General features: G+C 38.9%; 6 protein-coding genes and 1 pseudogene across 13 annotated transcripts; 2 read left to right on the plus strand and 5 right to left on the minus strand.

Moving 5' to 3' along the window:
* Window positions 1-9279: 9279 nt before the first annotated feature.
* On the minus strand, window positions 9280-50020 carry PPIL4 (peptidylprolyl isomerase like 4). 2 transcript variants are annotated; one of them, XM_027551802.1, is made up of 13 exons: window positions 49899-50020; window positions 43255-43322; window positions 43105-43169; window positions 42699-42816; window positions 41891-42033; window positions 38041-38137; window positions 37167-37283; window positions 31471-31595; window positions 29925-29991; window positions 28362-28473; window positions 23806-23902; window positions 18293-18440; window positions 9280-12941 (listed from the first exon to the last, which is right to left on the minus strand). In XM_027551802.1, exons 1-13 carry the CDS (start codon window positions 49966-49968, stop codon window positions 12690-12692), a joined length of 1479 nt encoding a protein of 492 aa, XP_027407603.1. In that variant the 5' UTR covers window positions 49969-50020; the 3' UTR covers window positions 9280-12689. The 2 variants fall into 2 exon arrangements, with proteins under 2 accessions (XP_027407603.1, XP_027407602.1); XM_027551801.1 differs by having other exon boundaries at window positions 49687-50018.
* Window positions 50021-67850: 17830 nt separating this feature from the next.
* Window positions 67851-86281, plus strand: GINM1 (glycoprotein integral membrane 1). Of its 2 annotated transcripts, none has more exons than XM_027551807.1 (8): window positions 67851-68039; window positions 72594-72650; window positions 72818-72914; window positions 77837-77988; window positions 78520-78676; window positions 79208-79338; window positions 80973-81136; window positions 85679-86281. In XM_027551807.1, the coding sequence occupies exons 1-8, from the start codon at window positions 67920-67922 to the stop codon at window positions 85779-85781; spliced, it is 981 nt and encodes a 326-aa protein (XP_027407608.1). In that variant the 5' UTR covers window positions 67851-67919; the 3' UTR covers window positions 85782-86281. The 2 variants fall into 2 exon arrangements, with proteins under 2 accessions (XP_027407608.1, XP_027407607.1); XM_027551806.1 differs by lacking the exon at window positions 85679-86281 and adding an exon at window positions 82146-82896.
* KATNA1 (katanin catalytic subunit A1) lies at window positions 84508-118960 on the minus strand. 3 transcript variants are annotated; one of them, XM_027551803.1, is made up of 11 exons: window positions 118670-118960; window positions 110630-110804; window positions 108501-108658; window positions 101005-101185; window positions 97898-98019; window positions 96500-96605; window positions 95123-95281; window positions 87949-88075; window positions 87298-87432; window positions 86613-86739; window positions 84508-84870 (listed from the first exon to the last, which is right to left on the minus strand). In XM_027551803.1, exons 2-11 carry the CDS (start codon window positions 110789-110791, stop codon window positions 84672-84674), a joined length of 1476 nt encoding a protein of 491 aa, XP_027407604.1. In that variant the 5' UTR covers window positions 110792-110804; window positions 118670-118960; the 3' UTR covers window positions 84508-84671. The 3 variants fall into 3 exon arrangements, with proteins under 3 accessions (XP_027407604.1, XP_027407605.1, XP_027407606.1); XM_027551804.1 differs by having other exon boundaries at window positions 118800-118957; XM_027551805.1 differs by lacking the exon at window positions 118670-118960 and adding an exon at window positions 111721-111824.
* A 7144-nt stretch (window positions 118961-126104) lies between these two features.
* On the minus strand, window positions 126105-165265 carry LATS1 (large tumor suppressor kinase 1). The gene is made up of 8 exons (XM_027551808.1): window positions 164889-165265; window positions 150701-151174; window positions 146144-146291; window positions 138437-139935; window positions 135386-135968; window positions 132152-132334; window positions 131851-131957; window positions 126105-130265 (listed from the first exon to the last, which is right to left on the minus strand). The coding sequence occupies exons 2-8, from the start codon at window positions 151040-151042 to the stop codon at window positions 129756-129758; spliced, it is 3372 nt and encodes a 1123-aa protein (XP_027407609.1). The 5' UTR covers window positions 151043-151174; window positions 164889-165265; the 3' UTR covers window positions 126105-129755.
* On the minus strand, window positions 158388-161948 carry LOC113898753 (annotated as a pseudogene).
* Window positions 165266-169456: 4191 nt separating the features above from the next.
* Window positions 169457-185297, minus strand: NUP43 (nucleoporin 43). Its single transcript, XM_027551810.1, has 8 exons — window positions 185107-185297; window positions 184679-184801; window positions 183816-183893; window positions 182650-182830; window positions 180704-180839; window positions 177589-177740; window positions 175275-175397; window positions 169457-172195 (listed from the first exon to the last, which is right to left on the minus strand). The coding sequence occupies exons 1-8, from the start codon at window positions 185224-185226 to the stop codon at window positions 171966-171968; spliced, it is 1143 nt and encodes a 380-aa protein (XP_027407611.1). The 5' UTR covers window positions 185227-185297; the 3' UTR covers window positions 169457-171965.
* Window positions 185298-186506: 1209 nt separating this feature from the next.
* On the plus strand, window positions 186507-229981 carry PCMT1 (protein-L-isoaspartate (D-aspartate) O-methyltransferase). Of its 4 annotated transcripts, none has more exons than XR_003512677.1 (9): window positions 186507-187328; window positions 201721-201825; window positions 203069-203100; window positions 211129-211233; window positions 213082-213202; window positions 215271-215356; window positions 219624-219840; window positions 227484-227628; window positions 229174-229981. XR_003512677.1 is itself a non-coding variant. In XM_027551811.1 (9 exons), the coding sequence occupies exons 1-9, from the start codon at window positions 187100-187102 to the stop codon at window positions 229177-229179; spliced, it is 999 nt and encodes a 332-aa protein (XP_027407612.1). In that variant the 5' UTR covers window positions 186507-187099; the 3' UTR covers window positions 229180-229981. The 4 variants fall into 4 exon arrangements, 3 of the variants coding, with proteins under 3 accessions (XP_027407612.1, XP_027407614.1, XP_027407613.1); XM_027551811.1 differs by having other exon boundaries at window positions 219624-219793; XM_027551813.1 differs by lacking the exon at window positions 227484-227628.
* Window positions 229982-231621: the final 1640 nt, after the last annotated feature.

A 231621-nucleotide genomic window follows, 5' to 3' on the forward strand; every position in this document is an offset into this window, starting at 1 on the left:
AAAAGATCTAAGCTTATCAGGATAGCCAGTGTGGTGTCATGAACTTGAAGTCAGACTGCCCTGCCAATTATTAGCCTGGAGCAAATTATTTAACCTCCCTGTGCCTCCATTTCCTCATATGTAAAATAGGGAAAAGAACCATACCCACCCAGGACTTCCCTGGTGGTCCGGTGGTTAAGACTCTATACTGCCAATGCAGGGGGTGCAGGTTGGTTGGTAAGGGATCTAGGACCCCATGTGCCATGCAGTGCAGCCAAAAGATAAAGAAAAATAAAAACAAATAGTAATCATAAAGAAAACGGTTAGGGCATTCCCTGGTGATCCAGCAGCTAGGACTTTGTGTTCTCACTGCAGTGGCCTGGGTTCAATCCCAGGTCGGGGAACTGAGAGCCCATAAGTCACGTGGCCTGGCCAAAAATAAATAAATAAAAATAAAATGGTCAATAATAAATAATGCTTTAAAAATAATTAATTACAACTATCTCATCAGGATATCCTGAGAATTTAATTAATGCACATAGAGGGCTTGGAACACTGCTCGGCATTGAGTAAGTGCTTAATAGTTAGCTGTTATTATTACGAGCACTAACTTTTATGAAGATAGGATAACTAGAACTTATAATGGAAAGTTTAGGACCCAGGGAACACCGCAAAACTGCCAGGGCTACAGAGACAAGCAGAACAACGTTCCGGACCTTCAGCAGTCACGTGCACACCCACAAACCCAGCAGAAGCAAGTGGGAAAGCCGCTCTCATTGTTTTTTTGCTTAGGCAATAATCTAACCAGTTATTATTGGCTTTGCACAACAATCTAACTTAAAGCAGTTGTGTGTTTAAAACCATTTTTGTTTATTAAAATCTACCTTCTCTGAGTTCCACCTGAGATGCTACCACAAACAACTGCAGGGATCAAGGCAATAAGAACATTGCTAAATTCATTTCAATTTCATTTCACACTGCCCACCAGCCTGAGAAGCAAACACCAACCAAATAAAGTTTCTCCCCTTAGGGACATGACTTTCAACAAAGAGGGACAGTCACTGTAAACGTTAGTGAGAAACAGACCTGCGTGCGTGCATGCTAAATTGTTTCAGTCGTGTCTGACTCTTTGCCACTCCATGGACTGTAGCCTGCCAGGCTCCTCTGTCCATGGAGATTCTCCAGGGAAGAACACTGGAGTGGGTTACCAGGCCCTCCTCCAGGCGATCTTCCTGACCCAGGGATTGAACCCATGTATCCTATGGCTCCTGCTTTGCAGGTGGATTCTTTACCACAGAGCCACCAGGGAAGCCCGAAGCAGACCTAGATGAAAGCAACCTCACTACCAATGATGTTTCAAGCTGGAGAGTTCTTTGCTGTGAAGGCTGCCCTGTGCAGTGTAGGATGGTAGCCAGTCTCTACCCACTCCATATCAGTGGCAAAACCCTCCACATGGTGACAGCTAAAAATGTGCCCAGACATTGCAAAATGGTTCCTGGGGGTAAAATCTCCCCTGATTCAGAAGTGCTGGATCAGAGGTCCCATCAAAGGGGAAGTGCTGACTGCATGAGGGGCAGAGGAGGTCTTGCGGAGGAAAGGGTGGCTTGGTGGACTTTGAAGGAGAGTCTGAAGTGTCCTGGGAGAAGGCTGGGTTCTTTGGAACATTTCAGATAGAGGGAAACCCAGGCAGAGGCTCAGAGGGCCAAGAAGCATGACTGACACTGTGGCTGAGGTTCACAGGAGAACAACTCAACTCGGGAGGAACTGAGCAAGCTTTGTTTGTTTGTTTAGAAAGCATTTTCATTTTTTAAAAATAACAATTAATTGAATTGTTAATATGTTTTTCACACGTGGGTAGTTTTGTTGTGATTTCCACTTCTGGGTATCATGAAGTCACCAAGTTGGGAAAATGGAGTCTCAGAGTGCTCAAGGTTATCAAGAGAGGGGCCTGGCCTTTGAAAGGTCGTCTAGCCTTTGAAGCATCTCAGACCTGCTTACCAACCAACAGTAAGAAAAGGAAAAATTTTCCAGGGTGCTGTCCGACTGACTGTTCTTTCTCCAACCTCTGTTACCGAATTCACTGTCCTATCGTTTAGTATCTGAGTTGCTGACTGAGGGCTGGAGACTGTCTCTACTTAGACTGTGAGACTGTGTCTATGTAATTAAAATAAGTTGGTGTTTTGAAAAGTTCCCTAAATCTGCTGAAACCACAGTTTCAGTTGAAGTTGACTTTGGAGAACCCACTTTTTCTGGAGTCCATAGTTCTCTCACAAAAAGCCTTGAAGGAATTATGAGATGGTCTCACACACTCGTCGTTGTGAGGAAGAGAGATCATGAACCAACAGGTGTGAAGTTAGTGGGAAACAGGTAGAGAAACCCAGGTTAAGGGCACAGAAGGAGTAATGATAGCTGTGTTAAGATCAGGTATTTCTCCAGGGCTAATGACAGCAGATTATAAGTGTTCACATTTGAACACTTGCAACACATTCTACATCTAGAAACTTGCTCTCTAGGGCTCAGCTCTGTATCCTTGCCAACAGCATCTTTGCTGGCCTCTGGCCTAAGTGCTGCAGAGGATTTTCTTGAATGTGGTAAATACCTCACCCCTTGCAGTGGGTTGAAATGATATGTTCCAAAAAGATAATGTTCAAATGTCCTAAACTCCAATACCTGTGAACATGACTTTATTTGGACGTAGGGTCTCTGCAGATGTAATCAAGCTGATTTGCTATCAGACTGGATGAGGGTGGCCATGGCATCCCATGACTAGTGTCTTTATAAGAGAAAAGGTTTGGATCGAGAGACGCAGAAGAGCCAAAAGGAAGAAGGCCAGGTGAACAGCAGCAGAGAAAGGCGCGATGCAGCTGTGAGTCAGGTCCATACCTGAAGCTAGGAATAGATGAGCTAAGATTCTTCCCTACAGCCTTCAGAGGGAACACAGCCCTGCTGATCCTTTGCCTCTGGACTTCGGGTCTCCAGATCTGTAAGAATCAATGCCTGTTGTTTGGGTGTGGGTTTTTTTTTTTTTTTGTAATTATTTATTTTAACTGAAGGAAGAATGACTTGTTTTAAGCCACCCAGCTGGTGATACCATGTGATGGCAGCCCTAGGAAATGAGTAACCCCCGCAACACCTTCCCTCAGAGCCTTCAGCCGAGGTCACCATGGACTCCGCTAAGCTCACTGCTCCTGTGCAGCGGGAAGATAAGAAGGGGCCAGCGTAAGGCCCTGGGCCCAGGGGCTGGGAGCGCTGAGGAGCGGCTGTCTGCACGTACTTCTGCCTGGCCTGCTCCTACACACGCCCGGGGTGTGCCGCGAGAAGACAGCTGAGAGAAGCCCGAAGATCAAGCACAGAAGCCCGTGACATCCTTTCCCATAAGCATACGCTCGGGGGGAAAGGCCACGAGTGTATGTCTTTGGTTTATTTTCAGAGAATGAGTAGTAGATAATTATCAACATAATAATGAAACACTGCTTAACGATAAAGTTACAAATACATATTGCCATCAGCTGAGATGGCAGAATCTGTGGGGCCGGTCTCCTCCTGAGGTGAGGCACTCCCCTGTGTGTCCGATGTGCAAAGACAAATCTGGACAATTCCAGGCTAGCCCTCTGCACACATCCTACCAACGCAGTACAAAGTGAGCACCCCAAAACCGGGGCAGCGGGGGCAGGGGGCAGTCTCCATTCCAACCCTACACCAGATCAAAGTTTCATTCAAAGCATGTCGAGCTCCCACCATTCCAAAGATACTTGAAGTGTGTTCTGTAATATCCAGTGAGTGATTATGTCACTAAGATAGTATGACTTTTACAATTATTACTGTGTGGCCCACTCCACGTTCTACCACTGCACCAACCCGGATGACAAACACAGAAGGTGTCACGTTATTCATCGTCTCCTCTGGGAAGCCCGCTTTGATGTAAATCTGGACTGGGGGCTGTGTGTCAATAGATGGCAAATGAGTCGCGTGCAAGGCCATCCGAGGAACTTGGTGCCAACCCTTGGGTAACTATACACAACTGCCAGAGTGACTTTTTCAAAAGTCCAGTTGACTTTTTCAACTGCCTTTGTTAGACGTATATTCTGCTTTTCCTCTGTCTGGAAAATCAAGTCTCAGTTTTGCATTCAGCTCACTCCTCTCGCCTGTCCATGCTCTCTACTTGTGGTCCTCTGCTTCAGCCAGACCACCGTATTCCTCTCCCGCTTGCCTTTCTGTTTTGTTTACTTTTTTGGCTGCGGCAGTTCTTAGTCGTGGCATGCGGAACCTTTAGCCGTGGCACGTGGGATCTAGTCCCCTGACCCGGGGCCCCTGCTTTGCCGGTGCAGAGTCTTAGCTACTGGACCACCAGGGAAGTCCCCCTCTTGCTTTTTGAGTCATTTTCTGACTTGAAATCCTAAAGTTCCCTTCTGCAGATCACACTGCCTGGAGGAAACAAAATTAAACAAAAATTTTTCTCTCTTTTAGGAAGAGGTCATTGTGATCTTGTTCTAGATTCACAACAACAAAACAGCACTTTTTAACTTCTCATTTCATCCAAGCTCTCTTGCTCATAAGTTACCATATTTTCGATCTTTCAGGTGTTTTGAGCATCCCGGTGTCCTAGGTAAAAATAAATAATAGCAATACAACCTTGTAATTGCACATAAAACATCTCTCCAAAACTCTGCCCAGCTGCCCCTTCAATGTGCAAGGAGAGGAAGCAAAGATAAAATTAAACCTAATTAGCAGTTCTGGGTAAGTAAGATAGGGTAAGAAGAAAGAATGTCTGTCCTATTAGAATAATTGAGGTTACTTGCTTTTAAAAAAGGGCAATTTTGAAAATTAAGGGGATCTCCATATTCTATCATTTAACAACAGGAAGCACAAACTTCTCTAAAATTTCCCATCAAAACATGGTTTCATAGCAACAGCCACTGAAAGGTAAGTCTTCTGTGATTTCGATTTTACTATCTGTAATATATTCTTTGTGACTCAGTCTTGATGCAAGTAAGAAATGTCAAACTTGAGACTGAAAACTCTTTACGATGAGTGGAAAACATAGGTATGAAATATATCTTCAGGAACTAAAAAGCAACTAATACATTAAGAGACATTTGTGAAAGTGTGGACCTACTTAAAGTTTCTCTTCTTTTAGCCTTTAATAGTTCTATTCAAAATCTTTGAAAATTCAACTGGTAAGGGAGATCAAATCTGAAACTTGACAGCAAAGTTATAAGTAATGAGCAATTTTAGTCTCATAATGGCTATTTTTTCCCTCTGAAAGATAAAAATATATACCTATAGCTACTTTTTTAAAGAAAAGTAAGATATTACTGGAGCCTGACTTTAAGAGTTCACCTAATACCTAGAGAAGCAAAACAGAAGCAGGAAACACAGTCACTTTACCCTAGATGTTAGTCGTAGTAACATAGCACCACGATAGCCTTGTATCTAGTCAAGGAGACTTGATGGACATTATATTTAGAGGTCACCTCCATTAAAAACAGTTTCTGATTAATAGGACTTAGTGTTTCCAAACACACATCTTTGCTAAAACTAGAGTCTTTCATACCTAAAATACCATCTGTGGCAATTAAGGATAGCTTTTCCTTGAAACAATAGGTTCAGAAAATTTTACTACTTTTATTTTTCCCACTGAACCTACTGAATTCAAATTTCAGTTGTCAGTAAGTTACTGCTTCTCAAGACTCCTATCACAGTCAATCATCATTTCTTCCTTGCTCATTCATTCTTTCAGAACAAATTTAGAATCTTCTGTATTTATCTTCTGTAATTTAGAATCTTACCTTTCTGTATTCAGGATGATAGTTTTTTATGCAATATCTATACAGCTTTCTTCTATTGATGCCTAAGAACTACATATGCAACCAGAGAGACACCTGCTCTTAGCAGTATGCTGCTGCTGCTGCTAAGTCGCTTCAGTTGTGTCCGAGTCTGTGTGACCCCGTAGACGGCAGCCTACCAGGCTCCACCATCCTTGGGATTCTCCAGGCAAGAACACTGGAGTGGGTTGCCGTTTCCTTCTCCAATGCATGAAAGTGAAAAGTAAAAGTGAAGTCGCTCAGTCGTGTCTGACTCTTAGTGACCCCATGGACTGCAGCCTACCAGGCTCCTCTGTCCATGGGAGTTTCCAGGCAGTATAGTTGCCTGGATATTCTGAACTGTAACACCTCCATTCCCCTCTTGCTACTCTCTGTAAAACATCCACATGCCAGATAAATCAAGATAAGTTACAGCAATCACACTTTAAGTGCACTGATGAGACTGTAAGACAGTTGGGGAATTTCCTCAAGACCGAAAATATATGAACAAAATGATAAGTTAACCACCAGCCATGAATGTAGAGCTTTGGGGACTAAGGGCCTCAGGCCACAGTGTTGAAAGACGTTAATGAAGACTAGTCTTTAGTCTTGACAGAAAGTTGGAAAACGGAATCTAAGATTTTCACATGAAGCCAGGAGAATAGAAGGGCTCTCCATCAGAGAAGGACTAGGCTGGGGGTGGTGGGGGCGGGGGAGGGATCTGCAAGCATCTTCCCAGCTTTGCAAGGGTGGATATGGAGATGGATAATACTAACAGATTTATTTCCCTTGATATTTTGTATACTCTATGTTTTATGGTTTAAAATTACACTATGTATGCACATGGAAATTGTAAGCCAAGAAATTAAAGTGGCCCTAGGTGACAGCATCACCTGAAGCCTAAAAAACAAATGTAAATCTTCTTTAGAGAAAAGCATCCTCAGTTTAGATACCTTAAGAGTCCCAAATTACATTTAAAAAAAAATCAGAAACACGTAAAAAAGAAGCCACTATACATAAGTTAGCAGAAAAAAACTAAAGATTCAAATTCTCAAAAAATTTAAATGGGAAGCTGTGTATCAGCAGTTAATTTGTTTTTATGGCCAGTTTCCCAGGTGGCACTGGTGGTAAAGAACCTGCCTGCCAGTGCAGGAGATATAAGAGAGGCAAGTTTTTAGCTGTGGGTCAGGAAGTTCCCCTGGAGAAGGAAATGGCAACCCACTCCAGCATTCTTGCCTGGGAAATCCCATGGACAAAGGAGCCTGGCAGGCTACAGTCCATAGGGCTGCAAAGAATCAAACATGAGTGAGGCGACTTAGTATGCACATGCAAGGAAATATCAAAGGTTGTGCTTCAGAAAAATGGAAAATGATACTATGTGGAAGATCTGAGATGCAAGAAGAATGGAGGGTAAAAGAAATGATTAACACATGGGTAAATCTAACAGTTACCTGTATAAAAACGGTAATAACAATACAGACTAAATCACAAGCTAGACTAAAACACTGGAGGATTAGAGCACAGAATTAGAAAAGCGGTGATTTTAACTTTAAAGGTGTCTAATATCTTCAAAATATCACCTTACATTTTAAGTATGGATGGGAAATTCAAAGGCAATTCCCCAGGACAAAGAAGATGAGGGGGAAGAGGGCAGAATATTTTTTAATGTTTTAAATTAATCCAAAAGAAAACGAAGGGAAAAAACCCAAAAAAGCACAAAATAAGGTGATATGAATCAATCCAAATACATTAGTAAATAATCAGGACTAAACTCATTAGTTACAATCAAACAACGCATTTTGCTATGTGCTGTTTCTGAGACACTAAAACATTAGGACCAAGTAAGACAAAATTAAAAGGGCAGTAAAAAAAATCAACTAGGTGTACTGCAAGTATCTTCACATAAATTGAAAACATCAATGAAAACAAAACATTTACAGAAAGACAAAGTAACAAAAACGAATAAACTCTTTGAGAGTAACAGAAAAGCTAAGAATTCTATAATCACTGAAATCTAATCATTAAATTTTCTCACGAAAGAAGTGCGAAGGTCAATTTTGTAGGCACCCTCTATCCAACATTCAAGGAAGAGCTATTTCAATCCTTCTCTTCTATTTAATAGAAAAAAAGGAACAGTCACAAACTTATTGTATAATATGGACATCAAATCCGGTTAAGAATAAAACAGAAAAGGAAGATTATAGCAAAGTTTTATCACAGTACTAGAAATTTTAGCCAGCAAGCACTATACGAATACCGCTGACACTTATTGTCCACATTAAAGACCCAAGAAAACCATACAAATTTTAAATATAAGACTTATAGCAAAATGGCTGGATATTTCAGGGATATTTAATAAAAAATATAACTTCTTTGGTCAAGAAACAGAAAAAAATCATTTGTAATATATCATTTATATTAGAACATAAATGATTAGCAGTAAATCTAACAAAAGATGTTCAAAAGCTTTCAAAAGAAAATTCTAAGAATTAAATGGAGGGGTTTGCTATCTTTGGGCCTCTCAGTGGTGCAGTGGTAAAGAATCTGCCTGCCGATGCAGGAGATGCCAGAGACTCAGGTTTGATCCCTGGATGGGGAAGATTCCCTGGAAAAGGAAATGGCAACTCACTCCAAGAATACTATTCTTGCCTGGGAAATCCCATAGACGGAGGAGCCTGGTGGGCTACAGTACATGGGATCACAAAGAGTTGGACACAACTGAGCACATGCTTGCATACACACGCACACGCGCGCACACACACACACACACACACACACACACACATGCAGCCTGTCTGAATAGGAAGATATATGAAGATATTGTTGCCACAAAGTGATTTACTGTTTGAATATAAATACAGTTGAAGTAGCAACAGAATCCTCTGGGAAAACGAACAAGTTGGTTCCAAATATACAGAAAAAATTGCTAATGAAACAGATGGCAGGTGGGTGAGCAGCAGATGTGGGCAGGTGGTGGGGGGCTGTTGCTTAAATATCAAGACTTCTTTAAAGCTATAGAAGTGTAGATACTTGGTTTTTGTGTTGGAATAAACAATAAACCAACGGAATACAGAACCCATGAAACAAAACCCATACACAAATCTATAGAAACTTATGACAGATCAATGGGAAATAGATGAACTATTCCTAACAGGTTTTTAAAAAGCATTATTTCCCTTGTGGCTCACTCAGCTGGTAAAGAACCTGCCTGCAATGTGGGAGACCTTGGTTCAATTCCTAGGTTGGGAAGATCCCCTGGAAAAGGGAACAGCTACCCACTCCAGTATTCTGGCCTGGAGAATTCCATGGACTGTATAGTCCATGGGGTCACAAACAGTCATATACAACTGAGCTACTTTCAGTTCATAATAGATTTTGGACAACTGATTAGAGCCATATGTTGTGGGGGGAAAGTGAATTTAAATCCCTATTATCACACCACACATACACACCAACAATTCAATGTGGACTGAATGTAAAAAACAAAACTTTATACTTTTGGAATATAGCAGAATATCTTTATTAAGGATTTCTTCAACAAAATACAAAAAGCACAAAACATATAGGGAAAGGTTAATAAATTTGACATTAAACTTAAAAATTTGTCTAAAATGCATAACCTAATTTTAATCAAATATCTAGACTTAACTCACAGCTTATAAAAAGTAGAAAGGATGGGAGGACACCATGAAGATATCATCAAATAATTTCAGAATGTGGAATATTCTACAAAGCAACTGGCCTGAACTCTTCAATCTCATTTAAAAAAAAAGTGGTTGGGGTGGAAGGATAGCAGGAAACTCTTTTAGACCAAGAGAATAAAATGACAATAACAAGCCCTACATGAAGCATGGTTGAGCCTGGGTTTAAAAACAAATCAACACCAAAAAATGACATCCCTGGGACAGTGGGAGAAATCTGAGTATGTGTTACATAATATGAGATTGTTGTTTGTTTTCAGTGTGACAATACTATTGTGGTTACAGAGGACACTTTGTAGAAAATGCATGGTGAAATACTGAAAGGTGAAATATCATGTTTTCAATTTACTTTAAAATTATTCAACCACAAAATGTTACTGTTTAATCTGGATGGAATATATATGGAGGTTTGTTATGTTTTTGTGTTTCTACACATGTATGAAACCCCTATTAAAAAGTTTGGGGAGAAAGGTGGGGGAGGTGCAATTTACAACTTGTGCTCTTCCAAAGGCATCAACAGGTGAAAATGTAACCACGAACGGCGAGAAATGTTTACAGCATTTAGTAGTAAAAAAGGACTAGTATCCACAATCTAATTCCTTAAGGAAACATAAAAAGGCAATAACATAAAATGCACAAAAGACAAGAAATAAGCTTTTCACTGAGAGCATTCAGGAAATGAATATACATGAAAAGAAGCTCGCTCAACCTTGTTAGCATTTAGGAAATGCACATTCAAATGAGACTTCCGCTCTGGCCAAAATGGAGCAACAGGGGCAAGATTTCCCTTCTCCACATTAACCAATGCGACACCTGTACAAAACATATACAACAGACTTTTTCAGACACTGGACAACTGTGCAGGACAGTGACTCTTGAGAGGAGAACAAACAGGGAAAGCCCTACCACTGCCCGAACTGACCGCAGGGAGAGCCCGGGCGTTCCCCTGGTGGGGCGTTTAGGACACCAAGGTAAAATCTGTGGGGCAGACTACTGAAAACGGCAACCCACTCCAGTATTCTTGCCTGGGAAATCCCATGGACAGGGAAGCCTGGCAGGCCCCAGTCCATGGGGTCACAGAGTTGGACACGACTAAGTGACTAATACATACACAGAGTGCTGGAGAGAGGAGGGAGCTACAAAGGGAGAATTCCAGATCTGCAGAGTTCCCCTGAGGCTTCAGCTAAACAGTGTATACACTTAAGAAAACCACCCAAAGGTGGGGAAGAACCACCAGAAAGGAATAAGTGGTAAAATTCAAGTTCATGCAGGGCTCAGGATAGTTCTCATTCTCCATAGCCAGAGTGGAGAAAACTCATTATAAACCAGGCAAGAAGGAGGCTTATTCAGAAGGGTTATTACCTCAGGAGTGAGCAAAACCAGCTCTAGATTAAAGGTTGTTCTGGTCCTAGATCATTAAGTGTAAAAGCAAGCTATGAAAGGATCAAACTGCTTCTAAGTAACTATCTCTCAGAACAAAGCTCAACATATTTAAAGGAATAAGCTCCAGCATCCAACAATGTAAAATCCAAAAATTATCAGGCATGCAAAGAAGAAAATTACAACCTAATAATGACAGGGTTAAAAAATCAATAGAAACAGACAAGAAATGGTAGATGATAGAATGGTCAAAATAGTAATTACAAATAACATGTCAGATGTCCAAAACAAAACACAAACAAACAAAAAAAAAAAGAGGAAAGCAGGAGTCTGGAAGGAGAGACACGGAAGATATTAAGAAAGACCCAAATGGAACTTCTGAAGATTAAAAATATAATGTATGAGGTGAAAAATACACTGGATAGGATTAATAAGAAATTAGATACTTCAGGAGAAAAGGCTAATGAACTTGAGGACATAGCGACTGAAACCAATCTGGAAGACAGAGGAAAAAAAAGACAAAGTAAAAACAAAACAGAGCACAAAAGTGCTTGCTGCGAGACAGTGTCAGGTGGTCTAACACACAATTAACAGTCCCAGAGGGAAAGAAATGAAGGACAGAGACCAAAAAAACCCCCAAAATGAAAAAGCCCCCCAAATTCCAGATTTGGTGAAAACCATAAACCTACAGATAAACAGTTCCAGCAGAAGAAACATGAAGGGGAAAACAAACAAACAAAAACTATACCAAGCACATCATAATCAAAGTGCTTAACAGCAGTGATCAAGAGAAACCTTTAAAGCAACCAGAGAAAAAGAATTTAAAAAAAGCTTTATACAGAAGAACAAATGTAAGAATAATAGTAGTGTTCTTGCTGGAAACTACAATAATATACTACTTAACAGCCACTGGATTGGCAAAATTAAAAAGTCTGAAATTAGCAAGTACTAGACATGATACATGATGTGAAATATTACCATGTGAAACAAAGGTAATTCAAATAGTGCCTAGGGGTATGAACTGGTACAGCCACTGCAGAATATAATTTGGCATTATCTTATAAAGATGAAAATATCCATATCACATGACCAAGCAAATTATTCCTAGATAAAGAATGTTTATAGCAGCATTGTGTACAACAGCAAAAAAAAAAACAAAAACACCAAAACCCCAAACATCCATCAACGGAAGAATGGATAAATTACGGACTTGTCATATAATACAGTATAGCAATAAAAATGAATGACTTTTAGAAGACACTAAGTTGAAAAAAGCCAGTCACAGAAGTAAACACACATTATACCATTTATATAAAATTCAAAAAAATACAAAACTTAGTACTTCATTTAGGGATATTTACATATGTTGTAGAACTGTAATAAGCAAGAGAATGACAAACACAACGTTCAAAATAATAATTATTTGAGGAGAGGGCACTTTTAAAATGCCAGCAATATTCATTTCCTAAGTTGGCTGATTGGTACATGGACATTTATTATTCTTTATACCTTATATATACATGATTGTGTATTTTTGCAGGTATGAAATACTTCATTAAAGACTGAAAATATGAAAGACTTTAAAAATGAAAACTACTGATTTATGTATAACAATAAAATTAGTGTAAAAAAGTATACAAAGAAAATGTTCTTTATGTCTTTTAGCGCCCTACACAATCAGTATTAATCTAAAAGGGCCATAATCCTACTATGAAAAAAAATAACAAGCAGAGTCTTTAACTGCTCTCATACAAAATCTGAACATCTGGTACTCCAAGTTATACAAGAGTAAATACGTTAGCACTCATGTCTGATTCTTCGACTTTCATCTGTACTTGGATTTTTCTTTATCTTTGGATTTCCTGGGACTCCTGCTTCGGTCTCTCTTTTTACTCCTTTCTCTTTCATAGGGATCTGCCTGGTATTTGGATTTGTGACTGTTACTATAGTGGCCGTCCCTTTCTCGAGATCGGCTACGACTTCGATTCTGAGGTCGGTCCCTCTTTTCACTCTTTTGCTTCTCCCAACAACTTTCTTCTTCTTCATAGTGACCAAAGCCCATTTCCCTGTAGATATCCTATCAAAGAAATAGAGAGGTATAAGTGAAACAGTAAAATAATCATTTTGTAGGTACTATCAATTCACAAAACTTAAGACATGTCTCCCATTAGCAAGCAGTTTTAACAGGTCAAATTTGAACACTACCACTAATGCCAAGAATCCTGTAAATTAAAAAGCAAAAATAATTCAGAAAAAGAGTTAACCATTTTCTCATTGATCTCACTGCTTTGTATCTACTATTTCAGCTGAACTGAAAGATCACATCTAAAAACAAGGAACTGAAATAGCCCAGTTGAAATAAGTCTTTGGGCAAAATTGCAATACCAAGAATTCTGGTTATGCACAGCCATCGTTCCACTCCCTCCTTCCCCCCTCCCCCAAAATGCGGTTCCATCACTGATCTACAATGAAACTACGAAAATCCCCATTAAGAAAGCTATAAAGAAGACATCATTTAAATAACATATCCAAAAGAGATTTTAGACAGGTCAATCAGTCTAAAGAGGAGAGAAAACAGATTCTGAATACTTGGGTCTGAGCAATTGTTTTTAAAGTATTTTTTATAACAGCTTCTCTCTAAATCTTTAAATAAAGTTTCTTGTTTAGACTAAATGTTTTTTAACAAAATCATTATTAACATAGCCGATAAATGTTTTATTAAAATCATTATTGACACAGTTCTTTAAAAAAGAATTCATTGCCCCAAAGATGACAAAGTGGGTACATTTACTTCTATTTTCAATAACTAAATAGCAGTGGTCCATGGAATTCTCCAGCCAAGAATACTGGAGTGGGTGCCATCCCCTTCTCCAGCAGATCTTCCTGACCCAGGGACTGAACCCAGGTCTCCAGGACTGCAGGTGGATTCTTAACCGTCTTTACCATCTGAGCCACCAGAGAAGCCCCTCAGTAGCAACAGTAACTTTTCCATACAGAAAAGGGCTAGTTACAGCACAACAACTCTATCTCTGCTTATGTTTTATCCTTGATCAAAACGAGTATCTCAGCAGGTGGCTGAAATCTAAAGATATCAGAGCCAATGCTCTTTCAAGAATAATTGATAAAATTCAACTTTCTTAAAAGATTTCTCAAAAGAAAGGGGAAATTCTGAGGACTGAACTCCCAAGTGCCCAATTCTATTACCTTAGACATTATTACAGTAGATGCAAATGTCAAGGTTTAAAATCCAAGTGATGAATACCTATGGTTATGGACTGGGTTTTAAGGAAATGATTCACAATTATTCCATATAATGTCCAGATACTAAACATTATGCTTATTACAGGGACTGCAGTATGGCAAAACAGACCTAACAAGACTGTCACATGCCAAAGCATTTGTGGAAGACCTCCTATAAACTGATTCACGATTTCCCACAATGCTAATAGTTCCTATCATTCTGTTAAGAGTCCCAGAGGTAGAAAATGAGTAGGCGTTTCAGCTTAAACTTTTACCAATTATTTTTGAGCAAAATGTGACCTCCCTAGGAAAAAGACTTTTTTTGTTCTTCCTGTAACATACACAAAATGTAAATATGTATGTACTATTCTGACTGTACAGCAAGCGCTGGTTGAGGCAATAAACTTCTTAAACTTCTTAAATGGAGGCAATAAACTTCTTAAACTTCTTAAATGGAGAGACTGTTTTAACTGATGGATATAAAGTCTTCAGCACATTATTATACCAACAGGCACTTAAATGCTTTGAGTGTTTAAAATAAGAAAGAGATTACACAGTACTTAATTCTTTTTGAAAAAAATTGAGGAAGCTGAAAATCTGAAATGGACTGAAATCTTAAAGCCTCTCCTACTTGGCTTAGTTTTCAAAGCTACACAAGCTCTGAAGTCAGGCAGTTCTAGGTTCGAATGGTCTTTGCCATTTAGGAAAGGTGTCAAACAAATCCTCTTGAGGTTAGATTTATCAGTGAAGGTTTAGAGAGAAGCTAAAAAGGACTTGAGATGAGCCTCAAAGGATGAGTGAGTTAGGGCTTGGATTGGCTGCAAGAAGGCGAATGCAAGAAGTGTATGTGAAAACTGAAAGCAAGGAAGACTGAGCCCTGTATGCATGAAGGAGAAAAGTTTAGATGAAGCCATATTAGAACAGATCCAAGTATGTGTCTGCACAGTGCTCAGTGCTCACAATGTTATCCTCATTCTAGATATAAGGAAACTGAGACTCTAGAGATGGACATACATTGGAGAAAGTTATTTAACTGATCAGTAACTTTACATATAAAACTTAAAAAGGGGCAGTAATGGAAAAAAAATACCGTATCTGACTGAATTTTTAAAAAATGTTAAAGTTTCAGTCCTCCTACTAAACTATAAGTCCATGGGCTTGTGGGGTCAGGATCTTCATATTTAAGGTAAGGGAAACGACTGAGATGAGCTCTAAGTCATCTCCAGTATGGATTTTTAGAAATTCTACTCATTTTATAGATTTAAGAAATAAGACGTGATGATTAAACAAGCATGCAGCTAAAAAAAAAGAAAGAATACCATAAAGGCCAGTTTAAGGCAATCAACTTAACTGAGCCAATGACTTCCTGTAGAGTAGTCAAAAAATTAAAAAATCAACCTTTGCTGAGGTCTCTGGCAGTAAACTGGAGATTTAGTCACATCTAAATCACTAAAATAATATTAAATGATTAAAATAACAAAAACAGATTATAAGAATACTGAACACCTATGAAAGCCACAGAGGAGGACAGGCAAGCAATCTGATGCTTCTCAGCCAGGCAGCCACGGCTGAGTACTCATTTCCTGTAACCCCAGTAAAACTCAAACCTCAAGAACACAGTAACCATCTCTGGATTTAAGACATGAGGTGGAAAAATTATAAACAGATTTCAAATTGAACAGTAAGGCTGTCAGTCAATAAAAAACAAAGCACTTGAAGAAATAAAGCATTCTTAGGAAACTAAGCTCACCAAGCAAAAAGACCAAGAAATAGGAAAATTTGAGCTGTACCTGAAAATTACCTAGCACTGAAAATTTCCTTTAATGATTACGTAATACTTTTGAGATTAAATTTGAAAGGATAAAAAGCAGAATAACAGAAAAAATTGGGCCCACTGAAATCTTAAATATGGATGCTATTTTATTAGAAGGAAAAGAAAATCAGTGCAGCTACATTATTAAATCAAAGTATAAAACCAAAAACAACTGCTTTAATACACTTCAAGGGAAGAGATAAAGTTAGAATATTATTGCCAAAAGGGAAGGACATTTGCTGCTGTTACTGTAAAGTCTTAAGTAATCAAATAGCAAGACAAAGAAAGACTCACAGAAAGGCAGGGGTGCAAACGTGAGAACCACAGACTTGAAATGCAGCCCATTTTCAGATTTTTTTAAGACTGCTGATTATCTCAAACACATCAACGTGTATTTCAGGCCTAAATTTATCACGGATTCCATGTACAAGTGTAAGATGAGGAGCTGTGGCAACTCATGGGACTTAGCATCATTATAGAGTTTTAGTGGAAAACATGCTAAATATTCATAGAAATGTGATATAGCTACCATTAAAAAAGATGTTGAGGTGATCAGCGGCTAAATTAATAAGAGTATAAAAAATTAATAGGGAGATGTTCCTATTAGATGACACTGGAATATTATACTACGGGACAAGCTACATTAGAATTCACAATTGGATTTAGCAAAGAAAACTGCTGGCAGGAATATATTTCAGGGAAGGAGATTTAGGAAAGAATTTTGACAGGAATACATTCCAGGTAAGAGGAACAGCAGTAGGGGTCCAGGTCCAGATTTACACTGTGGTTCCACCACTCACTGGCTACATTAAGACACTGGCAAGTAGCTTAACCTTTCTATCTTTCACCTGCTTGTGAACAGAGACAATAGCATCCACCTCGCATTACAAGGACGCAAGAGACATTACTATCACTGATTCATGTGAGGATTACTGGAGGGATTGACAAGGGTGTAACTTAAAAACAGAGAGTAGGGCATGAATGATGGGAATCTTTAAATAGCAAAAGGGCAACTGAAAGAAGAGAAAGTAGATCCTTGCTGGATGACAGCAAGGAGTAGGAGGATATGCTGTCTAGAGAATAGGGTGCTAATACATATAAAACATGCATTTGCTGTCATTTTTTAAAATGAAGGAAAAAACCATAAAACACATAAAATGGTTACCTTTGGGGAAAGAAGAAAAGGGGGAGAGGACAGGGATAGTAGCTAGGCGCCATATGTGTACCACTTTGTAGACTTCACTTTGGAAGCACACAATTTTTCAAACTACAATAGAAAATATTTTAAGCGATCTGTAAACATCAAAAGGAACAAATGAAATGTGAATCCAGTTAATGGCCTTACCACAGAGAGAAATGATTCCAAGTGATTTAAAACGTACTGACTGTAAAAATAATAGTTACAGCCAATGTAGAAAATGTTTGCACACACACTTTTTGTTTCCACTTAATCTTAACAACGTGCCTGAGACAAATATTATCTCAATTTCACAGAGGAGTAAACCATGGCTCAAGAAAGTTTAAATTACGTGATGAGGTCACATTAATGATCAGCAATGTAGGAATCTGGGCTTCCCTTGTGGCTCAGCTGGTAAAGAACCCAAACCTAGCTCTTCTGACAGACAAATCCTTTACTCTGCCAGTCACACTGCATCTCTCCATCTGTGTCTTTGCTTGACATGCCCACTGCCGTGAGCTCCCCCAACCTCCCCAACTGAATGCTTCCTCATCTACCAGGCCCAGTTTAAAGGTCCTCGTGTGGTAAAAACCAGAGCAAGGGATTGTAATGTAATCTGCTTTTCAATTAACTCAGAGCCAAACTGCAGGTTGGAAATGATTTCTTCTCTTTATAATTTACTTTCTTTGGGGAATTTTTATTATCATTGTCTTAGAAAATTTACTGTTTAGGAAAGCTTTGGGGATGATCAAGCTAACTATTTAATGTGGCTTTTATTTCATATATACCATATGGGAGGGCATAAATGTTTTTTTCAGGTTCTAAAACCTCAAGAGCTATAAGTGCTGTACATAACACCTGGTAATAAATTAACATGATAAATTAGAAGGATTTTTTTTTTTTTTTTACAATAACCACACTTGTTTTTGATGGGAATGAGTAAGTGTTAATAGGGATGAAAATCATTCTTGCTTCACAATGTGGAACTATATGACATGTTAAGTTATTCTGAAAACAATCTTTTATAATCTGTTATATATATTCTTGAAATTAAAGTTTCATTACCCGAGTAAAACCGTTCTACATCTTAAGAATTAAGAACGCATCCATCCCTGTTCAGAAGCATACCTTTATTCCTAAATTACATCATTAAGACGTATGTCTTTCTCTACAGCTGAGTCTGAATAACAGTACGTACCTGATTGGTATTTTTGATTGGCATGTAGTCCTCATCTTCTTTTTCTTCAGAGCAGTGGCGGGTCTTCTTCTTGTGCTTTTTACTTGTGTGTGAGTGACCTGCCTTTGAGTCTTCTGCCTGCTCATCTAGTACAAGTTCGTATTTGGCACTGGAGCAACTAGTTAAGGACAAATGTGAGAACTGACACAGATAATACATTAAAACATGAGAATCTGGTCAACAAAGGAGGCCATGAGGCTAAAGACAACTTTTTAAAGCAAAAAGCATCTCAGAGCATAGAATATATTTCTAAAACAAAACTAATTCATATTTTACTTCATTACACAGGCAGGAAAAATGGAAAGAACTCTTGTTTCAAATAAACAGTTTATAATGGGTAAGTGGGCAAAAAATACAGGGGAAAAATTGATTTCATAAATGAAAAATATAAGTAGCATTAAAAAAACAAGGAAACCTATTTGTCAATAATGAAAACATTTAAACTTAGAAAATGAAGCACATATTTAACTTGAAAATATTAAGACATTATAAACCCCAATGCCAGAGAAGCTATGTAAGATGAAAATACACTCACATGACTCTTCGAGTGTAATTTCAGTCCTATAGGAGAAAATTTAGCAAGGCATATCAACAGTTATCATGTTGAAATTCAAATAAGAATTCATAAAAAACTGAAGTGACAGTAAGTCAAGTGAATAACGGCACAGCTGTCCCTCACTGTCCACCGGGGTTGGTTCCAGGACCTCCTAAGGAGACCAAACGCCACAGATGTTCACGGCCCTTATATAAAAAGCATAGTGTTTGCCTATAACCTACACACATGCTCCCTTACACTCCAAATCATCTCTAGATTACTTATAAAACCTACCGCAATGTAAATGTGATGTAAATAGATGTAAATACAATGTAAATGCTACATAAATAACTAGCTGCCTCCACAGCAAATGGAAGTTTTGCTTTTGGGGACTTTCTGGTATATTTTTACTGAATATTTTCCATCTGCAGTTGGAGACCCACGGATGCAGAACCTGCAGATGCAGAGGCCCGACTGCATACATAACAGGATCTATCTTAAATAACAGAAACTGAGAATAAGCCGCCTAGTAATAAAGGTACACATAAACACATCAGAGCACTGCAACGTGGAATTATAAAGGGAGTTATTAACAACGACAAATGAATGCTGTTAAATGACCTGGCACGGTGTCTATAAAAAATTATAAGTTAAAACAGCCTGAAGCAAAAATTGTATATAACTATGAAACTTCGTAAAAGATCAAGATTTGAAAGGAACAAGGAAAAATAAAACGTATCATTTGCCTAAATGGTAGAACTATGAGTGAATCTTTCTTAATTTCACATAAATATATTATAAAAATTATAATAATGTATGCTTTAATTTATAAATGTGTTTAATAAACTACAATATCTGAGAATGAGAAAAAATGTAAAACTATTAAGACCTCTCTAACAATAATCTTAAACCCTAAAACAGGCAAGACTAGAATAGTGGTTTTCAAAAAAAGATTAGGAGGAAGCCCAAAACACAGAACTATTTTAGTGGCGTGTAGGACTAGAGTAAAAGCAAACACACTTCCCTTAGGACTGGAGTTTCACGTCTCTTTTCACCAGGCCACAGCTCTATGCTCCCTCAGGGAGTAGGAAAACACTGCACCCTCTGGCTTCTCACAAGACGGCTGGCGACAGCTAACCAGCCTGTACCATTCTATCATTACCCCACTATCTCCAACTTCTTTCTTCCTTTAGTCCGTGTAACAGTGTTTCCACGGTACCTTAAGGATAGTCTCCTTTTCCGAATACAAATCCAATAGCCCTTGCCTATGATTTCACCTCAGTGTTTGCTCTACACATGCTGCTCTGTTCCAAGTGCATCAGAGTTCCTGAGTATTTCTAATTGCTACTCAACAGGGTATAAAATCCATTTAGTGGGTCACTGAAAGCCAGCATTTTAAAATAACATAGACCAGAAAACAGAGTACATGGAATCTAATAAAAATAGTATTTTATAAACTTGTCTTTCAATTCTACGTGTATGTGTATGATTATACTTGGACTGTCCTGGGGGAAGATGTAAACTGTATTCCTTAAATAATGGACCAGAGTTAAAGAAAACAGTACCCCACCTCAGCCCTCATCTCCCCATATTTGTTGTAGCTTTAATGTCACTACTTACAGTATCATTTGAGGATCCTCTGACCCCTCACCTCTATTATAAGTCCCATACCTCATGAGAAACACTGGGCTGGAAGAAGCACATGCTGGAATCAAGATTGCTGGGAAAAATATCAATAACCTCAGATATGCAAACGACGCCACCCATATGGCAGAAAGTGAAGAAGAACTAAAGAGCCTCTTGATAAAAGTGAAAGAGCAGAGTGAAAAAGTTGGCTTAAAGCTCAATGTTTAGAAAACTAAGATCATGGCATCTGGTTCCATCATTTCATGGCAAATAGATGGGGAAACAGTGGAAATAGGGGCTGACTTTATTTTTCAGTTCAGTTCAGTTCAGTTCAGTCACTCAGTCATGTCCAACTCTTTGCGACCCCATGAACTGCGCACACCAGGCCTCCCTGTCCATCACCAACTCCCGGAGTCCACCCAAACCCATGTCCATTGAGTTGGTGATGCCATCCAACCATCTCATCCTCTGTCATCCCCTTCTTCTCCTGCCCTCAATCTTTCCCAGCATCAGGGTCTTTTCCAATGAGTCAGCTCTTTGCATCAGGTGGCCAAAGTATTGGAGTTTCAGCTTCAACATCAGTCCTTCCAATGAACACCCAGGACTGACCTCCTTTAGGATGGACTGGTTGACTTTATTTTGGGGGGCTCCAAAATCACTGCAGATGGTGACTGCAGCCATGAAATTAAAAGACGTTTACTCCTTGGAAGGAAAGCTATGACCAACCTAGACAGAATATTAAAAAGCAGAGACATTACTTTGTCAACAAAGGTCTGTCTAGTCAAGGCTATGGTTTTTCCAGTAGTCATGTATGGATGTGAGAGTTGGACTATAAAGAAAGCTGAGCGCCGAAGAATTGATGCTTTTGAACTGTGGTGTTGGAGAAGACTCTTGAGAGTCCCTTGGACTGCAAGGAGATCCAACCAGTCCATCCTAAAGGAGATCAGTCCTGTGTGTTCATTGGAAGGACTGATGTTGAAGCTAAAACTTCAATACTTTGGCCACCTGATGTGAAGAGCTGACTCACTGGAAAAGACCCTGAGAGTCAGACGCGACTGAGCGACTGAACTAAACTGAACTGAACTATCCCACAGATGTACTTCTTTGCAACATTCTAGACATATTTAATTAATGGTGATTATCTAATGTCTGTTCTTCCCCCCAACTCCAATATACAACACAAGGTCCACGTGGGCAGGGGGCACGTTTCATAGCTAAACTTCTCTGGGCATGTAACAACCAAATAAGTATTGGCTAATTACTTGTAATACTAAGACACTCATTCTCTTCTTTCCTAGCTCATCCACTATCTTCTACTCACTACTACCATCAAGACTCTTAGAAGATGTCAAATCTCTCCAAAATCCTACTTCGTGATCCCCCTGACCTCTTTTCTCCAATTACTTCCCAAGGTCTAGTTCCCTCTTCTACCTCTATTTTTGAATCTTATTAATAGTTTTATAGTAATTTCTCTCTCATGATCTATAAAGTACATCCCATGTCTTTCTGACTATCAGTATTTAGATAATCTTCAGAATCCCCCTTGTTCCCCATAGTAATAAAGTAATATATGTGAAAATATATATGAAAACATACGTTCTGTTCCTCTATTACTATACCTGAGACAATAAATGTCTTGCTAAAATGAAACCTATCAATTACCAAGAACATAAAGATCATTCCACTAGGTCAGATTCATGAATTCCTTTCTCTTGTTCAATATTCTGTCTCTGAACACGTGGTTTGCACCAGGACATGCCTATCTTCTGTATCAGCTTCAAAGGGTTAAAGCAACACTGTTCAATACTTGCTATGGGAAGTGGCTTAAATTCAGATTAATGAAAATCAAACAAGCTATAAAATCCTGTTCCTCATTCCACTTCAGACGCTCGCTAACCACATGTAGTTAGTAGCCACACTGGACAGGGGAGATACAGCACATTTCCATCACTGCAGAAGTCTCGTTAGACAGCACTGGGCTAGGTACTGATTCTTAAACATGCCTAGTTTCTTTCTTAACTCTTAGCAATCTATCACCTTGAATGTAAAACATTCTTATACTAGCTAGCCTTCCTTCTCAGCCTGAACACCCATGAGCAGAATATGCTCCTTCTACTTTACACTCCTTTTCATTTGTCCTACACACACCCCTCTTTCAGCTGCAGTTTCTAGTGATTTGCCTCAATTTAATTTCGAAGATTTGGTGAATAAACCTCAGGTGTATCTATCCATACCTTTTATGATTCTAAGATTTCAATCACATGCCCTCAAATGTTCATCTTTTCAGACCAATCTTAGTTTACTGTCTGGTTTGTTTGCACATGAAAGCTTCTCTCGTGCTGATTATGTCAGTACACTCCAGACATTATCCAGCTCTAACACCTTACAATGCTTTGTGTACTGCTGCTGCTGCTGCTAAGTCGCTTCAGTCGTGTCCGACTCTGGACGGCACTGCAGGCAGCCAATACAATAAAAAATTATAAATACACAACAGGTCAACCTGATATTCATCTTTCCTCGATGAATTCTTGGGGAAAAAAATGTTTACACAGTATGGGGAAAGAGTATCCCTAAAACACCAATAGAAACTAGGAAACAAAGAAACCACTCACCAGAAAGAACTGCAAAAGAAATAACCACGTGTGGAGTGATAGGTTTATAATGAGAGTATCAATGAACAAATTAAAATGACATCATATGAAAAGTATGTTTCATTGCTTCTTACTTGTCTCAACCTAAAACTTGGACAAATCTATAAAGAGTCAAGTCTCTGGATTTCTTTTTAATCCTATAGAGGTCAACTCTTGCACACAGTAGGAGTGCAATAAATATGTGTTGCTACACTGACAGTGTATCCTGCAGAAAGAGGGACAGGGAAGCCTGGCACACTGCGGTCCACGGGGTCACAGAGAGTCGGACATGACTTAGTGACTAAACACCACCACTACAAAGGGTTTAGCTTAGCTATAATAAATTTCTGTGAGAAATTTAAAACATTAAGATTATATATATAAAATACAACCCTTACCTGCAGATCTTCTGAAAATAAGTGGTAACCTTAACCTAAGTGTAGGGAGGTAAAAGAATTAGGCTTAAAATTTCTCAACCCTAACTTTCTCCCCACAACAAAGAATATATTGAAAAACAAAGTATACATATATAAAATGGTGAAAAGAGAGAAACTGATTTCATCACAGAGCATCTGGATTCAGGTGCCATGTTTTCTATCGTCTTTTCATAAGATAGTATCACATTGTACTCTCCAGAGTAGAAGGTCAACACATACGGACCAACTAGTTCTTGTGAAGGATACTCCTGTTTGGGCTTTACTTTATCTTTCAGAACCAAATTAGATGGTTTATCCTGTTCTTTTTCATACTCCTTGAAATCACTCTTGGTGTATTTCCCACCTATTTAAAAAAGAAAAAAGAGCTTAGAAAAATCACCTGATTAATCAAGAATAACAATTATAAGAGGTATACATAAGAACTATTTTATAAGTGGCATATATATCAAGGCGGGGGTGGGGGGGCTTCCCTGGTGGTCAGACGGTAAAGTATCCGCCTGCAATGCAGGAGACCCAGGGTTCGACCCCTGGGTTGGGAATATCCTCTGGAGAAGGGAATGGCTTCCCACTCCAGTATTCTTGCCTAGAGAATCCCATGGACAGAGAAGCCTGGTGGGCTACAGTCCATGGGTCGCAGACAGTTGGACACAACTGAGCAACTAAGCACATATATCAGAGGATATAAAAGGCTGAGAAGAAAACAAAAGAACCAAGGTAATTCATTCTTCACCATTATTTTAACTGAAATCAGAAATCCATTTAGTTAGGTAGTGATATGCTGCCCCCTAATGATATATATGAATATTACAACACCAAATTTTCAAATCCCAAATTACACAAAGAATACAACCACTGGAAAATAATGCAGGGTTTAAGTAGAGCCATTAAGTCTATGAGAACATTAGGCCCAAAGGAAATTGAGGGCTTAGGACTTGTACCTGAGATCTGAGAGACTTATATGTTTAGAAGAAGTGAGAGTTTAAAGATCTCTAATTTGTCAAGAGACAGTGCTCAAAATCTCAACAGAGCACCAAACAAATAGGGGACAGCAGGAAATGTACAGATTTTCACTAAAGAGATGTGAGAGGAAAGGGTTGAAGAGAGCACCAAAGATAAACTGTTTCTGCCCTGAAATTCTTAAGAGCACCTTTACTGTTTCCAAGGGCCAAAAATGAAATTAACACTTTCTTCAGAAAAACAGGATTGTTAACTGGCCTACCGCAGCAGGGCATGAAAGCAGAGAGCATTCCATGTAGCCTCTCTACTCTCAAACCTAGTCTCTATCAGATGCGGATCGAGCTCCTGTCTATGTCCTAGACCTGCTGACTAACCTGCCTGACCCACCCCCTCAACCACTGTGAGGAAATGTTTCCAGAGGGGAAGGCCTGCTACAGAAGGGTCCAAGATTGCATGCGCAAATAAAGCCAACTTGAGGTACGCAAGTGTTTTGACTGAGAAACCTATATACTCCTTGACTGTCACTAGGGTATTTAAACAAAAGAGAAAAACAGTAAAAAGAGGGGTAAGCATCAAAGACAAGATTAACCTATTTGGCAATTTCAGGCTCTGGAAACAGAAATAGCCAGTAGACAATGTTTCATATAAATGTGAAACAAACAACCATAAAGAGTTAAAATACTGGTAACTGTAACAAATAGGCATGGTTTCATCACTGAAAAGGCATCTGCCATGTGCTTGCCATTAGGAGTCTCACCATGGATGAAGTACAGTTGGAGCAACAGATTAAAGTTAGAAATTCTGGATTCAAATTCTGACTCCAGTGAGAAGTTGTTAGGTAAGAAACTTCAATTCTCTGAAATGCTCTTCACTTAGGAACTGAAAATAATATTAACATTTCACAGAGCTGTTGGAATCACCACATAGGCTATTATGTAAAAGTACTTAGCACCGTGAATGGTACAGAGGATGTGTGCTCAGTCGCTCAGTCATATCCAACTCTTTGTGACCCCATGGACTGTACTCGGCCAGGCTCCTCTGTCCATGGGATTCTCCAGGCAAGAATACTGGAGTGGGTTGCCATTTCCTCCTCCAGGGGATCTTCCTGACGCAGGGATCAAACCCAAGTCTCCTGCAGCTCCTGCAATGGTAGGCATATTCTTTACCACTAAGCCACCTGGGAAGCCCAGGGCATAGGATACCACTCAATTTTTTAAATGTGAAAACATAATACATAAAATTATCTCAACATGAACTGAGATTAACAACAAATTACATGTTTATGACAGCACACAAGAAACTGAAGCATGTCTCCTATGACATTTTACTGTAAATAAACTACACTGAACCTACTTAGGAAGGCAGTATTATTTCTAAAGTGGGTAGATGGGTTAGGAAGAAAAGAAAATTGAGAGAGAAATTTAGATTCAGGACTGGTTTAAATCTGGGTAAACCTGACCCTAGGTAAATCACTTCACAAGATTCTGCTTCAAGTTCCCTCTCTGTAATGAAGAATTATATTTGTTTCATATGTATCCCAAATGACAAAATTAAATTAGCTTTCCAGGAAACCAGCTCCACAGAAGAGCTACTTGGCAGTACTTCGGGACCAGAACCATAATGCATTAGGTCAGTGTTTGTCTATGTTTCCTGAATGTACTTATTTGATTCTTTTGACCACAATTATTTGATTCTTTTGACCACAAAGCTGCAATTATCACATGTGGGTGGGGGAAAACATTCATAAGAACCATGAGAAATGGAGTGTTATACAGAAAAAGAAAATAATCCTAGAATTCCTAGTAAAATTTAGCATTACATAGTGAATAATTTCCAAAGTGAAATCTTTTAAACACACTGCATCAGTAATCAAAAACCCATATTATTTCAGTATACACAGATTCTACCTAAGTTTTGTATGCTACTACTAGGAGGAATTTATTTGACATATATATGCATTTGTGGGGAATGTCAGTATGTATAGGAATAGCACATAGTACACAGAAGAACAAAAGATTAGAAACTTGACTGTGCTTTAACAGGACTGGTTCAATAAATTATGATACACAATTCAATCAAATACTACACAGCCACTGAAAAGAATAAACTGTTCCTTTATATACTGATACAAACTATCTCTTAGATATATTGTTAAATGAAAAATGCAAGGTACAGAAACACTAATGTATAGCATGCAGCCATTTGTTTTCCTTTACTAAAGGAGAAAACATACATATGTGTGTGTTTCTTTTTTAAAGGAGACAATTATATATATATATACATACACACATATATAATATATTTTATATAAATGGGAAAACATGAAATGAAATCCTAAACATCAAATAAGTGGCTCAGACGGTAAATAATCTGCCTGCAATGCAGGAGACCCAGATTCAATCCCTGGGTCGGGAAGATCCCCTGGAGAAAGGAATGGCTTATGCTGTTGCTGCTGCTAAGTTGCTTCAGTCGTGTCCAACTCTGCGCAACCCCACAGACGGCAGCTTACAGGCTTCTCTGTCCCTGGGATTCTCCAGGCAAGAATGGCTACCCATCCAGTATTCCTGCCTGGAGAATTCCATGGACAGAGGAGCCTGGCAGGCTATGGTCCATGGGGTAGCAAAGAGTCAGACATGACTGAGTGACTAACAGTTATGCTTTCTTTTTTTTACATGTATATATATATGGAGAAGGCAATGGCACCCCACTCCAGTACTCTTGCCTGGAAAATCCCATGGATGGAGGAGCCTGGTAGGCTGTAGTCCATGGGGTCGCTAAGAGTCAGACACGACTGAGTGACTTCACTTTCACTTTCCACTTTCATGCATTGGAGAAGGAAATAGTAACCCTCTCCAGTGTTCTTGCCTGCAGAATCCCATGGATGGAGAAGCCTGGTAGGCTGCAGTCCATGGGGTCGCACAGAGTTGGACATGACTGAAGCGACTTAGCAGCAGCATATATATATATATAAATATGTATAATTAGATATATTCAAAGAATATATGTGGAAGGTTACAAAAGAAACAGGTAGCTGTGGTTACCTCTGGTAAGGGAAATTGGGTGGGTGAGGGCAGGAGTGGAAGAAACTTTGTTCTACCTCCTTTTCATTGATCTTTTCAATTTTGTACCGTGTGTGTGTATGTGTGTGTGTGTGTGTGTGTGTGTGTGTGTGTGTTAGTCACTTAGTTGTGTCCGACTCTCTGTGACCCCATGGATTGTAGCCCACCAGGCTCCTCTGTCCATGGGATTCTACAGGCACGAATACTGGAGTGGATTGCCATTTCCTTCTCCAGGGGATCTTCCCAACCCAGGGACCAAACCCGGGTCTCCTGCATTGCAGGCAGATTCTTTACCATCTGAGCTATATATATATAACAACTAAAGCAAACAAACTTTAGAAGGAAGAATTAAGCCTTTGCATCATGGACTTCCTTGGCAGTACAGTGACTAAGACCTTGTTTGCACTGCAGAGGGCACAGGATCGATCCCTGGTCAGGGAACTAAGATCCTGCACACCGCACGGTGTGGCCAAAAGAAAGTTTTGCATCTAGAGGAATCAAGCCACCAAAGTCATAATAATTACTTAGGAAACATGTCATGTCTGCAATGGGTAATTATAAGTGATTTATAAAAAGTCAAATGTAGTAAATATATTCCTCATTAGTTTAAAATACAAACACCCACACCACTCTACCCACCTTAGACACTAGAAAGCAGCTACATAAAATCAAACAGCAGGAGTTACATCTCTGAACATTTCTAATTAATAGCACTGTCAAAGGAGATACACACACACACACAAGAATGCAAAGCAAAACAAAAACAAATAAAGATGAACAACAAACCTTTTCCTTTCCATTTAACCTTTGCAACAGACTGGCTGAAGTCCACATGTATTCTTCTGTCATCTATAAGTACATTGTCCATTTTGAAGAATGCTTTCTCACAATCTTCTTCCTGAGAGTAATTATAAAAACTCAAGCATAAATCTTTATGGAAAAGATGTTTGCAGCCAGAATAAATACTGAAAATACAAAAAGTTCCTTGTTACTAAAACTAAACTTTGAATACTTATGCACCAAATGCTTTGCATCTATTACCTCAATTAACTCTGATAACAACCCTATGAGAAAAAAACATTCATAGCAAACTAAAGGTAGAGAGATCTCCTTTCTGCTGATAGCAATGTACCTTGTAAATATTACTTCTGGTGCACTTGACACAGTGTCTAGGTATAATTTGTTATGTGTCTGTGTTCCTCAACCCTCCAGTATACATTTTAACCCCAAGGGCCTGTTGCAGTACCTATTACCTGAAATACAGAAGGTATGTGACAAATACTTTGGAACAATTATAATTTAGGATGAGCTACTATTGGACATACATCAGTCCAAAGTTACAAAAAGAAATAACATAGCCTAGCATAATGGCTCAAAGTAGTAGGAACAGCACCAGACATATCTAAGTTCAAATCCTAAGAGTAAGTAACAGTTTTGGTATTTATTTATCAGATGAAGAAAAGTGCAGAGAAGAACTAGAATACAAATATTTGTAGCCACTGTATAAGTCACATTTAAATTTGATGATTTTTTAAGAATTACACTAAATATATGAGTATTTACAATGCTTTCAATCTGAACAATTTTACAAATATGGGTAGTTAATACTTGTAACAAAGAGTGTTAACTGAGTTATTAACTATTTCTTTGAAAATAAAACAGCAGAAGGCTATGACATTAACTAGGTGCACCATTTCAAACAAGTCGTGTTACCACTCTGTGTCCCAGTTTACTTATTTAGAAAAGGAGGATAGTGCCTGTCTCAGAGTTATGAGACCTAAATGAGAGCATAACACTTGCTTAAAGAAAATTACTTGAGTAATAAAAGCTATCGTTCCTATTATAGATCTCGAAAGTACTATCTAATCCAAATCTCAAATTTTATTTATAAGGAAAATAATGCCTAGAAAAAAGAATTCTAAATAAACTGCCAAATATCAAAAAATAGTTGGTCAATGACAGAGTTCAAATTAATATCTAGATCATAATAACACTCAAACTAGTTTTCTTTCTACTACTCAATTATTATATCTACCTAAATATCACTGAAAACTTATTTATAGAATGTGAAGGACTTTACCTAAAACTTTAAAAAAGTTTTAGATACATTCACACAGGTTGATATTGAACCCAAAATAAGTAAAAGTACATATACTAACATTAACAGATATTAAACTTACTCTCTATTCAAATATAATTAAAGTTATTTTTCTTAGTTGCTAAAGAAAAAGCAAACTAATTTCCTAATCTTACAGACCAGAAAAAGTTCTCTACATTTTCGCACTTTTTAACACCATAGAACAACAACAACAAAAAATACAAATTTAAGATAGCTATACTATGACTTACTTTTTCAAATTCAATAAAAGCATAACACAGGGATTCTCCAGTCTTCCAATCCCGGATAACTTCACAACTTGAAAGTAAGTATGGAAAAAGAAAGAAATAGAGAGCATTCACTCTTACTTCTCAAAAGTAAAAAACAAAATAAGCCAATTATTAAAAGGCAAAGTTAAATTCACAGAATTATATTCCTTCAAATATCTTAAATAATAATTATTTTCTAAAATAATTGACCTGTCTAGTAACTAAGTTTTCTAGATTCTACTATGTATGCCCTATACAGGCCTATAATCCTAAATTCCTAAAACACTGGAGAACAAGATAAAAATATTTAATTTTTCTTTAGCAAAGGGAAATTACTGCTAAAAATTCTTTTAAATCATAATTTATTTTTAGTCAAATACAAATGAATTATAGATTATCTAATGTCACTACAGAAAAATGCACACACATTCATATATATATGCATGTTATTAGTAAACTTATGATTTGTTTTTTTTTTAATTTTAATATAAACAAGGCTCAAATTTAATCCCATAAGTACAACTATTACATAGAACCAATCCATCTTAATAACCAAGTGAAAAGCCAGTAAGGTGGAATTTAACGCAATTGGTTTAACCCTTTTTGCTCATATATCTTAAGCCTCGTTTTAAAAACATGATATGAAACAGGGATATAAAACATTGTGAGAGGAAAAAAAAATTGTGAAAGGAAAAGCAATCACATTACAGCACATGGTTCAGCTGTTGCAATATGTTAAGTCCACATTAAAATGTAAATATTGAACAAAGACTTAACCAAAGTTATGACATAACCAAAGTAGCAGGCAGGGAGAATGAACAGGGTAGGATAGAAACAGAGGTTAATTCTCATATTCCTTAGCAGGAAATCAGTATATAACATCCAATATAAAAATAAGATGTAACAGCATAAGAATTTTTTATAAAGATGATTACCATCAGTGAGTGGAAAAATAAAGTCAGGTAGTCTTGTAGAGAAAAATTTTTCTTTCAATAGGAATAATAAAGAATGGCTTCACAGAAGAAAAAACATGAAATAAAAGGAAATTCTAAACATACTTTTAATCAATTATAAAATACTTCCCTTTCTCAAAGAAATACTAGCTTCAAAACTTTTGCATTAATAACACAGGCAAAATTAACCAAAAGAAAAATTTTAGAAAATTTAGATTAAAATTAATTTTGGAATAAGTTGCTGGAAATTCTAGGGAGAATTTAAATGAGATAAACATTTAAAATATTAAAGAAGGTTTTTGAAAATACTATAGAACTACACTTACACTGTTTTATTCACTTCCTGTTTTAGAGTTGAAATGTATGTGTTCTAAGAAAATCACTCAATTTATAACACACACACACACATATCTACACATACGCATACACACGTGTTTTCTTCCCTACTATCCAACATATTCATATGTAAAACTCACTAGTATAAATTTCATCTATAGTTCAGACTCATCAAAAATGTCATTAGAAAACCACCAATACCTAGTTTCTCTAAATCTTTCACTAATTCTAAAAACTACCTTCTTATTGGCCCAAATCTTGAGAATATTATCTCCAGATCTTCATCTGTGGTCACTGGATTCAATTTACAAACAAATAGCACATTTTCTGGAGGTTTAATATCTGCATCAGGTAGGTCTCCCACCTAAATGATAAATAAACAAGAATATAAATCAACTCCTTTATTTCATTTCCATCATAAATACCATGAAGTTAGCCCACATTGCTGATTCCCTAAAATATCTAAATTTACATTATTAACTGTGGGCTCTGGGAAAGAGATCTAAACATATTTCAAAATTCAAAACTCCACTCTTCCTGGCAGTAACAGTAACAAGCATGGTATTCACACAAAGTGAAATTTACCAAGTCTACTGGCTTTAGAGTCCCAGTTTTATGTCTATTTTTTCTTTTTTCAAGTACTTGATCTATTTTTTAAAGAATTTACAAAAAGTGTATCTAAATTAAGTAGCATGAAAATAAAAAGACCCCATGGTGCCAACCAGCCTAAGAACTACCAGTAAAATGTTCCCTGATTCCATTATCCTTCTCTCACCACAAATGAGCCTTCGGTTTTTCTTCTTGGTCATTCTCTTACAGATTTAGTTTCACCACACAGGTATATATCCCTAACATATGTTTACTTTTGCTTGTTTTTAAACTTTTGAAATACTGTTATATTGAATCTAGCCTTTTACGTAAGTAATGCTCAATTCTTTTCCACATTATTGTGCAGTATGGAACACCAATTCCTGGATACAGTTTTGAGCTTTTTGACCTCACATATCATCTTCTATTTCAGGCAAACCAAAGTTAACTTCATAGTCAACTACCACAATGAACCAAGCAAACCGCATTCTACTGAAGAACTCGAGAGGGTGACAGTGAGATAAAACCATGATTTAATGATGGTGTTATTTTCATTGTGAGAAAACTGTATTTACCATGAGCCTTTAGATGGGGAAACAATATTCCTTCATACATATATTAAAAAATTCTCAGAGATGATTTCAGGCAAGATTATCATGTGAAGTGTCTCCTCGTGAATAAACACATTTTTAAAAAGGTGGGGGCGGGGAGGACTTCCTTCATGGTCCAGTAGCTAAGACTGTGCTCCCAACACAGTGGGTAAACGTTTGACCCTCGTCAAGGAAGACACTTGCCGTGTTCAGTTCAGTTCAGTTACTCAGTCGTGTCTGACTCTTAATGACCCCATGGACTACAGCACGCCAGGCTTCCCTGTCCTTCACCAACTCCTAGAGCTTGCTCAAACTCAAGTTCATTGAGCTGGTGATGCCAGCCAACCAACTCATCCTCTGTCAACCCCTTCTCCTCTTGCCTCCAATTTTTCCCAGCATCAGGGTCTTTTCTAATGAGTCAGTTCTTCACATAAGGTGGCCAAACTATTGCAGCTTCAATAACAGTCCTTCCAATTCAGGACTGATTTCCTTTAGGATTGACTGGTTTGATCTCCTTGCAACCCAAGGGATTTTCAAGAGTCTTCTCCAACACCACAGTTCAAAAGCATCAATTCTTCGGCACTCAGCTTTCTTTATAGTCTAGCTCTCACATCTATACATGACTACTGGAAAAACCATAGCTTTGACTAGATAAACTTAGTTGGCAAAGTAATGTCTCTGCTTTTTTAATACACTATCTAGGTTTGTCACAGATTTTCTTCCAAGGAGCAAGCATCTTTTAATTTCATGGCTACAGTCACCAACTACAGTGATTTTAGAGCCCAAGAAAATAAAGTCTCTCACTGTTTCCATTGTTTCTCCATCTATTTGCCATGAAGTGATGGGACCAGATGCCATAATCTTAATTTTTTGAACGTTGAGTTTTAAGCCAGCTTTTTCACTCTCCTCTTTCACTTTCATCAAGAGCCTCTTCAGTTCTTCTTCGCTTTCTGCCATAATGGTGGTGTCATCTGCATATCTGAGGTTATTGATATTTCTCCCAGCAATCATTGATTGCAGCTTGTGTTTCATCCAGTCCGGCATTTCACATGACATACTCTAAATATAAGTTAAATAAGCAAGGTGACAACAGACAGCCTTGATGAACTCCTTTCCCAATTTGGAACCAGTCTGTTGTTCCATGTCCAGTTCTAACTGTTGTTTCCTGACCTGCATACAGATTTTTCAGGAGGCAGGTCAGATGGTCTCGTATTCCTATCTCTTGAAGAATTTTCCACAGTTTGTTGTGATCCACATAGTCAAAGGCTTTAGCATAGTCAATGAACCAGATGTTTTTCTGGAACTCTCTTGCTTTTTCAATGATCCAACTGATGTTGGCAATTTGATCTCTGGTTTCTCTGCCTTTTCTAAATCCAGTGTGATCTGGAAGTTCTCAGTTCACATGCTGCTGAAGCCTAGCTTAGAGAATTTTGAGCATTACTCTGCTAGCGTGTGAAATGAGTGCAATTATGTGGTAGTTTGAATATTCTTGGCATTGCCTTTCTTTGGGATTGGAATGAAAACTGATCTTTTCCAGTCCAGGTGCCACTGCTGAGTTTTCCAAATTTGCTGGCATATTTAGTGTAGCACTTTCACAGCATCATCTTTTAGGATTTGAAATAGCTCAACTGGAATTCCATCACCTCCACTAGCTTTGTTTGTAGTGATGCTTTCTAAGGCCCACTTGACTTTGCATTCTAGGATGTCTGGCTCTAGGTGAGTGATCACACCATCATGGTTAAATGGGTCATGAAGATCTTTTTTGTACAGTTCTTCTGTGTATTCTTGTCACCTCTTCTTAATATCTTCTGCTTCTGTCAGGTCCATGCTATTTCTGTCCTTTCTTGTGCCCATCTTTGCATGAAATGTTCCCTTGGTATCTCTATTTTCTAGAAGAGATCTCTAGTCTTTCACATTCTATTGTTTTCCTCTATCTCTTTGCATGGATCATTGAGGAAGGCTTTCTTATTTCTCCTTGCTATTCTTTGGAACTCTGCCTTCAAATAGATATATCTTTCCTTTTCACTTTGCCTTTCATTTCTCTTTTCTCAGTTATTTGTAAGGCCTCCTCAGACAATTTAAGTCTGAATTTGGCAATAAGGAGTTTATGATCTGAGCCACAGTCAGTTCCCCCTCTTGTTTTTGCTGACTCTATAGAGTTTCTCCATCTTTGGCTGCAAAGAAACAAACAAACTGATTCAGTATTGACCATCTAGTGATGTCCATGTGTAGAGCTGTCTCCTGTGTTGTTAGAAGAGGGTGTCTGCTATGACTAGTGCGTTCTCTTGTCAAAACTCTGTTAGCCTTTGATGTGCTTCATATTTTACTCCAAGGTCAAACTTGCCTGTTACTCCAGGTATCTCCTGACCTCCTACTTTTGCATTGCAGTCCCTTATGATGACAAGGACATCTTTTTTTGATGTTAGTTGTAGAAAGTCTTGTAGGTCTTCATAGAACCGTTCAACTTCAGCTTCTTCGGCATTAGTGGTTGGGGCATAGACTTGCATTACTGTAAAAATGGTTTGCCTTGGAAACAAGAGATCATTCTGTCATTTTTGAGATTACACCCAAGTACTACATTTCGGACTCTTGTTGAATATGATGGCTACTCTATTTCTTCTAAGAAATTCTTGCTCACAGTAGTAGATACAATACTCACCTAAACTGAATTCACCCATTCCCGTCCATTTTAGTTCACTAATTTCTAAAATATCAATGTTCATTCTTGCCATCCTGTTTGACCACTTTCAATTTACCTTGATTCATACACCTAACATTCCAAATTCCTAAGCAATATTGTTCTTTACAGCATCTGACTTGACTTCCTATCACCAGTCACATCCACAACTCGGCATTGTTTTTGCTTTGGCTCAGCCTCTTCATTCTAGAGCTATTTTTCTGCTCTTCTCCAGAAGCATACTGGGTACCTACTGACCTCAGGAGTTCATCTTTCAGTGTCATATCTTTTTTCCTTTTCATACTGTTCATGGGATTCTCAAGGTAAGAATACTTAAGTGGTTTGCCATTCCCTTCTCCATTGGATCATGGTTTGTCAGAACTCTCCACCACGACCTGTCCATTTTGGCTGGCCCTACATGGCATGGCTCATAGTTTCACTTGCCATGTGGTGTGGCCAAAAAAAAAAAAGAAAAAAGAAAAAAAGGATGAACCTGAGTAAAAGGTACATAGAAGTTCTCTGCATTATTTTTTTTTTTTCTGTAAATTTGAAATTCTCTGAAAATAACAAGTTTATGGAATATGTTAAACCCTTTTATTCTGGCATAAACTTTCTATTATTTGTTGTTCAAACTCTAATGATAATCTAATGTTCTTTCCCTTGTAAATCACTTACTTTTGCTGCCAGGTGTTCAAAAGATTTTTCTTTTAAGTCCATAATTTTCTTAGAGTTTGTCTCCGTGTTGACTGTTCTGGGTCAGAATTCTCAGGTAACACAGTATGTTCATTAAACTGTGCATTTTTAACTTTTTTAATTCAGTAAAGTTTTCTTGAATTATAGTCTTTAATATTTGTTCATTCAGACTAGTGATGCTAATACAGATTTTAAAACAGATAAGGAATCTGAAAAGCACTACTACATAAAATGATGTTAGTAATAAAAACGTAATTATTAGCTATCCATTTCAAAATTGATGATCTACTACATGAAAGGTGTATCTATTCCACAAAAATAAGAAACGGGAAAAAAAGCCTAGTAGGTGAAATAATCATGTACTGAATAACTGTTCCCAAATGATTTCACATTGCTAGTAAAAGAGAAAAGGAGTACATTTTAGAGTGTTCAATTTCTGCCCAGGTTTATTTTATCCTATAATTACTATTTTATTATTTAATCTCAATACTAGAGATATACAAAGCATTATTCTTTATAATACTTAAAATTCAGTCCAAGAAACTTTAAAACTGAGATAAGTACTCAGATCAGTTCAGTCGCTCAGTCGTGTCCGACTCTTTGCAACCCCATGAGTCGCAGCACGCCAGGCCTCCCTGTCCATCACCAACTCCCGGAGTTCACTCAGACTCACGTCCATCGAGTCAGTGATGCCATCCAGCCATCTCATCCTCTGTCGTCCCCTTTTCCTCCTGCCCCCAGTCCCTCCCAGCATCAGAGTCTTTTCCAATGAGTCAACTCTTCGCATGAGGTAGCCAAAAGTACTGGAGTTTCAGCTTTAGCATCATTCTTTCCAAAGAAATCCCAGGGCTGATCTCCTTCAGAATGGACTGGTTGGATCTCCTTGCAGTCCAAGGGACTCTCAAGAGTCTTCTCCAACACCACAGTTCAAAACCATCAATTCTTTGGCGCTCAGCTTTCTTCACAGTCCAACTCTCACATCTATACATGACTACTGGAAAAATCATAGCCTTGACTAGATGGACCTTTGTTGGCAAAGTAATGTCTCTGCTTTTCAATATGCTATCTAGGTTGGTCATAACTTTCCTTCCAAGGAGTAAGTGTCTTTTAATTTCATGGCTGATAAGTATAAGCAACTGAAATCCAATTAATATAAACTAGATACCCATTTCCCATGTGTTTAAAATGCATTTGACACTACACTGACAGTAGAACCAAATTGTTTCCTTTCATATGTGTTATGATGTCCTATCAAATTTAACCCAGAAAAGAACTCTGAGCTAAATTTCTAATATTTTAATACTATCAAAAAGTCAGGAATAAACTCACAATGAGTATGTATTGAACACCCTGCTGAATAACTATTTGAACAAAGTAATTACTTTACCATTTCTAGTAGAATAGCTTGAGTTTTGGCCTCTTTTTCAGCCTTTATTTCTTCTACTTCTTCAGCTGATCTCCCTTTGAAATCATCAATTTCTTCATCTGCTCCAATTCGACCACTCTGTAAGGCAGAAGTTACTCATATATATATATATATATATAAATCTAAGAAACATGAGACATTATGCTTTATTCTTAGTTCCATCAACTTTGTTAAAAGATTTGTTTCACAAATGTGAAACAAACTTATAAATCTCTGAAAACTGATTTAAGCTAATTCATTAATATGGGCTAAACTAGGCTTCTAATTTATTTTTAAATCAAAATAAACATTTATATAAGAACTATCTGGTACCCAAGTAAATGCTCAACACAGAAGATAAATGATCTTAGAAATTAAGGATTAAACCCTAACTATAGAGATAAATTTAGCTTTGAGGAAGTCTCATTAAGCAGAAATTTACACCTTAAAAGATCTGAGGGGAAGTCTCCACTATGCCACAGAAATTTCTGCATTCCAGCCTGGCTCAAAAGTGTCCCCAGTTGAAAAGTTCCCTCACAAGCTGACAATGTAATTTAGTCTTAAAGCTATACTCCTATCTAGAGTTAAGAGGTAAGAAAAATATTTCCCCAAGGTATTTGTATCCAGAGCCAAGACTGTTCTGGTGGAACAGAAACTAAATAAAGAATATTAGGGAAAAGATAGGTAGAAAAATGAGTGTCTCTATGGAAGAGAAAAAGAACTGCAAACTTTGCTTAGTATTACTGATCAAGCAAGATAATCATTCTGGAGAAATAAGTTTTAAAAAGGTAAAAAGCAAAATCCGTGCAAAACGTTAATACGTATGTACATTCAATCATAAGAAGACTCGACTCACATCTAGTTGTTCCCTTGTAGGTTCTGGTGATCGATCAGGAATTAATAAATCAGGAGGATCATCAAATGGATCATCTAAAATCACTGTATGATTTATCCTTACAAAATAAATCCAAGTCAAATGTTACATTCATATTATTTCAGAATCCATGCTTCACTTTTTATAAGAATTATAACAAATATCTTAAGTATCCCTAATGCCAAAAAAAAAAAATCCACAAGCTCTTAAATTTTATTGTACAAGGGTATTACTAGGATATACTTTGACAGTTAGTGTCATTGCTTTTGATTGCTTGATATTATATATTAATTCTCTGCATTATGCTAAGATATAACATGAATAGCTATATCTTAGTAATCCTGTCATCTCTCTCAATAATCTGAATTTCTTTAAAAACCTAAAGAATTAGTAATTCCTCCCAACATAAGCAATTATAATCAGTAGGGTAATGGTCTTCTCTATTATAAAGATTCTTCAGATCAGATCAGATCAGTCGCTCAGTCGTGTCCAACTCTTTGTGACCCCATGAATCGCAGCACGCCAGGCCTCCCTGTCCATCACCAGCTCCTGGAGTTCACTCAGACTCACGTCCATAGAGTCAATGATGCCATCCAGCCATCTCATCCTCTGTCATCCCCTTCTCCTCTTGCCCCCAGTCCCTCCCAGCATCAGAGTCTTTTCCAATGAGTCAACTCTTCGCATGAGGTAGCCAAAGTACTGGAGTTTCAGCTTTAGCATCATTCCTTCCAAAGAAATCCCAGGGCTGATCTCCTTCAGAATGGACTGGTTGGATCTCCTTGCAGTCCAAGGGACTCTCAAGAGTGTTCTCCAACACCACAGTTCAAAAGCATCAATTCTTCAGCGCTCAGCCTTCTTCACAGTCCAACTCTCACATCCATACATGACCATAGGAAAAACCATAGCCTTGACTAGATGGACCTTTGTTGGCAAAGTAATGTCTCTGCTTTTGAATATGCTATCTAGGTTGGTCATAACTTTCCTTCCAAGGAGTAAGTGTCTTTTAATTTCATGGCTGCAGTCACCATCTGCAGTGATTTTGGAGCCCCCCAAAATAAAGTCTGACACTGTTTCCCCATCTATTTCCCATGAAGTGATGGGACCAGATGCCATGATCTTCGTTTTCTGAATGTTGAGCTTTAAGCCAACTTTTTCACTCTCCACTTTCACCTTCATCAAGAGGCTTTTTAGTTCCTCTTCACTTTCTGCCATAAGGGTGGTGTCATCTGCATATCTGAGGTTATTGATATTTCTTCCGGCAATCTTGATTCCAGCTTGTGTTTCTTCCAGTCCAGCGTTTCTCATGATGTACTCTGCATAGAAGTTAAATAAACAGGGTGACAATATACAGCCTTGACGGACTCCTTTTCCTATTTGGAACCAGTCTGTTGTTCCATGTCCAGTTCTAACTGTTGCTTCCTGACCTGCATACAGATTTCTCAAGATGCAGATCAGGTGGTCTGGTATTCCCATCTCTTTCAGAATTTTCCACAGTTTATTCTGATCCACACAGTTAAAGGCTTTGGCATAGTCAATAAAGCAAAAATAGATGTTTTTCTGGAACTCTCTTGCTTTTTCCATGATCCAGCAGATGTTGGCAATTTGATCTCTGGTTCCTCTGCCTTTTCTAAAACCAGCTTGAACATCAGGAAGTTCACGGTTCACATATTGCTGAAGCCTGGCTTGGAGAATTTTGAGCATTACTCCACTAGCGTGTGAGATGAGTGCAATTGTGTGGTAGTTTGAGCATTCTTTGGCATTGCCTTTCTTTGGGATTGGAATGCAAACTGACCTTTTCCAGTCCTGGGGCCACTGCTGAGTTTTCCACATTTGCTGGCATATTGAGTGCGGCACTTTTACAGCATCATCTTTCAGGATTTGGAATAGCTCCACTGGAATTCCATCACCTCCACTAGCTTTGTTCGTAGTGATGCTTTCTAAGGCCCACTTGACTTCACATTCCAGGATGTCTGGCTCTAGGTCAGTGATCACACCATCGTGATTATCTGGGTCGTGAAGATCTTTTTTGTACAGTTCTTCTGTGTATTCTTGCCATCTCTTCTTAATATCTTCTGCTTCTGTTAGGTCCATACCATTTCTGTCCTTTATCGAGCCCATCTTTGCATGAAATATTCCTTTGGTATCTCTGATTTTCTTGAAGAGATCCCTAGTCTTTCCCATTCTGTTGTTCTCCTCCATTTCTTTGCATTGATCACTGAAGAAGGCTTTCTTATCTCTTCTTGCTATTCTTTGGAACTCTGCATTCAGATGTTTATATCTTTCCTTTTCTCCTTTGCTTTTCCCTTCTCTTCTTTTCATAGCTATTTGTAAGGCCTCCCCAGACAGCCATTTTGCCTTTTTGCATTTCTTTTCCATGGGGATGGTCTTGATCCCTGTCTCCTGTATAATGTCACGAACCTCATTCCATAGTTCATCAGGCACTCTTATCTATCAGATCTAGGCCCTTAAATCTATTTCTCACTTCCACTGTATAATCATAAGGGATTTGATTTAGGTCATACCTGAATGGTCTAGTGGTTTTCCCTACTTTCTTCAATTTAAGTCTGAATTTGGCAATAAGGAGTTCATGGTCTGAGCCACAGTCAGCTCCTATTAGCCTTTGCCCTGCTTCAATCTGTACTCCGAGGCCAAATTTGCCTGTTATTCCAGGTATATCTTGACTTACTACTTTTGCATTCCAGTCCCCTATAATGAAAAGGACATCTTTTTTGGGTGTTAGTTCTAAAAGATCTTGTAGGTCTTCATAGAACCGTTCAACTTCAGCTTCTTCAGCGTTACTGGTTGGGGCAGACTTGGATTATTGTGATATTGAATGGTTTGCCTTGGAAACGAACAGAGATCATTCTGTCCTTTTTGAGATTGCATCCCAGTACTGCATTTTGGACTCTTTTGTTGACCATGATGGCTACTCCATTTCTTCTGAGGGATTCCTGCCCACAGTAGCAGATATAATGGTCATCTGAGTTAAATTCACCCATTCCAGTCCATTTCAGTTCGCTGATTCCTAGAATGTTGACATTCACTCTTGCCATCTCTTGTTTGACCACTTTCAATTTGCCTTGATTTATGGACCTGGCATTCCAGGTTCCTATGAAATATTGCTCTTTACAGCATCGGACCTTGCTTCTATCACCAGTCACATCCACAGCTGGGTATTGTTTTTGCTTTGGCTCCATCCCTTCATTCTTTCTGGAGTTATTTCTCCACTGATCTCCAGTAGCGTACTGGGCACCTACTGACCTGGGGAGTTCCTCTTTCAGTATCCTATCATTTTGCCTTTTCATACTGTTCATGGGGTTCTCAAGGCAAGAATACTGAAGTGGTTTGCCATTCCCTTTTCCAGTGGACCACATTCTGTCAGATCTCTCCATCATGACCCGCCCATCTTGGTTGCCCCCCGGGCATGGCTTAGTTTCATTGAGTTAGACAAGGCTGTGGTCCTCGTGTGATTAGATTGACTAGTTTTCTGTGAGTATGGTTTCAATGTGTCTGCCCTCTGATGCCCTCTTGCAACACCTACCATCTTACTTGGGTTTCTCTTACCTTGGGCGTGGGGTATCTCTTCACGGCTGCTCCAGCAAAGCACAGCCAATGCTTCTTACCTTGGATGAGGGGTATCTCCTCACTGCCACCCTTCCTGACCTTCAACGTGGGATAGCTCCTCTAGGCCCTCCTGTGCCCACGCAGTCTCCAATTAATTCACATTTTAGAATTATCCAAAAACCAGTCCTATGTATGCCATCCCCATTATCTGGCAAACATCACATATTAAAACACTGTAGTACATTCTAATAATAAATAGTAACCATACCTGATATCTTGATATGGTACAAAGTCCTTATCAACAAAGGTCTCGTTAATTTTCTTAATTATGTCCATGCCTTCTGTCACCTCACCAAACACTGTATGAACACCATCAAGGTAATCCAGATTCTCTCCTGTTGTAATAAGAAACTATATAAAAAAGACATTTAATAAATACAAATATATACGTGTGTGTGTGTATATATATATGTGTGTATATATATATATATATAAATCAAACTACTGTTAGTTACAAGAGACTCTACATTAACTGCATTTAGTACTTGTTACTGGTATTTCTCACCCACCTGTTACTACTACTAAACGAAAGGCACAAAGTTTATACATAAAATATCAATAAATACACAGATGCTTAATTGTTTAAAATACTTGAACAAACCAAATCTCAAGTTTTTTCACATGTAAACTCTGAGGAAAAAAAGCATCTACTCCAATGGGAATGTTGTGACAGTGAATGAAACGTACTCAACATGACCTGTTTTGAAAGAAGGAATAAATACTGCAAGAACAGGCCTTTCTGTCTCTGAACAGTGATGATCTATGAATTGTGGGATTATAGGTAATGTTATTTTCTTCTTTGTACTTTCCTGTATTTTCTAAATTTCTCCCAAAGGATATGCCTTACATTCAAAAGAACAAAATAATAAGGATCTTTTTTAACACAGGAGAAAACAGTGTCATTTTTTAATTCTAACAAATATCTTTGGTTGAAATTCTTTCCTTACTAGATAGTTCAAAAAGATAATTTCGTGGGTGCCTTCCAGCAAAACTCATCTCCTCATGCACTTCCTAACCTGAGATCCATGCTGATCACTGCCATTGTTCACCATGGACACAGTGCCCTTCTTCTTGTGCTTAATTCTTGGCACTTTTTCAGCCTCGAAGAAGCTTGCTTGATCACCATACAGTTGACTAAAAATACATATAATAAGGTTATAAAATATAAGTACACTCAACATGAAATACAGACATACTAAGATTATATATATAGGGCACTAGAGTTAGCATATAAGGTTACCATTTCTTTATAGAAATGGTACCAGTATTCAAAAATACTCCTTTTTTTTTGCTATAGACATTTATGGAACTTGGAAAAAATCTATATTTGAACCATATTTTAAAATGCAGATTAAAATATACTACTTAACATTTTTAAGAAGAATTTCTATTTTTTATCCATTTGAAAATAAAGAAACTTACCCAAAAACTGATTCTCCTCCACGTCCAGTCCCTGTAGGATCACCAGTCTGTATGATAAAATCCCTCTGTAATATATAGGAGACTTCATTAATTCAGAGTTTGTTAGATGGTTCCAGTAACAAAGAACATGACTAATATCTACCAACTCACCTGGACATTGTGAATAAGGCAATAATTGTAATATTTTATTTTGCACAACTTCAGGAAATTCAAGCAAGCTGAAAAAAAGTAAATACTAAATTTACCACAGCAGTTCACAAACACATTTTCAATCAAGTAAAGGCACAGTTAGTATAATTTAATTTCTAAGCCACCATATAAAAACCTCCCCAAATGGTCAAATGTCCAAAGCCATTTAAAAAATATAAGTAAGCTTCCCTCATAGCTTAGTCGGTAAAGAATCTGCCTGCAATGCAGGAGACTGGGGTTTGACTCCTGGGTCAGGAAGATCCCCTGGCAAAGGAAATGGCAACCCATTCCCCTATTCTTGCCTGGAGAATCCCATGGACAGAGGAGGTTGGCAGACTACAGTCCACGAGATGGCAAGAGTCAGACAACACTTAGCAACTAAACCACCACCAAGCCTAGAAAAATGCAATATATTTTAAGTTATCTTTTATTCTCTTTTTCTTTGGATTTTTTGGGCATCTGAGCTATACAGGAAATTAAAACTTATCTGGGATAAGCAATCATCTATTTTTTTTCTATTTTGTAATTTATTTTTAATTGAAGGATAATTGCTTTACAATATTATGTTGGTTTCTGCCATATATCAGCATGAATCAGCCATAGGTGTACATATATCCCCTCCCTCTTGAAACTCCCTCCCACCTCCCTTCCCAACCCACCCCTCTAGGTTGTCACAGAGCACCAGTTTGAGCTCTCTGAGTCATCAGCAATCATCTATTGATGAATTGATTTTGTTAAGAGAAAAAAAAAATTAAAGAGGACACTGTGACGGGAAAGGATCTAGCAGAGCATCTGAAAATGGGTGCAGCGTATTTACACTAGAGAAAACAAAGTATCCAGGATCAACTGTTTCACAATGATTCAACAGCCCTTCCCGAAGATCCATACACTCACCATGTACCTCTGGAGAAGGGAATTGTTACACTACGCCAGGGGATCTTCCAAACCCTGGATTGAATCCAGGTCTCCTGTACTGCAAGTATATTCTTTACCGTCGGAGCCACCAGGGAAGCCCCAAGAATACTGGAGGGGGTAGCCATTCCCTTCACAAATATCCATACACTAAACATGTACCACCTTTTTAAAATAAATTCACTCATTTATCCAATAAACCCTGAGTATCCTCTAGGCATTTGGCACTCTGTTAGGTCAAATGCCAGTAAATCTCTGCTGTTAACAAGTTCGTAGCCTCGGTGTAGAGAAACATTCTAGCAAGTTCTCAAGGCACTAAGCTAGAAAACAGACAGACAGAAAGATACATGAAGGATCCCTACCCCTCAAGGAGCTTATACTAAATGAGGGTCCTTACACCTGAACTCAGTTATAATACTGAGCATACCTGATAATACCATTGGTGCACTTAAATAGTACAATTTTGTTAATAAATATGCCACAAGAGTTGAAAAGAGAGACTGTTTCTGGCTGGGGAAAAGAGAAGACCTCCTGGAGGCTGAAACTGAACATTAAAAAAACTGGACTGGCAGAGAGTAGAGAGGGGCCATTTCAAGGTGGGAAGACATTGTGAAACGGCCTACCGTCCTCCAGAGGATCTTCCAGACCCAGAAATTGAACCTGTGTCTCTTGAGTATCATGCATTTCGGGCAGATTCTTTACCACTACGCCACCTGGGAAGCCCCATTTAAGAGCTATATCAACCAACACAATACATGGTCTTTGTTTGAATCCCATTTCAAATGATGAAATATTCTTTTAAATGTTTATGAGACAACAGATAAACATGAATGTTACTAAGGAATTATTGGGGCTCCCCTGGTGGCTCAGTGGTAAAGAATCTTCCTGCAAATGTAGAAGACACAGGTTCAATCTTTGGATTGGGAGGATATCCTGGAGAAGGAAATGGCAACCCACTTCGTGCCTGGTAAATCCCATGGACAGAGGAGCCTGGCAGGCTTACAACCCATTGGGTCACAAAAGAGTCAGACAGGACTGAGCAACTAAACAACAAAGAGAAATTATTGCTTATTTCTCTAGACGTGACCATGGCTTGTGGTTATCTTTTTTAAAAAATATCTTTTGTTGTTCAGTCACTTAGTCGTGTTCAACTTTGAGACCCCATGGACTGCAGCATGCCAGGCTTCCCTATCCTTCACCATCTCCCAGAACTTGCTCAAACTCATGTCCATTGAGTTAGTGATGCCATCCAACCATCTCATCCTCTGTCATTCCCTTCTCCTCCTGCCTTCAATCTTTTCCAGCATCAGGGTCGGCTCTTCACATCAGCTGGCCAAAGTACTGGAGCTTCAGCTTCAGCATCAGTCCTTCCAATGAGTATACAGAGTTGATTTCCTTTAGGATGGACTGGTTGGATCTCCTTGTAGTCCAAGGGACTCTCAAGAGTCTTTTCCAACACTACAGTTCAAAAGCATCAATTCTTCATGGCTCAGCATTCCTTATGGTCCAACTCTCACATCCATACGTGACTGCTGGAAAAACCATAGCTTTGACTATACAGACCTTTGTCAACAAAGTAATGTCTCTGCTTTTTAATATGATGCCTAGGTTTGTCATAGCTTTTCTTCCAAGGAGCAAGCACCTTTTAATTAATTACAGATTAAATAAATGTCATGTGTTAGTGACTCAGTCATGTCCGACTCTTTGCCACCCCGTGGATTGTAGCCTGCCAGGTTCCTCTGTCCATGGAATTTCTCCACGCAAGAATACTGGAGTGGGTTGCCATTTCCTTCTCCAGGGGCTCTTCCCAACCCAGGGATCGAACCCAGGTCTCCAGCATTGCAGGTGGATTCTTTACCATCTGAGCCACCAGGGAAGCCCTTTAATGTCATGTAAAGGAATTCCCTGTCAGTGCAGTGGTTAGGACTCAGCACTTTCACTGCCACGGCCTGAGGTTCAACCCTTGGTCAGAGAAGTAAGATCCCACAGGCTGCATGGCGCAGCCAAAAACAAACAAAAAATTCAGCAGATGTGGCAATATAAATGAAACACACATTAACAACTGTTAAATGAAGCTGATGATCAACACCGGAGAGTTCATTTACATGATTCTACTTTTGTATATGCTTAAAGTTTTATATAATAAAAAGTTTTTATAAAAAGGAAAAGGGAGAGAAGAAGTGAGGAAAAAAGAAAAATAAGTCTGAATATATTTATTACAGATTGATAAGTAGTTACACATATAAGTAGATATCCAATCACAACTACATACACATTACAAATATATACAAAGAGCATGGATTTATGTTTTAAGTGTTCCAAGCTATCATTCCAGAAACACTGCAAAATCACACACAAAAAACATTCTGTTAATTCGGTGGGATAATCCTACCTCCCTTTCATTTCTCATAATTCTAGGGGAAAAGGCCCATTCCTTGCCAAATGCTGCTCCACATGGAACGTGTCAAACTCAAAAACAAAACCGAAAGGTGAAAAATACAATTCTCTATAAGACTCTGTGAAGCCCTGGATGCTGTCATCCTTAAAGCTTACCCCAGTGAAAGTGAAAGTCAGTCCTTTCCGACTCTGGGACCCCCATGGACTATACATGTCCATGGAATTTTCCAGCCCAGAATACTGGAGTGGGTTGTCTTTCCTTTCTCCAGGGAATCTTCCCAAACCAGGGATCAAACCCAGGTCTGCCGCATTGCAGGCAGATTCTTTACCAGCTGAGCCACAAGAGAAGCCCAAGAATACTGGAGTGGGTAGCCTATCCCTTCTCCAGCAGATCTTCCCAACCCAGGAATTGAATCAGTCTCCTGCACTGCAGGCGGATTCTTTACCAACTGAGCTATGAGGGAAGCTCAAAGCTTACACCAATAACATAAGGCAATCCATTATTTTCTTTAAGGTAGTTTCAGTTGAGTTTCTATCACTTGAACAAACAGTCAATATGTGAACCGTGAACTTCCTGATGTTCAAGCTGGTTTTAGAAAAGGCAGAGGAACCAGAGATCAAATTGCCAACATCTGCTGGATCATGGAAAAAGCAAGAGAGTTCCAGAAAAACATCTATTTCTGCTTTACTGACTATGCCAAAGCCTTTGACTGTGTGGATCAGAATAAACTGTGGAAAATTCTGAAAGAGATGGGAATACCAGACCACCTGATCTGCCTCTTGAGAAATCTGTATGCAGGTCAGGAAGCAACAGTTAGAACTGGACATGGAACAACAGACTGGTTCCAAATAGGAAAAGGAGTACATCAAGGCTGTATACTGTCACCCTGTTTATTTTACTTCTATGCAGAGTACATCATGAGAAACGCTGGTCTGGAAGAAGCACAAGCTGGAATCAAGATTGCCGGAAGAAATATCAATAACCTCAGATATGCAGATGACACCACCCTTATGGCAGAAAGTGAAGAGGAACTAAAAAGCCTCTTGATGAAGGTGAAAGTGGAGAGTGAAAAAGTTGGCTTAAAGCTCAACATTCAGAAAACGAAGATCATGGCATCTGGTCCCATCACTTCATGGAAAATAGATGGGGAAACAGTGGAAACAGTGTCAGACTTTATTTTGGGGGGCTCCAAAATCACTGCAGATGGTGACTGCAGCCATGAAATTAAAAGACACTTACTCCTTGGAAGGAAAGTTATGACCAACCTAGATAGCATATTCAAAAGCAGAGACATTACTTTGCCAACAAAGGTTCGTCTAGTCAAGGCTATGATTTTTCTTGTGGTCATGTATGGATGTGAGAGTTGGACTGTGAAGAAGGCTGAGCGCTGAAGAATTGATGCTTTTGAACTGTGGTGTTGGAGAAGACTCTTGAGAGTCCCTTGGACTGCAAGGAGATCCAACCAGTCCATTCTGAAGGAGATCAGCCCTGGCATTTCTTTGGAAGGAATGATGCTAAAGCTGAAACTCCAGTACTTTGGCCACCTCATGCGAAGAGTTGACTCATTGGAAAAGACTCTGATGCTGGGAGGGACTGGGGGCAGGAGGAGAAGGGGACAACAGAGGATGAGATGGCTGGATGGCATCACTGACTCGATGGATGTGAGTCTGAGTGAACTCCAGGAGTTGGTGATGGACAGGGAGGCCTGGCGTGCTGCAACTCATGGGGTCGCAAAGAGTCGGACACGACTTAGCGACTGATTTGATCTAATCTGATCTGAACAAACAGTCTGAATACAACACATATTATCCATCACTTCGGTGTGTGCACCTTCAAAGTGTCAGGCACTGCACTAGGTGCTCAAGATACAGAGATAATCAAGGAATAGTCCCTGCTCTCTTAAAGTTTACATCTTGAGAGGAGACCAAGACTTGAAAATAATCCCAGGCTAACAGGAAAATGTATAACAAAATACGTACTATGTGATTTATAAAAGACCTGAGGCAGAGCAAAAGAAACCAATCTTAACTCGGCTCAGGGACACAGGGAGCTTCACAGAACAGATCATGCTTGACCTGAGAACTGATTAATAAACAGGAAGTTTGCCAAAAGGACAACAGTGGGGAGAAATGTGGGGCACAGGCATCAGTATAAGAAAGGAATAGATGTATGTTGAGAGTTGCTGGGGTGGGGGTGATAACTCAGTGCGGAAAAAAGCGCAGCACCTCAGCAGGCACTCATGGTACCATATTGTATAGTTTGTTTCATCTTCTTTGACAAACTGCATTCCTTGGGGGCAGGACCCTGATTGTAACTAAACTCTCCTGTTTAGTTACAGTTTCTCCAGTTTCTCCCCACTCTGAAACATTCTCCATATTGTTGCCTATTATCCTAAAACAAGTTTGTTACGCCTCTCTCAATCCTGCTTTCAAACCCTTCAAAGGCTGTGGTTTTCAGTAGGGCACACAAGGCTATTCAGGACCAAACCTAACCTACAAAACGTGTATGACCAGACTCACGGTCTGCCATTACACTGTCAAGCCACGCCGATCTACTTGCCGTTTCCAGAAAATTCCAAGCAAACAAGAACACCCTCACTCCCATTTTTAAAAGAGCGAGTTCAAGTGCTCTGCATTCTTCTTTAGCTCTGCTTCTCCCCACCCCCAGCCAGGAAGAATTACTCCCTCCTCTGGTTTCCAAGGCAACTTACACATTCTTCCACTACATCGCTTAAGAAATGAAATGGTTTGCGGCGCCTATTTCCCCCAATGGAAAATTAGACCTTTGAGGGCAAGACGCCCATCCCACGGCTTGGCACAAAGTCTCGCGTAGTGGGCGATCAACGAGTGTTTGCTAAGACTGGGTGCACACCTCCGGACAGCCCTCCCTCTACCTAGGAGGGATGCCCACACTCACTGCTCCAAGCCCTTCGTCCCTGCTTTCATCAAGACTTAACTGATTACACACCAAGGAATACTCGCTATGTTCCTGACTAGTAAGCCACAAAAGCTAAGGGCACTGAATATGCAGCCTGCACTACACACACACACACACACACACAGGGATTTAATAACTACAAGCACCTGCCACCCGACTGGCCAGCACCAGAGGCGGAGAAAGGTTGCTCCTCAGAAACAAACTTTTCAACCAGGGCCCGCTGATAAACTGCGCGGTCGCGGGTACCATCAGCCCAGAAGCTCCAGCCAGTCCACGCCGGGGACTGGGAAGAAAAGGAAAAGCGCGGGGGAAAAAAAGAGCGCGGCCCGCCGAGAGGTGAGCAGGGCCGGGGCCTCACCGCGCGGCCGCTCCTCTGTGTACAGGTCGATGACGACGTCGCCCAAAGTGGTCTCCAGCAGAACCGCCATGGCGCCCGCTCCTCCTCGCAACAAGCCCCGGGGGTGACAGGCGCAGCCCTACGTCATCTACGCCACGCGTCACCCTCAACGCGACGCCTTTTTACGTCGTCCCTCCGGCGACACCGCCCCCTCTGGGAGGCTCCTTGGGAGGGTGTGGTCGGTGGCAAGCCAAACCCTCTGTGGGTTCCCGGCCTTTTCGCGGCCCTTTTGAAAAATCTTCCAAAGGCCCTGGGGACTGGGCCGGAAGGCTGTCACTCAAAGTGCCTTCTGTGAAGGGTTTGTGCTCCATTTTGTGTCCATCTCAAAAATGACGCGGACCTTTCTTTAATGCGCCGTAGGCCCTCTGTTTCGTCGTTCGAAGGCCACTGTGGGGCGCCACTTTCCCCCGCCGGGTTGGGACAACTACGCCGAGTTCCCTAGTCGGTCTCTTATCGCCCCGAATCAGAAATTTTAGCCCTTAAAGGTAGGATTTACTAATCAGAAAGATGGTTCCTGGCTAATTGTCAAGTGAAGCGAAGTAAAAGTCACTCAGTCGTGTCCGACTCTTTGCGACCCCATGGACTATACAGTTAATGGAATTCTCCAGGCCAGAATACTGGAGTGGGCAGCCTTTTCCTTCTCCAGGGCATCTTCCCAACCCAGGGATCGAACCCAGGTCTCCCGCATTGCGGGCGGATTCCTTACCAGCTGAGCCACAAGGGAATGTCAGTTGTATCAAGGGCTGTACCTTTTACAGCAGCGGATGGTGGGTGCGTCTTTAGTGCAAGTAGCTATAAAACCGTGTTTCAGCTCGTATCTCTACTGGTTTTTATCAATACTTTCGATGAAATAAGAGAAAACAATTTTAAGGCAAGAGGACAATTTAAGCTTATAAAGTTTTCTTTGCTCTTCGGCCTCCTCCCTTCCTTCTAATGTGCATTGTGCAGCTCCGTTGTGCATTACCCAGACCTCCTCCCCAGTGGCAGAAATACCTGCTCAAATCCTAAAGATCAGTTTTTCTCCTTCTGGTGACAGCCATGTAACTCCTTAGAAGATAACATTGCTTTCTCAGTCCTGTAAGGGGTCCCCTTAAGGTGTGCAGACATCTTTGGTGAACTTTTAAGAACAATGCAAGTGTATCATTTCCATCAGAGTTAATTTTTGGTACAGAACAGACTGGTAAGATGACCTGGGGAGACACTGGGTTGCATCTAAAGGAAGCTCTTAGCTTAAGCGCTTACCACAGGCCAGATTTCCTTCGTGGCTCAGACGGTAAAGCGTCTGTCTACAATGCCAGAGACCCGGGTTCGAACCCTGGGTCGGGGAAGATCCCCTGGAGAAGGAAATAGCATCCCGCTCCAGTACAATTGCCTGGAAAATGCCATGGACAGAGGAGCCTGGTAGGCCCCAGTCCATGGGGTTACAAAGAGTCGGATACGACTGAGTGACCCTACTTTAAGACCATATTAATGTGACTAGCTGTATTACTTGGAGAAGGCAATGGCACCCCACTCCAGTACTCTTGCCTGGAAAATCCCATGGATGGAGGAACCTGGAAGGCTGCAGTCCATGGGGTCGCGAAGAGTCAGACACAACTGAGCGACTTCCCTTTCACTTTTCACTTGCATGCATTGGAGAAGGAAATGGCGACCCACTCCAGTGTTCTTGCCTGGAGAATCCCAGGGACGGGGGAGCCTGGTGGGCTGCCGTCTATGGGGTTGCACAGAGTCGGACACGACTGAAGCGACTTAGCAGCAGCAGCAGCAGCAGCTGTATTACTTGTGTTCTGCTTATTTTACAAGATTATTGCCCCTTGTATTACCAAATATGACAGAGCCATCAATAAAAATTATGATGACTAGTCAACTTGAAGTGATTGACCAAATATATAGTGCTATAAGGTCAGTGATTATAATGGAATAACTCTAGCTATGAGAAGCAGCAACAAGAGGGAACCATTTCCTGAACCATAACAGACTAGTAAGACAGGCAGTCTAGAGATTTGGGCTGCTGCTGCTGCTGCTGCTGCTGCTGCTAAGTCGCTTCAGTCCTGTCCGACTCTCTGTGACCCCACAGACGGCAGACCATCAGGCTCCCCCGTCCCTGGGATTCTCCAGGCAAGAACACTGGAGTGGGTTGCCATTTCCTTCTCCAACGCATGAAAGTGAAAAGTGAAAGTGAAGTCGCTCAGTCGTGACCGACTCTTAGGGACCCCATGGACCTCAGCCCACCAGGCTCCTCCATCCATGGGATTCTCCAGGCAAGAGTACTGGAGTGGGGTGCCATTGCCTTCTCCGAGAGATTTGGGCTACTAGACCAAAAGTCACACTAGACTTTTGCTGTTCTTTAAACACTACTTGTGGAGGAAGGGTTCTGCCGCAGGGCCATCCTGTCATGTTGGAACTCTTCTTTTCCAGTTATCATATGATTCTCTTTCACCTCGTTTAGGTCTCTTCCTCATAGTCACCTCTCAGTGAGACCTTCCCTGACCACGACAGTTAAAGTTAACCCCACATGCATACACTTCTATTTTTCTTCATAGTACTTTTTACAATCTAACATGCTATTTAGGAAATTTGTATGTTGTTTCCAGAATGTCAGTTCCAGAGGGAAAGCCAATTTTGTCTGATTTGTTTACTGCTGTATCCCTAGTGCCCGACAGCCTGCCACATAATAAGTGAATACTTATTTGTTGAATGAATGAATATTGGCAATTAATTAAAGAAATGCAAATTAAAATAATGAAATTGTTAATGGGAAAGTAAAATAATACAGTCACTTTGGAAGACAGATTGGCAGTTTCTTACTTGATCAAAGCTAAATATAATATTATCTTCATATCAAGAAATCACAACAGTTAGGTATTTACCTAAAGAAGCTGAGACAGGTCCACATAAAAACCAGCATACAAGGGACATTCCTGGTGTTCCGGTGGCTAAGACAGCGCTCCCAAAGCAGGGGGCCTGGGTTTGATCCCTGGTCAGGAAACTAAGGATCCCTGTGCAACTAAGACCTGGCACATCCAATAAATAAATAAATCTTTTAAAACAAAAACCTGTGCACAAATGTTTATAGCAGCTTAATTCATATTTGCCAAAATTTAGAAGCAACTGAGATGTTATAAATAGGTGAATGAATATACAAACTGGTTTAACAAACTGGGATAAACATCCATATAATGAAATATTATTTAAAGATCAAGAGAAATGAGCTAGCAGGCCATGAAAAGATATGGCAGACCTTAAACACATATAGGGAAGTGAAAGAAGCCAGACTGAAAAGGCTACATACTGCGTAATTTCGACCATATAACTTTGATAAAGGGAAATTATGTAGATGGTAGAAAGATCGGTAGTTGCCAATTTTCGGGCACATTGAGGGAGAAATGAATAGTTGAAGCACAGGGATTTTTAGGGCAGAGAAACTACTTTGTATGAGTGAAAATGAAAGTAGCTCAGTCCGTGTCTGACTCTTTGTGACTGCATGGACTACACAGTCCATGTAATTCTCCAGCCTGAATACTGGAGTGAGTAGCTGTTCCCTTCTCCAGCGGATCTTCCCAACCCAGGAATCGAACCAGGGTCTCCTGCATTGCAGGCAAATTCTTTACCAACTGACCTATCAGGGAAGCCCCTATGGTTATGTTTATTACCACATATGGGGATCATGGCATCTGGTCCCATCACTTCATTGGAAACAGTGTCAGACTTCATTTTGGGGGGCTCCAAAATCACTGCAGATGGTGACTGCAGCCATGAAATTAAAAGACGCTTACTCCTTGGAAGAAAAGTTATGACCAACCTAGATAGCATATTGAAAAGCAGAGACATTACTTTGCCAACAAAGGTCTGTCTAGTCAAGGCTATGGTTTTTCCAGTGGTCATGTATGGATGTGAAAGTTGGACTGTGAAGAAGGCTGAGCTCCGAAGAATTGATGCTTTTGAACTGTGGTGTTGGAGAAGACTCCTGAGAGTCCCTTGGACTGCAAGGAGATCCAACCAGTCCATTCTAAAGGAGATTAGCCCTGGGATTTCTTTGGAAGGAATGATGCTAAAGCTGAAACTCCAGTACTTTGGCCACCTCATGCGAAGAGTTGACTCATTGGAAAAGACTCTGATGCTGGGAGCGATTGAGGGCAGGAGGAGAAGGGGACAACAGAGGATGAGATGGCTGGATGGCATCACTGACTCGATGGACGTGAGTCTGAGTGAACTCCGGGAGTTGGTGATGGACAGGGAGGCCTGGCATGCTGTGATTCATGGAGTCGCAAAGAGTCGGATATGACTGAGTGACTGAACTGAATTGATGGGGCTTCTGCTCTCACTGTGTCTGCTCTAAACAAGCACCATCCACAACACAAGTACCAGTAGGGGCATGGCTGACATTTGAACCTGTGAGAGCTGATTATGGAGCCCATACAATTATCCACTGCACTACAGCTGGTGGGGCAAGCAAAAATGAAAGTCGCTTTGTCATGTCCGACTCTTTGCGGCCCCATGGACTATACAGTCCGTGGAATTCTTCAGGCCAGAATACTAAAGTGGGTAGCCTTTCCCTTCTCCAGAGGATCTTCACAACCCAGGGATTGAACCCAGGTCTCCTGCATTGCAGACAGATTCTTTGCCATCTGAGCCACCAGGGAAGCCCCAGAGAATACTGGGGTGGATTGCCATGCCCCTCTCCAGGGGATCTTCCTGACCCAGGGATCAAACCCATGTCTCTTATGCCTCATCAGAGTATGATGCTATCTGTATTGGTGGGTTCCCAGGTGGCACTAGTGGTAAAGAACCCGCCTGCCAATGCAGGAGACTTAAAAGATGCAGGTTTGATTCCTGGATCAGGAAGATCCCCTGAAGGAAGACTTGGCAACCCACTCCAGTATTCTTGCCTGGAGGAGCCTGGTGGGCTGCAGTCCCTAGGGTCCCAAAGACTTGGAATGACTGAATCAACTTAACAGCAGCATATTAGTGGATACATGACATTATGTATCAATATTTGCAGAACTCTAAAAAACTAGGACACAAAAAGTGAGCCCTAACATAAACTATGAACTTTAGTTCATAATAGTGTACCAGTATTGGTTCATCAGTTGTAATATATGCACCAGACTAATTCAATAGGTTAATAATAGGGGAAACTGGGAGAGGGTGGAGAGATCCCAGCCTCTGGGATCTAATGTCTGATGCTCTGAGGTGCAGCTGATATAGTAATAATAGAAATAAAATGCACAGAAAAGCTAATGCTTTTGAATCATCCTGAAACCATCCCACACCCCTCGGGTCCATGGAAAATTTTTCTTCCACAAAACCTGTCCCTAGTGGCAAAAAGGTTGGGGACCCCTGGTGTATAGGAACTCCTTGTACTTTCCATTCAACTTAACTTTAAACCTTAAATTGCTCTAAAAATGTGTGTATACAGAAAAAAGATTTACAATTTTTCATCTTTTACCTTAAGTGATTCAGAAGATAAACATCCTAAATATGAAATTTTACATATATATAGCGCTTAACATAGTCTATGGCTTTATGGTTATATTTTCCATAATTACCTCTAAATATGGAGTCCCCTGAGTTAGTAACCTTCCACTCCTCTCCAACCTCACTCACATAAAAATCTTAACCTTAGTGTAGCAGAATCTTTAAAATAAAAGAGGTTTCATTTATTTTTTTCTTTCCAAAATCTAGTGCTTTGCTACATTATACTGAATGATGTTTTGCCAAAGATATCTGCGATGGTTAATCTATGTCCACTTGACTGGGCTAAAGGATACCCAGATAGTAAGGCATTGTTTCTGGTGTGTCTGTGAAGCTATTTCTGGAAGAGACTGGCATTTTAACCAGCATACTGAATAAAGAAGATTACAATCACCATTTTATTTGGGCATCATTGAACTCCTTGAGGACTAGAATAGAACAGGCAGAAAAGGGGCACATTCGACCTCTCTGCTTGACCTAGGATATTCATCTTCTGCCCATGGACCATCAGCACAGCTGGTTCTTTGGCTTTCAGACTCAGACCAAGACTTCAGACATCATTGGCCTTCCGGTTCTCAGGGCTTCAGATTTGGACTAACTTACTCCAGAGGCTTTCTTGGTTCCCACAGACAGACGATCACAAGACTTCTTAGCTTCTATAACCACACGAGCCAACTCCTATAATACCTATACCTATGCATGCATGCTAAGTCACTTCAGTCATGTCCAGCTCTTTGCAACGCTATGGACTGTAGCCCACCAGGCTCCTCCGTCCTTGGGATTCTCCAGGCAAGAATACTGGAGTGGGTTGCCATGCCCTCCTCCAGGGAATCTTCCCAATCCAGGGATTGAACTTGTATGTCTTACGTCTCCTGCATTGACAGGCAGGTTCTTTACCACTAGCACCACCTGGGAAGCCCATCTGTACCTATAAATATCTATTATTTGGTTGCATCCCATCTTAATTGTGGCACACAGGGTCATATGGGATCTTTCTTTGCTGTGCAGAGACTCTGAATGTGGCACAGTCTTATGTTAGTGGCTCTGCAGCATGCGGGATCTTAGTTCCCCCACCAAGAATTGAACCCAAGTCCCCTTCATTGCAAGATGGATTCTTAATCACTGGATCCCTAGGGAAGTCCTCAGGCAGAAGTCTTTACTGTGGTTTCTATGGAGATGGGTGAGACAGAAGTAGGTCTAGCATTGGCTGCTTTGAATAATTTCAGTGGGCTCTGTGGTACAGAGGCTATCTCTAGTTGTCTGGTGCCTGCCCTAGGATGATTAGGGCAGAGAAATACTGCCTGTTGGAGTTTAGTAAAAGCCTGATGTTGTTGTTTAGTCACTAAGTCATGTCCAACCATTTTGTAATACCATGGACTGTAGCCCGCCAGGCTTCTCTGTCTATGGGACTTCCCCAGGCAAGAATACTGGCGTGGGCTGCCATTTCCTCTTCCAGGGGATCTTCCCGACCCAGGGATCAAACCCATGTCCCTTGCATTGAAGGTGGATTTGTTACCACTGAGCCATCAGGGAAGCCTTAAAAGCCTGATAGTGACTAACCTAGACAGCATATTAAAAAGTAGAGACATTACTTTGTCAACAAAGGTCCGTCTAGTCAAGGCTACGGTTTTTCCAGTAGTCATGTATGGATGTGAGAGTTGGACTATAAAGAAAGCTGAGTGCCGAAGAATTGATGCTTTTGAACTGTGGTGTTGGAGAATACTCTTGAGAGTCCCTTGGACTGCAAGGAGATCCAACCAGTCCATCCTAAGGGAGATCAGTCCTGGGTGTTCATTGGAAGGACTGATGTTGAAGCTGAAACTCCAATACTTTGGCCACCTGATGCGAAGAGCTGATTCATTTGAAAAGACCCTGATGCTGGGAAAGATTAAGGGCAGGAGGAGAAGGGGACGACAGAGGATGAAATGGTTAGATGGCATCACCAACTTAATGGACATAAGTTTGAGTATAAACTCCAGGAGTTGGTGATGGACAGGGAGGCTTGGCGTGCTGCAGTTCATGGGGTCGCAAAGAGTCAGACACAACTGAGTGACTGAACTGAACTGAAGAGGTGATTTATACAGCCTCTGGATTGGTTGGTTTACATATAAAAGGCAGGCTCACAGAGGAGAAGTTTACTAACTCTAGAAATTAGCTCTAAGCTTCCCTGGTGGCTCAATGGTAAAGAGTCAGACTTGGGAACTAAACAATAACAGCAACACAAATTAGCTCAGCCCTGGAAGTCTCTCTAGGGTCAGCCAGGCCCCAGACAACAGAACATATTGAAAATGAGAAAATATAGTTGATACATAGAGATTATGAAGTTGCCCATCATTTTGGCATCAAATGAGGTAGAGGATGAGAAAGTGAGGCTGTGTTCTAGTGAATCAAATAAAGTAAAGCTTGACTCAAAAGAAGAAAACCCATTCCCAAATACTGGAAGCCCAATGAAGGCAGAGCAAAGAAATTCTGCAATCTGGCTTCTGCTTCCACATGGAGACCCCTTCGTTTCCTAAAAATAGTCTTAAAAGGGTAACAAGACAAGTAAAAATGGGGCCTTACAGCAAAACAGTACCCACTTATCTGTGTTACAAAATGTGAAATCATCCCTAAATAGACTCAAAAAGATTTCTACCTCCACCATTGAATTTTTCTTGCAATATTTGTCACAGATGTCCTAGTTTCAAAATAGGATAGTATTTTTAAATGTTTTGGATGTTTTTTTAATGTTCTTTTTCCATGTTTTTTGTCAGAGTACCAATCAAACACTCATTTACATCTCATTTAACATCCTTGGACACAGATGTCTCTGCATGTGTTCAGGTTTCTGAAATCAGTTAGCTTGGGGAGCAGACAGCAGAGCCAGTCTCTTGATTCTGGGGCCCCTCTGACTATAGTTATGGTGGAGAAGGAGGCAAAGATTTCCCACACTTTCCTGTTTTTTCATTTCTCTCAACCCAGCTCATGTCCTTAGAAAGTTGGTTGAACAGAACATTTTGTAATCATCTCTATAAACATACAAAAACAAGTTAAAGTATGACTTTGTTTAAAATATTTTATGACCCAATAGAATGTATTCTGCTCTATTTCCCCTGGAGAAGGAAATGGGAACTCACTTCAGTATTCTGGCCTGGAGTATTCCATGGACTGTATAGGCCATGGGGTCGCAAAGAGTCGGACACGACTGAGCGACTTTCACTTCACTTCACTTCAGAATGTATTAAGTCAGTACATCAAGGTTAAAAACCACAGCTCCATCACTTACTATCCTGTGCATTCATGCTAAACCACTTCAGTCTGACTCTTTGCAACCCTATGGACTGAGCCTACCAGGCTCCTCTGTCCATGGGATTCTTCAGGCAAGAATACTGGAGTGGGTTGCCATGCCCTACACCTAGAGGATCTTCCCGACCCAGGGATCAAACCTAGTTTGCCTGCATTTTCTGCATTGGCAGGCAGATTCTTTACCAGTATGCCACCTGGGAAGCCCTTATTATCCTGTAACTCATGGCAAAAAGCTTCATCTCTATACACAGAAAAGGATGATACTGTAAAAGCAGTTTTAAAACATCTTAGGGGAAAAATAAGGTAAAATGTGTGAATGGTTTTGGAGACGTAAAAGGAATATCTTTCTCTCTTTCTTTCTTATCATCTCCTGGGGGTCTTCAAGAAGTTCGAAAATGTGTAGTTGTGTAACTCTGGAAAATAATGGAGTGGAACTGTGTTGCAATAGAAATGCAGTGACTCACTGTCTCCCAGAAATTGGAAACAGACATAGATTATGTCCCAGACTTCCCTTTGGTGCCAAGACTGCTTTTGGATTACAGAAAAAGTGGAATTCAAGTTCTGATTGGGAGACAAATAAAAATAATGGGATCAGTTGTTGGAAAAGAAAACTTATTAAAGTTTGGAGTCAAAGAGTACTATCTTGCATGAGAACAAAGATGTATTTTTTTATACCTCATATATACTTTGTTTTCTATGTATTAACTTTTTTATTTACTTGGCTGCTTGGGTCTTAGTTGTGGCATGTGGGATCTTTAGTTGTGACATGCGGGATCGTTAGGTGCAACATGTGAACTCTTAGTTGAGTTGAGACACGGAAACTCTTATTTGCCATATGCGAACTCTTGTTAGTTACAACATGCGGGGCCTAGTTCCCTGATCCAGAGATTGAACCCTGTCCCCCTATATTGGGAGGGCAGAGTCATAGCCACTGGGTCACCAGGGAAGTCCCTGTATTAAATTTTTTCAAGACTATCTTCAGCTATATAAAGGATTATCTTCAAGGAACATAAAGTGTCTAATGTGCACAGAAATACAAGGGGTTTCTATAGGCAAATTTAACTCCTTTGGAGACAAACAAGTGAAAGAATAATGTCTGGTCAGGAAATGGGGTGGGCTCTGTTGGGAAATACAGACTACGTTGCTCACCTTCCCCAACTACTTTTTCTTTCAAATGTATTTTGGAAACTCATATTACTAATTCAAATTACACAAACCTACATATATCCATCCTGTACATATATCTGAGCCTGACTGTGGCTCAGACCATGAACTCCTTATTGCCAAATTCAGACTTAAATTGAAGAAAGTAGGGAAAACCACTAGACCATTCAGGTATGACCTAAATCAAATCCCTTATGATTATACAGTGGAAGTGAGAAATAGATTTAAGGGCCTAGATCTGATAGATAAGAGTGCCTGATGAACTATGGAATGAGGTTCGTGACATTATACAGGAGACAGGGATCAAGACCATCCCCATGGAAAAGAAATGCAAAAAAGCAAAATGGCTATCTGGGGAGGCCTTACAAATAGCTGTGAAAAGAAGAGAAGCGAAAAGCAAAGGAGAAAAGGAAAGATATAAACATCTGAATGCAGAGTTCCAAAGAACAGCAAGAAGAGATAAGAAAGCCTTCTTCAGCGATCAATGCAAAGAAATAGAGGAGAACAACAGAATGGGAAAGACTAGGGATCTCTTCAAGAAAATCAGAGATACCAAAGGAACATTTCATGCAAAGATGGGCTCGATAAAGGACAGAAATGGTATGGACCTAACAGAAACAGAAGATATTAAGAAGAGATGGCAAGAATACACAGAAGAACTGTACAAAAAAGATCTTCACGACTCAGATAATCACGATGGTGTGATCACTGACCTAGAGCCAGACATCCTGGAATGTGAAGTCAAGTGGGCCTTAGAAAGCATCACTATGAACAAAGCTAGTGGAGGTGATGGAATTCCAGTGGAGCTATTCCAAATCCTGAAAGATGATGCTGTGAAAGTGCTGCACTCAATATGCCAGCAAATGTGGAAAACTCAGCAGTGGCCACAGGACTGGAAAAGGTCAGTTTTCATTCCAATCCCAAAGAAAGGCAATGCCAAAGAATGCTCAAACTACTGCACAATTCCACTCATCTCACATGCTAGTAAAGTAATGCTTAAAATTCTCCAAGCTAGGCTTCAGCAATATGTGAACCATGAACTTCCTGATATTCAAGCTGGTTTTAGAAAAGGCAGAGGAACCAGAGATCAAATTGCCAACATCTGCTGGGTCATGGAAAAAGCAAGAGAGTTCCAGAAAAACATCTATTTCTGCTTTATCGACTATGCCAAAGCCTTTGACTGTGTGGATCACAATAAACTGTGGAAAATTCTGAAAGAGATGGGAATACCAGACCACCTGATCTGCCTCTTGAGAAATTTGTATGCAGGTCAGGAAGCAACAGTTAGAACTGGACATGGAACAACAGACTGGTTCCAAATAGGAAAAGGAGTTTGTCAAGGCTGTATATTGTCACCCTGTTTATTTAACTTATATGCAGAGTACATCATGAGAAGCGCTAGACTGGAAGAAACACAAGCTGGAATCAAGATTGCCAGAAGAAATATCAATAACCTCAGATATGCAGATGACACACCCTTATGGCAGAAAGTGAGGAGGAACTAAAAAGCCTCTTTATGAAGGTGAAAGTGGAGAGTGAAAAAGTTGGCTTAAAGCTCAACGTTCAGAAAACGAAGATCATGGCATCCGGTCCCATCACTTCATGGGAAATAGATGGGGAAACAGTGGAAACAGTGTCAGACTTTATTTTTGGGGGCTCCAAAATCACTGCAGATGGTGACTGCAGCCATGAAATTAAAAGACGCTTACTCCTTGGAAGGAAAGTTATGACCAACCTAGATAGCATATTCAAAAGCAGAGACATTACTTTGCCAACAAAGGTTCGTCTAGTCAAGGCTATGGTTTTTCCTGTGGCCATGTATGGATGTGAGAGTTGGACTGTGAAGAAGGCTGAGTGCCGAAGAATTGATGCTTTTGAACTGTGGTGTTGGAGAAGACTCTTGAGAGTCCCTTGGACTGCAAGGAGATCCAACCAGTCTATTCTTAAGGAGATCAGCCCTGGGATTTCTTTGGAAGGAATGATGCTAAAGCTGAAACTCCAGTACTTTGGCTACCTTATGCGAAGAGTTGACTCATTGGAAAAGACTCTGATGCTGGGAGGGATTGGGGGCAAGAGGAGAAGGGGACGACAGAGGATGAGATGGCTGGATGGCATCACTGACTCGATGGACGTGAGTCTGAGTGAACTCCGGGAGTTGGTGATGGACAGGGAGGCCTGGCGTGCTGTGATTCATGGGGTCGCAAAGAGTCGGGCACGACTGAGAGACTGATCTGATCTGATCTGACATATATCCTATGTTCTGATCATTAGATTTGATTTGTTTTTAATCTCAGTAATCTGAAACAGCGTGAAAAGGCCAATGGTTGCCATTGGATCCCTCCAGTGGGTGAGATATCACTGCAGAAACCACGTGCCAGTTAATATTGTTGTTGGGTATCTCATAGTAGGCAAGGAATTAGTTGAATGACTAGTTTACTATACAACAATTTTGGCCAAAGATTTTGTAGTTTATCCTGGCTAAAAACACAGGAATGGGGGGAAGGATTGATAAAAGAAGAAGAGGAGCTAAGAGAGAAACCTATTTCTTTTTTGTGTTAAAAGTTTTATTTAAAAAAAAAAAAGACTTTTTTACCCTGCCTGAATGGCAACACCTCCAAGTTCTTCTTAATCAATAAGCAGTCCTGTTAACCTGAAAGACCTGAATTTCTTAGCATTTCTGTGTCAACCTTAAAAAATAAAACAGCCAGTTATTTTACCAGCAGAATGAGTTTGTTTAGGAATAACAGAGGAACTGCAATAAGGGACATGCTAACAGAGTTTTGCCAAGAGAACGCGCTAGTCATAGCAAACACCCTCTTCCAACAACACAAGAGAAGACTGTTCACATGGACATCACCAGATGGTCAATACCGAAATCAGACTGATTATATTCTTTCCAGCCAAAGATGGAGAAGCTCTATACAGTCAGCAAAAACAAGACTGGGAGGTGACTGTGGCTCAGATCATGAACTCCTTATTGCTAAATTCAGACTTAAGTTGAAGAAAGTAGGGAAAACCACTAGATCATTCAGGTATGACCTAAATCAAATTCCTTATGATCATACAGTGGAAGTGACAAATAGATTCAAGGGATTAGATCTGATAGAGTGCCTGAAGAACTATGGATGGAGATTCGTGACACTGTACAGGAGGCAGGGATCAAGAACATCCCCAAGAAAAAGAAATCCAAAAAGGAAAAATGGTTGTCTGAGGAGGCCTTACAAATAGCTGACAAAAGAAATGAAAGGCAAAGAAGAAAAGAAAAGATATATCCACCTGAATGCAGAGTTCCAAAAAATAGAAAGGAGAGATAAGAAAGCCTTCATAAGTGATCAACGCGAAGAAATAGAAGAAAACAATAGAATGGGAAAGACTAGAGATCTCTTTAAGAAAATTAGAGATACCAGGAAACATTTCATGTAAAGATGGGCACAATAAAGTACAGAAATGGTATGGACCTAACAGAAGCAGAAGATATTAAGAAGAGGTGGCAAGAATACACAGAACTATACCAAAAAGATCTTCATGACCCAGATAACCACGATGGTGTGATCACTCACCTAGAGCCAGACATCCTGGTGAAGTTGAGTAGGCCTTAGGAAGCATCACTATGAACAAAGCTAGTGGAGGTGATGGAATTCGAGTTGAGCTATTTCAAATCCTGAAAGATGATGTTGTGAAAGTGCTGCGGTCAATATGCCAGCAAATCTGGAAAACTCAGTAGTGGCCCCAGGACTGGAAAAGGTCAGTTTTCATTCCAATCCCAAAGAAAGGCAATGCCAAAGAATGCTCAAACTACTGCACAATTGCACTCATCTCACACGCTAGTAAAGTAATGCTCAAAATTCTCCAAGCCAGGCTTCAGCAGTACGTGAACCGTGAACTTCCAGATGTTCATGCTGGATTTAGAAAATGCTTTATAGGAACCAGAGATCAAATTGCCAACATCCATTGGATCATCAAAAGAGCAAGAGAGTTCCAAAAAAACATCTACTTTTGCTTTATTGACTACACCAAACCCTTTGACTGTGTGGATCACAACAAACTGTAGAAAATTCTTAAAGAGATAGGAATACCAGACCACCTGACCTCCCTCCTGAGAAATCTGTATGTGGGTCAAGAAGCAACAGTTAGAACTGGACATGGAACAACAGACTGGTTCCAAATCAGGAAAGGAGTACATCAAAGCTGTATATTGTCACCCTGCTTATTTAACTTATATGCAGAGTACATCATGAGAAATGCTGGGCTCAGTGAAGCAGAGGCTGGAATCAAGATTGCCAGGAGAAATATCGATAACCTCAGCTATGCACATGGCCCCACTCTTATGGCAGAAAGCAAAGAACTAAAGAGACTCTTGATGAAAGTGAAAGAGGTGAGTGAAAAAGTTGGCTTAAAACTCAGCATTCAGAAAACAAAGATCATGGCATCCGATCCCATCACTTCATGGCTAATAGATGGGGAAACAATAGAAACAGTGACAGACTATTTTGGGGGGTTCCAAAGTCACTGCAGATGGTGACTGCAGCCATGAAATTAAAAGACACTTGCTCCTTGGAAGAAAAGCTATGACAAACCTAGATAGCATATTTAAAGCAGAGATATTGCTTTGCTGATAAAAGTCCATCTAGTCAAAGCTATGGTTTTTCCAGCAGTCATGTATGAATGTGAGAGTAGGACCATAAGGAAAGCTGAGCGCCGAAGAACAAATGGTTTTAAACTGTGGTGTTGGAGAAGACTCTTGAGAGCCCCTTGGACTGCAAGGAGATCCAACCAGTCCATCCTAAAGGAAATCAGTCCTGAATATTCATTAGAAGGACTGATGCTGAAGCTGCAATAGTTTGGCCACCTGATGTGAAGAAATGACTCCTTGGAAAAGACCCTGATGCTGGGAAAGATTGAAGGCGGGAGGAGAAGGGGATGACAGAGGATGAGATGGTTGGATGGCATCACCGATTTGATGGACATGAGTTTGAGTAAGCTCTAGGAGTTGATGATGGACAGGGAAGCCTGGCATGCTGCAGTCCAGGGGGTCACAAAGAGTTGGACACCACTGAGCGACTGAACTGAACTGAACTGAAACTAGGTGAACTGAAACTGAACTGAAACTAGCTGGAGACCAAAGCAGAAGGACATACTTTTATAGAGAAAAGGGCATTATTGGGAGGGTCGGTTTTGAGTAGAAATCCATTGGAAGAGAAGTGTGAAAGTGTTAGTTGCCCAGTCGTGTCCGACTCGTTGCAACTCCATGGACTGTAGCCTTTCAGGCTCTGCTGTCCATGAAATTCTCTAGGCAAGAATACGGCAGTGGGTTGCCATTCCCTTCTCCAGGGGATTCAGGGACTGAACCTGAATCTCCTGCATTGCAGGCAGACTCTTTACCATCTGAGTCACCAGAAACCTCTGGGGAGAGAGCCTGAGTTCAAACTTCTCATTGACCGAATGTGGTAGTTTCTCATTGGCAGGCTATTGCTGGGTAAGGAGAAAACCTTCCTTATGCTGGAGCAGTACACAGTAAGCCTCTTCCTTTTGGAAATGCATGGTACCTCTCTCTTCTTGTTTTGGGGTTCTACAGCACAGGGAATGATAAGGCATGAGAGCTCCCCCTTCGGGGCTTCCAGACATCCGTCATTTTATTTTATTTTTTTAAGGTTTTTTTTGGTTATGTTTTTGGTTGTTCTGGGTGGCATGTGGGATCATAGTTCCCAACCATGATGAACTCTGAGCCCCCTGCGATGGAAGCTTGGAGTCTTAACCACTGGGCCGCTGGAGAAGTCCCTACTTTTTTTTTTAACTTATTTGCTTTTTAAAAGCTTTTATTTTTATTAATTTTTCTTCCAGTTTTATTGAGATATAATTGGTATATAAGTTTATGTATATGTTTAAGGTATACAGAGCTTCCCTTGTGGCTCAGCTGGTAAAGAATCTGCCCGAAATGCCGGAGACCTGGGTTTGATCCCTGGGTTGAGAAGATCCTCTGGAGAAGGGAAAGGTTACCCACTCCAGTATTCTGGCCTGAAGAGTTCCATGGACTCTATAGTCCATGGGGTCTCAAAGAGTTGGACATGACTGAGCAACTTTCACTTCAGTTCACTTTAAGGTATACAACATAATGAAGTTATTATTACAATAAGTTTAGTGAATATCCATCATCTCATATGTATACGAAATTAAGAAAATAGAAAAAAAATTTTCTTGTGATGAGAACTTTTAGGATTTACTTTCTTAACAACTTTCATATATTACATAATATAACATACATCAGTGTTGCTTGTATTTATCGTGTTTTCGGTTACATCCTAGTATTTATCTTATAACTGGATGTTTGTACCTTTTAACTGCCTTCATCCACTTCCCCCCTCCCACTGCATCCCGGACTTTATTTTAAAAGGGGTTTCACTAATTTATTTTCACATTTGCTTTAGAGGGTTTCACCAAAAGTTTTTTTTAACCTGAAGTGGGGAAGAAAAATCTGACATTGTCAATTTATAGGTTAAGAAACTGACTAGAAAAGCCCTGAGAACCCAGGTGACCTGGCTTCCAGCAGAGTGCTGCTCCCTGCCTCTCCAGTGATCCAATGAATGTTGAACTTAATGCGCGGTTGTTCCTTGGCCTTGGCACAATAAATCCCTGCTGCTAAGTCGCTTCAGTCGTGTTCGACTCTGTGTGACCCCATAGACGGCAGCCCACCAGGCTCCCCTGTCGCTGGGATTCTCCAGGCAAGAACACTGGAATGGGTTGCCATTTCCTTCTCCAATGCATGAAAGGAAAAGTGAAAGTGAAGTCGCTCAGTCGTGTCTGCCTCTCAGCGACCCCATGGACTGCAGCCTACCAGGCTCCTCCATCCATGGCATTTTCCAGGCGAGAGTACCGGAGTGGGTTGCCATTGCCTTCTCCAATAAATCCCTGGGAAACTTTAAAAACTATCAATACCCAAGCTGCTGCCCAGACTTATTAAATCAGAAACTCAGGTTCCCCGGAAGACCCCAGAAACAGCAGTTTTTAAAAGTGCTCAGACAATTCCCAAGTGCAAACTAAGGTGAGAAGTAATAAACCCCTCCTCCAAACATGAGGGCTTCCCCAGGTGACGCAAGTGGTGAAGAACTCGCCTGCCAGTGCCGGAGACAGAAGAGAAAGGGGTTGGATCCCTCAGTTGAGAAGATCACCTGGAGGAGGGCATGGGAACCCACTCCAGTATTCTTGCTTGGAGAACCCTCATGGAAGAAGGATCCTGGCGGGCTACATATAGGCCATAGGGTCGCAGAGAGTCGGACAGGAGTGAAGCGACCTAGCAGGGCACGCTAGGTGATATCACCCAACTGTGATATTCAGTTCAGTCGCTCAGTCGTGTCCGACTCTTTGCGATCCCATGGACTGCAGCACGCCAGGCCTCCCTGTCCATTACCAACTCCCAGAGCTTACTCAAACTCACATCCATCCAGTCGGTGATGCCATCCAACCATCTCAGCCTTTGTCATCCCCTTCTCCTCCCGCCTTCAATCTTTCCCAGCATCAGGGTCTTTTCTGATGAGTCAGTTCTTCGCATCAGGTGGTCAAAGTATTGGAGTTTCAGCTTCAACATCAGTCCTTCCAATGAATATTCAGGATTGATTTCCTTTAGGATTGATTATCCAAATATGATACGTTCAACAGTGTTCTGATACATTACCATTATTTTCACTTTGTAGATATATGTAAATATATACACATAGAGACATATTGATGTACACAAACAGTATGTACTAAATCAAAAACAAAGGCAACGAGAATGTTTACACTCATTCAGGTGAGGAAATTCTCCTCAAATCAGAGAGCCGATCTAATGACGAAATCGGACCTTCTATGACTTGACCCCGCCCCCGAACGTGGTGCGGCGGCCTAGAACTATAAACCCGCAGCTGCTCTCGGAGACTTCCGGGTCCCGCCCCGCCCTCGCCCCGCCCCGCCCGGCCCCCACAAAGGCCCCCGCCCCACCAAAGGCCCCGCCCCTCAGGCCCGCTAGGCCTCGGCCTCCCGCCCGCAGGCCCACGCCCGCCGCCCGCCCCCGGCCTGTCCAAGATGGAGGGCGCTCCGCGGGCGCCCCTCGCTCTCCGGCTGCTCTTCTTCGCGGCCCTGCCAGCCACCGGGTGGCTGACGACCGGCACCCTTGAGCCGCCGCTCCTGCCGCCAGCCCCGAAGGTAGGGCTAGGCGGACGCGAGTCGGCCGGGATCCTCGGGGAGAAGCCCGGGCCGGGGACTTGGGACGGCAGCGTCCGCATCGACACCTTCCACCTCCCCGCGGGCAGGCCGTGGACTGGGGGTAGGGCTCCCAAAGGGCTGGGAATGGTGGGAAGAAGCACCCAAGGAAACGGGGGCGGCGGGGACGAGGGAGGCGAGAGAGTGAAAGGGAATCTTTAACGTGTGGTTAAGCCCGGCGCAGCGGAACTGCTTGTTGCGGTAGTCTCGGCTGTTGCCGTCGTCTGGGCTGTTGCCGTCCTGACGGGCGTTTGCCGTCGAAAGTCACCGATCACAGCCTTTTGTAATGGCGCCTTCTTGGGGTAGAGCCGGGCTCTGGGGCGAGGCAGTGTTTATGTGCTAGGGAAACGTGGAAGTTGCTCAACGGGAGAGAGCGAGGGCGTTTCCAGGCCACCTGTCTGCTCCGGCGGGCGGCGGGAAGGAATGCCTGCCACCGGCGCGTGGGGCTCCGGGTGCGTGCAAGCCGGGTGCCTGGGGGCCTCAGAGGCAGAGAGACGGAAGACCCAGCGCCGACCCTGCCGGCCTGCCTTTAGCGGGCGGTGTTAGAGGAGCCTGTCTCTGAGCGCGGTGGGGCCAGGCGCGCCAGCATCCCCTGGGAACCTGGTAGAAACGCTCCAATCAAAAGCTCCAGGGTGAGGACCCAGCAGAGTGTTCCAGCAAGCTCTCCATCCAGGTGACCCCGAGGTGGGCTGAAGTTTGCGCATCACCGCGTGCTTGTACTGAAGGGTGACTGACTGGTTCTTACTGCTTTTGCTCGGGTAGGGGGGACTGTCGTTGCCCTTAACCAGTATTTGCCACTCAGCCGTTGAATGTGTGATAGGCGGAAAGTCTGAAGACTTGGCAATGCGATTAAACGACATAGGTGCACCTTTTCTTACTAATCAAGACCTGAATGAATACCCAGCAGTCAGGGGTGACTGACACCATAAATGTCACTGTTTTACCTTCACTGTTTTAAGAGTTACGGCGTTACCCTTCCTGGCTACAAAAATAATAGCGTACCTTGGTTTCAGTTCTCTTGGGACATTCCAAGAAGCCGCACCGTCCCAAGCTCTAAGAACCACTTATATACGAAGTGGACCACAGTTGCAGCTGTTCAAAAATATGAGATCGAGACCAAATTAAAATGAAGTAATTCCTAGAGTCCTGGAATTAGGAAATTGGTTATCCCTTTTCCAGATTTTAGAGATTTATCATAGTTATTTATGAATCCCAAAGACCTTTGAGTCTATTCCTGTTACATGCTTGCCTTTAGACTGCAGGCTGATAATACACCATACTGTGGGTTCTTAGTGAGCTGTTCATTTCAGTTCTCCTTATGACTTCTGTCTGCTTTTGGAAAGTCCAGATCTACACTCATTTCGTTGGTTAAATGAATGCTCTGCAACTAGGAGGAGAATCTCATTCCTTGGAAGGTGTATGTGCGAAGCTGAGGCCTCTGAATCTAAACATTTTTCAAAGTTGTATTGTGAAAATTTTCAAAGATACAGAACGTTTGAAAGAGTTTTAGAGTGGTTGTGCATATTTGATAGGAGTTTTTCTGTTGACTTTTATGTAGCAATGGTGTGTTTGAACTCTCGGCATCATGGTAACCACTGGACTACTGTGGTTATTATTTGAAATGTTGCCAGTGTGATTGAGGAACTGAGCTTTTAACATGTTGTTTAGTTTTAATTAAATGTAAATAGTCACATTTGGTTAGTGGATACCATATGCCAACTCATAACATAATGCACAACATAATGCCAACTCAGCCGACCATTTGTATTTTACTATACTTGCTTTATCACACACGTTTTCATTTGTTTAGCTTCGTATCCCGCCTGACCTAAATGTAAGAAAATTGGTTGAAATCAGGAAAATTCTCTGTGTATGTCTTCAGTCACTCAGGTTTATTGGATTATAAGCATTTTTCTGTTTTGTTTACATATGTAAGTTGTCAGATGTTGAGGTTATACAGATTGTGAAGTAATAAAAATTTTTTTACAGTTCATTCTTCTGTTATTAAAATGACTTGGTCACCAAGGAGAGGGAGGCAGCCAGAGGACGCTTCTTTTCTTATATGTGTAAATATTTATTTCTTATATGTGTAAATATTTATTTCATTTATTTCCCTCAGACTTACTTTAAACCAGGTATCTATTACTTTTGTTCTTAGGAAGCCATTTTGTCCCAGGTGGGCAATTGTGAGTGACGGAATCAGAGGAGAATTGAAAATGAGTAGGGGAGACTTTAGTTCTGCCACCCTTTTCTAAGTGTACACTGCCCTGGGTGACAAGCCTGTACTTCCAGTTCTGTCAGAGGCTCTTGGAAAGAACAAGAAATATGACCTGGCTCTGAACTTTGGTTTAGGAGGCAGGAAGGGATGAGAGTTTCTCCTGATGTGAAATCATTCAAGAGGATCCAAAAGAATGTATTTGGAGTTGGCCCTCTGGAAAATACAGTGTGCTCGTGTCTGTTCATTGTCTTTTCCAAAGACAACGGGCCCAGTTCTACTGGGCAGGTGATGTATGTAAGTGCAGTAAATTACTCACAATATAGGGTATATTCTCTACTGAAAGGCAGAAGCTATAAAAAGGTTTCTCAGAAGAGCATCACTGGAGGCTTATCTCCAGACTGTTAGAAGAACAGTACTCTATAGTTTTAAAACAGATCGTCTAGCTTGGAAAGAATGAACTCTTGATGGAAATTTGGGCATAAAACAATACAGCCAGCAACTTAATGGTTTATTGAATGTTAGTTTGTTCTAAGAGATGAGTTCACTTGTTCTAACCCACACTTAATTCTACATAAGGATGGGCCAGGAGAAAAGTGGACTGGAGCTGAGGAATCACTAGTCCTAAAGCTTCCTGGGCTCCTCTGAGAGTTGGGAAGTGGACCAAAGCCATCCTGAATAGATGGTATGGACTTACATGTTAGTATCCTGTTTATCAGGTTGTCCCAGGAATCAATAAACTCAGCCCATAAAATCACTGTCTTAGTCTCTCATTTGTTAGAAATATATAAAGTATTGGGGTTGCTCATGGTGCCAAGAAATACACTGGTAGGTTAGTTTCATGTTTATGAATAATTTTTCTCTTTGAAAATTAAGAACCCCACCCCCCGCCAAAAGGCATTAAGAGGAGTCTTCTTTTTATTCTAGGATAACAATGTCTGTGAATACACTTAGGAAAGAATTTCATTTACAGATAACAAATTATAGTTCCTGTGACCCTGAATACTTAAAATAGTGCTTTCTTCTGTGTAGTAAGCATCTCATGAATAAACTTAAATATTTGAGTAGACTGTCTTTGAGCATACCATGAGAGGCAGTGAAACTGTGCATCCCAAATCCTTGTCCATGGGCATTAGAAGACACCTTTAAGAAGGATAAGAGCAAGTTTGTACGTGAAACAATAAAGTTGGAAACATTTGATGTCCACGCTCATGGAACAAATAAATAAATTGATGGTATATTACACAATGCTGTTTAAAAAAAAAAGTGTCTACATCTGCCCACATAACTGTTTTAAATTAAAGAAGGTCCAGAAAAATACATGCAATATCATTCCACTTATAAAGTTCAGGAACAGATAAAACTAAACAATAGGTTGTTTAGAGAAAGAGAACACAGGGAGTTAAACTGTAAAGGAAAGCAAGATATGTTAACATGGAAGACAGGATAGGGATTCCTTCTGAGGGGCAGTGGGAAATGTGACAGAAAGGATCATGCAGGGGACTTAGAAGATATGAATGACATTTTAGTTTTGCTCCTGGGTAGGAGATACATGGGAGAAGGCAATGGCACCCCACTCCAGCACTCTTGCTTGGAAAATCCCATGGATGGAAGAGCCTGGTGGGCTGCAGTCCATGGGGTCGCTAAGAGTCAGACATGACTGAGGGACTTCACTTTCACTTTTCACTTTCATGCATTGGAGAAGGAAATGGCAACCCACTCCAGTGTTCTTGCCTGGAGAATCCCAGGGACAGGGGAACCTGGTGGGCTGCCGTCTCTGGGGTCACACAGAATCGGACACGACTGAAGCAATTTAGCAGCAGCAGCAGGAGATACATGAGTGTTTATCTTTTCTTTTAAACTTTATATTTGCATATTACATGCTCAGATACATGATATATTTCATATTAAATGGATAAGTGTATAGATTATGAAAAATTGTGAATAATGGCATTTAAAAGGCTGTAAAGGGAATTCCCTGGTGGTCTAGCAGTTAAGATTCAATGTTTTCACTGCTGGGGTCCTGGGTTCCATCCCTGGTTGGGGAACTAAGATCCTGAAAGCCACGCCCCCTCCCCCCCCCACCACACAAAAGAGCTGTAAAAATGAACCTGATGAATTGTGTGTTTTTTTCTTTTTCCCTGATGAGTTTTTTAACAGTGTTCGTTTAATGTAGTCATATGCGATCATACAGTAAGTATAATTGAGGGAGAAGAGAATGAACTGAGTTACTCTTAGTTCAGCAAATGCATACCTACCTGATTTGTGTATTTATTTTACAGGACAGCATCAGAATTAATGTAACTACCCTGGAGGATGGGGAGGTGTCTAAAGAACAGGTGTGTCTTTGTTATGCTTTCATTATATCATTTAGCTAAATATCATGCAGACTATTTTATTTTTTTATCTGTACACCTCATTTAGTTAGATAAAGTATTTTTGACATGAAGAGTTTGTCATCATTTGTAAACCATTGGAATTAATGTATATGCTGCTTTATTTTAAGGTTGTTCTTAACATAACCTATGAGAGTGGACAGGTATATGTAAATGACTTCCCTGTAAATAGTGGTGTAACCCGAATAAGCTGTCAGACTTTGATAGGTGAGTACTGCTAAATTATTTCCATAATTGTTCTGTGTTTTTAATAACACTAAATTAGTGAAACACAATTCTTTGACGTTATTTATTTCCATTTTAAATTAATAATATACATCATTACTAGAGTATATGATAACACTAATGGATTTTAAACTCTCTTCCTACTTAATATTGGTTATTTCTGGCATTTTCATATATTCTCTATCATGGCATTGATATTGCTCGGAACGGCATGTCTGGTAGGTTAATGACAATGTAAGAATGTGTCTCGAGGTAGTAAATAGGGATTTAGAAGCAAGGCAAAATCTCTTCACATTTGTAAAAAGCAAAGAGAAAAGTGAATTGTCTTTCTGCTTCTTCTACCTTTATGTCTGTATTACATTTTCCTTTTTAACCTTTTAAAACCTTGAGTTGTTTAAAGACAAGCAAACATGTTACATTGGAATATACCCATTGTTTGAATGACATAAAGAATATGAGAAATTTGTATAGTATTCCTGTTACCTATTTTAATATACAGATTTAAGGCAGTAAATATTTCTCTGAGCACTTGTGTCCTATATTTAATTCATTTTGTGTCTTTATTATCATTCCATTCATGTTTTCCAGGTATTTATTGTGATAGTTCCTTGTCCTAGGAGTCATTGTGAAGTATATTGCTTAATTTTCAAACACTGAGGGATTTTTTTTCTTTTTTACTGATTCCATCTCTATCATCAGAGATGTAGCTGTATACTTTTAACCTTTTGAATTTAGACACTTGCTGTATAGCTTAACGTATGGTCAGTTTTCATAAATGTTGCTTTCCATTTGTATCTGAAAAGAAAGTTAATCATATAATTAGTTGGATATGATGTTCTGTATCTGTCAGGTCAAATTTGTTAATCACGTTCAGTCTTTTATGGATGTACTGATTTTTTTGTTTGCCCTGTGAATTACTGAGAATGGTATGTTAAAATCTGCACCACGAACACTTGTCTGTTCTTTGAGTTTTGTCAGTTTTTGCTTTGTATATTTTGCCATACAGCATTACTAAATCCATGCAGATTTAGAGCTGTTATGTCTTCTGGTGAATCCACTCTTTTGTCATTATAATATGTCCTTATTTATCTCTAGTGATATTCTTGCCTTAAAATCAGCTTTATCTAAATATATTATTTTACCAGTCACTGTTTTTTGGCTGGGCGTGGAGGAGGGTGGTGGATTGTTTTGTGGTATGTTTCCATTTTTTTTCAGTCTTCCTGGGTCCTTATAATTAAGGTGAATGTCTTATAAGCAGCATATACTTGTGGTTTCTTTCTTTTTTTTTTATTCAGGCTATCATTCTGTCTTTAATTGGAATTTTAATTTACTTATATTAATGTAATAAGTGATACGTTTAGATTTAGATAGTCTATATTAATTATTTGTTTTCTATCTGTGTCTTATCTGTTCTGTTTCTTTTTTTTCCTTTTTTCTCCTTTTCTCCTCTTCTGGGTTATTTACTTTTTGTTTCATTGTCCCCCTCTATCTTGTTGGTTTTTATATTATTTTACTGTTTTAATGGTTACCCTTGAGATGAGTAAACTCGTACTTTTATCATTTCCCAACCACTGCAGGAATCTTAGAACACTTAAACTCCATTTATTCTCTTCTGCTTTTAAAATTTTTAATTCAGTTTAATTTTTTTTTTTTTTTAGCCTTGTGCCTTGAGGGATCTTAGTTCTCTGACCAGGGATTGAATCTGGGCCATGGCATTGAAAGCCCCAGGTCCTAACCACCAGACCACCCGGGAATTCCTCCCCTTGCTGCTTTTGTGTTGCTATTTTCATGAATTGTAACTCTTTGGATTCCTAAACCCTGAGCACCATAAGTCGTTCTTAGTGTTCTCCAGTAGGCGGATGTTCTTTTGTGCTTACCCTCACAGTTACTCTTTCTTTTGCTTTTCATTCCTTCCTAAATATCTGTGTTCCCCTCTGGAGTTATTTCCCCTCTACCTAAAGAATTCTGCTCAGCATTTTTTCAGTGCAGATTTCAGTGTCCATGTGCGCGTTCATGTCTCACATGTTTTCTGTAGTTCTCAGTGAGAGAGTTGGTGTACTGCAAGTTAATCCATCATAGCAAGGAAAAGAAGTGCCATTACTGGCTTGAATAACATTCCACTGATGTTGTATGTATTAGGAGTTTGATGTGGGGTGCAGTCTGCTTGCTTTATTTATTATAATCATCTTTCTAGTCATCCCAGTTGCATTGAGTATATTTCCTTGAAAGCTGAAGTAAAAGCCTGTCTTATCATTTCACAGGAATCTTTAAAACATTAAATGCAACTACAGCAAGAGTCTTCTATCCTTAATTCTTAAAAAAATTCTTCTTTGTAGATGTATTAGTTATATTGCTGTTTTAACGGTTTAACCCAAACGTCGTAGCCTGTGACACTATTATCTCCTAGTTCCTGTAGGTCATAAATGTGAGCTTGGCTTAGCTGGGTCCTCTGACTCTGGCTCAGCTGGGAAAGGTCTGCTTCCTAGCACTCGTGGTTCTTGACAGGGTTCATTTCCTTGTGAATTGTTCCTCACAGGATGTTAGCTGGAGTCCCTCCTTCATGTTCTTGCCACGTGGGCCTCTCTGTAGAGCATCTCACAACATAGCAGCTGGCTTTATCACAGAACAAGAGAGACTGTCAGGGAGAGCACACCAGCAAGACACCAGTCACAGTCCGTATAATCTAATCACACACGTGACATTCCAGCACGTTCACTGTATTCTCTTTGTTCGAAACAAGTGTCTAGGTCCAGCTCACACTTTATGGAAGGCAGTTACAAAGGGGCAGGAAGGCTGGAGGGGCAAGAGTCATTGAGAGCCATTTTGGAAAGCCGTCTCCCTCAGTGCAAAAAGTCAGAATATAGAGGGCTCTTGTTGTTACTAGTTTTATTCTGTAGCAGCCATTACAGATTTGGAGGAAGAGTCATATGCATCAGTACGCTTTGATGTATTGACATGACTGCCTTTTCTCATCTCTTGAGTCTCTGTTCTGGTGACTGGCCTTTGGGCATACGAGTAGGTTGACGAGCAGCCTACCCTTCCCTGAGGGAGACTGCTGGGTAAACAGGAAAACATTGAAATGGACCACAAGAGAGGGGAAGCTTTCCAGATAGAAGCTCAGAGGATGTGAGGGAGGTTAGGCAGATGAGAGAGAGGGCACCGTAATGAGCCTGAAGGAGGAGGACCAGGCAGAGAACCACCAGCGAGGTCATAGGGTGCCGCTGAAGGCACTGACAAGGACACTGTGTAATCAAAACCATGTGATGGTGAGATTAATCCGGCACCATCCTGTGAATGGTTGAAGAGGGAGGGATTACAGAAGGGGAGAATAGTTAGGTAAATACCTCAAGAGTAAGAGGCTAATGAACTAGGTGTTGGGTGGGGAGGTAGGTGGAGCTGGAAAGGACACACAGAAGAGGTACTTTGGATCTGGAATGGTCCAAAGGGAACAACTGACTGGATAGAGGATGAGAGTGAACAAGTCGGAGGCAACCTAGTCATTCTTGTCTTTGGTAGTTTGGAGAAGGCGGAGGGGTTTATTAACAGAAACAGAGAAGTCAAGGAGGAACAGGTTTGTGAACTTAGATTGAGACCAGGGGTTAGGCCACTTGTTTCTCAATAAAAATGTAGGTACCTGTTTAAAAATTATAAATGCTAGCCTGTACCCCCTGAAATTTTAAGACTAGAGTGAGGCTTTAGCATCTGTGCTGTTCCCAGTTGATTCTGATATATAGTTAGGGTTTAGAACCACTAGACCAGGTATTTGTTTTAAATTATGTATTTATAATTCTGGGTGGAATCACTACTTCACATAGGCTATAGAATAAGAACTTAATTCGTCCTCGCAAGGAACTCGGCCCGGTTGAGACAGGTTTATAAACTAAGAACTACACTGTTAGTGCTTCAAATTTTTTTTATAAAAAGGCATGAAGTCAGCATTTTAAGGATATGGTATCTAGAACTATTAAGTAGGTGTTAATTAAAAATGTATGGGAGGGGACTTCTCTGGAGATCCAGTCGTTAAAGACTTTACCTTCCAATAAAGGGGGTACAGGTTCAATCTCTAGGTGGGGCTAAGATCCCACATGCCTCACAGCCAAAAAACCAGAACACAAAACAGAAGCAATATTGTAACAAATTCAATAAAGACTTTGAAAATGGTCCACATCAAAAAATAATAAAATTTAAAAACCTAAGGGAGGAGAGTGAGTAACGGAGAGCATGCTGGATCAAGGGAACAGCTCTGTAAAGGCACAGCGTCGGCTTAAACGGCTGGGCCTGCATGCAGGATATCCGTCAGGGTTCCTTTTTGGCGGATTATTCCTAGCCAATAACATTGGAGGAACAGAAACAAAATGCTGCTTTTGCAGCAGGTTTGTTGGTTTCTAGTATCTTTTTCTATAGCACTCCTCAGGTTTATAAACCAATTGCAACTGCCACCCTCCATTGCTGCTGGGATGGGGGTGGGGTTTCTCAGCCAGGACAACAGGGCCAGTAGCCTATCCCACTCCATCCTTTGTAAGTGGGGAGTAATTACGGGGCTTTCCCTCCCTCATCCCCATTCCCGCCCTCCCCATTAACCCTGTTGTGTAAACAGTTACACCTTACTGGTTCCTCGTAGCTAATCTATGTAAAAGAATAGGAAAGGTGTGGCAAGTGTGAAGTTCCATACAAAATCTGAAAGTCATCAGGCATTTTTCCCTTTAAATGAGTATAAGAATTGTAGGGGTTTGTCAAGTTGTCTTTGTTGCCATAGATCTGAAACATCAGTGAGGTCAGAAATAAAGGCAAAGATAATGGTGTACACCTGTCTTGTTCCATGTAAATGTCAACAAAATGATCAAATTCAGTAACTGATTTGGTGGCATTTTTTGTTCAAAGCTATCACTATTTTTTTTGAACAGTGAAGAATGAAAATCTGGAAAACTTGGAGGAAAAAGAGTATTTTGGAATTGTCAGTGTAAGGATTTTAGTTCATGAGTGGCCAATGACATCTGGTTCCAGTTTGCAACTGATTGTCATTCAAGAAGAAGTAGTAGAGATAGATGGAAAACAGGTAAGATAGTGTGCTTGCCATCTGGGAATTAATTGTAAAGATTTGTGTTCAGTGTTATGCACACATTCAGTTATTTATTTCTGACTTGATAAGGAAAGAAGCTACACTAATGTTGCCTGTATCTAATCATTTAGAATTGTCTTACTTGTTTTAGCATTTACCTGTTTAGAATTTAAAATCTTAATTTGAAAAAAGATCATATTCATACATGTTTATATGTCTTAAAATTATGATCATTATTAAATAGAGCAAGTAAGTGAAGAGATTGAATTTGGTTCGTAGCTCTGCTGCCATTTCTTCTGGCCAAGTCTCTCTTAAGTCAGTGAAACGAAACTGAGAGGAAACCTCTCATAGTGAGCGCTAAAGCACACTGTGTGTGATTAAAGTTGCAAATTAATTGTCTTAAAGAGGAATTCTGTGAATAGCACAAGTTTGTTAGTTTCAGAAATCAGGGAAGAAAATTCAGTTTTAGACTCTTGCCAGGTTGTGTCACTATTCAAAATAAAGAGAATTGCTTCTACTTTTTCATAGGCTCAACAAAAGGACGTTACTGAAATTGATATTTTAGTTAAGAATCAGGGAATAGTCAGACGTTCAAACTACACCCTGCCTTTAGAAGAAAGCATGCTCTACTCGATTTCCCGAGACAGTGACATTCTATTCACCCTTCCCAACCTCTCCAAAAAAGGTACTTCAAAGACCATTATTTAAAGTATTAAGGAAATGATTTCTTTAATTGGTAACTTTTTCATCATAGTTAATATGTTTGGAAGTAAGCTTCTTTTAAAAATGCTTTATAACATGAATTGCTTTATGTATCCATTTTGTAAGATGTGGTCTGTGCTGATGACAGAGGGACATTTTGCTGAAATCGTCTAAAAATACATAATAAGAATTTCATTCACTTAAGTTCATTTAGAAGAGGAAATATCATTTTTTCCACTGAAACACAGAACTTAAAAAATTTGACTTTCTGTGTGACAGAATCATAACTGCTATAGCTCCCTTCTTACTGTCTTAATTTTTTTTTTTTTTTTACTGTCTTAATTTGAGGTTCCTTTCTGGCATTTAAATCTAAACAATCAAATGTTTCTTTTTCTCCTATCAAAAAAGTGGATGTTCTCACCATCTTAAATGTTACTGGTGTAAAATCCTAGAACTAGTGGGAGAGTCACCAGCACGTTCTTGGCATTTTGGTAACTTGGGTCTTCCTTCTCAGGAGAAAGCGTTAGTTCATTGCAGACCACCAGCCAGTATCTTATCAGGAATGTGGAAACCACTGTAAATGAAGCTCTGCCTGGCAAATTACCTGAAACTCCTCTCAGAGCTGAGCCTCCATCTTCATATAAGGTAAATCAGGTATATGGGATTATCTTTATATGTGTTACAAGCATTTATGGTTATGGTAAAGAAAGTAAGTGCTAGTGTTTAAACTGAGGTGGAAACCATGAGAATTGGATCCATGGGACATTGTTAATAATGAACTCATCACGGTTTTAATGTGACATTTTTAGGTATTCCTGTTTTCCTTCTTAGTAATGTAGTCAGATGATGATGGTAAAGGCGTTAGATTTCAGTTTGTTTGGGGGTCTTTCTCATATCCCCATTGGTCTGTTTATTCTGTGACTTCATGCATGCACACATGTACACACACGCACAGTCCCCTCAAGACTTTGTACGGTGACTCAGCACACTTGGTTGTGTGTACTTTCTGAAATCAGACTGCTTAGGTTTGAATCCTGGTTCTGCCACTGACTAGCTGTGTCAGCTGGGACAAGTTCCTAGCCTCTCTAACCTTTTTCTTTACGTGTACAGCAAAGTCCATAAAGTGATGCCTTTTCTATGAGGTTGTTGTAAGCGTTTAAATATGATGGGTGCAAATGTAAATATACATTGGCACCTGTTAAGTACTCACATATGATAATAATAGTATACTGCTGACCGGGGAGACAGGGTTCAGAGGGTATGGTGAAATCTCTTTATTAGCTAGGCCCCTTACTCAAAATAATTTACATTTAAATGAGCAGGATCTGTGTTTAGTAACAAAAGATTCCAGAGATGATTCTTTGAAGAGGTTCTCGCTGAAGGTTAGGTTAGGATTGCTTGCTTTGGGTTACTGGAGAAACCTCTGTCACTTTTTGAATGCCTGAACTCTGGTGCCCTTACTAATCTTACTCCATCTCTCTCAGAGCAAGGAAGAACAGACTCTTCAGTCCTTGCCCAAGTTTCTTCTATCACTGTTGAAGTACGCAGTGAACTCCCCATCACCAATGGGCATCACCGACTTTATGGACATGAGTTTGAGCAAGCTCCACGAGTTGTTGATGGACAGGGAAGCCTGGCGTGCTGCAGTCCATGGGGTCGTAAAGAGTCAGACACGACTGACCAAATGAACTGAACTCCCTATAGGGTTCCAAAAGCTACGAATATGTCTGTCACTCTTTCCTTCTGTTGTCTTCCAAATACTGGAAACACATAGTTGACAGGTCCATTCTGCGTAAGTGGACTAGCCTTCTTGTCATGCATGCTGATACTTAGTCATGTCTGACTCTTTGGGACCCCAGGGACTGTAGCCCGCCAGTCCGGCAAGAATAGTGGAGTGGGTTGCCATTTCCTCTACAGGGGATCTTCCTGACTTAGGGATCAAACCCATGTCTCTTACATCTCCTGCACTGGCAGGTGGATCCTTTACCACTAGTGCCACCTGGGAAGCCTTTATAGTTAGACAACACGTATAAATTGTAAAGGATAGTAACATGTAACAAACACTTATGCCCCTTTTGCTAGAAAATAATTTTTTAAATTGTGAATAACTTTGAGGTACATTAAAAAAATAAGATGTACCCATTTAAAATGTACAGTTCGATAAGTTTTGACATGTTACCACCTTACAGTCAAGATGTATGAGTGTTACCATCACCTAAAACTAGAGTTTCTTGAGCTCAAATGAAACTTGCGTATCTAATAAAAACTTTTTTCTTTAGGTGATGTGTCAGTGGATGGAAAAGTTCAGAAAAGATCTATGCAGGTTCTGGAGCAGTATCTTCCCGATATTCTTTATGTTTTTGAATGTCATGGTGGTTGGAATTATAGGAGCAGTTATAGTAATAACCATCTTAAAGGTGCTTTTCCCAGTTTGTGAATACAAGTAAGTATTTCTCATTTTTGATCAACTTTAGTATTCTTAATGATTAAAAAGTAGTTGTATTTACTATAGCGTAGAAAATAGAAAAATTAGGAAGAGTAAGACAAGTGGGGGGAAAAATAATATATCTCTTTTTTTCTAGCCCATCTTTCAGCTTTAGCAAAATTAAAAGACTTTTATTGGCTACTTATATGGTCAAGACACTTGTCTTAGGAATTCACACGTGGCTAGGACAAACTCTGCTCTGTAAGACCTTAGTGTATTGGAGAGAAAGGGAACAAGTGTCTGTAATGGAAAATGCATTGTGTATAATAAGAAAGAAATGAAACAAGAGGGCTTCACTATGTATTTTCAACTGCAAAGTATCAATTTAAAATGCAGTAAATTTTTGAAGACCAGCAAGGTATTTTAGTAACAGGAGAAAGTGAAAGAAAGTAAAAGTGAAGGTCGCTCAGTCCTGTCCAACTCTTTGGGATCCCATGGACTATAGAATTCTCCTGGCCAGAATACTGCAGTGGGTAGCCTTTCCCTTCGCTAGGGGATCTTCCCAACCCAGGGATCAAACCCAGGTCTCCTGCATTGCAGGTGAATTCTTTACCAGCTGAGCCACAAGGGAAGCCCAAGAATACTGGAGTGGGTAGCCTATTCCTTCTCCAGAGAATTTTGCAGGCGGATTCTTTACCAACTGAGCTGAGTAACAGGAGAAATGCTGTTTAAAGATCCATGGTTGCATGCTAGTGGAGTACTAATTAGAAAGCTACTTGGGCCTAGTCCTCTTGCCCACTTTGTGAAATCTAGGACTATGTATGCCATGGAGATCTATAATTTACCCTGTCATCTCCTACAGTACCAGCTAAGGATCTTCCTCTTACTCCTCCAAACCAATTAGTTTGGTTAAAGTGAACTAACCATCATAAATAAAATCAAGCAAAAATACCTAATCCCAGGTATACATTTCATTATAACCTCAAAGTAGCCCTGTCTTACTTTAGTTTTAATTTTTATATTTCAGAGGAATTCTGCAGTTGGATAAAGTCAATGTTATACCTCTCACAGCTGTCAACTTATATCCAGATGGACCTGAGAAAACAGCAGAAAACCCTGGAGATAAAACGTGTGTTTAGACAACCATCTCAAATCATGGACTCTGACTTAGCCTAATGGTTCAAATTTGCCACTTAAATATAATTTTCTTTAAGCCATTAAGAATCGGTTTGTACACTAGAGAAATTGCTAAACTCCTAAAGCTGTCTAAAACTTGATCTTTAAAGTGACAGTTAAAGTTCACCTTATTCTATAATAAGGCTGCCTGTTCTGGTGGTGAATTAAAAAAAAATTTAAATGCAATGGAACAGAAGACATGTGAATAAACTTTGAAACTACCAAAAAGAAAAAAAAAGGGCAAGACAAAATGCCAACGTGCCAATCCTTTTCAAAGTGCCTTTGTTAAGGAAATTATATACACTTAATTACTATAATATATAAGACTTTTGAAAAGCACTTTATGAAATTCTAATTTAAAAGCTCAAGAACTTAACACTTATTTTTTTATTCAGTAAAATGTGCCTTAATATTAAGTATGTGACTCAGTATAAAAATCACTGAAGTGTGTATATCATGATTTGATTGTATCCTGTACCAAGACTACTTACCTTGAATGAACCAGGATTTTAAAATAGTGACATGTTCTCACTCTAAAAATAAACTTTTTTTTTTGAAGATAAAAGTACAATGTTTTTGCAATAAAATCTTTGCCCATGTGAGTTACTTCTAAGAGCTCCTTTCATAACACTGGCTGAAACCAAGGGTCACATCAGTTAGTAAGTCCACCAATGTTGCCAAATTAGACTGTGCTTTGCTCTTGTGGTTCTAAGTATAGTCCTGTTTCCCCTACAATAATGTTTGGTCTTTTTTTAACCATCACCCATATTGACGTATATTTTACAATATGATCTAGGATATATAGTTCTTACCTTTACTCCATGTTTTACTTTCTGTTCTATTAAAATTCTTTTTTTTAAGTTTTTTTATAATTGTAACCCATCATTTAAATGGCTTATTCAGTGGCTCAGTGGTATAGGATCCACCTGCAATGCAGGAGCCGCAGGAAACACGGGTTCGATCCCTGGGTTGGAAAGATGGAGAAGGGAATGGCAACCCACTCCAGTATTCCTGCTTGGAGAATTCCAGGGACAGAGGAGCCTGGCAGGCTACAGTCCATAGGGTTGCAAAGAGTTGGGCCATGACTGAAGTGATTTAGCAAGCATCATTTAAAACACTTTAGAAGGAAATGACTCGATTTTAAAACCACCTTCAATTTTGGCTATAAATAGGTACGTGTAGTGGAAGAATGATAGTTAGTAAAGGAGTCATTCATTTTGCCTAGCTGTTTTTAATAAGGAATAACAGCCCTGTGTAATGTACTATGTCCATCTTCTAGACAAATAATATAGTTTACAATTTGATCCTAAAGTCACCCAGCAATTAACAGTTTATTTTTTTATATCCTTCTTCACTAAGTTGCTAGAAATCACCAGTTCTAACTTTCAACAATGACAGGGTCTTATTTCATCCTTTAAGCATAAGCTTGTAGCCTCTTGTGAGGAGAACAACGTAGGAGGCTTTCACCGGAGGGCACAGGCGCTGCGGTCAGCAGTTCCCAGCCTGCCTTCTCTCCTTACCCGTGATACTTGAGACCGTGGCAAATCATGCGGGCTTCCTGAGGCTCTGTTTTCTATGGTTGGGGTGATACGGAAAGTATTACTTTACAAGAAATTATAAATAGAAATCTTACCTAAAGTTTTATACCATTACTCTTTATTTCATTTATATTTGTACTGTTAATTATTATTTTATTTATACTTTGCATCCATGAGTAATGGGTTAGTGACTTTTAAGAGTACAGTGAGCAGCACAAACATAAAGGTAGCTTCTTGCCTACAGTGCAGCCTTTTACATGTGGGCAGAATACAGTCAGGCAGGCAAGACTGTACAGATGTGTGTGTATATATATATATATATATATATATATATATTTTTTTTTTTTTCCTTTTAAATTGCACAGTAAAATGAAGGGGCCTTTAAAGCTCTCTCAGAATGAGGAGGTAAACTGGCCATAACACCAGGCAGGAAGGAAAGTACACTGGGTGTGGTCCGCCCGGCTACTTGTGTAAAAATGTTCAGGGACTTTGAGTTATCCCCTGGCACCTACAGAGCTAGAGCCAGTCTTATTCTTCAGAAGCAACAGCAGCCACAGGCAGGGGAAGAGGATACACTCGCACGTGCGCATACAGACAGTTTTGCAAGCTAAGTAACAGCACTTTTGGTACACTTGTCAGTGAAAGAGAAACAGAGTAATGCGAAAGTAAAACAAGTTTGCTTGTAACTTGAAAAAATTGCCTTTATTCAGAATCATACTTTTTTTTTCACTCTTACCATAACGAAAGTTTAAAAAAATATAGCGCTTGGTGCAATGAAATACTACATTTAATTATTCAAACACTTAATGCAAGGTTGCTCACAGTTTACATGTGAGAATTTAGCATGATCCAAACTCAAATATCCATTTCTCATATCTTTCAATGTCTGCAGCAGATACTGACTTTGAAACCTTTTTTAAAGCCATTTCAAAATCCTCCATAGTTGTAGGCATATGCATTTCTTCTCTTGAAAGATTTCTGATTTCTTCCGGGGTCAAACCTTCAATACGCCTTCTCATTGCCATCAAGGATGCATCCCTAGGTTTTAAATTAAAAAGACAAAAACCATAAAATGATGTGCTAGGCAAATACAAAACTGTGAACAGAAGATTTTTTTCAGTGCATGTGTTATTCTGTAATTATTATATATACATAATAGTACTGCACAGAATCTAGTATTGGACAATTAGGCCTGTTTTTGAGCTGTTTTGTTAGCAGTTAAATCTGAGCAAAAAGCCCAAGAAGTAGTAGAAGGATATAACATGAGGGCAACTGAATTTAATTAAAGGTGTACCATAAAGAATAAGCATCACAGGGACAGGAGAGAACTTGTTGGCTGGAAAATTAAATATTTTCTACTGCATGTGTAAGAAAAACTAAACAGTCAAGTGGTCTCTCCTTTCCCCTCCTCTGTATTAGTGCTATTTTTTTTTTAAGGAGAAACTTCAGATTCAACTACCTCCTTGCTTTCACCCAGTTTGATCCTTAACAGCAGCCACCACATGTGCAAAGCGACAGCTACAAAGGGTTTCATACACACATTATTGCTAATCCTCACATCAGCCCTGCATAGAATGTTTACTTTGGAGGTGAGTAAACCAGTGCAGTCAAGTACCTTCCTAATAATGTCCAAGCTAATACTAAGATTAGGTCCAAAGCTACTTCAATAACGTTTTGAAGTAGAGACCATCTTTTCTTATTACTGATACTCCTATCACATTTATGACACTTCACTGAAAATGAGACTGTACTCCCCTCTGATGTGCCAAATCAATCTATACTGGACTATGTCTCCTATGGAACAATATACTGAATGAATGCACCAATGTTAATTTTTCTAACCCAGGCACTTGCAGCAGTCACCGTGCAGACTGGACTCTGCTCAGTCATGCCTCGCTCTGCTTCCTCTGCGACCATATCTGACATACCTGATATGGCTGAGATTATAAAATTTGGTAAGTCAAAATTGAAGACAGAAATAAATGGAAGAGGAAAATCCACTGCTTTCAAAAGAAATGACAACAGAAGTAAGCAGGCAAGTTTTAATAAGGTGTGTGCCGCCAATAAGCACCATACATTCCACAAGCTCTGCCTTCTTATTTTACTTTTAGCTGTTTTAATTTTGTAAGATGCAGAGTGTGGATCAAATTTAAATGACTGTGCTGCCCTTTTCATGTCAAAGAAAGGAGAACTACTTACAGGAGGGCTGAAGGCCATTCCTGCCTCTCCCATCTGCCTGTCTGGCCAGTGGGGAAGAAAACCAGTTTACATGCTGGTGAAGGAGGAAGCTGGGAGGGGTGGCAGTGAAATCTAGAGTAAAAAGCAACTGGTCCAAGGTGTCCCATGGGCTGTTAAAATGCAGTGTAACCAGTATAACATTTTCTTTTGTTCAAATGATTTTAATTACTAGAATGTACACTTTTTAAAGTATGCAAATAAAAAGTGTTAAAACCTAAAACTTTTTTTTCTAATCCAAGACAATTACTGGTTATCTATTTTATATCAGTTGTTTTAACACTACCTTCTTGAACGTGTAGCTTTTAAATGAACCACAGTCTTCAGTGACATACAAGATAACCAAACAAGATAACTAGCACCAGCTAACACTAGCTTAATGCCAAAACGTGTGTCTCTGACTAGGTTATATAATGTGGGTCTTTATTCATCTAAATTTAGCATTAAAACTTCATAACAGAAGTTTACACTGACAAAAATCTATGCTTCCTAAAAACAAAACCAGAACCAGAAACAAAAACCTATACTTTGAAAATAATTCATACCTGCACACGTTGGTAATGTCCGCACCTGAATAACCCTCCATGTTTTCTGCTATACTCGCAAGGTCAACGTCATCAGCCAATTCCAGCTCACGGAGACTTATTCGTAACAGTTCCTCCCTGCCTTTTGCTATTGGGAAAAACAAAATATAAATGAATATATATAAACATAACATATAAAAATATATAAACATATACAGAAATATAAATCAATATAAACATAAATATCAACATAAACAATGTTCTATTTTTCTCCAGTCTACTTTTTGTTTTTCAATTCTTAGAGCTCATTTGCTTAAAAAATTTAACAGCTATTCCTCACTGAATTTAGTTTCTTTTTAAATTTAAATTTTTAATTGAAAAAACTTTTTTTAATTGAAATTTTTTTAGTTTTTATGTTTTTAATTGAACTGGTTTGTCTTTTAAAGTAATACCAAACTTCAAAATTTAGCAAAACTACTGAAGAGTCAGCATGAGGGACTTTCCTGGTGGTCCAGTGGCTAAGACTCTCGCTCCCAATTCAAGCAGCCTGGGTTCAAATCCTGGTCAGGAAACTAGATCCCACATGACTGCAACTAACAGTTCGCATGCTGCAACTAAGACCTGGTTCAGCTGAGTAAATAAATAAAATAAAAAAATATTAAAAAAATAAAAGTTAACATGAGCTTCCTGACTCAAATGAAGATACCTGATGGTAATGGAATATAGATTCTTTTCTCAAGACGTCGTCTTAAAGCCTCATCAATATCCCAGGGAAAATTAGTAGCTGCCAGAACCATAACCATTTTGGAAGGGTCATCATTTTCAGAAGCACCTCCAACACCTTGAGGAAGGGTAAGAACATAGTAAAAAAAAAAAAAAGCAAAGCAAAGCAAAGCTCAAATACTTAAAGATCCTCAAATATTTAGCACAACGTTAAAAGCAATGTAATCATCAAGCCTCCTTAAGACTTACAAAGCAAACTGGTTACATGTGTGAGTTTGCAGTTCAAGAAAAATGAGTTTTTGCAGCATGCAGAGAATATGACTCAAAAACAGATTTAATAAAAAGACTAGTTCAGCAAAACAATGTAATAATTTAAAAAATTCTTCAAAACCATACATATCCCCCTCTAAGGCCAATTTATCTGCATTTGTTTCAGTTTCGTGGCTAAGAATGAGGTCAGCGTGTGTGACAAAAGGTGCTCAGTGAAGAACGGCCGTTATTTCCGGCGTGTCCCCACTGTCAGCATGCCCAGTTCACTGCTGTCGATCTCCAGGGCCTCCTCACCAGCCCCTGGCCACTGGAGCTGGGGGTCAGCACTGTGCGTGGAGCTTATCATGCTTGTACACACGCATACCATCCATCTGAACCAGCAGCTCGGCCTTCACCCTTCTGCTTGCCTCGTGCTCTTCAGAAGTCCCTCTGCGGCTGCAAATGGAGTCTATCTCATCAATAAATATAGTAGCTGGAGAGTAAAATCGAGCCTGCAGGAAGAAACCAGGCAACACCAGGTTTTTAATTCCATTTAAAAGTAATCTACAGTTAAGCGCTTAAAAAAGAGTGGAGGAGCCTCCCACACTGTGCATCTCTCCCTCTTGTCCTAATACTGAGGAGAGAGGAGAGAATTGGAAGAGCTAAAATACAGCTTCTAATACAGACTTATTGTATACTTAAATATTATATGGCAATTTCTATACTATTCAATACTCTAATTGGCTATATATGTCATATAAATACAGGATTATCCTGTACATTACAATGATACGGATAACAATAGTGGGAAGACATTTATAGATACTGACAAGTGTTCTAAAATTGAAGAAAAATTTTGTTAAAGAGAACCACTACCTTCTATATTAATAATATCACATAGATTTTTAAAAATATTTAAAAAATATTTAAATTTTAATATTTTGTTTATATATAAATTTATTTTAATGTAAATATATATACAGTATTATATATATAATGTATAAATATATTTAAATTTAAATTTTTATAAATATAAATTCTAAGGAATTCTAACTAAATTGCCATTTTTCATTTGACTAATACAAGTACAGCTGACCCCTGAACAATTCAGGTATGAACTGCATGGGTCTACTTACATGTAGATATTTTTCAGTAGTAAATACTATATTACTACCTAGGCTGGTTGAATCTGAGGGTGTAGAGGAATTGTGGATACAGAGAGCTAACTATAAGTTACATGCAGATTAATCTTCACATTCTCCAAGGGTCAATTAGAAGAGTCAATAAAAATGGCCTTTTTTTTTCTAAGATAAAATTCATATAACAAAAAATTCATCATTTAAACCATTTTAAAGTACACAATTCAGTAATCAGCATATTAATACTATTATGCAACCATCATCACTGTCAATTCCAGAACATTTCAGTGCCTCCCCCGCCCAATAACCCCCACTGCTCTTCCCCAGCCCCTGGTGACCACTGATCTATTTTCTGTCCCTGTGCATCTGCCTCTTCTGAACACTTCAAATTAATGGGATCATACAACATGCGGCCTTTGTGTCTGCCTTCTTCCACTCAGCATGTTTTCAGTGTTTATTTGTGTTATAGCATGTACGGTACTTCATTCTCTTTAATGGCTGAATAATATCCCCCAAGTTTATTTTTGTACCTTAAATGCATTTCTTTTTCCTCAAATCAAAGGACAGGGGAGATTGATCCACTGGTCAAGTATTAACCTAATAAACAGCTGTATAAGATTCAGTAGTATCACCCTTTTCTTAAAGGAGACAGAAGCAGCATTTTATCTATTTATTTTTGTGGGTTTTTTTTGTTTTTAGTAGACTTTATTTTTTTATTGGAGTATAGTTGATAAGAAGCATATTATTATAGTAACTAATATTTACTGTTAATCATTTTTTAAATGAAATATCCACACTTACAGAATCACCACACAAGAAAGCTTGAAACTAAATGATGGCAAGGATTTCTCAAAACAGAGCGTTAAGTGAACAAACAGCATTTTAAAAACAGAAGTCCACAATGGCAAATGAACACAACAGACCTGACCATGCAATTGTACTGGGTCCATCAACTCTTCTGACCATGAGGTTACAATACAGTACCCTTGAACAGGCACTGTGCTGAAAGATAATGCCTCCAAAGTACAGATTTACTTTTAGTTTGTTCACTTGGAAAATCCTAATATTAAAATCTCAGTTTCTTTCCTAGTTAAAAACTTGAATTTTCAGTCATCTATTCGCTCCAAATACCAGACCACCTGACCTGCCATTTGAGAAACCTGTATGCAGGTAAGGAAGCAACAGTTAGATCTGGACATGGAACAACAGACTGGTTCCAAATAGGAAAAGGAGTACGTCAAGGCTGTATATTGTCACCCTGCTTATTTAACTTCTATGCAGAGTACATCATGAGAAACGCTGGGCTGGAAGGAGCACAAGCTGGAATCAAGATTGCCGGGAGAAATATCAATAACCTCAGATATGCAGATGACACCACCCTTATGGCAGAAAGAGAAGAGGAACTAAAGAGCCTCTTGATGAAGGTGAAAGACGAGAGTGAAAAAGTTGGCTTAAAGCTCAACATTCAGAAAATGAAGATCATGGCATCTGGTCCCATCACTTCATGGGAAATAGATGGGGAAACAGTGGAAACAGTGTCAGACTTTATTTTTCTGGGCTCCAAAGTCACTGCAGATGGTGACTGCAGCCATGAAATTAAAAGACGCTTACTCCTTGGAAGGAAAGTTATGACCAACCTATATAGCATATTCAAAAGCAGAGACATTATTTTGCCAACAAAGGTCCGTCTAGTCAAGGCTATGGTTTTTCCTGTGGTCATGTATGGATGTGAGAGTTGGACTGTGAAGAAAGCTGAGTGCCGAAGAATTGATGCTTTTGAACTGTGGTGTTGAGGAAGACTCTTGAGAGTCCCTTGGACTGCAAGGAGATCCAACCAGTCCATTCTGAAGGAGATCAGCCCTGGGATTTCTTTGGAAGGAATGATGCTAAAGCTGAAACTCCAGTACTTTGGCCCCCTTATGCGAAGAGTTGACTCATAGGAAAAGACTCTGATGCTGGGAGGGATTGGGGGCAGGAGGAGAAGGGGACGACAGAGGATGAGATGGCTGGATGGCATCACTGACTCGATGGACATGAGTCTCAGTGAACTCCGGGAGTTGGTGATGGACAGGGAGGCCTGGCGTGCTACAACTCATGGGGTCGCAAAGAGTCAGACACGACTGAGTGACTGAACTGAACTGATTTGCTCCAAAAGGATAATACCATTTTAAATTAAGGTATCTTTTTACTTGGATTTTTAGGCACTATGTACAAACAATTTGGTACTTTCTTTTCAAGAAACAGAGGGGGAAGATAAACTGGATGGAGGGAAAGAAAAAAGCAAACATGCAAGAAAATTTGTAACTGAAATTTTAGCTAGCAACCATCAGAACCAATGACAAAATCAAATTTCAAGCAAAAACTACTAGATTTGAGTTTTCCCCCATACTAAGGGTACATAGAAAGGTCTAAATTAAAGCAGAGGCTATGTGGCACACTTAAAATTGGGTTTGGATGACCTGGGAAAATATCATAGAGAGATGTGGAAGAGGACACCAACTGTTTCTTCTGCCTGCGCAGCACCCCTTCTTATGATAAGAGAAGCTCTCCTTTTCATTTGTACATAAATCATCTCTTTCTCATTCTTACTCCACTACTTCAAGTAAGGCCAACCTCTGCTGGAGTCCCAGGAGAGTCTAGGCACAAGCGTGTGACTCAAGCAAGGCCAAACATTAATCACCGGAGTTTTGCTGGAACAACTGAGAAATGAGGACTAATTCTCAGGGATTACCATTAGGACAACAAAAATAAGACTTAAACCTCTAACGGTGATCTTAGTCACCATATGGATCTGCTAATGTCAAAGTCAACCCAGAGGTAAAAAGAGCCAAATGTTTAGACAAAAATAATTCCCAAGGACATCTGAACTGCTGGATCCTGCTAGACCTAAAAATCTAAAACGTAACCTGATAATTCCCAGTTATGTCACCCAACATACTATTCTTATTGTTTAAATTGATTTGATTACTTTTTTTTCCCCTTTATCAGCTGCACCTGCAGCATGTGGGCTCACAGTCCCCAACCAGGGATGGAACCCATGACCCCTGCATTAGAAGTGCAGAATCTTAACCACTGGATCACCCGGGATTAGATTTCTGACACTTGAAAATGAAAGTTCTTGACAATATAACAAAACAATATACAGTTAAGTTTTTAAGTGTCTGTACCAACTCATGTGAAAAACCCTGGACAGATTTTAATATTTAAGTGGGACTACCCTAGCGCTACAGTGGATAAGAATCTGCCTGCGAGAATCTGTAGGGGACAGTGGTTTGATCCCTGGTCTGGGAAGGTTCCACATGGTCATGGAGCAACTAAGCCTGGAAGTCACAACTACCAAGCCTCAGAGCCTGTGCTCCACAGCAAGAGAAGCCACTGAAACCAGAAGCCTGCACAATGCAACTGGAGAGTAGCCCTCACAGCACACAGAAAGCCTGGACAGCAAAAAGGACCCAGTGCAACTGAAAATAAATCATTTAAAAAACAGTATTTGTCCATGTATGGAAGAAATCAACACAATACCATAACGCAATCATCCTTCAGTTAAAAATAAATTAATTAAAAATAGTAATGATAATATTTAAGTGGGCTTATTCAAAATAGAGGCCTTGAGCCATGCTCACTTTGAGAGATTCTGGTGGGGCAGGGCACATAAGAGAGAGGCAGTCATCTGCAGAGCAGTCAAAACCAAGACATAAGAGGCAGTACAATTTTACTCCTTGAGAGAGTCCACATGATGAAAAGGAGAAAATCAAGCTGGTTTCAAGGGAGCCATAAACAAAATTCAGAGAGGCAGGAGCTCTAAACTGCAGGCACTGGTTTGTGATTGAACCTCTGATCAAGTGAGCAGCTCAAGGTAGCACCCTCCAGATAAGATTTAAAGATGGTTAAGATTTTCCTAGGCAATACCAGGGAAGCCAGTAAAAAATAAGTTGTTTGATACATTTTATAAACTGCACTATAAAAAGAAATACTACAAATTAGCACTTTGTAAGAGGCTTTCCCTCATAGAAGAAAACAGTCCTTTTTCCTCAATACAAAACCCTACCTTATATACCTATGGCTGATTCATACTGATGTATGGCAGAGGTCAACACAGTATTATAAAGTAATTATCCTCCAATTTAAAAAAATAAAAAAATACAGTAAAAAATAAACTCCCTACATTAAAAAAATAATCAAATAATTCTTTTTTTTTTTTTGTAGTTAATACTAATAGGTGGTCAAATAATTCTTAAACAGTAATAGTAAATACTAATGAGTTCTTATGAGTCACGGTCTATATTAAGCAGCTGAAGTGCACTGGCTGAATCCACCCTCCAAACATTAGAGGTCAGTTCAGTTTAGTCGCTCAGTTGTGTCTGACTCTGCGACCCCCATGGACTGCAGCACGCCAGGCTTCCCTGTCCATCTCGAACTCCCAGAGCATGCTCAAACTTATGTCTGTTGAGTCAGTGATGCCATCCAACCATCTCATCCTCTGTTGTCCCCTTCTCCTCCTGCCTTCAATCTTTCCCAGCATAAGGGTCTTTTCCAGTAAGTCATTTCTTCACATCAGGTGGCCAAAGTATTAAGAGTTTCAGCTTCAGCATCAGTCCTTCCAATGAATATTCAGGGTTGATTTCCTTTAGGACTGATTGGTTTGATCTCCTTGCTGTCCAAGGGACTCTCAAGAGTCTTCTCCAACATCACAGTTTAAAAGCATCAATTCTTTGGCACTCAGCTTTCTTTATAGTCCAACTCTCACATCCATAGATGACTACTGGAAAAACTGTAACTTTAACAAGACAGACCTCTGTTGGCAAAGTCATGTCTCTGCTTTTTAATATGCTGTCTAGGTTGGTCATAGCTTTTCTTCCAAGGAGTAAGCGTCTTTTAATTTCATGGCTGCAGTCACCATCTGCAGTGAGTTTGGAGCCCAAGAAAATCAAGCCTGTCACTGTTCCCATTGTTTCCCCATCTATTTGCCACAAAGTGATGGGACCAGATGCCATGATCTTAGTTTTTTTAATGTTGAGCTTTAAGCCAGCTTTTTCACTCTGCTCTTTCACTTTCATCAAGAGGCTCTTTAGTTCCTCTTCACTTTCTGCCATAAGGGTGGTGTTATGTGCATACCTGAGGTTATTGTTATTTCTCCCTGCAATGTTTATTCCAGCTTGAGCATAAACATTAGAGGTAGGTCCTAAATTACTGTCCTCCTCTTATAGATAAAACAACTGAGCAATAGGAGAGGAATTCTCCCACAGGTAGCTAGCTGGGAAAGTGACGGAAGTGGGATCTAAACCAGGCCATCTGACTCTAATGACCCCATACTTAGCCATTCATTCTACTGAGCTTACATTTTTAAACACCAAGTTATTCTGGAATACTGGTAATTTTTTCCCCTGAAGAGAATTTTTCAAAATTATTTAAGAGGTTCTCTATCAGACACCTACTGTGGGATGGACTATTAATAATCCATAAGAACCTGTCAGAATTTACATCCTGCCTTATGAATTATCACAGTTGAAGGAGAAAAAAATGGGAACTGAAACAGGAAGAAGCCTTTACAGAAAATGGATAACGTTAAATTTTAAGGGTTTTTGTTTTGTCTTATTCTGAGCCTAGGAAGGAAGATGTAGTATAATGTTAGCATGATCATCTAAGATTTTGGCCACCATGACTAAGAATGTACATCTTTGTCACTATTTATATAATAAATGCAACTCTGTGTTCATGCATATAACTAAACAATTTCTTAAATGAGGTAAGATGGAAACAGTTAAGTGAAACTTAAAGTCCAAAGTCTAAAAGCTACTGAATTCAACCCACTCAGTCAGAACTTGTTGAATTATATTTTGTCTACTGATACTCAGATGAATGGCAGTGGAAGAAAGAAAAAGAAACTCGAAGAAGCAAAGAACTGAATTCAAAGATTATGTCATTAAATTCCAGGTATTTGATACAGTGAATAGATCAGAGGTAATCTCAGTTCCATATTTACTTGTGATTTTCACCTTTCCCCATTATTTACCAATACTGAATTTACTATATTAAAACGAAGCCTGGCTTAAAAAACATAATAATTTCACATTCCTATAGCAGCAGATCAGTAACGCAGATCCCATAGCATAAGCATGTCTGTAAGCTAACAGCCATTCCTCCAGAGAAAAGGAGTCAAAGAGAAACACAAGTAATCCATGTTAGTAAAAAGTTTCTAAGGATGGAGGAGCCTGGCAGGCTACAGTCCATGGGGTCGCAAAGAGTCGGACACGACTGAGCAACTTCACTTTTTCTTTTTCACTTTCTTTCAAGGGCACAGGAACCATACCCTGGGCACAAGCGCATCCTGCCTGGTGATTCTACACCATGGAGTTAGTTACAATTAATTTTCTTCCCTTCTAGAAGTAAAGAATCATTAGAGTTGTCTCAAGCATTCACCATTTCGAACAGAAGACGAACAAGCTTCTCAGACTCTCCTCTGTATTTGGAAGTCAGAGTTGATGAAGAGACATTGAAGAATGTTGTCTTACATTCCGTTGCTACTGCTTTAGCAAGGAGGGTCTTTCCTGTGCCAGGTGGGCCCACCATTAACACTCCCTGTTGGGAATATAACAGTGTCAGCAAAGGTTTGTATGTCGTTGTTCTAATTCACAAGAATTCCATTATTAAGAATCAGTCTTCAACCAACTTACACGTAATACTGAGGTAAGTTAAAGACAAAGATAAACAGAAGGATATTTTATCACAAATTTATTTTTTGCATTACAAAAGTAAGGTAATTACACATTATTAAAAATTTGGAACTAAGAGATGAGAAAAAATATAATCAATATTATAGTACTGATATCATACCCTAACACACGTACCATTAGGATCTAGATATATTTCCTGCTAGTCCTTTTGCTCAAACAAATTAGTTGATTTTTTTTTTTTACATGGTTGTAACTCAAGGTATGTCTAGAATTTTGTATCTTGCTTATTACTTAGCATTTGAAGAATTCCAAAAAACAAGTACAGAGCGAGCCATTAGCACATTTCCCAAATCCAGGAGTTATTTGGATACTTTTCAGATCAGCGTGTGACTTTTATGAAGTACTCATTAAGGTTTCCTTGGTGGTTCAGTTGTAAAGAATCCGCCTCCCAAAGCAGGGGACACAGATTCAATCCCTGCTCTAGAAAAATCCCACATGCTACAGGACAGCTAAGCCCAGGCACCACAACTACCAAGCCTGTGCCCCAGAGCCCGGGAGTCGCAACAACCGAGCCTGCGGGCTGCAGCTACTGAAGCCTAAGAACCTTCCTAGAGCACGTGCTCTGCAACAAGAGAAAGCACCGCAATGAGAAGCCCGGGCACCGCAACTAGAGCAGCCCCCAGCTTGCTTCATCTCGAGAGAGCCCACGTGCAGAAATGAAGACCCAGTGAAGCCATATATAAATAAACTTTTTAAAAAAGGAGTACTCATTAGATGCAGATACGTCTTATTAATTTCTTAAGAACAATTCCAAGAAATACAGATACAAGTTCTGCAACACAACATGTAAAATGGAGTGTTTTTGTATTTAGGCAACTTGTTCATATTTGCTAAGTTCATTATAAATCTGCTATGTGTATATCTTTTCAAAGATCACACTGCATCTGTTTCCTATTCTGGAAACCTTGCAATAGTTTTTCGTCTGAATAACACAACATATTTAAATTTTTCTGTACCTGCTCTACGTTCTACTCCCCCTTCCGTCAACACAGGTAAATATTGGCTCTCTACACAACGCATTTGCCGTTTGCTTTGACAATGTTGTTAACAGTAAGAAACTTACTTTCCATGGTCTCCTAATGCCTTTAAAGAATTCTGGCATCCACATTGGTAACACCACAGCTTCCTTAAGCAACTTTTTAGCTTCTACTAAATCAGCAATATCATCCCTGAAAGAGAAGATATTTGATTAAAACCTTAGACCACATATTTAGTTCAGTGCAGTCATTCTTGAGAGTCACTGAAAGCACATGGTTTTATGTTGCCGACAGAACGTGAAGCCTCTTCCTAGGCGCGCGTGAACTAACACACTGTGACGAGCTCCTGCCACACCGGCCAGTACACACACAGGGCACAATCTGAATCTTCAAGTCTTGGCACTGATGATTTTCAGCTTGGTGAATGAGAACACAGGTCTATAGGCCTACTCTTTATTATTATGCCATCTTATTATAAATTTCTGTTCTTAAAATGCTCATTCCATAAATTCCATAGTTTAGAAATAATGAGCCCACTAAAAAACAAACATAAGAATAAACATAGCAGAAAGCAGACACAGGTTGTAATTCAGCTGCTTCGCCCCCTACTCTACCAAGAGGTGGACAGCAAGGTTAGTAGAAATTGCCACAAAATCATCATCAACCACAAGACCACCACTACTGCAACTACGAGTACACATGGCGTGATAATATATTACGATACATGACGTGATAATATATTTTAAAATATCCCCAAAACTGCACCTAAAAATAAAGTTTTAACAAAAAATATATAACTGAATGTGCCTAACTTTGTGGGAAATGGAACTTTAGAACTTGTGATAAATTTTAGTTCAATTAGATATAGTATCTATTTTTTAATAATTTATGAAGTATAGTTGATTTACAATGTTATGTTAGTTTCAGGTGTACAGGAGGGTGATCCAGTTAAATATACATAGAGCATCTTTTTTTTTTTTTTATTCTTTCCCCTTATAGATTAGTACAAAATATTGAGTATGGTTCCCTGTGCTATATAGTAGATCCTTGTTGATTATGTATTTCATATATATCAGTGTGTAATATGTTAATCCCAAACTTCTAATTTTATATTAATAAAGTTGAGAACCACTGCCCTAAGTAAGAGGATATAGGAGCAATATGTATTGTATAAACCTAAAGATAACCAGCAATACATACGCATACGAGTGACTGCCGTTTTACCTTTAAAGAATGTCCCCAAAAGAAGATGAAATTTTTGTGATCTTGTTGACATTCTGTACATAGGATTTTTAAATTTAATAAAAGTTTCATTATTTATTTCATTAAATTAAAAAATTTAAACAAAAACTGGTACAGCCTGAATCAAAGTGAAGTCTTTCATTATGTGTCTTCTGGTTCTATCCTCAAAGACTGATCTTCAGCGCATGCCCATTTCTGTTCCAAAAAGCAACATCCAGTTGTTTTGCTGTGCTATAACTTACCATCGAACATTGGGATTCTGAGAAATTATATCCCTTTCCAAAGCTTCTACTAAGTCCTTATCATACCCAGTACTATCAAATTTATTTGTCTCTGGTTCTGTAGCTGCAGCAGGTGATTTGTTCTACACAAACAGAGGAAAAAAACATGAGCTTAAGATTAACTCAAACACTGTATTTCATTTCTATGAATCAGAAAGAAAGACTGGACTCAAGTGACATTTTTATAAAAGTTAATGTAACAGTACAAGTAATAAGGACAGAATCAAAGACTGTTAAGTCATCATTCTACATCAACATCAGAGTTTCATACTGAATTTTTATTTTTATGTAAAAAGTATGACAATCGTGTTAAACAAAAATATTATGCATATGAACTGACAACAGAAAAAATTAATATTGAGATAAATTGTGGTCACTAGTGAATATTAGATATGTATATTTATCTCAAAGCTTTAGAAGAGATAAGGTTAAGGACAGATGGTTTCTTTAGGTAAGATAATAGGTCAATCTTTAACACCTACTCAGTTCCTACTGATGCTCCAAAAACACTTTTTGATTATTCCCATATTCCCCCAAGAGACACCTCATCCCTTAGAAGAGATTTCCTCCCATCCTCTGTGATGTCAGTCATTAGGGCCACAAAGCTGCATGCTAAAGCACTCCAAGGCACAATGACAAACTTACAGGACACTGCAGGATATCTCAAACTTTTGAGAGAAACACAAAAACATCTATTTGAACACTGGGTGGACTGCCAGCTCAATGAAACCTAATAGAGAGCCCATAAACAGGTCCACACGAATATTCCCCCCAAATTTTTGAGAATGGTATAAAAATCTTATTGAAATATATATTATTTATAATGTATTAATTTCTGCTGCACAGCCTAGTGACTCAGTTATACATATATATATTATTTTTCATATTCTTTTCCATTATAATTTATCACAGGATACTGAATATAATTCCCTGAGCTTTTCAACAATCCTTTTCAACAAATGGTGTTGGAGCAACTGAATATGTATGGGCAAAAAATGAACCTTGAGCTAAGCCTCACACGTTACATAAAAATCAACTCAAAATACATCATGGACTTATATGTAAAACATAAAATTATAAAACTTTTAAGAAAAAAATTTTTAAAAATTGGGATCTAGGGATAGGCAAAGGGTTAAGAACTTGACAACAAGAATACATTCTATAAAAGGAAATACTGCACTTTACCAAAATTAAAATCATTTGCCTTGTGAAAGATCCTGCTAAAACAATGAAAAGACAAACTACACACTTAAAAAAAATCTGCAAAATATATATCTGACAAAGAACTAATCTCTAGAATATATTAAAAACTCTTAAAACTCAACAGTAACCAAAAAAAGTCATTTGTATAATGGGCAACAGACCTGCCCATTATAGAAGAGACATTTCTCTGAAGAGTCTTGGTTCTGTGCTCTTATTTCCTTTTCTTAAGTCAGCTTGTACAGCGACTGTTTAGAAGAGTAGACTAACTCAGCATAGACTGTTAGATGGTTGAGAAGAACAGCACTGGGGACTTTACATTTGCTATAACCCAGTTTTTACTTTGCCCAGGTGGTGTGGAGGGGCCTTTTGGTACAACGAGCCAAACAAATGATCCGGTGCTTTACCATTTCACAGGCTAGGTATGTGCCTCAGTCAAGGGAGTGGGGAGGTGGAAGAGAGAGGATTGAAACTAAATTCTTAGAGTCCTATCTGCTTCTTACTGCAAGGGAGCGTAAGCATTGCACTGAAATCCCGCTTTATAAAGCTCATTCCTCACTAACAGGAACCAGGGAACTAACAGGAACTAACAGGAACCTTGTTTCCTGGAGAAGCAAGGGTAAATACAGGAGGAGCCTGGAACACACTATTTTGTCAGAGAATGGTGAGTACATGTTAAAAAGACTTAAGATCCAGCTTCAAGGGTCTCCCGCTCCTCAAATCCTGGACAATTTAAGCATCAGAAAGATAGTAACAAATTTTAATTCACTGAATAAAATAAGAATCCATGAGTCCATATAGATAAAATTAAATAAAGGGGAAGAGATAGAGCTTTTTCTTACAATTCAAAGTCAATTAATTAAAGAAGAGATAATAGCATTAGAAAATGATTTTTCAATTGTCAGAGGAGTAAATGATTCAGGCAAGAACTCGTGGATGCTGAAACAAATAAAATTTTGATGAGAAACAGGATATTTATATAATCTCAAAAGTGTCTCCCCACAAATGACTATAAAGGGAAAAAGAGTAACTTTATAGTGGAGAGACTTGGCAGACGCCACCCTAACCAAGTGATCCAATTTATCACAAGTAACAGAGCAATAAACACCCTGTGTGCCTCCTTATATGATACGCTGAGGAGAACAAAACTTCACTTCAGTGGCACTCCTGCCAAGAACGCACAACCTTAATCTAATCACAAGGAAACATGAGGTGAACCCAAACCGAGGAACATTCTACAAAATAACTCTTTAAAAAGGCCAAAAAAGATAAAGGCTGAGGAAATGTTCACATTAAAAGACGCTAAAGAAACGTGACAACCAAATGCAACATATGCTTCTATATTGGGTCCTGGCAGGCGGGGGGGGGGGGGGGCTATAAATGACATTATTAGAGTGGCAAAATTTTACAGAAGTCTGTGGATTAGATAACAGTACTGTATCAATGCAAAATTAATGATTTTTGATCACTGCTTTGTGTTTGTATGAAAAAAATGTCCCAGTATTTAGAAAACCAACACTAAAATATTTAAGGGTAAAAAGGCATGATTCCTACACTTACCTACCCTCAATGCTTCAGGAAAGATCAAGTATACAGAGAGTAAATGATAAAGCAAAAAGGGTAAAATATTAATAAACGGTAAAAATGGGTAAAGAATATGTTTCTTTATTACCAAGATAGAAAGTTACAAAAAGCAACCAAAAATATTTGTTGAATACTGAGTAGGAAAAATCCTACCCCAGGTGCAGTGTGACTATGGTTTTATTACAGTAGCAGATTTAATTCCTAAAAATTATTAATATTTGTACAGTCTTCACTTTTAAGGTTAATAAATAACTTTTTAACTTATAAAAATCAGTAACATTTACCTTTTCTTCTCTTCCTTTATTCTGTTCTTTCTTTTCCCGACTACGAACAGCTTTCCCTCTGTCATTGTGAAGATTGTGTGTGGATGGACGGTGAACTCTGACAGCTGTACTTGGACGGTTACCCTGTGGTTTAGGGTCACTGTACTGAGAAGACTGGCGCTTTCTAGGTCCTGGTGATGGTCTAATCAAAGACAAGATCATGAAACTCATAATCAACTCTTGGAGTTGGTACAAATATAGAGGAACACACACAGTGTGTAAATCAATCTATGACTTGAAGCAATGGCAATAACTGAACACAAGACAGAACTGCAGGTCACTGAAAGCTAAGATCCAGCACTGAAACTGGACATGTCTGTGGTGCAGTATGGTTACATGGCAGAAACAAAGGAAGGCAAGTGATTACCACCTCGCTTTTGAAACGAAACACCTGTTGTATAGCAAGGATAAATGAAAAAATAGCTTGATTCTTGAAAACTGAAAAGAGAGCAAAATAATCAGAGAAGGGAGTTTTATCAAACGAAAAAGAACAAAGCAAGGTGTAGAAATCACATTTATGTACTAACATACACACAGCTTGGTACCATTTTATTTAGAATATATCATAGTTCTCATGTTTTAATTAATAAAATTTAATCATTTTTCATTAATCATTTTTTTAAATCATTTTAAACACAAGCTGGAATCAAGATTGCTGGGAGAAATATCAATAACCTCAGATATGCAGATGACACCACCCTTATGGCAGAAAGTGAAGAGGAACTAAAAAGGCTCTTGATGAAGGTGAAAGTGGAGAGTGAAAAAGTTGGCTTAAAGCTCAACATTCAGAAAATGAAGATCATGGCATCTGGTCCCATCACTTCATGGGAAATAGATGGGGAAACAGTGGAAACAGTGTCAGACTTTATTTTTGGGGGCTCCAAAATCACTGCAGATGGTGACTGCAGCCATGAAATCAAAAGACGCTTACTCCTTGGAAGGAAGGTTATGACCAACCTAGATAGCATATTCAAAAGCAGAGACATTACTTTGCCAACAAAGGTTCGTCTAGCCAAGGCTATGGTTTTTCCTGTGGTCATGTATGGATGTGAGAGTTGGACTGTGAAGAAAGCTGAGCACCGAAGAATTGATGCTTTTGAACTGTGGTGTTGAGGAAGACTCTTGAGAGTCCCTTGGACTGCAAGGAGATCCAACCAGTCCATTCTGAAGGAGATCAGCCCTGGGATTTCTTTGGAAGGAATGATGCTAAAGCTGAAACTCCACTGCTTTGGCCACTTCATGCGAAGAGTTGACTCATTGGAAAAGACTCTGATGCTGGGAGGGATTGGGGGCAGGAAGAGAAGGGGACGACAGAGGATGAGACGGCTGGATGGCATCACTGACTGGATGGACGTGAGTCTGAGTGAACTCCGGGAGTTGGTGATGGACAGGGAGGCCTGGCGTGCTGTGATTCATGGGGTCGCAAAGAGTCGGACACGACTGAGCGACTGATCTGATCCGAATCATTTTTCCATTAAAAAAACCCGATACAAGCACTGGCTATGGATAGTTACAAGAACTCATGTATGGTGCTTTGCCTTTATGTAGATCACTTCACCTTTATTTTTGTGGCAGAATTGAGATCTCTCAAATACTTATTAGGCTCCTACTATTATGCTTCTAGACTTGATTGGGGTAAGATGAGCAATAAAAATGGTAGGGGAGTCCTGTACTCAAATACCTCAGGTAGAGTTAAGAAAGAAGATACACAAGACTAGGCAAATATACCAGAAAATGTGAAAGAGACCTAGTGCTGTGGCAATGGGAATGGCCTCTTGAAGACACAAAGCAAACTGGATCTGGAAACACCCTTCTACTTTAGGAGTTGACCTAAATAAGATGGTACAACTGCAGATAAGAAAATGAATGAGGAAAAGCAAGAAAGCAAGACAAGCTTAATCTACATAAAGGTCATAAAGACAAACTATAAAGATACAACGATAAACACTAAAGGACGATACTGGAGCTTCCCTGGTGGTCCAGTGGTTAAGAATCTGCCCGCCAATGCAGGGACACAGGCTCAATTCCTGGTCCCAGAAGATTCCACATGACACGGAGCAACTGAGCCTGTGCTCTGCAACAACAGAAGCCACTGCAAAGAGAAGCCTGCTCACCACCATGAAGAATAGCCCCCACCTGCCACAGCTAGAGAAAGCCCTCGCACCGCAACGAAGACCCCGTGCAGCCAAACAAATAAATGTTTTTTGATAAATGAAAAATGAACTAAAAACAAACAAAAAAAAGATGATACTGAACAGATAAGCTGGTTCAGTAAGTAGATCTAAATATCACCAGTTCAAGAGGCTTGGCTGTTAGCTGACTGTCATTGAAAAGGTTTTAGAAAGACCAGTCTCATAATGAATAAGATACACTGATGAAAGAATCACAAAAAGCAGGGAGGCATTATCAAGGCATAAGATGAGAGCCTAGCTTATGGAGTGATGATAAAAGTATAAAAGACACACTGTGAAAAAAGAGACCCCTAGATATCTTTCATATTGAGAAATGAGAATTTGGGAGGATGATAAAGCCAAACCAATGTACTGATTTTTATGAAAGGAATGATGGGGGTTCAATTTTGAATTTAGAAACTTGGGTAGCCAAGTAGGGATACTGTTTTTAAATATATATTTTTTCCCTTTAAAAAAAATAGACACTGAAATATATTTAAGTAATAAAGAATTTGAAAAAGTCACGTGTGTGTGTGTGTGTGTGTGTGTGTGTGTGTGTGTGTCAGTCACTTAGTTGTGTCTGACTCTTCGATCCCATGGACTAGACCCGCTAGGATCCTCTGTCCATGGGGATTCTCCAGGCGAGAATCCCGGAGTGAATTGCCATTCCCTTCTCCAGAGGAACTTCCCAACAAGGGTTAGAACCCTGGTCTCCTGCATCGCAGGCAGATTCTCATCGTTTTTGAGTAGCTCAAATGGTAAAAGTCACCTGTATCCCCACTATCCAGAGTTAACCACTTAACATATTAGTTTATTTTCTTATAGTTGCCTTTCATTTAAACAAAACTGGAACCATTACACATACATACTCCCTGGAGGAGGAAATGGCAACCCACTCCAGTATTCTTGCCTGAGAATCCCAGGGACAGAGGAGCCTGGTGGGCTACCACCCATGGGGTCACAAAGAGTCAGACACGACTAAGTGCCTAACACACACATACATACAAATGCTCTTATTTTTCTCTACTCATTGTATCATGAAGCATTTTTAGTATCCTTTCCATCATTACCTCACACATGACTTTTAACGGCTAGATGGCAGTCAGTCACATAAAATGTACCACACTTAATCTACTTTTTGGGGGGCAAAACCACATGGCTTGCAGAATCTTAATTCCCTGACCAGGGATCGAACCTGTGCCACCTACAGTGGAAGCAGAGTCCAAATCACTGGAACACCAGGAAAGTCCCTTTATCCACTTCTTACTGCTATTCATTCACCTGAGAAATAATTTACTGAACTATTACTACTGACAGGCACTACTCTGAATTCAAGATAAAAATTAAAAAAAAAAAAAAAAAAACCTTTAATAAAAGCCTTTACTCTCACAAGTTTACACAGCAGTGTGTATGGGGGGCAGATGGGGTTTCAATGAAGAAATAAACAGTACATCAGATGATGCTAAGTGCCATCTAAGAAAGTATAACAAAGAAGGGTAGGCGATATGGAATGATACTGGCAGGCTGATCAGAGAAGGCCTTACTGAGGCAACATTTAAGTTGAGACTTCAAAGAAATTCGAGAACAAGCCATCACACACCTGAGCTGAAGGAAAGCTGAGTGCAGAGAACTGAGGTGCTTGCATCTGACTCATTCAAGAAGGCAGAACTGCAAGCAGTGAGGCCACAGAGGTGGTGGGACAGGGGCTCACGGGGTGGCGCTGAGGGACATGCTGAAAACTGGGTTTTATCCAGTGAGGTGAGAAGATGTTTGAGGGACTTCGGCTGACTTTTAAAAGACAGTTTAAAAGAATTATACCTAATGGCTTTACACTATTTTTAATCGTCCCTCTGAAAGCCTTCAATGAAACTCCTTGTACAGCCATGTTTGTACACAGCACTAGAAGAGAATGCAGGATCGACTGACTCTGTTCCTAAAATGGGATTAAAATTTAGGCGATGTCATGGTTACAATCCCCAACAGAGTTGAAAGAATAAGCTTTCTCCAGTACTTTTGCCTGGAAAATCCCACAGACAGAGGAGCCTGGAAGGCTGCAGTCCATGGGGCTGCTGAGGGTTGGACAGGACTGACAGACTTCACTTTCACTTTTCACTTTCATGCATTGGAGAAGGAAATGCCCACTCCAGTGCTCTTGCCTGGAGAATCCCAGGGACGGGGGAGCCTGGTGGGCTGCCATCTATGGCGTCGCACAGAGTTGGACACGACTGAAGTGACTTAGCAGCAGCAAGCATGAGTACAGATTAAGACTAACAGAAAAATAAAGAGTTTTGAGGGATATTCAGCTGAGGAAGCCAAGTTAAATAAATTACAGGAAGAAACAGAAAGGTGTAGCAAATAAAGTCAAAGAGGAGGACTTTGTAGCTAATAGCTATCCAGGGCGTTTAAAATCAGAGACAGAACAAAATATGGAAGAAAGCCAGAAGCAATAAGGAGGGACCCTACAGCTCATCATTATAGACTTTTCAAGATGAAAAGCTCACTTAACAACTTTCTACTACCCCAAAGAGAGAAACCTCCTGCCTCCTCTTGTTAAGATTGCAGCAATCAAACAGTTCATTAAATCTGAAATCACCTGAATAATCACTGGCCACATCTATTCACTGGAAAGTTCTTACCAGTAACTAAGAAAGGGGTTATGGTGCTGTTACAGACTGAATTTTTGTATTCCTCCCAAACTCATTATGCTGAATTCCTAAACCCCAGTGTAATCATTTGGAGTAAGGAAGTAATTCAAGTTAAATAAGGTCATAAGGGTGGGGTCCTGATCTAAGAATTAGTGTCCTTATTAAGAGACACCAGAGAGCTTGCTATTTCCCCTGCCATGTGAGGATGCAGAGAGGAGGTCAGCTACTCAAGAAGACTCCTCACCAGAAACCAAACTGGCTCACACCTTAAGCTTGGACTTTCTATAGATTTAGAACTGTGAGAAATAAGTTTCTGTTGTTTAAGTCACCCAGTCTGTGGGATTTTGTTACGGCAGCCAGAGTGACCAATACAAGGGGAAAATGATGATTCTGCAGAAGGAGGGACAAAAAGAAAGTTAAGCAGGAGTAAAACATATTTATAGGCAAGATAAAATAAAAACACAACTTCACTCATCTTTTATTAGTTCTACTTTGGAAATTAAGAAAAAGTAAACATAGATGTGGAAAAATTTTCAATTTATTTATAATAAGATAAAAGGGGTTAACCAGTGTAGGTTATATTCCTTAAAAGTGCAGCAAACAACCCTTTAAAAACAGCAAAGAATAGGGTCTAAGATGGCTTATAAATCACCTATGTTTAGGTAACTATAAAGAGCAAGGTACTTTACCTATCTAAGCTTAAGTTTTCTCATCAGAAGTTGGGGCTAACAGTTTACTACCTACCTTCTAAGTCAGTTTTGAGGATTAAATAATATATGTAAAACAACTGACATGGTACTTGGCAACACAGTAAATGTACAGCAACTGTCTACTATTAGGATTAAAAAAAATGATACAAAGTTATATATTATGGGTATAGCACAACTACAACCATGAAAATAAACAATGTATAAAGGACTAGAAGTTGCACTAGGATGACTGTATCATTTCATCTCTACTTTTATGAATTTTCCTGTTTTTCTTTAATGAGCCTACTGCTGTAGTTTTGAGGGTTTTTTTTTTTAGTGAATTCTAAAATAAAACAATATATACACACACACACAGACACACATATATAAAAGTACTTAAGAGTAAGGGTAAAACGTAGTAAATATTCAGAAGGTATCACCGTCAATAACAGAATAGTAGTACTTGTATCTGGAGCTGAAAAAAATGAAAGTGGCTAAAAACAATCAATGCCCATTAGTCAATCCTAAACTGGAGAAGATACACTTCGGTACAGTACTTTTTAAAGTGTGATCCACCAACCACTTGGATTAGAATCGCCTGCAGACTCCTGGGCTCCCCTGCTATTATACCCGACTCTCTGGGATTGAAACCCCAGAATCCACATTCTGAATGAGTTCACCAAGAGATCTTTATGTATGCTAGAGTTTGAGAATGACCAATATGGCAGAGAGTGCTAGCTTTGTAACCACACACATCTGGGTTCAAATCTTAACTCCACCAGCTACTAGTTTTGTGATAATGGGGAAAAGTTACCTAACTTCACTGTATCTCAACTATTTTACCTGAAACACAGAGAAAATATAACTAATTATTTGGAAGGCTTATTGTGAAAAATAAATACGATAACATGTGTATTCTGTATTACTGCTCAGAACCACATGAGTACTCAATACCTAGCACCTGTCATAAAATGTAGTCAAGGAGTAACAGTTGCAATGATAGAATGTTAAACATCTAAAAAGCACCTGAGCAATGTTTTAATGCAAGGCTCTCAAACTGGTTAAGGGGCAAAGAAAATGAAAGTCACTGTTCTTTGTAGAATGCTATTGTACACTGCTGCTGCTGCTGCTAAGACGCTTCAGTCGTGTCCAACTCCGTGGACTGCAACCCACCAGGCTCCCCTGTCCCTGGGATTTTCCAGGCAAGAGTACTGGAGTGGGTTGCCATTGCCTTCTCCGCTATTATACACTAATATATTTAAACACACAATACAAACTAGGAAATCTATTGTGTAAGTAAAACAGATAAATGACATCCACTTGCACTCCTGTCAGTTAAAAAAAATATGCAGTGGAACTAAGCATAATTGGCTCTTTTGAGCATTTCAGTAAATAGAAACTTTCACTAATTGTTCATTTGCTGGCACCAGGTAATAGCAATCTGGAAATAAAAATGTCAGAATAAAACCTATAATTGAGAACATTTTATCATTTTTTCCTGTTAACTAAAAAGCCCACTTTTCAATTTTAGCAGCAGTGTAGCTTGATAAACAGCAGTGTTCTGTGACAGCTTTTTGAGAACTACCGTTTCAGTCTAATTTCCTCACTTTACGTAACAAAATCTGAGGTCTAGAATGGTTATACGCTTTTCCAAAGCTACAGAGAGTGGCAAAGACAGACTCACAGCCCAGATATTTCAGTCTCCATCCCCATGTTCCTTCCATAAGGTGGATCTCTACTCCTTTGAGCTCGTTCACAAAAGAATATGTCTACCTAAATTTCATTTACTGAAATGGGTCACAGAATCACACAATTCACAATTTAAGTTACAAACGGTATTTAAAAAAACAAACCCTTGCCCATTCCCGTCTCAGCCCCTCAGTCCTCCTCCTGGACAGGACCAATGCGGATCCGTTCTGTGTCAGTTTGTTTCTTAAAGGGTCTCCACTTACCTTCGTTCGGCAGGAACGGGCAAGGACCAGACTTCTCCCTCAGACGCTGGGAGCTCGTGTTGTGCGGCTTTTAATGGAGTGCTGTCTAGTTTAAAGCTCTCGAGTGTTTTCATGATATCCTTAACGTGTTTCGCTTCCACATTTATTTCCTGCCAAACCTAATTTCAAAGGAGAATATGGTTCTTTACATTTCTATAACTAATAAATCACTGCCAAATTAAGTTGGGCCATTTATTAAGAATGCTAGAAGCCTCCATTTTGACATCAGGTATCCAGGAAACCATACCAAAATGTTTTGTTGAAATTTTAATAATGGCTCATAAATTCTTTATTTTTAATTACAAAATTAATTCTGATACAATGAATGAAGTGTTCTGGCTAATTAGGCCATTGTCACTGACTTGTGACGACGTGCATTGTAAGTCAAAGTGCACAACAAATTTAAAAGTTAGCTGTACCTTTAAAGTCTGGTAAAAATATTACTTCTGCAAGTTGTGCTTTGATGGTTCTTATGCTACTTAACTGACTTTAAAAACGCTCATCAGAATTGACTAATTTCACAATTCACTAATGGAATGCATCCCACAGGTTGAAAAATAAAGCTTCAGAAGACAAATGGCTCAATTTACATACAACCTATATATATATTCTTAAAAGCTGCCTTGACAACTTTAAAATGATATATATTTCATATATATATATACATACATATATATACATATATACACATGTGAAAGAAATGAAGCTAGCAATGTTTGGTTTTAAAACTAAATGATTTAAGTATCCTTTCTTTCTCTCTGCTTTTTCTTTTAAAAACACATTTAATCTTGGCATTTCCCCAGTGGTCCAGTGGTTAAGACTTCCCCTTCCAATGCAGGGGGTGCAGGAATGCAGGTTCAGTCCCTATTTGGGGAGTTAAGATCCTACACGCTTTGGGGCCAAAAAATCAAAACATAAAACGGAAGCAATGTTGTAACAAATTCAATAAAGATTTTAAAAAACACACTCAATCTTTTATTTATATTTATTTTTGGCCATAGCACGTACCTTGCAGGTTCCCACAACAGGGATTAAACTTGTGTCCCCTACAGTGGAAATGTGGAATATTAACTACTGGACAGCTAGGGAATTTCCAATTTAAATATTCTCATAAAAAACTTTAGACTTCTTAAGTAAAAGTTGCTGGCCTAAGAACAAAAGGTCTTAAAAGTCTTTCACTGGCAAATTTAAGACACTTTACAAAATATTTTCCCCTTCTAACGTAAAATATGAAGAGGCAGATTTAAGGAATGAGGTTAAGTTCAAAGAGGTAGACTATTTTTCTGTTAAGTTAAGGACAAATATGGAATATTATTAAAAAGGCAGTTTAGCAGAACTTGAAGGTAATATTCTATCTAGAAGATCAGCTCAAAAAGACTATTAATTTCTATAACATTTCTCTCCTGGGACATTGTTGAACCTTATTATAAATGACACATCCAACTGGACGTGTAAGTTCTATAGTTTCTACCTATAAATTTCTTCCTTCATGGCTCAGTGATAAAGAATTCGCCTGCAATGTAGGAGCCGCAGGAGACTTGGGTTCCATCCCTAGGTCGGGAAGATCCCCTGGGGGAGGGCATGGCAACCCACTTCAGTATTCCTGCCTGGAGAATTCCATGGACAGAGAAGCCTGGTGAGCTACAGTCCATGGGGTCACAAAGAGTCAGACATAACTGAAGCAACTTAGCAAGCACATAAATTTCTACTGCTCCTCAGTGGCTAAAATTCCTCACATGGGATTCAAGTATGGTCTGATTTATGATGTTCTATAGGGAATATGGTACATGTGAGATTCAGGTGTCATTTGCAGTTTCAACAATGGCTTAATAAAGTCAATTCTAATTTTACCAGGTCAAAATGTGATCTAGAAAAAAATTTCAAAACCATTCCTATTAGATTCCAAAAATTAGAATAATTGAGTAGAACCTATCATACTGATGATGGTGAATATGACACACTGTTTTAAGTAACATTATATACAAATCCATATAATAAATTATACAGTCTTTATGCATAGCTGCAAAGCACTATCTATTTAAATCTGAGTATTTTAAACCACTGAAACAAACAGCAGTCACGAATCTTACCTGTTGCCATTTCTGCTGGAGGTATGTATCTTTGACTGAGTACAGATACTTGTTCATTTGGTCAAGAACTCCCTGATAATAGACCATTGCAGAGTCGTAATTTCCCAGCAATGCATATTCACGGGCCAACTTCACATTCTCACTAATCATAAGAAGACTCATGCTCAACTACAAGCTAAAAAAGAAAGAAACATTTCATATTAAGTCTTTTAAAAATAAGTACTACAAAGAGTTTTTTAAAAGCATGCTTTCCAAGGATCCCTGAAGAAGCTTGCTTTCACACACACTATATTTTCTATCTCTGTACATTTGCTTATGATAATCTCCACTCCTTCAGAGAAATTTCTTAGTTCCCACAGTCAAACCCTACCTATGTGTCAAAGTCCCACTCAGATCAGTACCAATTTTCCCATTATGTCTACCTTCCAAACTTGTCAGTTCAGAATATCCCTCCCCCTTCTAAAGTCCCCCGGTACGTGACTGGGGACCTTCATCTCAAGGCACTTGTCCACCTTGAATCTCTGAGAGCAGGAAAAGATCTGAGTTGGTAACTTCAGTGCATGAAATACAAGTCTTATGGAGTATCTGCAGAACAAATGTAGAATGTTAGGTGCTGTTTTTGGAAAGCAGCGTGAAACAGAGAAAACACGTTTTGATGTTAGAAGACTCTTGGTAGAACTGTAATCCTGCCACCTTTGTCAAGCCCTTTATCTTTTCTGAGCCTTAGTTTTTAAATCTGTAAATTGGGATTGTTACTACTTCTTTTTTGTTTTTAACCACACCACACAACTTGTGGGATCTTAGTTCCTCCAACAGGGATTGAATCTAGGCTCTCAGTGGTGAAAATGTGGAGTCCTAACCTCTGGACTGCCAGGGACTTCCTGAGTAACCATACTTCCAAGAGTTGCACTATGAGGAATAAATGACTATTTAAAGTAGCCAGCACACTACTTGGCAAAGAGTAGGTCTTCAGTAAATGCTAACTGCACCTTCCCTGAAACTTTCCAGATGCAAAAACCAAGCATAGTCTTTGTACTTAGTAGCGTGTGGATATATGGATACAGGGTTTTCATAGGTGGGTTTTTACTTACCCTCCAGACAGTAGATAACTTCAATGACATAAAAATTGGTCCAGAAAATAAGGGAAAACTGGTCAACTTTTTATGAGGTAGAAAGTGAAAGTGTTAGTCGCTCAGTTGTGACCGACTCTTTGTGACCCCATGGACTGTAGCCCGCCAGGCTCCTCTGTTCATGGAATTCTCCAGGCAAGAATACTGGAGTGGGTTGCCATTCACTTCTCCAGAGGATCTTCTTGACCTAGGGATCGAACCCACATCTCCTGTGTCTCCTGCATTGCAGGTGGATTCTTTACCAGCTGAGCCACCAGGAAGCCACCACCTCAATTTTGAAAACTAATTAAGAACAATACAGAGCCTATTTCACTTAAGACCATGATGTGGTAATTTTAAATAAAACATTAGCTAATTAACAATGTATCAACAAGGACACGCATGCACGTGCACAACACACACACATATACTCCATGATCAAGAAGGTTTATCCCAGGAATGCGAGGATAACCTAAGATCAGAAAATCTACCTTATAATTCCTCACACTAACGGACAAAAGAACTTCATACAAAAAAGAGTAGCACATAAACGGCAATTTATGAAGGGGAAACCCAAATGGTTAACACGTACAGATACCAGTAATAGAAGAATGCAAATAAAGTGTGAGAGACCTCTTTTACATTTACTAGATTAAAAAAAAAAATTAGTACTGGCAAGAATTTGGGGAAAAAGACATCCCCTCATATACAATTTGTGGGCATAAACTCCTACAATCATTTTGGAGAGCGATCAGGTAGTACTTAAGAAAAATTATGTACGCAGCTGTCCTATGATGCTGCCACCCTACTTTTCAATAAATATTCCAGGCGAAGTTTCACAGAGACCCACCAACGAACTTGTTTTCGGATGTTAATGACAAAACTGTTTGAGATATCCAGTAGTTGGAGGTAATCTATTTCCTGCTAGGGAAAAGATAAGGAAGTATGTTGCATGCACTAACAAATACTATGTAGCAGACAGAAGCAATGAAGAAAATGTACAAATAGTAACATGGATATATTATCAAAATACAGGGTTAAGGGAATTTCCTGGCACTCCAGTGGTTAGGACTTGACACTTACTGCCAAGGGCCTGGGGAGTCAGTTCCTAGTCAGGGAACTAGGATCCCACAAGCTGCTCGGCCGAAAAACAAACAAAAAATACAGGTTTGGGTGAAAAAAACAAAACAAAACAACTTAGACACAGAACAAGGTCTAAATCCCCAATACCATTTTATAGACTTAAAAATATGCTATGTTTATATGTGGTATATAAAACACTTTTTCAAAGGACACATACACATCCAAGAAAATAAATATATTACAGTGTCTATGGAGGGTAAGATAGGGAAATATGAGTGGATAAAGAGGATGAAGGGTAGGGTTAGGGTTAAATAACTACAACAAAAGAAGTGCCTTATGCCTCTCACTAATCACAGACAGCCTGTAAGACGGCTCTCAACGACCTCTGCCTCCAGGTGTCCATACCCCTGTGTAATCATCTCCCCCTGAACCTGAGCCTGTAACAAACAGAATACACAAAAATAACGAAGTGTCATTTCTGAGATTACACTGTGACATCTGCCTTGCTCACCATCTTCTGCTCTCTGGCTGGATCACTCCAAAGGAAGCTAACCTGCTTCGAGTTGACCATGCATAGCCTCATGAGGCAAAGATCTGACGGAAGCCCAAGGGCAACAGAGGAACTGAGGCCCTCAGTCCAATGGTCCAGAGACACCGAATCCTGCCAACGATGCCGTGAGGGAGCGGGGAAGTGGATCTTCCCTAAACCGACCCTTGAGATAACTGCAGCCTTGACTGGTACCTTGACTACAGCCTGTGAAAGACTCTGAATCAGAAGCACCCAACTAAGTTATGCCCAGAGCCTAACCAAAGAAACTGTGAGATAATAAATGCTTACTGCTTTAAGCCATTTAGTTTTTGGGTAATTTGTTATGAAGCAATACAGCTATGAACTGACTCTATAAGTAATTCAAGACTGATCATCTGCGGTCCAGAAGAAAAGGAAAAAAAAAACAACAAACAAATCCCATGACTTTCTGGAGTCATGACACAGATAATTTCCACCTGAATAAAAGCTCTGGGTCAGGGACATGGCTCTCTGTTATTTTATAGATATATCCCCAGCACCACGCGGCCTCGCACACAGCAGCCACTCGGGAAATCTCTGAATGAATGAGTGCTGCCAGGTTCTGTCTCACTACTGAGATGTCTTACCTTTGTCCAGTTTCTTAGCCTCAGCTCTCTCACATTCCCTGATCCTCAACCCATCCCTACCGCAGCTGTGGCACTGCTTGGCTCTGAAGCTACATATGCCCTAGAGCGACACCCAGTCTGGGCAACAATGTTAGAAGAGCACAGCTGGGGCCTGTTAGAAGCTGTCAGAAGACGTCCTGCTGGCAGAACATCCTTGATCTGGATAAGCACAGACAGCAAACAGACTCTGGCTCTTTCATCCTCCCCACCCCACTCCACCCCCACTTAAAAAAAAAAAATCTAAATTATTGCCCTTTTGTTTTTCTGAGGGCCAGGGTTCACTGTCCCAATACTCACAGAAGTCACTCCAGGCCTTCTTTGAAGGTTCTGTGTTATGGATACTTCTTTCTACTCAGATAAAATTCCTAAGGAGTTAATGAATGGGCATTTCCTAACAAACAAATGTCAAGTCAACCCAAGGCCACATTAAAAATGACCTAAAAATTCTTGGTTATCAAAGAAATGATGGGTTTACTGAAAATGTATTAAAATACCACTCAAAATCTAAATGTCAGACAAAAAATAAATTTTCCAATTCTTTTAGCATCTCTAAGACACTCTTCTCAAATGAATGTCAACATTGTAAGTTTACAGGAATCTTCAATTTCCAAATATATACCCTTAGCCAGTGCCTGCATTCTCAGTCATGTCCGACCCCACACTGGCAGGCCGATTCCTTACCACTGAGCCACCTGGGAAGCCCTGGTGGCTCAGTGGTAAAGAATCCTATCCACCTGTCAATGCAGGAGATGCAAGTTTGATCCCTGGGTCAAAAAGATCCCCTGGAGGAGGAAATGGCAACCCACGCCAGCATTCTTGCCTGGGAAATCCCATGGACAGAGGAGCCTGGCGGGCTACAGTCCATGGGGTCACAAAGAGTCGAATATGACTTAGCCAATAAACAACAATATATCCTTATCACTGCCAAAATTACACTTCAGGAAGACAGAATTTGGGTCTACCTGACACAGTATCTGGCAATACTTGAAGAAATGAATATATATGAAGAAAAGCCTTCAGACCAAATTTTAACCACAATGAACTGAAAATGCTACCTATTGATTCAATTAATAGAAAATGAAATCGTAAAATTATAAAAATGAGACTGTCCAAAAACACACTGCTGGTTTTTAAAGAGCGATTATTAAAAAGAAAAATAACCATAAGTATAGGTTATGCGTACTTTACCTGGATAAAAAATGTAAGTTTTTCCTTTATATGATCCTGTAAGAACCACCCTTTTCCTTAAATGTCCTGAGTATTTATTTTAGTTTATGACGAAATTCATTCATTTAACCTAAGTAAGATGCAACATGAATTTTTAATTCACGTAACAGAGCCTCCTGATGAGGGTGAAAGAGGAGAGTGAAAAAGCTGGCTTTAATTCAACATTCAGAAAACTGAGATCATGGCATCTGGTCCCATTCACTTCACGGCAAATAGATGGGAAAAGTAGAAACAGGACATATTTTTTCTTGGGCTCCAATATCACTGCAAACTGTGACTGAAGCCACGAAATTAAAAGGCACTTGCTCCTTAGAAGAAAAGCCATGACAAACCTAGACAGCATATTAAAAAGCAAAGTCATTAGTTTGCCGTAGTCTGCATAGTCAAAGCTATGGTTTTTCCAGTCTTTCTGTATGAATGTGAGTTTTGGATCATAAAGAAGGCTAAGTTCTGAAGAATTGAGGCTTTTGAACTGTGGTGTTGGAGAAGACTCTTGAGAGTCTCTAGGACAGCACAGAGATCAAACCAGTTAATCCTAAAGGAAATCAATTGGAAGGAGAGATGCTGAAGCTGAAACTCCAATACTTTGGCCACCTGATGTGAAAAACCGACTCACTGGAAAAGACCCTGATGCTGGGAAAGAGTGAAGGTGGGAGAAGGGGACGACAGAGGATGAGATGGCTGGATGGCATCACCGATGCAATGGACATGAGTTTGGGTAGGATCCCGGAGTTGGTGATGGACAGGAAAGCCTGGCATGCAGCAGTCCATGAGGTTGCAAAGAGTCAGACACGACTGAGAGACTGAACTGAACTCAACTGAGGAGAAGGGTCGACAGAGGATTAGATGATTGGATGGCATCATCGACTTAACAGACATGAGTCTGAGCAAACTCTGGGAGATAGTGAAGGAAAGGGAAGCCTGACATGCTGTAGTCCATGGAGTCACAAAGAGTCAGACACAACTTAGCAACTGAACAACAGAGTCAAATTATTTCAAACACTAAAAACTCAGTATTACAACAAAATTTCTAGCAAACTTGATGCGATGCTGTGTAGTATTGCTGCTGCTAAGCTGCTTCAGTCGTGTTCAACTCTGTGCGACCCCATGGACAGCAGCCCACCGGGCTCCTCTGTCCACAGAATTCTCAGAATACTGCAGTGGGTTGCCATTTCCTTCTCCGTAGTATCTCTATAAAGAGACAAAGTATCTTTACTCCTCCAGGATTAGGGAAAGAAGCATTCAAAGAGACTGAAAAAGGTTACAGATCCAAATATCTGAGTTCCAAGATTTCTGTTCTCTGCCCAGAACAAATACCGGACCTTCCCAATTTCACACCTAAACAGGATACCATGCCCACTTAATTTTTAAAGGAATCTTAGACAGGGTTCCACTCTCACTACAGTTTTTACTGTAATGTGCAAAGGTCATTCATTCAAGAAATGTTACGGAACACATACTGAGGTACAAGGAATTGCACTGAATACAAAAATAAGACAGACCTTGAAATCCTTGAAGTTTAGTGGGATATCATTTTATTTATCCTCAGTGTTTTTTTCTTTGCTAAGTAGGAGGAAACAAGCGCAGAACATTATTAAGCACAGGCTAAAAAATCAGTATCAATGTTAAAAAATATTTATCTGCAAAACTAATGTCCTAAATTAAAAACAGATGAGGCTCAATTATGCATTTTCCCTCATGCATTTCAGTAAGCTGAGTGTGTGTAACTTCAGCAGTGACAATACACTGTGAAGCAATTTTCAGAATGTTCATCTCTGGAATATGAAAGCAACCATAATGCTAATTTACAATCAGTCACTGATGATTACAAATAAGCACAATAAATAGTGACCAATGACCAATTATAGCATGGCATACCTTCATACCTTTATAATCATCATATGATAAATACTCAAGAAGCACAAGAAAGTTATCACTACAAAAAAAGCATCAAGAGAGACCTGGTCAAGGAAACAAAAACATATATATGTATTTGGTAAACTTTCAGTTTACCTCGAACAAAACAAATCAGTGAATATAACAAAATGTAACTTAAAAGCCATATTCAAGCCATATCAATAAACACCACAGGCAGAACCTATTTAGCATGTTATCAATATTGACCATACTGATTTGACACACTATCTTTTAAACCAGTCAAGCAGCTAAAAAGCAAACAAGCCCAAACCATTGTTATAAACCAAAATTTATCCTTAGTATTTGTCAGAACTGTGATACCAGTTTCAAAATAAGATGCAGAATCCATTGTAGACTATGGACCTAGCACTGAATCTTTAAAATGTAAAAGCAACTTGAATAATGCCATAAAGGACCTTTATATAGCTTTTCATAGTCTAAGCATGTTGGAAAGTTGACTGTCATTGAAAGAAAAATAAGTAAAGGAAAACATGAATTAAAAAAACACGCTGATTGGCACTACTTCTTTATTTTTTTTTTAAGGCATGAAACAAGTCACAAGTTAATACTTGTATTAATACAAGTGTTAATACAAAGAGTTTGCCACTGTTTCTTTGTGTAAGAACTCACTGATTACAAAAACCATCTCCTTTAGAAAAGAAAACAGGACTGCACACTGAGATATTTTGGCCTGTATGAACATCACAAGAACCCTTCTTGATACCTTGGCGTTCTAGCATTGTGACTATGTGGCAAAGATATTCTAAATATTAAGAATGTCCTCAGCAGTACCTAAGGCTCTGATTTCAAAGAGGAAGACATACATGAGTGCTTGCAAAAGAGAGAGGTGCAGCAGTGTGTTATCATAAGTTAGTAACTGATATAAAAATGGCACTTGGTACTTAAAAGAGAAAATTATTTTTGAGTAAATGAGGGCTTGAGTCTATCCCCCACAAGGCATTAAGGATCCACGTCCATCTCTAACTTTATCACCACGTAATATACAATATGAAACAAAGTTTCGAGGGATACTTTTTTCTAAAAGGTACCAACTTGAAACAAACAGAGTCGTTAGCCTCCTGTAGGATGCCCAGCTCCAAAATAAGTACGAAACAACATCCTTAACAATATCACAGCTACCTAACAAAACGTAATCCCCAAAGTCAAGGCTTTTGCTTTTTTCCCCCCCCACAGGGGAGAGGGTTTCGGGCGGGGAATGTGTCAAAAAAGCGAAGAAATAAAAACAGGTTCATCGACCGGAGACGTCTCTAACGACACAGGCCTAGAATGGGATCGGCAGGGGCCCCCAAAAGTCTCCGGCCAGACAGGATTCCTCAGGTAGGAGGACCGCCACCCAAGCCACAGGTGTCAGCGACAACAGCGAGGACCTAGAATCTCGGCGCAGGCAACGGCAGGCTCACAAGCAGAATGCGCAGCGGGATCGCATCACAGGCTCCCGAGTCCCTCCAAAGCCCTGATCACCGGGGTCCGGGATCCCCGCGACACTCACCTGCGAAGCAGAGGCTCTCGGGAAACCGCCCACGGCCGGGCGGAGGGGGGGAGCCGAGCGGGGTTCCGAGCAGCGAAGAAGGAGGGCCCTCCCCTGTCCACCCCAACCACCCTGCTCTCTGCTCACGGACCCAGCACTGCCTGGTCCAACCGTCACGAGCCCCAGATGCTGCTTCCAGTAGCCCAGACTTTGAAGGCAGACCCGCCAGGGTCACTTCCGGTGCCAAGGGTGGCCTCGGTGACTCCAGCGCACGCGGGGCGACGCCCCGGGAGCGAGGACGCCAGGCGGCGTGCGCGCGCAGGGCGCCGGCTGGGCGGGGCCGAAGAAGGTGGGCGGGACCGACTGTGTGGGCGGGGCCTACGGGGGCGCCTGCGCAGTCCCGGGCAGCCGCCTCCCCTGCGGACAGGTCAGGCTGAGGGGTGGTAATCAGTCAAATAAGTACTACCGCTTCCAGTTCCTCGATGTTTTCTGAAGTTCTTTGCTCACTTTTCCTCCCACTTGATTTTCATCACGCTGCTCAGAGGTTAGGAGATTAGAGTTTCTATTTTACTGGTGAATGTCAAGGGTCATACAATTCGTTTATGACAAATCCAGTTTTAGAACCAAACACTAAGAATTTGGCTGCGGCGCTTCTAGCGATATGACATGAATACTGTAAAATAGAGAATGAGTGATCAAAGATATTCGGACACAATGCTGGTGAAATTTTATTTTCTTTTTTTGGTCAATGTTTTAATGCAACCAAACTACAAATACAGTTATGATGTTCCACGATGTATAGAAATACACGTAATGGACAGTTAGTACTTGTGGACAGGCTTCCTCCAGCCTTAATCTCCAGGCTGTTTCTTCACCTAAGGTGAAACAGACGCACTTAAGACGCGGTTTCCTCTAGAAGAGCTTGGTAATTAAAATTCTGATTTTAAAGCATCGCTGCTTTTAAAAATACTTAACATACTGATTTTAAATCCCCTAATTTAACACAGACTTATATAAAGGCAATTCAAGGGAAATACATCCGTTCAGCCCACAGATGTTTATTAATCGAGTATTTACGTGCCAGGCGGCACTGTAGGCATTGAGTATATACATGGTCAACAAAATAGGATGTTTCATGGAGCTTAAAGTCTTGTAAAATTCTCAACTAAGTAGAAAAGAATAGTTTTGCTATGATGCATGTAAACTCTATTGTAATGTTAAAGTATAATTAGTATGAGAAAATACAGTGTATCTTTTTGAAATGAAAAAATAATTCAATGAGGTACAGATTAATTACCTTAGTTAGACTGAATTAAACTTCATTTTTTCCGAGTGAAAAGGTATGTTGAATTATACAGGCAATTTATAGTTTAAAAACTTCTCAGAGGGCACAAAATGAATACATATTACATGATTTCATTTATATGAAATTCAAGAACAGGCAAAACTAGCCGGCATTAACAGAAAGAGGTTGGATTGGGGGCTGGGAGAAATGAGGGAAAATATTAGACTACCAGAAGGCATGAGGAAGTGTTTTTCAGGTGATGGAAATGTTCTATATCTCAATTAGTATAGTGGTTAAGGAGGTGTGTATGTTCATTAAAACTCATTGAACAGTACACATAAAATCGATACATTTTACTGTACATAATTTATACCTCAATGAAGTTAATTTAAAAAACACATCAAAATAGTGGCTTACACTACTGTTTCTTACTGGTTGTACTAATCTAGGGAGACTAGGGTATTCTGTTGTTGTTTTAGTCATTTAAAGTATTCTGTAGTAACCTCTACATTGAAGAGGTTTCAAACACCAGGAATTTCTTTCTTTTCATTTCCTCTATTTGTTCATGTAGAGTGGAGGCAGGCACTGGGGACATTGAACAGTTGAAAACAGAAAACGAGATAATTTGTCTAACTTCTGCCTGGGTACGAGACGTGCCACCTCTGCCCACATTTCACTGGCCACAGCAAGTCATGTGGCCAAGGCTGACTTCAAAATGATGGGACAGTGAGAAACATATTTGTGTACCGCCTTCATGACTACTACAGTAGTCATTTCTTCTTTTACAGTGTGGTTTCTACAATCTCCATCCCTCTAAAATGATCGTATCCAAACTGGGACTCAGAGAAACTAGAGATGAGTTTTTTCCTGGTGTATGGTGAATTGATTTGGTAGGATCATAAGATACATACAGGAAAGTTAACAAAAATTAGGTAAAAAGGGTTAAGTGCTAGTAAAGAGTTGAAATTTTATTCAGAAGGTGTCAAGGAACCATTTAAAGTTCAAATGAATGCATAATTTATAAAGGAATAGGAAGATTAATTTGATAACCATGAGGTGAAAGATTTGGAGGGGAGAGAGAATTACACAGAAGGGAACAACATGAAGACTACTTCTCAACATTATGTATTTGCTGTCTCTTTGCCCTCTTTTGGGCTTCCCTGATAGCTCAGCTGGTTAAGAATCTGCCTGCAATACAGGAGATCCTGGTTCAATTAATGGGTTGGGAAGATCCCCTGGAGAAGGGATAGGGTACTCACTCCAGTATTCTGGCCTAGAGAATTCCATGAATTGTATAGTCCATGGGGTTATAAATAGTCGGACACTACTGAGTGACTTTCACTTTGCCCCAGTAGGTAAATGATGTAAAGTTACATACTTCCTCCATTTGGCTAGGGCAATGTCTGGCTTATGGTAGGCATTACTTAGATACTTGCAGGATAAATACACTGTTGTTAAAAAAAAAAAAAAAAGAATTTGGAGACACTTTTTACATTTTATCAGAGAAATCTAAAGGACTTTCAGGACTAGTTTCACTCATCTGGTCTATTGCATCTGGCTCTCCTCCTTCACAAATCTGAGCCATCTCTTAAGGTACAGAATATGTATAAGACTAGAAAAGTATAACCATGATTAAGAATCTCCACCCCCCCCCCCCATAAAAAAGAGTTCCTTGGTAGCCTAGTGGTTAGGATTCTGGATTCAGTCCCTGGTACGGGAAGTGAGATCCCACAAGCCACACAGTGTAGCCACACACACACACACACACACAAAGAATCTGCTGAATTTTTATGAATAGATTATGTCACAGTATTTGCAGGAACAAACTGAGATAGATCCTCAGTGCTGTCTCACCGAGGATAGTGATAAGAATGTTCTTCCTAAATAATAGCTTCCATTCTTCCTAAGTAGTATTTTTCCTAAATAATAGCTTCTTCCTTCCTAAATAATACCTTCCATCACAGACTGGCTGCTCCCAGATTGCTGAATGCCATAGGAAAAAAAAAAAAAAATCACACCACCTTGAAGACTGATGCACAATTACATATCTCCCCACCTGACACATATTTTTCTGCATGTCCCCCTTCAGTTCTCTCTCTTACTCTTCACATTAGTTATTTCAGACTTGCACCACTGTCCTCAAGCCAGCCACATACCCCTTTCTGCCCTTTCAGCCAGTCACTTTATCTCCACCTTCAGAGAAAATTGTGTTCAGTTGATAAGTCCTGTCTGACTCTTTGTGACCCCATGGACTGCATGCAGCACACCAGTCAACTCTGTCCTTCACTATCTCCCAGAGTTTGTTCAAACTCATATCCATTGAGTCAGTGATGCTATTCTACCATCTCATCCTCTGTCGTCCCCTTCTGCTGTTGCCCTCAATCTTTCCCAGCATCAGGGTCTTTTCTAGTGAGTTGGCTCTTTGCATCACATGGCCAAAGTATTGGAGCTTCAACTTCAGTAACAGTCCTTCTAATGAATATTCAGGATTAATTTCCCTTAGGATTGACTGGCTTGGTCTCCTAGAAGTTCAAAGGAGTCTCAAGAGTCTTCTCCAGCACACAATTCGAAAACATCAATTCTTTGGCGCTCAGCCTTCATGGTCCAGCTTTCACATCTGTATGTGACTACTGGAAAAATCATAGCTTTGACTATATGGACTTTTGTTGGCAAAGTGATATCCATGTTTGTTAGAGAAAATAGGAGCTATCAGATTGAAATTCCCTCAACTTGCTCACTGAGACAGAGATCTGCCCACCAAGTCCTCATTTTCCTAATAGTCTTCCTTGATTAAGTTGGGCTTCTTGGAAAAAGGACTACATTTTCCAAGACTCTCATGTAGCTAGGTGTGGCCGTGGATCTAACTTCTGGCCAGCAGAAGTGTCGTATAGAACTTTTAGGAAGGTACCTTACAGGGGAAGGCCCTGAAAACCCCCCTTCCAGTCACACCATCCCCTTTTCAGGTTAGAACATCAACTCTGACCATACATGACCTTTAGGATATAAGCCATGTGAAGGTGGCTTATATAGGCTTATAGGATTTCCCTGCTGGGTCAGATGGTAAAGCGTCCGTCTACAATGCGGGAGACCTGGGTTTGATCCCTGGGTCAGGAAGATGCCCTGGAGAAGGAAATGGCAACCCACTCCAGTACTCTTGCCTAGAAAATCCTATGGACGGAGGAGCTTGGTGTCCATGGGGTCGCAAAGAGTCGGACATGACTGAGCAACTTCACTTCATGTGAAGATAGCAGAACTGTACAGATGAAGTATGGACTGACGCTGTGGAGCTGCTATACCAAGTGTCGACTGCCAACTCTAGTCAGTCTAAGCAATTGTTGTTTTGGATTTTATGTGTGTGTGTGTGTGTGCACGCTCAGTCGTGTTTGAGTCTTTGTGACCCCCTGGACTGTAGCCTGCCAGGCCCCTCTGTCCATGGAATTTAGAAGGCGAGAATACTGTAGGCATTCATTTCCTATTCCAGGGGATCTTCCTGGAATCGAACCAGATACTGTGTGTCTAAACAGTCTTTGTTTTGGGTTTCTTATGCCACATAACCTAATCTTAATACTTTGACCAACCATACAAACGTCTCTACTTCACACTTCCACAGCTCTTTCGTTTGGCTTGTCTCATTGAAAGTGTATCTTGCTTAGTCTAAGCCCAGTTCCTCCACTTGGACTTAAAGATTTTATTTTTTTAGTATTATTTTTGACTGTGCAGGGTCTTTGTTGCTGTGCAGGCTTTGCTCTAGCTGCAGCAAGCGGGGGCTGCTCTCTAGTTGTAGTGTACAGGCTTCCCATCGTGGTGGCTTCTCTTATTGCAGAGCATGGGCTCCAGGGTATATGGCCTTCAGCAGTTGCAGCTTGAAGACTCTAGAGCACAGGCTCAGTAGTTGCGGTGCATGGGTTCAGTTGATCCCTGGCATGTGGGATCTTCCTGGATCAGGAACTGAACCCATGTCTCCTGCATTGGCAGGCAGATTCTTTACCACTGAGTCACCAGGAAATCCCCAAGATTTTATTTTTTATTTCCACTTTATGTATTTATATTTGGATAGGCAATGCATTCACATGGTTCAAATTCAAATTATATAAAAGCTTATATAGTGGGAAGCCACCTGATGTGAAGAGCCAACTCATTGGAAAAGACCTTGATGCTGGGACAGATTGAAGGCAAAAGAGGGCGGCAGAGGATGAGATGGTTAGATAGCATCACCAGCTCAATGGACATGAATCTGAGCAAACTCCGTGAGATAGTGAAAGACAGGGAAGCCTGACATGCTGCCTGGGGTTGCAAGGAGTCGGACATGACTTAGCGACTGAACAACAAGAGCCAGGCAGTTAACTTGGTTTGATTCTGCTGGGCAGCATCTCAAATTAGTTTAGTTGTTAGATAGGATGCCTTCCACCCAGAATCTGCCTATTCTTTGTTCCACTTCAGTATCTTTAGGTAGATTTTTATTTTGCCCCCAAGTTTGTAGTTGTGTAATAGTCAATCCATCAGGAGCTTACTTGGTCATACTACCAGAATCTAGAACGATCTTTCAAGTATGTCATTTGGTTGATAGTTGGATAATAAACTTGAAGGACCTGAATGAAGTTAAAGACTCCAGTTAGAAAGTTCTTACAATAATTCAGGCGAGTTGATGGGGGTCTCAACCAAATGAGTTTAACCAAACGAGGGGTGAAGATGATGAATCAGAAAATGTACTAGTTAAATAACTGAATTTCATGAGTCATTACACGGGAAATAGTCAAAAGTATAAAATGGCCTGCTTAAATTATTTTGGAAATCAGATTATACACTAACATGAAGTGTACATTATATTTAGTTAGGGTATGAGTTCAGCAACAGGAAGGAGTGAGCAGCAGGCTAGCAATATTAATTTCAAGGGTATGAAGTAGAATTGCATATATCACTTCTGCTCATATCCCATTGGTCAAAACCTTAGTCTCATGGCACGACTAATTACAAGGCAACATGAGAAACACGTGCACTGGTGGCACAGTTGAAACATGAACAGGGGTCGGGGCGGGGGCTGTGTTAGTAAAAGGAGAACTTAGAATGGAAGCTGGAGAACAAGAGCAGCCTGTGTCAGCCCCTCTGGAAGCTAGGTACGCTCAAGAATCCCCCTTTCCTCAACAGAACAAATTTAACCCTTTTCCAGGGAATGCAACTCAAAGCCCCACCCAGATTCTGAATCCACCAAGATTCCAGGATCTCTGGGTGACTTTACAGAAGGGAGAAGACTGGCTATTTGGGAGAACAATAACTGCCTGTGTTTCAAACATAAATTTGATATCCTCCCTTTAGCCTTCATACATGTAAGCGGATATACTGTCTGTGTATTTGCGTTTGGCATAACAAGGTATGGTCACAATTTAAGCATGACAAACATGGATCCAAAATGTATTAAAATGACAAAGCTAATGAACTAGCTAGAAGGAGGGTTCCACAATGGCACCAGCCAGCTCCATGGTTCATGTGGTAGGAGCTCCCAAGAAGGGCTGCCACCAGTGTCTGTGGCTGAAGCTGCCCCCACCTCAGCGGGAGACGCTCCAAGACCAGCAGTGCATGTCTCCCATTCAGCTGTCAGCAAGAAGATGGTGTGGGAGTCAGGGGAAATAAGCTTGGGCAAAGAGAAATTCAACTGTGATGGAGGTCTGCTGAAACCACAGCCAGCCTGGCAGATAGCTCTTGGATGACGATGGTGATGACATATGAAGGCAAACACACTGTATACAAGAATTAACAGAATTAAAAGGGAAAATGGGTTGGTTGCATGGAGTCCCTATCACCTCTCACCCACCAAAAATATGCTAGGTAACTAAAAGGACAAATAATTAATAGGAAATTTTTTAAAATAGTAGTAGTAAAAGGAATCATAAGCATAATGCAGTTTGTATCAGTTACACAACAGTCTCATATAGACCAAATATAAAGTGTGTGCAGACAAGAGGATAAAAGGAGACCTAAGAATGATGGTAATACTTGAAAAAGGGGGGGGAAACCCCTAAATGCTTGTTCATCTACATAAAATGGATTTAAGGTATAACAACAACATATATATTTGGTAGGCAGTTCATGTGATAAAGTAAAAGACTGTAAATAAAGGAAAAGAGATTAGCCAATAACTTCACATTTTAAAAATCATAAACTGGACTCAAATGATACTAGACGCAGAGTTTAATAGTTGAAAATTATTAATTTTTTAAACCTGTACTGACCTAAAGGAAGCCTTTAACATGAACTATTTATTGTACTTATATTGGACAAAATGAAAACATTTTACTGGTTTACACTAACTCTATTCAGTTTGCCTTAATCTAAGTAGGAATTATCATTAGCTACATATATATATATATTTTTTTTTTTTTTTAATTCCAAAGTATCAGATTTTTGACCATAAATTTTCTGAGAATAAAAAGATTAAATTTTTGAATTAATAAAATCAACTTACCCTAAAAGCTTTCCACACATAATTTAAAGATTTGAATTTTGCTTTTTTTTTTTTTTATTATGATCCCAGCAAATGTTACACTAGAGAAAATGATTGGGAAAATACAAATAGATTCATTAAAAACACAGGCTGATTATTCATTTCTACTACATTCATAAGTATGCAAAACAATTCAGTTATATTGCAAAGCTGTAATTCCTTTTCCTAACAAAGCATTACTTTATAAAACTGTAGTGTTGTACTGATTCAATTTTAATACAAAATACTTATATACATAATACAATATAAAAGTAAACTGTGGTATATAGTGCCTTCACAAGGGATCTATTAAGGCGCTTTACAAATATACCATTATATTGACCAAAATTACTTTTTGTTTTAGATTAAAACAAACAGGCTAAATGTTTTACTTTAAATACCAAAGGGATTTTTGTTTATTTTTGTTTATTAAAGAAAAATGTCTAAAGTACCTTAGGTAACAGCAGCAGCAATATCTAAAAATCCTCCCACTGTATTCTCTAATTTCAACATATTATTAAGTCAGAATAAATCATTTCCACTCACAGTTTTGCACTTCGCAACAGCAGAAGGTAATAACTTTTTTAAAAAGTCAATTTCAAAGTGACTTCTTAGTCATACATTCTATAGTTTCTATTACAAATAAGGTAGAAAAGATATAGCAACAGGGCCTGCCTTAGGACATCACTGGACAATACATAACTGTATCTACAATTACATACTTACAGAACACATTTCATAAATACTATTGATATGCATAAAAGGGGAAAGTATAAGAAAGACAGCAAGTTTTTTTTTTTTTTTAATGACTGGCAAAATTATTTTAAAAAGAAAACATGATTGATCAGTGTTTTCACTCTATTTCAACTGAGAGCATATAGATTTTTGACATTGGTCTCATCTTTTTGGCAGGAAGCACCAGATTCCTACTGGAATATAGTTTGGGAATAAGTCAGCTTAATGTAGTTTAATAGTTTGGGAATATGACAGTATATCCAAACTGTTAAAAAATGCAGATACTAAAGGCTTGTACACTGCTTCATTTAAATACAAAAAGTTTATATTGTCAGAGGAAATTTAAAAGGATACAATATTTGTAGTGTCTTACATTTGAGAAGTAAAGGCAACACAGATCTTGTGGGGAGAGGGGGAAGACAGCACCTTAGTTTTTCTACAATGTAACTGCAACAAAGTTGGTTCTCTACTGTATTGCACCATAGTCCAGAAATAAAAACTAAATGGAAATTTCAATAAATCTGAGAAAGCCTGAAGAGCAATGGGGGTAACAACAAAAGTTCTTGAATTAATATGTTTTGCATAGAATTTCACAGGACTAATCAAATGCTCCATGAAGTGAAGACTGCTGTCTTACACAGTGCATTTTCTCACAATTCTGAGTAGAGGTCCTTCAAAATATTTCTGTATTAAGACTGTAACAAGTCAAACATGTATGTTAGTGCCCTTGAAAGGGTATGTTTAAAGTGGAGCGCTATCCCAGAAAGAGGCATTCACAAGGATATCTTATCACATGGTACAGACCTTTCTCATCAGAAATTATCAGTTTATACAAGATGTGCTAATCTGAGCACTCATCAGTAAATTTAAAGCAAAGTTCTTAATTTAATGTATCAGTGTTCTTATAGGACAGAGGTCCATAACCAAGAGTTTGTGACAGGTTTCAATACGTCCAACTGCAATGTGACATCTTAGGCGTATCTGTTGACGTGCATTTTTCTGGGAACAGAGCCCACAATTTTCATCAGATTCTCAAAACGACCAATAACTGCCAAAGACCCACCATTACATAGTGGGTTATGCAGTGCTCTGAGAAGGCCACCTATGAAAATGTTTTAAGTGTGAGCTAATTAATCTTTGCCCTCCCCAATTCAGCTCGAACAGGCTTTGCCTTTTTTTTTTGCCTTTAATTTTACTTACATATATGATTCCATTAGCTTTTATATGAATAAGTTTGAAAATCACTAAAATTATGCCTCTTAAGTTGTGATAAAACAATTCCCTACCAGTGGAGCTTAAGAAAAGCAAATAAAATACAAATTTTACTAATGTTAGAATTAGAGCCCCTTCCCCCTTCCTACAAGCTAAGCTAAATGTATTCTGGTATGAAACAACAAGTTGTCCTTAAAACCTAAATATTATATATAATAGTAATGCTGAAGGACATATTATTTAACTTTAAATAAGTTATGAGGTTTTGAATTTTCTAAAAGACCACTATGTATTTTTCCTAATTACTAATGGCCATCTTAATTAGGAGTTACATAATAATAATTTTTTCACCAATTAATCTGACCATAGGTAAAATGCTGCCAAATAGCCAGACTTTCCTTTGCCAGTAACAGTCCATGTATGCAGCACTGTTTTGAAAGAGGAAATCTACAATATTATTGATGACATAATCCAAAGGTACCCACAAGTAAGTTCTAATCAAAGTTTTATATGAAGTTGAAAATAATCTCTCTGCTTAACATGTGGAATTATTTTTTAATTTCAGAGTCAAAATGTGAAAGATCTTAGCTTTTAGTACTGAAACTTTTAATTTATGGCAGCTTTATTCCCTTTAAAAACTGAAAGCAGCATTAAAAATACCAGTATGGAAAGAAAAATGTAGTGATTTGCTTCTTTCAAAGTCATTAATTTTTGAGATATATTAAAAAATTAAATACTCTACAGAGGGGAAAAAAAGATAAGCTGCACTATTTTTCATTTGGATGAGCATACTATATTTCATTTTTGTATTTCATATTTTGTATTCATATTCAACTTTGTATTTCTTATTTATCAAATGTGAATTATACAGATTATCGTTAGCCTAGGAACACTCACCACCATGATGCCTTCATTTCTAGAGCTTATTTTTTCTAAGAATAAAGTTATGGGGAAAGAAAAAAAAAACAGCTCTGTAAATGTGGGGTATATTTCATATTTGGTTAAAGCAAGATAAAACTAAAACTGTCTTTCAAAAATTTTTCAAAAATTCTTGTTTTTTAAAATTATTTAGCATTATGTACACATAGAAAACAGGCTTCTCCTTTTAAACAAAGCACTATTTTTTATTTTAAGTACTTTAAGTACCAAGAACTGACTATAATATTCAGCTCATAATTTACTTTCTTTATAACAAATTTTTTTCTAAATTACTGATTTAAAAGGCTGGAATAAATTAATATTTAAAAGGATTTCCATAATTTAGGAACATAAAATATTGTACACAGAGCACACATACATAGCTCTGTCACATTTGCATAATTTTACTCTCAGAGCTTCAAAAAACCCTGCGTTTCAGGCCTTTTTGCAAATCCTCATTACAATTATTTCCTAGTGTGTCAAACATACACTAGATCACGATTTTTCATCTCTGAGCCTGTGTGCTGATCATCTTCATCTGACTGCTGCTCTGAGCCTTGTGAATTAATATATTCATATTCAATAGGTTTTGGATAATTATAAGGGTAGCCATTGTCATCAAAAAACCTCCGAAAGGTAAATTCATAGAAAGCATGTTCAGGGTGCTTTCCATTTTTATACCATCCGTTGAGAGTGTCATTTACATTTTCTTCCTCATTATCATCACTCCGTAACTTGTCAGGATCAACAGGATCAAAATTTGATGTATCTGTTGGGTGTGTGATTTTAGGAATGTATGAAGCAGATTGCTGTCTCAAGTCACTGGAAAAATCAATTGTTTTAAAAAATGGATGAGCTTTTATTTCGTCAGCACCATTCTTGCCTAAGCGATCTTCTGGTCCTCGGCAGAGTTTAATAATAAGATCAGAGGCTTCAGGACTCAGTTTAGCTTGCGGTGGGATGTGAAGAGATGTTTGCCAGTTGATAACCTTTAAAGAAGATTTTTAAAAATTAGAAGGAAAGAGGTAAGAAAAACAAATTTCCTCTAAGTTTTATATGAAGAAGTCTTATTGGACTATTTGTGTTTGTGTGTTTTTACATAAATTGCATGGTATTTCACATTCCTTACCTTTATTTTTTTGGTTTGTTTTTTGGCCACACCACACAGCTTGTGGGATTTTAGGTCCCTGACCAGGGATCAAACCCATGCCTCCTGCATTGAGAGTACAGTCTTAACCACTGGACTGCCAGGGAAGTCCCTGAAGTTATTGTACTTTCAAATTCTTTTTTCTCTCTGCTGTTGAGACTGCGTAATTTCTATCGATTTTTCTTTAAGTTCAGTGATTCTTTCCTCTTGCCAATATCATACTATCTGGATTAGTGTAACTTCCTCTTAAGTCTTAAAATCAAGTAGTTGATTCCTCAAACTCTGTCCTTTTAAAAACTTGTTTTTGTTATCAGTTTCTTTGTCCACCAAAATGAATTTTAGAATTGGCTCAACTATTCAATTGATTTTTACATATTACTCTCATACCCTACAACCGTATTAAAGTCACTTATTAGTTCTATGGAGTTTTTCACAGATTGCCTGAGATTTTCAATATAGAAAATTATGCCACCTGTGAATAAAGCAAGTTTTTTTTTTTTTTCTAACCTTTATGCTTTTTCTTTCACTGCTGTATTACACTGGCTAAGACATCCAGAACTATGCTGAATAAGACTCAGACCAGACATCCTTGCCTTGTTCTTCATCTTTAGGGAGAAAGCATCCAATCTTTCACACACAGCACCTACACAAACATATTTGTATTTCTACCTATGCATTTATTTCATATATACATATGTATTAAAATGAAGGCAAAATAAAGATACTTTCAGACAAATCTGACACAAACCTGAGAGAATGTATTACCAGTAAACCTGTAACAAAAGAAATTCTGAAGGAAGTTTTAAATATAATGTATTAAATGAAGTGACAGACAGAAGTTATAACTTGAGGACAGTGTCATAGAAAAGATAGTATATGTCAAGATACGCTCAAAGAATGATTAAAAATGCCCAGGAGTGAAACAGAAAAGAGGGAAAGTTGTGAAACATGGGAGAGAAAGAAGGGTATTCCATACAGAGGGAATGGTATGAACAAACGAAAGACTTGGACTTTATAGACAAGGCTACTAAAAGGCTTCTTAAATGGGATAATTTGTGATCAAAATTGTGAGCAGCTTTTCATTTAAGTGCTAGGGAGATATAGACATTTGTTAGTAGTTTGGGGTCAGAATGTACATGAAAGGAAACAAAGCCAGCAGTCAGTAGAAAGAATAAATTGGAATACATCTTCAAAAGGTACTAAAAACTTGTAAGAGGAAGAGCCATGACTGTAGTGTGTGCATGAGGAAGGATATGGGGGTGTTAAAGTCACACAGGGGAGAGCACACGTGGAATTTCAGTAGGTTCCTATATCCTTACAAGCTCATTCTTTAATTGTAAATTAAGATGCTCTAAATAAAGGACTGATAAAGGTGTATGGTATTGGGGCTTCATAATGATTATTTTGGTACAGATTCTACACCTTACCTTCACTTGTGTTTCAAATGGTGTCTGTGCCAAGAAAGGCGGCTGTCCTACCAACATTTCAAAAAGAATGACACCAACACTCCACCAATCACACAACTGTGTATAGCCTAAAATTAGACACCAAATTTATGGTTATTCATAAGCACTTTAGAAAAAACTGCTCAGAATGAATAAAATCAAAATTAATATTAAATCACCAATTTATACTATAGAATTAATACTTTTATTGTAAACCTGAACCATTAGCCATATTCTCCTGGTCTACAGGCATACTGAGATTCTTTGTAAGACAAACGTCTACCTGTTCGTAACAAGACTTCAGGCGCAATATAATTAGGAGTCCCAACCAAAGAATGTGCGAGACACCGCTGGTGCTGGCGTGCAGCTCTCCGCTCCAGTGGTTTCAGTCTATCACCACATCGACAGTTAGAGGGGTCACCCCATTCATTACTGAAATCCATGCTATCCTGCCGTGGATGGTCACCTGTATAGTAAAATACATACATAAATAAATAAAAACAAGAGTAAACCTATCTGTTTAATCTTTAGACATCCTATGCTATGCTATGCTATGCTAAGTCGCTTCAGTCGTGTCCGACTCTGTGCGACCCCATAGACGGCAGCCCACCAGGCTTCACCATCCCTGGGATTCTCCAGGCAAGAATACTGGAGTGGGTTGCCATTTCCTTCTCCAATGCATGAAAGAGAAAAGTGAAAGTGAAGTCGCTCAGTCGTGTCCGACTTTTAGTGACCCCATGGACTGCAGCCTACCAGGCTCCTCTGTCCATGGGATTTTCCAGGCAACAGTACTGGAGTGGGGTGCCATTGCCTAGTTTAGAATTAACAACATTTCTCCGTGTTGACAAGCTAAGACCCAATGTATGCCAAATCACTGATGGTGTGATTATTAATAACTAGAGACTGTACTCTTGAAATACCAATAGGACAAGTCTTACACTAAGAAAAATTAGCCTAAGATGCAGTAATTTACTCAACAATAAATGAGGACAATAAAAGTTACTGAGTAGGCAGGTCTGAGAATTTGTTATTCAGGCTGCTCTCCAATACTATTCTGGACAAAGTTTCAAACAAATTAGATTTGTGTTTCATTTATTCAGCAAATGACAACATTAACAATAAAGACAATATTCTTCTCTCAGGCAGGTTATCAGTAGGGGGAAAATATAACAAATACATATGTAAGAACCAGTGATGCATCCCGTACAGAGAATCAACATGCGGTGATATGGCAAATGTGCTGAGGTGACATTTGTTTAAAAAAAAAGAGGAACTCAACAATATGAAAACCAGACAAGGCATTCTACACACAACAGTACTCGAGAGGACCAGTGTGGTTAGTAAAGGGGAGAATGGTACGAAATGGAGCAGGAAACAGCGCACATGGGTTTTACAAGAAACGATTTGCCTTTTACTCCAAGTACAGTGAAGATACTGGAATATATATATATATATATATGTATTTATATATATGAATATACTTACATATATACATAAGTATTAAATGAAGGCATTTCTTTTAAAACACGCATCAAACCTTTTCATTCTCTTGAAGTAATGAAAAGGTCTGACAATACGTTTAAAAAAGAAAACTTTTAACTGCTGTATAGAGAACAGATTATAGAGAGGACAAGGGTGAAAAAGAGACCAGGTAAGAGGCTATTAAAGTTAAGTTTGGACTATGATGATACTAGTGCAGATGGAGAAAAGTGAACACATTTAGAATCAAGGATGGGTGGTGGTAGTACAATTTACCAAAAGGGAGGGGGGAATAAATAGGGAGGGGGAGAAATTAAGAATCATTTATTAGCAGTCTTAAGTTTGAAAGGGCTATTAGGAATCCTTATGAAAGGGGGAGGACATTTCTGAAGAGAGATTTGGAATTCACTGATGCAGAGGTAGTAATTAAAGCTATGACTGGATGAAATCACCTAGGGGAAAAAAATCTGAAACTAACCTAACTATAATAAACAACTGGAATGTTTGATTAAAATACAATTTCTACCCTCCAGTGGAGATTTTCAATCAGAAGACTGGAATAGAGCCTAAGAATCATATTTTTAAGATAAGCCCCAGATAAGATTCAGGTAAATCAGGGGAGATATTAAACTATGTTAACCTGAACATTAAAGTAGGTTCAGATATCTTCAGTTCTATCCATTTAATGTAAATCCGCTTGTGTTCACAAGAAGCACTGGAGGCAATAATACTTACCTCAGAGGATTGCTGTGAACATTAAATTAGAATATATATAAAGCACCTAGTCATGGTAAGTATTCAACAAATGTTAGATTGACTTACACTTCCATTAGTGCTTGGAGGGATCTTGGTGAGGCAGTGTGGTATGGCAGAAATAACATGGGCCCTGTAAGCAGACAAACCTGGGTTCAAAGCCTAGCCCTTACACTTCTTTTCTGTCCGACCATGGGCAAATTTCTAACTTAGCCTCAGGTTCTTCACTCTGCCTCACAATGATATTGTGAGGATTAAAGAGAATCATGTACATAAGAATCATGTACATAAAGTGTTTAAACAAGCTGTATAACAGTCATACAATGGAATCCTAAGGGCTATGAAAATAAATGTTATTATTTATTTATATGCAGGAACACAGATGAACCTCAAACAAATATAGGAAGTCAACATAGAAGAATACATGTAGAATGATTACATTTAAATAAAGGTTCAAGAGTAGGCAAAATGAAGTAATATGTTGTTCAGGGATATGCATAAAAGTATACAGAAAAGTAAAGAACTGATTATGGAGTTTTGAAATAAAGGTTACCTCTGTGGAGGAAAGAAAGCAAAGTGATAGTTAGGGACTTCAAAAATACTAATAACCTAATTCTTAAGCTAAGTGGTGTGTAGGGGGCTTCATTTAAAAATTATTTCCAAACTGTTGTATGACAGAAAACCAGGGGAAGAGGGGGATGATTTGGGAGAATGGCATTAAAACATGTATAATATCATATAAGAAACGAATTGCCAGTCCAAGTTTGATGCAGGATACAGGATGCCTGGGGCTGGTGCACTGGGATGACCCAGAGGGATGGTATGGGGAGGAAGGTGGGAGGGGGGTTCAGGATGGGGAACATGTGTACACCCGTGGCAGATGCATGTTGACGTATGGCAAAACCAATACAATATTGTAAAGTAAAAAAAAATAATAATAAAAAATTTAAGGAAAAAAAAAAGAAAACCACAAAATTCTGTAAAGCAATTATCCTTCAATTAAAAAAATTTTTTAACTATTTTCAAATTGTTATTTGTCCAACACATTTCACATTAACAAAATGTAAAGAGATTAACTCAAAAATGTTAATGACATTTAGAAATAAATAATTCTAACACATTTTCATTTTATAAATCTAAGTATCTAAAGGATTCACTCACATTTATCCAATGGAGTTAAGACCTGACCCAGGACTTCTGGCTCCCATCCAGGGATAATATCATCTTATATTTTATTACACTAATAAGTCATATGAATACATACAAATTTTATGATTTTACTCACCACTCTGGTAGTACTTAGAGTCATGTGTCCATCTGAAGCCAGTGCAGAGGCCGAAGTCAGTCAATTTAATATGACCATCACGATCAATCAAAATGTTATCAGGTTTAATATCTCTATGAATAAAACCCATTTTATGAACACTTTCGACTGCACAGGTAAGTTCTGCTATGTAGAATCGTGCCAGATTTTCTGGAAAGATGCCCATTCTAATTAATAGGCTCATCATATCACCCCCAGGAATATAGTCCATTACAAAGTATAAATTGTCTTTGTCTTGGAATGAATAATAAAGACGAACTACCCATTCGTTGTCAGCTTCGGCCAGGATATCTCTCTCAGCTTTGACATGAGCAACTTGATTTCGAAGCAGAACATCTTTCTTTCGAAGAGTTTTTGTTGCATACAAAGCCTTGGTATCTACTTTTCTTGCTAGACAGACTTCACCAAATGCTCCTATTCCTAATGTCTTTATCTTCACAAACATAGACTTGTCCATTTTAGCCCTCTTAAGACGGATGTAATTAGACTCTTTTTGGCAAAGCATCTTTCTCATTTGATCTTGGGCATCTTGAGATAATCCAACCTAGGCAAATAAACTAAATATTAAATGAGGAATTATCTTCTATACTAAATATTAAGAAATCGCTTGGAAAAAGTTCAGGCATATATATTTAAAGGTTAAAAGCATAATAATTTTTAATAAAGCATGTTAGAAATCTAGAATATATTTCAGAGAAAATTAATTATCAAAAGTGCAGCATAAGGGATAGTTAACAGGATACACAAGGTGAATACAAATGCAGAGTCTGCTGTGGAGAGCAAGGAGAAGATGCTACCAGTGGTCAGCTTTCTACTCCTCTCTAATGCACTAAAAGAGTTCCCAATGTGCAATCGCCAAACATGTTAACATGCACCCTCATCTATCTCTCCCTGCACATTCATCCCAAACTACATAATCGGATTGCTTTCATTATATGCATCTACTTATAGAATGCCTATGTCTCAAATATTCTCATTTTGGTCTTCATGAAAAGAAATTCTTCCACTCCAGGTTCATTTATTCTAAAAAACTGATGTATTAAGAACAAAAGAATATCTTCTCTAGTCAACCCACTCACTAGTAAGTCAGTCTTTCCTTTTATCTTTTTCAGGGCATTAGAGTAAGGGTAGGACTCACAGCCATCACTAACACAAAATGCACAGAGTATGTCCTACCTTATTTCAAAGGGACTACTTGTTTGATTATAAGGTATCTTTTAGATATTTTGGAACATTTCAAAGAAGAGTCAGTGTGACTTATGAAGATGCCAAAAAACCCAGATAAAAACAAAAACCAAAAACCAATGTCTAAGTAGACATGGAATACCTGGATTTAGAAGGAAAGAACAGTCTATTTATGACTAGTTAATAAAGGATTAATTAGGAATCTAAATAGAAAAGGAATTTGTTTTGAAAAGTAGATAACTCTAGAAACGCAAGACTAATTAAAATATAGCAACCTCATGCTTCTGTTAGAATAAGCATTTGCATGCAAAATCTTTTAAGAAGGGTGGCATGCCAGACTTAGTAAAGAACTGTTTCTCTTAAAATCTTACTTGCCTACACAGTAATGGAGGCTACAGAAGTCAGCAAAGCTTCCAACACCATAAAAGTTTAAATCAGCTATTAGTGAAAGTGAAGAGGAAAAAGGAAAAATAAACTAAGAAAATACATACAGACAGACTTTAGTAAGAAATCCTAAGAGCTAAATATGGATAAGCCATATAGGTTATTATGATATTTCTCACAATAAATTCAGTTTATAGCAAGAGTAACTATACTGTGAAGTCAGATCCTGAAAAATCATTTTAAAAGAACAGCTCTCTCAAATGTCATGAGAAACTTTAACACAAATGAGCCTCTTAAGATTTGGGGCAGTAGATCTAAGACTGGGAGTCAAACCTCTGAACTGTAAACATGTGATAAAAATAACAGTACCACCATAGTATCTAAAGAAGAGAGTTACGTGGAATCACAACAGATATTAATCTAAAGGGTTTAGTTATTCTGATCTCCTTTTTAGTAGATTTTAATAATTCCAGGACATTTTTCTAGTACATTATAAAAATAAAATTAGAAGGGGAAATAACTGAAAGGAGATGTCTCTGACACTTCTAATAAGACCAACCTGATGAATAAACCCCTAAGCCCCAACACAACTATAAGTAAAAATACATGTTTCATAAGTTTATCAAGAGATAGGACTAAGATATTTCTAGTTTATTTTAAAATGTAAGATAATATGTAAACTCTAGAAAATAACTCTTGCTTCAGTTTCCATTAAAGGGATTATGTATACCTAAACTGCATACTGCAAATTATACTTTTCTTAATTTATTACAATTTTATTATAGAAAATTCTGGGTAAATTCTGAAATGCTAAAATAAAATGGTATAATCTAAAGTACTTTAATGTTTACTGACTTTTAAATAACTGATAATACATTTAGCATAAAAAGAAAAATACTAGACCACAATATTTTAAAATAAACACCAAGCAAACACATGATCAAGTATAAAAATAGAAACTTTTAAAGGTTTTATACTCAGCCATAAAAGGAATGAAATAATGCCATTTGCAGCAACATGGATGGACCTAGAGACTGTCATACAGAGTGAAGTAAGTCAGAAAAAGAAGGACAAATATAATATCACTTATATGTGGAATCAAAAAAAAAAGGTACAAATGGACTTATTTACAAAACAGATCTAGAGTTATAGATGTAGAAAACAAACATGGTTACCAGCGGAATAAGGAGTAAACTGGGAGACTGGAACTGACATATACACACTACTCTATATTACATAGTAGATAACTAAAAAAGGCGTACCGTATGGCACATGGAACTCTACTCAATATTCTGCAATGGCTTATATGGGAAAATAGTATAAAAAAGAGTGGGTATATGTATATGAATAACTGAGTCACTCTGCTGTACAACTGAAACTAACACAACATTGTAAATCAACTACATTCCAATAAAAATAAAAAATAATATAAAAAAGTTTTACCCGCATCATTTCGTTCTCTAATTGTTTTTTACGATGTAGACGTTGCTGATGAGATTTGAGCACGTTTTCTACATGTTGCTCCATGAAGAATTTAAATGCCTGAGGAGAATAACTTTGAATACGAGATTCCCTTCGCTCTTCATCTTTCTTGTTTTTCCTAACGGTGATAGGTGAAGTGGTAATCTGTTTCTTTTCTTTATCTCCAGTATCAACATTGTCATAACTTTTTTCACTCTCATCTTCCTTAGGCAAGCTTGGCTGATCCTCTTTGCTAGACTTACTGACCGATTCATATGGAGGAACAGATGGGTTTTGGTGTAGCAGATGCTTAGGATAAGGTGGTGGCGGACCTTGATAGTTTGGAGCTTCAGCAACAGATGGCATAACAGCACCCTCAGAAAAAGGACTAGGTTGGACACTCTGAACAGGCTGTGGTATCCAAGAAGGGTGTGTAGGTGCTAAAGCAGTCTGCAGCTCTGGTTTCAATACACGTATACTTTTCACAGGCTGTTGAATGGGAGCTGGTGTAATAGCAGTGACTGTTGTAGCCGAAGGTTGAGAATTAGCAGAATGATTTGTTCTGTTTCCCAATGGATTATTAAAAGAATTTGACCTCACTGGTATGTTAGGTTGCCATGTAGGGATTTCATGTCCACTGCTTGGGGATGACTGGGCAGGAGCAGATGATGACTGAGGCCAAGTTGTTTGCAGTCCAGGTATATTAATGTTATAAAGTTCCATGTTATGACTATTTCTGTTTGGCACCATCATAGCTTGAGGAATGTTCCCATTTGTGTATGATGATGGAGCAGCAGAACCCCCTGTTTGTAAAGCAGAGGGGCTTTGTCCATTAGTTGGGGTCAGAGGATATGGAGGGGGTGGCTGCCGATTGACAGCGCCAGCAGGGACAACATTCTGGTGCATCATAAAATCAGTCTGACCGCTACCATTCTGAATTCCAGGTCTCCCGGGTGGAAAATTAAATTTGTTAGAACTCTGCATGATGATTGGCTGTCTGCCAACAGGAACAGAATTAATGCCTCTCTGTCCCTGATTAGGAGGATTCATCGGGGATGTGTTAAGAGGTGGTGGAGGATAGCCCTCCTGCCAGGCTCCAGGTGGAACTGGAGAGATTCGGGAGATGACGTAGTCCATGTTCCCAGAATAGCGCTTTGTTTGAGAGTTTGGTTCCCATGATGGGGGAGGCGGAGTTGTACCTCTTGGAGGGGGAGTCTGGCCTCTTGGAGGGGGTGGAGGAGTGACACTCCTTACTTGAGGAGGTGGTGGGGGGTTCACTCTCTGTCCATTGCTAGGATGAGCTGGAGTAAACGCTGTTATACCAGATCCTGACAAAGGTCTTCCTACATCTGTCTGTGAGTTGGGACTTTCAGAACGGTACGCTCCACTTTCTCCTAGTGGTGGACCATGTCTCTGAGGAACTAAGGATTCTTTAGAACCCTTCCAGCTCTGTTTGCGGTTAATTGATTGTTGCACACTCCCTATGGGAATAAAACAGAAAAAAACAACATGCTTTTTAACCTCCTACTTTTGAAAAATTTAGCTTGGAATTCTAAGGCTACTAAAAGATAATACTCTTTCAAGAATTACAAAAATAAAATTTCAGCATGTGGTTTTATATTTTAGAATTTTATCCATTTTTGACTAGGTAATACCTTCTCATAGCTTAAAATTCAGGCAGTACAAAAGGACACTGATCCCTGTCCCTTAGCCAACCAATGTCACTGAAGGTAACCAATGTCATCAGTAAGATATTTTAAGAATACACAAGTAAATAGTACTAGAAAGGGCACAGGAAACCCTCCTACACTGTTGGTGGGAATGTAAATTGGTATAGCCACTATGGAGATTCATCAAAAAACTAAAACTAAAAGTTGCCATATGATCCAGCAATACCACTCCTGGGCATGTATTTGGACAAAACTATAATCTGAAAAGATACATGTACCCCAATGTTCACAGCACCACTATTTACAGTAGCAAAGACATGAAAGAAACCTAAGTGTCCATTAACAAATGAATGAATAAAGATGTAGTGTACACACACACACACACCCCCATGGGAATGTTAGTCATAAAAAATGAATGAAATAATGCTATTTGCAGCTACATGGATACAACTAGAGATTATCATACTAAGCAAAGTAAGTCAGAAAGAGAAAGACAAATAACATGTATCACTTACATGTGGAATCTAAAGTATGACACAAATGAACCTGTCTGAGAAACAGACTCACAGACATAGAGAATAGATTTCTGGTTGTCGAGGCGGTGAGGGTGGGGGTGGGGGAGGCTGGATTGGAAGTTTGGGGCTAGCAGATGTAAACTATTATATTTAGAGTGGATAACAACAAAGTCCTATTGTATAGCAAAGGGAACTATAATATCCATTATGTTAATAAACCATAATGGAAAAAAAATGAAAATGAATATATATATATGTATATACATAAAAGTGAATCATTTTGCTGTATATCAGAAACAAAATAAATCGACTACACTTCAATTAAAAAAAACAATATACCTCCTAAATATACTATTGTGCCTGGGTCTTTTCATTAAAAAAAAAAAAGAAGATTCTATATTAGTACATAAAGCAGTTTTTTACTTAAAAAAAAAAAAAGTTATTACAGTTTTTCACTATATGGTTGTACCCAGATTTATTTAATCAGTTTCCCTGACGGCTATTAAAGTGGTTTCCAATCTTTTGGTTTACCCCTCCCCTCCGAAAGCAATGAAGAATTTTGTACAGATATCATTTCATAGATATGTTAGGTAGATAAATTGTTAGAAATGGCATTATTGAGCCAAAGGATGTGTCCATTTGTAGTTTTGATAAATATAACATTGATTTTAAAAATATTTCAGTATGGCTTTTAAAACAAAAAAGTAAGGGATAACTAGCTGAACACTAAATAAGGTAGAGTTTTTACAGAGTCTCTATTTAACGGAATTTCCAAATAAACAGGCAAGAAAACATACAATACCAAAGGAAAAAAAAATGATGTGTTCAAAATAGTTTTGTCACTTAGAAAAGTGCTGATATAATGTATTTAAAATATATGAAAAATACATATGTATAAAATACAATACACATAAATAATATATTCCAGAAGGATTAAACATTTAAATGTTAAAGATGATACCATACAAGTATACTAGGAACAAAGCAGTGAACATTTGTTAATATTGGGGTACTTTGTACCTCCTGGGAAAGTCTTCCCAAGTATGACAAATATAGAGAACAACACAGTAAAAGACTGATAGATTTAAGTACATAAAACACTTAGCACCATTCAAAACAAAACAAATAAGAAACACTCATAAATCTGAAAGGTCAACACCACATTACCCTGGGAGAAAATGTATTTAAGAACACAAGAAAAAGAAACTGGTAAATATTCAGAATGGACAGTTTAACACTCTATTTTATCTAAGTTTGTCAGCATCCTGGGGCTATAATTTCTGGGACAGTCATCCCTCTGGGCAAGTTACACAAGTCCTCTGACCACAGGCTCAGTCTTACCTTCCTCGGAGAATCAGCTGAGGCCAAAAGCACCAAATCACTCTCCCACTTTTATCAGTTAAGACGAAATCCCTGCAACCCTCAAGTACACTGTGCTTAGTCGTGCTTAGCTGCTCTGCTGCTGCTGCTGCTGCTAAGTCGCTTCAGTCATATCCGACTCTGTGCGACCCCATAGACGGCAGCCCACCAGGCTCCCCTGTCCCTGGGATTTTCCAGGCAAGAACACTGGAGTGGGTTGCCATTTCCTTCTCCAATGCATGAAAGTGAAAAGTGAAAGTGAAGTCGCTCAGTCGTGTCCAACTCTTAACGACCCCATGGACTGCAGCCTACCAGGCTCCTCTGTCCATGGGATTTTCCAGGCAAGAGTTCTGGAGTGGGGTGCCATTGCCTTCTGCTCAGTCGTGTCCAACTCCTTACGACCCCATGGACTGTAGCCTGCCAGGCTCCTCTGTACATGGGGATTCTCTAGGCAAGAATACTGGAGTGGGTTGCCATGCCCTCCTTCAAGGGAATCTTCCAATCCAGGCATCGAACCCAGATCTTCCACATTGCAGTATGATTCTTCACTGTCTGAGCCACAGGGAAGGCCCAAGTACACTGCCACCCTTATTGCTATGAACCTCCCATGAAGATCTCTGTTCTTCTACTTCCTAAACCCCCCACTACTGCCCTCTAGACACACTTTATTCTATGACGAGCAAATGCTCCTCCATTACTGACCTCTGCTTCAAGCTTTCCCCCACCTTCTTAAAGCGGATTATCATCTGCTGACATTACTTTCCTTTCAGCCCTTTCCAATTAAGGTTTTCTTTAAAAAATAAACTGGGTTAAAAGGTGGAGCTCCACTTCTTTGCTCTCCAATTATGTTTCTAGATCATGGTTATTTCTGCATTCTCTTTTCAAAAGCCAGTTCTTGAGAAGCTCATGCTATCTGTGGGAGGTCACATTCATTCTTTTAACGTACACTTAACGAACACCTACTTGCTCACCTTCATTCACCCATAAATTCTAACTTTGATACTCTCTGCTAAGCCCTGACAACATTCTATAACTTCAACATCCACATGGACAAACCATGAATCACCCTGGTTCCCGGTTCAATCCCTGGTCAAGGAACTAAGACCCTGAAAGTGGTGTGGCACTGCACCGCCCCCCACCCCCCACCCCTACACAAAAGAGGTGAAAACTGGATAAGAATTCTGAAGTATCAAGCTAGGATCTTCAACAAATTCTGCAATATAATGGGACACTTTCACCTGGATAACTCAACGAACCTAACTAAACCTTATGTCAAAAACCAGACTTATGATCTTTCTCCACCAAGTTCTGTCCTCTGAGCATTCCCTTTCATAATGTGAAGCCTCACCATCCATTTTTATACACAAAAAGCCTAAGAGTCACCCAACTCTGTTATCACCCACCACATGCAATCTGTATCTATGCTATCAATTTTATTCCTCCTATCTCTTCCTTAATTCATTCAATTTTCTCCACCACCATTTCCCTAGTCCAAATTACCTTCATTTCCTGTGTACTGTATTTCTTATCAAGTCTACACCCTCCTTTGCTCTAATTCTTTCTCATCCACTGCAGCTATCTTTCTGAAACACAAAGTGAAACATGTCATTACCCTGCTTGAAATGTTTCCGTTACCTCCTACTGCTCTTAGGATAAAATCAGTAGACAGTCCTGCATAGTCAGGCCCCTATGCACTTCTCCACTCGTATCTTACACTCTTGTTTTCAGCGTTTGAGCCACTTTCATTTCTTCAAATGTACATACCTTACTGAAAGACAAGTCAAAGCAAAAGTCGTTCAGTTGTGTCCAACTCTTTGTGACCCCATGGACTATACAGTCCATGGAATTCTCTAGGCCAGAATACTGGAATGGGTAGCCTTTCTCTTCTCCAGGGGATCTTCCCAACCCAGGGATTGAACCCAGGTCTCCCATGTTGCCAAACAAGCCATGCATAGGAACAAACTTCCTCCCTAAATCCATCCCTACTAACCCTTTCTTTCTTCAGATATCAGCTCTATTATCAGTTTAACAGGAAGGTTTTCTCTGATGTCCTTGATCAGGTCAAAAACCCCTCTATCGTATAAGTCCACAGAATCACATAACTCTCCGCTCTTCTTTCACACTTGTAATTCTACATGTATTTCTGTATTTGATCTCCCTCACTAGAATCTCAACTCCAAAAAAGGGCAAGAACTTTATACCCAATGCCAAGCAAAGGGCCTGAAATAGGAGTTGACCAATAAAAATTAGCTGAATGAAAGAATGAAAATATTAGGCCTCTTACAAATCAATTTAAAAAGATAAACCCAAGATTAAGAAAGAATTAAAATGTCAATTTAAAAACAATCAATAAACAAATGTTCAAGCTCACCAGTGATCAAAGAAATGTGGATGTAAACTGACAGTACTTTCATAACCATTAAACATATGAAAAGGATAATACCTAGGATTTACAAATACAGGCATTCTCATATTAAACTGATTGGGACAGTCTAAGTTGGTAACACCTTTCTGGACAGCAATACAGGCATATCTTGGATGGAGACGGTTGTGGGTTCAGTTTTAGGCCAGGTCAGTAAGGTGAATAATGCGATAAAGGGAGTCATAGACTTTTTGGTTTCTCTGTGCATAGAAAGGTTATGTTTACCTTATACACACACACACATGTGAATATATGAATATATATATATATATACACACACCGTAGTAAGTGGGTAATAGCATTACATCTAAAAAACAATGTACATATCTTATTAAAAATACTTTATTGCTAAAAAAAAAAGGCTAACCATCATTTAAGCCTTCAGCGAGTCATACTCTTTATTGGTAGAAGGTTTCATATATTTATGAATTGAGCAAACGCTGCTTGCAAAATGGCACCAACAGACTTGCTTGGTGCAGGGTTGCCACAAACCTTCAATTTGTAAAAAATGCAGTATCTGCAAAGTGCAATGAAGTGAAGCACAACAATATGAAGTATGCCCATAAGAACGCTTTCTGTAAATCTTTGAAAATTTACTTTTACCTAATCATCAGAAAGGTACAAAGATTTAGGTAAAAGGGATTTACTTCAGTATGTCTGTAATGGCAAAAAAAAAAAGGAGCCAGGCAAATGTCAAAAAATGAGAGGCAGCTAAATAACATATGTGACAAATCTATCTCACTGTAGCTAAGTGTTTTGTAGGCCACTTAATAACAATGAAAGTTATACATGGTGAAGTAAGTGAATAAAGCAGCTTTTAATATGCCCTCTGCTTCCACTTGGAGAAGGAAATGGGATTCTCTCTTGCCTGGAGAATCCCAGGGACGGGGGAGCCTGGTGGGCTGCTGTCTATGGGGTCGCACAGTCGGACACGACTGAAGCGCCTTAGCAGCAGCAGCAGCAGTTGCTTTCACTCAGAGAAGGCGATAGCACCCCACTCCAGTACTCCTGCCTGGAAAATCCCATGGACGGAAGAGCCTGGTAGGCTGCAGTCCATGGGGTCGCTAAGAGTCGGACACAACTGAGCGACTTCCCTTTCACTTTTCACTTTCACGCGTTGGAGAAGGAAATGTCAACCCACTCCAGTGATCTTGCTTGGAGAATCCCAGGGACAGGGGAGCCTGGTGGGCTGCCGTCTATGGGGTCACACAGAGTCGGACACGACTGAAGTGACTTAGCAGCAGCAGCAGCTGCTTTCACTTAAACAATAAACAAAATACACACATATAAATCCACTCATTTTTCACAGGAAAAAAAGACTAAGAAATAAAACATACCAAAGTCTGGTGGGTATTTATAGTGGTGCTTTATTTCATTTACTTTCTAAATCTATGACGAACATGTTTCACAATAAGAAAAGATTATATACATGAAAAATGAATAGTTTGAATGATGATATTTATGGTTAAAAAGAAAAATATTTCAGTTGCATTATAACCAATCAAGCAGTTCTCAACCTAGACTGCTGCTTATCAGAATTAACTATGGAACTTTAGGTCCCCACCTGCAAACTCATTTTGGTTTAACAACTATAATGTTATTATTCTGGCTTGAGACTCTCACTGTGATGCTTTTAACAGTTCCTAAGACAAAACATTTTATATACTTAAATATCTTTAAATATTATAAAATAAGAGATTAGAAAAAAAAATTGATTAATCACCTGGCTTCAAGTTGGCATTAACAGGTCTGGCAGCTGCTGCAGCCATCTGTTCCCGTCGAGGATCTTGATAACTCATTTTACTGATGAATTCAATTGCGGCTTCTATACTTCTGTTATTAGTTTTCTGAAGAGCTTGTATAACCATATCCTGACATGAAGTTTAATAAAATTTAAATCATATAATTAATAAGAAGGAAAGAACACTATAACTTCCACTAGAGAAGTTCATAATTTTGAGGAACAAGGCCTCAAGCCATAATACTAATGTCTTGTTTGTAAAACTACTATGGGGGGAGGGACAAGATAAGGGTAGGGTATTAAGAGATACAAACTACTATAGATAAAATAAATAAGCTACAAGGTACAGCACAGTAAAAGTATAAAAATCCATACAATCTCAAATTACTAAAGAAAACAAAACAAACCCTCAAATCCTTCAAATGTTTCTTTAATATTTTCACCTTTATGTAAAGTATTCCTGTTTTCTTCTAGAGTTTTTTCCCAGATACAGTCATAATAACAGGCTTCTGAATTTTCTCATTCTTAATTTCATTCTTATATAAACAGAGACTATCAGATTGTTAAAAACAGTATCAATCAACATACTGGAAACCACTCTTTTGCATCATGGGAAGTATTTTATTAAACATCTCTGTTGTGTTTATTAGTAAAAGACCTATGTTGTTCTGGTTCCTACCCTCTTAAGAGTTTAAGGACACAAATATAGGACAAATGGCAGAGGGAAAACACTCAGACTTCATATGATTATGTCACAAAGACTTTAGGAGACTAGGTGGTATGACAGAAAAAAAAAAGGAGTTTGAGATCAACTGGAACCAAAGAGTCTGAGTTCCAGCAGCCCTGTATTATTTTCTCATGCTTAGAAGCAAAAATACACTCCAGCCTCACTTTAGAACTGAGTCAACTTTGGCAACTTAATTTAACATCTCAGCTCAATTTCTTCATCTGTAATTCACTCAGAATTGACATGAGGATTACACAAGAAAATACATAAAAGCACAGCAGCACAGTGCCTGGAGCTCAGATATGGCTTGTTCCCCTGTTCTGTTCCTTATCCTTATGTTATGTAAACATAAATTATACACTAACATGCAGAAAGTATACTGATATGCATTTTTCAAGAGGGAGGCAGCTACTTACTTGTCCTATAGGATTCACTATTTCAAAAACTACTTTTAAATGAGAAATGGCTTAGGAAGACTAATGGATTGAACAGACACTTTAGGCAATCGTCTTACATGAAATGACTGGAGATGACTGTGAGGCCTAGTAAAAAACGGCTGTGGCAGAGACTTGCTGCTTATTCAAGATCTATTCTTTCTTTAAAAAGCTACTAGGATTTTGATTGATGTTTTCTTTACACCTACAGTGGCCACATGACAATTCTGACCAATGAGACAAAAACACAAGGATTTCTGGAGGAATGCTGCTATCACTGATTTAGGTACTGGTCCTTCTTGTATCCTGTTTCTTAGACAACAGATAAAAAGGTACACTGTGGTCACATTTTATGTGATCAGACTTTGCAAATTTGTACCGAGATACAAAGGATTAGTAAGTCTCACTTTATGTGCAAATTTAAAATAACACAAATCACCCAAATTAAAATTCATCAGGGAGTGCTTACCTTTAAAACTGGTTAAACCAAGCGAACTGCAAACTGTATTTATGCTATTATCACATGGCAGTGCCATCTCAGTTGGTAAGAAAGCTGATACCCACCATTCTTGTTCAACACTGTGGGAACCATATCCTTAAGCGCATTAGAATTTCAGCTTGTGATTCTGATGATTAATTATTATGCTGGCTTTTATTTTTGAATTTTATTGCTATATGTTAAAATATTTGTTACATCTGTAACAAAATCAACCAAGAGTTCCTTAAGTGGGGGTGTTAATGCCTGTGTGAAAAAGAGCACCCTCAAATCAGTAACTTTGGAATAGAAGTCCTGTATGATAGAAAACATTATGTCCATATTGCTGTGCTTTGGTTTTTCATGCTTAGAAGCAAAAATATATTCCAGAGATTGTAGCTATATGTGACTCAAGAATACAGTGATCCTATTTAATATTTATTCCTATGAGGAAATTAATCTTGAAATATTTAAGGCAAAAAAAAAAAAAAGTGAAAACTGAATCAGAATTTTGAAGTACCAAGTTAGGATCTTGAACAAATTCTGCAATACAATGGGAAGCTATCAGAAAGAATGATTCAGGAGGCAGAAGTAAATTGCCATACTCTTTATATCACTGCAAGTATAAATAATACCATTCATTCCTTATTTGAATAAATGAAGATTGATAAATGTCTAAATGTTTTTAGTAAAGCAACCTTGCTTAAGGGGCTACTAATGTCATAAGGTAAACAATTTTGAAATGTGTGATTGCAGTAAAGCTAACATCTTTGTAATGCAAAGCAATTCTTGTTATTGCCAACAGATAAAGAACAGGGCACTGACCAATGACTTACAATTCTTAAAACTGTCTATGTTAGAAAAAAATTTTAAGTTTCTTAAAGGTATGGTGGCTTCCCTTGTGGCTCAGCTGGTAAAGAATCCGCCTGCAATGAGGGAGACCTGGGTTCGATCCCTGGGTTGGGAAGATTCCCTGGAGAAGGGAAAGGCTACCCACTCCAGTATTCTGGCCTGGAGAATTCCATGGACTATACAGCCCATGGGGTCACAAAGTGTCGGACACGGCTGAGCAACTTTCTCAGTAAGGGAATGGAGCATTTTTGTTATGATTCCCTATCCTGACTGATGGGTTCACATACAGTAAGAGTTCCATAAATACGTATTTAATGATGTCACTTAATCTGATATACATATTATCACTTAAGGGCCTTTATGGTATAGCCATGTGCTTTCCTAAACTTCCTCTTCCTAGTACTATGTAAGAGGAAAGTAAAAGATCAATGATTCAGCCTTCTCTTTATTCTCTTCCTTGTGACTAAAGGATTAGGAAGAGTACTCTAAAAATTTCCATTCAAGCCATTTCTTTAATCCTCCAACTATTAACCAGGTTCTCTCCTCTACATATATTTTCTGGTACAAATCCAATATTTTTAGAACATTTAAATATAAAATTAATAGGAAATAAGATTAATCAAATGAAGAGAATGGGCCAGAAAGAATCTTTTTTCTTCCTAGTTTTGTTGTAAATTTCCCTTTTCAAATCCATTACTATAATGCCTACTTAGGTTCTCATTTTTAAAATTAAACATAGAGATAGCTGAAAATGTGGTCACTAGAATATTATATTAACAAAGTGAAGAAATTTTAAGGGTAATTATTTTTGTGTGGTGAAACTAAAGGCAATTTTTAGTTTTTTTCCTTATACAGTTTAATTTTTAACATGGAATAGATACTTTTAAAATCAGGAAAAAAGTTACTATAATTTTTAAAGAAAATGTAATCAATGCCTGATTATTCACATTTAGTTATAATTTCCATGGCGTTTTTACCTAGAATGATTTCTGCCATTTAAAATATTCACCTGAAGAATATAATCACAGAAAAGAAATTTTATTAGTTACTTAAACAAAATGATTAAATAATAAAGGCTATGAAAACTTTAAAAATGAGTTCTAAAGGTAAAAATATTAAAGTTAGTATAATTAACATGAACTGAAATTTCATCAAAAAACTGAAATTCTTGGAGATTGATCAACAAATAAATTTTTAGTTTTTGTGAGTTTAAGATTTGTATGAGAGTTATGTGAGCATAACTGCTTAATGATATCTCTGATTGTACTTCCTTCTCTGTAACATAAGCTTAAACTTCATATCCTTAGGGCTATCATTTCAACAGCCACTCAGCTCACCATAGCAACTATGACACACAAGCAGATGTCCTTACCCTGACCCTACCTGTGGCTTTCCTCACCTGCACTTTGGCTCTGACTTCATAACCTTTTAAATCTCAGAACCACAGGAAAAAACTAAAGAAATATTAATTATTTTGCTTCAATAACTGATGAAATTGTAAACAACATTCTTTGCTTGTAGAATGTACATATTTGTATGACTCACTGGAAAAGACCCTGATGCTGGGAAAGATTGAAGGCAGAAGGGGAAGGGGACGACAGAGGATGAGATGGTTGGATGGCATAACTGACTTGGTGGACATGAATTTGAGCATGTTGGTGATGGGAAGTGGTGATGGACAGGGAAGCCTGGTGTGCTGCAGTCCATGGAGTCACAGAGTCGGACATGACTGAGCGACTGAACTGATGGTAGTTGGTGGTTCAGTCGCTAAGTCATGTCTGACTCTTGCGACCCCCATGGACTGTAGCCTGCCAGGTTCCTCTGTCCATGGGATTCTCCAGGCAAAAATACTGGAGTGGGTTGCTATTTCCTTCTCCAGGGGATCTTCCCAACCCAGGAATCAAACCCAAGTCTCCTGCATTGCAGGCAGATTCTTTAGGGACTGAGCTACCAGGGAAGCTCTACATATTTGTATACATAAATAAATTCTCAGAGGCAACATTTAGGCAGTATAAGGTAAAAAAAATTCTTTTGTTTTTAACAGTGCTTACCTCATCAAATCCAGCAGCTTGCAAGTCTTGAAGCATTTGTGGATTAACTTCTGAAGGACTCCGACTTGTTTCATTTGCAAATGGCTGTAGAGAGTTTCGAATTTCCAGCAAGGCTTTATGATGCATCCCAAACTTGGGTGGATTTCTGACTTGCCGCGGATCTTCAGATGACATTTTACCCATGTTTTGCTCAGCCTTAGCAGCATCCGAGGGTTTGGATAAGTTCCTAAGGGATTCCCGAATTTCTTGCAGCATCTGCCGACTGCTGCCAGTGTAGTTACTGGCAGGAAAGGTCTTAGGCCTCATTTGTCTATATCCTTCTGGCTTTTCACTCCTCTTCATGAAAACATCTATATGTATAACCCACACAAAAGACTTTAACAGCTACTTGATTGAGATTCAGAGCTTTCTCTTGAGCAAAACTTAAAAAAATCTTTTGCAGAAGTCCCCGGGAATGTTACAATTCTTTACAATCTAAATAAAAGAAAAAATAAACAAAGCTATAAAGTGACTGACTGATAAAGCAGTGCCATGCACAGCAGGTATCCCCTTATCCAGGGGGTATACCTTTTAAGACCACAAGTAGATGCCTGAAACTTCACATAGTACCCAACCCTGTATATACAGTAGACCTCTGAACAACATGGGCTTGAAACACATGGGTCCACTCACATTTGGATTTTTTTCAACAAATAGGTACTACAGTACAACACAATCCAGTGGTTGGTTGAATCCAAGGATGCTGAATGGAGGGCTGACTGTAAAGCTTTACTCAAATTTTCAATGGCACAAAGGGTCGGCACCCCAGCCCCTGAGTTGTTCAAGAGTCAACTGTACTATGTTTTTCCTATACATACATAATTATGATAAAATTTAATTTAGTAATTAGGCACAGTAAAAAATTAACAAATAATAAAATAGAACAACTATGGGAATTCCTTGGCAGTCCAGGGGTTAGGATTCTGTACTCTCATTCCCCAGATGCCTCAAGTTCAATACCAGGTCAGGGAACTAACATCCCACAAGCTGTGTGGTGCTCCCCCCTCCCCCCTAAAAAAAAAGATTTATTAACAACATACATGTAACAACATGAATGTAGTTTCTCTCTCAAAATACCTTACTGTATAAATGTTATGTCTTGACTAAGCACATATCATATACTGTGGTGATAACTTTCATAGTTGGAGGTGCAACAGCAAAACTAGTGCACATTTCTGTTTTTCTTTTGCACAATCACAATTTTGTGTACAGAAGATTTCTTCTTATGCTATGCTATGCTATGCTATGCTAAGTCACTTCAGTCGTGTCTGACTCTGTGTGACCCCATAAACGGTAGCCTACCAGGCTCCCCCGTCCCTGGGATTCTCCAGGCAAGAACACTGGAGTGGGTTGCCATTTCCTTCTCCAATGCATGAAAGTGAAAAGTCAAAGTGAAGTCCTTCAGTCGTGTCCGACTCTTAGCGACCCCATGGACTGTAGCCTACCAGGCTCCTCCATCCATGGGATTTTCCAGGCAAGAGTACTGGAGTGGGGTGCCATTGCCTTCTCCGACTTCTTCTTATGGTAGATCTTAAAGTCTCAGCACATATTTTTTTTATTAAACTGAGAACTTTCACTTTAAACAAGCACTTGATGGCTTCTCTTTGGCATAGCTGAATTGCCAGCATCACTACTCTTGTGCTTTGGGGCCATTATTAAATTTTCTCAGTATCTAGGTTGCACTTAATTTATAGCCATCTAGGCATTCCTTTAGTTTGGGTTTCAACTCCAAGTTAGCCATCATTTTACTATTATTATTTACCATTCCAAAGATGGTTCTCCTTAATAGAGAGGAAAAAAAATAAGAATAGTTTTGCTTCTCTATGTCAGGATACATTTGCCTTTCATTCCCCTAACACAGAAACTGGTAAATACAGGCAGTGCAGAAGTATCTGTTAAACTAATAAATGCAAGTGATTTATTCCTTTTACTCTTAATATAAATTTGTTTCTTTCAATTATAAAAAAAATGCATCCTATTGAAAAAATTCAAGTATCATGTAATTATGTAAGGTAGAAGTCCCTCATAATTCCCTCCCTCAACAGAGAATCACTGTAGTAGGCTGAATAATAACATCCCAAAAGCTAACCACTTCCTAGTCCCTGGAATCTGCAAATGTTACCTTATTTGGGAAAAGGGACTTTGCAGATATCATTAAAGGATCTTCAAATGGGGAGATTATCACAGATTATCCAGTTGAGCAAGTACATGCATGAGAGGCAGGGGAGATTTGATAGACAGAAGAGACGGAGGCAATGTGACCATGGAGGCAGGGACTAGAGGGTGCAGCCAGAAGCCAAGGAATGCTGGCAGCCAAACGAAGATGGAAATGACAAGGAACTGCTTTTCTCCTAGAACCTCTAAGGAACAGTGGCCTCACCGATGACTTAATTTTGGGCCAGTGATACTGATTTTGGAATTTTTGCCTCTAGAACTGTAAAAGCATACATTTATGCTGTTTTAAGCTTTCAGTTTTATAGTAATGTGATTGGGTTGGCCCAAACCCAAACAAACTTTTGGGCCAATCCAATATATAAGATGAAGGAAAGCAACATAATCACTACTTTTTAAAATCACTATTATTAATACTGCATATTATAATATTTTTACTCTTAATCAAAATGGGATCACAACACACAAAATACATTATTCTTTTACATTATCACGTGAATTTACAAGAAAAGAATGTCATGTTGACCAAACTTAAATGACCAAGGAACTCTTTCCTCCACAGCATTTTATGAAATTCATGCTCCGTGTACTATACTTTAGAAAATGCTGAACCAGAGAGATTAATTCTAGTCCTATATTTACAAAGGACTTTGGTCTGTCTAATCAAGGCTATGGTTTTTCCAGTGGGCATATTTGTATGTGAGAGTTGGGCTATGAAGAGGGCTGAGCACTAAAGAATTGATGTTTTTGAACTGTGGTGTTGGAGAGGACTCTTGGGAGTCCCCTGGGCTGCAGGGAGATCAAACCAATCAACCTAAGGGAAATCAGTCCTGGATGTTCATTGAAGGACTGATGCTGAGGCTGAAACTCCAAAGCTTTGGCCACCTGATGTGAAGAACTGACTCCTTGGAAAAGACCCTGATGCTGGGAAAGACTGATGGCAGGAGGAGACAGGAAAGACAGAGGATGGGATGGTTGGATGGCATCACAGACTCAATAGACATGAGTTTAAGCAAGCTTCGGGAGTTGGTGATGGACAGAGAGGCCTGGCGTGCAGCAGTCCATGGGGTCGCAAGGAGTTGGACACAGCTGAGCAACTGAAATGAACTGATATTTAACTCTGTACTTTGACAATTACTCAAATGTAGTTACTAACATTCCTAACATCCAAGTGAGTGCACAATAGTCATAGAAATGACTGAGTTCTGGGATATGTGTAATAGTGTGTATTAGGTTTACATAAATGAATAATTAGTTTACACTTTTTCATATACACATTGAAATATTATACTTGTGAATAAATATGATGCCTGGAACTTCAAAATAATCTGATTTTATGATGATTTGGATGAGACAAAAGTAGTGATAAACTGATTATTGTTGTAGCTGGGTGACGGGTACCTGAGAGTTTACTGTACTATTTCCTCTACTTTTGTGTACACTTGAATTTTCCAAAACATGTTGAAAGTTAAAAAATAAAGAAAAGGAAATGACTCTGGATCTTGGAATGGTTCTGCTACAAATTATTCTTTTTCAAATACAAATTACATTAAAACACACAGGATTTCTTTAAAGAAACTATCAATTCCATGTAACAATATCGTTTCAACATTAGCTTTTCAAGGGGAATAGAAACATAGTTTTTTTTTTAACTTAAAAAAAACTGGAATATAATTGTTTTACAAAGTTTCTGTATTTAAATGCTCATTTCAACTACAAGATGATCTATATCACCTGACTTCAGAAATGGTGAAATGGAGGAAATACGGCATATATTTATTTTCAATCATTGTTTATTAATCTCTGTGGCAGAGACTATACTGACATGCTACCTTCTATTTCCCAGATTAGTTGCCAAAGCCCTGCAAGTAGATGTCTGTGAGTCAATTCTGGACTGAGGCAGTTGAAAGCTGGTGTGGTTCTCCATCTGTCATTTTCCTGCTTCAGTGACAATCTAGGTGACATTTTGAGATGGCAGCCTCCTATTTATGGAGGCACTGTAGGTCCCTAAGCCACTGAATGGCTTATTACTGACTCCCATGGGGTTCTGTGAGCAAGATAGGAATCTCTGATGTGTTAAGCCATTGATATTTTGGGATTTGTTACCACAAAACAGTTTAGTATTATGTGGCAATAAAGACCATCCAAAACAAGCAGAGTCTATTTACTCAGAGCTTACTACAGGAAGGGAGTTAGCCACCATCACTTGTGTTTAGCAGAGACTCAAAGGCAGGCATGGGAGTAGAAAAACTTTATACTGAAAAAAGAGGGACGACTTCAAGTATGCTCTACCATAAGGAAGTTGGAGACCAGCTAACTAGAAGTACAGCATCCTGATTGCTTTGGGAAGCATATGTGGTTTTCTCTGCTCAGTCCTGAGGCAAGGTGACAACTACTGATCAAGACTCTTTGGGACTACTGCCACTAAGACTGTGCGTCACAGTTCTATTTTCGTATATGATCTGGCCACTGTGTATCTGTATACATAGTCTCTCATTATTCTAATACAGAAGTTGATACCCAGACATGAGGTGCTGCTATAACACAAACATAACGTGGTATTGGCTAAATGGCCAGGCCGAGGGCTTCAAGGGAACGATACTGGAGGCTGGACAAATAGAGAACCATGTTTCACGGTAGCAAAATACTTGATAAAGTGACTTGCCTGTTATAACTTACAAGGTAACAAGGAGTCCTACTGAACTTGTAGTTCCACAAAATGAGTTTGGAAAAGAGAATCTTAGAAATGTATGTAGGCTGCTATTGGCTATCTGGCAAAGCATTATAAATAAATGATAAGGTCATGAAAGAAGCAGCTTATTTGTAAACAAAAATAGAAAGGGATAGAGTTCAGAAATTTAAAGTCTTACAGAACTGGAAAAGCAGCTTGCTTTTAGACCGAAACACGAAGGGAAAGAATTGAAAGATTTTGAACGCAGATGCTCACTGAAACTTCTTAGCTGACTCAAGTACCCCAGTGGCTTAAAACAAACGAAAAACAACATTAAGGGTATGGTCTTCCCTCAAATAACCAATTGAGAAGAGAAATGAGAGTTCTTAAATCTTTGGATGAGGTTCCTAACACCTGTGAACTTTTGTATGGTTACTGACACATGGAACTGACTGGAACTAAACACATCAGAGGCTTTCTAACTTTGAGGAAACTGTTTTGTTAACCATTCAAGCTCAAACTAAAAAAACTTTCAGCTCTTGGGCAATAAAATAAAAACCCTTGGGCTCTTAACTTCTTTGAGCAGTGACTTAGTCAAAAAGATTTGCACCTTCCAAAGAGGAATATTTCCCCAAAGCTCACACTTCATAGGCGACCAAGGATAGCAAAGGAAAAAGAACTCCCTGGTTCTTGGAGGACAATGGCCAATGGTAACAGAGAACAAAGGATGAGGCAGTTCCTCCCAGGAATCTCCTCTTCCTCCAGGGCTGGTTGCTTCCACAAGATCTGCCTGTGGAGGTTTTAAAATTATTTTATCCGAAACTGCTATTTCCCATTCTTCTTTTCCTTTTTAAAAAGGTTTACTTATTTGTTTATAGCTATGGTGGGTCTTCACTGCTGTACTTGTGCTTTCTCTAGTTGTGGCAAGCAGGAGCTACTCTCTAGTCGTGGTGCAAGGGATTCTCACTGCAGTGGCTTCTCTTGTGCAGCAAGGGCTCCAGGCACACAGCTTTAGTAGTTGCGGCATGCGGGCTCTAGAGCTCAGGCTCAGTTGCTCCCTGGCATGTGGGATCTTCCAGACTGGGGATCAAACTGGTGTCCTTTGCACTGCAAGGCAGATTCTTAGCCACTAGACCACCAGGGAAGTCCCCCATTCTTCTTTTCTAATAGCAGTGCTTATGATGGCCCTCCTATCCTTGTCCTACCATTGTGTACACGGTGAGTGAGAGGTAACAGAGAGGATGACAGACAGCCAGAGTGAGGATAACTTCACAGATCTTGGACCAAGAGGAGCTATATTTGGACCTGATGGAGAGATTACTGGACATACGGAACACAGGACCTGTGTGTGAACCTAACTACTGCTGCTTAGGGCCCAATATGCTAGCAAGAGAATAACAAAGTACTATCGATGTCTTTCTAGGACAGAAAGTATAGTGTTTTCTTGATTCCAAGATACATGCTTTTCCACATTTTAACATTTTTGAAATTGAGCATATCTTAAAATCAATATTAAAAGCAATTTGCCAGCTCCAAAGCAGAGAAGATCTGGAACAGCAGAGAACACACGTAACTTGACCGTAAGTAAAAGGTCAAATTTCCTTGTCACTTCAACTGCATTATTTTCACTGGCAGCACCACATGTGGTTGAATCTAGACCTTTGATTAATGTTCAAAATGCCTTCAAAAAGATTTCACTATGATGTAACATTATGTAATCAGAAACTGTCATCCAATATGCAATGCAATTAAAGGCATAAACAGCTGTCAAATTTCAGTGAGATCACAGAATTTTCAAAGGAAAGAGTCTTTTATGAAGGACAAACACTCAGACATGAAATATCTGTCAAAACCTTTCGAGTTACCTTCAGGAGTTGTTTAATTTCTAGCAATAACTCACTCAACTCAGAAAAAAAACCATCAAAAAATCTAAGAGTTTAAGCAAAAAGGAAAGAAAGATAAAACTCCAGTATTCTTCAATATGCCCCATATTATATACTCAATCATAAAGACAATAAAGAGGTTGAAGATTATTAGCTAGGGTTATAAAAAGCAACACACCATTATGATGTTATATGAAGCCCAAAGTAAATGAGAAGAATTCCAGATTCTGAATGTGAATAAGGCTGAGGCTCAAAAAAATTGAAAGGCATACAACTGAAGGGATAAATGTATGCCACTGAAGGTTAGTTAAAAACCATGTTTATTCCCTTTGCCCTGAAAAACTGTTACTAAACAGACTGCTTGTTTTAGACTTATTAATGGTATCATCGGAGAAGGCAATGGCACCCCACTCCAGTACTCTTGCCTGGAAAATCCCATGGACAGAGGAGCCTGGTAGGCTGCAGTCCATGGGGTCGCTAGGAGTCAGACGCGACTGAGTGACTTCACTTTCACGCATTGGAGAAGGAAATGGCAACCCACTCCAGTGTTCTTGCCTGGAGAATCCCAGGGACGGGGGAGCCTGGTGGGCTGCCATCTATGGGGTTACACAGAGTCGAAAACGACTGAAGTGACTTAGCAGCAGCAATGGTATCATGGAATGGAAGAAACTGACAATTCAACCTCAACTTTTAAAATAACTATATTGAATTACATCATGTAGATGTATCATAATTTATCTATCCCCTACTGATGGTCCTTTAGGTTATTTCCAATATTTTGCTACTATACTGTTTTTTGTGTTTTTTTTTAGAGTTCTAGGACTTTTAATCTGTCCCAAAATTGCTGAAGCAAAAATCATGATAAAACGTTCTGCTTTCCTTTACACCCCCTAACGCAAAAACAAACAAACAAACAAACTCCGTAGGAAAAAAATGGTTTTGTACATGGGAAGAAACAATATAAATTCAAAACTTACAGATAAGGGTTAGCTCTATCACTCTTTAAAAAGTTTATACGAATATCCAGTCAACACCAACAGGGTTACCTCCCTTGAAATGTTATCTATACGGTTTTCCAAGTAGACCCCCACAGAGCTGTATACTGTCTTGGAATGTCCTCAGAAGGCTCTGTCATTGATCAGTTAACAGAGTAAAAACCCCAGAGTCCTTTCTTTCCAATGGAAGAGGGAGAGACAGGGATAGAAAAAACTATTCAAACTTCATCTTCTTTCCTTGTGGCTTGTGGTCTCCTCCTCCTCCTCTGCATCCTCAGAAGCCTCCTTGCCCTCCAAAGCCTCCCCGGCCTCTGCCACCAAAGCCACCTCGGCCACCTCTGCCACCACCTCGGCCTCCAAAGCCACCTCTGCCTCCTCCTCGGCCACCAAAGCCACCTTCACCCTTAGGTTTGGCCCAGTCCAAAGTGACTTTGTTTCCATCAATTTCACCATCTTCCATGGCCTCCTTGGCAGCTTTGGCATCTTCCTCGCTGTTGAAGTCTACAAAACCAAACCCTTCGGAGGATCCAGTCTCCCGGTCAGTGACTATCCTTGCTCGAATACAGCCATCAAACGACTCTTTTAACGTCTCTTCTGTGGTATCCTCAGAGAGACCTTTGACAAAGAGAGTTTTGGATGGCTGGCTTCTTGCATTAGGTGATCCCCTGGGTCCTTGCAACTCCAGTCTGATGGCTCTGCCCTCAATTTCCCTTTTATTACATGAATTTAAAGCTTCTTTAGCATCTTCAAATGAAGCAAATTCTATAAATGCATACCCTTTAGATTTGCCATTTTGGTTCTGGGGCACCTTGATATGAGTTGCCTTCTCAAATACTTGCTTAAGAGTTTCTTCGGTTGCACTATAGGAGAGGTTGCTTAAAACCAGGGTTTTTCATTCACCACTCCAAGTGCTATTCTTTCCACCTCTATGGTCTTGACTTTGACCTTTCTCTCCGGTGTAGTACAGAGAAATGGATCGCCCATCTATCTCTGTTCCCTGCTTTTCTTCCAAGGTTTCTTCTGCATCAGCTTCTGTCTTAAATTCAATATAAGCAATCCCTTTACTTTTTCCATCCTTGCTGACTAATCTGATTTCCACAGCATCTTCAAACACTTCTTTTAATTCATCCTGAGTAACTTTGTAAGGCAGATTTTTAGCCAAAAGTGTTCTTGCATCTCAATCTTTCTTACTGTCTTTTCCCTTTGGTTTTTCTAGTTTAATTTCATTGCCAAAGACTTTTAAATCAGTGAGTTCCAAGGCTTTTTCCAGGTCTTCGGCAGATTCAAAATCCACATAGCCAAACTTCCTAGACACACCAATTCTGACATCAACAACAGCAAAATCATTTTTAGCAAAAAGATCACTGATACCCGTTTTCAATTCAGGAGCAGATTTATTGAAGTTCAGGTTTCCAACAAAGAGATTGAAAGACGTAGTTGGTTCTGTGCCTTCCACTTTTTGTTTCTTGGCTTCAGGAGCTGCTTCTTGTTTGGCCATTTCCTTCTTTTGTTTTCCAGGTGCTTCTTTGACAGGCTCTTCCTCCTCTTCCTCCTCCTCATCGTCATCATCATCATCCTCTTCATCTTCATTTTCAGCAGTGCTCTTAGCCTTCACAGGAACAGCTTTTACTGGAGCTTTCTTTCCTTTGGCTGGTACAATCTCCATAGGTTCTTCTTCAGAGTCATCTTCGTCCTCCTCATCCTCCTCCTCCTCCTCCTCCTCATCATCGTCATCCTCATCATCTGTGGCAGGAGCAGCACCAAAAGCAGCAGCTGCCTTCCTCACTGCTGGCTCATCCTCCTCTTCATCACATCGTCTTCCTCTTCACTGTCATCTTCATCTTCTTCATCACTGTCTTCCTTCTTGGCATTCTTGCCGTTCTTTGCTCCCTTGCCTGGGGTGGCTGCCCCCTTCTTACCAGAGGTTGCTACCACTGCTTTGCTGGGGTGGCTCCCTTTTTGCCAGGTGTTACCACTGCTTTGGCAGGTGTAACTGTCTTCTTGGCTGGCATAGCTGCTGTCTTTTTGCCAGGGGTGACAACTGCTCTCTTTGCTGGTGTGGCAACTGCAACCTTTTTTGTTGGGGAAACCACCATCTTCTTTGCTGGAGCTGTGGCAGCCCTCTTGCCTTTTTTCTGAGGGATAACAACCTCTTCTCCACTGCTCTCATCGTCTTCATCTTCTGACATTTCCTCATCTTCACTAGCTTCTTCTACCTCCTTTGGGGGAGGAGCCATTTTCTTGGAGTCACCTTGATTTTTACCGGCCTTTGCGAGCTTTACCGTGATGGCGGCTTATGACGGCGGAGTGTGCGGCGAGCCAGTGGCGCAGACAAGCCCAGAGGAGCCTAAGCACCGTCGATGGCGGCCGCTAATCCCTAAAGTGCGTACGCTTGGCTGCCAGCTAGCGCTCGAGACCGAGGCGAAAGCTACTATACTGTTTTAAACACTGATAACTTCAACTGTATTGGTAATATTCCAGTTCTGAGGATGGGCGGTGAGTTCATGGGTATTCATTTTATTATGCTTCATAGCTTACATGTATACACATGTTCTTTGTACATATAAAAGTTAATAAAAATTGTGGCAATAAATATTCTTGTGTTGGGACCTCCACTGCAAGGGGGCATGAGTTAGATCCCTGGTCAGGGAACTAAGATTCCACATGCCATGTGGTGGTATAGCCAAAAATAAATACATAAATAATGAAGTGCATCATTCAATTATTTTAAGTAAATTTACAGAATTGTAACCATTGAAACAATCCACTGGGGGGGAAAAAAAAAACCTTTGTGTGCCAATTATTGAGCATTTCTCTTTAAGATAAATTCCTAGAAGTGGAAGGAATTGCTGGGTCAAAGAGAATGAGTATTTAAAATTCTGATACTTATTATTTAGGTTGCCTTCCAGAAAGCTGTACTAATTTACAAGCCCTCCAACAATGTACAATTGACCCTGGCATTAACAAATGTGAAAGTGATATGTGAAAACTCAAGAAGTAGAGAACATTTTTAAAACAACTCTTCAACACTAAACAGCTTACCTCTTTAATCCATACCACACTGGTGCCAGATGAGTCTTTCTAATATATAGTTCTGACCATGTTACCTCACTACTCCAGAGCCCTCAATGATTCCTTTAGCTTAGTAATTAAAGCCAGAGATCTGGCTCGAAGAGCAGGGTACAAATCCCAGTTCTACTAGTAACTAGCTTTGTGATCTTCAAATGTGGGCAACAGTCCTATTTAAATAGGGTTATTTTAAGCATTAAATAAGTTTAATACATGTCAAATGTTTAGAATAAGTGCCTGACTCAATAAATGTTATTATCTTCTTACTCTTTTCACCATCTTACCCACCCAGATTCTCCTGGATGTAACAGACACTCTAATCACACCAAATTACTTGCTCTCAGCTAATGTACCTTGTGCTTTTCTACTTTCATGTTCTTACCCTTTCTGTTCACTCTTCTTGGGAAAACCTCTGCCATATTTCTTCTTGAAGAAATGAAACCCAGCCTTTAAGGTACCATTCAAATGCTTCCTTCATGAAGTTTTTATTGAAATGTTAGTTGTTATCCTATCTGAACACACTTTGCACAGTCAAATAAAACTTATTTTTCCTGCTAAATCACAAGAGCATAAGATGTCTTGGGAATATATATATATATGTGTGTGTGTGTGTGTGTGTATTCTTCAGATGAGAAGATTGATCCAGAGAGGTAAAGTGGCCTGCCTAAGATCATATAGCCAGCTGGAAGTCATGCTAGAAATGGACTCACCATAACCTGAACCAGTCCAGGGCTCTTTTTATCATACCTACATCTTCCTAAGGGATTATGATTCACATTCTCTGAGGAATTCTTCAATTTGTTAGACTGGACAGACAAAACCTCCATTTCTTAGAAAGTTCAGACCTTGATCAAATGTGCAAGGACCTACTGTGTAGCACATGGAACTCTGCTCAATGTTAGGTGGCAGCCTGGATGGGAGGGGAGTTTGGGGGAGAATGGATACATGTATATGAATGGCTGAGTCCCTTCGATGTTCACCTGAAACTATCTCAAGATTGGTGACTGGCTACACCCCAATACAAAATTAGAGGTTTTTTGTTTTTTTTTTTTAAAAACAAACTTATGGATCATAACTGTTCCTACTATCCCATTATCCAACACTTGAAAGTCCAACTTGCTAAGAGAGTTTTCTGATGTACACAAAGAACAAAATGAGCTCCCCCCATACCCTTCCCCCTGAGATTCAAAGCTTAGTATGAGTTCCATTTTCCAGGGATAAAAGGACTGCATTAACAATGATGTGCCCTAGATTTCTTCCTTTTAAAATAAATTATCACATTTATTAAAAAAAAAAAGTATAAGTGTAAGTCTCAAAAAACATCACTGATACCTTGTCCAGCTTAAAAGAAGTATAGATGCCATTATACCAAGAGATTTCAAAGTGTTACCTTAGGTGGAATTAGTTTTATAAAAAGACAGCATGTCTCCATACTTTGACTAAATCAGTTACGAGAACAGCAACAGTAATATGTACCATCTTAGCAGCAAAGCCTCAGCTGCTCATACAGCAATATTCAAGAATCTCTGCATATTGATGACGTTTTCTCCAACTCACTTTCTAAGAACTAACTTATCAAAAGTGAAAACAATCACTATATTTTATCTTCATGATGAAAAAGGATTGCCATTTATACTTGATAAAAATGTTGACCAATGACTAAATTACTTTGCAGTCAACAAAAATCCCCCATTAATCTAAACATAATATCTAGAAGGAAAACTAAATCATCAGAGTGGAAACTATTCCAATTCTACATTTATGCAGAGTAACAAGACGAAGCATTAAAAACAAAAACACAGGGACTTCCCTGGTGGTACAGTGGATAAGAATCCACCTGCCAATGCAGGGGACACAGGTTCAATCCCTGGTCAGGAAGATTCCAAATGCTGCAGAGCAACTAAGCCTGAGCGCCACAACTACTGAAGCCCATGCTCTAGAATCCCAACAGGAGAAGCCACCACAATGAGAAGCCTGCACACCACAACTACAGAGCAGCCCCGCTCTCCACAACTAGAGAAAGCCTGCGGGCACAACCAGAAATATAAACAAACAAAAACTTAAAAAACAAAAACCGAAGAACCTACAGAAGGAAATCTATGTATCATAGCAAAAATATGTAGCAGAAGCATTTGTTATTTGCTTTTGAAGACTGCCAAGTCATATTCAATAAATATTCAAGCACACAAAAAATGTGCCTTCTCTGGCACGTACCATGATCTAGTTTCTTGCAGTAGCAGCTGATCAGGGGAACACAATGCTATTTCTTTTACTGTTAAATCAGTCAAATTCCTCCACTGCCTTAGAAAATCAACAAGCTCATTTTACCCGTCTGTCAACTTATTAAATCACAAATGTAGACACCTTAGCAGAGAATATTCATTCCAATGATAAGAGTCCTACCTCTTCTTCCACATGGAGTTAATGTGATAAAAAAATTTCTTAATCTCCAATATATAATCCATAAAGGCCTGATAAGCTTCTGATTCAAATCCATTTCCCAGATTGGAGTGAAACAATATTATTTGTGTGTGAGATTATACTTATTTCTTACCAGATCTATGAATAACTTCTACCCGACGTTATATTTTGAGTAATATGAACATACTGGTCAAGAGACATTAAATTTTGCTCCCTCAGAGAAGTACTTTCAACTGAAGAAAACAACTTTCAATTGGAGAGAATGGAGTAAAATCAAGTCATCTGAGAGTCATTCTTTGTGACACAAATTCTTTTTGAAGTTATACTAAACAGTGTCCCCTTAATTTCCTTTCCTTCCTTTTCTGTGTTTATATACATACTCCTACTCCGTAATGATCCCTCCAGCTCTCCTACCCCTTCCAACTATGTACAGTACCTTATTTACAGAGGATTGTAAACATAAGTTCGCAGCATTTGTTCAAGGTATATAGCATCTGGTTCCTCTGGGATGAAAGAACCGTGGCTCTTTTGCTGCACATTTCCTTCAGAACCACCTTTCGCTTTTCCCTCCTTCCTAAATACCGCCGACCCGAGCGCGCTGAGGATAAGGGTGGAGGGGCGAGGGAAGACAGTCCGCGCAAGGCCTCCAGCGGCACAGGTCTCTCCCAGCCTAACCTGAACCTCCAAGGCCGCAAAGCCCGGGGCTCTTCCTGCAGCCCCGGGCGCGGCCAAGCCTCCCTTCCCCAGGGCAGGGCTCCTCTCAGGTCCGTGCAACCAGCCAAATCGGGCCCGCACCGGCCGCCGCGGCCCGCACGCCCACAGCAGCCCCTGGACCCCCGCCAGCGGGGATGGGCGTGGGCCCCCACGGCCACCGCCCCGCCAACTCCGGCTCTGGAGGAGAGAGTGCGCCCCACCCGCTACGCCAGCCTCGGACCTACCTGCAGGCGGACAGCGGGGCTCCTGGACAGCGGCCACGGGCCCGAGGGCGGGTGCCGAGGCAGCCGGAGCCCTTCCCGGGGACCCTAAGTATCCCCGAGGGGGCAGGGCGGACAGAGGCGCCGGGGGGCTGCCGCGGGCCAGCGCGGCCCGTCGCGGAGGTCGCGGGGACCTGGCTCTCCCTTCAGCACCAGGCCACCGCCGCCGCCGCCATTTTGCCTTTCACTCGGTGTCACCGCCGCCGCACTCCCTTGCAGGTTTCCCGGATGTGGGCATTTCCCGGCGTCGCTTGCGCGGGGGCCGAGGACTGGGGGCTTCTGCCCGCCGGGTGGTGGGGAGCGAGCGCGCCGCCTGCCGCCTCCCTCCCTCTGCGGTCGCCCGCTAGTCTGCGTGTCCGCCAGCTGCGTCGCCCCCGCCTGGCGCTGCCCAGGTGACTCGCCCAGTCTGCTGGCGTCAGGCTCCCTCCTCCCAAGCCCACTCAAGTATTTCAGTGTCTCTGTTTTATTATATGAGCTCTTTCTGTGGCCGAATATAGAATAAAAGATGCGTATCCGAAGGAGTTTATTTCTCAGAAGGAAACAGCAGTGAGTTGCCCTCTGAAACCTAGCTCTGGAAGTTCAGGATTCAAGATTTCTAGAGACTTTGAAATAACTAGAATTTTGCTTAGCACTTTCCCCGAGTAAATCGGCGAGTTTAAGAATTTGCTGAATCAGCCGGATTAATATATTCTTGAACCGGGACAGACTAGGGAGTTTAGAGATTTTGATCGGCCAACCGAATCGGTAGAAGAGGAAGTCATTATTGCTGTAATTGGGATAATGATGACTGCGAGAAGAGGCTTTATTTGTTAGATTGAATTAAAGTTTCAGATAGGATCATTGAGTTTATGTTTAAAGGTCCTTTCCACCCATTGTACAGAGCTCCTTTGCCAATTCTGCTTCTAGAAAATATACACAGTTAGTATTTTCAAATATCTCATTCTTTTTTAACTAGAGGAGACTAACTGTATTTAAGAATTCTTTTTTTCTGATGTTCAATTCGTTGTTGGCTACTCTGTTTAACTCTGTTAAAACTCTGTTAAACTCTGTTAAAAGATTACATTCCAGGAGAGGTTGGTTGAAAATCTATATTCCACAGTCACAGAGTCTGTAGAAGATATGACCCAAAGTGGCTCTAGGTCTTAACTGTTTTCAACTCGAGAACTAGGTAACCTGCAGGGTATCTTTCAGCCTCAACATTCTGTGACTAGTGTGAATCTAATATGTTTAGGGGCCTGTTTGCCCTCTGTAGGATTATGTATCTGAAAGAGCAGACTGCCCTCTGAACCTTGTCACCTGTCACCAACCCTCAGAACTTAAGTTCTTCATTTCTCTAAACCTAAAGGTGGATTTCTCCGAAAACTACTGTCTTTGGGAAACACTCCAGGATAATTCAAGGAGCTCAGGAAATTTCTCTCTATATTAAGAGGTTTATTCCTGTGAAGCCGAGGGAGAAAAGACCAGGGAAAGAAGAAAGGGAGTGCTCAGGAGAGAAGAACCAACCACCAAGATGAAAAGTGGCGGAGACTGGGAGGTGGTAGAAGTGAAAGACAAGGGAAGTACCTCCTAGGAGTGTTAGAGTCTAAGAATGACAATACATGCCATTGTGTTTGAAGGTCTTTTTGTGATGGAAAACCTTTGGTCCAGCTTTGGCCTATTCAGTTCTTCAATGCTTCGTGGAAGGTTATTTTGCTTTTGTTGTTGTTAAGTGTAGTTGATTTACAATATTGTGCTAGTTTCGTGTGTACAGCAGTAATTCAGTTCTAAATGTATATATTTTTCAGATTATTTTCCATTATAGGTTATTACAAGATATTGAATGTAATTCCATGTGTTATACAGCAAACCCTTGTTGTTTGTATATTTTATGTAGAGTAAGTTGTCTCATTTTGTTTTTATCAACAAAATGTAAGGGGCCAAATGTCATACTTGGGTAATTATAGGAACAGAGGCAGCACACGTGGAAGAAGTCTGCAGAGCACTGTGGTCCTGAGAACACAGGCCTTCCCAGTTCATAATATCTTAGGGGAAGTTTCTGAACTGTGAGTAGCCATATTCTCTTCAGTTCAGTTCAGTCGCTCAGTCGTGTCCAACTCTTTGTGACCCCATGAACCGCAGCATGCCAGGCCTGAGTGGAGAATTGTGTTCCACCTTCTTGAGAGCAGAGAATCTAGGTAAATTATTTGGAATTCTGAGCAGATTTGTCTCTCCAATTTTTTTCAAACATTATCAATGTGGAACTCATGGATATTTCTTTAATAGCTTCGGAGTTTTTAAAATTGATCAAATTTTTCCAGCTTTGGCTGTTAAGAGCTCTTCCAGTTAACTGCTGTGTCCCTGTGACATACTCCCATCCTTGTGGGCTTAAAAAATCAAAAACAACAACAAAAACTTTCTCAATTTCTGGCACTGCAAAATGCTCTAAACTACCTGGTTTATTTCTCGCCCTCCAAGAAGTCTTGGTTCGTTTTATTGGGAGAATGTTGTTAGAAACTAAATCTGGGCTTGAGTTGTGCTCGTTGCTACTGAGGTATCCTTGCTTGTAGGATCTCTAGCTAAGAAATTTTGGTTCCATACTATGCAGGAGTAAGGTCTGTGTTTTGATTTGTTGCAGCTAGTATTTTACAGTCTGGTATTAACTTCAGCTTATTTCCATGGCCTGTACAAAAATTGTTTTGAAAACTGATGCATATCTGATGGCTATGTTGGGCTGTCAACCGTTCTTCTCCCAAAGTCCAGTGATGACAGTTTGTTTATAATTAAAATTTTTTACCTGATCAGCTAGATTTTAGTCTCTTCTCCCTAATTCTGTCTTCTCACCCCCACCTCCTTTGTGGCTTTCTCTTCTAACATAGTGAAGTGTTGAAAATGTTTTGATGCTAAGATGACTGTAGTCGAGTATGTGTGTGCATGCTCAGTTGTCTCTTTTCGACCCTATGGACTGTAGGGCGCCAGGCTCCTCTGTCCATGGGATTTTTCCAGGCAAGAATACTGGAGTTGCCATTTCCTCCTCCAGGGGATCTTCCAAACCCAGGGATCAAACCGGAGTCTCCTGTGTCTCCTGCAGGTGGATTCTTTACCACTGAGACTGTAGTCTGTTAGTTCTTTTATTCTGTATTGCCACTTAAATGTTAATTGTGGTTCAGAATGATACCAATGAAATAGTTTAACAGTTGCATATCATAATTTGGGTCTACTCAGATTTCATTTCTGTAAAACAAGAGCACATCTACTGCTTCAGATCATCTAACTAGTCTGAGCTAGATATCTTGATCTCATAAGCTTAAATGAAGGCTTGATATAAACTATACACTAGTGAACTTAGTATGCTTCTTAGACAAGATTCTAGAATGGATTATTAAATGGATGATGTTTCCACAATACTGTGAAATAGAGTGTTATTCTCAAGGGACAAGGAATTTTTCAATTATGCTAAAATTTGGATAGGATGATTCAAATGTGCTATAGGATGGCTATAGCACAGGTGTTTTTCTCACAGTAGCCTTGTGAACAAGATAAATGAATGGGGCTGAATGTCAAAAATCAGGCTGGTTTACAAATATTTCAACAACTGCAGCTGAATACTAATGACTCACGTATCACTGATACTTGGGAAGACTCTAGGAGTGTGCCTAAGCATTACAGTCCATTTAACCCAAGGGAATGAAGGTGCAGCAAGCATGCTGGGCAATTCTAAAATGATCAGCTTCTGCAGAAAGGACTGAAAGGTGATCATTAGCTCTTTCCTAAAGTGAAATAACATTTGTCTTCTTAACCAGGAAGGATGTACCCATTGCAAGAATCAAAACCATTGGTGTTAACTTTAGGGAAGTATGGTTTACGGAGTATCAGGTGTGAAAAATTAAAGGTGTAAGTTAAATTAGCAGTCTAATTGAACAAGTATCAAAATAGTGAGAAAAGGCTGAGACAGCCACTACAAAGGAATATTGTACCCAGAACCAAGATAGATTTCTGTCATACTCTTAGCAAGGCAGAGACCACTGGGGAAGTATTCATTTTGGAAGTCACACTTTAATGGTGGTCTTTGGCAAATGAGGCATTTTTTTTTTAAAAAGGGAAAACATAATTGTGAATTTAATTTAGTTCAGACTGATTCAGGGCTTACTATTATCAGATATTGTGTTAAACAACTCAGAGATGGGCCCTGTTCTTGGGCTTATGGTCCAGTAGAGGGAGACAGGTTGCTCAGCAGAGGGCAGTAAGCACAGTACAAGCTCTGCACAATGGGCTTTTGATGCAGAGTACAATTTAGCCCAGATTGTTAAAGAGGCCAGCGAAGGGTTTCTCAAGAAAATGACACCTAAAAGGAGTTCAGAAAGGTAAGCTGGATTTAGCCAAAAAGGGCAAAAAAGGTGGGACAGGGAACCCTGCCCACAAGAAACCACTGAAGAGATTTTAAAAGTTTACCCCAAAGCAGCTACAATATGTAGTTTTGAATATCTGAATATATGATGAAAGAAATTAAATTTGCTTTCCGTGGCTCCCAAGTAAAGAAGACAAATGGAAGCAAGTTTCAGTTCAGTATGTGAAAATTCATTTATTTAGTGGAAACTTATAGTAAAGCACCCCAACACAATGGAAATTCCATAAAATGATTGGTGGTTGGTTTTGTCTCATAGTGAACCTACAGTAGGTTCACATGATCATTTCATTAACCCACAATAATGATTCTACCTTTTTTATAGGATTGTTTAGGACCCCACTCACACATTAAAACCTTGCCATATGCTATATCACTTACAGCTGTCAAATGAGGAGGCTACACTGGGAAACGGGAGACTTCATCATCGTGTATTTTCAAGTAGAGGCTGGATGAAAATTTTTTGTTGGGAATCTGTGGATGTGATGATTAAGTTTAGGTTGGAGATGCCCTCAAAGATATTGTTCACCTTGGAGATCCTAGAGTCCTCAAAAGAAACTATTTGATAGTTTTCATGAATGAAAGCAGTGAGAATGAACACATTCATAAATTAGGGTTTTATTTATACTACATAAAGCTTATGTTTCTTATTACATCTGGCAGAACTCATCAACTGATAGAAAATGTGACACTATTCAAATGTACTTTCTTTTGCTTATGGTTACAAATACCCTTAAATCAAATCAAAGCTTCAAACTTCAAACTTGTTTCCAGTCCAAGCTAGTATGCTAACCCTAAATGTCTGGTTCCCTCCCTCTACCGATTATTTACTATAACAATCAAGAGAAATTATTTACATTACTGCTGGAAATTGAGAAGGGTGCCAACAGCATTCATGAAACCTTCAGCTTTTCAGCAGCAGGTAATATGATTAAATCAGAGGCACAAAGCATTTTCCATTCACTGTACATGGAAAATGTGCCACTTGGGAGCCAGGGTCTCCCAGGAATGAGGATCAACTCTGAGCCCATTCAAAGCAAGGATGCTGACCTGCCAAGTGGAATGGGAGGATGCCTCTACTGAGTGAAGAGAGGGACACTGCAGCTTAGGCTGCTGCAAGGTATTCATATAAACGGAAATATAAAGTCAAAAGGACAATTCTTAGGTATATTATTACTGAATCCATGTTTTTACTGCGAGAGAATGTGCATTCACAAATATAACATGTATATTTCATTTTTTATGAAAAATTATTTACATTAATGGATACAAAGTGGTATGAAAAGAACTATGTCTGTTTGAGATTATTGGTACTTTTTCTTTTGACTGCTTTTTCTGTAATGAATGGCTTTTGTAATAACAAAGTTTTAAAAACTAGCCCCAGCAATAAAACTAGAAACTGATTAAAAATTCCTATCAGCAACATTTTTTTTCCTTCTTCAATTCTTTGGAATTCAGAGTTACTAAATATCTTTAGTCAATTATTTTTTGAGCCAAATATATATATATATATATATATATACAGAACAACAAATGCATATATATATATATTCTATTTTAAAATGTAAACAAAAAAAACTTCAAACCCCCAAAATCCTGAGAATAAGTCAACATAAAAAAACTGAACATATTTATTGGGCCAGAAAGACAAAAACTTGTAATTATCTGTTGTTGGAATTGTAAAGTAAATAAACAGAAACTTCCTGTGTAACAGGAGTGATCTTTCATTAAGGTCTTTACAATTCAATGATGCATTTACTCTTAACAAACTTTGGAAAGACAGTATCATAAAACTGTCTCAAAATTCTATGTTAGGTCATCATTAACATTAAAGATAAGGATGGCAAAACTCTTTACTCCTATCACATCATCATACTAGTCTCATACATGTTACCTCTCAAATTTTAGTTGGAAGCTGGCTCACTTACCAATGTCAAATCCTATTTTATTGCACAATGTCCAATTCAGCAATTTTCAACTATGGTGTAAAAAACTATATAAAAGCAAAAATCCTTATGAAAAATGTATTTTGTCTTTTTTCAAGAGAAACAAAGCTGGGTCTAAGGAGAGTTCTATTCAAACCCATTCTAATAAAGGAACCCATCAAAACATTTTCACCTTAAAAAAAATTTGAGCACTACCAAAAACTGTCATTTTTGCTCTACTCAATTCTTACTGAAGAAAGTTTACTGAAATTATTAAGGAAATAAAATGTTGAAGGACTGAAGAACTACTTGCAGTAAAGAGAATAAATACTAGTATTGAAAAATGTCACCAGGGAGGGACATATCATACCCCACATACTGCTGATAAAAAGGAAAGGAACCTGTTGGTGGTTTGACATTATTAAGCCCTACAACATCAAAAATGGAGAGTTGGTTCCATGAGCTGTCTAGAATGGTGCTGAAGGCAGTGCTTTCATCAGAACAAGGATCCCTCTGATGTTCCGCCACATATTTCAATTCTTTTGCCATGGGTCATCAATCAGACTCCAGCAACTGTTAGAGCAATATTCAACTAACAAACTGGGCATCAACATTAACAATAGTTTACGGATGTTCCCCTTGCAAATTTCACATTTTCCAATAACAAAAATTTGCACAGAAATTGGCATTTGAAAGGCTGTAACTGTATGTTTTACCTGAAATCTTTTAGTATCTTCATGAAAAAAGCTGTCTAGTAACATAAATTGCTTCTGCATCCGTTCCACAAACAAGACAAGGACCTAAAACATCCAGACTGTTCACAGACAAGGTCCTATTAGGAAGCAAGCTTGTGATTTCAATACGATCTTTGGCAGGATCAGTGCTGAGCCAGGAGCTTATAAGAGACTGGTGAACATTAGCTTGGTTACTAATGGTATGAGACAAAAAAGTACTATTTCTTCCTCCTGGGAAAAAAAAGAAAATGGGAAAACACTGTTCAAGATCAATTTTATACTAGTAAATCTCTGAAATTCTAATATTTAAAAAATGTAATGATATAAACTTGTTTTAACTCTCAAGAATAACAGGCTGATGATTCCATTATAACACATCACCATTTTTGACCAAAAGCTTCTAAGTCAGTGATATTAAACACTCAAATTTTCATGGGATAACATGGCTTTCAAACTTGAACTCTTCAGCAAAGCACAAGATTAATTTTGACCTTGTCTTCCTATTTATACTTTAATGGAAAGTCTCAGAAATGTAGCAAAATGGCTAGAGGACAAGTAGAATAGATGTAGATAATATGTAGAAACCTAAACGGTTAGATAATCAAAAAATGAAGTGATCACGAGAAAATTTCTGGATGTATTTCTAAAAATACATATTTCTAAAAATATAATCAACTTGCTGTAGATCTCCTTTTATTCTTGCATTTATTTTAGGTAAATATTCTTAAAAGTAGACTTTTAGAACACTACCAAATTATAAACTTTTATCTCTGACAGTGCTCTGCATTTAACATAGAATTATTTCAGTTTTAGCCTTCATTTCAAATTTTCTTTCTACTTTTTGCCAGATCAAATAAAGACAGATTTCATTTACTCTCAATAAATGGCTGACACCTACTATATGCCAGGCTCGGTGCTAAGTGCTGGGAATACAAGGCAAAGTCTCTGATACCTTGAAGTTTAAAAATTAGTGGGTTTAAATCTTGCTGATTCTTAAAGCCCAGCTCAACTTCCTTTTCTGAGAAGTCTGTCAAGATGACTCTGGTTCATGCTTTTTTCTTTCCTGGAACCCTCAGCACTTGTATGCACCCCTAATAATTTACTATTTGCAACATTTCTTATATCATGATTTAACTTTCTTTGGCCCCTTCTCCTAAATTAAAACTAAGTATTCCTTAAGAGCAGGTTGTATAGATTATTTTACTTTTTCACAGTGTCTAATACTGTTCATTGCAATACCAGACACAGGATACAGTAAATGACTATTTCCAATCTAACCAGCCTTTTTCAAACTATAAAATCTCAAACGCAAGATGGTGGGGCTAGAAGAAGAAATAAAAAACCAAGTGCTTAGCTACTCCTGAGTATTTATTAGAAACTAATAAAACTATTAGTTTCTCCATACATGAAGTTATTAGCACAGGCATACTCCATGCTCTGCACATTCCATACTTTTCCAGAATTTTTCTGGAGAAGTTTTGGACTTTTCCTTCTTAGTTTCTGTTTACCTTTTACTGCTCCAATATTACTCTTGAATACTGTGAAAATGAACATTAGAATCACTGTGCAAAGTCTGTCTCCTGGTCCCCCTGCTTCCACTTTTCCAACCCTCTTCCCATAGTTGCTAAAGTGGTTGTTTGGAAACATAAGACAGATCACCCCACTTCCCTGCTCAAAATTCTCCAGTGGCTTTCAGTCACGTCAGAACGAAATCTCAACTCCTGCTCCCAGTCTGCCGAGTCCTGCTCCTCAGCTCCTTCTCACCATCTACTCCCCCTCCTGCCTGCTGAACTGCAGCCACACTGGCTCTTTTCTGTTCTCAGTCTCAGGCCTTTGGAATTTGGTGTTTCCTCTACCTGGAATGCTTGCCTGTGACTGGTACTTTCATCTCTTCAGGTTTCTGCTCAGATCTTCTCTCCTCTGCCAAGCGGCCCCTCCCCAATTAATTTTTTTTTATCATCCTACTCTCTTTACTCTTCTGCATGGTCATCAGGGTATTTGATCCAGTTCTTTTCCGTTTTGCTCTGTCTCCTTTGCTACTTTGCTGTGCTCTACTATGTACTGTAGGAATGAATTCCTTTTTCCAGGCTCCCTTGCCATCTGCCTTCCAGGTGAACCCTGCGCGTGGGAGATAACTATCGTGGGTGACGAAGGCAGAGAGGCTGTGGGGAGTAGGGTGGGGGTGGGGAAAAGCTCCAGGTTTCTGACAACAACACAGTGATTCCAGCCCCAGCTGAGGTGGCACCTTTTCTGCTGATCCAGAACCAACTCTGATAGTACTTCTAACAGGGCAGTGGAGGTTATTAACAACTGTTCATTTCTGGACATTCCTCCTTTTTGTTATTTGCTCTTCCAGCAACCCTTCCATTCCCTTTTGTTCTTCTAGCCCAACACACATGAAAACAATTCCTTCTAAATCCAGGATAGTTTCTGCTTTTCTGTTTGGACTTTTACTGAAACATCATCTACTGACTTACTGTCTACTGGAATATTTGCTCTACGTGCCTTGAGGCTTTTCTGCTCCCTGTCATGGGCTCTAACACCTAGAAGAGTACCTAGCACATGGCACTTCATAAACATTTGCTGAGTGAATGAACAAAGTTTGCAGTCATAGACAAGCTCAAAAACAGGAAGCTTAGAAAACACCAAAAGTGAAAATAAAAATTCTTTTTAATTTTAAGTGTATAGTTTCTGGATGACCTTTACTTGTGTTATGTCGCTTCAGTCGTGTCCAACTCTTTGCAACCCTACGGACAGTAGCCCACCAGGCTCCTCTGTCCATGGGATTCTCTAGGCAAGAATACTGGAGTGGGTTGCCATGCCCTCCTCCAGGGGATCTTCCCAACCCAGGGATTGAACCCGCACCTCTTATGTCTCCTGCATTGATAGGCAGGTTCTTTACAACTAGCGCCACCTGGGAAGTCCAACCTTTACTTACCTCTGTCTTTAATCAGGAGACAAAGCCTTTTATTCTGAGAAACCAGTACCTTAATACATAAAGGATCAACTTTTGTCTTGTCATACACCTTTGACAATGTAATATAGGAGAGTGATCAGTGCCTATTCTGTGGCATGAGGGCCCACAACAATGTACTTACAAAGTTAGCCAGCTAATAGCATTTCTAGTCGTCAGCAGTATAGCGGTCAGTAGCTGATAAATTTCACGCCCTGTGATACTAAAATTTACTCTGAGGCCAGAGAAAGGAAACCTTCTGTCACTCCTTAATGTTAAAAATATGACTATTTCTCATTTGGTGTATCAAAATATAATCTAAAGTTGCCCAAAAGAATCTTCATTAAAACATTTTACCTTGGTGAAAGAGTGATGACTTCTCAGGTCCGTCTGTGGAGGCATCCCAATGCCAGAGAGATCCATCTTCAGAACAAGTGAACAGATGATCTGGGTTGGATGGGTGAAAGTGAACTTCCCACACTATGAGATAAGAACCAAGGTTAGTTAAACCAACATCAAAACACTACCTCTAGGCATATCATCCATTAACCTCCATCACATACCTTCAAACTCTAAGCCTGTGATAAAATCAAAGGCTTCAGTGTCAAAGAGAAGGCATAATATAATGCTCCAAATGGCTGAAACACGTAGATAGGATAAAGACGTCAAGTAAATCTACTTGTGTATTGGGCCAGCAAATGAATGAAAATAAATGCTAGTCATCTGACCTACTGCTTTTTTACATAGAAAAGTATTGGGTTGGCCAAAAAGTGTGTTCAGGTTTTTCCATACCAATTTATGGCAAAACTCGAACAAAGTTTTGGCTAACCCAATGACAGTGGGATAATTCTGAAAAGATTTTTTGAAAATTGTTAAGTTCTTTTATTTTAAATTCCTATGTCATTAATATTTGAAGGCTTTATTATTGGAAAGGGAGAGGGAAGACCATAAAAGCAGTATACAAATGAAGTTCTAAGAGGCAGAGTCCAATTTTGGCTCATGCCAAGACTCTGCTCTGTATCACAGAAATAGCAACTAGCTCTCAGCAAGCCAAAACCTGGAAAGGCTTCAAGAATCTGGATCCAGTTTCAGATGAAGGACTTTTAAGAAGCCAACTTAGGACTAGGGGCTCCTCAAGCTCTCAACATTAAGGGAACTTTGTGTGCCAACAGACACCTGGGAACCAAGGACTGGCCAGGACTCCTCAGGAAGGTATCTGCAGCATGAAGGTAAAAAAAGTAGTCTGTAAGCAACGGTTCTGTGATTCTGGGTTAGGTAGGCTTAGAAAGCACCCAGAGTGTAGTATAAAAAGTGCAAGGCACATGTTTGCAAGCTGGCATTTTCATTCTGACAGTTACCACAATTAAACATGCTGCAGAACAAAAAGGTGACCTTCCTCTGGAAAAGAATGTGTTCTGGGTGAGTCCCTGTGTAAAGTACATTTATGCTGTTTCACTAAAACAAAGTAAAACAGAAGAGCCTAATAGAGCCATTGAAGACTGCCCAAATCGAGATACTTATGTATTTATATACTTTCCAATTAGAAAACAAACCTCTAGCCAAGAGTCAAGATGAACTGAAATACATTACAAGCCACTAGTGTGTTCTGCTTAACAATAAAGGCTGGTATTTAAAAATAGGCTGGTGAGAAGAGCTTTGAAACTTTATAATTCTAACTACTACTGGGTTAGCAACAACAGAATGTGATGCATACCCTATTTATTCCCCCCTCTCCCCGCCCCCCACCCCACATAGCCCTACCTAGAAGAGGGAAACAGTTTTTATTTGCTTCTTATATATAATTTTTGGAGAAGGAAATGGCAACCCACTCCAGTATTCTTGTCTGGAGAATCCCAGGGACGGCGGAGCCTGGTGGGCTGACGTCTATGGGGTTGCAAAGAGTCGGACACGACTGAAGCGACTTAGCATAGCATAGCATAGCATAGCATAGCATATATAATCTTAAAAACTAATAATCTTCCCCAAGTATTAATAATGTGAAACTTTAGCTTCGAAGTTACAATACTGGTATAATGTTTGCTTTTCTACACTTTTATTCAAGCATTAATACCAACTTTTCCCAAGACAGAATTTAAAACTATAACCCACCCTGACCTGTGGTGATAAAACATCTGTTCAGCCAAAACATCTCCACTAAAATCAAAAGACAAACAAAAAAAGGCAAGAGCCTATATCTTTTGTTCTTGCTAAAAGAAAAAAAAAAAGGTATAATAATAAATTGAAGAACACACAGACTGGCAAATATTAAAAACAACAACCTACATTTTGCATGGGAAAAGTACATTCTGACATACTGGGTATGACAATATAAACTGGTTATTATTTTTACGTAGAACAATTTGTCAACATGAATCACAGCTTTAAAATTATGCCAAATTTTTGACTCATCAATTCTATTTCTAAAAATTATCCTAAAAAATAAGCACATAAAGATAAACACATATGGATAATCACTACAGTTTTATGTATAATAAACATAAATTAAAGAATGTAAATGTCAAATAAGAAAGGAGTTAATTATTACAAACTTACACAATTCAGTCAAAAGTTCTGCTGTAGAATGATCCATATGTATCATTTATGGAAATTTGCTAACACTATGTTGTATAGCTCAGCCACCAAAAACTTAATGTATCTTCACAACACTTACTTTCAGCTTCATGAGCCTTTAGTAGAGACACAGGCATTGTACCTTGTCTAACATCCCAAATACTCAACATTCCATCCTGGCCGCCAGTAGCTACAACGTGCTGCTGGTTGGGATGTCGATCAACACAGTGGAGTGGCACTCGGTCACCAGTCCTTTAATGGGAAATACAATGACTTCAAACAGTGATAAAGTATAATTTATCATTGAATAACCCATGAAACAAGTTTCATCCCAGTAACTAAATGATAATTTTGTGGCTAGGGCTACTGGCTAAACTTAAACCATGTCAAAAACCTGATTACATTAAATATACCTCTAAATACTAGAATTCTGAGGGGGAATTAAAGGCTGGAGTTATTCATTCTCTCTTCAATTTGGACACATATGGAATAAGAAAATTTGATGGTAAGATATGCAAAAATTTCCATTTCTTAGCTTTTAAAAAACATTATATATCAACATAAACAGCATACTCCTTACTTCTATTCTGTCTTATTTAATGCTTAGTTTACATATATATTTTTCAGTTTGACACATACTATTATCTAGAGAAGGCTGCAAACATAGAAAGGGTATTTCTGCTTAGAAAAAGTATCTTGGACTGTATTTTTCTCCCAATCACATCTAGAGTGTATTATTTCACTATTAATTGGATCACCTGATGAGGAAAAATAAGTTCCCCATTAAATAATATACACTTCAAAAAGAAAATATAAACTTCTGATCAATACTACAAGTATTTATTAAATGCAGTAAGGTATTATCCACACAGTCAAAGGCTTTGGCATAGTCAATAAAGCAGAAATAGATGTTTTTCTGGAACTCTTGCTTTTTCCATGATCCAGCCGATGTTGGCAATTTGATCTCTGATTCCTCTTCCTTTTCTAAAACCAGCTTGAACATCAGGAAGTTTATGGTTCACATATTGCTGAAGCCTGGCTTGGAGAATTTTGAGCATTCCTTTACTAACATGTGAGATGAGTGCAATTGTGTAGTAGTTTGAGCATTCTTTGGCATTGCCTTTCTTTGGGATTGGAATGAAAACTGACCTTTTCCAGTCCTGTGGCCACTACTGAGTCTTCCAAATTTGCTGGCATATTGAGTGCAGCATTTTCACAGCATCATCTTTCAGGATTTGGAATAGCTCCACTGGAATTCCATCACCTCCACTAGCTTTGTTCGTAGTGATGCTTTCCAAGGCCCACTTGACTTCACATTCAAGGATGTCTGGCTCTAGATCAGTGATCACACCATCGTGATTATCTGGGTCGTGAAGATCTTTTTTGTACAGTTCTTCTGTGTATTCTTGCCATCTCTTCTTAATATCTTCTGCTTCTGTTAGGTCCATACCATTTCTGTCCTTTATCGAGCCCATCTTTGCATGAAATGTTCCTTTGGTATCTCTGATTTTCTTGAAGAGATCCCTAGTCTTTCCCATTCTGTTGTTTTCCTCTATTTCTTTGCATTGATCGCTGAAGAAGGCTTTCTTATCTCTTCTTGCTATTCTTTGGAACTCTGCATTCAGATGTTTATATCTTTCCTTTTCTCCTTTGCTTTTCGCTTCTCTTCTTTTCACAGCTATTTGTAAGGCCTCCCCAGACAGCCATTTTGCTTTTTTGCATTTCTTTTCCATGGGGATGGTCTTGCTCCCTGACTCCTGTCAAATGCCAAAGCCTTTGACTGTGTGGATCACAATAAACTGGAAAATTCTGAAAGAGATGGGAATACCAGACCACCTGACCTGTCTCTTGAGAAATCTGTATGCAGGTCAGGAAGCAACAGTTAGAACTGGACATGGAACAACAGACTGGTTCCAAATAGGAAAAGGAGTACGTCAAGGCTGTATATTGTCACCTTGTTTATTTAACTTATATGCAGAGTACATCATGAGAAACACTGGACTGGAAGAAACACAAGCTGGAATCAAGATTGCCGGGAGAAATATCAATAACCTCAGATCTGCAGATGACACCACCCTTATGGCAGAAAGGGAAGAGGAATTAAAAAGCCTCTTGATGAAAGTGAAAGAGGAGAGTGAAAAAGTTGGCTTAAAGCTCGACATTCAGAAAACGAAGATCATGGCATCTGGTCCCATCACTTCATGGGAAATAGATGGGGAACAGTGGAAACAGTGTCAGACTTCATTTTTGGGGGCTCCAAAATCACTGCAGATGGTGACTGCAGCCATGAAGTTAAAAGATGCTTACTCCTTGGAAGGAAGGTTATGACCAACCTAGATAGCATATTCAAAAGCAGAGACATTACTTTGCCAACAAAGGTTCGTCTAGTCAAGGCTATGGTTTTTCCTGTGGTCATGTATGGATGTGAGAGTTGGACTGTGAAGAAAGCTGAGCGCCGAAGAATTGATGCTTTGAACTGTGGTGTTGGAGAAGGCTCTTGAGAGTCCCTTGGACTGCAAGGAGATCCAACCAGTCCATTCTGAAGGAGATCAGCCCTGGGATTTCTTTGGAAGGAATGATGCTAAAGCTGAAACTCCAGTACTTTGGCCACCTCATGCGAAGAGTCGACTCCTTGGAAAAGACTCTGATGCTGGGAGCGACTGGGGGCAGGAGGAGAAGGGGACAACAGAGGATGAGATGGCTGGATGGCATCACTGACTCGATGGACGTGAGTCTCAGTGAACTCCGGGAGTTGTGATGGACAGGGAGACCTGGCGTGCTGCAATTCATGGGGTCGCAAAGAGTCGGACACGACTGAGCGACTGATCTGATCTGAAGGTATTATCAAGCCCATCAAATTACACAATTGATCTGGAACAACATGGGTCCACTTACATATGAGTATTTTTCAGTAGTAAATATACATTGCTACATGATCTAAGGTTGGTTGAATCTGGGAAGGTGGAACCTTCGGTACAGAGGATTCCTGGTATATACAGTGCCAACTATAAAGTATACATGGATTTTCGTGTTTATAGAGGGTCAGTGACTCTAATGCTTATATTGTTCAAGGGTCAACTGTATTTGCTTTATCAAAGTTAATCAGAAATTACTCTTAACATGCAATTGAAATACAATATAGTTTATAAAGTCAGTTGCTACAAATAATCAAACAAATTTGCTTTACACTACTGAAATTACAAATCAAAACTTACAGTGATAATATCTGTGTGGGCTCATTTCGTTGTTGTCTAAAATCCCATATTTTTAACTGTCCAATTGAATTTACTGTAAGGATCTCAGGAGTTCGAAGGAAGGTTACAGCATGGAGTGTACTGCTATCTGCATTGTCTGTAAATTAAGAAAACCACAGTGTATGTTAACAGGGCACCACTTTTCCATGAATATCTTAAACAGCGTTCCCTCTGTTGACTGAAAAATTACAAGTGAAATTTTAAATAAGTCACAATTTTATTTTTATGGAAAAATATAGGAACATATGTTAAAATGGACTCTCCTTTGATAGAAAAATTATATTACTCACAGGACATCTGAACTGTTTTCCAAATTGAGGACTAAGTTTTCATATATTTCTCTATTTCCACTTAAGAGTACTACCCTCCATGTCTGAGACAGCTGTTCAAGTTTCTTTATAATCCAATTTTATCTCCCACCACTGCTTCACCCTAGACAGCCTAGACATCATGTTAAAAAGCAGAGACATTATTTGCCGGCAAAGGTCCATCTAGTCAAAGCTACGGTTTTTCCACTAGTCATGTATGGATGTGAGAGTTGGACTATAAAGAAAGCTAAGTGCTGAAGAATTGATGCTTTTGAACTGTGATGTTGGAGAAGACTCTTGAGAGTCCCTTGGACTGCAAGGAGATCAAACCAGTCCATCTTAAAGCAGATCAGTCCTGAATATTCATTGGAAGGACTGATGCTCAAGCTGAAGCTCCAATCCTTTGGCAACCTGATGTGAAGAACTGACTCACTGGAAAAGATTCTGATGCTGGGAAAGATTGAAGGCAAGAGAAGGGGACGACAGAGAATGAGATGGTTGGATGGCATCACTGACTCAATGGATATGAGCTTGAGCAAGCTCCAGGAGTTGGTGATGGACAGGGAAGCCTGGCGGGCTGCAGTCCATGGGGTCGCAAAGAGCACCTGAACTCAACTGCTTTACCCAGAACCTCCATTCTGTTGGGCCAAACACCACAGCTTCCTACAGAGCTCATTCTGACCCTGTATTATTCTGCTGACTCATCTCAAATCGATTCATCTTTATCCTTATCAGCTCTCTCTTCTGCCATGTTCTTCCTGTTTGCCTTAATGTTCCTTCTGTTTTTTCTAGTGTGTCTAAGCTTATACATCTTTATTTAGTATATACTTAAAGACTTTTGTTTTGTGACCCTCCTCCCAACTGTCACCAGGCCGGCAGTCTTTCAAAGCTAAACAAATGGTATTCCTCAGAACTAAAATAATAATAATACAAAAAACTGATTCATGGGCTCAATCCATAGAAGTTCTAATTCAAGAGGTCTAGGGTGATGGGCTGTTAAAAATCTCCTCAGGCAAGTCTGTGCAAAATATGGTTGAGAACTACTACACTAGTCAGACATGATTTAGCAACTAAACCACTACCACTGCACTAAATAATCCTTCTAAAACATGACGTGGGTACATTACCCCTTTGCTCAAAAACTTTCAATGGCTCCTTAGCTGTCTACCTAATAAAGTGTATTAGATTCTTCACAACCTGACTGCAATCTACCTTTCTTGTTTCATCTCTCAATTCTCCAAATATCTAAAGTCAGGTCAAACTACACTTTCTGTCATTCTCTGAATGGCCTTACCCCGCCTCTATGCTATTCCCTTTATCTGGTGTGCCACTTCTCAGTATTATTTATGGTCTAGAATCTAGATTAAATGAATTGCCCTGCCCCTCAATTCTTTATCCGATAATTCCTTCCAACCATCCTCCCCATAAATTTCTCTTTCTTCTACTCAGTCCTTCATACAGGCCTTATCAACATACCATCTTGATAAAGGGATTCTGCTTTGTATATTTCTAAATCCCTCAAACATTAAACCCCTGGCATTGCACATGGGCAGTGCTCAATTACTATACGATAGACCAAAGAAAGATAATTTTTCTTACCTATAGTTCTTACAGCTTCCTTGTGATCAGCTCTGAAGAGATTTATCCGACCATCTTCTCCAACTGTGACAATCTCTGGGTTGTTGCACACAACACCTGTGCATGGTGCATTGCTACAGGAAGGACTGCCCGGACCCGTGTGGTAGTGAGCTGCTGTCCACTGCTGGCTGGCTGACAGAGTCTAGGTGTCAGAAATGAGGCTATGATTAATTAAAGCAAAGCTCCCCAAAATTAGCACTTTCCCCAACTACGCTATTATTTTAAAACTTTGTTTCATACCTTTCTAGAAAAACAGTACTCTTTTCCCTTTGTATTTCAAAGTATTAAGGTCTAGGAAATACTTCCATTAAAGCTCTGTATTCACCAGATTAGATTCCAAAGAAACACTGTTTAATAATATTCCAAACTTATCTCAAACTAAAGAAACAGTTTTTAAGTATCAGGTAATTATGTGTTCAAAGACAACTCCAAATTCTTAAGGGAACTGATCTACATTGAAGAGAGAAATCTCTGCAGGGCTTTCCAGATGACTCTATTAAGAATAACGTTTAACTAGATCTGGGTCTTATACTTACTAAGCATGCCTATTAGTAAGATGACCTTTATTAATATCCAAATCTAAATAAGCATTCTCTTCCAGCAACTTAAAACTGTTAACTTCAAGTGGGCCCATTTTAAAGGACTACCCTTACCACTATGCTCTAAAGGTCAGCACTCTTAGCCTTTGACATATAAGAAAGGCATAGAAAAAATGTCAAGCCTTCATATAGTGTGTCTTTCCTTCTAATTAAAACCTCGGTTCTGTTCACAGAAGCAAAGTAGCTGTTCCTGCTCCCTCTCATGATGTCTGAGCTAGAAAGTGCTCTTTCTTCAGAAAACCAGAGGATCTTAAAAGAGAGTTACAGGAAAATTACTTGCCAGAATACCATATTGTTACATGGAACCTAAGAAAATTGAAGAGTTACCCAATTTCAATGAAAGTTCACACAAAAATGGTTCTAGAATTAGTCAACTAAAAGATGGGTAATACAATGACATTTCCCCATCCTTTTTATAGTTTTTGAGACAATAAAACTTTATTATTTGTCACTATTAAGTACAGCCTCTTTAAGCTTTCCTAAAAATAATTAAAATGCAAACTGAGTTTTCAAAGAAAAATTCTTTACCTGGTTATTTGGATGGTGGAGGAAAATTGTCACACATCCTGTCGATGAAGCAGCTACAATTCTTTCCTGGTCCAAAAACTAAACAGAAAATTCCTGCATGTTATAAATTCATAAATGTCAGCAGGGCGGAAGCCCATTTATCTAACTCAATTAGCAGTGTAACCATTTTAAAATGCAAAGAACCTACAAATGCTAAGCAAATAAAATGCCAAAGTCAAAACTGCTATACAAATAAAAGTATTTTCATAAAGAATAAACAACAATAATTTTTTCCCCCTAAACCTGTTCATCTACAATTGATTTAATTTTGTACAACTACCATAAAGGTTTAGGAAAGTATAATTCCCAGGGTCAGGAAGCTTTCCACAGAAGAAAATGCAGGGACTCTGAAGTCTTACAGATCAGAATTTGAAAACTTAATTCCATTCCCACCACTTATTACCCGATTTGAAACCTTGGCCAAGTTCTCCAAGTCTTGGTAAACTTGTAAAACGAGAATTCAAAAAGCAAAAACATGTAAAGTGCCTTGCATAGTATTTGTCATATAATTCATGCTCAAAATATTTTAGTTTTCTCATGAGAGATAACAATACTTGATTCACCAGCATTCCATGAGAATGAAATTAACTTATGTAAACACAGCTTGGCACATAGTAGATGGTCAATTAAACAAACAAGCTACGATTAACTTCACATCCCCTTCCCCTAACCAGCTATATGACATGGCAAATCATAACCTACAGAGAATTCAAGTTCTTGTAAACCCGGGGTAAGACTAGACAAACTGTAAGGTCCTTTACATCTCTCAATGTATTACTCTCAATTTTTTAAAAGTTAGCTCTTGGATATTACAACAGACGTACTTGTAAATCCATTACATCACCATGATGTTTGATACTGCACAATAATTGATGGTCTCCTTCAAATCCTCCATCAGAATCCAAGTTTCCAAAATCTCCAATAGACCACATTGAAACATAATTTTCCTGAAAAGCAGAAAATTTCATTTTGAGATGAAATATACGTCAAACTCCCCGAAATTGAAATGTGCACTGCCTTCAATCAACCCTGCTTTAAAAGTATCCCGGGCAGACGGCATAATAATCATTAAAAACACAAGAAACGAGGCCACTGATGGCTCTCAGATATAAGGCGACCGAGCGTGAGATGTGCATTCGGTAGAGAGAACCGCGTTAGGAGCTACGAAACAGGAGTTCGCGCGCTGGCTGACGGGGGCGCGGTTCCTGGAAGGAAGGAGATAGCAGGGACTCCAGGCCGGGCGCAGGGGTACCTCATTGTCCCAAGAGCCCGTGGCGAAAGTCTCCGCTGTCTGCAGGCTCCCTGGAGGTAATGGTCGCCAACGAGTCTTGCTGATTTTCTGTGACACAAACTTAGCATAAATTTCCTCCATGCTGAGAGGAACCCAGGCAGGCACAGCACGAAGTACAGGGCGTGCCACTCAGTCCCGCCCCTTCTCGCTGAGCCCTGATTGGACCGGACCTTATGAGGGACGGTGGCTGCAGAGAGCCAATTCTCCTCCGTCGGCAGTGCGGGAACGAACAACCCGGCCCCAAACGCGAAGAAGATGCGACGGCCTTCCTCATCAAGGCGGCTCTGAACCAAGGCAAAAGCATGCCAGTCCTTGTGCTGTAGGACCATCTGCAAAATCGGTATAGGAACACCGAGACAATACATTGGCGCAAAAGAATTTGTAATGTAAAGACAAATTTAAGAGCAAAAACAAAATAAAAGCAATGCAAGAGAAACGAGCTAGCAGCCACACCTAAGCAGGCTTGCATTTCACCGCGCATAGAAAAGATTAAAAACCCTTAAATTCTCCTGGAAATACGTCCATTAACGTACCAATGTATTATTAAAAACCTCTCCCTCCCTCTCCCCCCAAGCAAGTACTTTTCTTCAATGGTAACACACACTGTCAGAAACTGGAGTTGTAATTCTGAAGACCCCCAGTTCCAATTTTGAGTCCCAAACTGACTAGTTTATTCCCAATATTGAAGTAAAGAATGCTGCTTCGGTTATTATCGCAGAATCCCACGAAATAGTTAATATATAAGTATATTTTGGATTGGAAATATATATATATATATACTTACATAGACACCGCATTTGCCAGGGTCTGGCTAGAACTAAAATTTGAGCATTGTTTCTGACGCAGTAGCATCAATGTCTTTACATAGCTTTGTTTCCTTCCTTAAAAGTTTATTGGGACTAAATGATGACTGGATCCTTCCAGTCTCCGTTCTGATTAGGAGTCAGCAAGTTGGATTCTACTGGCAATGTTCCTTGCCAGTTTCTCACTCAGTGTCTTGCATAGCTGATAGCAGCAAAGCCGGGGTCCAGTCTAATGGTGGAATTTGTTAGGCTTAAACAGCTAAAAACGACACTTGTGTTAGGAGAAAAACATAGTCGCCATAGGCTACTGTAGTATTTTTTTTTAATTTTATTTTTAAACTTTACAATATTGTATTGGTTCTGCCATATATCGAAATGAATCCGCCACAGGCATACATGTGTTCCCCATCCTGAACCCTCCTCCCTCCTCTACTGTAGTATTTTTAAGCAAGTGCATTATCCTAAGGAGCAAAGCATTCTCGATGCTCCACCCTCCAACCCGTGTCTCAGTATTCTTCCACTCTCTGAATTTGTGCTTTAGAGCTGAGACCAAATCAGGGTTCCAAAGTCTCTGCTAACCGGACACTAAATGTACTTGTTAGCTAGAGCCTGAGTACTCGGGTTAGAGAGGACGTTTGCCGTCGGTTTAAGATATTCAGTCGCCAGCATAGGGAGCTCTGACTCTAACCGACCTAAATATATTAGTCATTCATTGGGTTGGGTGAAGGCAGGACAGAGGAAGCCCACTGTTTAACAATCTGGACAGCTATAGGAGCAGACCCGCCACTCGCAACAGCTGACCCAGCAACGACTGCAGAGCCACCGGCAGCCTCGGAACTAGACACGCCCTGCCATCCCGCCACCTCTCTCGGTGACCAGAGCCGCACCGAGGCACGCGGCCGACCGCGCTGGGGCCCACCCCGCCTGACCGCAGGGCAAAACCAAGCAAGGAGGCGCTGAGCAGCCCGAGGTCTCAGAAAGGCCACGCAGTGGCGGCGGTGGCGCTGACTCAGCGAGGCCAAGCCGCCAGACTCGGGCAGCCGCAGCGGCCCCTCGCCCGGGCAGCGGGGCGCTAAGTCACCCCCGCACCGGCCCCGCCCGGCCACGCCCGAGGCCGCGCGGCGTCACAGAGCGCATGCGTGCCGCGGGGGATGCCGGGAGCGCGCAGTGGCGGCAGCGGCGACGACGGCAGTAACAGCGGCGGCTCCACCGGGGACGAGAACGGGGCGGTGACCGTGTGGGAGGTGGTCTCACTCTTGGGGAAGCTGCTGGGCACTGTCGCCGTGCTGAAGGTGGTTCTGTACCTGCTCCGGGTGTGCTTAGCGATGGCCTGGAAATCCGGCGGCGCCAGCCACTCGGAGCTAATCCACAACCTCCGCAGTAAGTGCCACCCCCGCCGGGTGTGGGGCAACCGGGGAAGGCCAGGCCTGGTCCGGGTCCCCTGGGGCCTCCCGGGACGTTCTGTCTACTCCCCGTGCCTGCTGGAGGGCTTCGGCGCACGGTTGCACCCACGGTCCAGAGCAGCGATCGCTGGCGATTGCCTCCCCCGGGACCTGTCACTCATCGGCGATGTGGACTGGAATCAGAGAAGGAGCCCGGGGCCGCTGCTCTTGGGGCGGGGGCAGGCATCTCCCCGCGGGCCTGGGGGACGGGGCTGGGGGCGCACAGGTAGCGAGGCTGTCACTCGAGTCCGTCGCCTCCCGGTTCAGGTCCAGCGGGCGAGGGGCGCGCCCTGGGGTGGAGGATGGGGGGAGTGGGATATTGGCTAGACCTCCGAGAGACAGGAGCTGGAGCAGGGAGGACTCCGCCGTCGACCCCCGCATCCTCACACCTACTCCTCCCGTCCTAACTCGATATAGCTGCAAGCTTTCTCGCCTATTCTGCACCCCCCCCCCCATCCCCCGCCCTCCGTTTTTTCCCCTGGCGGGAGATGCCACTGTCTGATACTGGCGAGGGGAGGGAGAGGAAGATGAGAGTTGCTGTCACTGCGGATGCTGGGAGAAATTTCTGGGATGGCTGTCCATTGGAAAGCTTCGTAGGGAGCTGAGGGAGGAAGGAGGAAGGATGCTCTCCTTGAGAGACTTGTGTTTCAGGAGCTTTCAGAGGTCCTGGAGGTCCGGCGGACCATTGTGTTCTGCGGCCCGTTTTCACTTTTATCAGGGCCATCGTATGCTTTAAAAGCTGTGCATGGAAGTTTTCTCTACACCGTTGCCTTTAGTTATTGTATTCCTTCCTCTGATGATAATTTTAGGGTGGGATGAGTGCTGTGTCACTTTCTTTTTTTAAATTGAACTATAGTGTCGCCGTCTGGTCGGGAGACCAGAACCGCAGTCTATAATACTCTCTCTCTGGTTAGAATTTATAGCGCTCTTCTTTGCCACTGACTTTGCAAATAATCACAGCCGTGCCACGTGGTATTTTTAATTGTTATAGGTTGTTTAGCTTTTCGCATGTCATGTTTTCGAATTCGATTTGTAACCTCCTTGAAGGCCGGGACTTTTTTTTTTTTTTTTAGTATCTTTGAATCCCCTCATCTTAATAATCATTACTTTTAAAAAAAATAAATGCCAATTAAGTATATATTATATGCTTGGATCTAGGCTAGGAATACTAAGATTAGTGAGAGAAATAAGTAACATTGGCCGACACATGGTTAGTTCTTAATGTTAGTCTTTTTTTTTTTTAACATGATGTTCCAGAGTTGGAGATTGTGTCCTTAGTGTTTAGTAAAGAATGTTTGAGGAGGATACGGCACCCCACTCCAGTATTCTTGCCCTCCAGAGAATCCCATGGACAGAGGAGCCTGATGGGCTACAGTCCACGGGGGTCGCAGAGTCCGGACATGACTGAAGCAACTTAGCGCTATATATATATATATATATATATATATATATATATGAAGATAGATATATATGAAGATAGATATATATGAAGATAGATATATATGAAGATAGATATATATATGTATACACATATGTTTAGGTTTAAAAGCCCTGTCTAACATTGCCAGTATTCACTTTATGGAAGGATACTTGATTGGAAATGGAAATATATGTGCAGTATCAGTGTTAAGAGTGATTTAGGTTCTCATAGACCAGAAGTTCAATATGTTGTAAATATTTTAATAAAACTTCTTAAAATTATCTAGTTTCTACACACCTGAAACATTCTGTACTTGAATTCTGATTAAGTAATTTTCCACCAGCAGGTTATCTCAGTAAACACTTGGCTGTGGCAGAAATTTGTAATCAATCAGGCTCTTGAAGACTCTCCTTTTTGGGCCAAATTTGTAGTAAGCCAAAACTAGATCTTTTCCCAGTGGTTTTGTAATCATTTTAAGGTATTGCATTAAATGTATTCTTAGCTGAAATTTCTAAGGATGTTTTCCTGTCAGAAAATTTAATGAGAAATATTTAACATATATGGATGTTGATACTTAGTTTTATACTAGTTCTATGATTACTAAGAGGAAATAGTGTAGGCAGATTGTTTAGCCTTTTCATAACGCTTTTGCAACTTTAGTTTCAACTTCTTGCTGAATTAATTTGAGCCAATAGATTTCATATTTATTTAATAGTTCACTAATAACACTAGTATTTGCTCACATAAAAATTTCAGTTGGCACACACTGAAAATTTCTCACTCTTTCCTGGTAATTGCACCACTGTGTATTCTTCCTTACGTAAAGGCTTCTATAATGCTGATACTGAAGTGAATATGGATTTGCAAATTGGAAGAGGAAGCAAATTACAGTTTTATTTTTTTTAATCAAATAAGGTTCATGATTGGTTTCATTTTAATATTTTATATTAATTTTATTGAAAATACCTACTGAGGTGTTTCTTCTACAAGACATGATAGAAGTATGATTTCACAGTTGATATTTATAGATTATTTTAGATTGTAATGATACATTCATAATATCTCATAGTTTATGTTTGTATTGATAACTGCTCTTAAGTGACTGCCAACCATGGTCTAAAACTTTAGCATGCCTCAAAATCTGCTGGATCACCCGGAGAGCTCATTAAAACAAATTAAGACCGATTGCTGGGGCTCAAGAATTCACATTTCCGACAAGTTCCTAAGTAATATGCTGCTGCTGTTCTGGAGACCACACTTTGAAAATCACTGACGTAGAGAACTGAAAATTATAAGACTAAACCCTGCCAGTGTTTCAGTTGAATCATTTTTATACTTTCAAATAAAATTTTAGGGAAAAAATCTGTAGCAGGCCTGCCCAGCAGAGCTGCCTGTCGTGTTGGTATCTGTGCCATTCAGTACTGTGGCCACTAGCTACATGGGGCGCTGAGCATTTGAAATGTGAGTACACCTGAAGAACTGGGTTCTGTGTTATTTAAATTAACTTTGATACCACATGTTGGACATCACAGGTCTTTAGAAATGGAAAATAGATATTTTATGGCTATCGACTGATAACATGCTCATGAAATGTTAATTCAAAACAACTGAGAGCCTGTTTAATCCAGGGAATGTGACAATTAATGTTTACATTAGGGTTTATTTTCTACTTTTATTGGGATAATTTTATGCCGTGGTGAAAGGAGAAGAAGGGGGCAGGAGTGGATGAGATTGAGAGGTTGTCTGCTAGAGCAGGGATGTCCAAACCAAAGTGTTTGTGAAAGGTTGACTCTGACTAGACTTCAAATACTGTATTGGTCACTTAAAACAATGCTAATAATTGTTCTTTTACGTATTTTGTTGTTGTTGTTGTTGTTAAAAAAATTCAGTCCACTACCCTAACACATCAGTTGTTTCTAACTATATTTCCCTTGCAACCTTGAGTGTGCCATTTGCATGTATAATGTATGTATAATCTGTGGAAACAGTCAACTGACATTTGACTATCTTCTATGTCCCATACACTGGAGATACAGCAATGAGAAGCAAACATCTTCTCTCTTGAAGCTTACTTTTTGTGGGAGCAGACAAAGAGAATATATGTCACATGATAAGTGGCAAGGTAGGGAAAGAGGATAGGGAGTATGGGGTGGTAGGTTTGCAGTTGTAGGGGAGAAGGCCTCACTAAGGTGTCATTTGAGTAAAGATTTGATGAAGAAGAAGAAATTCAAGCCATGCAGATAGAGCTGGGGGACAGGCATACTAGACAGAGAAAATAGAATGTGCTAGATTTGGACTTGGGGGGTAGGAGAAAGACTGATGTCAAGGATATGACACAAGGTTTTAGACCTGGGCAATGGGAACAATTTACCATTTTCTAAGTTGGAAATAATAAGTGAGTGAGCCGCAGGGATTTGGGGATGGGGTGTGCTAGGAAGTGTGGGAGAGTAGGAGTTTATTTGGGGAAATGTTTGGTTTCAGTTGCTTAATAAAACATTAAAGTGAAGACCCTTAATAGGCATTTAAATTTTCAAAAATTTTTAGCTTTTGTATCCTTCTTTATTTCTACAAATAAATTGAAATCATTTTCTTATTCTGTTTGGAGTGTCAGTTCTTATCCACTAACAGCATAACTAGTGGAAAAGAGAATATTAGTTTTATCATGTGCATTCATGGGCTAAGTGTAACAGGTAATAAAATGCTAGGTGACTCTTTTTTAGAAATTTGGGCCTCACTTAGAATCCAAAAAACACTTTGTTTTAACTTATGTCAGTCTTATGGTTACACCCTGGTAAGTAAATTTACAGTGTACTGACTAAAATTTAATAGAATAACTTTTGAGGAAGAATTTTAATATCAGTGTGTCTACTTAAATTTAACTAAAATTAAAAATTCAGTTCCTCAGTCATACCAACCACATTTCAAGAGCTCAGTGGCCATATGAGGTTAGGGGCTAGACTGAACAGTGCAGATGTAGAACATTTCTATCATCATAAGAAGTTCTTTGGAGCAGCACTAGATCTAGATGATAGATTATATTACATTCTATTCAGTGTGATCTTAGTTCATTCTGTTGTGCTGTTCCACATATTTTTATTAGTATTGCACTTAGTTAAGACCAACACGCTTTAAGTGTAGCAGTGAAATACTGAAGATTTTCAGACAAGAGTGGTCAAGATGACAAGTGCACCAGCATCTTACATGATGGTTTGATGAAATGGAGGTGGTTTGATTTAGCAATGAGAAAGCTAAAGAGAGCAGTAGTGTTTATTTTAAAATTAATTTTTATTGGAGTAGCTTTACAATGTTTTGTTAATTTGCTGCTGGGCAACAAAGTGAATAGTTGTACATATATCCCCTCTTTTTTCAATTTCCTTCCCATTTAGGTCACCGTAGAGCATTGACTAAAGTTCCTTGTGCTATACAGTCGATTCTTGTTAGTTACCTGTTTTATATGTAGTAGTGTGTATATGTTAATCCCGATCTCATCCCCTGCTCCCTAGTAGTGTTTACATATTTGAAGGAAATCGTGTAGTGAAGGGTCAAACCAGGACAGATGGGAGGCAGATTTTTGACTCATTATAAGGAAGCACTCACAAAGCAATCCTAACAAAGATTTGGCTTTGAAAAACTTTTTTCTGTCACTGGATATGTTGAAGCAAAGAATTATCGACCATTTCATTGTAAGCGATATTGTGGAAGAGATTTGTCCTCGGCTTTCACTACATAGTAGACCTCTGAGGACCCTTCCAAATCCAAGATTCCACAATTTTAATCACTTCATGGTTTGCATGAAATCACATGTGGGGAGTGTATGTGTGTGTGTGTTATAGGAGAGAGCCAGAGAAGTTAACATTTGGTTACCTATATTTTAGAGTTTTGCATGACATTTTATTTTGTCAGAAATGTAAGGAGTCCAAGGAACATGCTCTTTTGAGAAGTAGCGTCAGAACAGATAACTGTGTATCTATTAAGAGTGATAATGGTTTAGAGAAAGATGTATTTTTAATAATCTCTGATATTTAGATGATATGCTTTATCATAACTTGGTATCACTTAAAATTTTTCTTTGATTATGGTTTATTATATAATTAATCCCTTTCAGACTTTCTGTACAGAGAATATCTCAGGTTCTACTTACCTCCTTTCAATGCCTAATCGTTCTAGGTGGGAAGTAAAAGGAAACCATTTTGTTGATTTCTTTCTGTTCTCCCTGGCATTTTGTTAGTGGGGAAGAAATAGAGAGTAGTTGATAAACAAATGCTCAAGTCATAAAACTAATACAATAATGTAATAGTTCTTTTTTTGAGATTTAACTCTGTAACAAGTTACAGAAACTTAGTTTCTGTATGACTTGAAATCCATCTGTAGCCTGTTTTCTTATCTGTGTTTTCAGTGCTTCATACCAGCACAGGATCTTTTTTTTTCCATGTCTGCCAGGATTGCTTCCAGTCTTTTGTTCTCCCAGATCAGAAGTCTTGTAATAGTTATTGATTCTTTCAGATTGTCCTGAGATTAACTCAGTAGTTATTACAGATGTCTTTCACGGCCAACCCTTTCACTGTATTTTCATTGATTGTACCCTAGCCTAGGCTCTTAGTTCTTACTTGGAGTGATATGCCTCCAACCGTCTGATTGGTCATCTCACTTTGAATTTCTGTCCCCTCAGGTTCATGCTACGCCTTGCACTGCTGTCTTAGTATACTGCTCTCTGTTTTGTCACTGTTCTGCCAAGATTTCTGTGGCTTACTGTACCAGTTGGAAATACCTCTTGCTTAGCTTTCAGGCCTTTTAGGGGTCTTCTACAACCTGTTCCCATGCTCCCACTCCAATCCTATTGTTCAGACTGATCTCATTTTACACATACAAAGTTTGTCTCCTGTAACAATCCAAGTATGAACAAGTAATTCAGAGTTAATATGATAGTTCTATGGTCTTGGAGATCTGGGCTCCTTTTTTCTCGTTGTGACTGCTAAAGTGTTTCCCTTGTCTACAAAGTTGAAGTTAATTTACCCCCATTATTTCCATATTCCAGCTGATGGGAAGAAAAGTGGGAAAAGGAGAAAACCCACATTCCTTTTAAGGGCATACATAATTTCTTCCTGTGTTCTCATTGGCAAGAACTTAATTGTAGGCTACATTTAACTACAGAGAGGCTAGATAATGCCCCCAATTCTACCACTGTGAAAGAAACAGAGACCCTGCCGCATCTTACATCTTGCTCACTGGAGCCTCTAGTGAACACTTCTAATTGCGCTTTTGGGTCTTCTGGTGATTGTCCTTATGTCTTTAAATAATATGCTTGAACTGCTATTTCTTCATCAGCTTTAGACATCATCTGCTGACTTCCTGCCAAGATGGATGAGTATTTACACCCTTTTAACTTACTCCCTTCCCCACATACAGTTATATTGTAATTTCTGCTTCCTCTTTTATGGTTACCTTTGTAACTTTGAGTAATATACTTTAACCTCAATTTTTTGTTCTATAATTTATAAACTGACACTATACTTTAACCCTTCCACTTTGTAAAAAAGGGTGCTTATTTTTCAACTTACTGGTGGCTATTTTACATTGTCAAAGTTGATAACATTTCATTTGGTTCTAAGCAGTAAGTCATCTGCACTCTGTTAATTTTTAATTGTTGAAAATTAATAACCATCATCACAAACATTAATGATTGGGTCAGTACCTCTCTGAGCTATGTAGTACGCGATGAGTTTATTCTCTGCTCTTTATTTCTAATATCACAGACCCCTCTACTGTTGATGGGGAATAGTCAAATGTTTTTCCTTTTTTTTTTTGCTGTACGGCTAGTGGGATCTTAGTTCCCTTACCAGAGATTGAAAGTGATGAAAGTGCTGAGTCCTAACCACTGAACTTCCAGGGAATTTATATTTTTCCTTGTTTTACACTTTTATCTGGAGAAGGCGATGGTACCCCACTCCAGTACTCTTGCCTGGAAAATCCCATGGACAGAGGAGCCTGGAGGGCTGCAGTCCATGGGGTCGCGAAGAGTCGGACACGACTGAGCGACTTCCCTTTCACTTTTCACTTTCATGCATTGGAGAAGGAAATGGAACCCACTCCAGTGTTCTTGCCTGGAGAATCCCAGGGACGGGGGAGCCTGGTGGGCTGCCATCTATGGGGTCGCACAGAGTCGGACACGACTGAAGTGACTTAGCAACAACAACTACACTTTTATCAGTTTCTTGAAATCATGCCACAGTTTACAGTTCTTATATAAATTATGACTCTTGTATAGGGTTTTTGTCCTTTTCTTGGAATTTATTTCCCTTTTCACCCTTCCCTATTCCTCAAGTTGAGAAGAGAAACAAATACCTTCTTAACATGGGTCTAATTTTTTCAAGTTTTTTTTTGTTTGTTTATAGCTTGGATTCTGTTGCGTTCTCCTTTCTGGATTCTGCTAACTTCTTATTTGGATCAACATTAACCATTGTTATAATTATTTAATTAGGGCCCTTGATCCTTAGGGTTCAGGAAAATTGAGCGTGAGTGGTTCTAAAGCTGTTCACTAATTCAGAAAACCTAGTAGTAACTGCATGTTTACCTATAATTAGGCTGTACAAATGAAGTGAAACAGTACTTTGCTGTTTGCTAGAAATATTGCAGGGCACTGGCAGTTGTATATGTCAGATTGTCAAAAATGGGAAAATGATTTAATAGCTTAGTAACCGTAGCTTGCTTAGGCATCTTTCAAAATATGGAATCCTGGGAAAAATCAAATAACCTTGTAGTGGAAATTTTGGAAATCACCTAATCATAGTCTAAGAAGTCTTTATCCTGAGCCTTATGCGTTCAGCTTCTTAATAAATGACTGGTGACATACTTTTAAAACCTGTTAGTTTTTTGGTGTGTGTGTGAATTCTATATCCCTCTATAGATTAAGAAACCTACCAAAGAAACTCAGGTGAGTTTGATAGATGTATGTTGTCTAGCTTAAGGAAAGTAATCTCTTTAATATACTTGATTTTTAGAATGTGCTGGCAGCAATGTGTTTGATTTTATATATCACAAATGTTCTTTTAGAGAAGAATGTGTGAATATAATGGTAACTGGAAGTGTTGAGTGAGGCTGCTTAACCTGAGAAAGATAAAAACGTGAAATGATCGTGATTTGTTTAAATGTGTAAAAAGTGTTGATTGGATAGAAAATTCATTATATTCTGGGTGACTTTAGAGAGTAGCACTAAGGGTTTATGTAAGTGAGTTATAAAGAGGGAGATTTCCTCTTAATATTGGGAAGTATTTTGATAATAGGCTTCCCTTGTGGCTCAGCTGGTAAAGAATCTACCTGCAATGCTGGAGACCTAGGTTCGATCCCTGGGTTGGGAAGATCCCCTGGAGTAGGGAAAGGCTACCCACTCCAGTATTCTGGCCTGGAGAATTCCATGGACTGTATAGTCTATGGGGTTGCAGAGTTGGGTACAACTGAGCAACTTTCACAGTTCACACAATTCTGATAATTAATGTAGTTTAAATATGAAATGGCTGTTTCACATCGTGCAGCTCTTCAAGTAGAGATCATGGTACCAGTTTATGAAGAAGTTAGACTTGATGACCCTTCTGACTTTGAGAGTCTGAATTCGTGTAAGTCACTAAGCTATTTGAATATGGTAGTAGTACAGTGAAGTCGTCAACAGGAATCTGACATCTCAGCTTCAATGGCCCTACCCCTCATTTGCTCTGTGATCTGGAACAACTTAGTCTTTCTGTGCTCAGTCTTATTATCTGTAAGATGGAGTAATAATGGTGCTTACTTTATACGATTGTTAGAGATAATGTAAGATTGCTTCATAGTTCCTAAGTTCATATCTCAAAAGAGATAGAGTGTGTGATGTGCTTAGGGTTTTTTCTGGCATGTGGTAAATATTCAGTAAATGATACCTCTCTTATTACTCAGTTCAGTTGCTCAGTCATGTCCGACTCTTTGCGACCCCATGAATCGCAGCACGCCAGGCCTCCCTGTCCATCACCAACTCCCAGAGTTCACTCAGACTCATGTCCATTGAGTCAGTGATGCCATCCAGCCATCTCATCCTCTGTCGTCCCCTTCTCCTCCTGCCCCCAATCCCTCCCAGCATCAGAGTCTTTTCCAATGAGTCAACTCTTCGCATGAAGTGGCCAAAGTATTGGAGTTTCAGCTTTAGCATCATTCCTTCCAAAGAAATCCCAGGGCTGATCTCCTTCAGAATGGACTGGTTGGATCTCCTTGCAGTCCAAGGGACTCTCAAGAGTCTTTTCCAACACCACAGTTCAAAACCATCAATTCTTAGGTGCTCAGCCTTCTTCACAGTCCAACTCTCACATCCATACATGACCACAGGAAAAACCATAGCCTTGACTAGACGGACCTTTGTTGGCAAAGTAATGTCTCTGCTTTTGAATATGCTATCTAGGTTGGACATAACTTTCCTTCCAAGGAGTAAGCGTCTTTTAATTTCATGGCTGCAGTCACCATCTGCAGTGATTTTGGAGCCCAAAAAAATAAAGTCTGACACTGTTTCTACTGTTTCCCCATCTATTTCCCATGAAGTGATGGGACCGGATGCCATGATCTTCATTTTCTGAATATTGAGCTTTAAGCCAACTTTTTCACTCTCTTCTTTCACTTTCATCAAGAGGCTTTTGAGTTCCTCTTCGCTTTCTGCCATAAGGGTGGTGTCATCTGCGTATCTGAGGTTATTGATATTTCTCCCGGCAATCTTGATTCCAGCTTGTGTTTCTTCCAGTCCAGCGTTTCTCATGATGTACTCTGCATATAAGTTAAATAAGCAGGGTGACAATATACAGCCTTGGCGTACTCCTTTTCCTATTTGGAACCAGTCTGTTGTTCCATGTCCAGTTCTAACTGTTGCTTCCTGACCTGCATACACATTTCTCAAGAGGCAGGTCAGGTGGTCTGGTATTCCCATCTCTTTCAGAATTTTCCACAGTTTATTGTGATCCACACAGTCAAAGGCTTTGGCAGAGTCAATAAAGCAGAAATAGATGTTTTTCTGGAACTCTCTTGCTTTTGCAATGATCCAGCACATGTTGGCAATTTGATCTCTGGTTCCTCTGCCTTTTCTAAAACGAGCTTGAGCATCAGGAAGTTCATGGTTCACATATTGCTGAAGCCTGGCTTGGAGAACTTTGAGCATTACTTTACTAGCGTGTGAGATGAGTGCAATTGTGTGGTAGTTTGAGCATTCTTTGGCATTGCCTTTCTTTGGGATTGGAATGCAAACTGACCTTCTCCAGTCCTGTGGCCACTGCTTTTAAAACTTTTAAAAAAATGCTATAACTGTTTTAGTAGCCTTTACAGGTAGCTTGCCTAAGCTTATTTATATAGAAACAGTACTTTCTATTTGGGTTAATGAATCCAAATTTGTAATATTTTTAGTTAGAAAATGATTTGTATCTGTACCAGTCTATGACTATTTAAGTGTTTCTCTAGTTGGTATGCCTTATTTGCTAGTTTTTAAAACATTCTTTTGTTTTTTGGACAGTGTGTATTTATACATTTTATAGTGTCCTTAAACCACCTTTTCTTATACTTAGTATTTCTTGTATTACTATTTCTTTCTAATACTGTCTGGTCAGTCAGTATTAAGTGGTATCCTTTGATTCCTCAAAACAGTCAATGATCTAATTCTGGTTTTTCCTTTTTTTCCTTTTCCCATTGTTTTTAGTTGCATTGTTTCTACTTTGTCAGAACATATAACATTTAAATATTATTATTCCACTGGTGTCTTTTTTAGAAATTTATTGCTGCCCTGGGTCTTCGTTGCTTTGTGAGGGCTTTTCCTAGTTGCAGTGAGTGGGCACTGCTGCTCGTTGCAGCGCTTGGGTTTCTCATTGCGGCGGCTTCTCTTTGTTTTTTTTTAAAACAGCTTTTGGTCTTTTTTAAAAAAAAATGTTTATTTATATTTGGCTGTGCTGGGTCTTCGTTGCTGCGCAGGCTTTTCTCTAGTTGCAGTGCACAGGCTTCTCGTTGCAGTGGCTTCCCTTGTGGAGTATGGACTCTACAGCGTGTGGGCTTCAGCCATTGAGGCACACGGACTCAGGAGTTGCAGCTCCTGGGCTCTAGAGCCACGGGCTCAGCAGTTGTGGCCCGTGAGCTTAGTCACTCTGTGGCGTGTGGACTCTTTCTGGAACAGGGATCAAACCCATGTCCCCTGCATTGGCAGGTGCACTCCCATCCCCTCTGCCACCAGGGAGGTCCTCCACTAGTGTCTTTACCCTTTTAGTCTTTTTTTTTTAAAGCTAAAACCAGTTTTTATTCAGTAACAATTGCAATCAATACAGTAAGTGAGTGCAGATTTATAGTCTAGGAGCAGGGTGGGGATCAGTGGGTGGAAAATTACATCAAGAGTACTGGGTGTTCTGGCTAAACCAATTTGACAGGATCCTTGTGGAGGCAGGCCAATCCACCCAATATTAACCTTTGCTCTACAATTGGACATGTGTCCTTTTCTGAGGTATCCCTGGTGATTGCTTCATTAGATGAAGCACATCTTCTAGAAGATTTCTTAGGAAGGACATGTGTGTTTAGCATTCCCTGAGTTCTTGCACATTTAAGACATTTTTCCTATAACCTTGATAATTTGAAGAACAGTTTTGGCCATAATTTTAAAAAGTCAGCTTTTTTGAGATATAATTTATGGAAAAATTCACCAATTTTAAGACCACGATTTGAAAATTTTGACAAATACAGTTGTATAACCACCACCCTAATGATATAAAACAGGAGTGAGCAAACTACAACCCACGGGCCAAATCTGGCCTGCGGCCTGTTTTTAGAAATAAAGTTTTATTTGAGTACAACCACACCCATTCATTTATGTCTGCTGTAAAGCTGTTCTTGCACTTTAGTGGCAGAGTCAAGTAGTTGAAGCAGAGACTATATGGCCTTCAAAGCCTAAAATATTTACTGTTTCGATCTTAACAGAAGTTTGCTGTTCTCTGATACAGACCATTTCTTTCACCTACAAAATTTTCTCATGCCCTTTTGCAGTTAATCTCCTCCTTTCACCCCCCAACCCCTAGCAACTCCGGATCAGTTCAGCCTCTATGGTTTTGACTTTTTTGGAATTCAGTGTATTAATAGATGAATCACATAGGGTAAAATCTCCTTGCCTGACTTCTTTCAGTCAAGTTAGTGCTCTTGAGATTTGTTCATGTTGTTGGGCACATTTACAGTTTCCTCCTTTTTAGTTATTAACTTGCACTTCCTTTCCTTGAATTTCTTGAAAATGCTGCTGCTTCATTCTTGCTTTGCTTTGAATATTGCTAATAAAGCTAATGGTTGTCTGTCTTTTTTTTTTTTTTTTTTAACTCTTACTAGGTAATTTGATTTTTTTTTGCCTTGAGAGTTGAATTTTTTTTTCTTGTTTTAAAGTCTGATAGTATTTTCTTTTCTTCTCTCTCTCTCTCTCTCTTTTTTTTTTTTTTTGGCTGTGCCACATGGCTTGTGGGATCTTAGTTCTCGGACCAGGGGTTGAACCCAGATGCCCTGCAGTGAAAACACTTGAGTCCTAACCACTTGGCTGCCAGGGAATTCCCTGATAATTGTGTTAGTAGATGTCTTGGATGTTGATGTTTCTGGTAATATTTACTTTCTGTTAAGTTTTCTTAGAATATAGTATTGGTATGTTTAATCAGCCGAAATATTTTGTTTGCATGTTGTCTTTTTTCTACAGTAGCTTTGACTGGAGTTAGTTTTCCTTTTTCCTTTTTTAGGCATTTTATGCACACAGTTCAAGAGCACTTGCAGTTTCTTTAATGGATAATGATATTGGTAATAGTGGTGAAAAGGGGGAGGAGTTGGTGTATCTTGCTGCTTTTCTGTTTCTGTAGGATCCTTCACTTTCTTCCTTCTTTCCCTTCATTGCTGTATCACGACGTGTCATCCTTTCCCTGCCTATATATGGTTCTCTCTCAGAAGCAGTGCTTCTTATGGTTGCCACTTCTGGCCCCACTATACTTTAAAAATAATTCTCTTAATTTAGATGACATTGGTGATTTTTAGTATATTTACAGGTATGTGCAACCATTACCATGGTCAATTTAATATTTTCATCTCAAAAAGATACCCTGTTTTGCCCTCCTATTCTCCTAACCATAAGCAACCACTAGTCTACTTACTTTCTCTATAGATTTGCCTATTGTGGACATTTCATTAAATAGAATCATACAGTATGCCATCTTTGTGCCTGAGTTCTTTCACTTCTGTAATGTTTTCAAGTATCATTTATGTCATATGGTCTTGCCTTCCTTTTTGAAAAACGTATTTCTCTTGATCCCTATAACAGTGTATCCACTTGATTTTCTTCTGCCTCTGTGGCTGCTCCTCATCATAATCTTTGAAGGCTCCAGTCCCTTTGCATTTCTCTTAAATGGACACTGTTGTTTTTCTTCTTTGTGTACTTTCTCCCCTGGCCACTTTCCTTCACTTCCATTGATTCAGTTGCCATCTGTACAACTAGTCATTTATATCTCTAATCTAGATTTTTCTCCAGATCTGTTTGTCCAACTGGCTGCTATGTATCTCCATGGCTATGGTCCATAGCTCCTCCTAAATACATAGCTTCTCCTTTTTCTCCTTGGCTATGATGCTTCTCTAGGATTTCTCAGACCAGTATATGACACCAGCATCTCAAACATTATCCCCCTCCCACCTCCAAATCTAGTCAGTCAAGTATACATTACCTACTAAATATAACTCAAATCCTTCTTTTCTTCGTCCTTACTTTCATTATTAAAGACCAGATTGTGATTACCTGAGCCATCATGAAAATTTTGCTCTCTTCCAGTCTAGTCTCTACAGTGTAGCCGGAGTAATTATGTTAAACAACTACATCTGATCTTGCCACTCCCAACTTAAAGTATTGCCTCATTCATTTTAGAAAATGGAATCATCAAGACAGATAAAGTGTTTGAAGTAATGTTGGCCACAGACCGCTCCCACTATGCAAAATGTAACCCTTATATGGATTCTCCACAATCAATAGGTAAGTTTTGGATTTTTGAAAATGTCACAAATTTTACTCATTTGCTCTCTAATCTTTGTAAGTAAAAATAGACAGACCATTTTCCATTTATTACCTTGCTGATCCATTATAATAAAGCGTTGTTTATGAAGTGTCTTTTCTATTTTCTTAAAGGAGATACGTAAGAATTTTGTAAACAATTTCTTAAAGCATCCTTTAGATGAAAACTTACAGTTTCTATTTTCTTGAAGGATATATGTAAAAATTCTATAAACATTTCCTTAAAGTGCACTTTAGATGAAAGCTTAGAATTTAAGCTGCATGCTGAATTCTCTTAGGGTCTCTAATGTTGACAAAGGTTGGTTTTTGCAGTAGCAGAAAATTCTAAAATTGGTATTGAAGAAAATGTGTAGCTAAGTTATTACTGACTTCTCTGCTTCACTTGCCCTGAGTTTTCTGGTTTGTGCTTGTTTTTAGAAAGTGCCATATTTAACTCCTTCTCCTGAAGCAGGCTTTGCTGAACTGCTGAGCCTTGGCAGTGGGCGCCTTTGAGGCTTAGGAGTGCCTCAGGATTCTGTCGGCCAGCTGCCATGCTGCCTTCTTTTGGAAATACTTTAACGGTCAGCAGAGAAGATCCTGGGGAGCTTCTGAACCCCGAAGGCACCTGCTACCACCGCTCAGTGAAAACTGCTTCCGATGCAGAAGCAGGTAAACAAGTCTCGAGAAAGCAATACTGGAAAAAACCTAAAAGCTAAAAACTAAAAAAAGACTGTTTTAATTAACATTAGGTGATAGTGTAAAGAGTAAATAGAAGTACTTTATTAGTCTCTTAAGTTCCTCTGGTTGCTCGTGCCAGTTTTTTTTTTTAAGGTGCCAAAAATATGATGTAAGTTAATTTGCAATGATTTTGCATATTTTATGATATATGGAAGCTTATTTTCTTTTTATGAATCTGAAGGGAAAAACATCATAAATGTATCAAGTTAATGAAATTCTTCCCTAACTAACTATATGGGGGAAGAAATTTTTAGAAATAGTGGGACCGTTGTACTGAGCACAAATAGCCTTTGGCATGAGTATATTTTCTAATTTTAACTGTGCATGACAGTACTCTCAAGTACAAAATGTTTTTATTTCTTGAGATCATAAACGTGAAAATAATTATTATGAAAAATAATGTATGGATGCTAGAAAATGAATTACGTGGAGCATTTCATGTGTTTTTGCAGCTGAATGTATCAGTAGTTCTCTTCTTCTTTTGCAGGGTTCCAAGCAACAATCAGTGCTCCACACATGGTAAGTTAACGTTGGTCATTTGGGTGCAAATGGATCACGTTTTTCCTCTTAAGAGTGCTTTCTTCAGTAAAAAATGGTTATAAGAACATTTTAAACTTCTAATCATAATCAGTTTTATTATTTTATTTGTAACGAATTAATTATTCTTATTCTTAATACAAGATGTGGAGAAGGAACTCTTTCTGGTAAAAACTTTCATTAAAGTTTTTGGTGGTTGTCATTGGTATCTAATCATGTAAAAAGTAGATATAAAAAGTAGTTATTTATTTAGCGATGAGTTGATTAAGGGAAAGAATATTTTAAAAATATAATGACCATGGACTTCCTTGGTGGCTCAGTGGTAAAGAACCTGCCTGCAAATGTAAGAGACATGGATTCAATCCCTGAGTTGGAAACATCCCCTGGAGAAGGAAATGAAAACCAACTCTAGTATTCTTGCCAGGGAATTCCCGTGGACAGAGGCAGGCTACAGGCCATGGGGTCGCAAAAGAGTTGAACAAGGCTTAGCAACTAAACAACAAATGGCATTTCTATGCTTAACATTTTGAGGAACTGCCAAACTGTCTTCCAAAGTGGCTACATCATTTATAGTCCCACCAACAACCTATGACGGTTCTAATTTCAGCACTTCTTTTCACACTTGTTATTGTATGTTTTATTTTATCCATCCTAGTAGCTATGGAGTGGTATCTCATTGTGGTTTTAATTTGCATTTCCCTAATGATGATGAGATTTCAAATTTCAGGATATTTCAAATCCTGAAAGATGATGCTGTGAAAGTGCTGCACTCAATATGCCAGCAAATTTGGAAAACTCAGCAGTGGCCACAGGACTGGAAAAGGTCAGTTTTCATTCCAATCCCAAAGAAAGGCAATGCCAAAGAATGCTCAAACTACCGCACAGTTGCACTCATCTCACATGCTAGTAAAGTAATGCTCAAAATTCTCCAAGCCAGGCTTCAGCAATACGTGAACTGTGAGCTTCCTGATGTTTAAGCTAGCTTTAGAAAAGGCAGAGGAACCAGAGATCAAATTGCCAACATGTGCTGGATCATTGCAAAAGCAAGAGAGTTCCAGAAAAACATCTATTTCTGCTTTATTGACTCTGCCAAAGCCTTTGACTGTGTGGATCACAATAAACTGTGGAAAATTCTGAAAGAGATGGGAATACCAGACCACATAATCTGCTTCTTGAGAAATCCGTATGTAGGTCAGGAAGCAACAGTTAGAACTGGACATGGAACAACAGACTGGTATATTGTCACCCTGCTTATTTAACTTCTATGCAGAGTACATCATGAGAAACGCTGGACTGGAAGAAGCACAAGCTGGAATCAAGATTGCCGGGAGAAATATCAATAACCTCAGATATGTAGATGACACCACTCTTATGGCAGAAAGTGAAGAGGAACTCAAAAGCCTCTTGATGAAAGTGAAAGTGGAGAGTGAAAAAGTGGGCTTAAAGCTCAGCATTCAGAAAACAAAAATGGCATCCGGTCCCATCACTTCATGGGAAATAGATGTGGAAACAGTGGAAACAGTGTCAGACTATATTATTTTGGGCTCCAAAATCACTGCAGATGGTGACTGCAGCCATGAAATTAAAAGATGCTTACTCCTTGGAAGGAAAATTATGACCAACCTAGATAGCATATTCAAAAGCAGAGACATTACTTTGCCAACAAAGGTCCGTCTAGTCAAGGCTATGGTTTTTCCAGTGGTCATGTATGGATGTGAGAGTTGGACTGTGAAGAAAGCTGAGCACCGAAGAATTGATGCTTTTGAACTGTGGTGTTGGAGAAGACTCTTGAGAGTCCCTTGGACTGCAAGGAGATCCAACCAGTCCATTCTGAGGGAGATCAGCCCTGGGATTTCTTTGGAAGGAATGATGCTAAAGCTGAAACTCCAGTACTTTGGCCACTTCATGTGAAGAGTTGACTCATTGGAAAAGACTCCGATGCTGGGAGGGATTGGGGGCAGGAGGAGAAGGGGACGACAGAGGATGAGATGGCTGGATGGCATCACTGACTCAATGGACATGAGTCTGAGTGAACTCCGGGAGATGGTGATGGACAGGGAGGCCTGGTGTGCTTCGATTCATGGGGTCGCAGAGTCGGACACGACTGAGCGACTGAACTGAACTGAACTGAATGATGATGAGCATCTTTTCATGTGCTTATACACTGTTTCTACATCTGCATTTGATGAACCTCAAAGTCATAGGTTTGAAAGTAACTACATTTTCCAAAGTCTTAATATTTTCCAAAGTCTTAATTACAGAAAAATATGAAATGATGTCCTGGTAGCAATGAGCATATTTAGTATCCAGACACTGAATCCCAAATACCACTAAAAGAAATACTAGAGCTTCATGGAGAAGTGACTAAATTTCAGAAAGTGAAGAAGTACTTAAAGTCTACTGGGGTATTATCAGGAGGACATGGGAGCAGATTTAAAGAGACTCCCAGAAACCAAATTGGAGACAATTTGAGAATCAAAAAACGGTAGATAATGAAGATAATGGATAGTAACACAGTGAATTCAGAAAAAAAAACAGGATGGAAAAGATGAAAAACAGAAGAATGTCAATTAATAAATGTGGAAAGAATAATAGAATTTTAAAAATCAGTTCTTTGTAATTATCAATGTAATTGTTGAATTAGGCAAAGATCACCAATTAATCTAAACCATTAAGAGGAAAGTTGTTGGGGAACAAAAAACATCCTTGTAGTCTCAAATTATTATTTGACATATTAATTACAAAGAGATAGCTATGCCCTGAAAAATAGAGTGATCTAGCCGTTACTACATTTACTAAGTTGTTCAGCTAAGCAAGTCCAGTGGTGAGATGGCTCAATGTTCTGTGCATCCTGATGTGATGCAGTGGGAGGTGCCCTGCAAGCTCTGTGTGGTGTTCTTGCTAAAGTTCTTTGATTTAAATCTAATCATGTGGAAATTGACACATCTAGAATGTGTGGGTAGTATGTCGGACAGTTGGGCAGGGCTTTTAAAAGAAGTCAGTGCTCTGATAGACCAAGAAAAGTGGTGGATGGAACAGAAGAATGGGGCAGAATATTCTGGAATTGGCATTTGCAAAGCATGAACTTCGAATGGATTGGAGGGAACAGCTGTAAAGGAGATATGGGGGACAACTGAGGAAACCAGTGTGATGTGTATGTTGATACTTTGTTGTTGTTCAGTTGCTAAGTCGTCTCCCACTTTTTAAACCCATGGGCTGCAGGCTTCCCTTGAGTGTTGATACTAAACAGATGATTTTCTTGAGTGTGGTAAAGGAGATGTGGTTGCAAAGAAAAATGTCCCAGTTTGCTTTTTTTGGCAGGTACATGCAAACGTATTTAGAAGTGTAGTATTATGATGTCCACAGCATATTTTCAGATGGTTTGATAAAATAGTTTGGCCCAATAGAAACAGTTGATGACTATATGAGGAGAAAAGGGTGTTATGTGCGTTTCCTGTGGGTTTAAAATTTTTCTGTGGGCTTGAAATTTTTCATAATTATTAAAAATGAGTTTTTTAAAAAACTTAAATTTTAGATTTAGAGATGAGCATGGATTATCCAAAAGAATATTAGCTATAGTGATAAAAGCATGAAAAAAGCTGTTAATTGCGATCGAAGACCTTGACATTTTAAATCTGAATAGGATTTTAATCAGAGAAGGCAATGGCCCCCACTCCAGTACTCTTGCCTGGAAAATCCCATGGACAGAGGAGCCTGGTAGGCTGCAGTCCATGGGGTTGTGAAGAGTCGGACACGACTGAGTGACTTCACTTTCACTTTTCACTTTCATGCATTGGAGAAGGAAATGGCAACCCACTCCAGTGTTCTTGCCTGGAGAATCCCAGGGATGCGGGAGCCTGGTGGGCTGCCGTCCATGGGGTCGCACAGAGTTGGACACGACTGAAGCAACTTAGCAGCAGCAGCAGCAGGATTTTAATAATAGCTTAGCATACTCTCTTTTAAAAAAACAAATTTTATGCAAACCTAGTACTGAAAAAAAATTTCTGAGTTTCTTTTGGTGTTAAGTTGGGATAGTACTGCCTATAAATTAGGGATTGGCACCTTCAATCCTTCCTAGTCCTTTCATTTTTGGACTCAGGGAAGTCCAGCTGTTACAGGAGTTATTTTGTTTCTTTGATTATTTCAGCCAAATATGACACTTGTTATCTTATTAATGGGTTTATTAAACTTGCAGGGGATACTGATTGTTTCAAAATATCTGATAAAAGTTACAGACATCCTGAAGAAAGTTCACAAACTTTCTCTTAATTAGAGATTCCATTCTTCCTGCTAAGCCTCTTATCTAAAAACAATAGCTTTGACTAAATAAAATGTTTCTAGTAGTTTCTTCAGTAAAAGTTATACCAGTGTGTCTCATAGAAACCTCATTAATTAACACTTCCTTGTTCCACTGGTTGATGTACATAATGGTAATTCAAAGATAGTATCCCACTCTATCTTTTTGAAACATCAAAGAAAGATAAGGTTAGTGAGATTTTTGAAATTTTTGAAAGTCTCAAAACTTACAGAGTTGCAAGTATATTATCAAGAACCTTTCTTTCTTTACTCCATTTGAACATATGTTGCTGAAATGATGCTCCATCACTCTTGAATACTTCAGGATGTAGTATATTTCCTATAAAGGACATTCTCCTATACAACTACAATATAGCTAGCCATCAAAACCAGGACATGAACATTGACACGTTAACTCCCATTTAATCTTCAAACTCCCTGTAAGTTTTTCCAATTGTCCTTATGATATCCTTTATAGCAATACTTTGAACATTTAATCCAGGACTCTTTCATAGTGGTTTTCACTCATTAGGCAAGAAGCTCTTTGCAAAAGAATCTATATGAAAAATGGAAAAAATCAGTTTACTATAACTCTTTTCCCAAACACAGTAGCCACAGGTCTACATTTGCGTGTTGCTCCTAAATAGGTTTTGCAGAACCTTAATTACTTTCTGGAACACGGTTTCAAAATCCTCAAATTGTATGAGGCTGCATCTACTAATAGCCTTTTCAACTTTTTGTGTTAATTGTGGGAAAAGATAGCCTCAATGTCTTTTAAAGAATTTTTAATATGGAAAATTTCCAACACCACACATGCAAATAGGATAATATAATGAACCCTCATGTAGCCAGTCACCCAACTCCATTAATTACCAACAATGTGCTAATCTTGTTTTATATAGTTATTTCTCTTTTACTGAAATATTTTAAAGCTGTCTCAAACATAATATCATTTTACCCGTAAATCGTATAAATCGGAAGGATTAAAAGCACAACTACAATACCATATCATGCCTAACAATGTTCTTTAGTATTATCTTATACCTAGTCCATGTTCAAACTTTACCAGCTGTTTCAAAAAATTCTTTTATAGTTGATTTGCTTAAATCAGGATCCAAACAAGAGGCTTATGTTACACCTTTTTAATCTTTTAAAGTCTCTTTTCATTTTAATAGTCTCCCTTTTGAAAATGCCATTTATTTATTGACAAAATTTGTTCATTTATCCTATAGAAGTTCCCATATTCATTAAATGATTCTTAGCCATATTTAACTTTTTCCTTTTTTTTCTTTTCAAGAAAATTTCCTAATGGTTCTTCTGTTCATCACATTAGGAGGTACATAAATGTTTGTACCACCCACTTTTAGTGATTGGAGTAAATAATATTTTCAAAGTTTTTTTTTTATTAAATTGCAGAAACCCAAAAGTGGCTCAGACAGTAAAGAGTCTGCCTGTAGTGTGGGAGACCCGGATTCGATCCCAGGGTCGGGAAGATCTCCTGGAGAAGGAAATGGCAACCCACTCCAGTATCCTTGCATGGAAAATTCCATGAATAGAGTAGCCTACAGTCCATGGGGTTGCAAAGAGTTGGACACGACTGAGCGACTTCACTTTCACTTTTGCACAGTGCACACATCTTAAGTGTACAGCTTGATGAATGTTTACGTGTCTACATATGTGTAACCACTACCAGGTCATTTCCTGCACTCCAGAAGGCTCCCTCAGTCAGAAAGGCTTCTTTTCCTAGTCAACCTCCATCCTCTAGGTAATCAGTATTCTGGCTTTTATCAGCTAAGTTAGGGAGTTTCTATTCTGTCCTCCATTTTGAATGGTACCTATATCTGATGATTAAAAAAAATTTTTTTTTTAATTTTGACATAATTTCAGACTTACAGAAATATTCTAAGAATAGTACAAATAATTCCCAGATAAAGTGTTAGCATTGTACTACATTTGATTTATCATTTATTCTCTCTCTCCTTCTCTCTCCCTCCCCCTATTTATATGGGGGGAGGAAGATATATATGTATATGAAATATATATATATTTTTATGAACTCTGTAGGCGTAATTTGCAAACAGAATGCTCTTTATCTTTAAAAATAGAACGTTCACCTAAATAACCATACTACAGTTGTCAAAATCAGGAAATTAACATTGATACAACATTGTTAGCTAATTTACAGACCTCATTTAGATGTTATCAGTTGTTCTAATAATGTCTTTTAAAGAAAAAGAAGGTTGCAGATCAGGAGTTTCATTCAATTGCCATGTCTTTTTAATCTGGAATAGCGCCTTAGTTTTTTTCTTTTATAGTATTGAAAATGTTTATGAATACAGGCCAGTTATTTTATAGATTGCCTCTCAATTTAGGTTGGTCTGATTTTTCTTCCTGGTTAGATATGTTATACATTTTTGCCTGAAATATTGCAGATGTTATGTAATGTCAGAGTGTCCCATTTTTGGTGATACTAACATTAATCATCTGATTGAGGTAGTGTCAGTCAAGTTTCTCCACTAAGAAACTTCTAACTCCATTGTAAAGTTATTATTTTTCCCTTTTGTAATTAATGTGTCTTGGGCAAACACTTTGAGAGTATTTGCTCATCAAGTGATAATATACTAGTTTCAGCATCCATTTGTGATTTTTGACTTAATCAGTTATTACTGAACTGGTTGCCAAATGGCAGTTTTCTAAGTTCAGTATTTCATCTATATTTGGAACATTTGGGAACAGTTTCTCCCTATCCTCCGTTTATATATGTGTAAAGGGATATATTTACTTACTGTCACTATGGATTCATGGATGTGTATTTTTATCAACCAAGATCTTATAGTGAATGTGCTTATTGCTACTAGATCAATGATTTTTAGTAGTGAACATACCAGGCATTTAAAGACAGCTTTTGAGATACCATTTATTAATTCTAACCTCATATTTTGGAAAAGTACTAAAATGTAAGTTCATAAAGAGGATGGAATAGAGAAGTCTTTATTTCTTGGTTTGATCCAAACCTTAACCAATGACTTTATTTGATATGTAATTTATACTGTAAACATAAACATACGTATCCTTTGGCCCCCTTACTTCTACCTCTAGCTATTTATCCCATAGATATACTTTACAAGATTATTAAAAAGATTATTATCTTATGGCATATTAATACCTTTTAAGAATATTTATCTATTTGTTATGGAAGATTGAAGCTAACTTAAGTGTCTCTCATTAGGCATATTTGTTCTTATAATACATTCATACAAACATACACTCCTTTAAGATATATTTATAAATACATACATATTTGCTTACATATGCATAAAGTGAATATGTTTGAAAGGAGTCAGTAGAAACTGGTAACATTGGTTGCCTTTAGGGAGTGAGACTGGTTGGGGAGAGGGGTGGAATGGAAACCTTTCACTGTAAATCTTTTTATAGCTTTTTACTTTGAAATTGTTAAATTTTAAATATTCACATACTGGAGATCTAAAATTATGGAAACACTTTAAGCACAAGAATTTTAATCAAACTAGGATGTTCTTACATAATTCCTCTGTAGGTGTAAGTATGTAATATGTTATGTTTTCATTGTTTTGGTAGATGACAGTAGTGGAAAAATTGTTGAGAAGTTTGCAGCTTTATTCATATGCCATGGTATATATACTTTATAGAATCTTGGGAAGAAAAATGAATACTTGCTTTGTTTTCTTTTGGCAGCATGCATATGCACTAGAACTTCTATTTGATCAGTTGAATGAAGGAGCTAAAGCTCTTGATGTAGGATCTGGAAGTGGAATCCTTACTGCATGTTTTGCACGTATGGTAAGAGCTTTATTTACTATTCTGGCCCCAACAGAAGCATATTATATGATTTGGCCATGTATTTTTTTCACTAGCAGTTTTTGAGAGTTTTCTTTCTTTTTAAATTCTGTTGAGATAGCAGTTAGAATATGTGTCACCTAGGATTTCTTTTTGTTGTGGTGGTGACAGAACATTCAGTTGAACTCTGGCAGAACTAGAAGGGAATTATTTGGTTATATCATGGAAAAGTCTAGAGGTCTCTCTGGCTTCTTGTATGGCTGGATTCAGAGAAAGATCTCAAGTTGTTATGGACAGTGAGTTTCTCTCTGGTTCTTGGTTTGACTTGGCTCTCCTCCACAAGTTCTCTGTATTCTCAGATATGCTTTTCTCTTGTGATCACACAGTGGCAACCAAGAGCTCCCAGACTTCATTCTTGTAAGTTCTCATTTGGCAGAACCAGCCTGATATCCAAACAATAGGTTTATTAGGATTGAGGGAGAACTCTTTTTACATTAAGAAAAATGAATGCATTTTTATTTTATTTTATTATACTTCAAATTTCATCATCAGAGGCTTATCTGATAATGACTATTCGGAGTTTGAGTCTGGAGGCCCACTCAGGCACCTTGGAGTAAAAGTTTATCTGTGCTCAGATAATCAAGTCAAGTTGATTAAGAAAAATCTTATACCTGGAGTCCAGCTTGGAAGGTTATGGTCTAGTTAAGGTAGCATTTATGGATCCTTTTTGACTAGAATCCATTTAATTTGCTGTCAATATATAATTGGCAGACTATTAGAATGTAAGCTCCAGAGTGGTGGGAATTTTTTCTGAGTTTTTTTCATTGATGTATCCTAAGCCTCCAGAACAGTGCCAGGCACACAATAAGAATTCAGATATTCCTTTTCAGTTGTTTGACTTGGGCTGCTGTCTATGGGGTCGCACAGAATCGGACACAACTGAAGTGACTCAGCAGCAGCAACCCTCACTAATGGGATGTAATTAAATACTAGAAATGGTGTTTAATTAATGGCTTGTTTTCTGTATTTGACTGTTTACGTTTTCAGAGGCATTATCATTTTTTTAAAAGTCATTTTATTTCTCAGTTATCTTTTTGAAAATGATACTAATTAATGTTTTTCACATGTTTACCATGTGCTGGTCAGTGTTCACAATACTCTTCATGTATTCTCTTATTAGTTCCTCATGTCATTTATGGGGTATGTACCCGCTTCCTCCTCACTTTACAGCTGAGGAACCTGATTGATAGAATAACTTGTCAAGGTTATATAGTTGTAAGTAAGAAATTTAGATGTAAACCCAGATAGTCTGACTTCAGAGTCTTTATTGTGTTAATTTCATTCTGCAGTTAATATTTATGTTTAGGGTCTTTTAATATTTTTACTTATTTTTATATTTCCCACATGTGGCAGTAGAATCAGGTATAGAAATTCCTATAAAATTTTTTATGTATCTGTAATATTTAAAGTCACACTTTCAATGGAATTTAAATAAAAAATGGTTGCACTAATAACTACCATTTAATATTGGTAGCTAAGTCCCATTTCAGGATTCTGGGTATAAAAATTAGAAACTGAAGGAAGAAAGATACCATTTTTCTTAGTATTGTAAATTTTTAAAATTCTAGTTTTATAATTACTGAAGTATCATTATTCATTTAGGGTTATGGCTGAGAAAGTTATTGTCAAATAATCTATAATAGACTGAGTATTTAACAATCAAATTAGAGACTTAAACTGTGTATTTGTCCTGATTTCTCATTACTAAATATAACTTTGGATAAAGAAATATTTTATTGACACCTTAGAAAAACTAAGACCAATGAATTATTGAATTATTCTCACTTCCAGGTTGGACCTAGTGGGAAAGTCATAGGAATTGACCACATTAAAGAGCTAGTAGATGACTCAATAAATAATGTCAGAAAGGATGATCCAATGCTTTTGTCTTCAGGGAGGGTGCAACTGGTTGGTAAGTATCAGAAAACTTTGAAAATTTCCTCTCTGGAGAATTTTTATTTTCATAAAAATCCCATGCAAGTGACATAATATTCAGAGCTAATTATTGCTGCTGCTTTTTTTTTTTTTTTTTTTAACAATCACTTTTAAGTACTAAGCAAGAAAATAAATTACTCTAAAATGTTACACTGGTTCTACCTTGACCAGGGGTGACATGACTATTAACCATTTCAGAAAATGTCATGTTGAGTTCTTTCTTCATTACTTTTTGAAGAAGTAACATCAAAGTAATCAGTGTTGAATATAGAAAATGTAAACGGTACACAGAGGTATGTAAGATAAAGAAAGCCTCTCTTTTTCCTCATGTTTTTCAGACATATAAAAATGTGTATGAATAAATTGTACACACACACACACACACACACACAGTTTTTTTGGAGAAGGCAATGGCACCCCACTCCAGTACTCTTGCCTGAAGAATCCCATGGACGGAGGAGCCTGGTAGGCTGCAGTCCATGGGGTGGCTAGGAGTTGAACACGACTGAGTAGCTTCACTTTCACTTTTCACTTTCATGCACTGGAGAAGGAAATGGCAACCCACTCCAGTGTTCTTGCCTGGAGAATCCCAGAGATGGGGGAGCCTGGTGGGCTGCCGTCTCGGGTCGCACAGAGTCGGACACGACTGAAGAGACTTAGCAGCAGCAGCACACAGTGTTTAGATTGACTTATACTCTACATATTGTTCTTTTGTTTGCTTTTTTCCATTCAGTGGTATTTGTGGACACACTTCCATGTGAGTATGTTTTATATTGAGAGAAATAACAGACCTCAAAATATGCAGAAAATATAAATGTGAAGCTTAACAAGCACCTGTTTAATCACCACACTGATCAAGAAATGCGACATTATCAGTACCTTGAAAGTCCTCTGCTTTCTGTTCCCTCACCATAACTACTTCCCTTTTCCCTAGTGGTAACTAGTAACATTACTTTTAGGCATTTACTACCTAATTGCAGTTCCATAGATGATGTTCAATATCTTGAATGTTAGCTAAATGGAATCATACAGTACATATTCTATGATGAATGACTTTTCATTCATTGTTAGGTTTGTAAGATTCATCCTTCTTTTTGCATGATAGTTAATTTTTATTGCTGTATAGCAGTCAATTGTAGCAACATTACCAAATTTTTTTTTTATTAATGCTACTGTAGATGGATATTTTGGGTTGTTTCTGATTTAGAGATATTCACAGTGCTGCATATTCACAATGTACGTAAGTCCAGATGCTGATATACACTCATACAAACACTTATTTCTGTAGGTGTATTATTACAGGTTCATAGAGTGACCATAGATACTGCAAAAGCTGTTTTTTGAAGTGACTGAACCAACTTACATTCCCATCAATAGTATATCAAGGTTCCTATTGCTTCACATCACAATCCCGATACTTGGGATTACTAAATTTTTCTCTTACCCACTTAGTGTATGGTAGTATCTCTGTGGTTTTAATTTTGTATTTTAATATTAATCAGTGAAGTTGAACACTTTTTCATATGTTTGGCCATTTGGATTTCCTCTTTTGTGAAATTTCTATTCAGATATTGAGTTATATTTTTCTTTGATTTGTAGGACTTTTATACACTAACCTTTTGTCTATTTATACATACTGTAAATCTCCCACTCTGATATGTCTTTTTACTCTCATACTGTTCTTTTTGATAATTAGAAATTCTTAATTTTAATATAGTCAGACTTACCCATTTCTTGTAGTGTTTTTTATATCCTGTTTAAGGTACTCTTAAATCATGAAGATACATCCTTGAATTCTTTCTCGGACATACTGCCATTTTAACTTTTTACATTTAGACCTTTGATCTTTTTGACGTTCATTTTTGTGTATTCATGAGGTGTGGGGGTCCAAGTATCTATTTTTTCTTTGAATTATCCATTGTCCCAGCATCACTTAGTTAAGTGATTTTAAAAAGATCTGTCCTTTCTCCGTTTTAAACCTCCTGTAATTCTTCACACTGGGTAATTCTGTCAGAACAGGTGTTTAAAGCACTTTTCTCTTTCAGTGGGGGATGGACGAATGGGATATGCCGCAGAAGCCCCTTATGATGCTATTCACGTAGGAGCTGCAGCCCCAGTTGTGCCCCAGGCAGTGAGTTGTTTTTTTTTTTCTGTTTGTGTACTTTATTCAACTAAAGCTCTTAAACATTTATAGGAAATGACTTCTATTGATGTTGAAAATACCATCTATGTTACATTGTGTCCTTTTTTTTTTCTTGGCTGATAATTATGCTCAATTTGTAACTTGAATTTTAATTTTAATTAGCTGTGTATTTTAATTAGTTAGTAGGCAGTTTTTTTCATATACAAACAGTTGTATAAATGACATGAAGATGACTAAGCCGTGGCTCGTGACTGTCTTATTTCAAGCAGTATTTGATTCAACTAAGAACGAGTACACTAGTAAAATTGGGAAAATCCCCTTGGAGTTCATGACCTGGTAATCACGTGGTGTGTTATGTGCAAGACTATGTTAGGTTCATGGGTAATACCAGGAAGTATTTGTCATACATCTTATCCTCACTGACCTTACTAGAAGAGATCTATTGCACATGTATCAGGGAAATGAATGATTTGATAGCATATCATCAGCATATGATAGATATTGAAGGGAAAAGAAAATACGCCTTGTAGGAGGAGTTCAGAGGAAGGGGAGTATGTTGTATAGAATAGTGAAGGAGATTTCATACAGGAATAAAATTTGAACTGAATCTTAAAGAATAGTAGGAAGAAAGAAATCTTAATTTTCATAGTTGCAATGAGAAGATAGGATATTCCAGTAGTATATATTACATAGTCAAGGAAATATTTAAGTACAAAATTGAGTTTTCATTTCAGTAAGACTCTGATAAACTTATGTCAGCCCAAATAATCCTTGGCTTAGATTGCTATTACATGTGATTCTTACATAGTTCTTAACTAGATGACAAAGGGCTAAAATTGACTCTCTTTTGCCCAGTCTCATTAACTCCCCAACCTGGAAGTAGTTTTGTGTGTGTTTACACAGTTATAAGGAGCTGAAAGTTTGGAGATTTGTTCTGATTACTGACTTGTTACTCATTGGCTGAATGACTTTAGGAAAATGAACTGTTCTCTCTGGCCCTGTTATGTATTTTTAAAAAAAGACCAAACTAGTAGTTTTTAACAGAAGTATTAACATGATGTAGAAAGTTGTACCAGTCATAGGTAAATAATGAATTTTCATATATGAACACATGATCAGTAGGTTTTTTTTTAACTTCTTAAAACTTTTTTCTTTTTTGAAAATATTGGCAACCTAGGAGGAACAATTAAAATCTAAAATAGAAATGTGTTTAAATGAAAGATTCTTGGGGATAGGACTCATCTTCCTTACTAAGATCCTAAGATGATCTTGATGGGCACTTCTGGCTTTAGCTTGGTATGAATTTGAACATTTGTAGTAGCAGGTGGAGTATTATTTGGAGGGTGGCTCTTTACATCTGATTAAATTTGAAGATAGACATGCTGGAGGGGCTTTCCAGTTTTAAGAGAATAGAGTCAAGATGTTTATGCCTCCTTTGGATACCACTTCATAACAGCTAGAAAAACAAGAAACAGAAACAAGAAATATGAAACTCTATATTCAGTTATCTAGGAGATTATATTTAACAGTCCTGAATGCTACAGTGTATGAAGACAGAAAAGCAGATAGAGTAATAACTGACCTGGAAGGGTGGAGGAAGCTGAACCAAAGAGACTGCAGAGGGGAGTATCAGTGCAGAGGCCGCTTGTTTTGCAGAACTAAGCAAAAGCTTAGAAACTGGAGGCATCAGGATCTTGGAAACCAGAGATGACGTTGTGGCCTGAAAAAAGGAGCTGCTGCTTGAAATTCTTTATGAGGAACAATTAGCCTGAAGCCCTAAGAAAATTTCCAGGAACTGAAAGACATGATTCTGTAGTTTAAAAACATCTATTGAGTACCTAGTATAATGAATTTAAAAAAGAGGTGGGGGACCCACAATATCACCATGAAATTTCAGAATATTATAAAGAGAATATTCGAAAAGTTTCCAGAAAAACAAAATGGATCGTTCATTAAGGGTCAGTAATCAGACAGGCATCAATCTGTAGATAAGCAGCATTAGAATGAACAAGTCAGAGGCAAAGCATCACAATTCTGAACTGAAAATGATTTCCAGTTTCCAATCTTGAATCCTGTACTGCACATACCACTAAATACATAGAAGAAAGATAATTTTAGACTTGCAAATCTCAATTTCTTTAAAAAGTATTCCACATACTGTTTCACAGAATACTTCTGGAGGAATTGCTTTAAATGTCATCAAAAAATGAGCGAGTAGAGAGACAGTGAGAGAAACCAGAAAGCAGCAGCCATGGCGTCTAGGAAGGTAGGACACCTCGTTCAGGAGAGAGATGGTCAGAGTTGCCCGTATTGTTACAAAGGGAAGTCCCGGTGTGACAGCTATGCAGCAGGCCTGGAGAGTAACCAGTCCAGATTTAGAGCAGAGGAGGAAAAGAACCAGAAGGGAGCCTACAAGAAAAAAAGAGAGGGAGAGAAAGGAACGTGCTTATAAATAGATTTGACTGTATAAAAATTTCATTAAGAAGCTGTTGGAAGAAACACAAAGAAAATTAAGTGAGTGAAAAAAAAAGAAAAAGCTTCAGTTTTTAACTTCAGAGAAAACAACTATTCTACAAGAAAGGAAACAGTAACTGAGTACCTCTTGGCTCAGCTGCAAATTATGTTTACACAGTCATAACAGAAAATGGTTTTCATAAAATATGATCTTGGTTGGATTAGGGGAAAGAAGCAGAATGCAGCTGGCCCTCTGTATCCAAGGGTTCCACATTCAAGGATTCAACCAATCACAGATTGAGAATATTCAGAAGAAAATTTCCAGAAAGTTCCAAAAAGCACAGAACTTGAATTTTTCATTGCAGTTTGAAGTTGTACCTGGCAACTGTTTAGATGGTATTTGCCTTGTTTTAAATATAATAAGTCTAGAGATAATTTAAAGTATATGGGATATGTAGGTTATATGCAAATACTACACCATTGTCTATAAGGAACTTGAATGTCTGTGGATTTTGGTATCAGAGATAAAGTCCTGGGACCAGTCCCCCTTGGATACTGAGGGACAACTGTTTATGTATGAGAGCTTAGTCCTCATCTGGCATATAATTTGAAGTAGAAAAGGAAATGTTATTCAGCATGGTGACTATAGTTAATACTATGTTAATTATTGACTATATTAACTATAGTTAATAATACTATATTATATAATTAAAAGTTGCTAAGAGTAAACCTTAAAAGTTTTCATCACAAGAAAAAAATTGTAATTATGTGTGATAATAGATGTTAATTAAGTTTATTGTAGTAATCATTTTACATTATATACATATATCAGATCATTATGTTGTACACCTAAAACCAACACAATGTTTATATGTCAATTATATTTCGGTTAAAAAAAAATAAATGGCATGCTTTAGAAGTAAGCACTATAAAAAAAGACAGCTAAAAGGTTTTAAAATTAATGGATTAAAGGAGCAAGATTGAGGGAGAGGAAAGAAGTCTATTTTTTCATTGAAAATCTTGACATTTAGAGGAATTGGAAAAAATAAGGTAGACTTGCTGACAACCAAAATTTTAATTAAGGACTCCCTTCTCTGGGAAGGTTTTTTCCTTACTGTTTTTGATTGATGGTCATCTTTCAGGCTGCATTCACGTTGTAACATGTGACTTAAAAATTTTCTAACCAGAGGGGCTGTAACTGAGCAATTTTGGTTCTTCTTTGATAGGGACGTCCTCTTTCTAATGCTGCAGGGACTCCAGCCCTACCTTCCTTTATCATGTCATGCTTCCTGTGATCCTAAAGTCAGTCCTAAAACCAGAGTTCCCTTATCTCTGGTTCAGTGATGCCTTAAATTCTTAGATAGGATAGGGATTCCTTGCTGATTTTCTACACGTCCCTTCTTCCCCTCCAAACTACAAAGATTGAAAACAGGCATACAAGAATTGAAATTTTCTGCTTTGCCTTTGGTCTTCTCAAGAGGATAGTCCACATTATGTGGTTCAACTCAAACATTTTGAGCTTTGCAGTTATACTAGGTACTATGTTTGAGGCTAAGGGCACAAAGATGAATAAGACACAGTCCCCGTCATCAGAGAATTTGTACTGTAGTAGAGGAGGTCAGTAGTAAATGAGTGTGTGAGTAATTAAGTAACAAGTTTAACAGTGGAAGAGTAGATGTACTAAATAAGGTACATTTCTGCTTTCTGCCCATGGACACTGAAAGTTGTGTATAGTGATGTAAAATGACTATTAATATAAAATCTATAACCTGGTGTGTGTGTCCTTTTCTGTTTCTTTTAGCTAATAGACCAGTTAAAGCCTGGTGGAAGATTGATATTGCCAGTTGGTCCTGCAGGTGGAAACCAGATGTTGGAGCAGTATGACAAGCTGCAAGATGGCAGTGTCAAAATGAAACCTCTGATGGGAGTGATATACGTGCCTTTAACAGATAAAGAAAAGCAGTGGTCCAGGTGGAAGTGATTTTCTCTTCTGCTCTTTCTTCTTCCACACATGCAAGGTGAAAGGGTGTGGATTTTAAGAGATAAGACTGCAAGAGCCGCTTTTTTGGTTGTCACCTTTATGCTACTCCATTTTAACATCAGAAATTCACTACATTAAAAATGTAGAAAAGTTTTGCATGGTCTGTCCTTCTTTTGATTTAATTCATCTTTGGGAAAGGGGGTGAGACTTGGTTGGCACAAAGGTGTTTTTCTTTTTCAAGAGGCTGTCAGTCACGCTTTGTAAAGTTACTTTATTATCAGCCACTCTGTTTCTATACTGACAACTAATTTTTATATCTGCTATATGGTCATGGAAATGAAGGCTTTCATCTGAAGAGAAGGGATCATTTCCTGCCCTAGTTCATCTTCTATTATAGCATTGTTGTGAAGAGAAAGAAGGGAAAAGATACTCTTGTCCCAGTTTTCGAAGGTGTCAATGCCAGAGAGGACACTGTCGCTCTGAACTTGACTTCTCTCTTTCAATCAGGTTCATAGATGCCTGACAACCTGTGCCTATTTTATATCCTGCTGTTATTTCAGAACCACAGTAAGGAAGAAGCTTACCATTTTATACAACAGACTGGCCAGTTGTTGAGCTCCTCTAAGTTCCTGGGGAGGGAAGAGGGTTCTGTGAGTGAGTGCCCAGGTCTCACACACCCACCCAAAGGGCCAACAGCATGTGGCATATCTTCAGCACAGCATGGCTCATGTAACGCCCACTTTTGTTTCTGTGTCTCAGCATCATTGGATATTCCCTTTGAAGCCAAGCTTTCTCTGTTTTTTCTCTTCCTTCTTCCCTGCCCACTCTCTCCAGGGGGAGGGAGTGAAATCCATAAGTAAGACATTAGCTAAGACTACTTGAAATTAACTGGCAAAATAAGAAAGGTCTTACTGTTTCCTTGTTTTAGAATCTGTTTTTACTTGACAAGAGGTACTTATTTTAAGATGATTTCTTAATAAGTAAAATGGCAATTATAGATTTAATGTTGTCGTTGTTTAGTCGCTCAGTAGTGTCTGACTCTTTGTGACCCCTTGAACTGCAACACACCAGGCTTCACAGACCTCTCAATTTTGTTTTCTGGGAAGAGGAAAGATACCTTTTTAATGAATGTTTAACAGCAAAAGTGGTAATGAATCTAACTCTGTTTGTTCAAAACTGAGTTTTACTTTTGATTAATTCTGACTGGCCATTTCTGTTGATCCTTATTAGGAAGTGCATTTTAATTCTTCACCTAATGTAGTTATTAATAAAGTTAAGGACTTCCCTTGTGGCTCAGCTGGTAAAGAATCCACCTGCAATGCAGGAAACCTGGGTTCCATCCCTGGAGAAGGGAAAGGCTACCCACTCCAGTATTCTGGCATGGAGAATTACATGTATAGTCAGTCCATGGGGTCTTAAACAGTTGGACACGACTGAGCGACTTTCACTTCACAATGTAGTTATAGCTGTTTTCTTTGAATTCTAACCTGGAGCACAGCCAGGTTAAAGTTTTTTAAAAGCTAGCAGTCTTGTCAATTAGAATCAGATATAGTTACAAACTTCCTTCACTTTGCTTCTAGTATGGTTATATAATTACAAAATATTATGATTGCTGCTCTATAAATAGGGCAAACATATCACTGAAATTACTGAAATATGGTATCAGGTAAGAGTGCTTTTTGTTTTTATAACCAGATATATATAAAACGAGTTTTGTTTTTATAAACAGAAGTAGATTTAGCTTGAAGGTAATGAAACTTAAGTTTCTGGGCCCTCACTTGCTTTGGGCCATTCATGGCCTTATACCAAATTTTATATACATAGTCTTGTTTTTAGTTGACTTTTTTTTTTTCCCTTCATAAAGCAGCTCCCCCCCACCCACTTACCCAATTATATAAGCTTCAGGCTTCCACTTACCTGTATTTTACCCCTGATAAGACTAAACTATTTGTATTCAACTTAGAATAATTTTTAAATCTATGGACAATTGTTCAGTCATTTACCAAATATTTAAATATATATATATATTGGTTTTCCTTTTGGCCTTCCAACTTTTTAAAATGCTGAGCAATTTTACGTATATGCACATAGAAAACTTTTCTCCAGTTGTACTAAGAGGATTTTCTAATTTTTTCTTTTGCAAATTTACTATGTTTTCAAACACATTTTCCTACATCCAAAGATATAGTTCTAATTACATAGATAATCAGTTACTTAGTTGTAAATCATGAAGTTTAAAGAATATAAAACAGAATCTAGAAATGAAATTGGAAAAAAAAACTGATGTTAAAAAAATTTGTGCTGAAATTATTAGAAAATAGAATGTTTTGAAAGAGTAAAGCATCAATGGTTAACTTAACATCTTAAGGGACCATTCATCTGCTATTCATTTTTGTGTTCATAAATTGTTAGTCAAGGTCCGAGTGTGCTTAGCTAGGATTTTGAAGTGATTTTAATGAAGGGACTATTCAAAGAAATATGGGAAAAGTTACAGGAACTATAAAGGATGCGACATAGCCAGGGACCAGGGATTCCCAAGGTGATAGTAGGAAGCTGTTACCACTCTAGACCTAAAGGTGAGGAAACAGTTTTACTGGAACCCACTGACAGCAGGGACAGGGTGGGGAGCGGGGGTCTCTGACGGGAGCTGTAGCTAGAGAGCGAAGCAGCTGCTCCCACATGTAGGAATCGCCTCAGTTCTCTCCCACTGCCCTCTTCTCTCTACCAGGGCATCACAGCAGACCGACTTAACTTTAAGTCAGAGAGGAAGAGGTTCTCGGCCAGATGTAGTCTGAAGTCAGCTTTCACCACCTCCTTCCTTCCCCTTTCCTCCCATAGAGCAGATATCTCTGCTGCTTTTTAAATTTAGGTATGGAAGAGATTTGAGAGGGCGTCTAAGTGTTTATATGTCTTGTTTCTACTGCCATCAGGCTAATCTATACTTAAACTGTCCTTGACAGGGGAAAAAAATGCATCTGTTTTAAATTGCCTTTGAAAAAGCAACTTCTAATACTTTTCTTTGGCAATTCTGTTAAATTTGTTAAATATCTTCAGTGTGATGACCTTCTAATACATCATTAATTCAACAAGTGTGTGTGTGCCCACTACGTGGGCATTGCTGCAGGGCCAGGAATACACAGCTGTGAATTTGAAACTGACCATTCTAGTGGAACTTACGTCAGGTAGAGGATCCAAAAAATCAAAAAACAAGACAAACAGGCAGTTAGAGTGCAGTGTGTTGAATCTGGCTTGAGGGTGGTAGGGAACAATTGTTCAAGCCAGGCAGTGAAGGGATCAGAATTCCATTTCAGAAAGATAATTTTGGTTGTAGGGTAGAGAGTAGATTGGAAAGGGATAAAGCTATAGCCAGAGATAGAAGATACCTATAGCAAATCAGGGGTGCAGTGACGGTGGGCTAAATTAAAGCAGTGGTGGTAAGGATAGAATGTGATTAAAAAGTCACTTATATTTTCTCATCTCACATGGGAATTATGTAAAAAGCTTCCTAAGTCAGTTTCTTGTCAGGCTAGATGATTTTTTTTTCTTCAGGATTAAAGACTCATCCCAGTGCTTTCTTAAAACTATTCCCTGGTTTCTCACCTGCTTTTCATCCTTCTCTAATTGAGGCATCCAGAGCTAGGGAGAGTGCTCTTTGATAGTGAGATCCAATCATTGCTGGAAAGGTGTGCTAGAAACTAGATGGGGGGGAAAAAAAAGGACTTAGTGGGCATGCTGAATTCTCATGTCAGATAAACCCGGAAACTTGAATGTAGACTTTTGTCCCCTTATACTTGGAAAAATATTCCTTGCAATTCTGATGGATTAATAAAAGGAGAGAGAATGCCAGATAGATAGGTTGTAGACCTAGAATCTGTGGTATTATGCTCAAGACTATAGATAGGTAATAGTTGCATTAGTTGGTTGCAACTAACTAAATACAAATATTTATTTATATTTTATACATACATGTTTATTTTATATACCTAGAAATGAACGTTTTGTTAATCTTCTGGTAAGTTTTATTTTTGTTTTTAATAGCCACAAGGGTCGATGGAATAAGTCCATCTCTGTTTTGTGAAACAGAGGAATGTTTCAGGGTTCTTGTTCCATAAGTACTTTGTCTACTGATGTCTTCTTAAAGTGCCATGTACGCATGAAAAGGATGTTATGAGCTGACTGGGCATTTCTAGGATTGAGGGTATAGGTCCTAGTGTATCCAATTGATCCTGTGTTCCAAATTGTTCTATACTGTCCCTTTTTAATTTCTTTACCTGTGTTACACAGCATTATGATAAGCTTTACATTCTTAAAGGCAAGAATATATTGTTACTTTTGGAATTCTTTTTATGTTTTTCATAATGCTTTGCACAAAGTTAATTGTACAAAGCTTGTATTACCTCAGAAAGCCCATGAATTAGAAAACATTCATAGATTTTGATTGTTATTTCCTGACAGTATGTATTTTCAGTTGTTATTGATAAAGAATATAAAATACTAAATATTAGTGTCTTAGAGTTATTAGCCTAATAATTATGTGTATAATTATTTATTTTACAATAAAGTAATATGTTATATATAGTTATTAATCCAATTAATATTAAACTAAATAATATAAACAATCTAAATAAGCTAATGTTAATCTAAATACGAAATCAAGTGGGCCTTAGGAAGCATCACTAAGAACAAAACTAGTGGAGGTAATGGAATTCCACTTGAGCTATTTCAAATCCTAAAAGATGATTCTGTGAAAGTGCTGCACTCAGTATGCCAGCAAATTTGGAAAACTCAGCAGTGGCCACAGGACTGGAAAAGGTCAGTTTTCATTCCAATTTCAAAGAAAGACAATGCCAAAGAATGTTCAAACTACCGCACAATTGGACTCATCTCACATGCTAGCAAAATAATGCTCAAAATTCTCCAAGCCAGGCTTCAGCAGTTTGTGAACCGTCAACTTCCAGATGTTCAAGCTGGATTTAGAAAAGGCAGAAGAACCAGAAATCAAATTGCCAGTATCCGTTGGATCATCAAAAAAGCAAGAGAGTTCCAGAAAAACTTCTATTTCTGCTTTATTGACTACACCAAATCCTTTGACTGTGGATCACAACAAACTGAAAAATTCTTCAAGAGAAGGGAATACCAGACCACCTGACCTGCCTCCTGAGAAATCTGTATGCAGGTCAGGAAGCAACAGTTAGAACCAGACAAGGAACAGCAGACTGGTTCCAAATTGGGAAAGGAGTATGTCAAGGCTGTATATTGTCACCCTGCTTACTAAACTTATATGTAGAGTACATCATGCGAAATGCTGGGCTAGATGAAGCACAAGTTGGAATCAAGATTTCCAGGAGAAATATCAATAACCTCAAATATGCAGATGACACCACCCTTTATGGCAGAAAGTGAAGAAGCACTAAAGAGGTTCTTGATGAAAGAGGAGAGTGAAAAAGCTGACTTAAAACTCAATATTCAGAAAACTAAGATCATGGCATCTGGTCCCATCACTTCATGGCAAATAGATGGGAAAACAATGGAAACAGTGACAGACTCTATTTTTGGGAGGCCCCAAAATCACTGTAGATGTTGACTGCAGCCATGAAATTAAAAGACACTTGCTCCTTGCAAGAAAAGCAATGACCAACCTAGACAGCATATTAAAAAGCAGAGACATTACTTTGCCAACAAAGGTCCATCTAGCCAAAGTTATGGTTTTTCCAGTAGTCACGTATAGATATGAGAGTTGGACCATAAAGAAAGCTGAGCACTGAAGAATTGATGGTTTTGAACTGTGGTGTTGGAAAAGACTCTTGAAGGAGATCCAACCAGTCCATCCTAAAGGAAATCAGTCATGAATATTCATTGGAAGGACTGATGCTGAAGCTGAAGCTCCAATACTTTGACCACCTGATGCAAAGAACTGACTCATTGGAAAAGACCCTGATGCTGGGAAAGACTGAAGGTGAGAGGAGAAGGGGACAACAAGGATGAGATGGTTGGATGACATCATTGACTTGATGGATATGAGTTTGAGCAAGCTCCAGGAGTTGGTGATGGACAGAGAAGCCTGACCTGCTGCAGTCCATGGGGTCACAAAGGGTCAGACACGAGTGAGCAACTGAACTGAATCTAATTAATATTAGCACATATATAGGGCTGCCATCTATGGGGTCACACAGAGTTGGACACGACTGAAGTGACTTACCAGCAGCAGCAGCAGCAGTTTTAAAAAGCCTTTGTAGAAATTTAATACATACTATTTTTTATTTTAAATGATCTATGCATGTAAGTCAGATTAAAAATATGGTTATGTAGAATTTTAAATATTAGGAAAACTTAAGAAGGTTAATAGATTTTGAAGTCTTAGGATGTGACAGGGTTATACATGCCATGGCAGCAAATTTTTGGTTTTCCTTAACAACTTAAATGTTATAATTCAGATCTGTAAACTTAATTTCTTTTCCTTTTTTTGTGTGTTTGGGTGGGGGCGGGGGGGATACTGTTAATATCCTTGCCTTCTATTTGTTTTCCACAGTAATATTCCTATCAAAGTAATGTACATGCATTTAAAAATAGGAAAAAAACAAACAGAAAAGAATAAAAGTCATCCATAATCCCAGAATCTAGAGATAACCTCTTGTTAACATTTTAGATTTTTTCTTCTTTTCTATATATCCATAGAAGTATATACATTTCTTTTGTATTCCTGAGATCATAGTTTTATTTTATAATCTCTCTTTATTTAATAAAATATCATCAACATTGTCTTTCATCATTAAATATTTTTTAATGGTATGATTTTTTTTCACCAGTTTTATTGAGATATAATTGACATATAGCATTGTAGTAGTTTTAGGTGTACAACATAGTGATTTGGTATGTTGCAAAATGATCACCACAATAAGTTTAGGTCTTACATTCAAGTCTTTAACCCATTTTGATTTTGGGGGATGTGGTGTTAGGATAGAGGTCCAGTTTCATTCTGTTTTCATGTGGCTGTCCAGTTTTCCCAACACCACTTATTGAAGAGACTGTTCTTTCTACATCATATATTCTTGGCTCCTAATTAATTGACCATATATGCATGAGTTTACTTCTGGGCTTTTTACTCTGTTCCATTGGTCTCTATGTCTGTTTTTATGCTGAGTACCATACTGTTTTGATTACTTTGGCTTTGTAATACAGTTGGACATCAGGAAGTGTGATACCTCCAGTCTTATTGTTCTTTCTAAAGATTGCTTTGGCTATTTGGAGTCTCTTGTGGCCCTGTACACATTTTAGGATTGTTCTATTTATGTGAAGAATGTCATTGAAATTTTGATAGGGATTTTATTGACTCAGTAGATTACTTTGGGTAGTATGGATATTTTAACTATTAACTCTTCCAGTTCATGGGTATGAAATATATTTACATTTATTTGTGTCATCTTCAGTATCTTTCATTAACATTCTGTAGTTTTCAGTGTACAACTCTCACCTCTTTGGTTAAATTTACTTCCAGATATTTTATCCTTTTTGCTATAATTGTAAATGAGATTGTTTTCTTAATTTTTCTTTTGATAGTTTATTATTAGTATATAGAAACAACTAATTTTAGTTATCATCTGCAAAAAGAGACAGTTTTACGTCTTTCTTTCCGATTTTGATGCCTTTTATTTCTTTTTCTTGCCTAATTGCTCTGGCTAGGATTTCCAGTACTATGTTGAATAAAAGTGGCGAGAGTGGGCATCCTTGTCTTGTTCCTGATTTTAGAGGAAAAGCTTTCAGTTTTTCACCATTGAGAAATGATGTTAGCTGTGAGCTTGTCATATGTGGCCTTTATTATGTTGAGGTACGTTCCCTCTATACCCAGTTTGTTGAGAGTTTTTAATCCTTTTCCCTTTTCAAAAAATTTTTTAAATGGAGAGGATATTTAGAAATGTACTATATTGTTGGGCAATAAAGATATTTATTGACAAAATCCTTAGTACTTTGCAACTGTAAAATGTGGTAAAATGATTTAAAAAAATAGTATCTTTAATTCATATTTTTAAAAGCACGAGTAAATTTATGAATAGAGCATTTTGCAAGTAAACTCTTTGAAGATTAAGTATTTTAATGCTTGCATGAATTTCATTAAAAGCTGTTTCATGAGAATTATAGTACTTATATTATTTGGAAGAATATATTAAGAGGAGCCAGAACTGGTAACTTATCATTTGACAGACAATCCAGTGTTGTATGACAAAGACAACTTATGGGAGAAGTCATTTTTAAAATATTTTCTTGCACAATTTATAAAATTCATATTTTATAGAAAATACCATATTGTCCAAAAATCCCTTAATTCACCACATACCTGGGAAATTTTAGCTCTTTATTTATCTTTCCTTCAAATTTATTTAACAGCTTTTTAAAAACTTAAAAAAAAAATTTATTACAGACAAGTTGCAAGAATTGTGCAAAGAGCTCCTGAATCTCTTCATCCAGAGTTAACAATTATTAATTAACACTTTCCACATTCCTTTTCTTTCCCTCTTTCTATACACACACACACACACACACACACATAACATTTTTTTCCCCTGGATCATTTGATATTTAATTGCAAACATCCTACTTCTTTACCCCTAAAGTACTTGAGTATTTAACAGTGTTGCTTGTTACTCAGATTATCCTCAAATAAGACGCTTTTCTGGTAGCTTTATTTTTTTACTTTTAGCAGCTTTATTGAGATATAGTTTATATACCATACAGTTTGCTTTAGACTGCATTTTTATTCCTGCCTTCCTCTCACTGGCAGTTGCTGGTACAGTGCTGCAGCTGGCTGAGCAAATGGTTTCTCTTAGAGCTGATAAAGCTGCCTTATGAAATCAGCTGACAGGTATATTGTACCTACAGATGATGCTTTTTCTCACAGAGTTTGGTTTGAGATTGACCCACTCAGTGATTGCTCAACAATATACTCAACAGATACTCTAAACAAAAGACTAAATTTTTGTCCAGTTTTGTGAATATAAAGACTTATCTGAACTCTAAATACTTAAGTTATTATTGTACAATAAATAGTATTAGCAAGATCCTGGATCTAAAAGTTATCATTTCTCTGAATTTTTGGTCTTGAAGGAAGAAAATTACTTTTGAATTAAAAAAATAAAGAATTAAGGCCCTTCAGTTTTCATTCTTCATTCTGGAGTAGCATGAACGATGTTTGAAATGGCTGATTTCCATTTTTGCTTTGACCTGAATCATTTGCTTAGGTTTTTTTTTTTTTAATGTAATATATTGCTTGGGGATCGGTATATTTTTACTGATTTATTAGTTCTATCTAAACTGTTAGAAAGCCAAGTTTATCATATGTAACTCCTACTTATATATTCCTCTCTTTCTCCCCCAGGGATGAACTGTAAAAGCAACATCAGCTTGACCAGTATAATAATATTACAGTGGATTGCTCATCTCAGTCTTCAAAGCTTTTGAAAATCAACAGCATCACAGCTTGTTTTGAACTTTCTTACACTATTTTCAGCATGAAAATGTGTGGATTTGTGGGGTTTCTAATTCTTCAGAGAGGCATAGAAGCCAGATTGGAAAGAAGAAGGATGCAGAATATAAATTTGTGTATTATTACTTTAACATGCCCACGTTTTCCTTTAAATATTAAAAGAAGGGGTTCTGCAAAATGGAAAACATGGTTTGTGAATTGATTTTGAGGAGTGACTTTTCTTTTCTTAGGCACTTAATTCTTTTCTGATGTTAATTTATCAGACTGCTTTTGTGCATCAGATAACACCACCATTCACAAGTTAAGATTCTTGGTTTTTGGGTGTATGTTAGATGCTACTAAGAAAATAGAGATGAGCTTCCTTTTTAAAGCTTTTGATGTGGTGTCATAGAATAGCATGTTGTAGATACAATCAGCTGCTTTGTTACCTTAAAACTAAGCATTTGTAAATATTAAAACTTAAGGAAATGGCAGGTGATGTCCCCTAAAACACTCGGCTGTTCAGATTGGACATAACTGACATAGTTCTTCCTTTTTCTCTTTAAAAATAATAGGAGACTTGTAGCTTAGTATTGTTTTTTGTTTCTAACTTGCTGCTCATAATGTATATGGATTTAACATGCTGTGTAAGCTGTGTCCTAGTTACTGAACAGTTTATGCAGTGCTGCTTTGCCAAATAAAGTTAAAAGTGAAAGAGGCATTGGTGGTGTTTGAATATAGAAGAACCATATGTCCACCAGGTACAGAATGCTAAGGTCACAGAGAAAACATTGTTTCTCTGATGCTCCATTTTGTGAGATCTGAGTAAGTTAAGAGCTTTAATCTAACTGCACATTTGAGGAATGTAACGGTTTCTTGGGGACAAGAACTTCACCTCATTTATTATTTTTCTTTGCCTAACACAGGGCCTCTTATAGATGTACCATATGTGCTGAATGAATGAATGAACTGACCTGATGTCAAGAAAGAGCAGGTTAAGGATAAATTTACCGAAACCCATCAATGACCTACAAATAGATTTATTAATATAACGACTGTAAAATGAGTTTAAGTCAGTAACACGTTGGGATCTTGCTTAAATGTTGTGATCTTCTCTTTTACAGCAGGATCTTAGTTTTTTAAACGGCTCTAAATCTTAAATACACGCTCTAGAAGTTATCAGAACTGGCCCTCCCAGCAAAGCCCTTCCCTCTGTTGTGTGCAAGTGTGTATGATTCTGGCAGGCAGAGCCTTAGTGAGGTGCTGAGGCAACTTTCCTCCACCTCTTAAGTTAAAGTCTAACACATCACTTCTTTGAAAATAGCTTTTAAAAATTGTACATACATCTTTGACGAGTGTCTCCTCTTGGGCAGTCAGTGTCTTAGGCACAGGAAACTTGCATTAGTTGATGACCAAACTTGTGAGTTCATTGCTGGCTTCAGTTTGCTGTGGATAGTGTTGCTTCTGGACTCAGGCCGTGAACTCTTTTGATCCAGGACTTGGCATTTGCAATAGCTTCAAAGGTCAAATATTCTCAAGGACTTTAATTCTTCAACTTATTCACTCGTCTGTATCCTTCCTAGCCATGATCAACAATTTATGTTAAGTCTCTTTGTTAGGTCTTGGGGATAGAAAAAGGCCCTTACTCTCAAGGGGTGTGTAGTCTGTAGTCCGGTTGAGGGGACAATTTATAAATCTGATAAGACAAACTGGTAAGTGGCATCTGATTGGTGAAGACACATGCTATGCCAAGCCTTGCTCTTGGACTTCACACTTTTTGAATTAAAAAATGTTTAGGAATTTCCCTGGGAGTCTAGCGGTTAAGACTCCAAGCTTCCACTGCAGGAGCTGGGCTTTGATCCTTGACTGAGATCCCAAATGCTGTGTGGCCAAAAAAAAAAAAAAACCCAAAAGATTTTTAAAAAATTTTGAATAAGGAGGAATGGATTTTAAGCAAGCACCATTCATTAATGGGTAAAGATGAATGAATTTTAACTATATGAACTTTTAATTTACATATGTTTTGCTCAAAGAAGAGACCAAATAGAGCGCCACTAAGAAATCCTGCTTGAAGAGAACTGACTGGCCCTTGGGGCCCAAGGAAGTGTGTGTTTATCTATTATAATAAAGAGGAAAAAACCTGATAATTTCCCTATGCTTAATCCTTCCAGTATCACTGGGGCAGTGGTCGTGTTGGTTCCCCACTTCAGGCTCTTTTTTTCTAACTGACCTGTGTTGTCCTGGGTAGGACTCTTCATGCCCCCTTGCTTTGGTTCCTAGAGTGCTCTCCTGGGCCGTGAAAGCCTGCCTCCTTTCCTCATTCTCTCCTTACCCCATCACCCCCACTCCCCACCCCCACCC

This window comes from Bos indicus x Bos taurus, chromosome 9 (assembly GCF_003369695.1).
Source record: "Bos indicus x Bos taurus breed Angus x Brahman F1 hybrid chromosome 9, Bos_hybrid_MaternalHap_v2.0, whole genome shotgun sequence".
Lineage (NCBI taxonomy): Eukaryota > Metazoa > Chordata > Mammalia > Artiodactyla > Bovidae > Bos > Bos indicus x Bos taurus.

What these genes read in the sequence shown, in the direction of transcription:
- PPIL4 (XM_027551801.1), bottom strand. Translation starts at nt 49,789, where the DNA reads ATGGTACCCGCGACCGCGCAGTTTATCAGCGGGCCCTGGTTGAAAAGT. An exon ending in GTGATCAGCATGGATCTCAG is followed by an intron (nt 42,034 to 42,698) that starts GTTAGGAAGTGC and finishes TTTTTTATATAG; the next exon opens with TTTCTTATTACAACAGGAGA. An exon ending in AAAGTAAAGCCCAAACAGGA is followed by an intron (nt 18,441 to 23,805) that starts GTATCCTTCACA and finishes TAGTTGCTCCAG; the next exon opens with TGCCAAATACGAACTTGTAC.
- GINM1 (XM_027551806.1), top strand. Translation starts at nt 67,920, where the DNA reads ATGGAGGGCGCTCCGCGGGCGCCCCTCGCTCTCCGGCTGCTCTTCTTC. An exon ending in AAGCTGTCAGACTTTGATAG is followed by an intron (nt 72,915 to 77,836) that starts GTGAGTACTGCT and finishes TTTTTTGAACAG; the next exon opens with TGAAGAATGAAAATCTGGAA. An exon ending in AGCCTCCATCTTCATATAAG is followed by an intron (nt 79,339 to 80,972) that starts GTAAATCAGGTA and finishes TTTTTTCTTTAG; the next exon opens with GTGATGTGTCAGTGGATGGA.
- KATNA1 (XM_027551803.1), bottom strand. Translation starts at nt 110,791, where the DNA reads ATGAGTCTTCTTATGATTAGTGAGAATGTGAAGTTGGCCCGTGAATAT. An exon ending in CCCGTTCCTGCCGAACGAAG is followed by an intron (nt 101,186 to 108,500) that starts GTAAGTGGAGAC and finishes GTCTTTGATTAG; the next exon opens with ACCATCACCAGGACCTAGAA. An exon ending in CAGAATCCCAATGTTCGATG is followed by an intron (nt 96,606 to 97,897) that starts GTAAGTTATAGC and finishes CTTCTCTTTCAG; the next exon opens with GGATGATATTGCTGATTTAG.
- LATS1 (XM_027551808.1), bottom strand. Translation starts at nt 151,042, where the DNA reads ATGAAGAGGAGTGAAAAGCCAGAAGGATATAGACAAATGAGGCCTAAG. An exon ending in TAATGCCAACTTGAAGCCAG is followed by an intron (nt 139,936 to 146,143) that starts GTGATTAATCAA and finishes TTATTCCCATAG; the next exon opens with GGAGTGTGCAACAATCAATT. An exon ending in TAGAGAACGAAATGATGCGG is followed by an intron (nt 135,969 to 138,436) that starts GTAAAACTTTTT and finishes TTATTTGCCTAG; the next exon opens with GTTGGATTATCTCAAGATGC.
- NUP43 (XM_027551810.1), bottom strand. Translation starts at nt 185,226, where the DNA reads ATGGAGGAAATTTATGCTAAGTTTGTGTCACAGAAAATCAGCAAGACT. An exon ending in TCCACCATCCAAATAACCAG is followed by an intron (nt 182,831 to 183,815) that starts GTAAAGAATTTT and finishes TCTGACACCTAG; the next exon opens with ACTCTGTCAGCCAGCCAGCA. An exon ending in CCCACACAGATATTATCACT is followed by an intron (nt 177,741 to 180,703) that starts GTAAGTTTTGAT and finishes TTCCCATTAAAG; the next exon opens with GACTGGTGACCGAGTGCCAC.
- PCMT1 (XM_027551811.1), top strand. Translation starts at nt 187,100, where the DNA reads ATGCCGGGAGCGCGCAGTGGCGGCAGCGGCGACGACGGCAGTAACAGC. An exon ending in GCTAATCCACAACCTCCGCA is followed by an intron (nt 187,329 to 201,720) that starts GTAAGTGCCACC and finishes CATTCATTTTAG; the next exon opens with AAAATGGAATCATCAAGACA. An exon ending in AGGGAGGGTGCAACTGGTTG is followed by an intron (nt 213,203 to 215,270) that starts GTAAGTATCAGA and finishes TTTCTCTTTCAG; the next exon opens with TGGGGGATGGACGAATGGGA.